The sequence below is a fragment of the Lathamus discolor genome, chromosome 2 (assembly GCF_037157495.1).
Source record: "Lathamus discolor isolate bLatDis1 chromosome 2, bLatDis1.hap1, whole genome shotgun sequence".
Taxonomy (NCBI): Eukaryota; Metazoa; Chordata; class Aves; order Psittaciformes; family Psittacidae; genus Lathamus; species Lathamus discolor.
In genome coordinates, this window is record NC_088885.1 from 133,604,302 (window position 1) to 133,892,659 (window position 288,358).

At 37.4% G+C, this 288,358-nt stretch overlaps 1 protein-coding gene across 1 annotated transcript; it reads right to left on the reverse strand.

Annotated features, from left to right (window-relative positions):
- Positions 1-43,032: 43,032 nt before the first annotated feature.
- On the reverse strand, positions 43,033-236,768 carry MMP16 (matrix metallopeptidase 16). The gene is made up of 10 exons (XM_065668539.1): positions 236,335-236,768; positions 147,105-147,253; positions 137,411-137,533; positions 124,299-124,603; positions 102,367-102,528; positions 99,304-99,521; positions 69,990-70,128; positions 61,356-61,506; positions 58,906-59,021; positions 43,033-54,379 (listed from the first exon to the last, which is right to left on the reverse strand). Exons 1-10 carry the CDS (start codon positions 236,464-236,466, stop codon positions 54,045-54,047), a joined length of 1,830 nt encoding a protein of 609 aa, XP_065524611.1. The 5' UTR covers positions 236,467-236,768; the 3' UTR covers positions 43,033-54,044.
- Between the last annotated feature and the right edge of the window lie 51,590 nt (positions 236,769-288,358).

The following is a 288,358-nucleotide window of genomic DNA, read 5'->3' on the forward strand; positions in this document are numbered from 1 at the left end:
AAAATGTCAGATACAGTAAATCTTCTTTAAAAGAGCTCAGCCTTAAAGGACATTGATTTAAAAACTTTATTCCACCCAGTACCTTAGAGAATAAAGTTTTAGTGCTTTTTTTTGCTCTTTGATAGATTTTCTGTTCATAAAGTTTCTATTCTGTGCAAAATTTTTCAATACAGCATTTCAAGCACTGTGGAAAATTTACTGGAGCAGACAGAACTACTGGGTTATGCAGATTGCTCTAATTACTGGTTAGGTTTCTAAATGTTATGTAAACCTTACCTTGTCAGCCTAAATCCTGTTTCAGGTACAGTCTCAATATCACATAATATGTTTGTGGTACAGTAGTGAGTTGAAATCAGATCTTGAAAATTGCATGCTCTAATCCTTAAACTATCCTCTCTTGAGAAACCGTTCTGACAGCATTAGTGGCAATCAATCACAGGTTACAGTATGAGGAGAGATGTCAATGAGTTCAGGCTATATGCTGGGTTTAGTCTCTTATCTACAAAACAACAATAAAAATTGCTTATAAAGCATTTGAACCAAGTTTCTAGACAGCTGGTGGAGAGAGAGAAAAGAACCTGCACTAAAAAGTGAAAGATTAATGTAAAATCTAGAAAACACTGGGAAATTTATTGGAAAAATAATCCTATCTTTGCATAAAAGGATGGAAAGAGATGATTTAGTCAAATAGGACCCTGCATTCCAGTTATACTAATTATATATAATTATAAAAGACTGGTCAGTCCTGAATCTTATGAACCACATGATTTTAGCCGTTTTTCCTTTGTAGTTTAAACCCAACAGTACTGCTTCATGTTCAGTGTCTTTCCGCAGGCTTTGTTTCATAAGATACAGTGCTCTTTTTTTCCCCCTTTTTGGATTTGACTTATGTGGAGAAATTGTAATTTTGACAATGAGACAAAAATGAAAAAAAGAATACTGGAACTTAGATCGTGGTAGAAGATGGATGTATGAGCCCCCCTCATGTTTTCATGAACAAAGCCAAGGGTATGGAGTGATTTGTGGACTCCTTGACAGAAGTGAATACCATCATTACTAATGAACACAAAAGTCAAAGGTTGCCTTTCTCAAAATAAGTACTGTACAATGAAATACTGTAGATATGTTGTGAGCAGAAGAAACAACTAAGCTCAGTTTCCTACTGATTTATATATGGAGTGTGAGCTCCTGGGTCAGGTTCTCTCTGAAATGTAAGGGTCTCACTCACTATCCTTTCTCTAATACAGTTTATCTGCCTCATCCAAGAATCTGGTTTTGAGATAGAAACAAGGTCTTCAACTCTTCCATTTAATATAGGTAAGATTGGACAGAGGGTCTAAAAGCTAATAAGGAGGTTCAAGTATATACACACACATGCACAGAGGCTTATTCAATAAGACTTATTTCCTTAGGAAATAGTTATGGATGAATTCCTTATAAATTGCTTGGACTAGAAACTGAAGAATGTCTTAAATGAAGAAAAAAAAAAAAGAAAATCCCTCAGCAACCTTCCCATTATCTCAATTTTCTTCATGAATTAATAACAGGAACATTTTGGTGGAACTTTAAAAACTTTGTCTTAAATATTATCCTTTTACGTAAGCCAGTTAAAGAGGAGATTGAACCTGGACTGGTGAATAAATTACAGCAGCTGGGAAAGGAATTTCAGACTTCAGTTCCAGCTCTAACATTTCACACAAATTACATCAGAACTAGCTCAGAAGTTTTACTTTTAGAACTTTCAATAGGGACAAGTAAGGAGGCTGAAATTAAATTTGTAAATACATTTCAGAATTCTGTTTCAGAAGAGGAGGAAAATACTTTCCTTTTACAGATGATAGATGTCCTTTTTAGATAATCAAAACCAATGTGTGTGCATGAAAGTTGCTTTTAAATTATAATTGTTAAATACAAAATGCAAATCTCACATAAAAAACCTGCAATTCCAGCAAAAATTTTAAATGCCGTGGATGGAGAATGTCAGAAAAGAATATGGTTCAGAGAAGACGTGAGTGCCACTACTATTAAGTAGAAATCTTGAACAAAAAATTCAGGTTTAAGGGTGCATTGTGATTGACTCATACTCATAAACATTGAACGATGAGGCTGAGAAGAAAATATTATATAGCAGAAAAATGTTTTCAATACTTAAAGATAATAGAACAGGGAACTGTTCATTCATAAAAGATAAAACTAAATAGAAGGCTTAATACTGCATTTAATTTCCTTGGGTAGTTGCAGACCTCCAATTATGCTTCCTAAGAAACAGCAGCAAATCAGCTATGCAACCTGCTGTTCAGAACTTTAGAGCTGTGGGTGATTATTCCTTTCTGTCCTGAATTCATGCTATTACAAAATTTCACGTATTACACTTATTTTTTGCTCAGCACAGTAGGATCTCTCCAGTTTAATTCATTAATCAATAACATTGACCAGGCACAGAAGGTCTAACAAAAACCCTCTGCACCATTGTTTGCCAGTAGCAGTGACTCCAGTCTTGAAGAGCACTTTGGGAAAACTTTTTTGTTTGCAGAGGAATTTCACACACTGATCTTATTGAGCAGCAGTCAGTTCAGTGAGAAACAACACCCAAGTAGGAACTAGACTGAGATGGGTCACTGGTGGAAGTCACCTCCTCTTAACCTTTTTTTCTCAAGTTGTGTGCCCTCCTTTCTTTTGATGTATCTTCTTTAGAGAACACTGGCCTTTTTGTTACAGTACTTTCAGTGATGGTTCTGGATGCCTCTGTTAAAAAAGGAATGAAGTCACTATAGAAGTGCAAAATATATGAATTTAGAAGTGTCAATACAAATGGGGCTTTCTCAGAGCCCAACCAATTTTCTGAACAGTTGGAATCAGTTTAACTCAAATGAAAGTCTTTCCTCACTCTTGGATCTCTTTCTGTCTCTTCCTGCACATTTCTACTACATTTTTGTGGAAAGAAATATTTCAATTTTCAAATTAAACATGCCATATTATAGAGACTTGAAAGTGGCCTAATTTTTTTCTCATTTCAAATATTCTATTATTAATGAGAAATCCAGCCTAATTATATTTCTGTATGCTTTAAAATTAAAAATGACAGATCTCTGCAGAACACAGAGATATTTTCCAGGTCAGATATTAACACTAACATGCTCATTGTTTATTTTTTCTGGCCTTATTTTTTTAAACTCTGAAGTGATGTTAATTTAATAATAGAGGATAAAGGCAATGCTGCAAAAGACTTTCTGTCCTGTCAGGGCTTGTGCACATTTTTGAATCTCCTCATTCCTCTTATCTTAAACCCCAGAAATCCCTTTGGTTACAAAAGGAAATGATATCTGGATTCTCTGATAGTATAACACAGGGATTAACCTCTTGCATCATCTGTATTTGGAAGTGTTGTAATTGGTATTCAACAAAATCTGTGTTTAGAGTGATTTTTTCTCTGGGGTGACCTATAATAAGTTTCTGGATTTCCAGCCTTTTTATTATATATATATATATATATATATATATATATATATATATATATATATATAAAGTAAACAGAAAATTAAAATATTATTTATTTCTAATTTTCTGCTACTTTTCTATATCATTAATTCAGATGGCTATGTCTTATTTTCTAGAATGAGAAAATTTGAAGAGCAGTAAACAATTGAACTGAAATCTAAACTAAGTTGAAGAGCAGTAAACAAGTCAAATCTTCAACCCAAACTTAATTCTTTTAATCCATTAGGCCTATTTAAAATTGTTTGCTTTTCCTGTGGATACTTTCTGACATTTTGCTAATTCAAATGCTCCAGAAGAGCTTCAGTGAAAAAGTGCTTTTGTTTCAGGTCTAAATCCTTCCTCCAGTGAAGTACAAACAAAACACTTTTATCATATGCTGCCTCTTTTAGTAAAATGACATAAAACCAGATGTGATATTTCTCACGCTAACTTTTAAAACCGCTCGTCTGAATGTACTTCCACTTTATCAACAACCTCAGTATAAGAAAGCTATCTGCATGTTCTGATTCATGAATATGATGATTTCAGCCATGTTTGCTGTTAAAGGAGTTTGCTACCAACACCATTCTTTTAAAGAAGTGAATCATATTCATTGCTGGCATAAGGTGCAGGAAAAATTATCAGAAACAAAGATTTCTAAACTATTTTGCTAGCAATATACCCAACAGAATGTTTTCCAAGTCTTTTTACATTAACATGACACTTTGCATATTTTTCCATTCACCCAGCTCCTAAACATTACTTTTCAGTTGGGAAGTGTTCTAATTTCAAAATTCAGGTGAAATAAAACAGTATTATCTCTAGAATTGCATATTGACTGAGAAGAAATATGAGCTAAATTTGAAAAGTATTAACAACCTGGAAAGGATTTGCTTGGTTTCCATCCCAAGTAATTTTCCTTATGTGATTTAAGGAAGTTAAATATGCTGTTTACATATGTAACATCTCCAGTAGAAATAACTAGATGCTAAGCCTTTTCATGCTCTTTCAAAACGTACTATATACACTTTCCATGTACTTTGCGATTGAAAGCTCAAAGCCATTTCAAGAAAGCAACTGAACCTGGTAGTGTCCCTGCCACCTAAGTAAGTGTTATCCTCATTTAATAGCTGGAACAACTGAAGTTGCAATATCATAAAATGCTCACATCTCAAAAAATTCAAGTGCATTTCAGAAGCCCCTGTAAGAACAATGTGAAAGATTTTGTATTTCAGCATGGATTCGAAAGTGAAGTGAATTCGGGTAGCCAAAATTTTTGTAACCTTTTAAAGAAAGTTTGGGAAACTGATTTCTAGTTCTGACACAGAGCAAATGAAATTCAGAGGTTAGCATATACATTGTGCATGGAAGTTTTGTTTTAATTTGAATCCAGGACAAAACCTGGCTTATGGAATATAAATGCTACACAAACAATGGATTTCATCTTTTCAGGAAAATTAACCTCTTCCCTCAAGCCAGGTGAGCCCCAACTCTACCCCTCTCCCCCATTAAACACCACTCTGCAGTTTTCCTCATTGTTTGCTTTTGTGAAAACAAGAACTAGAAGAAACTTTTAAAACCAAGTATGATCAGTTCTCCACTTCTCTTGTAGTTGTTACTTGTTCCCTAGAATATAAGAATTCATTGCCAAAAGCATTTTGAAAGTAGAATTTCATATTCTATAAATTATAAACCACATCAAAGAAAGGATAGTTACAACTTTATCATGACACTAAAATATCGTTTACATGTCTGAAAAGTAAGACTGGAATGTTACAGAAAGCTTATAGTGGGAGTGCTAAGTGCAAAACAATTTGGGAAAGTCTTTTGTATGAAGTGTAAAAGAAGATAGAGACAATTGCAAGAAATGAATTGGGCATCTTTGCTCTGCTCTGAAGGAACAATTGACAGTGATGCTGCTATTATAAGAGCAGAGGGCTGTACTCAGCAGCTCACTGCAGAGGACTCAGCCAGCTAAGTCAAATGTCATGTCCCCAAAGACTTAAGTTTCCCAGTCTTGTCTTGAAAGACAAAACTTCTTCCTTTGCATTTCCTTGTGAAGAGAAGCTTTGGCTTTCTATCTCTAACGTCAGTAACGTGAACACCATGCTGTAGTGTGAATTACTCTGAATCTCCAAATGCATGGATATATTTAGTGGAAAAACTGACAGGAAGATCCCCATACGAAAGCATTCAGCTCTTGTTCAAGCAAAATCTGTCCATCCATGACACATAATTTTCCTAAGAGGCTTCTCATTTCATTTTTCTGGGAAAACAGGGTATAGATTCACACTGTAGTAAAGGTTAACACACAAAGAAGTAATATCAATGCAGAAATTACAGGATACGCTGTCTTTTGTGAACAGATATCTGTATCTAAATTTTTAGTTCTGAATCTAAGGCAAACATTTAACAAGTCAGATCACCTGCTTTTTTATAAGTGGCTTCTGTTTATGCCGATTTCTGTTATTTTAGTAGTAAAGTTTATATCTGGCATACCATAATTACCTCCAACTTATACCAAAGGTCCTAACATTTCAATCTTCCCCTTAGCAAGGCCACCTTCTTATGGTACCTTGTGCCTGGTTTTAAAAGTTCTTGTTTCGAAGTGTTTTCTAATTCTGTCTCCTGTTGGCCTTTAAGCTGTTCAGGGAAGTGTTTAGGCTTTTCTTGACTGTCTACTTGAATTTCCAGGAATTACGTGAGAACCATTACACAATGATCATACCACTGAATGGTCATCTGGGTATAGAAAGAAAAGTGAGGTGAAAATTAAATTTGGAAAAAAAAAAAGATATCAAGTGGAAGGTCCAGAGTACCTTAGTAACATAGTTTTAAATCCCATGTATTATCTAAATATCAGTCCAAATCTGAAGCCTAATGCTGAGTACGGTCTAGCCACGTGCTAGCAAATTCAAGCCATGTGGACAACATGACTTATGTTATGATCTCTAGTGGAGCTGGGAAAATTATAACATTCCTGTTGGAAGGAAGTGTCTTTCTACCAGGAAATAAGTATCGTTTAGGGGAATTTGCCCTTTAGGGTAGGAAGTCTCTTAGATACAGGTGGAGTTTATGTGGCTTGGAGTTAAGCCAGTTAACCACACAAGAAGCAACAGAGATCAGTCAATCAATTTAATATGCCTATACCTTTGTTCTGAGCAGGTTGAAGCATATCACAAGCCTGCTTGAGCAGTAGAAGGGATATAACAGTGCTAGCCTCAGTTAGGCCACCTGCTTCGGGCTGTGGCAAGGAGGAGGAGGATGTGTTGCACTGGGCATACTGACACCATGGCGTAAACTCTATAACACGCTGCCACATTTGAGTCTGCACATGGCTCGATTCTCCTTCAATCTGTATATTTCCAAACCGAATTCAGGACATTTTTGACAAGCATGATCAGCACCAAGGTATTCTGAAATGTGATTGAAAGGAGACAGAAGTTTAGATGTTGTTTCAGCTATTGTGAGTCATTGACTTAGAGACAGCAATTCTAACAAAAGCAAGTTGTTAAGCAGATTCATATACATTACAGAAACAGTAGACAAAATTATAATTCATGTGAACAATGTGAACAATGTGAAGTCCCCATAGGTAAATGTTGAAATGTTGATGTAAATCTTATTTAAAACAGTATAGCAAACTATTTACCAGCTCTTTTATGCATCACTGTGCAGAGTAAGAAGCAACCACATACAGACTGAGTATCTACCTTATGGCACCATGAGTATATAGCTGTAGCAAAAAGAAATTTACCCTGCAAAATCTGTATGAGAGTAAGCAAAATAAAATGAGAATGAGGCACAGCTTTTCAGACATAGAATCAGACATGATCTGAGTTTTCCTTGTGGGCAGTCAGGAAATACTGCATAACTGTTATTACAATTGTTATGCTTTTAAACTCAGCAAATCTACAGTAGAAGTTAGCAGGGACAATCAGCAATTACTATGCCTTAGTCACCTTTCAGCATAGGGCCCACTTAAATTTTCTGATATATTCTGAATCTAACAGCTCTTGTTTAATGATATATCCGATATTTAGCAGCAAAAGCTTTTAAAACAATTTGTTTTAATTTAATATACCCTTCCACAATTTCCTTAAAGAAAAGCCAGTGTGAATTCTCTTTCTATACATAGCATTTCAATGGGGCTTGTGGAATAAGTTAGTCATCTTGCTGGTGAACACAGACACTGAGAGCAAAATTCCTGTCAGTAGCTCAAAACTAGCCAGCTGGACAGTCTGGGTTGTCAGTGGGTATTTCCCGCTCGAGAAGTGATAGACTTGACAAGGTATAGGTGAGTGTCTAATGGCGTCTTTTTCACCACTGTTCCAGTTTTAGACTAAAGGAAGAACTATTTAGGGGTACTCTTTTGTATTGGAAAAGGGGAAAAAAGTCCCTAGGTTTACGAATCAGGCTGCCCTAGATGTACCTGGGGGAAGATCTAGCTGCTCGGGCAGAGGGTGGCAGACAGAGCAGCATACGGCGCAGGAAACAGCCGGATGGCTGCACAGACACTGGTGGCAGGGGTCTAAAGAGACTCTCTGTAGAGGTTCTGGGAGAGCAGAGTGGGGAGCAAGGGCTGGCTGTGTTGACTGCTGGACTGCAGGGCACGGGGAAGGGGAAGGAAGGAGATGCTGTCCTTAGCCACACACTGGAGGCTTACTGCACAGCTGACATGTTTACACAAACCTCAGTCCCTGTAAATTAGAAGCTTCTGTAAACAGAAATGTGACTCGAAGCCAAGGAGCACCTGGGGACTTCAGTTCTCAGCATTACAAGAGCTGCCTCTTCATTCACTGCCTCTATGAGAGGGTCCTCTTGTATTCCACAGAACTGAATCACAGCAAGTCTGCACTCTCATTCCTAGAAGCCTTTCTCTGGGTGTTACTTTTGGGAACAGCTAGAAAAATACTTCAGCATTCACTGTAGGTGTTTGCTGTGTTAATGTGTCAATAGCAAAATATTTATTCTAGACTTTTAAATGGTTTCTGTTTCTTTCAAACTTCGTTATATGAGAGGTTAAAATTTAATTGAGCGTAGAAAAAACAGTGGGTAAAGAAACCTACATACTCTCTTTTCCAAAAAGCTCCTGTTAAGTAACATGCACAAGTCTCTTGGTGAAGTCTTAAATCTAAATCTGTGCTAATCTCAAAATCTTATCTTCCCAGAAATGTTAGATTTTGTTATCTACATATCATTCCTTTGCAATATTGTTCCCATTCGTCTTAGAAAAATGAGAGACAGCAATCAGGACACCTACTAGAAGAAAACATAAAAGCTGAAGCTTTCTTCAGCAATATTTTCGCTTAGCATATTTTAAAATCTCTTAGCTGAAAGAAAATGTTTCTCGTGAATTTGATAACTTTTGAATATGGAGTCATGTTTTGTTACTATAGCAAGCTCTGCTAATTTTCATTCAGATTTTTTTTTCTCCAAACTCCTGGAAATGATGAAGTAGTTATTGGTAATTTAAGTGGATTTTCCAACATTGTTCAATTTGAAATTTTATGGCATTTTTACACAACTCTGCCCATAGACAGTATTAAGTAGCAATTTTCCATCCGGGTAGGGTAACATGTCATCCAGATGGTGCTGGTGTTTGCTTTAAGGCTTTCTAAACATCTGTCTTGAAGAGAAATTAAAGTACTCTTTCCACTCTGAACAGAAATTACTTCTGAATTTTCTGTACTATAAAACCATTATTTGCAGATTAGCATCAGGCAAGCCATCCATTACTTCTTTAGGAGAGGTTATGACACAGATCTAGTGGGACAATAAAGCCTAATTGTAAGGATAAAAAGCTTAAACTCTAAGCCTGTTTGTATTGGATTGGTCTGCAAAGAGATAATGTGCATGAAAAGTATTGGTTTAGATAATGTTTGTTCCTGTGTCTTTCCTATTAACCCACAGGCAAATATCTAATTGTCTGATGGCTCATTTTTGGTTCCGATCTTCTGGGACACCTGAGGCATTGTGCATTGGATGTGAGGGGTGCCTGAAGCAGCAAATGGTGAGAGCTGTTCCTTCTCTTTGCACAGTGAGTCTATGCAGACTTCGGGTCCGTCTCGACAGTGCTCCAGACTTGACCTCGGTTCCACAGCTGATGGCTCCTGACCAGCACAGGGGCTGGAAAAGAGGTTTATTGGCTGCATTGGAAGTCAGGTTTCACTATGGCAATGAGTCAGCCTTGAGTGCAGATGGGGCTGGCTTCAACAGGAGTTGAAAAAACTTGGTTTTGTGTGAATCAGAGCAATCAGAAGATGGTCAAAAAGAAAGAACTTACATGTCATTATATGTGTGTATATGAGAAGGAGAGAAACCAGATTTCAGCCTCATTGTGGAAAGGGCTGGCTGTTGAAATAGTAACATTATTTTCACATCTAAAATACTTTGCCATGGAAACGTGTAACAACACAAAACTGGAATTTGATTTGCTGTAGTTTGCTACTCACTTGTGGAGCTGACTACCATGGATAGCAATCTTGTTCATTGGATGGTTAGTTTTACCTTTTGTATAGGAGTGTTACAGGATTCCTGACAGTTACAAATGGACCGATCACAGCATACTGAAAAACAGACCACATTGTTAAACTCATCAGATTAGAAGCAGCAATATATTTTAGAGAAATTACCAGTGAAACTGCTAAGTTCGGCAGTCTTGAATAGGGCTCTGGACTTCCGCTGCTAGCTCAGCTACTCCCATGCTGCGTGATCTTGATGCAAGTTATTTCCTTCTCCTTATTCCCACTGCGAGCTCTTTAGGCACTGTTTCCCACTCGGTGTTTGTGTAGTAGCTAGCATAACAGGCCCCACTAGGCATAACTGCAACACAGTCAGTTAATAAATAATAATACATCTAGTCCCACTCTGACACTATACGATTGTTTGCTAGCAGCATTTTCAAGTGTCAGTGTCATTCTTTTAATCATTATTTAGCAAGCTATGCATGCATGTCTTTTATACTTCTCTAATAAATCAGTCTCTTTGGCTCTTTCATCCTTTTTGTTGTATTTCTGTGAAGAAAGAAGTTAGAGAGGTGCTAATAGTAAAGTACACCTACATTTTCCACAGTTCTTATCAAGTTTTATGTTGTTCATAACCAATACATGATTGTATTGATTGCACACTGGTGTGCTAACTTCAGCCGGCACTACCTTTAGATGCACTGAACCTTGAGTGCATAGTTCACAGATTTGCACACCTGAACATGCAAACAGATTGATAGAAACAAGTTTTATATGAATGCCATATTCATGTAAACACATATAAGCACATATAAACACATGTGAACACATAAAACCACATATAAACACGCATAAACATATAGGGGATGGTTGCCAGCATTTAGGCCTGTGAAAAGGACTGTACATGAAACTACATAAAGCACCATGGGCTTAAATGAACGAAGGCAGACATTGCTTGTTAAAAACATGCATTCTATCTTTTCTCCAAAGGAAGAATCAAAGAGTGCTAGACACAATTTTATATATTATTTTAAAATATAAACTGGATAAATTTGTGATTTGACATGTGCAAAGGGTATTCATCTCACATAGTACTCGTGTCCCATCTTTAATAGTATAAACTCGTCAGTGATCCAAACTTTGAAAGATAATGCTGATAAAGAGGTGAACTTCAAAAGCTTGCATAGCAACCAAAGTTATATTTATGTACTCTAAATCGTACATATCATTTTGCACAGAACTTGCCATATTACTGCTAGCCTCTTGAGATTCAAATGTAATAAATATAATACAACTAAACTGTACCTGAGAATTTTTTCACTAAATTGTTTCCTTTGGACTCGCAACCGTTGCACTGCTTTAGCTATAGGCAAATCATGGAGAAGGTATTGATGTCCTTATACTGGTAGTTAGTTCCTCAAATGAGTAAATCCAATGGAGCTGGTGTTCCTATCTGAGTTAAGGTCTAATTCAAACATTTGGTATTAAGTGTTAATTGCCTGAACCTTTCTGAAACTATGGGAGTACACTCTGCTTCATGACCAGTTCTTATGTAAAGTAATCAAAAACAAGTTTAGGTCAAACTCTTTGACATGCATAGCACAGATCTTGAGAGGAAGTTTGTCTAAGTACTTAAGCTTTCTGGCTGGATTTTATCACTGTGGTAGGTCAAGCTTTAAAGCTGTGAATACAGTCTTCAAAGGCTTGATTTTTATAAAAGTAAAATAATATTTTGGAAAAAAAAATTATCCTGGATCTGGGCAGTTTAGCTTAAACTGGTCTCCAGCAGTGATAATTTACCTGTATATTTAAATTCCGTAAATTTTGTAGACTGGCCACCTAAACATGTCCTTACCTCTGTATATTTTGAGACATCCCTTTGATTTTAGTGTGATGTCTTATGCATGTAAGTGCTCTGCAGGATTGGAGCCAAAGTATTCAGTATTTTGCTGAACTGGCCCTTATAAAATAGAGATAGCATATACTATAAAATAGGTAAATGGCTTTCAGATGGAGACATAATGCATTCGCCTACAGCCTGTAATTATAAAAGAGGAAACCATAATTTTGCAAAGCCAATCAGTAAGTCAAAAATAATGATAATATTTTTTATTATTCCTTTGAACACAGCAACCGTGTCTCCACACAGTATGAATTACTGAGCTCTGACAGAAAAATATTGTAAATGAATCTGAGACAAGAATCAATAAATGAGCTCCTCTATTGCATGACAAACATGCAGAAATTGCACCTTACAAATCGACTACAGAACTGAAGTGTCAGGTATAATCTTTCTTATGTAATCACTAAGTAGGATGATCATGAAGTATTCATGTGTTAGTCAATAAAATAAGTCTAGATAAGGTCAAACACCTTAGGTGTTATCATCTCTTCAGCTATAATTGCTGTTACAACATGAGTTTATGAACAGCATGAAACATCCTGCATTTTAGCAGAGGAAGGACTTTGGCAAGTAACAGGCTTTGTGAAAATAACAGTAAAATAAAGCAAAACAGTAAGCAGGACCTAATTCTGACAGATGTGGTAATAGGGTGGCATCTGGAACTAAAGCCTCTTCCTGGGGCAGATTCTCCAATTCTGCTACTTTTGCACAAGTTAGAAGTTGCAAAGAGACAATTTACCTGTTGGCAGCTTATGATCCTTTATCCTTTATGGGCTCCTTAGTAGGTCATTATACTACTTTCCCAAGGCAATGAGTTAGCAATGGTTATGCAAAACGGAGAACCTGGCTAGGTCACCTTGGCTAGTATAAGCAACCGAATGGCCTTGTTGTACATTTCTCATGTTTGTCCAGTAACTCACATCATGCCCAGGAGTTTCTCTTCCTCTTTATGATTAGCCTAACCTTAGGCCAGGGCCCAGCCTTAACACAATTTGCAATGCTTTTAAATGCAATGTGAGTACAAATGAAAGCACAACAACACTACTTGCAACTTTCTTGCAATCAGTCATGAGTCCTACAGATGCCAGTCACAAAAAGTTAGACTTATGAAACGACTGACATTGATTAAATTGTCTGTAAAAGCTGATAGATACCACGGTTCACAGAATACATTTATTCTTATATGAGCCACAAGTTTTTCTAATTCTGAAGGGGTTTAGACTTTTATCAATTAAGATATTTTTAAGGAAAAAGAAAAGTTATATAGGAACCATATGTGGTCAATGAATAATGAGAATTACCGATGCAAAATGTTATACATTATATTTCTGCTTATTGACATATCTGAAGAAAACTAGAATATGACAAAAGACTTCCATTTATTTTTCATTCTTGTATCAATTTAAATGTATTAGGATTTGATGAACTGTAATATATCAACAAGCCACTAAAAAGTAATTTTCAGTACAAGGTTATTTACACCTGTACATTCAAAGTTATACATAATATTATGTACCAATCATTCAAGGGGATTCACCTCAGAGAATCCATGAATTGGTTTGAAACTTCACTGACTTCAAGAATAGGCTTGATCTTGCAAGCAGCAGCACTGGGATCCTCCCATGCACAGCAGTGATGAGCACAGTATTCACTGAACTTCCTAAGAAACTGGAGGTAGCATTGTTTGTCCTTTCTGTTTATATACCATACACCAGATATCAAATTTAGCAGTGCTGTAGCATAAAGAAACATTATCAGCTGCAGTGTCTTAGCAACCCTGAATATAACAACTCACTCATTTTAACTGGCTGTTAGAAAGAAACAATTTTGTTGCATAGAAAAAAAATCATAAAACTAGTTAATTAATACTATTTCCCTTATAAGATGTAATTTTGTAATGGGCTGCAGTCTGAAGACATGAAAGTAAGGTTTCAGTTTTTAATCTGTATGACATAATTAGTCAGGAAGTTTATACTAAGCTCATCAGCTGGAAGGCCTTATGGACTATTTCAGAATAACGAATGTGTCTTGATTGCATTGTGTTTCCTAAATATTTCATTAATGCTGAGATGGGAACATTTGTGTTTAGCAGAAATCAGGATCTAAATTCTTGTCTTCTACATGAGAGGAGCAAATGAAGAAGAATAGCTAGCCTAAGCAATCAGGATTATTAATTATCTCCTTTGCACAAGAAGGACATATCAGCCTGGATCTTTCACAAGGATGGATAAACCTCCTTCAGTACCACAAGTAACAAAAAATGTCTGACATCTCTCCAGATCCTGATGAAAACAGATATAACCGTGTTTGACTGGCTGAACAATTTTCTCCTGTGTCATTCTATGCATCTTAATGGGCGATTGTTTTTTCCTTAGGGCTCAGTTCTATTGTTTCTTCAGTACTGTCCCGGGTTCAGCAGTAGCAGTTATTTTTCTTCCTTCTTAGTAGCTGGTGCAGCACTGTGTTTTGACTTTAGGCCTGGGAACAGTGCTGATAACTCAAATGTTTTAGTCTGACCAAGGACTTTCTGAGCCTCATGCTCTGCCAGGGAGGAGGGGAGGCTGGGAGGAAGCAGAGACAGGACACCTGACCCAAACTAGCCAAAGAGGTATTCCATACCACAGCACGTCATGCCCAGGATGTAACGGGGAGTTACCCAGAAGGGCTGGGGGCACTGCAGGGTTGGACAAGGTATCGGTCAGCACTCGGCTGGGGGGAGTGGGGCGAGTTATTGCTCTGCTGGTGTTGAGGTATCGTATTCTCTCTTGTTATTTTCTCTTATCATTATTATCATTGAGGGTAGCAGTAGTGATTTGTGTTATACCTTAGTTACTGGGCTGTTCTTATGTCAACCCGTGGGAGTTACATTCTCTCAATTCTCCTCCCCATCCCTCTGGGGGCGGGGAGGCTTGGGTAGGGGGGAAGGAAAGAAAGAGGGAGGAAAGAGAAGTCGGGGGGAGAGTGAGTGAACGAGATTTGTGGTTGGGTTTAAACCACGACAAGTACGCACAAGTGACTTCTAATAGGAACAGCAAAGCTTTTCTTAAAATAAAGAAATTTCCTACTGTAATTTGAGACTCCCCCCTCAAGATTACTAGGTTTTTTAAAATACCAGCTGACATGCTAAAAATCATTTAATTCCAGTCTAACACAACCCTGCAGAACATAAAACACCAGCAGAAAGACACCAGTTTCACCTTTCATAGTTCATTAGATGTTGCTGAGGAAGACTTCTGAGCAGTGAAGCTTCATCAACTGTTAAACTGTTAATATAGTTTTAAAATTTCTAGTATCATCCTTAGCATGAACTTAGCTTAAGCCACAATTCTCCAAAATGCTCTCCTAAACAATACTTAACATTTGAATCATGGATCTTCATAGATCGGAATTCCTCATAAGTAATTTCATGCAGTCTGTTTTGAATGGTAGGAGAGTTTAATGCTGTGTAATAATAAACTATGGACCATGTTCTGCCAGCTGGCTTTAATGCCAGAGATCAGTCACAACCCTTTTACTAATCTTGTTCCACACAGGGATCCCGTAGAGTTACTTGCCTTCTTCTTCTATTCCTGACTCTTATTTTCCCAAATTTGTTTCAATAAATCTATTCTTCTTTAGGAATTCTTTAGGAATTCTAAGAAAGTCTTCTTAGAATGAAAAAAAAAAAAAGTCATAGACAAGAGAAGTCCATCAAGAGATATTAAAGAAGATATGACCTTGGCTCAAAAGAATACTGTGTGCTGCCAATTGCTAAGGGTTTGGAGGCTTTATCAAAGAACTATTGTTATACCATTACCTTCCTGTTGTACTTTTTCTGAATCATGTGCAATGGCTAGAGGGACCGCTCTGTACCCATACAGCTGCTCTTTTATTGTTTTAAGAACAACCAGAAAAATACCCTTGGGAGAGATGTTATTGTTCTTTTTCATTGGGTGGCCCAGGAATTTTTATTACATGCTGGCATCATGAACGATAGTAAAGCTTTTAGTCTAGTCTATGAAAATCTATCTTGCTGATTAGCATGATTATTGTGTTTTTCTTCCTGCAGTAATTATCTGTCATTAATGAAAGAGGATAGCAGGAAATGTTCATATGCTGTTGTACAATAGACTAATTTGCAAAATCTGTTAAAATGGAGTTACAGTAATATCAGACATCAGTCCCAAATATGATGAGATTAAATATTGATTTTTTTTTTTTTTTGACAACAGGTTTTTAAGGAACACCAAAAGATCTATCAATACACGTACATGCACATATAAAAATGATCATACACTACCCAATTTTCAAAACCTAATATAAAAACTAAATCTATCTTATTCCAGATTATATGGCTGTGAACTACTACATAACAGCTTGTAAGAACAATGTTGGAAAAGTATGCAGGGTTGACCTGTTTTTTACTGAGATCTGTGGGATGTTGTATCTGGCATTTATTGTAAAAGAACTATATATTTACTCCTGTTTTGTTTTGTTTTGTTTTGTTTTAAACCTCTTTTTAAAATTTATTTTTAATATCAGCCCAGCTATTAAATTGCAGATATTATCCCTATTCTAGTGATTAGAATCAAGAAAATACTTTTTCATAACCTTGAATTGTAGTCTTCATTGTTTAGTTTTTCCATTATAACTGTTTCCAAGCCATTCATTTTATATGGTAATTTAATGTTTTAAGATGCAAGATTAAATTAAATAATTTGGCTTTTCAAAATAATAAAAATATACTTAAAATTTGATTTTTAATCCCTTCTAATCAACCTGTACTCATATGGCAGATCTGCTTTAGAAGTAGCATTTTTTTAACTGGTCCAGTAAACTTTATTTGCCATTTCTTTTTACATGAACAGTGTCAACCAGGATGTACCAGAAAGAAAGAAATGTTAATCTTCGATATGCTATGAAAACAGCTACATTCTCTCTTTCATTTATCACAGCTTGGATGGTGTCTCATGAAGTACAGAAAGTATTTCTCACAACATGCTGAATTGTGCATAGAGTTCAAAATTATTTTTTAATCTAAACAAAGCAAATTATGCATGCCTGATTTCAAATTGTGGGTTTGTTCATTAACTGTAATTTTGGACACTGTCCATACAGACAATATATGTCAGATTTAATTTGGAAGATAGTGTGTATGGTGAAACTTTGCAGACATTTTTTGCCATGTTAATATCATTCTCATATTTTTTCATATTTCCGTCTAGACTGTTTAAAAATAAACTTTTGTAGCATATAGCCAGGACACAGAAATGATTATACAAGTAAATTCCAATTTCCCTATTATCATAGGTCAGTTATATATATTCTTCAAACACTGTTAAAGAACTAGATAGATCTCTGACCCAAGACTTTGGGATTTTTCTGACTTACAAAACTTACATTGCAAAATGTATACTGGGATACATAGGTGGATTCTTCTTGACCATAAATCACAGGAAGCTAAAGCAGAGTCATTAATTACTATAAAGAAAGGGTAGTTCATGCTAGGGATCTAACTAGTTGTAAAGATTGAATGTTGTCAATACTTAGCTCCGACCTGGGTTTAGCAAAAAGCTACCATTTTACTCACGAGTTTTGAATGCCTTTCTTATCTCAGATCCCCCACTTTCTGCTGTAGACATACATTTCAATTCATGAGGGAGTTTCTCCAGGCAATGGAGCCCACTGAATTAGTATATCTCATCTTGTAGAGCAATTTCTCTATTCTACTGTCTTTCCCTCTTTCTGGCAGTACTGAAGCTTACTTCCAGAAGAGAAAATATCTATTTCAGCAAAGAATTGTAAATTGACCTTAGCCAGAGATGTACATTACTGACATATATTTTCATCTTGTTAAGGGTATCCCAGAGCATCAGTTTCCAAATTGAGGTGCCTACACCCCAGGGGGTGTGCGCTCCATTGAGATTTGGGTAGAAAATATTTTTTTTTTCATCATTAATAAATAAAATTAAAAAGAGTGTTTAGCTCATCTTTAACTCATCCTTTTTTTAAATTTTAACTGTTGTGTATGGTTTATAATATGAATATTAGAGCAGTAAATGTACATAATTTATAAATAAATGAATATAAATATATTGAGAGTGTGTGCTCAAAGATTTTTACTGATGGAGGTGTACAATCAAAACTGTTTGGAGACCACTGCCCTAGAGGGCCCTGTGTAATTGCAGAAGTGCACAAAATCTACAAGCCAGGAAGACAGTAAGCTTTGTCTTTCTCTGTATGTCTCTCTACACCAGCAGCAACAGTACCTGGAATGGGTTGCTGACATCCCACTTTGGCTTATCCTACCATCATAAGGGGCTTGTCCCAGAAATTTGAATTGAATTTGAATTGAAATTTTCAGCATCTTGGTGTTGAATGTATAACAGATGTTTTGTCATTGCTTGTCTAGTCTTACAGATGTTCCATATCAGGTTGTCTGTTTCCTTACCTTACTTTTTTTTTTCTCCTTTCTTTCCACCTTGCTTTTCCTGACTGTTTCTGTACTGACCCAGTTATTTTATTCTCTTTGCCTTTAGTGCTCTGCTTCTCCATCTTTTCTCATATCACCCATTCCATGCACTTAGTCTGCGTTACTGCTTCACCACAGAGCAACTTTAAGTTCATGCCAATTAAGTAATTATAAACTGATCCCAAAGACAAGAACAAGTGTAAACAAGAAAGGGATTAAATAGCAAATGCAGCTTTCCTATTATTGTAACTCTCATACTCTCTTGTTTGCAATCACTTACCTTGTCAGATCTAAGTTTAGACTATAAACTCCTCAAGGCAGAAATAATTTTTCACTTTCCTGGTGTTATGCTGTCCTATTGCACTATATAAATATTGGTGCACATTTTTAAACACAATTAATCATTTTGTGTGCCACAATGTTCATCTGTCCAGCTAAAGAGTGCTTAAAGGGTTATGAATTTTATATAGCAGGTTCTATGCACTTCCTAAAATGGTGTTTCTTTAGAATGCCATATACTGGGCAACTAAGGTAATTACTCATGCTAGAAAATTTCAGCTAATAGCAGCATCAATCTTATGCATTTTGCACATGGAAAACTCACTGGCATTGCCGCCAGGAAAGTCAGGAGAAAAGCAGCAGGAAAGGAACTGTTCTCCATTAGGGGCTACCCAATCCAGCCACCTGATAGAGGTGTGGTAGCTGCAGCTCCACTCTCCTCATTACTCCAGCCAGCAATGAAGCTGAGCATGTAGTCCCAACAGGTACACAGACAAACACACATACATAATATGCATATCCACATGGCTAGCCACACCAGATAGCACAGGCAGAAAACACAGCACTCGAGCAAACACAGGCAGCACCAGTGGCCTCCTCCAGTTCCGCAATCCAGTCCCTCAGGACAAAAACCTCTAGCAGAAATGTGCACAAATGTATGATTTTGGATCCCTCCAGTAACAGGCCTAGACGCTCAGTTTGCACTGGAACTGACCCCTGGATCCCATTCTCCCAGGTTGTTAGAATCTGGACATAGGAGCCCCAATCCAACTGCTGGTGCAGACCTACAGACACACACACACACTGTGAATGTACTCAGTAATTGATCCCAGACACAGTCTATCCAGGAACTTGCTTTGAGACCCCATCACCTCCTGTTGCCTCATGCACTGACATGCATGTGTAAATGGGTCACCTGACTGAACCCTTGACGCCATGGTCAACCCAGCAGCTGGCTGGGTCTTCCTGGTCACTCTAGTAATCAACTGGCAAATTTGCTTGTCTCTGCAGTGAATGGAATGAAATGGCCTCTGCTTCTGGCCATTTCAGTGTGTGTTTCTCAGGCCACTTGTCCTACTTATTGGCCAGTCCAGCGTGATATTCACAAATAATCACACAGTGACATAGTTACCCACACACTATGCATACACTCCAGTCTCTTTGAACAGGAATGAATAAGGCACTAGGAGGAAAATACAGCAGTCATAAAAAATGGCTGCAAGAATGCCATATGCTGTCTTCCCCCAGATTGAGAGGATCCCAGTGTATTTACCTGAAACTGTTTAGGACAAGCTGACTAAAAGACAAACAGTGAGTAAACTCTAATTACACAATATATATGTGAAAGAATGGAAAGATTGGCATCTCCCAGAGGAATAAAAAGTTACTCAAAACCAGCACAAGACAATGCCAGGAGGCATGAGGACAGGACCCTTTGCCTTCTGCGTCATCGCAAGGAATGCTGCTCAGACTACCTGAATAGAAGTGCCTTAGATGCTGGATGGACTATTTGGACACATAGGTTTTAGGTTTTTTGGGTATGTAGGCAAGACAGTGTGAGTGTCAACAAATGAAATGGGGTTTTCTTGTAAAATACCTTTTCCTGTAATGCCTCAGGCTGAGCTTTGCTACATTTCTTTTGCTATAGCATTGCAACATTACTTCCTACAGGTGTGTTGAGATGTCATCTTGCTTAGCCAATTGGGTACCACGAATCCCCATTATTAGGCACACTTGAAATTACCTTAAGAACTTAAATGCTTAGCTTCAATTAATGAATTTCATTAGATGCTTGACACATGGTAACATGTCATGCTGTCACATCGAAATCTGCTTGTGGATCTGGCTGTGTTCCTGTCACAATTCATTCATCAGCAGTGATCTGTTCTGGGAACCCTGCCTGCTGTTCAAAATATAATTTGTTGGCATATTTAGAAGGCAACCATCACTGCAGTATTTGACTGCTACAGGGCTAACAGATAGAATAGAATCATAGAATAGTTAGGGCTGGAAAGGACTTTAAGATCATCTAGTTCCAACCCCTCTGCCATGGGCAGGGACACCCCACACTAAACGATCTCACCCAAGGCTCTGTCCAACCTGGCCTTGAACACTGCCAGGGATGGAGCATTCACATCTTCCCTGGGCAGCCCATTCCAGTGCCTCACCACCGTTACAGTAAAGAACTTCTTCCTGACATCCAATCTAAACTTCCCTTGTTTAAGTTTTAACCCATTACCCCTTGTTCTATCACTACAGTCCCTAATGAAGAGTCCCTCCCCAGCACACTTATAGGCCCTCTTCAGATACTGGAAGGCTGCTATGAGGTGTACTATGAGATGTGCTAAATAATCACAAAAAAAATATACATTGACACAATAATACTCATACTAGGAGCTTTGAAAGTTCCTCATACAGCCAGTTGTCTTTTTCTGTATTCACAGAAGTTGTGTTGGACTAGATAACCTGTGAAGGTCCTTTCCAACTCAAAATATTCAGTGATTCATTGATTTCCATTGCACTATTAAAAGATAAATAAAAAAGCACAGATTCTGACAGTCATATAAAAGCCAAGTTGCTATCAAATAAAGAGGAGTTTAGTCTCAGGAAGAATATCAGGATTTAGTTAAGTGGTTGAAGCTGAATTTAGTGAAATACCATTACTTACTAAGCAGGCAGAGTTTGTGAGTGAAGTAAGACTAGGGGGGAGGTTTCAGTATGTGTACATATTGCTATTTTTATCTGCCCTTCATACAACAGGTGGTATATTCTCCTTCTCTGACAAAAGAAAAAACAAACCCCAAAGTATTTCTCTTCACTACAAATAAGTGCAATTTTCCTTTTCTCATTTATTTTTATATGAGGGGTTGAGCTGTAATGTACAGTTGTAATAACAACAGCCAAACGTTTTGTGAGGAAGTAGATAAGAACTGCAGTATACAGTTGACTGCTAAACTTATAGGGATGAAGCACTGAAAGGGTCCAAGAGCTTTATGTCCTTCAGTGCCAGACACATATTGAGACATGAATGTCAGAGCACGCTAAAGGTAGGAATTGAAATACAAAAAATGCCTTGCAATGCAATGTAAACTTGGTATTTCCCTCTCCCTCACTTGTAGGAATATTTTCCTCATAATTAGAATAAAATTGTATCTCTTGGACCCCCTCACTGGCTCTGTACATTAATTTCTAATGAATGGCATGATTTCTGAAGTTACAAGCATGTGTGAAGATCTACTGTTTAGGGCACTTTTCTTGGAATTGAAAAGCCTGGATTAGACTTAGCCATGTTAAATAAAAGCTCAAGCCTTAGGTCAGCTATTTCCACTAGGAAAGATGGATACTCAGGTCTCGGGAAGGTGAGAAAGAGCTACAGCCCTTTCTTGATAGATTTCCTACTGTATGTATTTGTCATCTCCCTGCTCAACATGCTTGGTGCCTCAGATCCCACTCTGTACAGTTTATACAGCTATGAAAATGCAATTTGCTCTGATCTTCTCTAAAACAAGCTTTCCTCTCCCTCCTTCTGATAAATACTCATTTCCCTCAGTCTCCATTTTCAAGGACACAAGTTCTTATGGGAGAAACAGGAAATTCATTCCTGCCTGCACATTTTCATAACTACAGATCTGATAGCAGAGCCGGTTCCTCCTATACATGTTGACTTAGTTTTTGAACAGTCACAAACATTATGTTTATTCCATGTTTATATTTTAAGAAACTTGAAGGAATGTGTATGCGTGCCTGCTACCTTTGAGCCAAAGCCAAACAATATTCATATTTCTAACTATGAGTCACATCATCTCTCTTCAGTTTCAGGTTAATCGATTTTATTGTACATTTTATTTTCCCTGGTAAAAGGAAGTTCAGAGTTATTTTCAGTATATAGTCTTATATACTCATATTCAGCTTATATACTTACATACTTCTTCTTTTATGATATTACTTGTCAAGTTCTCACTGCACTCAAATCAATGACAAGAGTCTGCTGAGTTTAAGTCCAGAATTTCACCCACAGTTACAGAAAATAAAGCTCTTTCCAGCCTGCAGTTCTGGAAGAAGAACAACCCTTTTTAGCAACAGACATGGTTAAAATACTGTAATTTATTTGTAAGACAGAATTAAAGCCATTTTTGCCATCTGGAGGAAACATTCTGTTACCATGGATTTGTTTTGAAAATTCAGAAGGGTGGCATCCTGGATGTGTAAGCAGAACAAGATTTGTTTTTTAGACACAATGGCTTTACTTGAGCATTTAAAAAAGCTAAATGTAACAAGATGCTCTATTCATTGCTTAAATATCTTGGTAGGTAGGTTTGTGTAGCAAAATTGGGAGTAATCCAGGTTGTTTTCTTTTTCAAAGTCCTAATTTTCTCATCACAAAACTGCTGAAGGAGGGCTGTGGTCATTTTCTGTTTAGAATATTTTCCCCTAACTCTCTTCTTAATTACAGATCTCTTTTCCAAATTTTACCAGCTGCTGCTGTAACAGAAAATAAACAAACCAACTTGAGAAGATGTTCAGGAAGATGGAATCAGAAAATATGCATGGGATCTGTAAAAATAAAATCTCCCTGTTAGAAAGTAGTGAGGTTGTGCCTTAGAAAAAGGTGGATTGATTTTTCTTATGTGTTAGTGCTCTCCTACAACAACCATAATAAAATCTGTAAGTGCATAAAAGATAACTGCATGAAGTACTGGGTTAAATCTGAATAAAATAACAGTGACAAGTTAGTGTACAGAAAGTGATGATCCAAGCCTAGTAAGTCAGCAAGCAATTCTAAAGCTGAAAAGTGACTTAGTATCAGGTACTCAGTATAGGGTAAGCAAACTGCTGCATACAGAGTTCCCAGCCTTCTTGCCTCACCTTCTGTGAGGATGGAGCACATCCTCGGCTGTTATTCTTGAAGGAGGATTCTTTTACTTCAAGTCTCCAGGTGCAATATAATATACTATCACAGTTAGTACTGATTTTCATTATATTATTCTCAGTTTTCTTGTGTGGATATTAGAAAGGTGTTTTGATGCGGGGTTTTAATGGACTAAAAGGAAGAAAAAGACCAAATCTGATTGGGAAAATGCTAATTGTGTTTAATGGGAATTATCATTGTCATTAATTTATGGTTGTAGAAGTCTCAGCCTATTTTTTAATTTCCAAAGGCACACTCTCAGGATAACAGATGAAATTCAGTCCAAACAGAATAATTTGCTGCAGAAACTTTATCAAGGATTTGAAACATTTTACCCGTGTGTGACTTTACATTTCAACCAGTAGTCAGATACTTATATATCTGTGACAAATGTGTTCAACAAAAAGTCACCGTTTTTCCATTCCATCAATTATTTGTAACTCTTTTTTTCCTTCCATTATTTGAGATTCACAGTGTTAAAGTGCCGTTTTGGGTGGCTTGTGCTGTAGCTTCAATATGCACAAGTGAAATAATTCATATTCCCTGCGAAGTCAGTGGAGATATTTTCAATCATCTGCTCTCTGATCCTAACTGAAAGAAATAGCTACACTGATGGTCCATAAGTAAAACACATTAGGCTAATCTAGTGCTCTGAAACAGGTCTTCTGATCTTTTAGGGCATAAGTTAATTTTACATCTACTTCTCATATTAGATCTCAAATTATATTCTTGCAGGTCACATGAACTTCAGGTAAAGACAGGTAAGTATGTTGGCAAAATGCACCCTCTGACTATGGCAGTTGACATAGGACTAAGGATTAGAATTGAGATCTCTCTACCAGGAATGGACTTTTCTTACCTGGCCACCAGAAGCATTTTGCTTGAGTAATTAATAATCTGAGAAACCAACTTAGAGGGCTACTGAAATAAAGCTGGGGAGGAAAGGCTGTGAAGAGTCTAGATGTAAGATAAAGAAGCATTTAAAGGAAATTGCTGTAATTTGAAGGAGATTATTGTTAGAAGAAAGTTGCCTGAGGAAGAGAATGTATGAAATGCTGACCTATGGCCAGCCTCATCTTTGAAGGTCCTATGCTTCAATATTTTTTTAACTTTTGGTTTTAACTGTTCTCTTGCTTCTCTGCAATACATCCTACTTACCAATATTATTTTTATAAAAGGCATGCCCCAGATCTGGGCAAACATCCCAGAAGCAGCAGTCATACTTACTGGTAGTAGCATCAGATGCTTCTTACTACTACTGAGTGTTCAGCAGTTTGTGTGCAATCACTGTAAACCAGAGTGTTACTCTGGAAAGCCACATTCAGCTGACTCTTCACTATGACCTCTCTCAGACTCATTTTTTCCTGGGTTTCATATTGGAAGCATAGCCTACATTCTTTGCTCCCAGATGTATTACCATACAGAGACAGAAACATGGATTGTTTCCCATAGGAGCTTCTACTGTATTTTCAAATACTGCTGAAAGTTATCTTTTGAAAAGCAGCAGTTTTGAAATGTTTGAAATTTTTTCAGAAACACAAAATAAGCATGAACTGAATAGGTGCTCCCAATGCATTCCCTGTAATTCTGGTAAGACAGCCTTTTTAGATAGTGTAGGAATCTGGTGATGCCCATCACAGTGATTCAAATCACTTTATTTTATACTCTGTTTGGTTTGCCTGGCTTTCTTCAGTGGAAGAAAGCAATCACTATTGATGTATATTACATAGCCACTCCTTCTAGAATCAGAGGAGATTTAGTTTAAACGAACAGTTAAGAACCCGTTAAAAATTGTCCTGTTCTCAGTCACAGCAAATTGAAATAGTGGTTGGATATCCTGAAGTTTGTTTAATAAATAAACCAAAGAAAAAATTATTCTTCAGGAAGACAACAGAAAGCAGTTCAAAGCTTAATTTTCATTTAAGCTAAGAGAAAGAAAATAACTTAAAATGAGATGCTGCTATAATAGTCTTATTTTTAAGTAACAAGAAAACGTGAAGCTTGGAGTTCTATTTTAGTTCTACACTTTTTTAAATAAATTGGCTTTGCACAATATGAATGCAGATTTGATAATGGGCAATTTATTATAGGGGCTGCCTAATTTGGGGTTCTAGTTTAGCAGCTGCCAAACCAGATCAGTCTGATGGAGGAATGTGAATAGGATGGCACTTAGACTATATTTGTTAGAATGACAAAGCAACATCTATTATCACCAATAGCTAGTCTGAATTTTCACATGACATTGTGATGTTAAGTTTTTCAAGAAAGAATTGTTCCAGTGACATATATTAATCTATTGTTTTGCATTATGTAAAATCATGAGAATGATGTTTACTTAAATCATTGATGTATATACTAAGTTTAAATTTCAACCAGGTACTCTCATGTTGCCATCTCTCTGTCAAGAAGCCTTTGTTCATTCTGCAGGACAAGTTTAAAAATTAAAATGCAGTTACTAAGAAAGACAAAAAGAAGGGAGATTCATGAGTTATCTTAAGTCAGTGTAATTTGAAAAGTAATTCTCTGTCCCTGAGGCCTCAGACCTTATTATGTCAGAGCACAATACCAATTGCTAGAATTCAAAACAATGGACTTCTTTGTATATTTCAGGAAAATAGATCCTGCTCACACTTAATCTCAGATGTGATGTCAATATCTTGAGTATTTTAAGTATTTTAAGATAACAGTTGTATGATTGTGAAAAGAACTCTGTAGCTTTACAGTTCCCATATGTCCTGAAATTCACTTTCAGTGTCATTTATTATTGCATCTGAAGTGAAAAATATAGTCATTGGAGGGCTTTTATAGACATATTTAGTTTACAAGTAGAAACCACTTAAAAGAAGTGGAAGACTCGTTTCCTTTGTGCGACTTTTCAGTTGGCAGTATCTGAAGTATCACCTCTTTAGAAAACAAAACCTTCTCTGAATTTTTGTCTTTTCTGGAAATAGAGTTCAGCAGCTGTATGACTGTTTTTCTAAACTAAAAATGTCAGCAACAGAGCTGTAGCATTTTTCAAGCTTATTCATTTTATTAAATCTTCCAGCATTGAACTTACATAACAGGGAAAAGATTTTTATGTTACTATAAAAGGTTATTTTAAAAGAATGTGTACCTTCTGAGAAGTGAAAGAACTGAGACTGTACAAACCTTACATATAAAAAAGAAATAAAGAATAAACATTTAGGGCATGTGATCCTAAGAGCTGGTTGCAGGGTGCTTGTATCTGTCTGGAAAACCTCAAGTTATTTTAACAGATTCAGAATTGCACAAATCCATTTTCGGGATTATAATAAAGTCATACACCCTTTAGCTAAAGTGTCCCTCTAGAATTAGGAATACAAAGGATGGGAAAAAGAGTCCAAAATAGGCACATGGATGCGTAAAAATTTTAATTTGCAGCCATTTATGTGGGAATTGGACTCCACATTTACCTCTTTTCTGCAATCATTTTTGTATAGGGTTGCTTTAAAATGGCATATTAGATTCAAATATGGAACATTCTATGATTCAAATGTAATTTTAATGATTTAAGCTTTACTTTGGCTATGGAAGCTTTGGTTTATAAATTAGGCTTTGAAATGCAGATTGAGAAATATTGGGGGTTTTATGACAAAAATTATGCTTTTCAGAACAAGAACAGTAGTATATCCACATGCACAACTGGCATCTCACATAAGGATCCACAACCTGAAAAAAAATTGAAATAAAGACTATGTTTACTGATAATGGATTCATTAGGATCTCTAGTCTGCTGCCAACAGGCACAGGGAAAAGTTCTTCAGCTATATGTGCTGGCTACTCACAGTGTTGATGGAAGAACTGAAACATCTTTCAATGGCATCCAAATGAAAGGAGGTCTTTGTTTTGTGTTCTAGTGGGACTGAAAACTTACAGTTTGAAACTCAAAGGTGTATGCTCTCGGAAGACTTAGAAGATGTTTGTTAACTGAGAAGGCTCCAACTGGCAAATTTGACTAAATGTGTCACTGTTAAACTTATGATGAGTTCCAGAGGCCTAGACGCTTACAGGTTCCAAGAAATCTCAAAGTAATGCAGAACATGAAGGAAAACTCTTGTTGCATGTACTTCACAAAAGCATATTCATTGACTGCGTTATTCTGTTTGAATGAAATGTTTAAATTTGAAGTTTAAACTTTGCTTACTAGGAACACAAAGTATTTCCATGGTATAGCTTGCAAGAGATCATAAACATATAGAGAAATATATATGAAAAGTATTCAGTTATTCTATAAGGCCCTAGGTATGCATATTACTTGCATATTATTACTATAATTATCAATATAAGTAAGAGCTTTCTCCCAACATTCTTTCTTTCTTTATGTTCATTTAAAAAATCTTAACAGTGTTATATATTGGGAAAATAAAAGGGGTTTGAATTTGATTTCATACCAGTTGAAGACATTTCAGCTCTTGGGATATTCAGGGATGTTCACCTTGCCAAAATGTCAGGTGACAAGAGAGGAACATGCAAGTAACTGTATGTGTGAATGGGACTCCCACAACTACCTGGGAGATCATTTCACCCTAGTTTGAATATGATAGCAAAGAAGATGATGAGCAGACAGGTTAGGCAGTAACCAATGAATTATTAAAGGACTTTTGAAACACAAGAAGAGTAGGCTCAAAGAGAAGTATAAGAAATATGGACATTTTAATGGTGAGAAGAGACTCTGGAGGGGAGGATGAACAGCAAGACAGCTATGACCCTGCCAGATATAAACCTGTGGAACTGGGGGCTTTATGTTGATCTGGCAGCATGGCCCCCCATGGGCCTCCCCAGCAGCAAAAAAAGTTCAGCTCTTGGAAAACTGGAGTCCATGGCTACTTTCACCTTGTCTGTCTCTCACAGATAGCCACATCCTGCACCTCTTCATATTTTTCACTCCCAGGGTTAGGCAGGCCATCCTGAACAGAAAACAAGATTGAATTTTCTGCATGAATCCTTTCAGCCATAGTAGTAGTAAGAAAAAGTAAATGAAGGCAGCTGTCCAGTCTGCCTCTAGTTGACAAATAATTTGCTAATCTAATGTAGCATGTAGCACACCCCAGAGATGCAGATGAGAGAGAAGTTGACAAATAGAAGAGTCCTTCTGCTGATAATTGTTCTATTTTGCATCTCCCAAGCTAGAGAAATTGCTAAGCTATTTCATACTGTCTTTTAGTGATGTTTACAACACATTTAGCAATTTAAAATTGGTTGCTTGTAGATATAATGAAGAAAAACAAACAAAAAAAAATCTGAAATAATTAGAGTTGCTGACATAATCAACTTGAAAAACATGATAATACTTTTTCCTTGGTACACAATAATCTCAGAATAATCTCAATTTTATGAATCATATTTTAATTAATAAAAAAAAACTGCTAAAAGATTCTAAGTGACTATGAAATGATCATTGCTTTCAGTACATCACATATCATAGCTTTTTATTGTTGATGAGTCCCTTTCTACTACACCACATACTTCAAGCAAATGTCCCAAACTCAGGAGCCCATCTCCCTTCAGGAAAGTCTTTAAACATACACAGACATGTAAGATTAATTTCCCTGCTGGACAGGACTTAATTCTCCTGCCTAAATGCCTCACATATCTGGGGTTAAAAGGGCTTGGTATAAGTGTACATGTTTGAAATGTATCTATCTCTCTTTCTAAGTACATGTAAACATTTCTAATTACCCATTGCAAATCAGCTGCTATTTATTGCATAGCTGTTAAAGCATATTGAACTATACTCGCCTTCCAGTTAGATATTTTAACTGATTCAGATATTTACAATATTTGAATACAATCTGTTCCTGGAACCTTTGCTGGAATTATTACAGGGACTTTGGTTCACCAATAAATCTTTGAAATGCAGGAAGTTTTGCCAAGATGGTTGCTGCTATAGTTTCTTTGTTATGTTCTCATGAAGATGTGCATACTTAGGATATAGTCTCTAATTAATCTAAATAATCAGTCTAAATAATCAAATAAATCATATGTGTAGTGCATGGATGTAATGGCATATGTGGATGCATACTTTGTTAGGGTATCTTGTCAGTGGGTACGCTACACAAAAGGCTAGGAAAAGAGACAGAAGTAATGAATTAAACACCCAGATGCACATACCCTAATGAGCCATAGATAATAGAGATAATATCAAAGTTTTCAGGTGCCTTATTGAGACAAGCCACGGACAGAACCATTCGAAGCCTTGAGGAGGCTCATTCAGATGTTTTGTAACTGGTAAGAAGGGAGAAACAAGATTATCCTGAGTCTAAAGATATAAAGGAAACTTATAGAATATTTGAAGGAGCTTATCTAGTTTATTATGGGATGTTTAGGAGAAGGGCCAAAGAAAGCAGTGTATGAACAACTTGCTGGTTTGGCACGCTTGACTGGCTAAGCACTACATGTAATCATCACAGTCTGTTAAGTCTTCTTATTAAACCCATCTCCTACATTTTCCTGTGTGAGTGTGCACACAGATGCGGGTGCATGTGTGCAAACTGCTGATAAACACAAAGCTGTCTAGCTGGCAAGTAGGAAGAGTGGTCTAAGTGGCTGGTATGGAAAACAAAGACTGTGAATCAAAGGGACTTACAGGAGAGGGGACTGGCAGCTGGAGAGACTGGGGCCTGGAAAAGCTGAGAGTCTAAGGCCAGCTCCTGGGGGGATCCATTTATGTGTGCATGGTGCTTCCAAACTAGCCAGCGAGTCACACCATAAGGTCTGGGAGCCAGTTACTGTAAAGGCCATAGGTTTGGAGCTGAATACTAGTGAAACTGGGAGCAGCTACAGGAGGGATCCTATGATGGAGCAGCTGTAGGAGGGATCCTATGACAGGGCCAGCCACCAGAAGGTCCCATTTGGGAGTGTGTGCATGTGGTGTCTGTTAGTAAGCCTTAGAGCTGAATTAGCTTGCAGGTGAGAACAGGATCATAGAATCATAGATTCATAGCATTTGGGTTGGAAGGGACATTTAAAGATCATCTAGTCCAACTCCTCTGAGCTGTGAGTGAACATTGCCAGGTCATGTCCAGTTTTTCATCTACCAGCACTTCCAAGCTGTCTTCTTCAGGGCTTCTTTCAGCCCCTTCAACCCCTAGCCTGTGTTGATACTGGGGCTTGCCCCAGCCCAGGTGTAGGACCTTGCCCTTGGTCTTGTTGAAGCTCATGAAGGTCACATAAGCCCACTTCTTGAACTTGTATAAGGCCATTGGTATGAGTCACATTGGTGGCACTGCTCTTTGTGGATGCATGGTGCCTCTTAAGGGCACTGCTTTCCTGTCTGTGTTACTTTGCTGTTGTTTCGTTGTGTGCGCATATATGTGTGTGTGTGTGTGTGTGTGTGTATCAGGGGTACCTGCTTAGCTTCACTAGGGCCCAACCTTGGCCTGGCTCTCGGGGTCTGGGCGAGGAGGACACCCCTGAGTCTTTGGCTCTGGTGGACTGGGAATGATAGCTCTTTTGGGTCCTGAAGTTCACCAGATCTGGCATCCCTTAAGCTCATAGTGTGAGGGTAAATTTCTGAATCTCACCTTGTACCCAGAGGGAGGGAGCTGAGGCACCAAGCTCATAAGCAGCCTTACCCTGACTCCTTCTCCCGGAGGGGAGCCATCACAACCCCCACTCCCCCCCCGAAACCCAAATCCAAGCACAAAATTTGTGTGGAGAATACTAAAAGCAATCAATATGACACAGAAAGAGAGTACAGCCACCAGAGTGCAGAATCAGGGTATCTATGCCCCATTTTGCATTTTGTACAATAATGGAAAGTTGTTAGGAAAACGCTCTTCCAAAGGAGACTAGAGACATACAACACGCTACGGAATAACCCCCCTAAAGAGCTATTGGTTCCTGTGAATTTGGTCTGAAAGCAGACACAGTGCTTTCTTCATGTCCAGCCTGACAGCTGAGTGGATCTGGGGCACGTTGAACAGACACGCAGCAGACTCACTACTAGAAAGCTCAAGTGCATTTTTTTCACCTAGTATGGCCATCCTCTGAATCTCTTAAAGAAGGTGAAATGCAGTTCTGATACACAATTGTTCAAATACAAGGGAAAAATAATCTTTCTTGTCCACAAAAGAGCTCAGAGAAAAATCTAAAGCATGGAATCAATTTAGTTCTGTACAAATACGCTGCAATATGTTTCCTGTTGTGTATCAAAAATTCATGGCCAAGTGTTATTGATAAAGAACCCATTTCTTTTTATGTTTCCAGGGTACTGAAAAGGGAAGAAATTGTGACAGAAGGGAAGTAATGTTAGTGCTATTTCTTTTGTCAGCTATTTTTTCTCATTCTGCTTTGATTTTTATTTTATTGTTGTTCTCTTTTGAACCTATGTAAGTAATACATAGGCTGCTGACAAAACCACTTTTCTTTAGCCTCATTCAAAACACTGGCTAATATATGAAACATCGGAACAAACTCTTTAGTTTTCATTGAGGGGAAGATTTTTCCATTTCATCAACAAAGTTAATTCTTTTAGAATTAAAAATGTCATTCACATCCCGTATCTATATGACATTTCCTTGTCCATTTGTTTATGAAAAATTGTGAAAGGACTGAGCAGCTCTTAACTATGGAGGAAATTACTGCTGCAACCCCAGCGCAAAATTCTGAGTAAAATTTTGCCTGTTTTACCGTGCTTACTCCCAAGGCCCAGCAAGATACTATGTCATATATGTCATATATGTCATGCTGATAGCAGCTTATCACCATTGTTAAATCCATTAATGGTTATTAAATCCATTAAAAGCAAGCGAATCTTGGTTTTAAACTTACTTACAAAGGGATGATCTGTGAGGAAACCATCTGAAAAAGTTCCTCAATCAGCCACTTTCTACATCGTGCCTTGAATTGTTTTCTTACACCTTTGGGAAAAATCTTTGCTTCTCTTGAGAAATTATGACGAATCACTCATTCATCGCAAACTGCACATCGGGTTCATAGGTTTTACATAACCTTCCTTCTTACCCATATGTATATTTTTATATATACATATATATATACACACATAGTGAATTATTTTCAAAGCAGGTGATAGCACATAGAATCATACTCATTAACTTTCTGTGTTAAGGAAGCAAAAGGTATGAAAAGTATTCCAAAAATTTCTATTTAGCTTTTAATATACTAGTACTTGGTTGGCCTCAGTGCGCCAAGTCAGCCTTGATAAGTCACACTGAGTACCAACACACACAAGGCATATTCGGTAGAAATCTTGATGATGTAAAGTTCTGTGTCAAGAAGACTGTCATAATATCGTACACAGAAATCCTTGTCTCAGATTAGGCCTTCATCTGTGTAAATATTAAATTACTAGTGATAAGCATGACTGTTATGATAGCTCTCAAAGGCATATTTTCAGGATCATTATCCCAAAACTCATCATCCCCTGAGAGATTGATTACTATTGTGTCCGGTTTCAGTGAAGAGCCAGAAAAGAATTACTTGCACTTATCCCATTTAAATATTGATATTAAGTATATCTAATAATGTATGGGTTGATATGAAATACAGGGTTTAGTAAATGAAGATTCTTCACATTTACATGTGAAATCTCAGTTACCCGAAGCAGCAGGAAGCTTGGTAGTTTACTCTGCACTGAGTCAAAGTCAATTATAACAAATGTTGCTTGTTTACCTACTCAGTATAGAAACATATAAGTGACAGTATGGGATTTAGTTTAGTATCCAGAGTCACTTCCCCAAAGATAGTACTTTATATTTGCATTATTCTTATTCTTTTCCACAGTCTTTCATCTCAATGTGTCAGGTCCTGTCTGGAGACTCCTTGTGCCCATGGTAGTGGTTTCTATTGAATAGCCCTAAAGAGATTTTGCTTCTTTGCATTTGTCAATTCCCTTTTTGAGTATATGTCAAATTTAGTGTCTGTGATAATTTGTAACAAAGAGATTAGCATCTTACCCGTGTGTTATGAAAAGTATCTACTCTGGACATCTTTAAGCCTGACACCTGTTAGTTTCGTTTGATTCACTTACAGGAGAAGCAAGACAGTGAAAAATAACTTCATATACAGTTATTCACAAAACTCAGTTTTTTAGACTGTTTTTGTGCTTCCCCTCAGCTACCTTTTTTGAAAAGTTACCCTATATGTAGTAATTTCTTATAAAGCAGGAACATCTTTTATAACTTTGTTTATCCTTGCAGCCTTTTTTCCAAACACAGCTGCATTATACAATATTATTATCTTGCTACCATACGAGTTTTGACATGCAAGTGGACAAAAAAAGGCAGAACTTCAAATAGGACTCAAGATGCAGGTATGTAATGGATTTATACAGCAGCATAATGATTTTTAAATTATTATTATTTTGTTTTGTTCTCTATTCAATTCCTAACAACTTCTAACATCTCATTTGCTTTTCTTCACTGCCACAGTATTTTGAACTGACACTTTCATAGCTTTATCTCTCATTCTTAAGAGCTCTTATCAAACACTAATACTTGCCTCAGAAAACATAATTTTATAGACAAATTATATACTTTTTACATGTGTTTCACTTGCACATAATTTCATTTATATCCCATTTCATTTCCAAGCCCCTTAGTATTGTACAACTTTTCTTTTTACAATTGTTAACACCCGTTCTTTATTACTGGTGATATCATCAGCAAACTTTGCCATGTAACTCTTTCCAGATCATTTATGAATATAGTGAATAACAGTCTCTGGCATAGACTCCTGAGTTTTACTTATGACGTCTCTTTACTATGGAAACTAAGTAATAATTCTTTCTTTTGTTTCCCATAATTTAATAACTTGCTCATCCACCTGAGGGCCTTACCTCTTTTGCTATTACAGCTGAATTTCTTGAAGAGTGATTGGAGAAGGATCTTAATAAATGTCTTTTTTGAAATCCAGAAGAGCGTATCAACTTGATTAGTATTATTTACATGTTTCAAGAACTCTAATAGATGGTTCCGTTACTAAAGTAATTCTGGCCCCACTCTCATATTTATCCACATGTTTACAAGTCCCTCTCAAAAGGTCACGAGAGATGACTGGCTACATTTTTTCAGATTTTGAGCAAAACTCTCTGAAAAATCACTGCCACGTTAACCACCTTACAGTCATGGGGCAGTTTTAGGAAGATATGATACAGCATAGTTCATAAATCCGTTTATTTCTATTTTCAGTATCTTCATAACACTTCAGTTAATTCCACCAGAAATTTGATACTTATAATCCTATCAAATATTCTTTAATGTCTTGCATTGACATTTCAGCTCAAGATGATACTGTGATAGTCTCATGCAGGAGGATAATTCTACCTCTCCATGTTCTTACACTCTTAAAAAAGATATAGAATTTTGCATCTCCACAGAACTTTGTGCCAGGAAAAGAGTGCCAAGTATATTATCAAATCAAATCAAATCAAATAAATTTAAAGAATAGTTGGAGGGTGGGAAGTTTAACCTTGGCTAGCAGCCACACACTCACACAGCTGCTTTTTCATTACCTCTCCACAATAGAAGAGAGGCAGAAAACAGGACAGAAAACACCTTGGGTTAAGATAAGGACAGAGTTCCACTCTGCAGCTTCTCCTCCTCACGCTTTTCCCCTGTTCCAGTGTGTGGCTTCTCCACAGGCTGCAGTCTTTTAGGATGAACCTGCTCCAGCACAAGGTCCTCCATGGACTGTGGTGTGCTTATCTGCTTTGTCATTGCCTCTTGCACTACCTGGAGGTGAATCTCAGCTCTGGTGTTTGGAGTACTGCCTCCCCCTCATTCTTCTCTGCTGATGGTGATTACAGGGATGTTCCTCACCTTTTTTCCCACACTCGTCACTTGCTTGTGCAGTATTTTCTCCCTTTCTAAAACACATTTTTCCAGGGGCACCACCCACTTGGTTGACAAGGCCAGCCATATCCTACAGTGGGTCCATTGGAGTCACCAGGCACCAGCTGAAATTGTCTGAGACAGGCCTGGCCTCTTCTCAGAGGCCACCCTGCAGGCCCCCACTGCCAGCATCTGGACACTGACAGCAGATACAGTGCCTAAATCCCTGTAAACCACCAAGAAGCCCCTAGAAAGGAGATCAACCAACTTGTTGCACTCGGAAGGAACTTGCTGTGGCAAATGCAACCGTAAATTGTGAAGAAACACAGCCACCTCACAGAATTTACCAGTGACCCACCTTAAGACACCCACTACAAAGAGTCTTTGCTTTCATATCTAAGCTCGTGCCTACACTCCTTCAGTGTTGACTGGAGTGGCGGTTTAGAATCAGATTTACACCAGTTGCCACATTTCCTAAATGGATGATGAGGAAAAACAACACCCCAAAATACTGAGGAAATAGAGCATTTAAAATCCTTCTCTCTGTAGGTTAAGTACATGAATAGCAAAAGCTCTCTGGAGATTAACTGTCGAAATTTTCCCTTTCTAGATACAGAGGACAGAAGACTTGAGGTGATGAAAGCCATCTAATTCCTAAGAAGAACCAGATGCCCTTGAGCTCAGAGGACTTTGGAGTCTAGAAGTCTCCACACCCTGGGTACAATGCTTGAATGAATCACTCATCTCCAAATGTGAAAAATACCCAATTAACCTGTGAATGATGACCCAGATCTCCAGATGTGCCCAGATTTTCCCCTAGCTGGTGGCTAGGACTGGAAGCAGAGTTGCGCTGTCTTATTCCTCCTTCAGCGCCTCTTAATAATAAGCTTGAATGTCACCTTGCTCAGCATGCTGACTATTAGGAGTCATATTTTGGGTACTCAGGGTATGGAGAGGTTAGACACTTAACTGTGTATTGGCAATTGTCATGGTTTAAGACCAGCTGGTAACTCAGAACCACGCAGCTCCTCGCTCACTCCTCACCTTCTTCCTTCCCTTGCTCCAGGAGTGGTGGGGAGGAGAATCAAAAGAATGTAACTCCCATGGGCTGAGATAAGAACAGTCCAGTAACTGAGGTATAACACAAACCACTACTGCTGCCACCAATAATAATAATGATAAGGAAAATAACAAGGGAAGAGAATACAACCTCTCACCACCTGCCGACCGATACCCAGCCTGACCCGAGCAGCAATCTAGCCCTTCTGGGTAACTCCCCCCAGTTTATATGCTGGGCATGATGTTCTGTGGTATGGAATACCCCTTTGGCTAGTCTGGACCAGGTGCTCTGTCTCTGCTTTGTCCCAGCTTCCCTTGCCCCTCTTCATTGGCAGAGTGGGAGACTGTAAAGACCTTGATCAGACTAAACATTGCTTAGCAACAACTAAAAACATTGGTGTGTTATCAGCGTTGCTCTCAGACTAAAGTTGAAAACGCAGCACTGCACCAGATACTAAGAAAGAGAAAAATGACTGCTACAGCTGAGTCCCGGACAGCAACTCTACTCATTTCAATACAGAGTATTAAAACAGCTGGCCAGTCGTAACTGTGATTCAAGATTCAAAAAAGTAACGTGACTGTATTGGGAAGATGAATCTCATTCCAATTAGGCTAGTGGTGCCATCACCTAGGTATTTTTCTCACTCTAGCCACAAGACTAGAAAAGCAGCTGCAAACCCACTTTATGTTCTATGTAGATGGAAAGAATCAGCCTTACAGGAACTTCTGAGGTTGCTGGGATGCAGACTGGGACTAACTGCTATAATTACCCACGTAAAGTGTATGAAGGAAAAGGGACATGGGGAAATCAGATTACCAATGCTAAAATAATTGCTTTTACATATAAAGAAGAAAGCTTTGCATGAACTGTACAGCTTTTGGGATAATCAGACACGTATGATTGTGCCAGTGCAATTTGGAGAGAAGTGGGAGAGGTGAAGAGGGTCTTTGTCCCTCAAGGAACTCTTCCTGCAGCCCACAGCAACAGAGGCATATGTACTGCACAACTATGTAGTCTGACCCATCAAAGGAATAATTTAATCTTCAGAATTTTCAATTTCTTGTCTCTCTGAACCTCTTAAGTTCAATTATTTTAATTAACATTTAAATGAGGTTGCAATTCCCTGTTTACATTTTCAGAGGTCCCTTTCATATCAGAAGATTTGACAAATCTTCTCACACCCAGGCATTTTATACTTTCCCAGCACTGTTGATCTGGATTCATTTTACTGCTTCTTCTTTAACTACTGATTGTATCTAGGCTTGATAAGTAACACAGACATAAAAATGTGCATTGTCCAGATTTCCCCAAAATTTAAGTAAATAGAAATTTCACTGTCAAAACTAATTTCCATATTGTATAATGCAAACCTTAGAACTACCCTTTCTAAACACTCTTCTAAACACTCTGGTCTTTACTGCTTTTTTCATTTCTCACAGAATGTTTATCTTTCACCCATTTCCATCTTCTTATTACATTAATAATATGCTCTGTGTTCTCATTTGTATGTTCCTGTCATCCTCAGAGAGACCTTAGTATACACATATAGCAATATTTCTCAGCAAGATATAAGCTTGTGCTATATGGTATAAGACAGCATGCAAGCAAAGTGCTGTAAAAGGGCTACGCATGCAAAAGCTTCAGGTGGCATTAGCATTACAGCCAGTGGGCATTCAGCACTGCTGCCCTTGAAATGCCCCTTTTGCCTTTCACCTATGTCCTGTCCTGCTAACCGATGTCCATATGGGATAGCTCAATGAATGCATCTGCTCAATGGTGCTTATAATGTACAATGCCTTGCTACACACATGAATTTCAATAGTGAATCAGTGAAGGCACCTTCCCTACAAGTGATAATAGCAACAACTATAACTGAACTTTAGTTGACAAAACCAAATGAAATCAGGAAATAATTATATTAGATTCGCATGGCCAGGTTTTGGTAGCAGAGAGGCTACAGGGGTGGCTTCTGTGAGAAGCTGCCAGAAGGTTCCCCTGTGCCTGACAAAGCTATTGGCAGCCACTTCAAGATGGACCTGCCACTGGCCAAAGCTGAGCCCACCAGCAATGGTGGTAACACCCTGGAATAATGTATTTAAGAAGTGGAGAAAGTTACTAAACAGGGCCAACTACAGCCAGAGAGAGGAGTGAGGACATGTGAGTGAAACAGCTCTGCAGACACCAAGGCCAATGCAAAAGTCCTAGGGGAGGAGGTGCTCCAGGTGCCGGAGCAGAGATTCCCTTGCAGACCATGGTGCAGACCATGGTGAGGCAGGCTGTGCCCGCAGCCCATGGAGGTCCATTGTGGAGCAAATCTCCACCTGCAGCCCACGGAGGATCCTGTGGGAAGCCCATGCTGGAGCAGCCCCCTGCCAGGAGCCCTCTCTGAAGCAGGTTTGTTGTCAGGACTTGTGACCCTGTGGGGGATCCACACTGTCTTTTCCTAAAGGACTGCACCCTGTGGGAGGGGCTCCATACTGGAGCACAGGAAGAGTGTGAGTAGTCCTGCCCCTATGGAAGAGGAAGAGGTAGAGACAATGTGATGAACTGACCATGACCCCCATTTCCCATCCCGTTGTGCTGCTGAAGGGGAGGACATAAATAATTCAGGATTGAAGCTGAGCCCAGAAAGAAAGGCAGGGTAAGGGAAAGGTGTTTATTAAGATTTACTTTTATTGCTCACTTTCCTACTCTGGTTTGATTTGTAATAAATCAAACTAATATCCCCAAGTTGACTCTGTTTTGCCCATGATGCTAATTGGTGATTGCACTCTCCCTGTCCTTATTGTGACCCATGAGCCTTTTGCTATATTTTCTCTCCCCTGTGCAGCTGAGGAGGGGGGTGGGCCCCTGGCATCCAACCAGGTATACCACAGTGGTATACCCGGAAAGAGTAAGACACTTGTAAGTGGGAGACTCAGGTTTGGTTGTCACCTGGGCAGTGTCCTGTGATAGTACACAACTGCAGGACAGTTGGATGTGCAAGCACATCAGATATTTAAACACAGAGAAGCATCCGTTGAGCTTCCTTTCAATTTTTCTCTCTGTACTGTGATTCTTGACAGTCCCCACATACCTCATTCCTTTTAATTGTGCGGCATCTCTGAGTATTGCTGCTCCCAGAATCTTTTTCTGTTGTCGGCATCTGTGGTCTCCCAGCTGAGATGTGAAAGGGATACAATTTGTATAACTTACATATCTTATGAAGAGGAAGAGCCATAAATCAATTCCCAATTTTAGCTCTCTGTTCAGTGGAGAGAGGAACTGATTTCTGAAGGCCACTAGGGTGCAAATCTATTATATTAGGCAGACCCCTGAAGTGGCTACTTTATGCACAGGTTAGGAGATACAAGTTGACAATTACACCTGTACTAGACTTTTTAGGGGCATTTCGGTTCTGGTATCCCAAACTGATTTTCTGATAGACTTGGAGAAGGTATAACTTCTCTTTACCTCTGAGTGTGCTACAGTTCTGAGTCTAAATAGTCTCTGACTGGTTGTCAGTTTTACCTAAACAAGACTTACAAACTCATCATTCTGCTAACTGAACTGATTTTCTTGTGAACTGTGAGGTTCTTTTTCTTTCTGAATTGAGGTATTTTCAGAACGTGCTTTCTGCCTGAATGTGTTATACCTGCTGGGTCATATAGAAGAGATGATGTTCTCTTATCCAGCATGTCAGAGTGATTCCTGAAATAATTGTCTTGCAAAAGAAAATGTAATTTTATCTCTAGAAGACCTAGCTAGTGCACTACAAAAGAAAATATGCAATGCACACAGTGTGGACTGCTACAGAAAGAGCACTTGGAAGAGATTTGGGAACAAAGCTATTTGACACTGTAACAGTATTCAGATACTCTGTGTCTTCCTTGTAAATCTAGTCTTTAACAGATAATAAATTATTTCCTTACAAAAGAACACCATGAATAGAAAAACTCTTCAGGATCTTTTCAACCTTAATCTGTTACTTTAATGGAAGTATGAGCAGACATGCAGTGGGAAGCTGACCAGTGTGACAGAATAACAACTTCCAGGAGCAGAAACCAGGGGAGTGCAGCCACACTTGTCATTTGTCATGGTGAGAATGTCTGATTGATGCTGAAAATCAAAGCAAGAAATATCTATGAACCACAACACAAAAGCACTGCATAACGAACCTCTTATCTAGCAATTAGACAGCAAGTGAGCAAGTCATGGATAACAAGGATGCCTCTACATGTCACTTCAAGAAGAACATTTTAAACACAAGTATCCTTGAAAACTGGAGAAAGATAATCAATACGGTGATTAATGACAGCAATTTCACACAAACATCTGGGAAATTAAGCATGCTCTTTAGGAGCTGTTTCTTGCAGTGACTTGTGAAGGCATGAACGAGTTGCAAACCAAACTTCACGTCAATATATTGAACAGTGTGATACCAATGATACTTACTAAAGCTTGGAAACTTTCCAGAAATTACATAGAAATATAAAAATGTCTTCCAAAAATATCTTTTTTTTTTTCAAATATTTTTTTTGATTGTTCTTGCTCTCTTGGGTGCTGCTTTTCTTTTACAGCTTATCCACACTGGTTGTCCTGAACAATAACTTGAATATTTCAGATTAAAAACCCCAACCAACCGACTAAAAAACCAACCAAACCCATAATTTAATGTGGAAAGAGGCACTTTAGTGAGTGCATTTAATGTGACACACACTGAAGGGAGTATGGTTTTTCAAGTTTTGGAAAAGCTCCTTTGCATTCTAAATGTTTTTTGCCAAAGAAAGTAATTCACCTTTTGGGTTGAAGGTGACTTGTGTGAATATCAGTTAGATATTGATCAAGGTCTAATTTTCTGTACTAGTTAAGTAGAGTTGAAATGTGCACCTAAACTTTGCATATTTTATAGCAAAAAAACCTTTACCGTTACATCCATTTTCACCATCAACAGCAATGCTGCTAATAGCAAACCTGGAGAAAAGGCAGTTTGACTTGTGTATTGTGGGCTTTAGGCCTGAATAATGCTCATTAAAGTGCAATCTTCACAATTCTTAGTTCCCAGAGTTTTCCCAGTTGACTTACTAGGGGATCTATAAAATACGATTTATTTTTAGCTTCTTTTGTTTGGAAAATTAGTGTGTTCCATGCCACTGTGTGCTGCATTATATATGAAGTCATACATGATATATTTGTAAGTTTTGATTCTATTGACAGTTATTACTGTCCAGACATTTAGTTGATTTTGTTCACTGTTTGTAATAACTCCAATGACTAGCATAAAAGTGGTTGCCAAGCAGTGATGAAGAATATTTGTTATTCATAATCAGTTTTGTTTAATTGGTTAATCTAGTATTGACTGGAGTTGTTTTTTTGGGGAAGACTTTTTGAGAACAGTTCCTGGAAGACGTATCTTGAATTTGGGCCAAAACTTTAAAACAGAAATCTGACTACCTGCAACATAATTATGTGAAAATGGGCCTGAAAAGGGGTGAGTTATGACACTAGATTTCTCGTATCTTAACTGTGATTGCTAGACATCTTTTAAGTTTTCTGCATGTAGCAGCATCTTTACCTATGAAGTGAATGGTGTTAACAGGATATGGATCAGCTTGGGAGTTGTTTTAATTCATATCTTTCAGAAACAGCACACTTTTATGAACTTAAAATGCTAAGATACTTAAGACACTCCCTGAAACTTTCCGTTCAGAACTGGTACTCTTCCTAGCAGTCACCTGTAGACATGGCCAATCCGCAGGCCTTTTCCTCTCTCATGTGTGAGAAAGGAACTTAAATCAGTTAGTTCTATAGCCTCTGTTTTAGTCTGTTCTCTTCCTTTCTTCTTTTACTCAGCTAAATAATGGATTTTTATTTTTTTTTAATCATAAGCTACTTGTATTTTTAACATTTGTAAAACGTGCATCTGATTTGGAATGGAAAAGAGCAAGGTTTCATGTAGCTTAGATATGTGATGAGTTTGGGCTCAGGTCTTGGATCAGCTTACAAGCACTGCCTTCTTTCTGAAACAATAATAACTTTCAGTCCGTCTCCAAACAGATTTAGCTTGTTCCTGGTTTCCTTCACCCACACACATGCATGGGTGTAGGAAACCTTAACCCTCTATAGCAGAAGAATTACGTGTTTGCTGACATGAGAGAAACACAGATCTTTGCAATGCTGAACTGGATGGCCAAAGTTTTGAAAAACTCTCCTTTGCATCATAGTCCTGTGGTCTTCTATTATGACTCAGTTTTAAGGAAACCTATACAATAGTTTGTTTTTTAGCTATTTCCTAATCTGAATCACTGGACTCACCTTTTGTTCACATTATACTTTTCGTAATTTTTCTTACACACAACAAAGAATGAAATTCAGCCACCTTTTCATTTTTGTAGTGGTTGTGACAGCAATCTCTGAGTGGCTTTTCAGACATTACAGAATTAGGTGCAGTGTCACACACCCCAACTCTTTTCCATACAAATTAGTTTTTCGTACTATATTTTGATTACGAAAATTAACTAATGTTTCTTTTATCTTGCTCAGACCATCGTATCCATAGTATCTCTATACATTGTCATTATCTGTTAGGCATTCCTCTTCTGAGGCTTAAGTTGGCAGTCGTCATGCTATACAGTATCTAAAGAACAGCAGCTATAAATCTTACAGTAATATATACCAATTAAACCACAATGCCTTTATGAAACTTTTTTTCTGTTCTCTTATTTATTGACAGATTTTTTTTTTGTAATTACAACACAATGAAACGATGGCAAGTACATAAGATGCAATAGTATAAAAAGCCATTTTAACCCTTCCCTTGATTAAGACACTTACAGCAGACAAGAACTGCCCCACCCCAATTTCCCCCTTCTCAAATGAAAATGAAAAATAAATATAAATTAATAAATACAAAACAAATCACTGCACAGCCCTTAACTCTTTGATTTCCATGGCAAGAACCATAATGATGATTCTAGCATGTGACTTTCTGTGGTTAAAGGTTGCCGCAGCAGTCAAAGGGTTATAGCATTGTAAACATAAGTACTTTGTTGAAAACGTTCAGTCATGTTAATGGTCTACAGCAATGAGATTATTATCATGACCCCTTGACCTTTAATGACACAACATTATAAGGAGTTAAAGAGATAATAGCTTGGTGAGCTGTTACATAGATTAATTAACCTATTTTCTTTAACAATGCACTATGAGGTCTTGATTTACTAACAAAAGACAACTTGTGTGTAATAAAACACTGTTCTATGCATTGATCAATAAAATCAATGAAAAAAATCAGTCTAAGCACCACAAAATTTTGCCTGATTATACCTGACAGTCATAATACACTTTAGCACCATTTAGTCAGCCTTGCATTTGCACACAAACAAGCTTTGTGTTTGTCAGTAGAAGCTACCTGAAGGAATAACATATGTCAGTTATAAAAAGGTTACCGTATAGAATGCTGTGTGAGCCAATAAAATTTAAAAAAATTAACAATAATAAGATAAAATTTAGTTGCAGAAAGCAAATAAATGCTCCAGTTATCTTATTACTAACACACATCCTAATGAGTCAAACAAAGGCATGAAATGCATATGGGGCTATGCAGAGAAAAGGGAATAAAAATGAGAAATTTGCATCATATAGAGAAATCATCACATCCAAGTTCTGACTTATTTGTCACACTTTGTAAATTAAATGAATAGCTGTTGGGTGGTTCAAGAAGCAGTGCTTGAAGAGAGCTAATGTTTAACAATGTGTGAGTTTTATGGTCATGTTATACATAAACCCCCTTTCAGAGATAACCTGACAACTGCACCAATATCCTTGTCTCTGCATGAAAGACTGATTTCCTCTTTTTCAGAGATGAAAGATAAAAAGACAAATCACAGTGTGGGAAGAGTCAAAACTGTAGTAGCTTCCAGCTAACATGGGAACCAGAACAATTTCTGCTGAAATTACAGGGAGAAAGGAATGGCAACAAGATGGAAAATGGAATCAGTTGCTGAAAAACATCCAACAAGCAGAACAAAAGAAGATATCACGTTCTGGTAAATACAACAGTACAGCACTTGGAGAGAAAGCAAGGTGCGTGTTATTCAGAAAGTAACAGAAACAAGAATGTGTATGAAGCATGGAAAACAATGTACCCTTCTTGTACATATCCATATCAAACTTTACACACTGACAAAACCAGCTGTACACTCTTGAACTGTTAACAGTACTAATCACAGGACTAGAAAGGAGCAGACATCACCTCCCTCAGTCAGCTTCTGACCATATAGGAACACTTATCATATAAAATAAACCTACAGAAGTCAAACACCTCTGTCTTCCTCTGCAAGCTGGGGCTGAATTGTGCAATGAATCCAATTCCCAGACTACAGCAGCAGATGTCTGAGAGAGCACTTAATAAATTTGTTATTTATGATACGTAAAAAATAGGATCAATCAGAAAACAATGCATAATAGCAAAGCATCCTGCCATGCATCAGTGCTAGCTTATTATGCTACAGCAGTAATGTAATAATAGCTGATGTATGTGTATGAACTGACTTGTGGTAGAGGAAAGAATCCAGACATATAATTATTGTCTGAATATCCATGGCACAGATTATAGGCATCAGAAAGCAAAGGAGAAATGAAAAATATTTAAGATGAGAACTGGAACTACTGGAAATAATGCAAACATTTTTCAAATGCAGCTTTCTAGACTGCTCGCCTCTCACAGATGGCATAAACCATGCATGCAAATGGTATGCAATGGCTGGCATAAAAAATGATAAGTCTATGTTGCTACACTATTGTACATGTGACCAGGTAAGTAGACACAAGATGCAAATAAGGAGTCCATGATGGTCAGTGGGGGCTGCATCATGTCATTTTCATAAAAGACTTAAAGGACAGCAGTGTAAATGGATGGCAGAGACTTCAGTAATCTGAAGTGAGTAATTTGGAGGTCAGTGTTGAGGGACTGGACAATGAACAAGAAAGATATATATCAAATTCCTCAAATATTCACAAGAGTTTTTGAGAAGGTAGTACTTCTTCACCATTGACACAAAAAACTGCAGACTGTAAAATGCCATGTGTGTGATTGAGACAAACAAAATAGTATTTTCTTCCTTTCTCTGTATAGCGAACAGATAATTTCTTACTTGTCCACCAAGAGCATATAAAATTAAATATTACCTTATTTATTCAGGAAATATGTGAATGCAGAGTGAAAAGAAGGAGGTGGAATCAAAAGTTTCATTGTATTTATCAGTTTACATAAAGAAATGCAATAGATGATCCATCCAAAGGTCATAAAAGTATTTCTATTATATCAAACTCTTCAGGACTGAGATATCATGGAGATAATGACACATTGCAATAATATAGACGATTAGAGGTAAAGGTTCTTTGTCTTTCAGTATTTCATCCAGTGGAGTTCTTCAAATGATAGATAAGTCTTTGGATATAATTTCTGAAATCAAACATAAGAACATTTCGCTGTGGCAAGGTTTTGCACATATCTGGACAATGTTAGCTTGACTAAATCACTCTCAAAAGATTTGTGAATGCAGCAGATACATAATGCACTCTATATATTTATAGGCTGGTTCAGAGTAACTATTTGAGGAGCCTTCTGACTGACTGCTCTTTGGTGTGTTATGTCAACAGATACAGAATTCAGCGGACTTCCTACATCCTAACAGGTATCTTTGCTGTTGGATACCAGTAATGCTTTCAAAGCTATGACAAACATCCTGATAATATCTCTTCTCTTTTATTGTTGATTACATAGCAGTTACTTGCAATTTTAGAGGTGTCAGTGGTCCTTGACTCCTTCCCTTTCTGAGAAAATGGGTTTGTACTTGCAATTATAAACCAAAATGTTTTCATTCCTTTTCTTATATTCTTCTGGAAATGAAAAATAGAAATGTGATTATGTTGCTTTTTCTGTGTCTGCAATCTTTGACCAAAAGAGCTAGTTTGCTTTCCTGTGGATCCTAGAAATTGTGGAAAGAAAGTTTATGACTAATTTATGTTTCCTCTGAGAAAGATTTCAGTAAGGTGTTCCTTTATTTATTTATTTATAAGGTATTTGTCGTAGCTGTGAAAAGCTGTGATCCAAGAGCTTTCTTCATGCTTCCTTCCTTCAAAGGAATGCATATTACTAGCAGATAATGAACTGTGCATCTTGGACAATGAGAAGGGAGGACCATAATTCTTGATCTATCCTATCAAATGGTTTTCGACCAGATGCAGTAAGACAGTACTGTGCACGAAGTGACAAGAGATTTTGGGTTTAGAAACACGTAAAGATAGCTGTTAGGCATACAGCTTAGCTGACAATGTTTTACCGTGTTGCACAGAGTAAAAAGAGGACTTGCATCATCACACATCCCTTCAATTCTAGATTCCTGTTCAAGATAAAACTTTCTTGGGTATAACCACCTCAGGTATTTCTGTGAGCTGTGTGAGTTTTGACAACGGCTATCCTGAAAGACTATTTTAATAGTTTTCATCTACCTCGTGACGCATGGCCAGAGTTCATAGCACTTTATCATATGAAGTAAAACACAACCATGTAAATACAAGACGCAGCTGTGACCTGCAGGTATGAATTGTTGTTGACAGGATCATTTAAAACAGTGCTGTAGGTTGCTGATGGTGTCTTTTGAATACACCACATGTACCATTTCCTAAGTGATTTAACTCTACTTGTATCCAAAGAGAGAAACTGCCTGGAACTGACTCAAACATGGGTACTTCCATAAGATATGATCACTAACTGAGCACTGACTATTTGGTAGCAATAGGCAAGCATACAACAAGCATACACAGTATGTGCATCTCTATTTAAATTAATTGTATGCCTAAGTATGGGGCTGTGTATTTCAACTGGCATGTATCAGTTGTACATTAGTACTTTTGGAGCTATATATAATATCATGTAATTATGAACACTGAGAAAAATTTTACATCATGAAAAAATTATTTTATTTTCTTTGAGGATACAAATTGATAGTAATGTAATAAAATTTTTTTCATACCTTATAAATGAGTTAACACTGAGTTCCTGCTGACCCTAAGCACTCTCACCTTCCAAACGGCAGGTGATTTTCTGTACAGCCATGTAAGCTATGAATGTGTGTAGACTGGGTGTTAAACTGTGCCAACACATCAGGATGGAAATATGGATTAGAAACATCCTTTTCTGATTTAACACACTACTTTTTGCAAGTGGTGAGCCCATCTGGTGTAGCTACACTCTTCTCTTGCCTGTAAGTAATATAATACTTCACTAAAAACTCTCCTAACTCTGTTGTCATATTGTTAAGGGCTAACAAGGTATTTTAGGAAGTTATTTTATCCCAGCTTCCCAGAAAGCCAGTTCTCCAAATGATGGATGGGCAAATGGATGAACCAGGACACACGTATGCATACAATGAAAGTGATTATTCAATGTGCTGGTGCCAGATGGCAAGATGGGGAGAACGTTCAGGATATATTTTACTGCAACAGCAAAAAAAAAAAAAAAAAAAAAAATCACTGGCAGGAAAGGCTATTGAATTAAGATATGCCAATAGCTCACCAAGGAGATTAATGTTGTAGTTCTAAGAAGTATGTGATGCAATTACATCAGGTACAAATTACTATTAACTAAATAGAAAGCTTCGGTTTATGTCGTGGCTATTACAACTATCATCTGTGAACAATGTCATTCTACAGAAGCAGAAGAAACTGAGCTGTGTGAGTGGAAAGCTTTGTGCCATCATAAATGCCTGGAAAGTGTAATGATCATTGTTTATGTAGTTTTACTATGACAGCACGGAGCAGAGTGCTGCATGCACATCCAAGAGTAGAAAATTGTCTTCAGCATGCTAGTTTACACCAGCATTTCTTCATTTATGTCTTCTCTGCCTCTAAAATTTATTTAATCTATACTGTGGGCAGTACTTAAGGCTGTTTATATAGAGCAAATGTACTTTATGTACACCTCTCACAGCATGTCATATCTCAAAGACATAATGGGCAGCTGCAACTGCAAATGTTAATAACTTGACTAAAATTTGTACATGATATGCTAAACCTTATGTATACTGGGAAACAAGACCTGTTTATGATGCGTTTAATGCTGTGTACATGCTACTTTGAAATACATTTTAATTTAGGAACAGATGCTTGCAGTGGGGTCGCATACTGATGACCGTTCAAAATATGACCTCCTGATTAGTGCTGGTCTTTCCTAGGTACGTACACACATCAAATAATGCCACATCATACAGAATCTATGCTGCCTAACATTAGATCAAGCATCAAATGGAACCAGCCTGCAGCAAGTGATTGTCTGCTTTTGGTGCTTACCAGACATTTTCAGCATTGATGGCACTGATGACAATGTCTTTCTCTATCAGCCTCTGTCATCTCAGATAGCAAATCACAAGAATGGGTTGAGCAGATTTGACTCACACATTCCATTTTTCATGAGACCAGTGAGACAATTCATTGATTTGCATGCATTAATCAGAGATTAATTTTATGAGTATATGGTTCATTTACACCTGATTTTGTAACTGACATATGTTTAAATTGTCTTGTCTCATGTGAACCACTGTTTATCTGCAGTCTGTGTAGTGTTAGCTAAGCCTAACATTGCAGTGCTGGTGTACCAGTCATGGCTATACCATCATATTCAATTACAGGTTATTTGTTCCTTAGCTCCCACACAATATTATTTGATTTACAGCACAGCTGAACACCAAGTGGCCAGTGACATTCGTTCCCTCTACTGATAATAATGATTTTCCTCGTGGCTCATATGGCTGCAGTCATCTATTTATACTTCTGGAAATAGAGTTGTCCAAACACAGCCTTGACAACAACAAAAAGTGACAGAGAGCTACTGCTCTGCAATGGCTGCTTCACATCTCCTACTGCCATGGTGCATGGCTTCACCTATGTAACTCATAAAACAACTTAGGCCATGTTGTGAGAAGACATGGGAGCCAGGACAGAGCAAGCCCCTGCAGTCATATTCTTGCTCCTCAGCCCAGTGATCTTGTGCTATCTCCAGTTTAGGCTGCTAATGGTGTGGTAACTTGCATTTCTACTTCCTTGAAAATGCAGTGCCTGGAACATTCACTCTTCAGTTTGCTATGTGTCTTTTCTAAGGTTTGCCTTAGCTATGGTTCAAATAAAAAAAACTAGAATAGGAATGTAATACTTCCACTGTTTATAGGCAGACCTACTTTCTATTGTATGCACTTTTTTCTAACCAACAAGATAGAATTTGATTCTATATAATTTGGTACCAAAAGCTACATTTAACTGACACTAAGATTGTGAATTAAGACCCCCCCAAAAAGAGTCGAAAGTTCAATAATTAAGCCTTACACTCTGTTCTTAACCCACAGTGCTAATGGTGCAGAAGTCTTGACCAAGCAACTGGGTACGTGAAGTACACCTCTAAGAAAAAGTTTAAGTCTGTCCCTTATGTTTGAATCTATTAGCTTCTGTAATTTTCATTCACAAAATTAGCCTTGAACTTTTTTTTCTTTAATTATCCCATCCCTTTGCCACACTTTGAAAGAAGAAAAAGAATTTCATGGGAATATATAAAATATATATTACATTTATTCAGGAGACTTGAAAGGGCTCCTTTGGAGCCATTTGAGTCTCTCCATCCCAGCCTATCCAGTAAATATACAGTTACATAGTTTTTAAATGTATTTTTTTTTTTTATAAAAATTAATTTTTGTCTACAGTCAATAACCTTTTCATTACATTAAAAGGCCAGAGGAAACACTGCCATTATCTACTTTGGCCTCCTGCATCATACATACTCTGAAAATACACGACCCTGTATAGTCAGCTTGATAGACTGTAACTGATTAACGCAATACATATTCAGTTTTGTATTGTTCCACAGTTGAGATCATAACAATAGCAAAATGGAAGTGTTTATTAAAAACTTTACGAAAAAAGTTACGGCACATGAGCAGGAACCCAGATTGCAGAACTGAAAATAATTTCAATTTGTTTTTTCTTAACTCTCATAATTATAGGCCCTGGTAGAAAAACAACTGTTCAAAATATAACATTGTCTTAGAACTTTCACTCATTTGACTTCAAAACTAGATCAGGCAACATCACTACTTACTCTGAAGTTATCTGAAACTAGCCAGCATGTATTTGGGAATTACAGTGAAAACAAATGCTCCTACATCTTTCACTTAAAGCAAACCTTTATGACTGTCTTATAGCCTACTGAAAGTAGGAGTATGTAATAGAAATGCTGACACAATCTTTCTTTGCACGACATAAACATGCCAATATAGTATTATTTTTCCTCCCTTTCTCTGTATATAACATATATGCACTTTTAGGTAAAAGAAAATAGATCAATCAATTTATCATGTATTCATTTATCTATGATGTACCATATACCAAGCACTAGACTTATTACACTTACCTTCCTGCATAATTAAAGTTAAATTCTCCAAATACAAACATTTTTGTTACCTTATCAAAGAACAACAGTTTACATGCTCGGCACTTCATTACTGTCAGGGAAACAGTTGCACAAAAAGTTAAAGCTGCCATGAAAGTTATTTCAAAATTGAAGTGAAATTTTCAAGTCAATAAAAAAAACAGATGAGATGCTGTTCTGGCGTAAAGATAATATAAGTCCTCCCATGGTAGAGGAAAATCAAATGCAGAATAAGTAGTACTGTTAGTATTTTCCACCAACTATGCAAGGGACAAAATTGGAACAGCAACATGAATCATTTTGTTCTGTTTGTAGCATAACATAAGTTAGTTTGTTGACAATAAAAACCCTTCGGTGGATTAAAGTATGTATGTATGTGTATGTGTGTGTTTGTGTGTGTTTACAAGTATACAAACACACACACGTTTTAATATATATGACAAACAGGCATACAATTCCAAATTCATCAAATGAGCTGATGTGTAGTAAATATGCTACATTACTTAAACTGTCAATTAATCTATATTTTCAGGAACAATAGAGTTGGATTTACTAAATAATGCTATGGGCTGATACTGGTGCACTTCTAACCTACAGTATGAAGTACCTCTACATAACATCTCCAAAATGCCATCTGCATTGCATATTTGTTGTAAAACTATATCTTTTTCTAATCTTCATTTTTGTTAGCCGTACATATGTATATCTGTTTATGCTCTAAGAAATACGTTTGCAATGCTTTATAGCATGCCACATATGTTCATAAAATAAGTCTTCAAATCAATATAAAACCATGTAATTGAACAAAAAGGCATACTATTTTTCATGCTATGCTCAATATAAATATAAATTCAAGGCAGTCAAGCTATCCATTACCAAAATAATAATAACAATAATATATATCTATATATACCTACACTCTCTAAAAAGTGATCCAGTTATGCAGATTAAGAAACCAGTAAGAAATTGGTTGAATGTAGTACAAAAGTTTCATTTTATGTAAAAGCCCATACTGGCCATTTCAAGTATTTTAATATTTTCCTATAACCTTTTCATTAACAACTAGCTATTTGTAGAAATGATAATTTTATACTGAAAATTGTATTCAAGTTAAATAAAAATTAACTTCTACTGTAGTTCATTTTTAGAGTGTGCATGTATACATAGCAAAATACCCTTCTACAGATCTATCATAAATATTTAGGTTTATGTCCATTCTTTTCTACGAAAACACTTCAACTTTTTTTCTTGAATTCTGGATTATGTATATCAGGCCTTTTAAGAAATAAAACTTGTCTTAGTCCATTTGCAACACCAGATTCCCTTCAGTTTGTGCCAGTTTGCAAGTTAAAGGTCAAAGATCAAAGACATAGGACAGTACACTTTAAGGAAATTCAGACAGTGAAGCTGTTCACAGAAGACAATGTTTAACTTGGTAATGACAGTCAACAGGTCAATAATCAAGTTCAAGGCAAGCTGTTCATTGTTGCAAAAGCTACTCCCCTCAAATCCTGGCTTTCATAAAAAACCAGGTGTCTGACTTTTGGGGTGCATCGTTCTGACCACCTTTAATAAGTTCACAGCCCAGTGACTGTAAAGCCTATCACTGCAAGAAGCAGCTCCTAAATCAATAAAGAGGTCTGTCAGTTGCTGACTTTTCTCTAGGAAAAAAATATTGATACAAACCTGCTCTGCAGGTCACATGAAAATGACAATACTGCTGTTAGCACAAATTACACAGAATGACAAAATGCTTTGGTGGTCCCTTGGCTCTGTCAGTGATAATCATGTTTGGCTGAAGGCCAGAAATTTGACTAACCCTTTGAGAACTATGATGAACATGCAAAGGGGTAACACACCAGAGGATATTCATGCAATTATCAGAGTCGTTTTAGCTTTCCTTTGAAACTGTAACTCTACCTCTGTGGAGGCAAATTGAATTATCATGCAACATAGTTTAAAAGAGAAATTCAAGATGCTTAAGAGGTGAAGTTATAAAACTGTTGCCAGTTCAGAAAAATTCTTCGTAAGTGGTAGAAGTTATTAAAATAGGCTTGGTTCCTTTAACCAGAAGGTAGCTGGTAAATATATTCTGTTTTCTATTTATGTTACAAATGCTTTTCTATCAATAATGCAAATAATTAAAAACACTCACTTGCACTCACAGGAAATCTGTTTTGAAAAACTGATTTTCTTTAAAAACCTGTATTAGCCAAACACAATCCTATAATTTAATGACAACCAAGATTAACATCCACCAGACTCTGAAAAAGGATGCAATAGTTCTCAAAGGGTTACACCACCAATGTAATACCAGCATAAAGTTTCTCGATAGCATGACTGTTGCTTTAGTTCATTGAAATCCACTTCAGAGACACACTGCTTTTTACCATGCTTTGGAATGAGTGCTCCTGACAGACCTATGAAAGGCCTGGGGCAGTTGGCTTGATACAGCTTGGGAAAGATTATGCAGGAAAACCAACCAAAAATAAACCAATAAAAAGGTTCTGCTTGAATATAGTGACGAATATAAATGAGTTTAAAACATTGAGGACGTAGCCCAGAGCAGCTGTATAAAACACAAAATGAATGTATTATTAAGGCTGTTACTATATTGCAGATATTTTGGCCCCTTGTTTGTTGGAAAATGGCTGTCCAAACAGTCTGAAGTCCTGTGTGTCATCCGAGTCTCCCACCTGACAACAAAACTGGAAGTAGGAGTATAGGACTTTATCCGTAGCAGACAGAAAGCAATCCTCTTTGGAGACAAAGCTGTTTTGGGTCTTCTCACTTTCCTGAAAGTTCCATTGTGGGTTGTTGTGTTTTTTCTAAAAAAATTCACTTTCAGCAAAAAATTTTTCAAAGGGGAACAGGCCTTAAGGGACAAATGTAGAAACATTGGAGATTTTTTTGTTTTGTTTTTCCTCTTCATTAGTTAATCCTCATAGTTTATAGGGCATTGAGCGTGCAGAGGAAAGGCCTAGATTGAATGACAAAGAAAGACAAAGGACTGAAGAAACAGCAGATACTGTGTCTCATGGAAGCTTCCCAGCTGAGCGAATCTCCACTCATGCACAGGACAGGCAACCCCTGGGTTTTAAAGATCAGCTTTGTTTCAGACTGACAGATGCCCGCTCCTAGCTAGGAAACTGCATAACAGCTCTTGTGTTGAATCTCAAGTTACCACAAACTCCTGGGAGGGAAAGAAAAAAAACCAAAACCCTACATCACACCCACTCTTGCATAGAGCGCTTGCAGTACAGTATGTGGCGGGGTGTTCCTTTCCTTTTGAACTGGAACACAGTGTAAACCAAGACAAGGAGGCACAAGGCCAGGATGCAGGGAATGACGATGGCTATGGCTTTCACAGTGCTGGCTGTGTTGTCCAGTTTGATGACAATGTCAACGTCATCTTGAGGGCTGTGTCGGTCTTTATCTCGATCTGTTGGTCCATCACAACCCATAAAATCCTTGAGGATGGATCTGGGATAGCCAGGTTCCACCCTGAGCATCTGGTTATTGAATTTCCAGTACTCTTTTCCTTTGTAGAAATATGTGAAGCCTGAGGAAGAAAATTGAAATTATTCATGGTCATATTGGATCAAATCACATCATCAACACACTATGACTGAAACTACTGGTATCTTTTTTTTTTTTTGTAATTAAAAAATTAAAAATAGACTTCAGTTCTAGGTCTTTCAAATCTTTACAAATTTTGTTTCTTACTTTTTCTAGAAAATCTAACATTGAGGTGTTTTTTGATTTGGGTTTTTTTTTTTTTTGTTTGTTTGTTTAATAAACTGAGATTTCATTTTCTTACATTACTACAGAAAAAATAAAGGAATTCCACAGAGTATGATCTTTGACAGAGGAGGGTCCACGTGGTTTCTTCAGCTGCTGAAAGCTCAACCAGTCCTCAGGGCCAGGACTTTAAAGCATCACAACCTCTTCAAGATGAGAAGTCTACTGAAACAAATTGCAATGCTATGCTAGCCAGAAATGAGAACTGACCCTCTTTACAGTCACATAGCCAGCTCCTGTCCTTCAGAAGAAGGAAACTGTATGAAATACCAGCTTTGCCAAGAGCAAACAGGTGTAACAGGATTTAAGGTTTCTGCAAAGTGCTTGTATTTGATTATTAATTCACAATTCAATCTTATTACTAAACATGCCTAAATGGAGAAAAACCCCTTGCTGCTTTGCCAAAAATCAGCATTACTTTATTATCCCAGCTGAAAAATAGCAAGAAAAAACCATCAGGATGGGTGAACTTCCTACTGCTTTTGAACTGAATGCAAACAGTTGGATTTTTGCTTAGTGTCACTTTATAGACCTCTGTGTATTTCCTGCAGTACTAGAGTCAACTAAGAATACCAAGAAGGATTGGGCACTATTTGTTGTATTAACAATTCTTCCTGAAAACATCAATGACTGACTGGCTATCTGGAGATAATATTAGTAATTACCTATTTAAACAGCAGTTAGTTTCTTTCAATTCTATAAAAATATTACTTGATAGCATATTTTGCAGCTCAAACTGTAAGAACATCCTCATCATCTACTGCCATTTTTCAGAATACTTAGAATGTTAGAACATTATTCTACATTTGCTATTTATGTCATTTTAATGGCCTTCCTAGCCACTGAAAAGGTAGTATTTTCCTTTCCTTAATCCTTACTGTTAGTTTATCTATAGAAAGGTACAATACTGATTATAAAGAAAAATGAAAAGAATGGCACAGCTATATCAAAACAGTAGTTAGGGGGCTTGTTCACAAAATGCCTTCTATTCTGATTGGAACGAAACTAAAAAGAGGACTATAATTCTTACCATGATGTGGTTTTAAAATTTCAGCATATATCAAGTTCCTTAAAGCAATCTGTATTTTAAATGAAAAATACTCTAAACTGAAGAATTTCAGCATTATGAACCCCAGGTTATGCTATCCTTACATTTCATATACCAATGTGTATGTAAGAAAGCACTGTACATACTGGACCTGGATAAATATTTCAAGTGTAGAAATCGGATCTATTATCAGCATTTTAATACATATAGAATAAATACAGATATGACATCTCTAAATCTATATTCTTACAAATATACAGAATACATACAGGTATACATCAAATGTATATATAAGTCAGAATACTGACATTAGTTACTATTAATTGCTATTATACTGAAAGATCAAATTAAAACTGTTAAAATCAAAGCAGCAAAGGAATTGCCTGCCTCTACAGAACCAATAAAAACTCTTCAATCAGAGTATATTTTCCACTGGAAAACTCTGAAGGTAGTTTAAACTTTCCTGTTTCAAACTACCTTTTACTTAGAAAGTTCTACTTTGCTGAGGCAGGAACCAGGATAACAGTCAATGACATTCAGAAAGATGGAAATCACCAACAGAGAGGGGTAGTTTTAAGAGACTGATCAGTTTTACTGCTTGTCATGGCAGAACAAGTGATGTCACACAACTGCTTTCATCTGCTTGACTTGTGGAGCCTGCTTTGTGAGTTGCTCCTTAAAATTTTCAAGGTGGTAGAACCTGACAGTGGTGAGCACAATACTTGACCCAAACATCATGAAAGGACGTAGAGGTCACTAATGTGCCAAATAGGAACTCAGACTAGGAGTACTAGTAAGCACAAGGCAAAAAAAGCCCAGTGGACTAATAGACTACATTTTCTCTTCCCTCTAAAAATTGCCTCACTATTCACCTTAGTAGAATTTTTAGTTGAGAGAGAAGATTTTCTATGCTGCTCTGAAGGCAGAAAGAAAGCTTTCTCCAATCTGAAGAATTTTGTGTGATCTCAGATTCTACAGAGCAACAAAGGAAATTTCTTCTTCACCTCTTCCTTGGAGTTTCTACCACAGCATTAGTATCTAAATCACAATATGGGAAGTATCAAGGATAGTTTCAAAGATGTTACCTGAGCCTAACCAAGCTTTTAGGACACCGAGTCAGTATGCTGACTCAAGTAGGAAACTTTTTTCTTTCTTTCCCAAGCCTTTTACTGCAAGATTACCTGACATTTTTGTGGACAGTGAAGAAAACCCCTTTATGATCAGATTTATTGCAGGTGCTCATTTGCATGGTTTACACAATAGAAAGAGAAGGGAAAGAAGAAAGTATTCTTTAAAATTAAATGGATTAACTGGAAGACATGCTTTCAGGTGTTCCTTTACAAAGATATAGTAGTAAAACTTATCAACTCTACTTCTGCCCAAAGAGAAGAAAACAGTTTTGGAAAGGAAAACAGTTTCGGGCAAAATTTAATCAACTTCTTTCCAACTAAGCAGTGGTAATTCTTATTTTCATCTGCTATTGTTTCTTTCTGTCCTCATACAAACAACAGTGGAGTTGTGAACTGTTTCTTAACATTTCTATTTTCTTGATTTCAGGGAAATTTTCTTAGTGGTCTCCTTGGGAACTTTATGGTGTCATTTTCAATCCCTCTTTCTGCCCTTGGGCCTTTTTAGGCTTTCTGAGAGGCCCAAGAATGACCTCTTTCCCTTCCCCTCCTCTGCTATCTCATGTCATGTTTTACCATCCTCTTCATTCAAAGAGTCAGACAGACTATCAGATCCACTGGGGTAAAAAAGAGAAGCAGCTTTGCTGTAGTCAAGAGTCTTTCCTGATTTAGCAACGAGTGTTCTGCTGCTGCACTGTTTTCAGAAACACTGGTCTGTTACAGTAAGATAATTTTAATTTGTAATGAGAGACATGGGCACCTGAGCTCAGCACAAAAAACTTATTATGGGGAATGCAGTCAAGGTAAGAAATACATACATACATATATATATATGTTAAATTTCTTTGAAAATTTCTTTGAAAATATACTTGAAAATAATGAAGGGAAGAAAGCAGACGTTGTATCCATTATGTTTCTCTGTGCATACATAATGTTTGTGTCCGTTTTCACATACATCTGTGTTTACAAACAGCTATTAAGTGCAATGTGTGCAGAGTATCATCTTGACTGACCTACTTTCCAGTTAAAACAAATAAATACAACACAAAAAAATCCAGTCTATCCTAAAGGCCAGAATCTAGAGAGAGTTTCTGCTCCTGGATAGAACAGAGACAAAGCAAGGAAGCAACAAAACTTATTTCTGAAAAAAAAACCCAAACCAAAAACCAATCCAAACCTAAAACCCAACCCCCCCCAAATATTTCCATGGTAAATTACTTAATCAAGTTATAGATTGAAATATGAGCATTAAATGATTTATACAAGGAAAGAATTTTTTATCTGCTTATTAAAAGGAAATTAAAATAATATGACAATATATCTGTGTCCTGCCTGTGAGGCAAATGGAACCTACTAATAAATAAATCACATATGCCATACAACAATTCTCCAACAATGATAAGTGACAATAAATGCATGTTTTTATTCCTGTCAAATGGATTTAAACTCTGAGCAACTGAGCACTGTGTTGGCAGCCTTCCAGCAGCCCCTGAGAAGCACTGAATTCTTGTAAGATGAAGATCTGGGCTGCCCTCATTCATTTGGAGGTGAAGCCAGATGAGATTTTAGCTTCCTCTGATGATGCATCTTGATACAGGTAATAGCATTTCAGACTAACATCCCTGTGGTCTGCATTTCTGCATTATGGGCTTATGACATCTTTTATTTATGTAGATTCCTAGGGATATTTCTGCTTAGATAAAAATTTTGCTTCCCTTTTCTAGTTCAGAATAAAAATAACACCTTCTAAGCTGTTTAAACAGCTAATACCTTGACAATTCAAACAGGAATATACTGTGTTTAGGAAGACTGCTTTAAGGGGTACTTTTTAAGAGGTACAGCAGAGAACAAAAATAATTAAATGAATTAAGACACAAGAAAAAAAAGTAAATTGAGGTTTATGATACTAAATTTGAAAGATTTTTCTCTGTTGTGCTAAAAAGTACATGCAAACAGCCATTTCCACAATAGCAAGTTCCGCAGCAGGAAATATTCTGATCATAAATCAAGAATTCCTTCGTTACTTAACCTGAATACTCAATCACCACTCTACTACTCTATCTCACATAAAAGGTGTTAGTAAATCATTAGAACAGGAATGTGTTTGCATACCATTTTCTTTGTGGACAAAGGCTCCCTGAGGAGATTCTGGGATACCTTTCCATATTGTGATTGGTTTGGGATAACCAGGGTCCATGGATCTCATTTCTTCACTGTACCTCCAGTACCTGAAATGTTTTATAAAGAAAAAAATCATTTATAAGAGAGCAGCTGAGTAACTACATATTTCTACCTTCTAATGTTGCTACATTCGTTAGCCACAAATGGGAATTCTTGACTTTTCTTTGAACATACTACCAGACTACAAAGAAATCTATTTGCTGACTGGACAACTGTTTCGTGTAAGCAGAAATATAAAAGACATATGCACTTTGACAACTAGATCAGTATGCATCTCACTTATAATTGCAGTAATTCTGATGCCTCGGACTTCTACATGGTGACAAGAGATGCAACATATGCAACAAATATATTAATGCTTTAGATAACATTTTAATTATGAAAATGACAGTAGATTAAGATTAAAATACTCCCAGCAATCCTAATTTAACTCCTTATATGTATGCATGACAGTAGCTTCTCATTTCATTATCATTAAATAGATACAAAATTCAACCTGCTTTTGTGCCTTTTTTTGTCAGCTAGGCCTTTTCCAATTTAAAAAGCTTCAGAATGCAGCCCAAACATGTAAGAAGTATTTACTATTATCTAATACTTACAGTTACTGTTGATTACTTCTTGCTGGTTCTAAGAATTAGCATACTGTATCTCTAGTACCTCTGTGTATTCTGATACAATATCTGGGTGGGTCATTTGGCTGTTTTGATTAGCTCCACTAATTTAGAGCATGGTTTCCTGGGAGGATTCCCCCCCAAATCAGTCTTATTCATGTAAAAATTACATTAAAGCAGCCACTCTACATTTCAGGATATCAAAAGCCTGAAAAAGTATTACTTTCCTTCATAATCTAGTCACTGCAAAAAACTTGACCCTTTTTCTTTTCATTTGACTTCAACTTTCAGAAATCCTTGTTATGATTGTTCCTGACATATTAAGGAATCCTTACATGGATGATATTTTGTCCCTGCAAAGGTACTTAAGACACTCTAATCAATTCACATATTAATCTTTTTAAAAAACAAAATGGTTTAAATTCCTCTGAATTCTCCCTGTGGGGCAGTCTTTTGGCTTTAAACTTTCAATTAAATTAAAAGGTGAAGATTTCAAGTGGGTTAAGAGCTGGCAAGTTACATTAAAATCATTTGTAGTTATTTTTTCTTTCTCATGCATAAATTATTTTTATAGCCTGATTCCTTAATCTAGTCACATATGCACCAGTAACCAGCCAATGATGCTCTTTATTTTGAAATGTAACATCTTTCTTTTTCAGACTCAACTACTGGCAGCAAATTATTTAGATGGCTTTCTTTTTCACTGTGGAAACTGATTGCTTGAAATGATACTTAGTTTTTTTTTACTTGGTTATGTGCTTTCCTCATCATGAGTGCTGGAAAAATTTTTTTTTTTTTTTTAAAGCTTTAATATTAAAATTGTGTACAGCAATTTGTAGTGCAATATTACAGTATTGCTAATAAATTATCAGCTGCAGTGTTCTAAACATATCCTATGACGTACATTAATTTCTTCAGAGATCCATGAATACTATTAGTGTCCCAGAATCCTAAGTACCAAACAGTAACAAAAGCAGTCATTATATTTTTAATAATACTAATACAGACATTACAGTTATTAATAAAGAATGATTTGTCTCTGAGGACTCAGAATTTGCAGTGATACATCAATCAAGAAACATAGCAACATCCTGCAAACCCATCAAATCCATCAGTCAGGTAACTTATTTTTATAGACAGGGAAATGAAGACACAGAGACACTAAGTGACCAGTACAAGTCTCTTTCAGGATTCAAAAGTAACTCAGATTTTACAATTTTTTTCTGTTCTTTATTAATCATAAAATTAAGTGTCCCTTCAGAAGGGAACTGCAAGATTTACTTAAAAATAATTCCAAAGGAACTGTTCAAATTGTTCTTTCGTTTCCTGGCTTAGCTGTTATTTCCCTTTCTTACCCTATTTTTAAATAGTAGTAGAGAAGTAATTTTCACTGACCTTAAAAAGCTTTGCATCATGCCTTGCCTGTTTATGTGACAGGGTTTAGAAATGTGTGTAAAAAGGAGCAGGTAAGAGTGTTCGTAACTATATAAATTTGACTACTTAAGTTCATATTTGTGACAACTATGACTCGCTGATGACCTATAAAAATTTTTTTTCCACTGGACATACATATATACTTATAGAATCAACTAGGTTGGAAAAGACCCTTAAGATCATCAAGTCCAACCATTAACCCAGGACTGCCAAGAGCACCACTAAGCCATATCACTGACAGCCTCCTTTACATGGTTTTTGAACATTTCAGTATATTCACACAAATATGATTTAGGTTATAAGAAATGTGCTTCCTTGCATAATTCCTATACCAACCTATCTCCTTTGAAGAAGTAGGTTTTCCCAACATCTTCCCACCAAATTGCTGAATCAATGCCATGGGAAGGTATTCCGCTTCCAAGAGTTACCAAATCATGAGGATAACCTGGCTGGAGAGTAGTGTCCTTGAAAACCCAGAACTTGTTACCTGTACAAAAGCATATATACACGTACATATATGTGTGTTAGTCTTCAGTACTATCAATATTAATATTAATACATACTGAAGAAATAAGAAAGACTCCCAGAGGGCTACAGTGGTTCTGCCAAACACAAATGAAAAATGTTCTGTCACTACAGATAATGCAAAATTAAATATGCCTTACAGATACCCTGCATTTATAAAGCACCTTCAGTTCAATAAGTCCACAGAGCATTTTGATATCAACTATATAGGGTTCAAACCCAGAATGAAAATGAAATCATCTCAAGAGGCTCTGTGGCTAGTAATGTAATACATTTGCAGCAATGATACACATCAGTTTTACATTTTATAAGGAAAGAAGAGTGAATGTTAAGACACAACGAGGTGAGAAAGCATAGAAATAAATAAGAAATAGAAAATCCTAGCCTCACAGAGACCATATACTTTTGTTACTTTGCACTCTCCTGTTCCTCAAGAAATTAAATTACTCATGAAGGATGTACAGATTATTCAGATTATTTCTGAAATGATCATAGAATTTAAAATATTTTTAATTAGATTTTCTTTACTGTGGCCTAAAGACAAAACTGCAGTTCTGAAATCCCACAGCTGAAAACCTTGTGTTTCTGAAATTAACGGGGGTTGCTTTTAGTACCAGTGGCAGTAAAATTTAACCTTTGGTTGTGGGTGACGAATCATTCAAAACTACCCACTTGACTTTTACATGCTAATAATACAAGGTAAATGCATAACTCTTAGCACAGTATCTACACAAACCTCATGTTACCTAAACTGTCTTAAATCAAAAAAATAGCCTGGTGCCCATAGGTTGAACCCCTACTGTGCATCTACTAACTAAATATATTCTCTATATATGGGTACCCATGTCTACAGAAGCAGCAATTGCACCAGTGTTTGGTAGTATTGCCCCACCCCCTGTCCCTGTTTTTGGAGATGATGCTTCCTGTGCTCTCTCTTGTAATTGGATAGCTTAACTCACTAGCCCACAACTCCAGTTTCCCAGCTTCAGTCTGCTCTAGCTTCCTAGCTAAGTTCTTCTTCCTCACTGAACACTTCCATGATTATCTCACCTCATCTCATATTAAGCCTTTAGTCTAACACTTTCCCCAATAATTGTGCCTCTCCTCCTATTCTTGCAACTATCTTCTCCTTTTTACATTTTTTGCTTTCTTCTAGTTCTTCTTCAAAATACACTTCTCACCTGTGTCATTTCAGTAGAGACTTCGCTTTCAAACACAGACAGCTTTGGCTGAAAAAAGGGAATAAAGATCCTCATATGCCCCCTAGAAATAGGGAAAAGGGAGCATAATTTGCATTTTAGTACTTATCTGAAGAGCTTGCTTTGAGGCCTGTTTTCCCTTTGTACTATGTCATCCAGGCCACAGGGACACTTTCTGAGCTAGACTATAGGCTCCACTGTGTAGGAACCATGTGTTTTTTTCTTTTCGAAGCACTACCTTCACCTGTGTTTCCAAAAAACATTGCTATTTTTAGTAATAATAACACTGAAGGAGTTGATACTCTGACATCATATACATATTCTGAGTTACATCACAGAAAGGTCTAGAGAAGGTCCATGAACATATATATTGAATTGGCCTATTGAATACTTCACTTTGGTTAATCCATTGTTATTTATGATGATATTTAAAATATTAGGGGAGAAATCTGAAAATATATTTTGCCCAAACATATTTGCAAAGACATCCTAAGAGATAAAATCATAGCTGTTCATATTAGCCATTGCACTTACCTGTAAGGCTAGGCAGGCTGCTACAAAGACTTACGAGGTTAAGACACTGTGCTACATAAATATTTTATGAGGAAATGTAATATTAGCCCAAAGATCGAGGATCAGGTGTATGCCACTCACCAAGAAGGTAAAATGTAGAGAGCTGTTTTGCGGTTGTTTTTATATTTTAACTATCCCTCAGTGGTATTAAATGTTTGTTTAAAGTGAGGGTCTTTTTAATCTCCCTGTTTATGCTGTAGTGATTTAAAGCATGTTTACATATTATCACAGTTTTAATTAGGAGAGGAGATATAGTTCCAGTCCCTCCCATGCTGGGTTTCCAGAGTAAATTTTCTATCAGCTTCTTTACAGCTGCTTGTCACCCACTTCCAAGCACAAACACTACAGTTTGCTCAACAGATCCATCTTTCCCTCCCTTCCAGTTGAAGGAAGAAAAGATTCAGTAAGTATGTGCAGAGCCATTTGAAGTAGTGAAAATAAAAGAGACACAGAGAATAATGAAGAATAGTCATGGAAAGCTGAGGTCTGTGCTGTCTGAGGATTAAGGTCTGTGCTAACGTGACACTTATTTTTACTGAGATTCCTTACAAAATTCACTTATAGGGTTTGATTATGACAGGGGTGAGCATCTTCAGTCATTCACTGTCCTGCCCCCCATGTGGTTTATCCTTCTGCCAATTCACATGACCGGACACAGAAGGCTTCAGATGGTAATGGCAGTTTCAAACGCAATGATAAGAGAAGTCATGCGTTTTGGACCTTACCAGTTGGTAGTTATGGTGTGAACAACAGATGGTAACCAGTGAATGACACTGAGCCAGCTCATTTCTGTTTCAAAGATCATTCAAAATCACAGCTGTTGCACAGCACTGGGAGACATATTCTGTGATGTATGTAATGCTATTACCTTTCTCTGGACTTCACAAGGAACAAAAGTGACAGCAATTGTTAGGAACATTATCAGCTACAACATTAACAAGATCAGGTCATACCAAAACAAACAAGGGTTGAGCATGCACCACTATAAGTGACTGAGCCACATATTTGTTGCATATTCAAATATACTGAAGTAGAAGGAAAGTGAAGCTGTGGGAATATATGACATAAAAAACTAAATTCTTCACATAATTTCTTACTAAAAAGCAAATGCTTTCTGGTTAAATTGTGAAAAGGTAAATTTGACTGTTTTTTACAGAGACAGTAAGTCATTGAAAGCTCTAACATGTGGGAAAGACTTCTATTGATTTGCTTTGGAAGAAATGTTTAGTCTGCTAGGGCTGCGCTGACTGTTAATGGGAAGGACTATACATAGGAAATACAAATGTTTTATCTGGCTGACAATTATTACTTCAGGGTTTTTTTGTTTATTTGTTTCAGAGGGTTTTAGGTGGTTTGTTGTTGGCTTTGTTGTTTGATTTTGTTGTGTTTTTTTCTGCTTAGTTTCTCTCCCTCGACTGAAGGAAGTGGATGGCTGTTGATCAGAGGATTTCCAAAAAAGACAGAAAAAATTAGAAGCTTTGAAATTCACAGCCAAATGTTAGGAAGAGTTAAAGCTGAAATTTAACGCAAATGTTACTTTACTGTGATGAGAATAAGCTCCTTTTATTTCAAATTATATTTATGTATTTTAAAATGCATTAAAAATGAATTCTTAAGTCAGTATGCATTCACTTAGTTCGTATTCCACTTCCAGTAGTAAATATTCAATACACTTCATTAATCGTGTTTATAATGGAAATTAAAAAAATATATTACAAAACTAGAATAATTATAGTTTGATCCTTTTTATAGATAACTGATGCCTTTTCAGAGTCCTAACCTATCAGCTTGGCAGAAATCACCGCTGTATTTATTGCATAACGTTGTTCTTTAAAGTCTAGTTGACAGGTTGTTACTCTCACAAAGAATAAAGCACCACATGTTTCATGAAGTCTGGCCAACCTTCAGAATGTTTCATCTCTCTCTGCTTTTATTCCCTAATGTAAAACCTAATATAATAACAAGCAGAATGGTAAGGTTGCAAGCTGGGAATGAAGCAAGTGATAAAAAAGTCAAAATGTCTTACTTTTTGAAATCATGCTTTGTTAAATACCACCACTGTAGGGAAACAACTGAGACAGATGAACTGTGATTGCAGTTATTTGCAGTTTCTCAATATCTACCTTTGACATTTGAAAAAAAATTCTGGAAATAAAGAGTATGAGTATTGCTATGCTTTACTTAAAATACTGAATATTTAACTCCAGATATTCTTCAGACTATTTAACCACCTACTGACTACTGCAAACAATTATGCAGACCTTAAATGATAGTTCTTCATTTGTAGAATCAGAATACTGAACAGTTGTGCTCCGGGGTTGTCAGCAACCAAGTTTTTTGTTCATCTTACACACAATTATTATATGTGTGTAGTGCAAGACCTATGTGGGATTTAGCATATAATCACTGTAAGTTTAACTGTGATAAAACAAATTCTTCAAATTTTTAGGAATTATATTTAACTGAAACTGGTGAAAAATTTAATATCTAATTCTGATTTTTTTTTTTTTTTCCAGCCACCTTTGCTCTTAATTTTAGTCTTTCAAGCCAGGATCAAATGTCTTCATACTAGTATCACCAAATTACTATTCATGCTTCCTTTTTTCTCATTCTATATTTATTTCCCACATTAAGTTTTTGTCATTTCTCTGCTCCATGATCTGACAGCAGTATAGTAAATTTACTTTTAAAACGAAACTGTCAACAGTTGTATAAGTGCAGTTGAAAGTTATGATGGTGGCACTGCTAGTATGAGTTTTAGAGCAGCCTTTCTATTGCTGCATTTGGTTTGCTATAACATTCAACAGTGCAGATGGCTTGACAATTTCATTTTTAGTACCATATAAATTCCCACAGATACACAGAATAAATTTTATTATTCACATTTTCTCATTAAAAAGAAAAAGTATTATTCTTGTGTCATCTTCTTATTATCATTCAGCATGGACACCAGCAATGAATAATAACAAGAACGTAAACATCTGGTTTTTTTATTACCAGCCATCCACCAGATTGTTATGCACTTTACAAGCATTATGAGGCACAAGGCAGGCCAAGTACCTTAAGCCACCAGAAATGAGCAAATTTCACTTTGCACTACAAGCAAGCTGATGAATTTTTACAATTGTTTACCCTTCTGTAAATAAATACTGCTATTTTTTAAAAAAGTTAAAATGGTAAAACAGAAAAAAATAATTAAACCAATGAAATTTTAAAAGCAAAAGAGACACTTCATCCAATAGTCTTGAAATTAATTCAGTTTGACTTTCTACAGACATCTAACACTTTATGCATGATTTCACTGGTTTCTTAAGTATTCTTAGTTGAATAATGTCAAATAGTTATAAATATACTGATAGATTTTATTAGCACAAGTTAAAAATAATTACATTTCTCATAGCAGAAACATTAAAAATTTCAAAGTTTACTAACTAAATGTACTATCCAGAGCTGCCATCATGTATCATCTGTATATAGTTCATATTTTACAACATAGCTCCTATGAAAAAAAGTTAAATGTATTTTTATACATTTATCAATCTCTATTTATACTACTGTAAAGACGTCTATTAGTATCATGAATCGAACTGTATATACACAGGGAGAAAAAAGTCTAATGCTGATAAAAAACCAGTATCTAAATAAGATCTAAACCTGTTCTATAATTTAAATTAATTGTTTCAAATTTGATGTTTGCTGTCCTGAAGACAAGGATTAAACAAATCAAATAGAGCATAGATCATTGAAAATAAATGAGATTTGTGGATTTCTAAAGAGATAAACAGGATGTATTAATCCAGGATTGTTCACAAGGTCTACCATGAGTGCATCTTAAAAATGTCACCTGCCTAACAGAATATTGTTTATCCTAAACTCATGACAGTGTAGGCATGTAAAGAGAAACAAGGTGGCAATTACTTAGTAGCAACTGCAGACCAGCAGATTGGCTTACTCCTTTCTTCACCTTCCTCAGAGAGTAGAATCACTGCTCCTCAAGTTAGTCATAGGAGGCAATTTCACACTAGCAAAAAAGCTTCCGAAGTGAGTGAAAGAGGACAATGGAGATGGAAGGTGTGCCTGGAGCCTTCCTTTGTGCATCTGCAGAAGAAGCAGTGGCTTTCCTGAAAGGAGGATATCTACACACTGACCTGTTTCCCCAGCACACACTGAAGATTCAAGACACTATACTTTTCAGGACATTGGATGTTAATGATAACTTAAGAAGAAGTTTTGGAATCTTTATTTAAAAATCCTCAGATAAATGCTGTCTTCACTCAAATACTGACCAGTCTTAAAATAGTGATGTGGAAAATGTTCTTTGAGAGGAGTGCACAGTGACATTATTCTAGCCCAAGCTCTGTGATGGCGCTCACTCCATTTTTTCTACTTTTCCTCTGAATAGTGGATGCAAATGAACACATCTGTATGCTAGACTTCAGATTTTAATCTCCTTCTAGAATTTACTTGGCTTGACCAGCTTTAGATCGGTAAAGCACACTACCTGGATAACATACTTTACTCGCTCATCATCTTAGCAATAATCAACTTGTGTATTTTTAGTACCTTTAGGAGGAAGACATATACCCTTTTTCCAGAAAGACATTTTGTGAGGGAATGGAAGAAACAAGACAGTGATTGTTACCTACAATATATTGATATATACTTCTGCAGTCATGTTCCACAAGGCAGCTGAGACCCCTGGTTAACATGAATTTTCAGGGACACACACACATATGAAAGACTTGGCTGAACCTACTGATTCTGTTGCAATGCAAAATAAATGAATTACATGGACAGACAAACAGCTTCAGGTAGATACAGGAAATCATGAAGAGGAAGTGGCAGAAAAGAAAAAAAAAAATCAGAAAAATTGCAAAAGGAAATACAGGATTTTTAACCTTGGTAAACAAAGGGACAATACTGATGTCACTGAAAAAAATAATTTAAGGACTTTCAGACAGAGGTGGAAAAATACCTGCAACAGAAAATCCAAATATCATATCAGCTAAAAAGCACAAAAGTAGCTGTTTTGAAATCAGAGAGCATAAGCTGGGAATGATGAGGAAGGAAAATAACATAATATTCTGACTTCTAAGAGCACAATCCTGCTGCCTCTGTTTGCTTTGATTAATCCTAATTGTTAAATTTCCCAGATACAAAATAAAGAAATGCTTTTATTTTATTTTATTTTTTGTTATCTATAATTTAGAGACTACTGAATCAACCAACTCTAAGACCTACCAGGAGCCTGTCAGCACTGGGTGAAGAGCTAAATAATGATAAAACATATTTTGAGGTCACTGGGAAGGAAAAGAAAGCTGGTAGAACAATAAGCTTGGCCATTTCTGTCTGAAGTTCAGTATTATCAAGGTACAGGTCTGCAAAGCACAGGGTAGTTTCTTTGTTCTATGTAGCAGTGATGAGCAAGGAAATATCTACAGAATAATATTTATATACTTCCATGTCTCATGGACCAAAAATCAAGCAGAGGGATGGAATCTGAAGGTACCTTGATCATGATTCCTGATCTTATCAACTTCCCAGGGTTTACAATATGAATTTTATTTTATGGCGAGAGAACTAAAATTACATGTTATATTGAAGTCATATAAATAAAGATATTCTATATGGAATGTAATTTCCCTTAATATCCACACAAAAATACAATTTCCCTATTAGTAAAAACATAAACTGCATCTGTATTGTACAGTTGTGCAGTGTTTCTGGATGTCATGAAACATTTTCAATTCAGCATTCCCAAGATGATAATGTTTCTGTAAGGAATGAAATATTATTTCTATCTCCCTGTTAATGATTCCACTAGTAAAATATAATTAATTTTTATATAACAACTTCAAAAAAATTTTACTTTTTTGTAATAAGTTAACAAATGAATCACAACACTAAATAGCTGAATAAGTTTTCACATATCTATTCAGTTTTTTTCTTTCTTCTTCTAAATCATTATCTTATAAAACATATTCTACATGGTTTGCACCCTTTTGTTGCTAGATGGGTATTTATTTAACAGACAGAATAATTTTCTTTTAAACCTAAGTTAGATGCATGTTCAAGAAGTCTCATTTTGAAGAGCAGCTGATGATGGGATTGAAACTTTGAAAAGAACAATTAGCAACAATTTAATCCTCACATTTTCTGCATTTTTTTCCTTAAAATTACTAAACATGTATCTAAAAAATAGACTTATTTGTGCCACCTGAAAATCCTAACATCACAGTCCTCAGATGAAATAAATGATATATATATGTAGCAGAGATACCATTTAAATATATGCAGATTTCATTTGTAAAAAGGAAGAAGAGCAAAGAGAATCACAAAAACAAACAAACAAGCAAGCAAACAAACAAGGTTATGGTTTCATTCTTGCTTCCTAATCCACATTTCTCAAAAAGGACTCCATAGTAGATCACTGCATTACTATGTCTCTTATTTATACTTCCAAATTTAATTTTTACTGAATATGTAAATGATCTGACACTCTGAAGGGTAATAATAAATTAAAGCTTTAGTTTCCAAAACGAGATAACTCATATAGTCTTCATTTAGCTACCAATTTGCAACATGATTTACAAATCATTAGTAAAAATAAGCAAGACATTGCAAGAAATCATCACAGCAGAAAGTATTACACAAACTTTTCTTGTTTTCTTACCTTTAAAGAAGACAAAATTCCCCTCACTGTTTTCATAAACTGCATCAATGCTGGGAGGCAGTCCCCTCCAGAAGTAGGTAATCTGCATGGGGTATCCATCCATCACTTTGTTGTTTCTGACTCGCCAAAACCACTGATCCTGGAAACCGAATATACATCTCTTACTATACTTTGAGCATTCAAATGTGTTCAGCTGCTCTCTTGAAAATACTGAACAACCTATCCTAGCATTTTTATAGCATGATCTTTTGCTGTTTGCATAACCATATTTGTGCTTGCATCCATGTCACATCCACACATCAAGAATATGTCAAAACTGGTTGTTCCCTGAGGTGAAAATAAGCTACCCATGTGAACTATGTGTTTGGTGAAGATAGCCTTCAGCAGAACATACAGCACGTTGTATGAGATGATGCAACTTTCTCAGCATCATTCCTACAAGGGGCCCAACTTAAAATTTGTGGACTGACTACAAGTGCTCTTAGACTAAACCATATGCATATGTATAAGCCTAATGTAATGGGACTACAGACAGGCTTTGAAGATCAACTAATTCTGCAAGCAATTTTTTTTGCAGTGGCTGCTAATACTGAAAGGTTGATAAATACAGCTTCAATCCTATTACATCAGTCTTATAAGAACTACACTTTGATGATAACTTTAGTGAAGATTTGCAGTCTGTCCGTGTAATATTAAATAGAATGGTTAATACTGCAGCCAATTATAGGCGCTAAATCCAGTGTCGTGGTAAATCGCTCTTTGTTTGTTGACATATAAAATGGTTTCTCCCTGTGGGATATTCTATTGCTTTAAGTGAGAGCCATACGGAAGTTGTGTTATTGAGGAATGAGGAATGTTAAAGTTAGAAATTAGTATGTGACACAAGGTTGTACCTCGCCAGCTCTTATAAAGCAACAGTTCCAGCTCATCTAATATTTAGAGATGAAGGATGGGGTAAGCAAGAATTTAACTTTTTACACACATTAGCACATTTTTACAGCATTAGTATTATATGAAACAAAACCCGTTAATAAAGTGTTATTCTGTCAGATATGTCACAGTTTACACAGCAGTTCAGCCTTCTTTCTCTATAGGTCAGCTTGCCAAGCTAAAGAGATCTGTGCTCCTATCTGGGAACTGACACAGCTTAGAGAGAAGATTAATACTTTGTCTGAGCAGGCTTTTGATGAACCGTATTCATCATCTTTCCGAACCTGAAATCAAAGCTCTCTCTAATTGTATATCTTTCCAATGACTCAACATTTATAAATCTTTGCAAAAAGCATTAGCCATACAAATACAAAGCAGCTCAAGATACATACATACAAAAATATATCTTAATCACGTGCATAAATGAGTCTAAAATTGAAAGAGTTGTTTTCAGTCCCAGAAAAAAGTTGAAATAGCTTACATAACCTGCAAAATATTGTGTTAAAAAGTTGCAATTGTCTGGAAATAATACTACTAAAATCCTAATTTTTTCATGTCTAGCTATTTCGTTGCAAGTGTAACATAGATTAGATTCCTATTTTCAGGTTTGTTTTGTTTTTTTTTTTATTGAAAGATGGTATTATAATATTTAAGGAAGGTCAGCAAAGCAATTTTTTAGGATTGATTGACAAAATTCCAGTAAGAGAACTGGCAAACGTGGGAAGATACACCTTAGAGATCCAAGTATTTAGGAAGGCCTCACTGAAGCATGTGTTCTGAATGCTGGAACAGATAATGCAATAATGCAAATAAGACAAGATGGCTTCCCTGTGGAGAAGGACTTGGGGGTGCTGGTTGATGAGAAAATGAACATTGGCCAGCTTCAGTGTGTGCTCGCAGCCCAGAAAGCCAACCGTATCCTGGGCTGCATCAAAAGCAGCGTGACCAGCAGGAGGTGATCCTGCCCCTCTACTCTGCTCTCATGAGACCTCACCTGGAGTATTGTGCACAGGTCTGGTGTCCTCAATGTAAAAAGGACATGGAACTGCTGGAACAAGTCCAGAGGAGGGCCACGAGGATGGAGCACCTCTCATATTAAGATAGGCTGAGGAAGTTGGGGCTGTTCATCCTCGAGAAGAGAAGTCTGTGTGGAGACCTCAGAGCAGCCTTCTAGTATCTGAAGGGGGAATAATGATGCTGGGGAGGGACTCTTCATTAGGGACTATAGTGACAGGACAAGGGGTAACAGGTTCAGTCTTAAACAGGGGAAGTTTAGATTGGACATAAGGAAGAAATTATTTCCTGTTAGGGTGGTGAGGCACGGGAATGGGTTGCCCAGGGAGGTTGTGAGTGCTCCATCCCTGGCAGTGTTCAAGGCCAGGTTGGCCGAAGCCTTGGGTGAGATGGTTTAGTGTGAGGTGTCCCTGTCCATGGCAGGGGGGTTGGAACTAGATGATCTTAAGGTAATTTCCAACCCTAACTATTCTATGATTCTATAAAATCAAGGGGAACATCCTCAGAGCAGACACTTGGAAGTATGTTTTTTATTTAAACAGTAATAAACGCTTGAAATGGATAAATGGATTTTCAGGTCAGACTTTTTTATGCATCATCCATCTAGAAATTACTTTAGGAAGGAACGATGTAGTGACAAGTCTCAATAGGCCAAATAGATCCTTGTTGTCCCTGTCTCCCCCCACACACACACTTTTTTTCTATAAAAACTTCAAAAGCCACGACATATCTCATAGATCTGTTTGCAGTATCTGTTACTATCTTGAGTACAATGGAATATTCCAATCTTGTCTTTCTTCACTCCAGGATAGAGAAAACTTTTTTATTTGTCTGAATTTGGTTGCAAAAGCACTTATTAGAAAACAATGTTCAGTTTTAGGACAGAGTATATACAGCTCTCATTAAGTGTCCACCAACTCAGAAGGTCACTGATGAAGTTGTGGGTACAAAATAAGCAAGATCTTTAAAGCTGAACAAAGGCTTACTACTTAGGTGATTACAAAAAGACATATGTACCCACATAATCACTTCACTGAACAAAGGTGGTAAATGAAATGTTCAGGCTTTCATGAGTTTCCCAATATAGCATGTATACTCTGGAAAGTCTGGACATCAGTGCTACAAACAAAACTTATAAAGTTCTAGGTAGGCTAATGAATCCCGACTTTCAACTAGTAAACCAAAGCAGATGTTGCAAATCACATTAAATGTGCTTCAAGAGAAGTATTTGCAGTGACAGGAGTAATCTTCTACATTGTTAAATATTCAGTCAATTCCACTAACTTAAAGCAAAATCAAAACAGCAACAACAAAAACCCCACTTTAAATTAGTCATGCCTGTATTTCATAATCCACAGACTTCTAGGAGTAAGAAGTGATGTGGCCAGAATAGCAAGCAGTCATTTCAGTTTGGTCAGCGCTGCACTGCTGGTGGTGGTACTATCCCATCACAGTGATTTCCGGTATAATATTGAAACGTCAGTGGAATGACCTCAGCAAAGAGACTAAATATGAATTCTTGAAAGATACTGACTCTGTAAATAACACAGGTTTCACAGTGTGACAAAACCTGTAAAATCAGTAAGTCAACAAAGATCCTTTTACTGAGAATGAGTTATGTTTCAGCCCTAGTGATTTGTGGAACATATTTGCATTAATTCATTTTGATAACAAGACCAATAAAATTAAATTCTGCAGATTTGGTACTGAGTTGTATGTCAAACTATGCATTTTATATTTAGTATTAGCTATTTGCAGCATAATAATGAGACTTTTTAACTTTTTTTCTCCAAGTCCTTGACAAAGCAATAATTTGCCCTGCTATACCTCAATTAAAATCTTCACAATAAAAAATTATAGCAAACCTGGAGTGTTTGATTCATGCAGCGTAACCCCAGGAATTTGTTTTGAAAGAGAAAGAGAGAGAGAGAGAGTTATGTCAATACTATGTATCCATAATCTTTCAACAAAAAAATAAGTTAAGGTATCTGAAAAGAAATTTATTCAACAGGGTGTTACTGTATGTTTATACATATCCATCCTGGATCAGCACCAGCTTTTTCACTTGAGACCAATCATAGAAGATCCCCACTCTTTTTCTGTAGTAATTTTAAAGATACTTCCAATAGAAATGGTATCTAAAATGACTTGAAATAAAAATCTTCCTGTGCCATTGCATTTAATGTCTATATTCCATCCTGAAGCATAATTGTGAATATAACATACCATGCTCTCTTTTCTGTTGATGGAATCTTTATTTTCCTGCTCTGCTGTCAGTAGATTTACAAGTCATTGCAATAACCATGCACAACGGGGTATTGCTCATCAGTCAGGGCCCTACAGGTTTTCACAGAACTAGAATTCTGGAAATGTACAATTTTAGCATTTTTATGGTCCTATTTTAAACAGACAGAAGTTGGCACATGATTTGGCAATAAATGAATTTTTAGAGATAGCCAGATCAACAAGAATCAGCAAATATCTGGAAATAACTGAGAGCAGAAATGGAAGTTTGGATCATTTATACAATTGGCAAGGTAAGCGTTGGCAGAGGTTGAAAGAATAATTTGTGTATGTGAACTTCATTTTCCTGATTGACTTTCCTATGAACACACTGGACTCTACAGTTTTAGAATGCCAGAGTTCAAATTCTGGAAATCAAGTTAAGAAAGTCTAGCATGTGCCTGTAAAGCAAGATAAAGAGCTTTCTGAAGTATCAGATGGGATAGGCTCTGCTTACAGAAAGAATGGATCATTTCAGCACATGTAACTAAATGTACTTAAATTTATCTTAAAGCAAAGTTATATTTACCAGCAATTTTATCATCTGCATTTTGTTAAACAGGTACAATTACTGAAAAGGTGTTTTCAAAACAGTTCAGCTATTACTGAAATTCAGAAGAGGAATAGTCCAAGATAATGTGTATTCTCGCTAAGGAAGCTCTTTCACACTTGAAGTAAAAAGCTTGAAACTGTTTCTCTGACACAACATGTCTCAGTATATTTGATTATACTGAATAAACACAGTTTTGTCTCTTTTGAGAAACACCATGTATTGAAAAACTGTTTGTCTTTCCCACTATATTGGTTAAATATACTTTGAGGTATTTTATTTTCCCAAAACACATTAACTCCTGCGGACAGGTTGAACATGTGACTTGTCACATGCACTCCAACTCCAAGCCTGACAAACACATAGCTTGAATGCACAGCTTTTAGTGCTTTTCCTTGTCGGCTAGTGAATGCCTTTTTGTAAGCATCTGTGGTTACCCACTATCTCCAGACATGGATCGCTTCTGTGCAGCTGAGATCTCGCGTAATAATGGATCATTAAATATTATGATTATAGATATAAACTTGGATAACTATTCCCAGATCAAAAAGAGAAATTGAAACAAAAAAAAGCCCTCAAAAACAAATTGAAAAATGAGCAATATATCTAAGAATCAGAAAATGGTCATTGAGTAAAGAGAGACTGCAAGCTGTTTCAGAAACACTATTATGGATAAAGGACAATAGTGGGATAAAGAATCAGGAGCAGCCACTCAAATAGAGTGTTAGAAAATTTGTTTTGTTTAGAAGATGGAATATTTCTGAGAAAAAAAGACAATAAAGCTTTTTAGAGAAAACAAACTGAACAATAGGTAATGCATAAATCATTCTGCACTGTCAGTAAATGCCCTAGGTAAGTTTCCCTGTGCATATACATGCAACTCAGTGGAGGGGCCAAAATATAGTACACTGTGTATGATGATTGCAAATACCTTCCTCATAAAAGCACTTCTTTATTAACAAGTTGAAGAATTTTGAATAGAAGAGTGCGTTAGGATAAAAAAATCTGGATCATAATCATAATGCATAGTTTTTACACTTTTCTACTTAGATACTGATAAAGCATTACTGTAATCTTTTTTTTTTTTTTTCAAATTAACATTTAAAACTGCATTCCTATGAATAATTAATTTCAATTTCAGTACTTATTCTCACCTTAAACATCTCTCAGGTTCCTTAAGGGACACAATTGATGGGTAGGAGAATTAAAACCAATCTCCAGATATTTCAGTTCATCCATAATACACAAACTAGTGGAGTTTTTAGTGCAAAATTAATGGAGCTTTCTTCTCTCAGCACCTCATTTTCTCATTCGTCTCTGGACCAACAACTATTGCCAACAATAAAACAATAATTTGGTACAAAATCTCTAGAGCTCTGCCCTTTATTTTATACGTAATGAGCTCTATCTGAAATTCCATAATGCTTCTGATTCAGAAGTCCAAATGACACCCAGTAAATCCAGAAAGACTGCCCAATGTGACAGGTATTCTAAACAAATCTACAGAGCTAGAAAGAATTAAAAATTAGAAACCTTTCAAGTAACTATTTGAAGATGCAGATTAAGCTGACTTTAGCAGAAATTAGGTTTTGTGCTGGTTTTACAAGGTTTTAAAACTCAGTGTAGGTGCACAAGGCAGTAAAAGATTTAAGACAGACAATGCGATAGGTGAAAAACAAGTACGAGTCACAACTATTAATTATAATATTTTGACTATAATTATAAACACGTGTCTGAAACTCCCTGTAATTAATTATTACCCTTGTGTTGTACAGCAAATATCTGTGTGAATTTCTCTCTGTCAGTACTGAAACTCTAACTTGATGTTAAAATATAAATACAGTGCTCTGAAGGATATCCACCAAAAGATGTGATGAGAAGCAAAACTTCAAAACTTAGTATCTACAGCTGCTAGAGAGAGAAGTTCTACTATAGCTGGATCACTGCTTGGCCTATTTAATCCTACCTCCTTCCCAACTCCTCCCCTCTACCCTGCAGAAAAGCCCCCAAACAAACAAACAAAAAACCACCAGAAAAAAAAGACAAATAAACCTAAAACTACTGACCTACATCAACATTAATCAAATAATGTATTCCAATTAATACTGTAGTTTAATTTTGTTGACAGAACACATCACACTGGGTCATGTCTTCTTCCATAGCTACCTCTGGCCAAGTGCAAAATCAAGCCTTTGTTAGCGGATTAAACATACCCAGCACCCATGCAAAGCATGAATGGCAGACTAAAACCTTCAGACAGATGAGTAGCCTTCTGATTTTTCCCCATCTTTGCATTGTGGGGAAAAGAAAACAACAAACTAATAAAACAGTGCTAAATAATATACTAAGTTGTTTAGTAACTTCAAATTATTCTCTTACAAAGAAGAGTTCCAGTTACGTACAGAGAAACTTTCCAAAGGACAGAACCTCCTGCATTTCAAGACTGATCCAGGAGAGAATGAGGTTCCTCTAAGACATACCTTTATGGGAGTATTAAGAAATTTCCTGAATTTTGGAAATGCGGGGTATATTTATTGTATCTAAATCAAAACAAATCAGGAATATACTTTTAAAAAACCTTGATCTAATCTCAAGAGACACTTTTCCACATCTACTTTACTAGCTCTTTGTCGTGGTTTAAACCAACCCACACAGGTTGTCCACTCACCACCCCCCCCCCCCGACCCTCCCCACTCCCGGAGGGATGGGGAGGAGAATCAGGAGAATGTAACTCCCACGGGTTGAGATAAGAACAGCCCAGTAACTAAGGTATAACACAAACCACTACTGCTGCCACCAATGATAATATTGATAAGAGAAAATAACAAGAGAATACGATACCACCGCCGAACGAGTTCGACCCCCCCCGAAGAGAGAGAGCGTGCCCTTCCGGGTAACTCCCAGTTACCTCTCTGGGCATGACGTGCTGTGGTATGGAATACCTCTTTGGCTAGTTTGGGTCAGGTGTCCTGTCTCTGCTTCCTCCCGGCCTCCCTCGTCCCCAGCAGAGCATGAGACTCACAGAGTCCTTGGCCAGAATAAACATTACTTAGCAACAATTAAAACCAATCGGTGTTATCAGCTCTCTGCCCAGGCTGGAAGTCAAAACACAGAGCTTGCACCAGTTACTAAGAAGGAGCAAAACGACTCCTGGTAAACCCAGGACACTCTTGTTAATTCCACAGGTGATCTCAGGTATGGTAATACTGGGTCTGCAGCATGTGGGATTAAAAGCTTTTTCCCTACTCATTTGGGGAATCCATTTTCAGCATTCCAAATTTGAAATTTATAGCATTAAAGTCAAGGTACACCACTGTATAGAATAGGAAAAAAAGAATAAAATGCTTTTGAGTACCTTTCTGTGAAATAATTTTCATGGAGCAGAAAGAAGGAAGATACAATCTAGGGGAATTGAATATAGAAAAAATTCTTAGCATCATTCAGCAATGAGACTGATTGTTGTGTTTTTTTTTTCTGTTTTGTTTTTTTCTTTCTGTTTTGCTTTTTTTTTTTTTTTCAATATAGAATTTTAATATAGAATTTGCAAGGAAATTTATAGATTAGCTTCCCTACTTAATCCCACAGCAGAAAACAATTGGCTCTAGGGAGATTAGAATCAGATATTTTATGAATGCTATCAATCCAGCTCATTTTAGGAAACAATTAGCTAAATGGGCTATTCTATACACACAGAGAATACTTTAGCTCAGCTTAGTAATAAGAACATTAAGAACAAAAAAAGCTCCTTTAAAACTACAAAGGACTGTTATCCATTCATTAACAGATAAATGTATAATGCATTGAAGATGACTTATTTGAACTTCTAGAAACAATCTTTCCTAATGTATTTGAGACAATGGCACAGTTGTAACAGGGGAAAAATGTGGTCTGAGAACCACTGTGAGAAGCCAGATCATTTAACACTGCTTAGGAAAAACTCAGCACCTTCTATATTGAGAACCTGGACCCCTGATCCTCTCCTCACTGGAGATGAGAGCAACTCACTGGATTCAAAACATCACAATTCTATTGCTAGTTCTGTTGCTTCCATACATTCCTAAACAAGGAATGTACTTTCTTGGTACAATTATTAACCACTGTTAATTACAATTTATTATTGCCATCTAATCAGATAATGAAGCATTCCTCCAGACAAATGAAAGCCATTGTTTATTATCTTACTCCTGTTACTGCTAACCAACACCAAGAGCAAAAGAATTTAACTACTGTAACTCAGAGTAGGAGCAAGTAAAAACCTAGTAAACTTACCCATTTATTGTTTATGAGTAGTACTACACTGAGTCTGCTTTAAAGTGTCTGTCTTCAGCTAAACCAGTGACATGAAAAGTTCACTGGTGTAAATATGTTTCAAGAGGAAAAATTATCCTGCAATTTACCCAGGAAATCTTTGCTAAGGAGTAGCATAATTTTTTCTACTATTTATTCTTACCTTTTTTTCTATGTAACTGACAAAGCAATCTCAAATAATTTATTCAAGGTCAAAAATGGCTCTGTTTATGTTAAAATTTACATTCTTGGCTTCATATTCTGAGCCCTAACTATTGACCGGACAAGCTTCTTCTGCTCATTTTAGATATATGCAAAACTCTTTCTCATTGGTCACACTGAAATCTATAGCTATGCTCTTTAAAAATCACTTACAGTAATCCAGAAAGGCTTCAAAGATTAGGGAGAATATAGAAAAGAAAATTTCTTTTTCCAAAGTAGTCACAGGGCTATGGAACTCCATATACACTCTGACCCTCTTCAGAAGCAAAACCTTTTTTTTCTTCCCCTCATTTATAAATTGTTGCATAGATTGCCTTCATGGACACTATATCCAAGAAAATTGTAATATGCACTCTTGCTCATAGAATCATAGAATAGTTTGAGTTGAAAGCGACCTTAAACATCATTTAGTTCCAACCCTCCTGCCATGGGCAAGGACACCTCCCACTCAACCAGGTTGCTCAAAGCCCCATCCAGCCTGGCCTTGAACACTGCCAGAGATGGGACATTCACAGTTTCTCTAGACAACCTTTGCCAGCGCCTCATCACCCTCACAGCGAACAATTTCTTCCTAATATCCAACCTAAATCTACCCTCTCTGTTTAAAACTATTCCACCTTCTCTTGTCACTACAAAGCCTTGTAAAAAGTTGTCCTGGGACAAAAGTCTGTCTCCTGGGACAAAAGTCTGTCTTTTTTGTCCTGGGACAAAAGTTTGTCTCCAGATTTCTTGTAGACCCCCTTTAGGTACTGGAAGCTGCTCTAAGGCCTCCCCTGTGCCCTCTCCAGGCTAAACAAGCCCAACTGTCTCAGCTTGTCTTTATAGCAGAAGTGCTCCAGCCTTCTGGTCATCTTCAAGGCCCTCCTCTGGACTTTCCTGAGCAGGTCCATGTCTCTCTTGTGTTGGGAGCCCCAGACCTGAACTTAGTACTGCAGGTGGGGTCTCACGAGAGAAGGACACGATCACCTCCCTCAGCCTACTGGCCACACTCCTTTTGATGCAGCCCAGGATACAGTTGGTTTTCTGGGCTGCGAGTGCACACTGAAGGTGGCTTATGTTGAGCTTCTCATCCACCAACACCCACCCATTCCTTCTCCTCAGGGAAAATCATCAGAATCAGAATCATCTCAAGCCTGACTCTGATATGTGAACCACCAGGATGGCATGATGTAGCCAGACGAATGATGACTGAAGCTGGAGCAAAAAATATCTCCTTTATGCTCAGGATCAAATTCTAAAGTATGGTTCATTGACCAAAACATTGGTAATCGCTCTGAAACCTCTCCTATCTTTTTGTAGTAATTTCAACAAAGTACCCATGCTGGACACAGCTGGTTCCAGCTGGTTCCGAGAGACTCCCCTTAGGACAAGCTGAGCCACTTTACCAAGCTGCTGCTGCCTACTCAGAGGGGTTTTATAAAATTCAAAACACTTTCATATTTAGTAGCAGATTTGAGGAATTTCTGATTTTATTTCCAGTATACAAACTGAATGTCTGACAAGCTCTACAAGAATTCTGCAGTTCTTAAGCTAGCTTTGAAAAACACCCATTCATATTTAGACTAGATTTTGCAAATCAATCTTCTGTGCTATTTTTTTTCTATCTTGAAAGACAACATTCATTATTCAACTATTTCAGAGGTACTGTTTTGTCTAAAATCACCATAAAAGGAATAATGTTTTTAGAATGTAACTGTGACGTTTATTCTGGGTATCATAAGTTGAAATTTTGCTAAATTTCTTGCATATTACAAGGCAAATATTAAAAAAAAGTGCGTAATACTATGAACTTACATTACCTCTTCCTAAACAAAATGTAAAAAGATATTCAGCCAATGTCCCAATTCAGCCAATGAATAAGCCAATGACCAGCCTTATGCAGTTTGGTCATTTCCCTGCAGAAATGTCTTTGGACATCTATTTGCTTGGCTATTAGTTTATCCAAATACTCTGTGTGCTTCCTTGAATACTGCATGCATAATACAAACACACACACACAAAGAAAAGCAGCTCTTAAAAACAGACCTTAGGCTTAAGAAAAATGCCCAAAGAGGCCAATTAATATTTTTTTTTAATTATTATTTTTTTAAGGACACATGCTTTGTGTAATTCAGAGAGAACTGTCAGAGAAATGACCTCTTTAAATGAATATTGTGAACATAGCCTACTGGCAGAAGTATTCACAACCATGGCTATAGTTATCCTTTAGCAGACATGTCTTGATTTAAAACCCTGCTCCTTTCCTGTCTCTGCTGAGCTGAGTGCAGTAAATAACTGCGGCAACTAACTTACTTTCATCTCCACTGCATAGGGCATATGATTGCTGTTGCCCTTTCCAGTGCAGATGAAAACAGTTGGCTTTTTAAAAATCTTCTCTATATTTTAAACTAGCAAATTTAAATTATTGCATATGAAAAAATTCATTCTGAAATAAACATCTCTTAAGACTGGCATTAGTTTTTGGTGCTCTATGGAAGTAATGAATTTAAGAACACTTTGATGAACATTTGGTTAATATTTAATTTTGAAATATTGTATCCTCATTTTGCTACAGCTCTGTTCTCATTATCAAATGATTCTTTAATTAGATCCTTTATTTTAGTTCTTTCAGTCTTACTCAAATGTGTGTTTTATAATTTCTTCATTAACAAATTTTATGTGAGCATTTTAAAAGATTTTTCATGCATATCTATCTATCCTCCCTATTTTGCCTGTGTGGACAGTAGCAATGGCATTTAACCATTTATTTTCTTTGCATACATTAATATTTCAAAACTATTCTGAAGCAATCAAAACCTGTGAGTATTTATGGAATATTTTCAGTTCAAGCAAAAACTGTGCAGAACTATGCAGAATACATTTAAAATGTGCTATAGAGCCTCTGATTATCATGAGTGTCTGGGTGACACTAGATCTTATATCGTAGAATAATAGAATCGTAGAAAAGTTAGGGTTGGAAATGACCTTAAGATCATCTAGTTCCAATCCCCCTGCCATGGGCAGGGACACCTCATACTAAACCATCCCACCCAAGGCTTTGTCTAACATGGCCTTGAACACCACCAGGGTTGGAGCATTCACAACCTCCCTGGGCAACCTATTCTAGTGCCTCACCAACCTAACAGGAAAGAATTTCTTCCTTATGTCCAATCTAAACTTCCCCTGTCTAAGATTGAACCTGTTACCCCTTGTCCTATCACTATAGTCCCTAATGAAGAGTCCCTCCCCAGCATCATTATAGTCGCCCTTCAAATACTGGAAGGCTGCTATGAGGTCTCCACGCAGCCTTCTCTTCTCCAGGCTGAACAGCCCCAGCTTTCTCAGCCTATCTTCATACGAGAGGTGCTCCAGTCCCCTGACCATCCTCGTGGCCCTTCTCTGGACTTGTTCCAACAGTTCCATGTCCTTTTTATGTTGAGGACACCAGAACTGCACACAATACTTCAGGTGTGGTCTCACAAGAGCAGAGTAGAGGGGCAGGATCACCTCTTTCGACCTGCTGGTCATGCTTCTTTTGATGCAGCCCAGGATACGGCTGGCTTTCTGGGCTGCAAGCACACACTGAAGCCGGCTGATGTTCATTTTCTCATTGACCAGCACTCCCAAGTCTTTCTCCGCAGGGCTGCTCTGAATCTCTTCTCTGCCAACCTGTAGCTGTGCCTGGGATTGCTCCCACCCAGGTGCAGGACCTTGTACTTGTCATGGTTCAACTTCATAAGGTTGGCATCAGCCCACCTCACAAGCTTGTCAAGGTCCCTCTGGATGGCATCCCTTCCCTCCAGTGTATCAACCAAACCACACAGTCTGGTGTTATCATAAAACTTGCTAAGGGCGCACTCAATCCCACTGTCCATGTCAGCAACGAAGATGTTAAACAAGACCGGTGTCAACACTGATCCCTGAGGGACACCACTCGTTACTGGTCTCCAGCTGGACATCAAGCCATTGACCACAACTCTTTGTGTGCAGCCATCCAGCCAGTTCTTTATCCACAGAGTGGTCCATCCATCAAATTGATGTCTCTCCAATTTAGAGACAAGGATGTCATGTGGGACAGTGTTGAACACTTTGCACAGGTCCAGGTAGATGACATCAACTGCTCTACCCTTGTCCATCAGTTCTGTAGCCCCGTTACAGAAGGCAACCAAATTGGTCAGGCAGGATTTCCCCTTAGTGAAGCCATGCTGGCTGTCACCAAGCACCTTGTTGTTTTTCATGTGCCTTAGCATGCCTTCCAGGAGAATGTGCTCCAAGATTTTACCAAGCACAGAAGTGAGACTGATTGGTCTGTAGTTCCCCAGGTCATCCATTTTCCCCTTCTTGAAAATGGGGGTTATATTTCCCTTTTTCCAGTCATTGGGAACTTCACCTGACTGCCATGATTTTTCAAATATGATGGCCAGTGGCTTCGCAACTTCATTCGCCAGCTCCTTCAGGACCTGCGGATGGATTTCGTCGGGTCCCATGGACTTCTGCATGTTCAGAGTTTTAGGATGGTCTCGAACCAGATCCTCTCCTACAGTGGGCCCAAGGTCTTCATTCTCACAGTCCCTGCGTCTGCCTTCCAAGACTTGGGTGGTGCGGTCGGAGCTTTTGCCAGTGAAGACCAAGGCAAAGAAGTCATGAAGAAACTTGGCCTTCTCCAAATCCTGTGTAGCCAGTTCTCCCGAGAGCTTCCTCAGGGGGCCTATGTTGTCCCTAGTCTGTTTTTTATTTGCTACGTACCTGTAGAATCTCTTCCTGTTAACCTTAATGTCCCTAGCCTAGTTTAATTCTAACTGGGCCTTAGATTTCCTAACCTGGTCCCTATCTTCCCAGACAACATCCATGTACTCTTCCCAGGCCACCTGTTCTTGCTTCCACCTTTTATAAGCCTCTTTTTTCCTTTGAATTTTCCTCAGCAGCTCCTTATCCATCCAAGGAGGTCTCCTGGCCCTCCTGCTGCACTTCCTTCTAGTTGGGATGCAGCACTCCTGAGCTTGAAGTAGGTGATCCTTGAATATCAACCAACAGTCTTGGGCCCCCCTGCCCTCCAGGGCTATATTCCATGGAACCTTACTAAGCAGGCTCCTGAAGAGGCCAAAGTCTGCTCTTTTCAAGTCCAGGGCAGTGAGCTTGCTGCACGCTCTTCTCACTGTCCTGAGGATCTCAAACTTGACCATCTCATGGTCGTTGCATCCAAGGCTACCCTGGAGCATCACATTCTCAACAAGCCCTTCCCTGCTGGTGAGCACAAGGTCAAGCACGGCACCTCTCATTGTCGGCTCCTCTACTACTTGCAGAAAGAAGTTGCCTTCCACACAATCGAGGAACCTCCTGGACTGCTTGTGCCGGGCCGTACCATCGTCGCAACAGATGTCAGGGTGGTTGAAGTCACCCATGAGAGTTTTGATGCAGCCCAGGATACGGTTGGCTTTCTGGGCTGCAAGCACACACTGAAGCTGGCTGATGTTAATTTTCTCATCGACCAACACCACCAAGTCCTTCTCTCCAGGGCTGCTCTGAATCTTTTTTCTGCCCAACCTGTAGCTCTGCCTGCAATTACTCTGACCCAGGTGTAGGACCTTGCACTTGGCATGGTTAAACTTCATAAGGTTGGCATCAGCCCACCTCAGAAGTGTGTCAAGGTCTCTCTGGATGGCATTCCTTCTCTCTAGCACATCAACCAAACCACACAGCTTGGTGTCATCATAAAAGTTGCTAGGGGCACACTCAATCCCACTGTCCATGTCACTGACAAAGATGTTGAACAAGACTGGTCCCAACACCGATCCCTGAGGGAGATCACTTGTTACTGGTCTCCAGCTAGACATTGAGCCATTGACCACAACTCTTTGTGTGTGGCCATCCAGCCAGTTCTTTAACCACCGAATGGTCCATCTATGAAATTGATGTCTCTCCAATTTAGAGACAAAATCATATATGAAACTCAACAATCGTAGAGACCTCTTACAACACTGTCATTTGGTCTCTGCCTTACATGGAAGATCACCATGTACTGTATCACTATCACAGACTTCCAAGAGTTTTTATCTCTCCTGGGAAATCTTTCACATCAGAACTTGTCCAGTGTATCCATTCAGATTACAAGTCTGACAGCTACACAGACTACAGTCTGACCTTGCACTATGATGCAGCTGGAGAAAAGATTGCGCAGTTCTTTTGCTTTTCTCATGTGTCCCAGAACATATTAATGGTAATAACTCAGGTATGAGAGTCATGTCATCAATGCTTTAGCTTTGCCAACTAATCATTAGATTTTAAAAACAAAAGCAAACCCAAACAAAAAAACAAAACCCCAAAACTATCTCACTTGCTGTATTCCTAACTGAACTCAGCATTTCAATTCATTCTGATTTTGTCCAAATAACTAAAATTACTGAAACTTTATAAAATGTTCCCATTGCCACATGATGATGATCCAATCTGAAGAAACAAACAGTCAGCCATAAAAGAGGCACAATAAAGACCTCCAAAGACATCAAATCTAGGCGTGTAGCCAAGAATATCTGAAGTGCTCACATTCCCTTTAATGCTTTGTAGCAAACAGCACATGCACATGAAGTACTTGCACAAACCCCTTTATCCACAGGACGAACATTAGGCCTTTACAGAGCCATTGACTGTTTATTTTCTCAGTAGTGATTGCACTTTCAGCCTACAAAAGCCATCTGTAAAATACCTTGAACCCAGTTCTGTTGCCTGTACCCATAAGGAATTCACATAAAAGACAATTAGTTCCATGAGTTCATGGAGCAATGGCATGTTCTGCATCATGAAAATATAAAAATAATGTGCTTTTTTTTTTTTTTTTAATTATAAAGAATGAAAAACTTTGTGATTAAAAATGAAAAAAAAAAATTCTCCTGGAATGGAGAAAAAAGTGTTCTGCTGAGGTATATATTATATTTAAGCTTCAAATATTCTAACAGTGATGACTCAAATGGAAAAAGTATGACATTTTCAGTAATACACATGCCTGTCCTTTTAATGTAATTCAAACAAGGGATTCTTGATAGATCTGTCTTTGAAAACAGGCAGGTAATGGCTAAAAAATGAAAAGGTGTTAAAAGGTTTAATAAGTAGTTGCATAACAATATGAGGTTAAGGTATCTGCTTTGCAGCAGCTATCCCTGTCTCTGCAAATAATAGTGTAAAACCGAGCTGGAATGAAGATTGGCTGTCTGAGAGGCCTGCATTTTACAGGTTGTGTCAACAGGTGACCACGGTTCTTGGAAATATGGGACATACAATAAACATAATGTTCAAAGGAGTTAAATCTCCTTTTCCATTTACCAACACCTACTTCTTGGTACCTCTATTACACTAACACATTCCCTTCTTGATGCACTCTGTGGGAAACTAAACAACCAATGCCTTTCTATGACAGTTTGCTGGTTTAAATCTGACAAGAATGTAAGTGCCTATTCCATCTGAAAGCTCAGTAATACTAATTTTACAACTCCCTTCATTCTCCAAGTCATTACTGACATTATATGTCATACTCTCCACTTTTCTTCCACCTTTTATAGCCTCTTTCACCATTCCATTAAAAAGAAACAAAAAACAAAAAACAAAAAAAGAATATTAAGAACCCTGAACTACCCTTTTCCTTTTATAAAGATTGTCAGGAGGATCTGAAAGCATGCAATTCCCTAGAAATAGACAGGATATCAGCATAAAAGTATTTTCAAGATTCTTTTCCCAGCTCTACAATGTCCTTTAGCATTATGTTTATGTTGCCTTACCAACAATAGCAGAGACCTTAGAACAGAAGTCTTCCTGGAGAAGATCAACTATACCACCTAACTCTGAAATTGCTGATGCCACATTTGTAAGGAACAGACGTACAAACATATGAAAATGGTCCTGGACAGACTCATCTATGTCCAAGCAAAACAGACCAACTGTTCTAATGAAATCAGAATAACTGTGTTCTCCACATGTCTGTCCTTATCTTTTAGCACTTGTAATATGATACTTCACCATCTGCCTGAGAGGTAAGCAGACTATTTTAACAACTACTACAAGAACGTCTGAGTCATCAGGCTCTCTGTAATGACTCAGGCACTTCCTTAAAAATCAAAAAGGAAGATAAACTCAACTCCCTTTCTCTATATTTACCCCAAAATATACAGATTAAATCAGCATGGAGTAGAGGCTATTGGACTAGATAAACAAAAGTTACAATCCAAGAGAAGGGATGACCTCCATCAAAATTTCTAGATGCAGGCAGTGAAATAAAATGAAAGAAGTCAGAGAAATAATGATTAATAAATACTTGTTTCTAGTTTCTTTAACCCAGCTAGATATTACTAACAAACCAAGAAAACTAGAAAACTCCAATAGAGCAGAGAAGGATTCACTCGGTAAAATATAATGTTTGCCTACATCTGTAAGCCTGTGGCTTGTGAACTGCAGTATGTCTAAGAGGTCATTTAACATAGTGTCCTGCTATAGGAAGATTCTATGATGTCTCTTTTCATGGCGAAAATACCATTCACTCTTGTTGACCAAAAGCTTGTGAAAATGAGGAAGTAACAGACTATATCCACCAAGATTAGCTAAAACCAACTATCAAAAATCTGTTCTTGATATTATGGGATAACAGAAATTGGTACTCAAAATATTTTTCTAGGTGTAATAGAGATTTCATTTCCTTTAAGTAGTAATATGTTTACTCTAGAATCAATTGGGATACATTTATGTTAATATTTACATGACATCACTATATCACCTGTATTTTCATATTTCTGTTGTACCCATAAATTCATATACATCTGTGTTTCTCTCCGTATACATATGTTTGTCCCTGTCCATAGCAGGAGGGTTGGACTAGATGATCATTGCAGGTCTCTTACAACTGAAACCATTCTATGTTTCTATGGTTCTGTGATCCTGTGATTCTGTGATTCTGTGACTAATAATAGGAAGGCATTCACAAGAAAGAAGAAAAAAACATTTAAAGAATAAATTAAAACTGGGCAAAATGTTCCTAACTAAATACCACTATAAGATGTAAATAAAGATGGACATCAGTGGGTGAGGACATTGCATGAGCTGATGGTAATTGCAATCTAAGTGTCATACAGAAGTACAATACATGAAAGCAGCTGCACCAGCAATTCTCACCTTGATATTTGTTACCGCTCTGAAGACCTAAAAGAATCATGTCCCTCCCTTGAAGCTTCATAATCTCTGAAGCAAAATCTCATGGTTTTGCAACACAGATGCAATCAGTGCAATCCTAAAAGCAGATGCTGTGCTCATCCAACCAGTTACCCTGCCTCCCGCCCACTGCACATGAATTCTCTGAGGACACCAAAAGCAGTGCCCTGATGAGTCATGTCAGAACCACAGGCGGGAGCAAGAAACAGTGAGAAAGCATTAGTATTTCCTCCTGGATATGAATTAAGCAGTAGACTCTGATAAGCTGGTAACATACGAAATAGGGGAAGACATGATGTAAGAAATTCTGTAAGTGAGTGTACGGGGGTGATTTTGGATTAAAGCTTCTGCAAGCTAAGGCACTAATATATGCTGTTTGATCTCAGTTTAATGCTTGTGATCTACAAAATTTTGCTGACAACAACAACAAAAAAACCTGGGTACCAAATCTAGCTTTGAGTAGCATGGTGCAAGGCTATGTAAATTCCCCCCCCCCCGTAAGTGGCAGGCTTAGAAAAAGACTATAGAACTTCCCACTGCAATCATTGAGTGAACAGCACTATTTGAGGAGATACTCAGCTCTGAGGTTGACATCAATGGCCAAAGATAAAAACAGGCCATTAAGAGTGGCGTATCCAGCAAAAAGCAGCCAACAGTGGTATCTGTCATGACAACACGAATATGAAAATGGTAGATATTTGATTTTCTTTGCTCACTCTGTCACTCAGATTAGATCACGAAGAAAGTGAAGTAATTTCTAAATGAATATGTAATATTGTAAATTACGTATTACATTATCTGATTACAGATAAGCTGGGAATGTACAACTTGAAGCAGTAAATGACTGTGGGTATTATAAAGAGCTGGTCAGATTATTACTTCAAAACATCAGCCAAGGCTCCATTGTGACAAAATTCAGAAGAATGCTGGTGAACAGCTAGGGAGAATGGGAAAGGGTTGAACTCTGTCACTATCAAGTATAACCTTTGACCTAGTACAGTCTATTCTCCTCAGTGAAGATATTCTCACTGGACAGATATTCAAATCATTAATTAAAATGATCCATGTCTCATTTTGATTTACAGACCGGACAATCAAATTTTGATTTTGTACAGGAAAACTGTTTTGTTTTTATTTTTTTTTAGATCACATATGCTTGCTATTACAAGCTCATCTGCTGTTTCTTCTGTTACTTTACGTCATACATATTTCTCAAAATAGATGGTCTCCCTGTCGTGTCAAAGGTACTTAATAATAACTGAAATCTTGAATCTGTTACAGTCAATGTTTTTTTCCCATTGCTTTCAATTGGTTCAAGTTTTCACTCAGTAGGCAAGGAAGGCACAGTTAAAATTAAATATTCAAGCTATAGCTTATAAAAAAGAAGAAAATGTAGGATTTAAATATACTATAACTTTCTGATATTTTTTTCAACAGATTTTCAATAGTGTGAATAGTGTTTCACTATTTGTTGACTATAAACATGGATGTTGTTCTAAATTATTTCAGGCCTCAACTGTTTAGTGGTGCAGTGTTTTGCATAGGAAACAACTAATTCAGAGGAACAAATAAAATGCTGGTGAAATTGCTGCATTGTGGACCCTAAACCTCTTGCAATGGAAAAAAATAAAAGAAACAAAGAAGTTAAAAATATGCAAATATTTCTGGTATATAAAGCTTTAGCTGTAAATCAAGATTAAGCATGCATTTCTAACACTGATCAACACCACAGCTTAAAAAAGCTTACACTACAAGACATTCCAAATGTTTCCTCAAATGTTTACCTAAATTAGTTGAAAGGACACAATTTTGTACAACAAGAAATTTTAATTAAGCCTTGTGCTTGAAGTGTTTCTGCAGTTACTCCCTTTGATTCCATTAGGATGTAGCCCCAATTAAAATGTATTGTTAATAGTACATGATAACACTTGCTGGTGGTACCAAACTGGATATGCCTCCATGTAAATTTAGATTATTCCTTGATGTGAGGTTTTGCAATTATTGTCTGTCTATAATGCTTTTTTCTACTGTCTTGCCAATGGAATATATTTAATCAGTTCGCTAAGAACCTCTGAAAACAGGCAAGTTCTACAAAATTAAATACCTTTTCTACCCTAGCATTCAGTTAAAGCTTTATGTTAGCCTTTTTTGTTGTAGTAAAATAACAAGTAAATAATTAATTGAGTCACAGCATTCTCTGTCTGTAGCAAGCAAATATAACTGTGAGAAAAAAAAAGGATTTTATCTTTTAACTTTGATACACATAGTTAGTCCTTAAGTGATTAAGCCTACTGAGAGCTTATGTGCATGTCTATTTAACATTGAGGTTCTCTGCTAGGTTGTGTTATTCATAAGAAGTAAATCTGCCAGATCAAAGTCTTTCATGTACATGTTTTCAATCTGTACTTTTAATGTCTTTCACTTCTTTAACAGTGCTATGCAGAACTACAATTTTTCTATAGTTCTTGCATTTGATAGTATGCAAAACTTGTTCTGACTGAAAGCAGAATTATGTGAATGGTTGACTAGATTTCAGAACTTCTTGACGTATGGAAAGAAAAAGAAACAGTTATATTCAATTACTAAGAAAAAGCAATTCTAAATACACAACTAACACCATCTCAGTATGTTATTATTTGTTGGACGATCCTGTGAATTATTTTGGGGGCATCAAGAAAAAGTCTTTTTTTATATATAAATATATATAAATATATAAATGAGAATATTTTAAATTTGACCCACTCTATCCTTTTCCATAAAGAAGGTAATTGAGATCTTCAGATTTGCCAATTCCACTCTATTAAAAAATGACAAAAATCCTACATCTAAAGAATGACAAATTCACGGAGTTTTGGCCTATGATTTACAAGTACTTATTCTTACATTTTCCAGTATATATTAGATTAAAACTAAACCAGAAATAAGATTTTTTTGAAGACTCACATTTAACTGTTTGAACCTTTATGAATATTGTCCCAAATCCTACTACCACATTTGTAAATGAGTTCAGACAAGTACTTGAGCATTTCTGTTAAATTCAGCCTGTCCATCCGAAGGTGAAAACTCTTGAAGCCTGAAGTACCTCTTTCTAATTTATGAGGACTCCCTGGGATAGGGAGCACACCTGGTAGGTATTACTGGCTGACCATGAGATGGTAAGTGTCTCACAGAGACAGGACCAAGTCAATCTTTGAATAAAGTCTTTTAGCCCACAGCCTGACCATAGAAAGGAGGGTGACTTCCCCTGTAAGCTGAGACAAGGGTTGGAGACAGTAGTGGATCTGTCTCACACAGCTGGAAAGGGCAGACATTCCTTCCCCTGCAATTCCCTTGTTAAGTGCTTTGTCAGCAGCAGCCACACACCACAATCTCCTCTGCTTGGTCTCTTCTGACCTGAATACAGAAGTCAGAGAAGAGTCTCTTGACTCAGTCTCACTAGCTATTGCATGTGAGGGCTATATCCCCAAAGAGATGATGGATCAAATGCTATTGGGAAATGACTGGGTGAAACAGTGAAATTTCAGTGGATTTACAGAATCAAAGAATGGATGAGGTTAGAAGGGACCTCTGGAGATTTTGGAGGAGTATGAAGAAATGTTCAAAAGCTACTTTGGAGGAAAGCGGGGAAAACAGGTAACACAGAAACATTTTGGGAGACTACGCCTTTGTAATACTCATATTTCAATTGCTACACAAAATCACAGAAGGATTGAGGTTGGAAGACACCTCTAGAGATCCAATCCCTACCTTTCCTCAAAGAAGAGTCAGCTACAGCCAGCTGACTAGGTCTAGGTCCGGTAAGATTTTTACTATCTCCAAAGATGGAGACTCCACATGCTCTCTGGACAACATGTTCCAGAAAAAGCTTTTTCTTATGTTTAAACTGAATTTAAACAAGGCATTCTGCCTCCCTTTTCTCAGAAGGAAAAGAAAATTCAGAAGGATATTAGTCTGTAAGGTCAAAGTGATGTCTCAGCATGGCTGTTAAATCTACCTCTTCTCCCTGGACTGTGTTGCAATGCACATCATCCAAACTCGCAGTATGAAGGTAGTCAAGCTATCTCGTCATACAAAAAATGGCTTCAGGAGAAATAACATGTGATGTTTTATTTCGGTCAAGATGGTGTGAGAAATGACATTCAGAAGATGGAAACACCATTTGCATTAGATGAAATGCTTGCGTGATATACTCTCAAAGGGGTCCACAGTCAAAGACACCAGTGCCTAAGGGACAGCTACCTTTCAGAAAAATCTGAACCACATGTATAGTGGAACTATTTGGCCTCAGAGGACAGACTGTATTTAATTAAAAGCAAAGCACATATGATGGACATGAGAGGAGCTCAGTACCATCTGCTCTGCTACTGATCAAATCCTTTCACACCACATTGTTTGCCAATGAAAACATAGCCATTTGGGGAGAAAAAAAAAGTACTCTTTCTTCAGACAAATCTAAAGCCCTGCTGAAGATACTGCGTCATGCATCCTGCTAAGGTTATCCTTCTTAATGGGCTAGTACATGAATGATAGGAATTTTATTAGCCAGACAGAACAACCAGCTAATCAGTTCAAGTTGCTTACAAGTTTCAGTAACATGTATATCCGTTACACCAACACTTGTAAATAAAGCCCTAATACTACAGCTCTGACTTTTTAGAGCTTTGTATAGTATTTATGTGTGTAGAAATATACCTGTAGGTTAGTAGGTGCTAGATAATAAGTACAGCTATACTGATTTGCCGTCTTTCGAACCAACATAAAACTATGCAATAAAGTACAAGAGAATTTTTAAAAGGTTAGAGGGCAGAAGGATTTTTAATTGAACTATTCTGGTACTATTATTACCCAGATGATTACATTCTTGCCTAAATTCCTCTGCAGCTGGATGGAATATGCTACCTACTTTACATACAGTGATGAAGAGACTGTGCTTCACATTTTAAACCTGTGAAATGTGTTAGCTAAAACCCTTCCCTAGCTTAGAAGCATACTGAGAGGTTCAGGCAACACTGGTAAAAAATTTTACATCTCTCAGTGAAAGTATACATTTACCAAAAATATACAAGCTATGAATTTTTAGCATTCCAGCATGTTTCTGCTTTTCCCCTTCTTGATATCCTACAATTTGGTTTTGTGCCAAAAAACATCCATCCTGTACATTTCCAATGGGCTTGGTCTGCTGTGATACACTGAAATCTGCACTGAGTTTTTGCTGCTTTTCTCCTTCCTTTTAAGCATATAACCTGAATTACCTGATGAATTACTGAATTACAGCAGTCCTCCCTGATGAGTTTAAAAATGGTGAATTCCACTAGATTGTTCATCCTAACATAAAGATATAAAAAAGTAGGGGGAAAGGAGTCCGCTCTCTGCTCTCTGCAAACTTAGCTACTTCTGACCTCCTGTCCCCCGTCTTTCACAGCTGAGCTGTTAAGCAGTTTTCCCTCTCAGACCCCAAAGTGTCTACTTCCATAGTATCCTCTGCTGAACTTTCCCAGGCTGCAACTGACAGCCCAGACATCCCCAGCACCATGGGACAAAAACCAGCTACACAAACAGGCCAGGGGAGCTTTGAAAACATGCCTGCTTTCAAATAAGGTGGAGTCAAGTCTCATACTGCAGCTGTTTCTTTGTCTCTGCTTTTTACTATTATTTTCCCTCCATCTCACAGATTTTTTTATTAGTTATGATTAAATAGCCTATGCTACAATGCTTTAAAAATTCCTCATGTGTTTGCCACATATCAAGAAACAGTTTTCCTTTTCCGTTTGTGTTTAACAGCTTACCCTGTATAAATACACAGTTCTGAAAGGGATATTAAATGGCATCTATACAGTTATGTATGAAAGGAACTGCAGTCTAAACTAATGCCAAGGGCTAATGACAGCCTAATTGGCTTGGCTGTTTGGCACGTCATAAATGTTTTTACAATGGTTCTTAGCAGATGAAGAGTCAGAAAACAAATTTCTGCAAGTTGTGGAGAAATTACTATAAAATAGTAAAACACAGCCTGTTAAGGCCTTCCTAAAATTAGTTCCATATTCTACCATCTGTAATGTTAACATTTCAGAAGACATTTCTCTCAGCTGTAAATTATTTGTCTAATGGACAAGCTTCTTTCACTTATGCTTACATTACCTTTTTAACAAACACCTTAGCATACGACAGTGGCTAAAAATGCTGTTCTTCTAGCAGTGAGTCAACTTTTCCAATATGAATACTAAATTCATTATAGATTATATAGGATCCATTTGTTTCTTAAAGATTTAGCATTAAAAAAAGAACGGGCCGGTGCAACCTCCATGAGAAGTTCTGTGAGGCAAAAAAACTGTGCCACATAAAGAGCAGTGACTTGTCCCTCTAACTTGGTCATAGAACAAGTTCCACACATTTAGTGCTTACTTTTCTAGATTTAACCAGTTAAAAAATCTAAGTACTTTGTTAAAATCTGCGAAACTGAAAAGGATGTAAAGAAAAAGGATATTAACAACAACAATTACACAGATTGTTGAAACAGAGCTAGAGGTAGTTTTGTTGCCAAGGATCAGTCAGCCTGTAGAGTCAAACAGAAGCTATACACACCCCAAAAATAATAAGAATAAAAAGAATAAGCAACCACTGTTAATTGATCTGCATCCTTAGAGAGACGATAACATTCTGTGCAATCACTGGCTCCCTTCAACCATCATTTTTTTAACTGTGTAAAAGATTCAGAACGTGTTAATGTTAAGTCCCTTTACTGATAGGACATTCTAGATTATCTTCAAAACTGTTTTGCTTCAGAAGGCTGGAAAAGCAGTGTGAACTGCACAGAAGACAGGAAAAAGTAGAAATATATGCTGTAAGCATCCTCACTTATGGACCTCTTCTGGTGACCTTAGACAATGGGGTTTCTTTTCATGATGCAGTAGCCCTGGAGGTACTCTCAGGAGTCTTTAAGGAGAAGACAGTATTGTCAGACACCACATATTGCTATATATAATGGCTGAGAGGTTTTTCCATTAAAGACAGAGTCATGCCACTTTGCACAACTTTCCCAGAAAAGGAAGGCCAATTTGTTTTTCACCATTTTCTGTGTCCCAGGAGAGTTCTAACTCTAGCTAGAGAAAAGATTGGAAGTGAGTGTGACAGCTAAATACTAATTGCATTCAGCATAAATACAGAAGCTAACTGGAATCTCAAGATAAAAACTTGGCACTCATTAATTCTGGCACTGACATTCTTCTATCCTGATGGTTGCTTACAGGGGCTCAAACGTATCGTGTAATAGCAGTGATTAAAAAAAAATGCATTCAATTAAGACAAATTTCATACATTTCAAAATAACAGTGGATGACAACAGAAACCAGTAGCTACAATACTTTAACTGATATTTTTCTTCTATAGCATACTGTGCCTCCAAGCCTTCCAGATAGAACGGGCATTTTAAGGGCATCTAATTCAAAGAATTCAGGAAGAAGTCCCTTTGAGACAATACATTTATATGTCAGTAATCCAATATATTTGGTGACAAATAGTTTTGCTTTCTTTAAAATCCAATAATTTCTACCAAAACAATAGATCCACCAAATTTTAATTTTATTTGGTGGCCTTTGGGGAATCTTTAACAAGTTGATTGCTTTACTTTTGTGTTTACTGTTCATATTAGATCAAGAACAGTTCCTCTTTATTTCATTTCTATAACCCTAAAATTTTTATCAAGTATTGCTAGGACTGATGCTTTGCCAAAGTGATGGCAAAACAATAAAAAAAGGGATGGACAAGTGTAAATTCCATTTTCCCTTTAAGTTCACTGTTTTCCAGTTTTACTTTGGATATACCCGTTCAAGAATGCCAGATCAGACAAAGCTTATCAGTTTGACTGAACATAGAAATTGTTTCTAATATTCTGATACTCTTAAGTGCACTTAATAGCTCAATAGCCAAGAGAAAACAATCTTGAAATTAATATTGTTTGCCATCTTCTATAAAAATCTGCAGTGTATCTCAAACTGTTATCTTTCGCGCTTCATTTTTATGTTTAGATTAGAATTTAAATATTAGAAAAGGCTCATATTCTTCAACTCTGTGGCTAAGTTCCCAAGCAATTTCAAGGATTATTTAAACAAATTGAGCTCCTGAGCTTCAGACTTGCCCATGAGATAAAAAAGTGTCTATTTGAAATTGGTTCGTGGCATACATGGCAGATTTTACTAGGCAGTAAAATGCATTACAGACCTGTGGATAAAGACAAAGAAAGAAAAGGATATTATTTGATTATCCTCCAATTTTATTAATTTAGCTCATCTGGGAACTATCCAGCAATAATTCTTCCAGTGAAGGTCATAATTCTTCTTTAATTGTTTCCACCTGGTACAGTATTGCCATCAATCCCATTTTCTTCTATACCTCTCTGTATTGGCTCTCAGCCCATCATTTCCCAATATATCCTTGTACTGTCATTGAGGGGCAAGTGCAGAAAGGCTTGCTTTTTTAATTTTGTCAAGCCATAGAACCTCCAGATTCACTTCCTCCATGGCTGGATGCCTTTCCTGTATTCAGTCCCTATTCCTGTTTATACCTTCTGAGAACTAATTCCTGCCCTGCTTCTGCTAGAATCTGACATGTGCAACATTTCCTTATAACCTGCCACCCTGAGGTTCTGCAAAGTAAGGTGGAAATTAATAATACCCCCTGATATTTTTAATTCCTTCTCCCCTTTTCTGTCCCTTTCATACTCCTCCCCATACACTAGCCCCACACCCCCAGGTAAAACAATATTCTAAAACAGGTAATGAAAATCCTTTAGCAGACAAAAAACTTCATTAGCACATTAATGTACAAAAGAGAAAGTTAAGGCCTACCAACTCAAGCATTCACAGTCAGACTACAAAATCAGGTTTGCACATATATGTAAGTAAACTCTATTGCTTAGCATGCTAATCCAAGTCATGCTTTGCCATGCTCTCATGTACCCTGAGGAGAAAGGAAGAATTTTAAGAACTTAAGAACTTTCTTAAAGAAATTAATCTGGACAAAGGCGAGCTCCTTCTTCTGTTCCCAACATGTTGCTTTTATGATTGCAGCAATTTTATTTCAGAAAGTCAGACTCTAAACATGAAATCTGTAAACACCCTGTTATTGGTCATTTTTCTCTGACAAAGTTTTCCTGTGTTTCCTCATTAGGGTGTGGATTATGAATGGAGTTTTAATTTTGGAATATAAATGTAGTTTGCACACTAGTAAGCACACAAACAGTACAGTAAATATGTAGTGTTAAGGCAGTAAACAAACATTTTTGGAGAAAACTTCTTTGTATTTTCAGTCAGAATAGGTAAAAGCGATTAATAATGGTGATGAATTTATTCACCCAGGAACACAAACTTGGCTAGACAAGAAATTTTGTATTAGTTGGATAATATTTCACTATTTATCCATTTATGTCTAAAATAAATGAGTTTCTTCTATTGCTCTTGAGGTGGATGACATGAGATTGAAGTAGGTATTTTACTACCCTGTTTAATGTCAAGTTAGAAAATTAGATTCTCCCTTAACCTTTGCATTTTAGTCATAAAAAGACTGATGGTTCAGGACCTCCCAGTATTTGAAGATTTCCCATTTGTTCAAACGTAAAAGGCTAAATACCCCAGGACCAGCTAAATCCTTAGCTGTTTATAGAAAAAATGTTTCCTGCCCATTGGGTTGTGAAGGTAGCCCAATAATTTTGAATGAATTCATGTAAAGCTATTTGTATGTATTTTTTCAGGTATGCTAAAGAAAGTGAAAGCCTGGGTAGCATTGCTAATAAGGTTTATCTGGAGTGATGGATTACATAAACATGTAAGGGTGAAAGGGGTCTTAGAAAGGACAACAAAAGACGCTGAATTGAGAGCTTTGTGTTTTCAGACAAATTCATTGCACTTCCCTAATACTTACACTACTGCTGAAGGGAAAAGCATTTATTTATTCATGTGAAAGGCCCTTCTTCTCTACCAATGATGTTGAAGTTAGAAAGAATCATATCATACAAAACAAAGATCCCATTTCGTATTGCTTAAGCAAATTTGACACACCAGTAGTTCAAAATAACAGATTATCCTGTTGCCTTTTTCTGGAACATTTCTGCAGCACTATCTGTCAGCAAATTCATTTAAGAGGCCAAATAATAAGGACTTTTAATTATTCTTCAACATTCAATGCCTTCTGGAAAACATATTGCAGATCATCCTCCTAAAATAGCTTTGATGTCCATGAGTCTTAGCAAAGTCCTTCTATCAAAAGATTGCCTTCCAGTTCCATTTGTTTATTTTAATTTGTTGTATATACCACATTTTCAGCTCAGAGCAAGAAGATAAATGGAAATAAATAATGACACATTTGCAATAAGATTTCTATGGCAAAGTCCTTTACTGAGATATTGTGGTTTCAAGGCAACCACAACACAATGACAAACTTCCTCTGTAAATGACAGATCTAATTATAAAGTTAAAATTATAGCTCCATGGAAAAAAATAAGGCATTGAAGACACAATATCTACTGTATTTCTGGACGTGGCTGTATTCCCAGCAAAATCACTCCTATTATTCATGACTGATTTAAACTTTCTATCTCTCCATAACATGCAGCATTTATTTACCCTTGCATTTTGAGGCATTAGAGTTTCTGCTGACACGGGTATTTTCCCAAGATAGAATATTACAGCAGTCCTCTGCTAGATGCTGAAACCATGTATATGTTTATTTTTTAATTTCTTTCTTGAACTTTCTGACTGTGAGCAGTCTGGGAAAGTGGAGTCATGATGAATGAGAGTTTGCTTTTAACAAAAGAAAAGGAGAAATGTAGACATTTGATGTAACACTGAAAAATTCACAGCCTCCTACCTTGAAAACAAACATTTCCCGGCGAAGAATAGCCAGAGTGTTGAAGTTCCCATCACAGATGTTAGGCTTGGCTCCGGGATAGGAAGGTTTGTCACCAGTGGGTGGCCGGGGAGGCTTAGGTTGCCTGTCATTCTTCCGTGGGTCTGCTGGAGGGATTGAACGATGTGGGGGCACTGTTGGCAGAGGTCGTGTTGGGGGTGGGATCCTGTCTGGTGGACCTTTAAAAATATAGCAGCAGGATGTAATTTAAATGCCCACCAGAGGTACTCAAAAGAAATACACAACAAAAACCTGCTGTAAGCAGTGCAAATCCTACAATGAAAGGGGAATGGAAAAAGTGACCTAACACACTTTTCCTGTCTTGTTAAAGGGTATAACAAATAACTACCAAGCCCAAGGAAAATAATTTCTTTTCTCTATCCAGAATCTTCCTTCCTTACTGGAATAATATTTAAATAAAACCTGCAAAGGATGCATAGTCCACCATCATTTTAGAAGAGATGCGGTTTGTAGCACATACTTTACCAACAGAGTAAGAACTGTTAAAACAGAATCATTGCCTATTGTACAAAATAAAGGAAAATAAAAAATGTGTTCCTAATAGAATCATCAGAAGTTAATGGATTTTCAACTCATATTTTTAAATTTCACTCATCAATTCACATACACATGTATGTAGCATACCTGATATTTCCTAAAGACCCAGAATGTAGGCCCAGTAATGTCATGTGCATTAGTGACAGCACATTCCCAGCTCTCCCCCATACCCCTTGCTATGTACAGAAGCTATTGAAACTGGACTTCAGATTCTAGGCATCCATATAAACAAAAAACATAATTCACAAGTTTTACTCAATATTCTGAAATTAATTCTTATTTTAATTTTCTTTTCAGTGAGTGTTACAATCCTAGATATCTAGTAATTAAGGGGATTGTTCTGAGGATAAATGGATTAAAAAGAAATACAGTGAAAAACTAGAACTCTGTACAGCAATTTTAAAATATTTTTCTTCTTTCAAATACATTATCTGTCAAAATATACAGAGTTTGATGACAAGTGAAATAACTATCCCACTGATAATTTCTCTACCTGAAAGTCAAAAGGCCACCCTAGACAGATGCTGTTCATAACCCCAACAGCATACTAAATGACTTGCAATGGTTATACTGATAATACCTTTCCCTTTCTACACATTATTATGCTTACTTATATTTTTCATGTACAAAATGTAAGAAGTTTCAGTTGGATCAGTAAGATTTCTAGAAATAAGAAGAACACTTTAATTTTGCTCATTCTATTTAGGCCTCTCTCCCAATCATTTAAATACATCAACAATTTTGACTTTAAAAAATAAAGATCATTTGTATGAGCAGCTTCAGAAAGACTTTTGAATATTAAGACAACTGTAAAACTGTAAATCTGCATAAATGGCTTTTGAATTTCTGATACATTAAAAGAAAACCAAACATTTTTAAAAAATAAGATGGACTATGTAAGGAAATATTAAGCTCTCCAAAAGGTTGTTATGCAATTTAATAAGACATTTATTTCATTCACAATTTTAAGGCTTGTGACCTTTATAATTTACAGCTAATAATGGTGTTTCAAGGAATGCTGCAGACCAAAGTAGTTATTTTAATAGGTGTGACATTTTTATTGAGGCATATGATTCCAGATCGCCTCTTGATTTTAAAGGAAGCGAAGGAACCAGTTTGCAGTAGTTAATGTTGGAAAGTCTTTAACCCCAAACCAAAGCTTTCATATGCCATTTGGTGGTGATGTTAGATATTACTTCCCAGGGGTAACACATTTCTCCTAATGTATAGCCCACAGCTGTTGGAGCTTAGCAGTTAGTTTTCAGCACAAAATTCTTGTCTAGCCCTCAAGTCTAGACTACCAACTTATGAGGTCATGAGAAACAACCTTCCTTCCATCTAATCACACAGGAAAAATAAAACAACCAAACAAGACTTCATTACCCAATCATTTTGAAATTGCTATTTACGCTTTATGAAAATATACATCAGTGCTTGTTAAGCAATAAAAGTTTGTTAACATAAAACATGGAGGCTGCAGAGTTCTAGTTATCAGTACAGTAATTCTACATGATCACAGCTCTCCTTTATAGCAGTGAAGTTAAACAAGGCATAGTCCTGATAATATTCAATATAAACATAGAAAACATTTCAAATGAAAATAATTGTAAGTAAAAAATTTAACGCAATACAGAATTAATAGGGGAATATTAAGCAAAGCAATTTCAAATGATATGTACCAGATACATAGAATTAACACAGAGATACCACAGAAAAAAAAATAAAACAGACTGTTTAACATATACCAATAGAATCGAAGTCTTTAAAAACAAAACCAAAACCATGTATTCGGAAATGTAAAGAATAGTAATATGGGAGTTAGTGTTAACTTTGACCCATAAGAATAATGTTATTATTTTGTTTTGTTTTTCATTTTCAATTACCTTGCCTTGTCAAATTGAATTCCATACATGTAGAATTTATCTACATGTCTCTTATCAGGCCACAAAACCCCCTAAACAAACATATATTAAAAAGTGGGATTTTTTTCCCACTAGGAAGATCAAAATCTTGGACTGGTAATAACATTGTTTTCAGATCAGTTTGCTGTAGTTATCACAAGAAAGGATTTTTCTGGTACCACAGATTTTGTCACCCAGGAAACTGATAAGCAAGGAAGCAATCAATCCAGTTATATACGCTTGGACTACTACTCATTATGGTTGAAGTCCTGTATTTCTTAATATTTTAATAGTTTGGGATCCTTTTGCTGATACTGTCTATCGCTTCTTAAAACATTAAAAATTACTCTTCCAGCTGACTGAAAATTTGAATGCAAGTTATAAACAGTGAGAAACAAAGTACAAGAGCTTCATCAAAATCTCTGGCTTATCCACAAAATGGCCTTTGGCATAACAGCTGGCAGAGTCTACAGTAACAAACTCTCTTGGAGAGGTAGTACAGACAGGAGGACCTACAATGTATTCTGAAGCGAAAAACGGGCTGCTTAATGAGAGTATGACATACCGTATATCTTCTGGATGCCTTGTAAATCATCATTAGGTAGTTTGAAGTTGTCAGTTTCCATATACTGATAAAATGGAGCCATGATTGCAGTGGGATCATTAGAGTGCTCCAAGCCCAGAGCATGTCCCAGTTCATGCACTGCAACCAGAAACAGATCATTTCCTGTAAAGAGAAGAAAGGCAAAAGAAGACCTTTAAAACCATAAGCATAGCAACAGAAATAACATGATTGGAGTATTCTGCACTTGAAAGATGTTTTCACTGAATTTGAATTTTAAAAGGTAAGTCAATAATTATTCATAAGGATAATGTAGTAGTAAAGGTAGCTTTCCCTTTTTCTAAACAAGGAAACCGTTTTTGTTATAAATCGTGATACTCTTATAGATATTGTAAGTATAATCTTTTAACGCATGCACATGGTTAATGTAGAGTTCAAATGTCATACCTCATGTATAGGCTTGCATGCAACTTCTGACTTAAATTTGATGTTGCAGTGAAACTGACTAAAAATCCTTGCATCAAGACATTATTTCAATACCCTTGCTGTGTCTAGTAAACTTCACAAACTGACTACCTATTTAGGATAAATCCCACAGGGAACTTAGTCATCCAAGTAATCAGACCCCTCATGATTACTTGTAGATGTTGTTCATTTCTGAATCACCGTAACTGAAATGCTAATGCGGAAAATAGGGGTGTTGTGCTACCTTCTTAAAATAGGGTGTCCTTATTCATTTCATTGTGTAATTCCCACGTAACTGTACTTGCTTCCTTAAGTATTAGAACTTTTGATTTTTTTGAAGGTCTAAGTTTTTGTTATTCCCTTCTAAAAATTGTCTTTTCATTTTTTATTGCAGGGTACTAGACACAACTGGAAGTTTCAGCAGTAGAATCATGACTCTGAAGCAAAAGCAAATAAAAGCCAACTGGACAATTTCTATAAAAAATTCAGAGTTGGACCTTTATAATATTAATTTTGTCTATTTTTATTCATCTAAGACTTAGTTCAGCATATCTGTCTATGAGTCGTTTTTTACCGATTCTCTCTGTAGTCAACTTGGCATATAATGAGATTTTGGAAAATCTAGTTTTACATCTAGAGAAAGATTCTGGTCAGTGGGAGAGGGTCACATCTAGGATACTGCTCATTTTTACCACCTAGGGATGGGAAGAATCATCCTCCAGATGTGTGCTCCTCTCCCACTGACAAGCATTCTAGATCAGCAGCTTAGATGCCGAGCATCTAACTTTTGGATGGCTGGACTCAAGTAAAACAGCTGATACGTGCAGTATGTAGTTTCTTGTAGAAAGAGTGAACAAATAATGAAAGGCTTACGCTTTGGCCTAATAGTTGTATACTGAAACAAGAAAACGCTCAACATTAACTCTTCTTCTGTAGAAGAAGAAGGGGGCAGACAGTTGTTTTCCACTCTTAGCACTTTATCTGGAATTCTAAGTATTATTAAAATATTAATAGAATAATGTCAGAAAGTTTAATTTAGTAAAAATTTTACATATATACTTACAGAACTTTGAGGACATAGTTGACAAAATTTTAATTTTTCAAGTATTTCCTCTTGTTGACACAAAGAAATAAACTTTCTCTCAAGTATATATGAAAGGGGGAAAGACTTGGCAGTAGAAGTATGTATGGAGTCATGCTGATGTTTGCAAAATAAATGTTCGATTGAAAGCATCTAAACAGTCACAACTAAACGTGTGTGCTTAGATGACAGACTCTTTTAATGTCTGATCTTTAATCAGGAAATACTAAAACTAAATGTTGTTGCTCTTTTATTTGGTATAACTGAGCAAAAAAAAAAATAATGTCTTTCAAAAATTAATGTCACATAATATGCTTTCAGAAATTACAGGAATTTATCCTACCATTCATAATTATATGCTTTGCAGATGAAATATTTTCATTACAATATTTTTCCTGGATGCAGTTCTTTTTATACTAAAGTAGATTCTCAATGTGCTGTTGTAACAGGTTTGATAAGCTTGACTGTCCCTGTGACAAATGCTTTTGCCATCTGAATCTGCCCTTCTATATGCAGTCCAAGCTGATTTCATATATCATATGAATAATCTACATCTTCTGTAGGTAACCTCAGCATTGGAAGTGATGCGCAGGAGAAACTCTGGACAGGTTTTCATTCTGCACTCATAATGGAATAATTAATATAATTTTAAAAATTATAGGCTTAAGATGGAAAGGCATAAAGCAAGAAGATGTTACTGTTCTGTATTGTACTGTGACATGTCTCACATTATTTTACAATTCTTTTCTGCGTTTTATGAAAGTGACAAGTTCTAACACAGGTTTATTAGAATGAAATATTTCTTTGTCTCGCATTAGCTCATATATTTAAGATGAAACTTTATTTTGCCTTTCAGACCATGTGAAAGGAAAATTTGCCTCCTAGACCTGTTCTTCCTACATCATAATTAAGAATATTAACCGGTCTAGGTCCTATATTAATAATTGTACTAATAAGTTGGCCACAGGATTTATTGAACCTTTTTCAAATAGTTTTAAACTAATACTACTTGCTTCTACCACTATTATTAGGCTGGTCACACCAGAGGTTGTTTGTTATACATGTGGTATTCAATGTCTTTTATTTGAGGCAGGAGATCTGCCTCAAAGATCTTTGAGGAAGTGAATTTATCAAAATTTCTAAAATTTCAAGAAATCTCAATTAATGAAGAGTGTGGGAAGAATCTATTGCTTCTCTCTATTTGTGCCAGTTATGCAATACATGAAGAATCAATACATCCTTTGGTTATCAGTCCTCATTAAGTCCCCACAAATATCTCCATGAATTTCCATATTTAGTTCCATGCTGACCTTGAAGAGGTGGGAATTACATTAGTAACAGAGAAATAAATAAACCACACTGTCATCTACTGGCATATTTTCCTTCTGGGATGACAGATAATGAGCATATGGTAGAGCACTTCTAAGGTAGTAGTTCTAAATGACAGTGGGACAGTGTCAGAGAGTAGATATTATGTAGGGGGTGGACGTTTCTTAGTATGTCTTCTTCGTTTCTTTTTCGAATAGGGGTGATTATGTTAAAAAAAAGGATATATATTTTTTCAGGATCTGACTGCCCCTCTGACTTTTGTTAATGCCCAAATACAACAAGGAAAAAGGCAAAAGGACTATGAAAAGTAATTGCTCCTCCTGCAATGCAACTTGTAACCATCAGAGGAGGTATTAAATGTGGTAAACACAGAGCAGCCCTTAGAGCAATGAATAAGGGGGGAAAGGGAGAAGGTCACAGGAAAGAGCTGGGAGAATATTCTTGCCTGGGGTGTCAGTGATTTAACATAGAACATATTTTCTACTTGTAGTCAAACAGTTCCATTATTCATAACAATTTCCATAAAGAGTCATGATTGTCTCCAGGGTATCCTGAATTTAAACTGACCCAAATAACTTAGTGCAGTTGAAACTGAGGTTTAAACCAGTTCAGGATTTGTTGCCTGAGACCAACGCATGTAGAACTTACTATTGTCTTAGTTTCCTTCCTTTTTTCTTTGCATATAATTAGATTTCTCCAATTAGACAACAGTTACTCAGTCCCTCTTTGCCTTTCAGGAGCAGACTTGCCTTGAGCATCTCAATGTTACTGTAACTAGCTACCAAGATTACAGACAGGTAACCCTGAGTGCTTTCTCTTTCTCTCCAGGCTGATTGACAGAAGCCTGACTGCAAGGTTAATAGCAGGACAACTTCACTTCCTTGGCCAGTGGTCAGAGCAAGATGAAGGATTGTAAACGCAAGTGAACACTCATACCAGCTCATATCATCCTGACACTGGATGCTTTTAAAGGTATTCAATCCCCATCACTGAAGGAGAGAGTCACAAATGAGTCTGTATTTCAGCATTACCCAAGTAATGCTGGCAAAATGAAATTTGCCAGCAAAATGAACTTGGCAAAATGAAATACCATCACAAAACTTCAATGAGTCATGAATAACAAGAGTTAAACTATGTATGATAATGATGATTTTCCAACTGAAAGTTGTCCCTGCAGAATATACAATGGTGAATATTCACTGTGATAGACTCAGTTACATCGTATTTATAGAGTAGTAGAAAAACATCAGAAAATATGTTTCACAAGCTCAAAACTTGTGCATCTCTGTTCTTGTGTTCCCCATTAGCATGGTGATTCGGAACAGAATGGATACAAGGAAGAAAAAAGATACTGTGTGTAAAGAACTAAGACAAAATTATTATTTTTATACTGACACTTTTCTCTAAGGCTATAAACTATTTTAGGTAATAAATCTGCCTGACTTTACAATCACTGCCCAAATACCAGAATATAAGTATGCATTAACATATCAAATATTCAACAGCCACCACTGTGGAGCATGGGATATAGGGAAGCCTTTCCCTGTAGTTAACATATACACTATTTTTCATATCTCTAGATAAACAAAGCTATTATGTTTGTTCACAGCAAGCTATTAAGAAACCCTAGTTATGAAGATATCAATTCCTATTTTAAATGGTATGTGAGTTTAATTTACAAAAGCAATATCCTTAATGGCTTATAAAGCTTTTGATTTATCACTTGGCCATCTTTTTGATACGGCACTAAATGTCATCTCAGGACATGTCACTTGGTTCTTCTCTTTGGCACGTTACAGTAATTGCTACAACACATTGTGAACTCGAATTGTCCATTGTTTAAATGCCATATGACTTCAATTTTGAAGACTTTCCCATCCAGAGAAAAATAATAAAAAAATCTAGAAACTGAATTTCAAATGACAATCAAACTGGAAAATTACAAAAATGTTTTAGACACATACGATTTCTCCCAAAGATTATTCTACTTTATTTTCATGTGAGGCAGATAGATGATTTCAGATTAAGTCCATATGAATCTGAAAGGTAAATCTGTACAAGACAGGCTTGTATCATTAAGACAGTACCTAAAAATCAAGCTTATAGTTCATTATAAAATATTACACACACACTACCCATGAACTTGTGTCTATGTATTTGAAATCAGCATTTTTATTTTTCTGTTAATTTGTACCATTGACTCATCAAACCAACACTGCTAATCCCAACCAGCTGCAGTGCTGCAAACTTTAGAGTACAAAAGATTCTTACTCTACATAGCATGCAGAAAGAAAAGGAAAAAAACCCAAGCAAAAACCCGGAAAAAAAGAAAAAAAGTTTAATAACTTTGTTGCTATTATTCTTTCCCAACAGGACAGAATTTTCAACATGCTACTTCAACAGTCAGTGATAAGTCTTACTCTCTGACCTTACTGCAATACAGCAGAATTGAGCATATACATTATGTATGCACTTATGTAAGCACCATATATGCTATACAAAGCGTATACATGGACCTAAGTATAGGCATACTCTTATTAAGATTTCCAGTCTAAAAAATCACATATAGTTGCCTGATATTAATTCAGTCTTCTGGCATTGGCAGTGAAATTTGGTAGCTTGGTGGCTATTACAGAAAGTTTCACTAAAAGATGGAGCTGAGATGGTGCAGTAGCTTTGAAGAGCAAAACTAAATTTTTGTGGTTTTAAACAAAAATGTATCATATATAGCATGCCCATTTTCTGTAAGGATTTAGTGTATCTTGTACACACCGTATTTTAAACAATCATTTTTCAATAACATAGCTATACATTTAGCCCTTTTTCCATTTTGAAAAAGAGAATGACATAAAAATATGGGGGATCTAACACTGTTATTACATATACTAACATATACACTAAAATCTCTGCAAACTGACTTACTGATATATATGTATTTGCCGACAGAAGAGAAGGTACAGGCACTTGATTATATACAAAGTATATATTTATTACTCTGTGTATAATTTAGTACACCTACACCCACATGTGTATATCTTTGAAAAACTATTCTGTTTTTAAAAGATCAACATATTAGTGTGAAATTTAAACTTGCTTGCTTGAAATTTGACAAAGGGATATTTCTTTAGGGGAAGATTGTCTCAGGTAACTCAGTGATACTTGATGTGATATGGTAAGGACATGTGAGCTTAGAGGTGTTTATGTCCTTCCTGGCAGTATTATACCATTTCTGCATATTTTGTGCATAATTTAGAAGAAGTCAGGAGTCTGATAAATAACATATTTGAAAGAAGCCCACATTCTGTTATAATACAGATCAGCCTGTATTTTGAAGGCAAAGACATGGAAATGGTAAGAATTTCTGCCTTACTCCTTGTATTTATTACCAAGTGCACTCAGAAACTTTTAGTAAATTGCTTAAAATGGGTAGAATTAATTACTTTATGTTTTCTTAATTTTATTTCTAAAAAAAGCATAGAAAAAAAATCTTAGTTTCTCACAGCTTCAATTACTAGTACTGAAAAGTTTCACAAACTATTCTGACTAGTGAATCAATACCAACTTCTCCAAGGAGTGAGAAGTAAAGCAGCTGGAAATGATGCTAGGGGAGGTAAAGAAAACACAAGAGCTTGCTGCTTCCCAAAAAGCTGTAAATATGATGGTATGTGTTCCTTCTGCAAATACATTTATGGCTTCATTTCATACTTTGAGGAAACCCTGATATGATAGTGAACCTAACAAACTAACAATAACTACATTTATGCTGAATCTCTGGCTTTTGAGATAAAATTCTTCATGACTCAGATCCATTAATGGCATTCTCAAATGGCATTGTCATTCTATTAGTTATAAAGTCATGCTGATTAACAGACTGAAAGTTTTGGGAGTTTTCTGGTCATCTTTAGATAACAACTATTTTAAACAAATTAAACTTGTAATGTAATTTTGCATTTTGTCAGAAGAGATCTTCATAAATTAAATTCTCCTAGCAAGTAAAAATGTTTCAAAATACAATGGCCATTCTCATAACATTAGAAATGACCAGGTTGTTAAATAACATTTGCACTTTTTTCCAGTAGACTCAATGCAATTACAAATTCTGCAAATACTGTAGCAACCATATCTATGCTCTTTCTTATCTTTGTTTATGTTTTTAGTTGTTGCTGTGGGAACAATAAGCTGCAGGAGTGTATGTGTGCGTGAAAAGAGCATATATTACACAATTCTCAGCTATCCACCATGGTCCCTGAGGGTCATTCATGTGAAGGGAATGGACAACTCTCTACCACTCCTAAGCAAGTGCAAGTCTGAGTGAGATTAAACATAAAAGGACCTTAATTGTCCATGAGTGCACATTAAAATCAAATCCTTGCCTTTGACAAAAATGAAGGTAGTTTTTTCTGTTAGCCACTCAGCTAAAATGCTGGCATGTGGCTGCTTTTGTTTTGACGGGATGATTTTTTTTTTCTTCATTTTCCCCATGTCCTGTATGTCCTACTATAAAGAAATACCCATAATTACTAGGAGGAAGTTCAAAGTCATGCTGCCAATATTTACAATAGATATAACTTGCCATGGGGCAGAAATCTGAGAGTCCTACAGCTGACTGAGATCCCCACAATAGAATGCACATAGAATTTAATTCATGTCTAAATCTTCTGTTGCCTTTCTGCAGAGATAAATTTTTACCCTGTGTCAGTAAACTACTGACAGAAATTATATTATCCTCTGACTTTACTTACATTAAAGCCATCAAACACAGATTATTGTTCTTCCCCTGTCATGTTATGTATGTAACATGTACATATGACTTCAAGGTTTTTTAAAGAGAAAGTGACATAATGTTGTATGCATATTTGGGAATTTTATATGAACAGTTCTTATATGAACAGTCCGTTGTTATCTTCCTTGTTTAATTCTTATTAAGAAAAAAAATGTAAAGATAGAATTTTGCCTTTTTTCTTTTTTTTCTTTTCTTTTTTTTTTTTCTTGGACTGGTGATAAAAGAAGTGGGAATTTTGGATCCCAATTTGAAAAGTGATTAAGAAAAAAAATCATTAGAAGTTCTCTGATCTGAAAAGAAGATATGTTTTCTAAGAAGTCTGCAGACTTCAAAGGAGACCTGATCCTAATGTGTACCATATTCTAAATTGAGACAACTTCAAACTGCGGATCATATATAAGGACAAAAATGATAGAAAGACAAATCTGCTACTTTGGTTTTACTTCATCAAAATTTGCTCATGTGAAATACTCTGATCTATTGGTTATCTGGTATTATTAGTGGTATATCTATTTAGCTGTCCATTTCACTCTAGCTAGAGGAAACACTGTAAGCCTTTCTAGCACTCAAAGAATACTGTCAGTTTGGCACTAGTGACTCTTGGTACTTGTCAGCATGGAGATGCCTCAACACTCATTGTGGAAAGGCATCTTCCAGGATGAAAGGGTGCTGGAGACGCCAAGATGGTTAGGCAGCCAAGTGATCTTGCTGGGCCCCCTGGCAGAGGAAAGCCTATGCATGAGGATGCTTAGAGAGCAAGATGAAGGCAGGGGTCAGCTGCCTCTGCTGAAGTGCAGGATAGCTTGGACACAGGAATGTTCATCAGGGGAGAGGTAAATCCTAGCACACTTTCCCTTCCATGTGTAAGGAGCTCAGCAAGACCCCACCCTGGTGGGACAGCGGCTGGCACAGGCAGGGAGAATGGGCAATGCCAGAAGTTCCATGTCTGATGTCTCTCAGACTAGAGTTTCTCACTGGAAAGCAAGGAGCTAAGCACAGAATCGCTGGGGGCACACTGCTCCCACAGCTGTTGCGCCACATCCAATACTCAGGCAGGTCCGGGAGCATTTATCCCTCCACCTCTGCCAGCCACCATGGCGAACACTGCCAGTAACACAAGTGATCATTAAAACACAAACCAGCTAAGGACTGACTGCTGGTATATGCTGTAATTGTTAACTCTCCCTGAAGTTCAGGCCCTAATATTTTTACTGCTTCTGCTAGCACTGCTAGCTGTAGTACAGCTATCAACCTTAATCCTATGTCACTACCATACCTTCAGTTCCCTGAATACTGACAGTCTCATTTCCCCATACTTATCACAGAATCACAGAATCCCAAGGGTTGGAAGGGACCTAAAAAGATCATCTAGTCCAACCCCCCTGCAAGAGCAGGGTAACCTACAGTACATCACACAGGAACTTATCCAGGCGGGCCTTGAATATCTCCAGTGTAGGAGACTCCACAACCCCCCTGGGCAACCTGTTCCAGTGCTCTGTCACTCTTACAGTAAAGAAGTTCTTCCTGATGTTAACGTGATACTTATATAGTATCATTTCCTAAACTGCACCATAAAGAGCTGTATTCTCAGAAAAGGGAAACTAAAAGTATGTTTACATATTAACATATTACCAACTATGCATTCAAAATATAAGCGGTGCCATCTATTTTTGAACTGCCATATTTAGACCAATAGGAGAGTGTTTGTCCTGCCATACGAAGTGTGACAGGGGATAATTACTTTTTCTGAGTATAATACTGAACTGTTCCCAGAACAGACATCTCTGCTGCTGAGAAAAATTTCTTTGGACCCCAGTTGGTGCTGTTATTTGGAAGTACTTATCACTTTAATTCTTCTCTAATCTGAAATTGCACACGATTCAACATCACTGGTGGAAACCATCTAGCTATAGAAAACTGTAACACAAATGTCTATACCTGCACCTTTCACAGTCAGTGATAAGAAACAGGTATTTCAGGACATGATTCATCTAGTTAATTTTAGACACCTACTTCAGGATGCGACAAATCTTACCCAGGAAGGCAATATATCTCTCTTCTAACTCTAAAGGGACTCTGAGATTAACTCGGATATAAACATCAACATATGGTCAGATTAATTCCACCCCCTTCTGGCTTCTGACTTAGGTCTTTTCATTTAAGTCAGTGTCAAAACATTCATTATAGAAGTACAGGATATGGACTTAAATGATATATGTACAAAACCAAGAAGCATTCATCATTGATTTGAACTAGAGACTTAAACCTGTCCACTACAACAAAACATTTTGCTCAAAACAATGTTGCTCTTTCAATTTAGCTGGTTCTTTTTGATTTTTCTACTTTAACCTTTTTTTCTCAATCTGATGTTTTAGCTGTGGATGTTTCCAGGTATTGGTGTTAGCTGCTCAGCACTTTTTGAAACCCAAGCCACTTACTTGGGAAGGAGTCTAAATATAGATTAAAACTGTTCTGGCCTCAAGAACATACGGTTCAAGCATTTTTAAGTGAAGAATTTCAGGATAAAGCACAAATTATTCTCTAGGCTTGAGACCAGAGATATGGTTAAAAAATTGTTTAGTTATTCATATAATATTCTTGAAAAAGTCATATGTAGTATTACCTTATGTTTTAGGGTTACTTTACATTCTTCTACTTTTGCAATAACAATCCATTAAATTTCTGCTTAACAGATAAATAAATATGTGATTACTGTAAAATTCTTGTCTCATTCTCTCAGGAAACCATGACAACATCCTTAGTAATTGCAACATGACTTTTCAGATTCTGTTTGCCCTTGAAAGGCAGGGGAAAGGAGAGGGCAGTGCAATAATAATATCCTATAGAACTTCTTTGGGAAAAGTCAGATTTTCTAAAACTGCTGTCTTGGTGAAAAAGTTTCCATAAGATGGCCCTAGCAGCAAACAAAGACTCAAAAGTCTCTGGGTCACATACGAGTTGGAATGCTAAGCCTGGTGCTTGCTTTAAAATGCAGAACTGCCATTTTATTTTTAAAGGGACAATCTGATGATCATAGATGGTTTCTCTTTCCTAAACTATTTTCACTAATAGATCAGACTGAAAAGAATAAAAAATCAACTTCAAGCCATTAATTAACAGGTGATTTTTTTAGTTGTGAACTGATTTCAACTTCTTTTCAACAATAAAGGTGATTTTATCTTTTTTTTTTTTTAAACCCAACATGTTTGAGAGTATGGCTCTTCACAAGCTTTCCATAGCAACTAATCTTTCAAGAACCTGAAATTCATTCTCTGGTGTGAAATCTCGTAACTCATAAGGTAGTTTGTTTAGTATTACCATTAGCTCTATAAGTATTATTTTTACATCACACATTTTAAAGAAATATTGTGTTTTTGTAAGCTGATGGAGAACACTTCTAAAAAGATGCATTGGGGATAAGAAAAAAATATTGGAATATGTTAAATTATTTAATTTTGTTTCCTCTTCCCTAAAACTTTCTGTCATGTACAAGAATTATACAAAAACCTCTCAGATTCAGAACTCAAAATCTGCTAAGCTTCTTTCTAAAAGAAGAAAAGGTTAAGGTAGGAGCTAGCTTCATTTATTTGTCATGTGTGAGGTGTTACTTTTGGTTTTTCTTGTTATTCTCAGTGTGTGAAGGGTTGTAGGGTCATAAAAATAATCATGTGGCCCACATTTTATGTATGCACTCATTCAAAATACATGTTTGCCTGAACAAAAAAGCCTTCCCAGTATTCTTTTCTAGCATACTGCAGGGAGAACAAAGCAAAACAAAACAAAACAAAGCTAAAACACCCCACAAAATTCCAATAATGTTAGCTTCAACTTTTTAATGATTTAACAAATATTTTTCAATTGAAGTTCCCCATATTCACATCCCTTAACACATTTACAGGAGTGTCTGACTAAATGAATCCAGTTTGCAAAGATAAACTTATCTTCATTGTTGTTTAAGACAAAGACATCTTTGGGGGGAAAAAATATAGCACTTCTGTTTTGTCAATGTATGTGCAATTTTTGCCAAAGTTGTCAGCAAGGGTCCACTCTGCCTTTCTGCTAGACATTTCCTTGGCAGTAAAGTTGATGTAACAGACAATGTGAACTTTCCCCATTTATTCCCATGCAAAGTCAGCCAGCTTGGTTTTAACACTTTTTATTAGCAGTTTAAGACAGGCTAGCTGATTGTGAACTGAGGCAGATGACAAATGCAAGCAGACTGTTCTACTGGCCCTAGTATTTGCGATATAATAACCTCCAGTTGCAGTTTGAATGGATAACTGAGTTTGCAGCTTTCCTAACTACTCCAAATAGGCTTGCCTATGTTTACCTACAGCATGATGAAAGCTGTATGCAATTTAGTGGCTCAGGTTACACTGCCTTTTTTGGTTTATGACCTGACCTTCATCATGACCACCTCTGTTTGGCAATTAACACACAATGTAAATATCACCTTGCTTCTATAGACACAAAATGCACAATGTGAGATGTATGTAACAGCCTACATTTCCATTGTTTTAACTAAGAATATTACAAAGTCAATCTTCTTGATGTATTCCTTAGCTTCTCTTTGTTTGCGTTACAGTGCACTTGGTAATTTTAGGCCAGAAGGAAGCTGAAAGCACGGTATTGCACACAATAGCCCCTGGGATGTATTAAAAACAGCCAGCTAAGCACACATCTAGATCATGGGTTGGATTCATCCACAAGACTGCTTTCACTGACTGCCAGTTTTTAACAGATTTCCCTTTTAATAACATGTAAATGAAGTACTTTTCTCAAAGCCAAAATGGTGCTCCATGAAAGCAAAAGAACTCACCCAATCAATAAAAATGAGGTCATTATCTCACCAACAGTTAATATTTTCAGTTATTTGACTCGCAGCCTTAGCGTAAATGAGGTCTAGCATGTCTAGTAGAGAGATCCTTTTCTCCTATCTGTATAGCACTATACCTAATGATTGAGTCCTCACAAGCCAGCCAGAGACATTTATGTTTTGGTTTTTTTTTTTTTTTATCATTTTCTACCTCTTCAATAACTGAAAGGGATCTTTCTGTTCTCAAGTGCAGCTTTGCACCCACTGTCTTTTCAAGGACATATTTTATGCAGCAGACACTGAATGCTTCAGAATTACCATTTTATGTAAAATCTTCTGGTGGCTAGATATGGAACAGGTGGGCATATGCACACCAAGCAAGTATAACCCATGGAAGAATTGGGAACTTTGAGGACAGGCTACTCTGTTAAGTTCTATCAACAAAACATGCACTTACAGATGGGAAGGACTGGTTTGATTTTTAAATACTGGAATCCTTGACGTATAGCAATAGAAAGTTATTATCTGTGTTAGCTGACTCCTGAATTGAACTGGATTTCAGGGGAAATGGTGAAATTAAAAAAAAAAAAATTAAAAAAATCAATCTTTACTCCATTTGTGTTCAACATGCAAATTTCTTGTAAATATTATCCTGGCATCTTCATCATTGTGTAATGTTATAAATGTAACAGTTGTTTTTTGCTATCTTTTATAATATTGCTAATTCTCATTTCGCACTCAAATAGATTCAGTTTAAAATAACAGTTGTGCTTCCTTAACCTTACAACTACATATAAACAAATCTGTAACTCAACAGGCTAGGGGTCTTTTTATCTCTCTTTATGCTGGAAACAAGATATGACTAAGGTCCATAAAATTATGCATGGCTTAGATAAAATGTTCAGGAAACTACTTTCTCACAATATAGGCACCAGTCTACCTAAAGTGAATTTATTAATGGCAGGTTCAAAATTCGGAAAATTTTCAGGTAATTTTCACATCTAAGCTATAGAACAACTGTCATAGGATGTTGTGGATCCCAAATGCTTACATGAGTTCAAAAAGAGACTGCACCAATTCATGAAAGGAAATCCCTCAAAGGCTATTAAACACAAAAAAATGTTCTGTGATTCAGGAATCTCAGATTTCTGGAAGTTAAGAGGGAATATGCTGGTGTTTTGCTGCTATATGTTCACACTGCTCTTCCCTAGGTATCTGTTAATAGTCATAACTAGAGAGAGGATATATTGTAGGATAATCCTTTGGTATGAACCCATGTTGGCAAGTCTGTATTTACAAGTACTTATAGAAGTCTAATACAATACAAACTCAACAAAGATATTAATCTTTTACAAATTTATTCTAGTACAGATCTGGAAAACAAGCATGTTACAGCTGCAAGGTCACACTTCTTGGTTACAGGTCAAATTTGATATTGATAAGAGCTTATTAAAATATTTATATAATCAATTAACTGAGAGCATTATGCTTTATGAAATTAAAGTCATGGTAATGCTGTAATACAGAGCTTCCTTTAATCTGAAATGCTTGGCTTTCTTTATACCTAACCATAGTATATGACACGAGCACAGTCTGAGACACAGAGCTCCCTTAGGAGACTTAATTTTCACAACTCCACTGGCTCGTATTTCCAGCAGCATATATCTCCTGCACTGTGTCAACCACACTGGCAGCCAAAAGAAATTTACTACAAGTTGATCTATGCAGTTCAGAGATCAGGATTTTCATAATTTTTTCTTGGCTGCCAACACAGTGCCCAAAGCAGAATCTAGGCACTAACTAGAGTCCAGGTACATTACACTAGGCACTGTATTTGCATCAGGTCCAAGAAGCTTTTACTTGGCACTATACAGACAGCATTGTACAAAGTGATGGATTTGGATTTTTTTTTTTTATTGCCTGCAAAACTTGAATATTTTTCTGAATGCTGGAGAGTTAACAAAAATATTATTAAATTATTTAAGTTTGGCTTTGTTTTCCTGAAAACACAGCTTCATGTACATGCAAGGTACAAATATTCCACAAGAATATGAGCACTCTGCAGCAATATTCTCCTTACATTTAAATGTAACTGAACACTAAAAAACTCTGTAATGGAGTTTCATTTCCTACTATACATTCTATGTTTTTGATAGAAGAACTGATTTCTGCATAATTTCAGTATGGTACAGTAGTTGCCTTGGTAGATTTGCTACAGAGGTAAAAAAAAAAAAAAAATAAATGCATTTTACTTTGACTTCTATTTTTCTTGCAGATATGAATACAAACAGAAGAGTATCAAACTACCATTACTGATCTACTGTGTTTATCCTAAACTTAGCTGAATATTTTGCCAAATATTTTCTGCTACTGAAAGACAGAGTTCTATGGTCAAATTTTAGCCAGTAATTGGTACATTAAGCATCATGTCTAATGTGCTTGAAATCTAAGTTCCCAATAAATCATTGTTTTCCCCAAGAGCTATGTTCAAATCTTGTTCTGTTTTAAAAAGCTGCACTTGTGTAAGTAGGCCAATCTTAAATTAATCTACATAAAAGTAGTGCACTCTCCATTCAAACTGGTTTAACATTCCCTTAAATAGGCTTAGATGCATTCAGTAATTTCCCAATAAAAAATGACTGCTTTAGAGAAGGTTTAAACTAACTTAAAGAGCATGTAGCCAGAGAAATGTAAAATCAATTTTGATAAACCAATGCAATTTTTAAAATAGAGGCAAGAGTTTATGCCTTAAGTCAGAGATATTTACCTTCTGACAGATAGCAAAAATGTTTTCATACACTCTCAGGTGAAGAAATGAAACATATAAATTAAGAAGCCATAAAATATATGATTTTAAGTATTAGCATCAGAATATGGTATATATATCTTCATCCATTAAGGCCCCTTCTCTGAATGTTTTCCTTTTTGCTCTCTCTACCATATTTTTCAGAATTCCACTTGAGAACTTTCCTGTATTTAATGGGAATTACATTTATAATACATCATGCAATAAGTCCAGGTAAAAGAGATGGGTTGAAAACATGTATAGGAGCAGTGAGGAAGAACAGATACATCGCAGTCACTAGTGCAAACTGATAGGAATTTAACATGCAGGCAGCAGCAACTATTAATCACAAAATTCATCACAGTCCTTTCTTTCCTTCCACCATCTGCCAAAATGAAACTTCTGAGCATAGTCACTAGTTGAAGAACATGGCTTTGATGGGTTGATCTTGCCAGGGAATATCAGAACATTACACAAACTTGATCTATTAAATGGTCCTTGGCATTTGCCCACAGAACTAGTCAAAGATCCATGGGTTTCTAAAGATGAGACACCTTCCTTTGTAGTCCCTGTTCAGAAAACTGGTTTCAGACTCTTCATCTGTCCCTCTCTTGTGTTACTTCAGAAATTAAAGTCTGAGATTCATTTGTTTTTTGAAACTGTCCATTTTTAAATTACTGGGAAAACTGCAAAGTAAACTGAGAACAGTTCTTGTTCTCTCCAAGGCTTTAAAGGGATTCCTAGAAAAAAATGCAACCCAAACAAAAATACCACCAAGCAAAAAAACACCCTAAGCTTTCCCCTTCAAAATACAGAACCTCATGATCCTGTGTATGTTTTATCACTTCAGATGAAGCCCCCACTGTGTAGACTGCATTTAGCAGGTCTTAAATGAAATGTTGCCTCCTCTCTTTCTCAAGGTTCTGCTATGGGATCACAGCCAACCATCAGCCACAGGAATGACACAATGAAATAAAATCTTAGTGAGCACCATTTACAATATATGTTTTAACTTCTAATTTGCATTTTCTGAGATGCACACGGGAAAACTGGCCTACTAAATGTTTTTATTTCAGTTTTGGTACAAGAAGAAAAAGCACAGGATAGGATTTTTCTACTGGCTATTAGAAAATTTACTACAGAAACAGTTGCTATTCCTGCCGCTCCCTGGCAGTGACTTTGAATTTCATCACAGTGATTTGAAATATTGCAACTGAAAAAAAATACTTCGAAACAGATTTTTGGTGAGGATTTTTACAATAAAATATCTCCAAAATACTGGCACCCTTAGCAAGAAGCCACTGCCCTTTTCTGGATTTAGATACATTAGTCATTGTCCATAAATTTTTCATGCAAAAAATGAGGTGATATATATCACCTAAATGAATTGGGAGTCATGGGAGCAAAGAAATCTCTCCCTAGCCCCAAGACTACTATATAAAGGTTTCTTCTTTTTCCTTTCTTTTTTTGTCTCTCTACTTCTTTTTGTTTCTACCACTTCAGTTCAGAAGAAAGTAAGCATTTAAAGGTTTTCTTAATAAGTGCTAATTTTCAGATAACTACTTTTGTAACTTTTCATCTCCTGTTAATAATTTTCTCTTTTGGCATCAGTAAATGTACATGTTGTGTAATGTTTTCCTGTGATATTCCCCATCCTTTCTGATTTGCTATTCCTGAACAGTGTTATACTTGTTTTTCTAACTGCATCCTTGTCTACCATAGTTGCCAAGTGTTATCAAGGTATTTCATAATATGCATGAAGAAAACACCCTGTCCCAATAATTTACAAACCTAAGGCTTGCATTGCACACTGAAGCCTGCATAGACTATAAAGGAAATGGGGTGAAAAGGCTTACTCCCACAGAACAAATTGAAAAGTAGATGTTCTAAAAGAACAAGTGGAACATGAAAGCTGACTAGAGGAAGGCTACAGTCCAATGCGTACAAGCACTTTGTCCAAAATTCTGGAACTACCACTTCACTACCTTGCAAAAATAATAACAATAATAAAAAAAACCCTAGCACTTTTTATCCTCCTTCCCTAGCAAAAGAAATACTGTCCTTGTTTCCATTGCTCCCCTGTGATGGCAAGGCTATTGTACTTCTTTCTGCCTTATGTCTGGCATTACCTGCAGCATTATAGAAGGAAACTACAGCTTAACTCTACAGCAGAGCTGGAGTTACAGCTACCAGCTGTACTGTGCTTACGGGGTATTAAGAAAGCAAAGAAATACACCATTTTAGAGAGCCTACAAGTGCTAAATTGCACGACATGAGGTTTTTTTTCTTGAGTGACAGGCCCATTAGTCCTTACTCCTACAAAAAGCTTATTCATTCTTCAGAATGAAGGAGGAGTCAAAGCAAAGCTATCTTCCTCAGATTAGTAAGATCGGTCTGCAGCCCATAAAAACATACAACTGAAGTGAGAACAAAGCAAAGCAGCACTGCACTGTGGAGATGATGTATTTCTAACAGAACCATCATTTCAGTCTAGAACATTATTAAAACCAAACAAACCAGAAGAAAGTCAAGCAAACATGGTAAGATAAAAAAAGCCTGAAGTATGAAGACACAGCAATTAAATCATCAGGATAAATTTCGTTGGGAATTAACTATAGTCAGAATACTGAACTTGCATATCATTTCTATTTGTAACAAAAAAATATTTAAAAAATGACAACAGCTAATGAAAGCATTTCAACAAGTTGCCTGTCTTTTCTGAGGCAGAGAGTATGCAAATTGTTTTCATTACAAGAACAGGACAAGGTGGAGAATGAGGCTACTGCTTTCCAAGAGGATCTTATATTTGCAAAGCATTCGACACTGTCCCACACAACATCCCTGTCCCTAAATTGGAGAGACATCAATTTGATGGATGGACCACTCGGTGGATAAAGAACTGGCTGGATGGCCACACACAAAGAGTTGTGGTCAATGGCTCAATGTCTGGCTGGAGACCAGTAACGAGTGGTGTCTCTCAGGGATCGGTGTTGGCACTGGTCTTGTTTAACATCTTCATCACTGACATGGACAGTGGGATTGAGTGCATCCTCAGCAGGTTTGCCGATGACACCAAGCTGCGTTGTCTGGTTGATATGCTGGAGGGAAGGGATGCCGTCCAGAGGGACCTCAACATGCTTGTGAGGTGGGCTGATGCCAACCTCATGAAGTTCAACCATGACAAGTGCAAGGTCCTACACCTGGGTTGGAGCAATCCCAGGCACAGCTACAGGCTGGCCAGAGAAAAGATTCAGAGCAGCCCTGCGGAGAAAGACTTGGGGGTGCTGGTCAATGAGAAAATGAACATCAGCCGGCTTCAGTGTGAGCTCGCAGCCCAGAAGGCCAACCGTATCCTGGGCTGTATCAAAAGGAGCATGACCAGCGGTTCGAAGGAGGTGATCCTGCCCCTCTACTCTGCTCTTGTGAGACCTCACCTGGAGTATTGTGTGCAGTTCTGGTGTCCTCGACATAAAAAGGACATGGAACTGTTGGAACAAGTCCAGAGGAGGGCCATGAGGATGATCAGGGGACTGGAGCACCTCCCGTATGAAGATAGGCTGAGGAAGTTGGGGCTGTTCAGCCTGGAGAAGAGAAGGCTGTGTGGGGACCTCATAGCAGCCTTCCAGTACCTGAAGGGGGCCTATAGGGATGCTGGGGAGGGACTCATCATCAGGGACTGTAGTGACAGGACAAGGGGTAATGGGTTAAAACTTAAACAGGGGAACTTTAGATTGGATATAAGGAGGAAGTTCTTTCCTGTTAGGGTGGTGAGGCACTGGAACAGGTTGCCCAGGGAGGTTGTGAATGCTCCATCCCTGGCAGTGTTCAAGGCCAGGTTGGACGAGGCCTTGGGTGACATGGTTTAGTGGGAGGTGGCAGGGGGTTTGGAACTAGTTGATCTTGAGGTGCTTTCCAACCCTAACTATTCTATGATTCTGTATTTACATTTTTGCTGCTAAATAACCAAGTTGGTCTATGTTTTCAAATCACTCTGGATAATAGAACAGGAATCAGAAAAAATCAGCTCTCTAGGGAAAAACTTGATTAAAGAACAGAAATAAAAATAAATCACCAAATATTTTCCCACTTCTATTGGATTTTTGAATAACACTACATGGAGATGACTACTGGAGAAATGAACTTTAAAAAAAATGACACTCACCTGGGAAAAATTGCTCATAGCTAAGATCATAAATACTTCAACCTTCGGCTTTTCAGTGCTCTGATACTAAGCTCAAGATAATAGGGAACCTAACAGAGCTGTAATTCTTTTCTTCCTGCCAATTCCAAATGGTATGTTTGTCCTCTTTTTCCACCCAGAATTTTTTTCAGTCTCAAAAAAAAAAAAAAATAAAAAATCTGGATGTTCCTTCAGGGTTCTTAGACATGAGCTAATGCCATCAGATCATCATCAGAACTTGGCCTGCCTGATAACTGGAGGTCACTAATCAGACAAATAGACACTCTGCATGCAGAGATCAACTGTACATACAATGCTGTTTCTAGAGTCACAATGACATACGGTTTTTCTCTGGGCAATAGCTATAACCTAAGATCCATGCTTCGTACCATCTCGACAATGAAACTCAGAACTTGGAGTTGCCAACATGCTTCAGAAAAGTTGCGTTGGTTAGATATTTATTTTAATTGTCATGTATTTTGCACAAATTTTCTAGTTGTAAAATATCCTGGGGTTTCTACCTTGACTATGGAATTCTAACAGGAAAAAGTGTCCCTTAAAAAAGTACGCACAAGCACACCAAACAACGTAAGTTATTAAATCTGCAGAATAAAATTCCATTGGTATCTATTAAATTTTCATGGTATAAATAGCAAAGCTTTTTATTGTAAGAGTTCACTGTTTTCCGATACATAAGAGCATATTTTTAGTGATAGTATCATTTTACTTTCACTTGATTTTTTTTACCTTCAAAATATCTTAAAATTCATTAATACACAAAATAACTTTTGAAAACTGTTCTACAAAACTGAACCACAAAAAGACATAAAAAGACATGAGTGCCTTTCAGCACTCTGAAAATTACTTAAGTTAAAGGAGAAGGAGATAGCCAGAAGTTTCCCCATTTTCATAAAGACTAAAAGTATCCATATGTGGAACTGCTCCAAAAGAGTTATCACATTTTAAATTGACACCTTGACTTCAACATACAGATGCCTGTAGATTTTCCCAAGTGCTTGAAGCAATAGCTCCAAAACCACAGAGCATTATGTGCAGTGGTGATCTCCCACTGAAGCCAATAAAAAACACCTTCATTTAGACTCACAATGCTGTGACTATGTACCTGAACTGCACAAACAAAAGATTCCCACTGTTTCTTTGAGCTAAACTTGTGAAAACGGCAAATAATGAGCAGTGCAATAGCACAGATTTTGCTTCAGTAAGAATCTAGGGCTTGGTCCACAAGAACTTCTCCACAAGCTTCTTATTCTGCTACTAAAAGCTTTCACAATGCAGTATGCTGCTCTTGCTTCTTTGACTCTGGCACAGCAGAAGTACTGCACCATAAGAACAAACACATTACCATACTTATACTCCTGAAATACTAACTTAAAGCTTTGTCGCAAACTCTAGGCTACAAATAATGCTACATAAAAAGCTCTGAATTTTACTTGGAAGATCTTGAAAGAAAAGGAATTAGATAAAGCCTTTCACTGTTCCCAGGTTCAGTGTAACATTGAAATACAACAGTTCCGCACTTCTTGTAGACCTTATCATCTTCTGTATGCCAAAAATGTCCTCTTTGTGCATCTGTGAATCCTCTTTTAATCACTGTTTGCTGACGAGACTCTCAAACTCTAGGTAACTGGCTTAGAGATATCTACCAGCACAACTGGGGCTGCTTGGACCAAAACCTGTCAAAGCATCAAACAGACAAAATGTCTACACAAAACCTCTTTTGATACTGTTCTGCAGAGATGCGAAGGCTAGTTTTAAATTAGATTCCCTAAATAATGGCAGTATTTCATCCTATCAACTTGGAGCTCAGCGAGGGACAGATTACAGTTCTGTGAAGAGTAATTGTTAAAAGTATCTTTAATTTTCATATGGTAAATTTTAGGTATGTCAACTTCACTATGCAGTCACATATTTGACTACAGGGAATGTGTAACTTAAGTAAATTGTAAATTAAGTAAAAATACCGTTGGAATTAACAATTCCAAAAGAATTAAAAAAATTAATGGGAAACACTAACTCTGTTCTTAGAATGGCATCTTTAAGTGCTGTCTTTAAATGCTGCCACTGCACCACCATAAAGAAAACCTAAAGTCTAGAGTTGTTTTTTTTACCTTGGTATCCATTGTATTGGTGGGTAGTCTTACTTGTTCTTAACTGCTAAAAAACATTCCACATTTTTCCTAAACCTAAATATATGTCAAACATTCAACAGTACAATGTCTGAATGAACACAAAAGTTCCTAACAAGAATTCAATGTTTTTCAAGATAAACATGTTTTCATACCACAACTTGCATTTGGACATTAACTTTTCTCTCAGAGATTCTAATAGAACAATCAACTGAACATATTTCTAAAGTAATGTAAAATTAGAAAACAAAATTATGTACCTTTAGGGACAGGGAAGCATGGAAATAGTTCTGTCAGCTGAAAGTTCATGCCATTTATTTATTTTGTTTATACCAAAATCTTTTCTTACCGTCATGATTAGGATTTCCCAAAGTCCATGGCTCATCTGAGTCAAAATGAGTGTCTCCCCCAATTCCTGGCCCAGGGAAATAGGCATGAGCCAAAAATCCTCCTTCCCCATCAAAGGGAGAACTGTCTCCATGAAAACCTGATGCAAAAATGATTGTAATATCCACATCCCTCTTGCCGTTTTCTAATTCAATATAAGGAACTTCTTCAAATGTTAGAGGAGTTACATTCTGCCACACATCGAAGGCACGGCGAATGGCTTTACGAGTTTCAGCATCACCTACTTTTGGAGTGACGTTCTTTATGCTGAAAGAAACAAAAAACACATTAAATTTGACAGACTGGTAAGTGACACTGCTTATATCTATTTTCCCCTAATTATTAAAAGTACTGTGCTTTTAATAAAAAAATACTATTCTGTCATTGTATCCTCTGAGAATAGTATTTTTAATGAAGCCAGTGTAAAATTATTGTGTCGATCTGTGTAGCCCTTTATGCTAAAACTTCTTACGTGTTAGGTTACTCTCAGTAGCACAAAAATCTTATTTTTAGAAGATTAAAAATATTTTAGAATGAAAAATTCTTAACAGTGGGATAACCAGATTAATCAACCACTGACTGTTTACGTCCTGGAGCACAATTAGAATCCATCACAGCTAAAGAACAGCATGTCATTTCTGATCAAAAGAAAAATGTTTCCAGTTAAATGAAATTTTAACTTCTCAATGAGTCCATTAACAATAGCAGAGCTCCATACTGTGACCACCAGCCAGTATTCACAAAGCCTTAAAACCAGTTCTTGTTGCTTTTGTGACTGGAGAGAATTCCTTATCAGAAACAAAGCCTTTTAATTTCAATACAAGCTAAGATGCCCTTTTATGATCTGATTACTTCCACGAATCTTGCCTAAAATTGTAGAATTAATCAGAGAAATAATTTTACAGAACACAATTATCTACTAATTCAGAAACATATATTTAAACAGAAATTTCAGTCTCCACTACCTCTTCAAATGACACACATAAGAGAAAGGCAAAAAAAAAAAATCAGAATTACAGTTTAATTCAGAATAACAGTTAGTAATAGATTATAGTGGAATCATCATTAAAAAAACCTTATTTTTTTATTATTGAATTCAAGAAAATAATGACAATAATCAATTTTAGACCTATCCAATTTCTTCTGTCATTTTTACTCAATTAGTATGACCAGAAAAATCTCTGTTAGCGTTGTGTCTGTTCTCAAACTGCTGCAGTCAGATGGTCTTTGTTCACTTGATATGTGCTTGACAGAATGTCCAGCATAAATTTCAGAAATGACATCGTTCTAGAGTATATGTAAGATTCATGCAACTTATCACAGCATGACATGTTAGTGGAGAATGAAAATATTTTCAGGAATAAATGTGGAATGATTCATCCATTTAGTGCATTAAATGTGCTTGATTATATAGTATTGTTAGTTAATGTAAGTGGAAATAAATCCTTCAAATCTAATTTTATAGATTTGCCTTCATGTATATTTTGTTCACAGGTTCCTGTAGGAAACATAAAGTTGCCTCTTTTGACTTCCACTCAAAAATATTCTTGTACTGAGTCGAATAATGCCATTTAAGCAAGGCATTATACTTTTTTAGCTAGTATGTATGTTCCAAAAAGATAACAAAACAGATTAGAAGATAGCATACTGTAGAGAATCTACTCATTCCCTTGATCTTTTGTTCCAAAGATGATTTAACCAGTCATTACATACTTGTGTCTATTCCCTTAATTATCAGGCTGTTAACACTGGTTCTTATTCTGCCTTTCTCTCTCACATACAGGAGCTTGAAGAATATTTTTCCCTGAAAAAAAGACATTTAAAAGACATTTCTGCATTGCGAAGTCATAACCTTTTTGTTGTCTCTTTGAAATTAAAAGTTTGACCTCATTAAATCTATTATAAGACACTTTGCCCATCCTATTCAACATTTTCTTCAATTTTCATTGAACTTACTCCAATTTTGCAATGTTCTTTAAAACTGACTCTGTCAGAACTACAAAGTACTGCTGTACTGATCTTGCAGTCAGAGAGAAAAATTCCTCCAATCTGTAGGCATAGCCTTACCTTATATGATGAAAATATCATGTGATTCAAACTGCTTTGTATGATGCTCTTCATAGCTATGTACTCATCACTAATTTTGTGACTGATGTTGTATTGATTTTCAGGTGTTTAAAAAAAATATCAGATGCTCTGGACCTACCACCAGTGCCTGCAGAAACCCTCTCTGAATGCCCCTCCTTTGTGAAATACTTTTTTGAGATGTTTCAGTTAGCAGGTTCATAAATTACTCACCCTGTGCCCCTTGACAGTGTACAGTATTTTACAATCAGAGTGTCATGTGCAACCAAATCAAAACACCTCGCAAAGGCATACTTACACTGCCACTATCGGAAACCTGACAACAGTTAACCTGTGTTGCTATGCTAAGAATACCACCTACAATGCTGAGGAATTTGCTTTTAATCAATCCTGCAGTGTGCTCTCTAAAGCACGTAAGTTGTCTCAAGCGCAGTTCATAGAATCATAGAACGATTTGTGTTGGAAGGGACATTAAAGATAATTTCATTTCAACTCCACCTCCTGCCACAGGCAGGGACACCTTCCACTAGACCAGGTTGCTACTGGGGCACCCACAGCTTCTCTGGGCAACTCGTGTCAGTGTCTCACCACCCTCATAGTAAAGAATCTTTTCCTAATGTCACCTAAATCTACCTTCTCTCAGTGCAAAACCATTCCCTCTTGACATATTGCTACATGAGCCTCTGTTATTCACTACATATAATGAATACAGCAAATGAATCAACAGGCTTTCATAGAAAATAGAGTATAACTGGCATTTTGACATAGAAGTTTATCTGAAAGATAAAGGTTTATTTTATTGGTTTGTATTTAGGAATCATAGTAAGGGATCAAAGTCACACATTTGGGTTTACACAAAGAGAGCAAAAGGATGGTTTTATGCTAGTATATGTGATATGAGGAAATGGATAAAACAGATTGGAATTTTGTATGGGTGGTAAGTTGATTAATTATTTGGTCTAAAAGGGTTTTGAGTCACATTTTAAACCTTATCACTTCACATTTTCTTGCTTTTCCAGGGCACAGAATTAGGTTTTAGTCATTGATTACAAATGAAAAATTGAGCCATTGTGCTAGTTTCACACACATTAACTAGGGGTGTTTAATTATGATGGAAGACTTTTTCTAGAGGGTTCAAGCTGTTGAATAACTTTTAAAATAGTATCCTATTTGCAACGAATCTCAAGATTCATTGCAAAGAAGAAAGATTTTTCAAAGCAACAGTCTGTACAGATTTGTGGCTTCCAAAACAAACTCCCAGAGAGGGCAAGATTACACTGAAAAACATAGCCCTAAAAGAAATAAAATAAATCAGTAGTCATTCCAATATAAGAGCATTTCCAGAAAATGATTGTTCATTTTAATGTGTTTAACACAACACATGTTCAAACTTAAAATGGCAAATTCCAACAGTGTGTGTAACACAAATGTTGCAGGTGACTAGGTGGGAACTTTGTTTAAATAATTCACCCATGTAGACATATGAAATCTAAGTTATTTCATATTTCTTTCATGATGTGGATGATATAACCTCCAAAGGAAAGTACAGTAAGAAGATGAATCCTTACAGACAATCTATCAACCACCAAAGATTCTAGGACCCATCTCTTAAAAGTCTTCAGTTTAGACATATCACCGCAATAGCAAAGTTTTCCATGAACACTTTTCCTGTTACATTTGGCTCGACATCTTAAAGCCAACAGTCACATGAAATAGTGGTAACCGTCACTGGTAACAAAAAAAGAGGAAATCAGTATCTTATGCTCAACATGTACAGGTAATGGAGCTCAAATCTAGAATCATAGAATAGTTAAGGGTGGAAAGGACCTCAAGGTCCAACCCCCTGCCATGGGCAGGGACACCTCACACTAAACTATGCCACCCAAGGCCTCGTCCAACCTGGCCTTGAACACTGCCAGGGATGGAGCATTCACAACCTCCCTGGGCAACCTGTTCCAGTGTCTCACCACCCTCTCAGGAAAGAACTTCCTCCTTATATCCAATCTAAAGTTCCCCTGTTTAAGTTTGAACCCATTACCCCTTGTCCTGTCACTACAGTCCCTAATGAAGAGTCCCTCCCCAGTATCCCTATAGGCCCTCTTCAGGTACTGGAAGGCTGCTATGAGGTCTCCACAGAAAACATGGTCAATAGAGAGAAAGACCCAATGCTGACCTTGACTAAATCAGCAGTGATTCAGCATTCTAGTAAACAAAGATAAAACACTTCAGTGCAAATTTTTTACGAACTAGTAATCTGAGTGATGCTTTGTGTCAATTTTGAAAACCGTTGTTCATAGACAAACACAGACATGAATCAATTGAATACAGTATTTTGTGGCTATTTTTGACATTCCATGCGAACATGGTTTTCAACCTTATAGTTGTTTTAGGACTTACAGCTTTACATCCATGTCTCTCACAAGAAGAACAAGATTTCACCAGTGATACGCTCTTTTCACACTGATTTACTATTTCTACAGATTCCTGAGGAGTTCTGTTCTGGAGACTGTTATTCTGAAATTCTGAGTCCTACTGGTTTTATAAAAATTTCACGTTTTCCTTCCGCTCCCCCTCCTTCACCAAAATATCCTCAAAAAAAATATCCCTGTTTCAGTGACACATTTTTGGCTGCAACAGCTTCAGGAGCCTTTCAAGGCTGTTAGGATATACCTCACTTGGCTGTGTAAAATCAGTCATCTGAAATTTAAATACAGTACATTAAGTAGCACATATTTGCCATTAAATTTCACTGTTTCCTTTTTTTCCTTCCTGAGCTGTCAGTAGAACAGCTCGTTATATTTTTCACATAAATTGCTACAATTCTGTATAGAAAACTAAACCTTCAGAGCTGAGCTAGACCCAAGAAGTGGTTCGTAAAAGACTAGACAAAGCTGGAAATCCATAAAGCTTATTATTACTGTTTAGCTTAGCAGTAATTGCCTCCACAAGAGTTTTAATAACTCAGTGACAGACTACTTTATGGCCTGCAGACTTTGATACTTCTAGTCTCCACCGTATATAATTAATACTTTTAAAAATTGTTTCTATGCTCATTTCTGCATTAAATCCAGAGTACAAGATTAACAATATCTTTCTGTCCTGTTGTGCTGGTTTAACTGGATAGTAATGAGCAGTTTTAGAATCACTAAGTAATGATAACGATGCAAGATGATATTTTAGTTGTTTTAGGACATATATATGTATATAACCATTAAACATAAATGGGGAAAATATTTCTTTAACACCGTTTCTCTCAAACATTCCAGGATTTTCTTGGAGCAAAGTCATAAATTGGAAATCCCATTCTAAAGAAATAAAGTACACAGAAGATAAAAGAGCAGGAAATTCAACTGAGTAGGTAGAAAGATGCCATCACTAACCTGCTTGAAGTAGTTCACTTATAGATCTGTATTAGATATGAAACAGTCAAGATAAAATTAGTTGAAACACAGCTTAAGTTTGAATAATTTGTTGAAACTACCTTCTCATTTCCATTGCTGTAAATCAAACCTAAACTGGATGAAAGCTTTTTTTTTATTTTTTATTTTTTTTAACCCCAGTGTTACTTTTATTGAAAATAATAGTTTACCTCTGGCCAAAGCTATGTTTCATTTTGCACCATCATTTTTCCAGAGATACTTTCCATCAAGTTGCTTCATTAATCTCTCACTGATGTGGGTTTTCTTAGCTTCAACTTCTTTCCAGTCTCACTTTGCTAACTCTTTGTAGCTACAACCTAAGAATGTTTCTCAGGTAAAATGTGATCTTGGTTCATAAAGCTCCTGCTCCAGATGATTAAACTCAAGTCAGAACTATTGCTTTTGATTTTCTTGTTCTGCGGCCACATTAAAAGTCAACCTACTGCTGCCATTTAGAAAGAATTCATAATTCTCTTGCCTCTTTAGTTTCATGGATAATAGTCTTCCCATGATTCATTAAAAGGAGATGAAAAGTGACAAAAGCTGAGCTATACAAGATACAAAACCTAGATTAGCAAAGTACCTGACAGAAAAAGTTTTTATAGGAAAGATTTTCTAAGTATCCCATGTCATAATTTACTACTTTGTAATTTAAAATTAACAAAATGCAAAATAAACATTTACATTTACAGCATATTGATATAAAATATTTCATTATTTCAGGATTGCTGAAGTAGGCAAATACTAAAGAAATGAGAATGGGTATTCTATAATATTCAATTTTTTATGAAAAAACACTAAAAATACATATAATGAAGAGCATTATTTTGTGGAAGAGCACAGCCATTTGGCTTAACTGATTGTTATGTAGGAATCCTCTCTCACAATGACAGTTATATAGACTTTTTTCATTGCATAAATTTGAGAATCACCACAGTGTAATTTAATCTCCTTTTATTAAGTATATTTTACATGTTCTCCCTCTTTCTGTTCAGAGGTTAGAAATGTTAAGGTATATATTACTACTAATATATTTCTTTAAACAAAGGGGAGGTATTACTTTCATTAAGTTTGACTTTGGGAAAGCACCAAGCTTTAACAGAGAGATAAATATGCTTAAATCAACACTCAGCATTTGAAGCATTTCATTTTATTCAGATTCCTAAACAGTGCCTAAAATTACACTAGCAGATATCACACAGAGGAAACTTTCCTGTGTATCCTTAGGGTCACTAGAATTTCATCATTTATGGTATTTCTGACTGGCAGGAGATGCAGTTATAATGACTTAAGAGTGTTAATAGAGCCTTAATTAACATCTTCTTCTGCATCCATGCTTACTACAAGAGCTAATGCTTAGTGTCAGGAATCCCTGTCCCATTAGTCCTTAAAGATTGAAGCCCTATGGTAGTCAAACAGCTTATGAGAACTTTATTGTAGAAAACAAGTAATGTGTCTTGTTCAAATTACCATTTTTCTAGATTTGCAGCTGTAAACCATCAGAGTTCCAGCAAAACATGTAAGTATGAATGCAAAGTACTCATGGGTGGGTCATTTTGAAAACATCTGTTATTAGAGAACCCTGAAAACTTGTTCACCACGTCACTCAGAATACTTTCCACATCTGGAGGTATCAATTCTCAATATAAATCTGCACATATTTTACATAATAATGTGTGTTCTGTGCTATAAAGGAGCTAAGAACTTCAAAATTTCTAATTATTTAAATGGTAAGGTAGGATTCTAAAGCACATAGTTAGGCATTTCCATTTGTAGGTCTTGTAGGCTGTGCATGTACATAGGGAAAACCATATATTAAAGTGCAGCCCAAACCTGTAAATGCTTCTGGCATGTTTCAAAATATATTAGTCAGGTACAAATGAACCAAAACATAGAATATTACTATCATATAAAGATTTTAGACATTTCTGCTATTCACAAAATTATTCAAGTAAGGATGTTCTCAGCATCAATGAGAAAAAACAGATAATCATTATTTCCATTTAATTCTTGCTTTTCATTTTTAGTGAAAAGACAATCCTCATGTCTTCATGCTGAAATAGTATAGCCATATATTTAAAAAAATAATTCAGTGTGAATGTCATCATAATGCAAAGTTTGTGTTATCATTTCAGTTTGGACACAGAGTTGACCTTTTTTGATTCATGAGGAAAGTATTTTCTAAATAGTCCTCTGTAGCTGTACACTAAAATTTTTACTTTATTAAAAGAATCTTGTTAATACTTTGAATCAACAGTGTTCTGTATGTTTTTTCTTAATTCAGTATTTTCTAACTTTTCAGTGTAGTTTTTAAACATCTAAGAAAAATTCTCTTTCCATATTCCACACAATACGGATCATTCGGATCATAGAAATAATATAGTTTATTGTTAAGAAGACAGAGAGGATTTTTAATTGCATACTGAAGCTCCCAGCTAGCACTAATTCATTTAACTGGACAGCAAAAAGTTAGATATGTCCAAACCATTCATCTTCTGTAGGTTTTTGGAGAGCTGAAATCCAGGATGCATCCAACTTGTTGAGAAGGAAAAAAACATTAATCTATGGCTTGACCCAATTGTCCTGGGTTTAGCAGTAGCAGTCAGTTTTTCTCCTTCTTAGTAGCTGGTGCAGTGCTGTGTTTTTGACTTTCAGCCTGGGAACAGAGCTGATAACACCGATGTTTTTAGTTGTTGCCAAGTAATGTTTACCCTGACTCTGCTTCCTCCCACCTTTCACAGAATCACAGAATCACAGAATCACAGAATCCCAAGGGTTGGAAGGGACCTAAAAAGATCATCTAGTCCAACCCCCCTGCAAGAGCAGGGTAACCTACAGTACATCACACAGGAACTTGTCCAGGCGGGCCTTGAATATCTCCAGTGTAGGAGACTCCACAACCCCCCTGGGCAACCTGTTCCAGTGCTCTGTCACTCTTACAGTAAAGAAGTTCTTCCTGATGTTAACGTCTTTCCCTCCTCCCTGGCAGAGCATGAGGCTCAGAAAGTCCTTGGTCACACTAAAATATTTGTGTTATACCTTAGTATAAAGATGATTGTATTATACTTTAGTATAAAGATTAAATTATTTCTAGTTGGTTTGGGATGAAACTATTTTTCATCCACAGCTAAATTACCTCCTGCAATTAAGTTATTACATATTGCTGAATCATCAAATTAGGGTTTTTTTCTTCCTCAAAATAGCAAAAATAAAGCTGAATAGCTTTTAATACTTTAATTTATTTTTGTTTTGTTTTATTTTATTTTACATTTTTGTAAGTTCTACATAATGCCTGTAATTCAAGACAAAACTTGGCTTTTATAGAGCATTCTCCAGTATTATTCACAAAAGTGTTCTTCAGACTGAATAATCTGATCAATTGACCAATGACTGGCTGCTGGAGTTAAAATTATCAACAGTATGCCCAGAATTCTGATGAAGAAGACTTTATATTCAATAATTCTTTGTCTAAAAAGAACATATAAACATTTATGTTCTATTTTTACAAAGCTCATTGCTTTATTATTCACAGATATTTTGTGTAACTTGCTGCAGTGTAAAACACTAAGGAAGAAGACAGACTATATCAGTAAGATCTTTGTAGTTTGTTCTATAATATGGCTGTAACTCATATATCCTAGATGCTCTTGTTCACTCCTATACTCTTCTGGCTGGTATAAACACTTTCTGCTTCTCCCTTTGTAAAAGTCATGTTAGTATATAACATTAGTACTAATAATGTTTACAAAGTATGCCAGCAAGAACTATACCAGGCAGAGAAGACACAGTAAGTGATATTGCTGTGTAACTTCATTAGAAACAGACATTCTAACCAACACCCTATTCACCAGTTCAAATAAGCAGAAGGCTGCATTCCTTGAGGGAAAGTATAATCAATGAAGCACAATGCCCATGCCATGATGATGTTCCAAAACTAGAACTCTGAATTTTGATGCTGTCTGCACACAAATGCAGTTTTATAAAGGTAATTATCACATAAGCCCAAAATGTAGTATATGGCCAGAAAGGACATAATTACTGTGAATTAAAATAGTAAGACACTTTGGAGCTCCATCTTGAAACTCTGGGAAGCTATTTCAGCTTGAAAAACTAAAAATATGAAAATGTAGAAAAAACATTATATGTGACATGCTAAGAGGAAATATATTCTGAACAACGTTAACTAATTTAAATGTAGTAGGTGTCAGGAGCACTTTGGGGAAAAAATAAGTGGTGGATAAAAAAAGGCTAGAGTAAAAACACAAGTAGGCACAGTTTAAAATGCATTTATATGTGATCTCAATTATATTTTTCCATTAAAAATGTCTTGGTGCTTTGCCTGAAATTATAATTATTTCATTTAAATAGAGTATGTGAGGATATACTCCAAGACTAAGTAGCCATTCAGATAGTAAATGGTTAATAGTAAATGTAGATTTTGGTCTCTTTCAGTGGACTCCCCTCAGCACAGGAACTGCCCCTACTTGACAGTGGTGCATACAAAGAAGTGCTCCACATCTGCAGATTTCACAGAGTCCAAAAAAGAGTTTATACATTTACAGTATTGCATTAAATATTTTCTTGAAGTAAGCAACAAAGAAGCAAATTTGAAAAGCTTGCATTGCATTTAATACAATCAAAATTCTTGGCAAAACAAAACAAAACCAAACCAAAAACACACATGCAAAAATAAAAATAAACAAAAAAAAAACCAACCAAAAAATAAAAACAAATAAAAAAAACCCAACCAAACAAAAAAACCCAAAAAAACCCAAACCCAAATATTTTAGGAAAGCCCATTAAGTGCTGTTAAGGTCCAATTTCTGCTCATGTGTTGGTTTCTTTTCAACATAATGGATATGTCCACATAACACATTTTTTTGCCCTTCCTGTTCAGAAAAGGTGGTGAGTGAAGTCCCATGATAACGCATGAAAGATGGATGGCATTCTTTTTATTGCTTATTCTGTGTTTCTGTTAGGGCAGGGGATATGGCTTAGATTTGGGGGTGGTTTTGTGGGGGTTTTGGCTGTGCTTTTGGTTCCAGAAAAGTGGAAGAAGCAGCAGACATTGAAATGAGTGAGAAATCATTTTTTTCTTTGGAGGAATTACTAATCTTGCTTAGTGGACACACTTCAGACTACAAACTTCTGGACAGGAAGACACAGAATGAAGCTGGAAACCTGCAGATTATAAAGAGACTGAGAGTCACAATGAGAAAATGTAAGCAGAAAACTGATACTAGAGATATGATCAAAATTTTAGGGAATAAAGCAACTTAATAATCATTCAGTTAAGTGGTATTAAGCCTGTAAGCAGGGAATTGCTGGGAAGAACAAAGCAGGTAACAAGAAGTGTGTAAAGATTTTTTTTTGTTACTGTTGTCCTTATTTGCTTTGTTTTTGTGTTTGTTTTTTTAATTCAGAAAGATTAATATTTTATTTGTTAATCTAATAACATTTGTGTTTTCTACTTTAAATACTTTTTGGATTGCAATTCACTTCAAAAAATATTACAGGTTTATTAACTTCAAAGATCTGGTTGACTGGAGGACTTGTCAAAGTGAGAGAGTAGACATTTTACAAGATAGAAGGCAGGAGGTAAAGAATTGCTATAAATTCTTGTAGTGGTTTAAACCCAACCACAAACCTCATTCACTCACTTCCCCCCCTTCTTGCCCTCCCCCTGCTACTGGAGGGACAGAGAGGAGAATTGAAAAGAATGCAACTCCCACGGGTTGAGGTAAGAACAGCCCAGTAACTAAGGTATAACACAAACCACTACTGCTACCACCAATAATAATAATGCTAAAGGAAATAACAAGGGAAGAGAATACAACACCTCAGTACCAGCCAACAGATAACTCGCCCCACTCCCCCCAGCCGAGCACCGACCGATACCTCGTCCAACCCTGCAGTCCTCCCAGCCCTTCCAGGTAACTCTCGGTTACCTCCTGGGCATGACGTGCTGTGGTATGGAATACCTCTTTGGTCAGTTTGGGTCAGGTGTCCTGTCTCTGCTTCCTCCCAGCCTCCCCTCCTCCCTGGCAGAGCATGAGGCTCAGAAAGTCCTTGGCCAGACCAAACATTCGAGCAGCAACTGAAAACATCGGTGTTATCAGCACTGTTCCCAGGCCAAAAGATCAAAACACAGCACTGTACTAGCTCCTAAGAAGGAGAAAAATGGCTGCTACTGCTGAACCCAGGACAATTCTTCAAAGTGAGAAAGATTACTTGATAGCTTAATACTGGGCACCCTTATTTGTTATTATGATTAATGCCTTGTGTGACAGTACAGAATATATACAAGGGGTGGGATTTAGACACTTGTAAAAGAATCCTATAATGGAATACAAAACAAGGCACTGCACAAATCAGAGTGACAGAAAAATCACACATTTGTAGGTGACCATGTATGCCTTGCCACATTTTGCACACACACACACACACACACACTACATTTAAATTTTAAAATGCAGATAAATGTTAAGTGCTGTAGGTGGACATTCTTATTCTAAGTAACTATGCATTACATTTACACTAACAATAAAGGACTCCAGCCAATATGAGCTAAACATACTAATTTGAAGGCACTCAGTTCTATATAAATTGAAGTTATATCAGTGTGTAATGTCTTAGAATTCTCTAATTCAGACTTAAGCCATAGATAGTATGGACATAGATTACTAATAAAATTATCTCTTCATTGTGGTATGAAGAACAGTCTATATGACTATTAGAGCTTATGAACTTAAAATTCAATAGGTATATAGTTTATGAATAATAGCACCAGTTAATGAATTTGAAAACTATATTATCCCTCAGAACTTTCCCTTGTTAGATAATACAGGAATCCCAAAAAGGCTGCGCAAAGTTTCAAACAGGCTGTATTGGAATCCTTGAAATTATGGACAAATTATGGATTTTATATAATGTATATGACACTTCCTTTGTGCATCAGACCTCTAGCAAGTATACAGATTGCATCTACTTTGCAAGATCAGTTTTGACAGTAGGCAACATACTGTGCTAACTACATACCAGACTCAAGAGTTACACTGAAGTACACTCGGGACATACCCCTATGCCCATCATCATGTCAGCAGGAAATGGTTGGGTCACTGACTCACCAAATTATAATCAAATTCATTTGTACTTAGAAGAGACCTGTACACACCTATATTTTGCAGAGGCCAAATCCTTTCAGTAACTTGTTTTACATACTGAAATTAGAGATCTGAGTTTAATTACAGTGGTCCTAGTTTCAGAGCAACACGCCCTGAGAAGTTTTCAAGAGGTTTGTAAGGTAATATTGGGTGTTAAATCAATATTGAAAGCTTCAGAGAAATTACCAGTTACTAAATGCATGCAACTTTAATGCACAAAAATAATTTGGTTCTTGTGCAGCACATACATACTTATCCGAGAGGCATCCGAATCAGCATTTTATGTCACATTTTAATCACAAACTCCTCAAAATACTGAAAAGTATTTCAGAAATTAGTATATACTTTAAATTAAAAAATCAGCACTACTAGTGGCATTTATATATTTATATGAATATATTTGGTACCTGTAAGTGATATGTTTGTGTTGCCACTTCTGCCCTGTTAACGCATAGCGTTTCCGACGAATGTTAAATTTGGAGCTACCTCTTGTTTGGTCGGGCACACCACATCGAGGCTTCTTCATCCAGCTACAAGAAACAGAACCACATAGTTAAAGCAACATGAAAGACAAATCATAACCACTGAATCTAATTAATAAAAAGTCTGTAATTTTTTAAGTTACAATTTTATCAATTTTGTGTCTACATGCTACAATGACTAACAAAAGGAACGGTTATCTTGTTATCAGATGTATAGTTCATAGAACTTCCCTGTATCACATGACCTTCAGAAAGCAATTTCTTTGCTGCTATTTTTCCTACTTTTCTTTTGCTATAACTTCTGAACAAAGACTTCACAACTGGATGAGTATTTCACAGCAATAATTTATACTGATTCATTCAAGGCAATTTTAATCTATATTACTAGCTTGCTTCCTGAAGGTGAAGATAAAGCATATATACAAAGATTAGTCAAAGCACTAGTTCCTAAAATAATTTCTGTGTTCTCTAATCTTTCTTTTTTGTCAGTATATTTAAATAAGTTTTGAATTCTTTTAATCAGACAGCCCAGTCAGCTGCCAGAATTTCATTTTTTTAATTCAAGATACTGAAACTACTACTTCTGTGATACTATTAAGTTCTTCTTTTACACTTTTCACACGAGTAGTATCTAATTGCAGCTGTAAGCAGTTAGTGGGGATATTTAACTCAACAATTCTGCTTAGGTATATTTAAAACAAAATCAGGCTGAAAAAAGCTTTAAATTGCAAACAACAAAAATGACCACTGCAGCAGCACCAGGCTTTCCATAGAACTGCCTGATTCTCACAGTGACATTCAATATTTAAAATTTTTCCCAATATTTCAAAAACTTTAAACTTGACAGCATTCCACATGTCAAAATTAGGATGATATAGAATTCAAAAGCATAAGTTCAACAGCAGTATCATTGAACTGTTTCTCACTTGTACAGTAAGGATTATTTAGTTTGAGTAAAACTGAACAAAACTCAGCTGAAGTTATTTTATATGAGCTGAATAGCTGCAGAAGAAATTACCATCAGGAAGACAGTAAGATTAAAGACATTGACTGCATAAGACAAATCTCCTCTTTTACTTTTCCAGTTCATTTGACATTATTTCCATCATGCCAAATAATTACTGATGTAAAAGCTATATTTTTCCAATGGTATTTACCACAAAAGTAGTCATACCCTATATTCAGGCTTGCATGAATGAATTTTTGACCATTAAGATGGCATTTAAGCCTTGTTTCATAAATATACTCACAGCAGCTGTATGTGCGTATGACTGGATGACAGAAAAGTTATTTGGAATGTCAACTCAGAATGTAGACTCCTTTGAAAACATGTGCAGGTAGCAAAAACTCAAAAACACATTCAACCAGCCAACTATATTTCATTTTTTTTCCTGGTATTCTTAGTTCAATATATGCAAAATGAAGAAAACCATCTTGTTTTGTCCAAATGAAAAAAAAATAGAGTATTTACAGTACAAAGGAAGAGTGTGTGTGTGTATAAAAAACTACACAATACAAGGAATTATAGAATTATAGAATGGTTTGGGCTGGAAGGGATCTTAAAGCTCATCTAGGTCCAACCTCCCTGTCATTGGCAGGAACACCTTCCACTAGACAAGGTGGCTCAAAGCCCTGTCCAACCTGGCCTTGAACACTGCCAGGGATGGGGCAGCCACAGCTTCTCTGGGCAACATATTTCAATGTCTTGCCACCCTCAGAGTGAAGAATTCTTTACTAATATCTAATCTGAATCTACCTTATTTCAGTTTAAAGCCATTACCCCTTGTCCTATCCTTACATGCCCTTGTAAAATGAAATAATTGATTTTTCAGTTCTGTACTCAAAGAATTAGATGTGCATTGTAAGTTTTACACCTACTAATACAAGACAAACTATATTGCATACTGAATAAATTTTCAGAGATGGGATAATCCACAGGAAATCAGCCACACTAATAAATCAGTGTTAAGAGGTTTAACAGTACAGCCAGACTTACACCACTTCATATATGCTGCAGTCATGGATGTTTGCTGTAGCAAAGTATTGCTTAAGTGTATAAGTAGGAGTTAAGCTCACCAGCTTGTGGGAAACCACAAAATTTTAGTGATAGTACCAAGATGGCAGTACACCCCATTTGCACTGATAAAGACTGATGGAGGTGTCTGTAAAAACTTTCATGGGTGACACATCCATCTAGTTAAAAGTGCGGAAGCCAAAATTTACAAATTTGACTGCCTAAAACTGAAGACCTGGAGTTCAGTCTCCTGTTTCAAGTAAGAAATAAGTAACTATTTCTGTAATTTCTGGTCAGAATAATTACAAAGCATGTGTGGCACATAACAGAGCTGGCTATCATTTGTATCTTCATGGAAGACAATCTTGTTTCCCTTGTGTTTGCAAAGACAGTACTGCACAATCTATAGAACTTTACCCCACCAGTATTTGCTGAAACACCCTACAACTTTGCTACAGGTTCCTCTGTTTTTTTTAGAAGAGTCAATTCAACAAAGAGGATGTTAGCAACTTCTGGGATGAAATATTATTGAAAAGTTTAATTTGCTCTAATAAGAAAAGAAACTGAATGAAAGAAGCAGATTTTAGTTATAGACCAAACGGCAGCTCTTTTCTTAGTAAAATGATAGCATATATACACTTCAGCAAATGAGAACAGAATTGGTTCGGACCTCAGAAAACTTTTAGACACGTTGTCAGTAATATTTTTTGCAGTGCATGTTAGATCAGCATGCAGTTACCATGCATTTTAATGATATGGTATATTTAAATTATGCTATTGAAACTGCACACACACATTGAAGAAGACATAAATGTAACAAAAGATCACTGTTCTCACCTTAAAGTGACATCACTAAATCAAAAGAAAGACACAAGGAATAAAGCAAAAGAAAAACAAACTATTATATTTTGCTGGAAACACTGTACAAAAATCATAGAATAATAGAATAGTTAGGGTTGGAAAGCACCTCAAGATCATCTAGTTCCAAACCCCCTGCCATGGACAGGGACACCTCACACTAAACTATGTCACCCAAGGCCTCGTCCAACCTGGCCTTGAACACTGCCAGGGATGGAGCATTCACAACCTCCCTGGGCAACCTGTTCCAGTGCCTCACCACCCTAACAGGAAAGAACTTCCTCCTTGTATCCAATCTAAAGTTCCCCTGTTTAAGTTTTAACCCATTACCCCTTGTCCTGTCACTACAGTCCCTGATGAAGAGTCCCTCCCCAGCATCAATATCGGCCCCCTTCAGGTACTGGAAGGCTGCTATGAGGTCTCCACTCAGCCTTCTCTTCTCCAGGCTGAACAGCCTCAACTTTCTCAGCCTGTCTTCATACGGGAGGCGCTCCAGTCCTCTGATCATCCTCGTGGCCCTCCTCTGGACTTGTTCCAACAGTTCCATGTCTTTTGTATGTTGAGGACACCAGAACTGCACACAATACTCCAGGTGAGGTCTCACAAGAGCAGAGTAGAGGGGCAGGATCACCTCCTTCGAACCGCTGGTCATGCTCCTTTTGATACAGCCCAGGATACGGTTGGCCTTCTGGGCTGCGAGCTCACACTGAAGCCGGCTGATGTTCATTTTCTCATTGACCAGCACCCCCAAGTCTTTCTCCGCAGGGCTGCTCTGAATCTTTTCTCTGGCCAGCCTGTAGCTGTGCCTGGGATTGCTCCAACCCAGGTGTAGGACCTTGCACTTGTCATGGTTGAACTTCATGAGGTTGGCATCAGCCCACCTCACAAGCATGTTGAGGTCCCTCTGGACGGCATCCCTTCCCTCCAGCATATCAACCGGACAACGCAGCTTGGTGTCATTGGCAAACCTGCTGAGGGCGCACTCAATCCCACTGTCCGTGTCAGTGATGAAGATGTTAAACAAGACCGGTCCCAACACCGATCCCTGAGGGACACCATTCATTACAAATGTCAAGGTCTTGTATATATAATGTATCACTTATAGTTGTATTGTTCCAAGGACAATGACTTCAAATCAATTGAACTGCCTCCTCCCATAAAGAAAAGTTTAACTTATTTAGCTTAACTGATGGGAGACCTATTTTAGTAAGAAGGTTTGCTCACTGGCCAACGAGGTGCAGGCAAATATCAATATTCCAAGTTGTGAATTTGAAAGTTAGTCTTCAAAGCTGTCATTGAAATAACCTCTCCAGTTATGTCAAAGGTTCAATAATCTTACAGAAAATAATGTTAGCATAGAATGGTTGAGACTTAGGATTTAATACAAAAAGTCAAGAACAGTAGGTAGCATGGATTCAAAATACAACATTGTGTTAACTTACTAGAACTACTGACAGTCCATATTTAGCAAAACAAAACACAGCCCAAAGTAATGTTATGAAATTCAAGCAGTCACTATTTGTTCCTGCATTGATTTTGAAGTGCTATGTACCTATCAAGAACATTATGCTTGATTCCTGATTTGTTTGGATGGGCAAGGGATGTTCCATGTTGTTGTGCTGTCTGGCCCACTAATGTTCTTACTGTTCTTACATGAAGACTGGGACTGTGGTTCACACACAGTGTAAATCCCAACGTAAATCAAACAGAAGCCCTTGTACAGGTTGTTCACTAGCTTTCAGGAAATTACCTTCATGTAAAATTTAAGGGAAAATGCAATTTGCAGCTGAAGAGCTGGACTACCACTAGATCTATCACTTAGATCTTAGCTGAGCTAAGTTTAGCAGTGAGAATTTTAGAGAAATTATTACATGCTTAGTACCAAGTTCAGTATTTTCCAGCACAGAAATCAAGCAAAATGTTAACAACTTCTGGCACATACATTTTCTTCTTTTTTTAATTTGTTGTTTTGTTGGTTTTTTTTTAAGTGAAGTTGTTCTCAAAATGACTTGAAGACTTCTGTCCATGGTAATAATTAATGCTCATGATATTTGGTTATATTTAGTGTGTAATACGGTCTTCCATCTGTGGGGGAATTGACAAATAAAACACTAATACCCATTTTCTTCCAAATATAGCTGCTTTTAACAACATGATCAAAGTCTTCCATGTTCTTGATTGCTTGCTCAAACTCAATCTTTTTTTTTTAATACTTGGTTTTCATTTTTAAAAGGGTGAATATGGGTAATGAATTTGCCTGTCTTGCATCTGTTTGTTTCTGAACTTGTAGAAATCTTTTATGCATCAGCCCCTCGAAATTAATATTTTATCAGTACTCATTAAGGGGGCTTAAATGTGACTAATGTAATCTATCTGTAGAGTACGTCACATCAAGTTCCGCTCTTAGCTCCATTAGTGTGAATCTTGAGGAGCTATATATGTCAAGAGAATTAAAACAATTTAGACTCAAAGAAAATCTGAGAAGATTAAAATAAAAATAGACAGCAAAACCGTTCTTCTAGTAGAGCAAGAGCTAAAACTGAACTTCTCAGAGAGAAGAACCTCTGGCTGTCTCCTCACTTTCTTAAGCGTTCAGGAAAAAGTTTTGCTGTAACACGGAATCAAAACACTCAAAGACCCTGTCTTTGGTTAAATGGTTCCTCTTGTTTGCCCTTGATCAAAACTGCTGATTCGTCTGTATAATGTTTTTATTGTTGGTAGGTTCTTTTTTTTTTTTTTTGAAGAGTTATAGTTAAAAAAAGAAAAACAGCAAAAAAACAAAAACTAAAAAAGGAGTCTAACTTGACGATTTAGTGGATGGAAAAAAATATAAACATTTCTTTAAGAAAACTACTGAATTGAATGGTACCCTTAAACTTCTGGTCAGGAGAGTCAAAAACTGATGTAAAATGCTATCTTTTAGCCTTGCTGATGATGATGACTTGTCCACAAGACATTCATCCTCATTGAATGTTTGCTGAGCATACAAGACATTATGTATAGCTTTTGAACAAAAACATTTACGAATACAATAGACCACTGAGTCAGTTTCAACAGCTCAAAATTTATCATTCATGGTTACTCTGTGACTGATAATTAATATATAAACAACAGAGATCCCACATAAATATGATTACGTCTTCCTTATGAACCTTGATGTAAACTCAGAAGCTCATCTGAGCATTAATATAAGCACATTTGCCATTTATTTATAAAGGATGACATTAAAATAAAACAAATGCTTTGTTACTATTGCACAGCTTTCGTCATCATCCTATACACAACCATTCCATCTGTATACCAAGAAGTTTGTAATATACCTCTTTAAACTGCAAAACATATTTTGGAAATTAACATGTACAGCAGTTTAAATAAAAGACAACTAATTAGATAACTAATTTAATCTAGTCTTCCTACTCAGCATGTTTGGTTTATGGATGTGAAAGACCAGGATACCAACAGTGGGTCCATTTTCATCAGTCTGTTTTTTAATGAATCATTGACTGCGTTTGGTAATATATAAATGAATCACAGAAAATACTGTGATACCCCATGCAAATGTCAGGAGTTTCATTGGGTTTGCCATTGTCATTAGACTTGTATTCAGAACATTCCTCATATTTTAACACCACTATATTGAAATCTCTTTCTACCATTCTTCCCTATCCCCAGCAATAAGTAAGCATCATGCTTTTCAAGCCACTTGAGACACAACCAAAAAACTATAGCCAAAAAAAAAAAGTGAATGATGAGGAGTAAGGTGAAGATGAATGCTGTTCATACTTATGCATGCCAAAATATACATTGAGGATTACCTTTTTTTTCCAGAGCAATAAAATCCCCCCAGGAGACCTTTGATCGTGATGCTGCAGGACGTTATCTTTTTGTTAATACTGCTAATGTTGGTCCCTATCAAGTTCTTACTATAACTTCATTTAATTGTTTGTCCTTCTGAAGACAAAGAGGCACACCATAATCTCTCCTCAAAACATGCTTGAGAAGCAGGTAAATCCTCACGTACAAGATGATAACATATTGTTTTTATGAGGTTCCTGCTGTACTTTTTATTTTGTAATCCCAGCATTGTAAGTGATTATAACATATTAATCACAGAGAAAACAATGGTAAATTATCACATATTTCTGGCCAAAAGAGAGTATGTATACTTTCTGTGGGGATGAAAGGGAAAATTATTTCAAACATTTACAAAATACTGCCATAAATTAACTAAAAATAAATAATAATTACCCTTTGTTATACAGTCATACATCCTAACAATATTCACTAGTGTTAACTGAGGGTAACTTGAGGCCACAGTTTAGTTTAATGAGATTTTTTCTTAACATGAATGTAAATGTGACAAGTCGTTAAGAATCAGTTCTGTTCCCAACTTGATTCAACTTTACATAGTTCCAAATGTGTAACTAAATGCATAATTCATCCCGCATGAGTTATATGTACCTAAGAATTGCCATATTGCTAATATGCCTTTGTGTGTAAAAGAAAATAATGTATCAAAAGGTTTGTAAGACTTAATATCCACCCGATTGTAAAATTGATGTTTTGGACTGCTGCATAGATGGATTCCTTTGTCTCTTACATAGCAGAATAAATGAGACAACTTTGATGACATGCTGGCCAACAAGCCCAGTTTAACAAACATAAACCTCTTCCTTTTGCAATTGAAGTTTTGTTTCATTTTTTTCAACTCACTAGCTAATAATCTAAACAAACAGATGTTTTTTTTCTAAACAAAGAGATGGCCTCTTCTTTTCTTTAGGTTTTCTTTAGGTACTAGGAACAAACTATTTTCCTTTTAGTGAAATAGACTGACTCTTACAAAGCTGCCACTAATGAGTCTTTAAAAGGCTACTAGTGACAGGTAGAGTACTCTACCCTCAAGGATCAATTGCTGAAGCTTTATAAAGAGCCCAGACTCCCCACCCTGCAGATTGAATCCTAAACATACTTCTGAGCATGGCTCTCTCACAAGGCGTTTACTGATACTGCACTGCACATTCTAAGGCCCTTTAAATTCCTAAACTGAGGGATGTGCAATCAACTGACCTTCCCTCAGGGCAGCCCTAAAATCTGCTTTGCTTTATTGCTTTTCAATGCAATAATGCATGTGCCAGTGAAATAAAATGATTTTTCCAATCCTGCCAGCATTTTGGGTAGTCTCTTCCCTAAACTCTAAATGATAGAAAAATCATTCATGCCATCTACTTTACCACAAAAGAATAACGAAAGATGACACATTGGGTTAGGGCTGGTAAATGGAAAATGACAGAGGATTTTCCCCACACACATGCTAAAAAGCATTTTAGAGAAGTAGTAGAAACATATTTCAATGAAGTAAATGTTGAGTATCTAGTGACAGTACTATTTTGTTACTATTTTATAATTGCTTACTTTTCAAACAAAGTAAATTTTTCTAAAATCATAAGATAACCTTTATTCCATTTTACTTGGAATGCATCCAGCAAACACTTAAAATCTTAGAATCATAGTATTGTTTAGGTTGGAAAAGGCATTTAAGATCGAGTCCAACTGTTAACTTAGCACTGCCAAGTCCACCACTAAACCATGTCCCTGAGTGCTACATCTACATCCTTATGTTCCACGTCTTTTACATACCTCCACTTCCCTGGGCAGGCTGTTCCAGTTCTTGAAAACTCTTTCAGAGAACAATTTTTTTTCCTCATATCCAGTCTAAACCTCCCCTGGCACAGCTTGAGGCCATTTCCTCTTGTCCTATCACTTGCTCCTTGGGAGAAGAGACCAACACCCACTTACTACAACCTCCTTTCAGGTATTTGTAGAGAGCGATAAGGTCTCCCCTGAGCCTTCTCTTCTCCAGACTGAACAACCCCAGTTCCCTCAACAGTTCATCATCAGACTTACGCTCCAGACCCTTCACCAGCTTCATTACCCTTCTCTAGATCCTCTCCAGCAACAAAAAATCTCTCCCATAGTGAGGGGCCCCAAACTGAACATTGTATTCAAGGTGCAGCCTCACCAGTGTCAAGTACAGGGGTATAAACACTTCCCCTGTTGTTTTAATCCCAGATGCATTTTCTTACTTGTGCACTAACACTTATTATTATTTTCCCATCACATTTGTAAAATTTGGCATAGTGTAGAGTTGTTTGGAAGTGCCTTTTAATAGCTTTGTTTCACAGTTTCTCTGTGTTCAGTCTGACAATAAGATACTGCTGGCTTTACAAAATTCAGAATTGCAAAGGGCATGCAAAATTACTCCAATTTTACTGCATGCTAAAATGACCACATCTGGTCTTTTCTCACAGAAAACTATCAAATGAATAGGCTAATGGAGTGTGCTAAATTTTTTTTCAATGAGGATAAGGAAATTTACACTAGAGATTTTCCAGTAAGAAAAGACATACCATGAATTCTTGTCAATTTTGAATCAGTTTCTCCACTTCCACATTCATAAAGTTATGGCCCTTTCTTCAGGTAGCCCTGAAATATTTTCTTTACAAATCATTGGCTCAAAGGCAGACAGCATTTAGGCAGGTTTCTAACTTGCTGCCATGAAATACAGAGGATGTTAAAAAAAAAAAAGAAAAAAAAGGAGAAAGAGAAACATTTTAACTCCCCATCTGAAGCTGCAAGGCTGTATGAATATCCCGATCACCCTGCTCCATTTGTTGTAACATTGTTCCAGTTCTATTTTACCCTGCTTGAAACAGAAAAGTCAAGATCAGTTCAGTACTGGTTACTTACTCAATTGTGTTCCTGTCCACTTTTCCTGTCATATTAATGCCATAGAACTGCTGCATGGCAGCTATAGCTGATTGCATGGTTTCTGCAGAGCGCAACACCGACATTCGGGGGTCAGTTGGTGGAAGGTAGCCATACTTTTGTAACCATACCTGCAATGACAAGTGCAGTGGCTATTAAATAGAAATTAAAGGTAAATAAAATGCTCCCTAGTAATTTTGTACCATATATAATGAAGCTTCTAAGTAACCAAGCATAAATCCTATTACTCTGGGATTTAGATTTTTTTTGAGAGAATAAATTCTTTGAGGCTTTTATTTAACCTCCTTTACTAAAGATGCTGCTGTTTTAAGACTTACAATGTTTTCTATCCAGAAGCCAGCTCTCTTTATTATCTGAAACTGCCTGATTCAACTATTTATTTAGTGTACTTATTTATTTGAAGTTACAACTAAAGCACCTAACCATGGCTCTAGGCACTTCAAGAAAATTTTAAGCAGACAAAATATAAAATCTACAATATATGCCACATCTAATTGACTGTCTACAGGGTACATGATAATATTCACCAACTACAACAATAAATCCACAATAGTTCTCACACGGTTACACTATATTGTTATCATCGCTCAAAGAATATGAAAGAGAGGAGCAGGGAGACATTCAGTTTTCTAAGAAGACTATCAAAATTACATACTTATAGGCAAAGCAGGTGACCAAGAGATAGTGAAGTAGCAGTCTGTTCCCACTTACAGGAAACTCCCTGATAAGAGGATGTTCATTTTTAAATCAAGATGGATTCAATGCCAACTGTTTATGCTCTTAATTGTGTAGAAATGAGAGGGAGAAGGTATGTCCGAATAACTGAGAGCTTTATGGATTAAAGCCAGTATCTTTAAGAACACCTGGAAAAACCCTCTGAAACACACTGTCCTCTTGAAGCAATGTTTCTAAATGAGTAGCTGTGGTTATCTTAATGTTTCTAAACAGTCTCAAAATTTAGCCTATACAAAACACAGTGTAAGACTTCTAAGGCAATGAGTGCACTGATACATCTTTAAAAATGTCTTCACTTTTTATCTAAGGACTGGAACTATTCACTAGAATGAAAGGTACATATATTGCCAATTGCAAAGACACGGCTGCAGCTTCCCCAGTAACAAAGTACTTGTGACCCAAAAAATGTCTGCTTTATGGAAAAAGAAAAAATAGATTAAAAAAAAATAAAAATAGTTTCAGCCACTTCTTTCAAACGTATCAGTCCCAGTCCACGGATTCTAAATCAATACATTAATGAATGCTGTCCACCCACTCTCCCCTTATAGTGTACTGTGGGCTTTGTCTGCCTCATACAACACTTCTGAGTTTTTTATACACACTGTCTATACACGGGCTAACACCAAACTGTGTGGTCTGCAGTTGTCAGCCCTAAGTTTATTTTGCAGGTCTACCGATTCAGTTCCACAGGAGGTTAACCATGTTGGTGGTGTACTTCTCTTTTACAGACCTCGTGAAGAACCTCAAGATGGGTGAACTCATTGCTATGGCTCACTTTACTAATACTGAATGTGCATTACAGGTGAACACTGGCTCAGTGTAAATGAAGAAAATCAAACTGGCATTAAAGATGGGGGAAACCTTAAGATTATGAGTTCAGATATCTCTAATTTTAAAAGGTTTACCCTCCCATAATGCAGTTCAGACACAACCTCAACGACGTTTGTAAGCTCCACACAACAGGGAGATACAATACAAACAGGATTAAGATCCACCCTAACCTCTTCCACCTTCACACTATCTCTATATACAAGAGCCATTCAGAATAAGAACAAAATTTTGTCTAATAGGTAGGAAGATGTTATTTCCAGTATAAATTAATTGCTACACTCAGTACCTACATCGAACTTTACATACTCCTGACTTCATGCACTTTTCAGCTTCAAGAGCGAATTTATGAACGCTAGATTTTTCCTAGATTTGGGTGATCACACAAATGATTCAGTTTATGTGTTGCTTTGCACAGGAAGTCTGCTTTTCCTTCCACTATTGGAAGATAGCTTTGAAAGGCCAGATTGAGCTAGAAGGCTGGCAGGAGCAATGTGGTGTGTGGAAACAAGAGCATGGAAGAAAGAAATCATTTTGACACAGAAGGAGTTGATTTCAATGTAGCATGTAGAGTCCATTTGAATTAATATTAAAAATGTGTGTATTTAAGAATGGTGTTATTTTGAGATTCATCTTCTTATGTCAGTGATATTAAAACAAGTGATCAGTCAGGGAAGAAAAATTATTCTGAGCAGCATGCCACGGCTGTCTCAAATGATGACACTATCTTGCCACCTTCTCAGCATGAATTTGGTATGCAGACACACAGCAGGGCTTTTCATGAAGCTCTCTTCATGAAAGGGGCACATGAAATTGCTTGGTAGGCTTGTGAGGCCACATATCATCACTGAAAACCATCCTTACTGTGGCATAACTGAAGGAGACAGAGGTATGGAGTTACAAGCAACCAAATTTACCAGGAGCTGAACCTTCAGATACCTGAATAAGAAAAGCTAAAAGAGACAGACAGAAAATATAGCTTGGGGAGTACTGCTCATGAGAAAAGTGGAGTAGAGAGCACAAACTGGAATCTAGCAGCATACCTCTGCAGACACAGACAAGGAAAAGAGAGGTTGCTCAGAAACATCAGGAGACAATACTGTGTAGCCTTTTGCCTTCTAAGAAGACACAAATGCAAGTTAAATACAGGATGATTCTATGACTTGGTGGGACTAGATGATGCCTAGAGCTCCTTTCCAACACTAATGATTCTGTGATTCTGTGATTCTATGCCTGATAGTGATTCCCTACTATTGAACAAAGGAAGGAGACCACCGGGGTCTTCCTTCAGCCTTCAAAATATCAACTAGAAGACACAGCCAATGTACCAGAAAGTCAGATGACCTTCTGAAAACAAGGTGATTGAGAACTAGTAGCATTTAGTAATTCTACTAGTGTTTTGTCCTGGTGAGAAAGGATCAAAGAAGAAGCTAAGAGACAACAAATCTGGTTCCTGTGCAATCCTCAGATTCCTCAGTTATAAATGTGCATGCTGTTACAGGAAAAAATGGTCTTAAAACACAGTCCGATGACACCAAACTTATCAAGAACAAAGACAACCCATATATCATCATTAAAGATTAAGCCAGAATATTATTAAGATAATCAGAGTTTCAGAGCTCTGACTGATTTCTAAGATGGAAATTATCAACAAATTATTAATGTTCCTGAATGACAGTACATAGTGTAAGATACAGTATAATTATGTTCTGTGAACCAGAAAGCTTAGTAAATCAAACAGTCTAATAAAGCATGGATCAAAACAATTCTGTAATTGTTATTTGTGCAGCTGCATATCATTATTATTCATGTATTCCTGTTCCATTTTTTAGATTTTTATCATGCAAACAAAATTCCTATCTGTACTGAGTAAAATGATGAGATTTCATAATTTCAAAATATTTTGACTTCTGTTTTTAATACACTTGTATCAAAGACACTCTAAGCAAAATTTTTTAAAATGTCTGAGTAATTCAAGAAATTTATGTTTTTAAAAACATACTTTTAAGAGTCTAACTTACACTGATCATCATAGGATTTAGCAGTTCAAGTGCTGATGTCATTTTGAAGAGAGATTGAAGGATTTTATTATGGTATGGAGGAATAAGCTGACTCCAGAATTAGCATCCATGTGACCATGCCATTTCTCCATTTAGGCTAATGGCTAGTGGTGTGTTTTAATTATGGACCCAGTATAGTTAATACTGACTTTTCAGTGACAAGTTGATAGCCAGATAGATAGAAAAGCGACACAGAAGTGTTTACACAGAGCATTATATAGAGAGTCTTCCACTGTTTTTCCTACCTCATATTTCTAATGCCACCAGTTCCTCACTGGTGATGTTTTTTCTTCTTAACAGAAGATACAGAACTGAATTTACAGACTGGATATATGGTTTATGATACCTACCTAATGAGAAAAGTAATTCCAAAATAAAGCATGCAACAAGAACATATACTGCAGAAGAGTCTAACCTAGCCAATCAGAAATGTCTACAGAATTAGAATAAGATTTATGATAATATAATAGCATAATGATTATGATTGGTTTGCTGCCTATGGCTGTAATTCAAAATAACTAATCTTTAACAGCTAAAAAAAGAGCCTGCATGCTCAGAATGCATTCACCTGGAGTGGCTTGAAGCTCACAAACAAATCCACTTCTTGGAAAATATATAGCAGGGTGGAAAAGATGTTAAACAGAAGGAATCATCTCCAGACCAAGCAATGATCTTTTTAGTCATTATGAACGTACCAGAAAGAAAAAGTGATAATACCAACTGGAAACTTCAGTTCTCCAATGACCTATACTAGAAAGTGACCAACTTGTTTTCTTGTGAAATACTGTGACAACCCCTCTAAAAAGCAATGTACATGCGCTATTGGCACAGTCTTAGACACATTAAAGGCATCAATCTTTATTGTGGACTACAGAATTTGTAACAAGCACTAAGTGATTCAGAAAACTGTGGGATGTCTAGCTGGCAGACTGCACTACAGTAAATATTTAGATGTAGTACTAGAAGTAACAGAATTGAGCTCACAGTGGGCCAAAGACAAATTAGGCCCCACTTAGTTTAGTGTTGCTGCAGCTAGATAGCTCAAAATTAGTTGCAGTATCATCTCCACTGTTCTAGTATGGATATGCTTACTGCTTTTCCTGTGTTCTAGCTACAAAATGGATATGAAGCTGAACATTCATACTATGCAAGTACCAGATAGTTCAAACCAGATTTACCAATACATAATCTTGTATGTCTCTTGCTATATGAAGTCAGGAGAGAGGGGACAGTGTAAGGAATTTCCCCACAGAAGTATATGATGACTGAGATATTAAAAAGGAAACTCCTGTTCCCAATGAGAGATAACTCTATTGTAATAATAAAGATTGCAGTCCAAGGACTTGCCTGATTAATGACTTGTACCAAACTCAAGAGTCCAGGAGGGGCAAAAATAAAAGGCAAATTTTAAAACAAAAACAAAAATAAAAACAAAAAACAAAACCCACAAAAATCTACCCAAAACCACAACAGTTTGGCTGATTTCCTCTAATTTATAACTGAAGTTTTAAATATTCTAATTTTTTTGCTTTACTGTCACACTTGTGCATGTTAAAAACAATATAGCTTGAGAGCAGAAGGAGTGGAAGGCAAAAGGAGCAGTCAGGAGCATCAGGATAGAGCCATTTGAAAATCCCAGGCAGGTGGGGACATATCAGTAAGTGGCAGATGTGGGATCTGCAGGTAACACTGTGCTTGAGAGACTCTGAAATACACTTGGAACAGGGATCAAATACTACCCAGCTCCAAAGGCAGGAGTTACACTGTTCATTCACTACTTCTGCTGAGTGTCTGTACCAGGATTGGCTTAGTGGTATAACAACTTTGACACAAATCCTTGCCCTGGAAAGAAACTATTTGTACCGTCATCTTTCCCTGTAACAGTATGCACATTTATAACTGACTGCAGAATGGGGACCTTATTTGCAAGTTGCTTAAGGAAAAGGAAATTTTCCTCACCAATAGAAATCTCTGCAGAAATCTGGCATGGACCCAGACCAGTGGAAACACTTCCACAAATAAAACTAACACTTCTAGTAGATGTAAACAGTCAATCATAGAGCACATTTTTGGATATACTATCCTTTCATCTTACTAGAATTTCTATAGCTTCTAAGAAAATATGAAATGCTCTGCAGAGCTAAGGATCCAGTGTTGAATATTTGGGCTTGGTAAGCCATGCTTAAGGAAAAAAAAAAACAAAACACCAACAAAAACCAAAACACACACACACACACAAACAACAAAAACACCAATAAACCCCCACAAAAAAACCCAAAACCCACCAAAAAACCTAAACAAACACCCCTCCCCCCCCCAAAAAAAAAAAAAGAACAAAAAAACCCAACAAAAACCAAACCAACAAACTTTCTAGGGCTATGAAGATGATTTAAGTGATCAAAGAATTTCTGAATTTCTCTTATGAGGAAAGACTAAGACACCTGGGACTGTTCAGCCTAGAGTAGAAGCTCAAGGGTGTTCTTACCTATGTGTACAATCATCTGACGGGAGGGAGTAGAGAAGATCACAGAATCAAAGCATGGTTTTGGTTGGAAGGGACCTCAAAGATCATCTAGTTCCAGTCCCTCTGCCACTGGCAGGGACAAATTCCAGTAGACCAGGCTCATCCAGCACCATCCAGCCTGGCTCTGTACATTTCTAGGGATGGAGCATCTACAATTTCTCTGAGTAACCTCTGCCACTGTCTCACTACTCTCATGGTAAAGAATTTCTTTGTAATATTTAATCTAAATCTATGTTCTTTCAGTTTAAAGCCATTCCCCCTTGTTCCATCACTAAATGTCCTTGTAAAAAGTCCCTATGCAGATTTCTTGTAGGCTCCCTTTAGGTACTGGAAGCTGATCTAAGGTCTCCCCAAAGCTTTCTCTTCTCCAGGCTGAACAAGCTCAGCTCTCTCAGCCTGTCTTAGTAAGAGAGGTGCTCCATCCCCCTGATTGTATTCGTGGCCCCCCTCTGAACCTGTGCCAATAGGTCAGGCATAATATGCCCTTACTGAAGCCATGTTGGCTGTTGCAAATTGCCTCCTTATTTTCCATGTGCTTTAGCATAGTTTCCAGGAGGATCTACCCCATGATCTTGCCAGGAACCAAGGTGAGACTGAGCAGTCTGCAGTTCCCTGGGTCTTCCTTTTTTCCCTTTTTAAAAATGGGATTATGTTCCCCCTTTTCCAGTCAGTGGGAACTTTTCCAGACTGCCACAACTTCTGAAACACAATGAATAGTGACTTAGACACTTCCTCTGCAGTTCCACCAGGACCCACAGATGCACCTCATCCGGCCCCATGGTGTTGTGCACCTCCAGGTTCCTTAGATAATCTCAAATTTGATCTTCTACAGCAGGGGGTTCTTCATTCTCCCAGTCCCTGCTTTTGCCTTTTGTGTCTTGGGCAGTGTGGCTGGAGCACTTGTTGGAGAAGACTGAGGTAAAATAGTCAGGCCCATATTTTCTCTAGTATCCCTTTTATCGCTGATGTACCTATAGAAGCTTTTCTTGTTGCCCTTGATGTCCCTGGCAAGACTGAATTCTGTCTGGGTTTTAGCTTTCCTAACCTGCCCCCAGGCTGCTCAGACAATTTCTCTGTATTCCTCCCAGGCTACCTGTCCTTGCTTCCGCCCTCTGTAGACTTCCTTTTTGTGCTGGAGTTTGTCCAGGAGTTCCTTGTTCATCCACATAGGCCTCCTGGCATTCTGCCCAGCTTCCTTTTTGTTGGGATGCATGGTTTCTGAGCTTCAAGGAGGTGATCCTTGAATATTATCTATCTTTCTTGGGACCCTCTCTCTCCAGGGCCTTATCCCATGGTACTGTACCAAACAGAGCCCAAGGACTGGCACAGAATAAGGAAATATAAACATGGAAACACTAATTATTAGTATTTACGCAGTATAAGTCAGATAGTCTGCTATAAGAAGCAAGAGAGTCCCATTGTGCTACACTTAACAAACTAAGAGAGAGTTGATTCCTTCATCACAAATAGACACTTACAAAGTTCAATGTGAAATGAAGAAATAGTCTATACACAGGAAAGACTGAAAACTGCTATGTAAAAGGGGGGTTGAGTAATTTAATATTTTGACAAGATAAAGTGGAAAAAAAGAATGAGTAATTTTTAGTAGTCATCCACAGTCATTGAAAAAATTTGAGAGCGTCTTGGAGATAACAACACAGCAGTGTTGCAAGATTAGGGGAAAAAGTCACATTCAAAGATAGAAAAATACAACCCAGGAAGTTAATTCTGCACAGAACTCTCAATACTCATAGCACATTTTGTTTATGAATCTCAAACTAAGGAAGAGTTGCTTGCAATTTTGCAGCATTTTGCCTGATAGCCTCACAGTCTCGCTTCTGGTATACGTTTTGCAAGAACTGTGGTCTACTTCTTTGACAACCATCATATTGCAGGGTACAGATATTGCCTATAAGATTCCATAACCTCCAGTCCTTATAAGACTCATTTTATATGCTGAAGCTTTACTTTTTTCCCCTCATTCTATCTCTCTGCCTTCTGAGAAGTTACTCAAATGTTTCTACATGGAATAACCTCAATCTTTACTGGGTTTAATTTTTTTCTTTTTCTTTTACTGTTTTCTATGGCTTGCTATATGTAACTGTGTAGTTCATTCAGATACTTGTATTCCAGAACACTAGCCAGATCAAGGTGATTGATATATATCAAAATCAATGATAAGACTGTAGTCAGAACAATTCCAGTTGAGCCACAGGCCCATTAGGTGTTCCTGGGAAAATCAGCTGGCTTTTGTGGTAGCAAAAATAAGAATGAGTGATGTTTCCAAACTTTCCTCAGCACAGCATTGCAAGAATCCAGACAGGGCTTGGAATATATAAAATGCTCTATAAATGCAACTGTAATTTGGTGATATATGAGGGAAAGCAAAAGTTCAAAGACTCCATCACACTTCAGATTACCTCACCTTGTCACTGCCTTAGTATTAGCATCTTTGATCCCAATAGCTTTGCAATACCTCACCTGCAAGCTGATTAGTTTGGCCTAATCCATCTACATATTGCTGACATTATTTTGACTATGTTTACCATTACAGTATTTTAATGCAGAGTTGTTTCTTCTAATTCACTATTTCTAAAAGCAAGCAGAGAGCTGAACACCAACCAGGGAAACAGTTTGCTGCTTAGATCCTACAGCTTAACACTTATGTGGACTTTTGTTTCTTCTGTTTTAGACTCCACAAGAGAAAGACCCATCTCCCCTTGCACACATATACTAAACAACCAAAGCAGTGCATTTCATCACAAATTCGTAAGGGCTGCCTCACTACTTCCATCACCATTCTACCAGCAGCAGTTTCAAACTGGTTTGCACTAGCTGGAAGTGGTCACATAGGCTTTTAGGCTCTGAGAATATTATTGCAGTCAATCATGTATTGCAAAAGAAAGGCATTCATATCAGCGAAATTTAACAGTAGCATACGATTTTTTCTCATAGGCTGTAAAATTGTTATTAGCAGTAGTTACATCAAATAGAATCTGTATACTCCTATAAGACTAATGTACAAGTGTACTAACCAAAATTACATTAATTGGCACTGCTCTTTTTTATATGTCCAAATAGGTTGTTTCAAATTATCTTAATGAAAGTACTAAAACTTTGTTCTAAGACATATACATAGGAAATACGCAAACACATAATATACCAACAGATGGTGTTTTGCTACTTAAATAATGCTTGTGGGAAGGTAGATCATTGTAATAAAACCAAAAGGTCAAGTTACAAAGTTCCTTTGGGGAAATGATTATTCAAACCGCATCTGACACTTGGTATTTGAATACATTAGATAAAATAACTTTACTATTGTGGTCTATGCAGTTTTAAGTTCACATCAGTGAAGCAGATGAACTGCAAGTTAAACATCTACAGGAAATGTGACTTGGCCAAACTTTTTTGTTTTTCTCCATATCACTCATATTTAATTTTCTTTATTAAAGAAGACATTTTATGGACATAAAAACCTAATATCTTGAATCATAAGCACATCCATTAAATGCCTATGGAAATATTTCTTGTATATCTTGAACATTTTTATATTATGGATTAAACTAAAATTGCATTAAAGCAAAAGAATATAAATTCAACAATGCATTGTTGATTTATACTTCATTTTATATTTCATGTATTCTTTTTACTACACTTTTACAGGTTAACACTGTGTACAAATTCATACTGTACTGCACATACAGAGTCTTTGAAAGACTGCGACTTTCAAACAACTTCCTATGCTAAAATCAACTGCAAAGTTGCATTCCGTGGAAACAGGAGGTATTTAGCCGAATCAGATAGTTCCTTTATTTTGCTGGATGTTACTTTTATTTTTTTTTCCTTTCTACGCCTTTTCAGCAATTAATTATGTCACTACTTGCAATATAAGCTTTTATGGCACAGTATGTTTGTTTATCATGGTTAAAAGAGTTTTTTAAGATAAACTGATACTAAACCCACTTTAAATTGAAAATATCTCTTTTTTTCTGTTTTCTGCTTTTCAAAGTTAGATATCTAAGATGTAAAATTTAAGATGTTCACTTCCTTGCCGCATATCATTCGATATTTCAGAAACCCTTCCTTTTGACAATCAACCTGATACAAGGTTTGTGATATTTTCAGTAATATAACAGCTCTCTGAAAAATCTAAGTCATGTTCTCCTGCAGAAATTTGTAGATAGAAGATGAGCATGGTATTTAAAAGCATGTAAAATCCGCAGATACTATGTTTGTCACTTCCCAGGAAGAGACAGGAAGAGAATGCAATGAACATGTAATACCATGGCTTCCCAAATTATTTGGTCCACACAGCAGAATGAAAACAACAGCAATAACAACAACAACAAAGTAAATACTACAACACAACATCATTTGAAAGGAAAACTTTGTAACTTTTGCAAGGAGGCCAAGGAGCTAATAGAGAAGAAAGGAAGTAAAATCCCTGAAATATATGATTTCTTTGGAGCAATACATCCAGTCGGGAGGAAGAAGGGCAACGTTTTAATTCAGTCACTCCCTTCCTGTTTTGCAATGAAGACATTCTTCTCAGCAACACAGTAACTCTATCTGATCAGAGGCTATAACAATAAAAAGGCAGTACAGAAACCAGCTCATCCTCTTTTACCTTCTGACTTAAACCCCAGTTTTGCAAATGCTGGTCCAATAGAGAAGTATCCCTGGGATATTGATCTGTAATTAATCTTTCCCACTTTCATTTCAAACCCTTCTTCAGAAAATGCCTGTGGGAGATGATTCTGCCACAGAGAGGAGAGGGATCAGTCAGAATCCAGCACTTCCATTTTTACGTGCCCGTCCTAACAGTCCTCTCTGATAAGTTAGGTAAATAACACCTGTCTTATTTTCCTCTTGTATAAATGGAGCCAGACAGTGCCCTACAACTGAAAAAATAACAATACCGGTTAAACACCTTTACCTTTTTTTTTTTTAAATTAATCATCTTCAACAATGATCACTTCATAAATTCTGTTTTAGCATGGATAAAACCAGGTGAATATGGAAGCTTTTCTGTATAGAGTTCAAATCTTGAGAAATGAGAAATGTGAATTTAGCGTGGCTACAACAATATCTTTTCTTCAAATCACCATGGACTACATCGCAGGTGACTCATGACATAGGTGTCAAGGTGAAGGAAAAAAGACACAAAATGCAGAAAAAGCTATCTTGCTTGGTATAATAAGGACATATCAATTCTGAAGTAAACCATTCCCTTTCCTTGAAACCATCTCTCTGTCGATTAGTGGCAGAATAGGACCAACTCAGGCTAGCTGTATTACCCTCGTACTTTCATAAAGAAGTCCTTATACTTCATTTGATAAGCCTATTTTGAAGTACACTAACTCACCAGCTGTTTGTAATTCTTCTGCAAGTAACAGAAAGACTGCATATATTTCAGTACATTTGCAACTCTTCTTTTGATGTCATCCTCTAACTCTATTTTTGTTAGAGGGCAGGATTACAAAAATAGAAAGGGGGAAGGGGAAGTGGTGGATTGAAGCAAGTGAGGGATGCGACAAGGTGATTCCTGCAGGCAGAAAGGGACATACAGTAATTGCTTCTAAGCAAACCACGGGATTATCTTTTATTAGCTCCCCTATGGGCTATGGTCATGTTCATTGCAATTTAAAAATGTATTAAAGCAATTTTAGCTTTGCTTAATTAGGACCTGGTGCTGTGAATTCCTGAGTACTCTCAAGAGCCACAGATTCAGATGGATGCTTAAGAGTACTCAGTACCTGGCAGAACTCAGTCAAGTGCCTCTATCAACCAATAGCAAGATTAGGATTTAATTGTACATTTATATACATTTAAATAAATAAGTTGCTGAAAGAAAATAGTCTCCTTACACTCATCATTAGTAACATTTATAAAGCCCAGACATTGTAGAGTTTTTTTTGTATAAATATGTTGCTTAAATATGTTGCTCAAACATGCAGACTGAATCAAAATAGCAGAAAAAGCTTCCATGCAATTAAGGGTAATATGCAAAAAAAGTAACCTAGTACATTTTCGAAATTACATTTGCAATTAATAAACATCATAGGTCCTGTATTCTCATAGCAATGTAATTAGCATGCTAATCCGGTGAACCTAATCTTTAAGTATCTCAAACAGCACTTTATGTGTTGTTTGGTTTTAGTTTAACTTAAGTCTTTTAGACTTAGTCTACAATAAACTAGAGGCAAAATTAGAGCTGGTATCACCCCATTCAGCAATTAAATCAAAATTTACAAAAGTATGTATACAGTTTTTTTCAGATTCAAACTGCAAAGGAGAACATGTATTAAAGCCAAGGATGTTTACAACTGTTCATCTGTGTTTGTACATTTGCTTAAGAGAAAAAAAAAATAACTTTTTTCTTCAGTTTTGATCTTAGAAATGTGAAAAAAAAAAGTGTAGTGATTGAGGTAGCAATTGTTAATGAAGGAACTGAATGTTTGATTTCTCATCTCTCAAAACCAGGAACCAAATTAAATCCTGCATTCTGCAAATATTAAACTGTCCTCCAGATTAAGGTACCTCAGAACTGCAACTAAGGAACCAACACCCAAAACCCCTCCAGCCTGTGACACATGTATAATGAACAAAAAAATACACATTGACTGTCATGTCAAACTGGTTAGGATATACTATTCTAGCACATCCTATCCCAAAACAGAACAGACACAAAATAAATCTCCAGCTGAGCTCTTCCAGTAGGTGGTGGACATCATGGAAGTATGCCTTCATTCTGACATACTGTTTTCTGTGTAAAAGCTAAACCTGGGCTGCATCAAAAGGAGCGTGACCAGCAGGTCAAAGGAGGTGATCCTGCCCCTCTACTCTGCTCTTGTGAGACCTCACCTGGAGTATTGTGTGCAGTTCTGGTGTCCTCAACATAAAAAGGACATGGAACTGTTGGAACAAGTCCAGAGGAGGGCCATGAGGATGATCAGGGGGCTGGAGCACCTCCCGTATGAAGACAGGCTGAGGAAGTTGGGGCTGTTCAGCCTGGAGAAGAGAAGGCTGCATGGAGACCTCATAGCAGCCTTCTAGTATCTGAAGGGGGACTGTAGGGATGCTGGGGAGGGACTCTTTGTCAGGGTCTGTAGTGACAGGACAAGGGGTAACGGGTTAAAACTTAAACAGGGGAAGTTTAGATTGGATATAAGGAGGAAATTCTTTCCTGTTAGGGTGGTGAGGCACTGGAATGGGTTGCCCAGGGAGGTTGTGAATGCTCCATCCCTGGCGGTGTTCTAGGCCAGGTTAGACAAAGCCTTGGATGGCATGGTTTAGTGTGAGGTGTCCCTGCCCATGGCAGGGGGGTTGGAACTAGATGATCTTGAGGTTCTTTCCAACCCTAACTATTCTATGATTCCATGATTCCATATTGCTGAAAAAGCGACCTGTAGCAAACACAGGGATGGAAATGGTGGCTGCAACCTTTCTTTTCTTTCTCTTTGTCCTGGGTTCAGCAGTAGCAGTCAATTTTTCTCCTTAGTAGCTATTTCAGCGTTGTGTTTTGACTTTCAGCCTTGGAACAGAGTTGATAACACCGATGTTTTTAGTTGCTGCTCAGTAACGTTTACTCTGAGCAAGGACTTTGTGAGTCTCATGCTCTGCCAGGGAGAAGGCAGAGACAGCACACCTGACCCAAGCTAGCCAAAGAGGCATTCCATGCCACAGCACGTCATGCCTGGGGAGGTAACTGGGAGTTACCCGGAAGAGCATGGGCTCTCTTCTGTGGTCGGGCTCATTTCGGTGGGTGGTATTGTATTCTCTTCCCTTGTTATTTCCCTTATCATTATTATCATTGGTGGTAGCAGTAGTGGTTTTGTGTTATACCTTAGTTACTGGACTGCTCTTATCTCAACCCGTGGGAGTTACATTCTTTCAGTTCTCCTCCCCATCCCTCCGGGAGCAGGGGGTGTGGGGGGTTGGGGGGTGGGGGAAGGAAAGAAAGAGGGAGGAAGGGGGAGACTGAGTGAACGAGCTGCATGGCTGGGTTTAAACCACGACACTATTCATAGCATAAAGTATGGAGAAGCAGCGATGGAGACCAAGTTTGCCACATGATGCAAACTTGAAAAAGTTCTATCTTGCAACTACCAAAGGACAAAGCTTCAAAGTTACCAAGCACCTAACAATCAGCAGTAGGTCTGAAGATCCTAAGACATTAGCTTAAGAGAAACTGTAATCAATTTTCCATTAGTTGTTAAGGTACCCATAGTCACTGCAATATGTCATGTGTCTTTTCTATAATGTTCAGCATTGTAACTCTTGGGAAACTAAACTTTCCATATGGAAACCTGGAAGTTTTATCCTCATTCAATTCTACAGATACAAAGTGTCACATACCTATATTGCCATAAAGTGAGGCATAGCTAATGAAACAAGTTTTCAGCAAGCTGCATTTTTAGATTCATCAAATTTAATTGACTTCTAGTTCCCCTTCCCTTCTTTACCTGCCTTCTAATACAGAAATGCAGTCTTGCTTCAGCATTGGGTAAGTTTTGCAGATGATCTGAAAGCAAAGTAAAGCTGAAAGATCTGTTAACATCAAAAGCTCTTAGCTGATTATATGTACTCATGCCAGAAACATTATCTCTTTATAATCACAAGAAATGATTGGGAAATGAGTATGAGAAATTCTACAATGGGTTATCTCAATAGTGCTTCATCTCCTGCCTTAATAAAAATCTCCCTATTAGACAATTTTGTAATAATCTGGCTACTGTGGAAAATTCATTTTCATCCCATCAGTTAAATGCTGTTTATTTAAAAGCAATTTTCACTTCAAAGTTTACTGTCCACTTCAACTGATTTGTGTTAATTTTTGAAAATATAAATAGGAGAACTCAGTTTAGCTTTTCTTATTCTTAAGGCTGATCCTATTTAGCCTCTTCAAAGAAACACTATTAATATGGACACTTACAAAAAGGCATGAACTTATTCAAATTTCTCTTGTCCATCTTCTAGAATTCTTTTTTGATGAATCACTTTCTGAGATGAAGTTATCAGAACCTATCAAACACTATGTAGGAAAACAGCAACAGGTCAGCTTAATGATACAAAAATATTTCATGATTTTTGGAATATTGTAAATATCCTAGCATTTTCCTTTTGTAGCACACTGAGCAGCTGTTTTTGCTGAGCTGTGCAAAACATTGCCCAAGTCTCTTGCCTCAGTGACTACAATTAATTTAAAAATCTGCAACATGTTTGAGAAATTCAAATTACACCCTCTAGCATGCATTATCTTATCAGCAGTGAATTTCACCTGCCACCCTTGAAAATTGACAACCACTCACTCCGATAGACACATTCTGAGAACTGTACTATAGCACTCAGCAAATAAACTCTCCTTCAAAGCAAATTCAAAATCTCATCATGAACTCACTTCTTACAAACAAAATCTGTGGAAAGAAGCCTTGCAAGGGTAAGTAGCTGACAGAATAAGTTTCAAAGTTTTAAGAAATGTTCTTTTCACTGACAAGTTGGAAATCAGGATGGATTGTCTTTTCTCTAATGGATGTGCTTTATTTCAAAGCAGAATTAGTTCAAGGAAGTCCAATGACCTTTCCTGTGAAAGCAGAATGATCAAAAACCTTCTACGAGAGCAGGTCTCACATTATTTTCCTTCTACAGTTAACAAACTTCCTGGAGATAATAATTTGCGAAGAGGAAGATGTGATGCGATACTTGTAAGATCACCACGGCAGTAGCTATTAGATGTGCATTTTTTGTGTATCATGATGTAGAAATCATTAGCCTTTCTTCTGTGTCTGTTCATTTTATCCCAGCCCCACAAAACACATGTGGTTGTGACAGCAAATGCTTACTGTAAGCAAAAGCTGTATATTTAAGCGATATGCATCATAAGTATTTGGGAGGTCTGGCAGTTGGTGCCTCCAGGGAACAGCGCAGAAGGCTTAATGAAAAAAAGCAGCAGGGACTGACAAGTAACAGGACATAGGTCTGCAGAAGGACTAATACAGACCAATTTGATGTTGGAAGGAACTGCAAAAGATTCATGTGGTTTTAGTCAGCACTGAACTGCTTTATAGGAAAAAGAATCTGAGAGAAATTAATCAAAAGTCTGCTACTGAGGTCCGAGATGATATATTGGCTCAATGGCTATTTATATAAATGGCTTCATTTGTACACATAAGGTCTGGACAGGTGCAAAACACATATACAACCCTTCAAACCTAACCAAAGCCAGTTTTCTGTGATTATGATTTATGTGATTATGATTAAAAAATTAAAAATAAAAATAATTAACTCTTCTTGCAGGCTCAGAACGAGCTATGTATTTTGTTTATTTTTCTAGGGCACATAGGACCGCTGATACACCAAGTTTTGTACATGTCACTTTTCATAACAGAACACTTGAACTAAATCTTGTAAAATTCTTACAACTAATTAGTATGAGAAGAACATATAGAAAGTTTCTGTTCCCAGTCTTGTGAAAGTCTTGAAACATTTCAGATAGTGCCAAGTAGTGCACTATTAGGCACTATAACAGAAATGTTTGGCAAGTTTTGGTTTTTTTTCTCTTGACACCAATGCTTACATTCTCCTTTCCTTCTTAACTTTAAAATATTGAAAACTTCTAATTTTTAAATACTCAGACTTAAAAATTAATTTCCACACAAGACCAGAAAAGTTTTATTGTGGAGAGCTTAGTTCAGTACAGCATAAACACATACATATAGAAGTCTACTATGGAGTTTACACTGCCTTAAATTAAATTATTTATATTTCACAATTTTAAAGGATTCCTTCTTATAGCAGATCAGACTGGGGAATAATGATAATCTCCTTTCATAGATGAGAAACTGAAGCAGAGGGAACTCTCTTGCACACAAACTGTGCTTCCTCCTGATTCATTAGAACAAAGCCATATATTGGTACCTTAAAGTTCCTGAAGATAATGGAACTGCTTTCATCTTGATGTTTAACCTAATGCTTTATAAAATACATAAAAATACACACTAATCCTTAGGTTTCAGAACAATTTAAGACTTTTGCAAAAGAGAAACTGCATGAACGGAAGCACATATACTGTTATAATTTATTTACATATTCAGATATTAGAGCAAACTTGATAAGGTGTATTTAACAATTAGCTAATTCATAATTTTTCTTCTCTTTGAAATACATACTTTTAAAAATAAAACCCCTATACTTTTTTAAATACTAGAACTTTAAAAATCTTTGCCTGACTCTTGTATTATTCACTGGTTTTACAGATGTGTCTCCTCACCATCCTTTCAATCATATATTAATTTCTGAAAATGATTGCTAATTTCTCATACTCTTCAGATAATAAATATATTTCTATTGCATTAGAATTATGTGTGGGTTATTTCTATTAATACTTACACACAATGTAAATAAATAAGTATATATGCATACATATGAAAAATCAATCAATGAAAAAATGCATATTAAAAGGTTTTACTATTTGTTCATCTTTTAATTCATAAAATTCAATTACATTCAGTTCTCTCCCAGTAAAATTCTGTTTTTACCTGTGAAATACCAGGTATCTTTGGAAGTTATTTTTAAAGAATATCCAAGTAGACCTGTTCTTAGAAATGGATCTCTCCCTGGTTTAGTGTTTTAGATACAGGAATCTGAGTTATTTTTCCAGCATTTTTGTGTACATTCATTCAAAAACGGTCATAAAACTTTATGATAGGGTATGTAGAATTTTCCCTCCAAATCTTCAGAATTTGATTGCATCTAATGTCATAAAATATTTTCCCATTTCAGTAAATTTCTATTTTTTTCTTCTAACAGATATGTTCATGGTTGAAAAGCTGCTATTTGAACCTAAACCATTCATTGTAGAATAATGGAACCCCTAACTGGTCTTATTGCAGTACCTATAGTGTGACTCTGTTTTATTTTGGGGGCCAAGCACATTTTTCCTTGGATGGCATAAGCAGCATCCCAGACTCCTCAGGTTGCTTTGAATTCAGATTTTTGCTATTCAGAAAGATCTTCAGATAACACAGATATGCATGAAAAAATATTTCACAGAAAGAGCAATAAGCAGCCTTTGGTTCCATTCTTGTTTTCTATCCAAACCACCAGAGTACAATTCCACGCTGCTATTCATATCCTTCAAGCGGCATGCTTCCTATCCAGTGGTATTTCTTCAGAGGCTGGAAAGTTTCAAACCTGCCTCTAGTCTAACAGAATATTGCAAGAGTCTGTGGCAGAGAAAAGCCAAGAATATGAGCAAATGCTTTACTTAAAAGACCATAACAGAAATTTGATGACTCCTTAGCACCAGCTATCTGGCAGTACTTTTCAAAGACCATGATGAAGCAGCTACTCAAACAGCATATTTAGCTTGACAAAAACCTGAAGAGAATTCATGTCACAAACAAACTTTTCTTTCCCATACTTCTGAGTGGAAGCTGAAGGTATTGTATAACTTATGCTGATAAATACCCTGTTATCCCTTCCCTGTAAAAAGAATGCAGACTTGAGACATATTTTTTTAATTCTCTTCCTAGTCTAAGTCCTGCTAATACTCAACATTTTCACATTACATCTTCCTGTTTTCCTGGGTCCAACTTTTTCACAGAGAATTGTGAATGACAGCACATACTACAGTGAATGTAAATATGAACAGCTTAAAAAGCACAGACTCGAAAAAATTAGGGAAAAGAACATGACAATGAAAACAAGATAGGGTCCTATAAGGAAGAGCAGGCAACCAAGGGAGCATTCATCCTTCTGATCCAAACCAGCAAATTTAACCATCTTCTGCACCCCTGTATGTAAAACTTTGAATGCAGCTATGTTTTTCTAAAGTTCAGAGATGCCACAAAGAGAAGAATAATATGGATAATTACAAAAAATCCTCACAAGTCCTCAAATGGTAGCATAAGCTGCTTAAGTCCAGAGCAGCATCTCAGAGACAAACTAAGAAATCTTACCATGGACTTGAACACATACTTAGTGTCAGTTGTAAGCAGCAAATTATTATCTGGAAAAGCTTCTGTCAAAGTCAAAAGCCTGTGTAACTAAACCAAGGTCTTTTCAGGAAGATAACTCAATAGGTCAGGCGGAACCTTACAAAAGATACATATTGTGAGCATTTCTTCATTATGTATTTCTAGCAGGCCAGGATGATTATATCATAAAGATTATTTTTCCATATAAACCATATTTTCATACTGTATACTATTCATCTCTACTCTGAAGAATTACAAAATATATAAAAATAGTTGCATATAAGTGAACTTCACAGTGACTGTGTATAGTAACTGTTCAAAAAAAATCAAATCCTCATTCAAGGAATGAAAACAATACAAAAGCTCATATACATATATAGTACAACATATCTAAGGTAAAAAAAAAATATACAGTGAGCTATTAAAACCACATCTACTTTCTATTTTTATGTTAATAAAGTGACAAAGCCTGGATTTTTCCAACTGAATTGCAGATGGACTCTATATGTACTAGTCTGGCTAAACTAAAATACTTTACATGCGTCCACTGTGTTTGCAGCCAGATAGAAGAGTTCTGAATTTCACAATGTATTTCCATTTTACTTCCACTGCTGTTACAATAACTGTTTCATAGTTTCGAAATACCTTAATGATTATCATTTGACTCTGCTCACTGTCCTTGACAGTTATCTTTTCCCCAAATTCTATTGTTTAAAATACCTTTCATTTGATAAAACATGCTGCATTTCAGTATTTTCTGGCATTAAGTTTTACAATGGTATATATTTATATAATCATAGACTCATAGAATGGTCAGGGTTGGAAAGGACCTTAAGATCATTTAGTTCCAACCCCCCTGCCATGGGCAGATACACCTCACACTAAACCATGTCACCCAAGGCTCTGCCCAACCTGGCCTTGAACAATTCCAAGGATGGAGCATTCACAACTTCCCTGGGGAACCCATTCCAGTGCCTCACCACCCTTACAGTAAAGAACTTCCTTCTTATATCCAATCTAATTTAATAGTTTCTTACTACATAAAAACCCAAAACAAATCAGCAGCTAGGCAGAAGTTTTAAAATTAGGCAGGGAGTCTCCACAAGCACAGTTTTTATCGGCCATTTTTCATGTCCTATTATCAGTGACAAACCCCACAAATCCAATATGACACCTTTGTACTCTAACTGATCCCAGTAACAATGGCTTGCTTTCATTTTAATATCTTCCATCTTTACAACAAAATCTGTTCATACTTTGAAGTCTGTGTTTCACCATACTTTAATGTTTCAAAGTAATGCTTTTAATGCTGCTTGTAACACCCAAGCTCTTGTCGATAACTGTGCTTCAATTAATAAAATGAACTGCAAACACATTGGTTTTCACAAAGTCTTAAGCATAGATAGTTTTTTCAACACTTAGGGGTGGAAACATGGAATTAAATCCAGACCCAGATGTCTTCCCCTGCGTGTTACAAATTCGTGCAGGCTTGCACATGAGGAAAGGATTACCTTCAAGCACATCAAAGTCAGAAGTTTATTATCTAAATGGTATATTATTAAAATAGGGATTAAAGTGGCCTTACCAGATGTTTACTCTTATGAAATGCTCAAGAGCAGCACAAATTAGACTTGGTGTCAATTGCGTACTGTCATTTTGGCCAAGCACTGATAAATCCCGAGGGCTTTATTAATATTTTCAAAATTTAAATAAACCATGAGCAGTGTTTTCAAAAGGCAGTTCTCATTTCACCTTGATTTTGCTGTCAAAATTTATCAACTTTCTCTGTGTAATAGTAAGATAGATGATTTTTAGAGTTACATTTTCAAATATTGCCCAAATAATGTTCAAGTTTTTTATCAGCCTGTATTTTGCTGACACAAAATTCAAACACAATGTCAGTGACAAGGGATCTGACAAAGAACCTCTAAGCAGTGCCATCTGTGATGAGAGTCTGACATGTTCAGTTTTAGAAAGGTCAGTGCAGAAGGACAGCCTTGCTTGCCACATCCATCACAAGGGAATTCAGCAGCTTGGATGAAGAAAATGCTTTCCTTTAGTCTGATCAATCACACAATATCAGCGCAATGTCTCAAAATACTATAAACAAGCACTAACATGTTTGCAAATATTGATTTTTCTTTGATGTTGTCACCTTGAAATCTGCATAATACTCCAGTCTGGGAGACTATTTCAAAACATTTGACATCATGGAAAAGAAGAATTTGAAAAGCTGTCAGAAAAAAATGCTTCAGGAAACAGTGCTCTCCTTAAATCACAACTTTTATAATGTCTCAAAATACTTTGGGAAAAAAAGTTTATTTTAATTGAAAAATCAGTATAATTTAAATTCTGGTTACCTAGTTACAATGCCTTCCAGTCCAACAACCTCCAGGCCATGACACTACTTTAACTGTTTTATTCCTTCATGAGTTACTCGAACCTGTCTATTCAGTCAATGCCCTTCAGCACCTTTCAGTGCTTCTGCTCTGCAGGAACACTTTGACCTTCTGCATGCCTCTTCAAAATGCGACAGCAAGATAGAATTACTTACACTGCGCTTTGCTCAGAAGTCAACTTTTTCCATGCACACATCAGAAAAAAAAAAAAGCTATAGTAATCAGTCAACATATAAGTCTTGAAGGAAGCTCAGTGTTACTTTTTGGTGGTGCCAGCTTTGTAGCTACATAGGTAACTAGGAAAAATGCAAGTAGAAACAGTATATGAAAGTATGTATGGATGTAATGAACCTTGTTCAGAATTAGGGCAAATAACATAATAAAAACAGTAGGAGTAACAGTATAGAAAGCCATGATGATAGTTTAGGGTGTGCCGACCTAGATTAACTGATACTGATTTCAATCAGTATCAAGCACTGCTTCATCTCTATGGTGCAGTAGCTCTAACAAAAGTCTACATACCAGTATAAAATGTGGCCTCAACTCTTTGATTACTTTCCACTGCTGAAATAATATACAATAACAATTTACATATAATTATTTCTTTGGCAGGATGGAACATTCAAGCAACACTGAATTCAAGAATACATTTATTTCTTTAAATAGTTCATGCTTTCTTTCTACTACCAAAGTAACTTACCATAAGCAGATTATATCTTCCATAAGTATTACTTGCTGTAACTGTTTCATCCATGTTTAGTTTCCTTTCCTTTTCATTTTATTAGCATTAAAAGAACAACTCAGTAATAGCCATATTTAGCATCCTGAGCTAGATAATCCCCAGGACTAGACTGATGTAGCAGGCTACAGGTAGAAGCACAAATATGAAATAAAACTGGAGTGTGAAGAAGATGCTCAGACCTATGATAGCTACTGACTTCAATTAAGAATACGTATGCAGTGGTTAGATGAGTCAAATATTATGAGAACTATTTAAAAGTTATCACGCCTCTAAGCAGCTGTAGTACCACCTAATGAACACAATCTTTGAAAGACACCTCAAATTCCAATATCGGTTTTAATTTAATTTCAAAGAATTCTTCAAAATGATTGCTCTGGACAAATTGTGGATTAAGATGTAGACACAACATGGACAGTGATTTCACTCTTCACATATGTTGGTTTATTATCTGTAAGTCCCAGTGAAGTGGCAGAGAGAAGGAAATCACTATAGGCTGACCTCAGGTTAAACTGTTAGCGTATTTTACTTCATCAAGTGTGTCGTAGGCTTCTTTAACCAAAACCAAGTACATGAAATCAAGGCACCTACTGGTAAAACACATGGAAATTCCTCATAGCTCTGGCTAGCCCCCCTTGGTTGTGACATTTCCTAATACATAATTTTTTCCACAGGGGTGCCTCTCTATAATGAGCAGCCACTCCTGCAGTCAGTGCTGTCACATGCACACTTAGGAAGTCTCCTGTCCCACCTCTTCTGAATGGCAATGGTGGTAGCTGGCACATCTCCGTGCCAAACTCTGCCTAGGTGCAAGAGGGGGCATTTACTGGCCATAACAGCTATCATTCTGTGAATAAAGGCTCAAGATGTAGCAAAATTGGGGCTGTTCAGCCTGAAGAAGAGAAGGCTGCATGGAGACCTTATAGCAGCCTTCCAGTATCTGAAGGGGACCTATAAGGACGCTGGGGAGGGACTCTTGATCAGAGACTGTAGAGCAGGAGCAAGGGTAAGGGGTTCAAATTTAAACAGGGAATGCTGAGGTTGGATATAAGAAAGACAAGCATTTTTCTTATTTTTTTTTCCAAATAAGAGATATTTTGATTCAGAGTCACAGCTGTGGCCAAGTTGTGCTCTCAACCAATGAACAGTGATTCGTTTGTAAAAATGTATAAATAGCTTAAGGTTACAATCATCAGTGTGCTTAGTCTGTAGAGAGGTGATTTCCATCAAGCACCCTTTCTAAACTGGACTCTGCATCTTTGTCTAGGAAGCCCCAAAATGGCAACAGTTGTCAGCCCATTGCTGGAAGTGGTGAAGCTCCATACAAGCTATAAGGAAGTCCAGCTAGGACATCTGCATTTCAGTGCTGCCCCCCAACTATTGTGCAATGATAACTACTGCAAGCAATGCAAATTCCTATTTAAGCTCAGTGCTCTCCAAACCATCAGGTTAAGCAGTGACTCACATTTTTAAGAGCATGAAATGTATCCTACCTTCCAATCCTGACAACTTCCACCAAGCTCCCTGAGCCCCAGCTAAAAAACATACATCAGGCAGAAAAGCCAGGCAAAAGAAAACAAAACCACTGTTGTCCTAAAAGTCCTCTGGGATCACAGGCAACCAGTGCAAGTCAAAGCACAATGCTTACAGTCTTCACCTCTGCTCAGAGACTGTCTTCATGAGAAACCAACCTGGCCTGAAGTAATGTTTGCACTTAGACGTGCCAAGCACTACTTGGCCACAGCTGTGACTGAATCAAAATACCTCTTATTTGGGAAAAAAAAAAAAAAAAAGGAAGAAAAATTTACATCTTTCACTTACGAAAGATAAAAGTTTCCAGATGGTACAACTGTCAAGGCAGATCAGTTTCTGGTCTAGTTCCAGATACCTTGACATTGTCCTTAGTAGAGATAGAGACAAAAAAAGTCCAGAAACACAACAGGGCAGATGAGATTTGAATTTCGACTGTAAGGTTCTCTCTTAATCTTTTGATAAAAGTGACTATAAAATAATGTAACATTCTGCTACTACTTTTGAAGCATAACATGCAGCTGTATGTTGTAGTTACAATTAAAAAGCCCAGCTCTGAAAAGAACACGAAGCCAGACTAGTATTTTAAAATACAGCCAAGCCAATACACCAGTATTTTTTCAAGCAAAAGTAAAGCAGAACTGATACGGCTGAAGTGTCTAAGAAAACTGACACCTCTATGAGAATATGTAAATCAGAGAAACTGCACATCCCACAGAGGGAAATGTTGCTGATACTTGTGAAGGAATATTAAAAAAGAAATCGCTAACCTCAGTTAAGGATGCAATTCCAACCAATTAGAATTATATTTAATTTCATAATAAATTTGATTCAAAGTTTTCTTTTCTTCATATAGGTTGCGTTGTTACTTCACCCTTTCAAGAATCCTTCTCAGAACATCTGACCACCTGACATTCGCAGTTCATCCAGCCACCTGGATGCAAGCTCACGGATCTCTGGGATAAACTGGCTTGTGAGCAGGTGACTTCCATGGTCAAAACATAATGTATTAAAGAGTAAAACAAAGCAAGCCATCACACCTCATATGGGAGATTGTTAATAACCAGAATCATCTGCTGTACATCATGAAATGCTGAGTATCTGGGAAAACTTTAGAAATGAGTACACAGGAAGGAAAAGAGAGAAAAAAATGGGATATGAGTATGATGGAAAAGACAAAAGACAAGAACAATAAACTAGTGTGCATTTAAATTTATATAAGCACAACAAAAACTATTTCTAAGCCAAAAATTTAAATTGGGTTTAAATAGGTTCCAATATATACCTATAGAAAACACTTTGCAGTATACTTATGAGGTGTGCAAATGATTTTGATGCTTATTTCCTCAGCTATACTGCGTAGGACATGTAAGCCATATACAGTTGAAGATGCTTGCCTTACTGCTAGTTGTTTCTTTGTAACTACTCACATATATAAATAAATTTTGTCTAATGTTTTTTCTCTGTCTGAAGGAGAAAACAAAAAAACAAACTCTCAAGCAAACCCAAAAACCTTAAGGCTTTTTGGACACAAAGAAAATAAGCCATCATAATTTCAAAATCTACTAGTAGCTGTCGGTTGGCAACTGGAGGCTGATGGTAGCTTTGTGGAGTTTACAGAACAAATACGCACTTGAATGTTTCCACTCTAAGGACATATAAAACTGAGCTACCTGTTGCTTACCCTAAAGCAGCATCAAAGCCAGAACTATATTTAATAGTCAGATCTGTCTCTGACCAGAAAAGGATACCTGAGCTACTGTTGCTGGCTACCATGTAACCTGGTACACTTACCCACACATGGGATTCGAAAGACCATCCACAGCACATCACAACCTCAAATCCCCACCATGTAACATGTAACAGATTTTTTACTTCCACTACAAAAGACCAAAAGCCTCACAAATGCTAATGCTACAGTATAACGCCTTTTATCTTTTCAGGAATATTATGACTTATTTGGAAGCATAGGGTTTGTATCTTGCAGAAGAAAACCACTGCTGCCAAGGGGAAAACCTGAAGTAATATTGTGGTAAGAGTTTCTTCTACTCGCTTTCTCATGCCTGCACCTGGTGGTACCATTTATAGCTGTTTGCCATCATAAGCATGCTGACCCAAAATGAAAATAGGAGCTATTATGGATTGACATGCGTAAGCTTTCTCAAACAAAAACATGCAGGCAGCCATCAGCAAAACTAAATTCATATGATCAACCTGAAGTACGCTCTAAAACAGCTGTGTGGTGATTATACTGTAAAGGAAGAAACTGCAGCTGGAAAAATCTTCAACTTCGTATCTTTGCCCTTTGATTATAAAGAAGCAGGAATAGAGAGAGAGTTGATATCAACTGCACCACACACTTCACTACAGCTTCTTTGTGAATTAAATAAATTGCAATACATTTTGAGTTTAGAAGATTCAGGCATACCTTCATAAACCAGCTATTTAAACAGTCTTCCTTCTTCAAAAGCATTCTTTTATGTGATTGTGTAGTTTACTTCCATTTATTTGCCCACTTGTCTCTGAGAACTTGATTGATATCTTCCTAAGGCTTTCCCTGCTGTCATCCACCTGCCTCCTCTGCCTTCTTAGACTTACTTTCAGAGCTCTGCCTCTGCCTTGCTCAAATTTTACATGGTCCTGAATTATTCCTACTTACACCCCAACTGTACCTCCCTACAAACTCCAAGAAAATTTTACTTTTTCTCCTCTTTTACTACCTGCCTTGCAATTTCAAAGCACAGTTTGAGTGGAGTACCTGCTCACTCTCTCACTCGGGCTTTACCCCAGCCTGCTTCCCTTCTTTTCTAAGCCAACACCTATAGCAGATTATAGCCTTTCTGGCAATGGCCCGTGAGTCCACACAGTGCGTTACAGGAGATGCTGAGTTCATTCTGCCCACCCTATGAGCTAGCCAAGATGTACCTACTTTACACAGAGCTAAGCCTCAATTTAAAAAGCCCTCCTGAGATACAAAATACACCAGATCAAACTCAGCACTATGTCAATATAAGCACAGATGTTTTGGACTCAGCTCAACTCATACTGCACTTTCTCTTAGCCCACATGAGAGACACTAAATACACTTACAGAATATCTTGCAGACATTTCCCCACTATGCTTATTCTTCCTCCTTTCACAATTTCCACATACATTCATATAAACATGTGCAAACCATTCCTGGGCGAAGCAAAAAAGACAAGCCCATACCGTAGAGGGTTCCTTCTTGTCTACCCCTGCCATTTCCTCTGTACCTCTTCTTTTCTGGGGGAGGGAGTGTTAAAAAAAAAAATCCTTTTCACACAAAACTTCTGCTGAAGTTGCAAAAACACCTGCACCAGGTCTGCTTATGACCATGTGGATACAGAGCATCACTAGTCCAGGCTGTTCCTCACTCAGGTACAGGTGCCCTGCTTCTGATGATGACTCATTTTTTTTGGGATCCCTACTTCCACATACTGAATACATTTCCTATCATGTTATGGATTACTGTGTCTAGTTCTGGACTCCCCAGTACAAGAGAGGCATAGGAACATGGCAGCAAGTCCAGCAAAGGTCCATGAGGATGATTAAGGGAATGAAGCACCTGCAATATGAGAAGAGGCTGAGAGAGCCTGGATTATTCAGCCTGGAGAAAAAAAAAAAAGGATTAGGGATGCTCCTGTCAATGTGACAATAACTTATGAGTAGGAATAAGAAAACAAGAGCAGACTCTTGTCAATGGTTCCCAGAGACAGGACAAGAGGCAATGGGTACAAATGGACATAAGTTGACATAAAGGAAATTCTCTTTATATGTAAGAAAAATTGTTCTCCCTGTGAGGGTGGGCAAGCAATGGAAGAGGTTGCCCATAGAGGCCTTGGAGTCTCCACTCTTAGAGACATTAAAAATAGATATGGACATAGCCCTGAGCAACCTGCTCATCCTTCTTTGATCAAGGGGGTTGGACTAGATCATCTCCAAATATGCCTTCCAGCCTTCAAGTATTCTGTGATATCTATCAACTTTTTGCCTTTTATCCATATTCTTGCTTTTTACACTGTTCACTACTCCCTCTTCTCTCTCCTTATCCCATTCCCGGTACTTTGTGTCTCTCCTTTTGTTCTGAAAGGCTCATTAATGACATCTGAATGCAGAGTCAGCTCAAATCAGAAAGCAGCATAACCATCCCCAAACGGCTTTTGGATTTTTGAGCAATGTCACATGCAAGAAGGCCAGTAGAGTTAATTGTGCTTCCTGAACCCACAGCATTATCTACATACAGACCAAATAAATGATAACAGAAAGTTGATTGCATTTCTGTTCTCTCAGTTCCTGATCACCTTTGCCACCTTTGTCTAAAATCATAGAATCTTAGAATGGTTTGGTTTGAAAAGGAGCTTATGAACATCTAGTTCCAACCCCCCTGCCATAGGCAGATACATCCTCCACTAGTCCAGGTTGCTCAAAGACCTGTCCAACCTGGCCTGGAACACTGTCAGGGATGAAGCATTTACAACTTCTTTGGGCAGCCTGTTCCAATGCCTCACCACCCTCACAGTAAAGAATTTCTTCCTTATATATAACCTAAATCTCCCCTATTTAAGTTTGCACACATTACCCCTTGTCATATCACTATAGTCCCTGAAGTCTCTTTATTTCTTTGCACAAGGCAAGAGGTCATGCTAGCTCTGACTAAACCCAACCCCCTTCTATGATTCTCTTTTATTTATTATAATAGGCACAATCTGGCTTACCAGGAATATCAAAGTAAAGAAGGCCTTAACATCCTAGGATTTTAAGGGAAGACTTACAAAACTAAAATTTCATTATTTTTTCAGTTACTCATTGTAAAATTAGCATATTTAATATCCCTTTTCCCCCTCCTCCCAGACCTTGGGTAAATACGAGACTTGACCATCCTCTCATTAACCGTTACAGCTTCGGTGCAATTATTTCTTGCTTATGTGGGAACAATGGAGGGAAGAAGCTGGTCCTCCATGCTGCAAGACTTACATCAAAGTACTGGAGAAAGAAACACCAAGCTTTATACTGTTTGGGTTTTCTTTTTAATACCACATTTAATTACTGTTTTAAGAATGGTCCATTATAAGCTTCAAACCTCATTATATATTAACTGTATTTTTTTTGTTGTTGCCACACATTCAAGCTGACACAAAAGAAAAACTTCAAAGAGCACTGTTTGTCCGATTGAGATGAGCTAGATTCAATAAAGGTAAGAAAAAGGTGAAGCAGTAAATAATCAACTGCATGTCTGCCTTATTATAGGTTGCAGTATAAAAAAAAGCTTTCTCTAATAAAATTTTACTTTATGACAAATTCAAACAAATAAATTGAAACATCATCCTGCTTCATGAAAAAATATAAACTACCAATGTTGTAATTTTTTTTTTGCATGTTATATAAGGTACTACCAAAAGTTTTATAGTGCTTAAAATATGTAAGTAGACTAACAGGGACAAAGTCCTGATGAATTATAAAGTCACAGATAAAAGCCACACAGATGCAGCTCTGCCACAGAGAGACTGGCATTAGTGCTGCTTGACTTTTACTACTAGAAGTAGACTGACAAGTCAAAATCTAGCTATGCTAGAGGGAGACACAATTCAAAATGACTGAAGAGCTATCTGGGACAGAAAGGAGGGAAGGCCTGCTGGATAAGATGGTCCTATTTCAGCTCAGGGCTTGCAAGGCCTACGAATGCCATGACAGTGATATTCCTCACTTCCCCACCAACAGAAACATTTCAGTGGTAGTTATCTTAGGACAAGGAAGCAAGCTTACATAGATTTTCCACTACACAGGTATTTCCTCTGGTACCCCCCTTCCTAGGAACCACTTTTTAGCTTTTTATGCCTGTGCTGTTCTGAGAAAAGGAAACGAAAGGAAATAAAAGCAGAATAATTTATTCTTGCTGAGGCCTGAAGTAAAAGGTAAATACTAGATTGTCACTTCCATGTAAAAGGAGAAAATCTGCAAATAAGATCCATAAAACCACATATAAAACTAAGAAAGTGTCTGTGTAGCTTTTGCCTTAGAGTAAACCAAGCATAAGACTGATTTGGAAATTCCAACCATTTACCTGCTGGACATCAGCCATGTAAAAATATAGCTAAGTGAAATGCAAAACTAATCAATGATGATAAATGAATAATGAAAACTGTACTTCTCATTTGTTGGACCAGAAACAAAAACATTGCAATGGATGAAGCAATATGGTTGCTGCTGTTGTTTAAATGGACAGAAGTTTTGTATGAGGTTGCTTTCATTATCCACAGAACAGCAAATACTTAAGTGCTTTCAAGGAACTCTAACGCTTTAGTAAACTTCCATTGAAAAAATATGACATGGTGGTCTACTACTTATTTTTCAGAATAAGTAAGCTGTCACAACAGTATGATATATTAAAGGGAAAATGTGACTGTTTTGCCAGAAATAATAAAAAAAAAACCTACAAACCCAAACAACTCTTTTACATAACCATTTCAACTGTAAAAAACAGAATAATTTTTCCTAATGGGAATATTCACAGAAATTAATTTAATCATCAGTGAAAATAAAACCTGTCCATCTATGCTTTCATATAAAGCTTCTCAGCTTTTAAGTGAAAGAAAAGTGAGAGAAAACAAACCTTCCAAATTATGAAATGTTGACACACATTCAAGCTTACTGAATCACACAGTCAGTCTGAAACAATCTGCTTATGGTTCTCTTGCTTATACAAGCACAAATCAGGAACAACTCTATCAAAGTTTATAGAATTGATCTGGTACAAAAGTCATGCAAGTAGCAAGATAGTGGTGAAATACCTATTAGCTTGCCTGAGCTACATCTTCCATGAGGCACTGCAGTCTTACCTGAATGAAACTAAAGCAATAGACAAGATCTAATCTAGCAAATCAGATAGAAAAGAAATGTCAAAATACTGGAATTGCCTATAGGACAAAATCTGTGATGCCAGCTAGCTCTAATGTGATGTGTTCAGATACAGTGGTTGTCATTTCCATCAAAATGCCTCAAAATAAACAAGACTGAAGCCTGGAGAGATGATATTCTCAGTCCACATCAGAGAGATTGCTGTGTCCAGATTCTGGAGCATTCACAAGACAGAAAAGTGTTCATGCAAAATTGTAGAGAGATTATCTCTGGAGTAATAAGTAGAAACAGTCTGGCAAGTGACTCTGAGCTGATTCGGAAGTTCTGTTCCCTGACCTTCTATGTGTAAACCTATTTGGAATAGCTGATTAATTAGGAAGGCATCATACTTGAGGTAATCTATCCAGTTCCCCAGATACAAAGACCAAATTTAAAAGCTGCATTAAACTAAATAGAAATTTAAAATTAATAGAGATGTGGGCAAAATCTGAATTTTGACATTGCAATTTGCTAAGAATCATAAAAAGGGAAAGCTGGCTGCACGTGCTGGAGTAATGAAGTCACCCGCTATCCCAAAAGTAGTGTTAAATGAATCTAAACTATTCAGGACAGATATTTTTTTCTTTAAAATCCCCAGTGAAAGAGGATCCACACAGTTTTATGTTTGCCTGCATGTCATCCAAAAATGTGAAGTTTTCTCCCAATATCAAATCTAAAGCACAAGTCTGTTATTATGAGTTCCACCATTTCGATGAAATCAATTAAACATGTCTTCTCTGCTCAAAAAGGAATTTCTCACGCTTCTTGTAATTTTGCTACTCTCCTCTGAGCACAGTATAATTTTAAGATCTTTCCTAAAGTGTGGAAGCAAAGAATAGCCACCTTAACCTCATACTCAAGTCTTTATCAGTTCCAGAGTAAAATTATTAACTCATTATACACTGCATACGGCGTTCTGGTTAATACAATCAGAATAACATCAGATATTTCTTTTTCAAAGACATTATTTTTTTAGCTGACAAAGTTTGTGGTCCACTCTCCCATTCAGATACTATTCTCCAGAATAAATACCTAGTTCTTTATCCTCATTTTGTATTTGTGCATTTCACTCTTCCCCTAAACATTTTACACTTTATTATTAGTGACTTTCAGAACAGTGATATAAAACATCTCAACATTTCTAAGATAATGCTCCTTCCTATTATTCAAAATGATTCCAAACTCTCCTATTTCCTCCATAAATTATACAAAGTATACTTGCTAGTCTGTTACCAAATCATTTGTGACAATATTGAACAAAACCCTCCTTGATGGTCAGATATTGATAACCCCTCTTTAAGTATCAGCATTAAGTATTGTTCCCAACTAGTTTTGCACCTTAATTTCATCTAGATCATATTGTCCTAATTTACTTATGGATTTCTTCATGGGACACTGGTAGAAACCTTGCCTGAAGTCAAAATTAATCCTATCTGTTCCCACATCCGATTAACCCAGAAATCCTATCAAAGAAAGTAATTAGAGTAGGTTGATGTGATTGTTTCTGACAAAACCATACTAGTTGTTTTTATTACTTTATTATCTTCTCTGTACCTAGAATTTGAATGCCTAACAACTTGTTTCAATAACCTTCCAGATGCTGGAAATACACTGATACATCTGTAATTCCAAAACAGTCTGGTTTTCCTTTTTTCAAGTTAGGTACTATATTTGCAAATACTTCAGGGATTGAGCTGGCTAGGTTCTCTAAGTACTTAAGGGCAAATTTAATTGGATCCTGTCAATATGAATACATCATGTTAAATTAGCATTCTTCAAATTGTTCCTTCCCAATTCTGTTTGTACCTACTTGGTAATGTTGTTTCGTTAAATAAACGACTACAGAACTGAAGGGGGTATTTTTTCTGTATCTTGTAATTCTTTCTCTCTAAGCAATGAATGAGCACTATCCTTTATAATTTTATTATTCTAACACATTATTCTAACACCTTCAGAGCTTTTTCCCCAAAGCCTTCGTATTCCTTATTTGTGTACCATGATGCATCCATATTTCTGAATATACTTCCTGTCTTTCCTCTGTATTCTGATAGTTTGTGACGCCAATTATAACATGTCCTCTTCCAGTAACTGCTAGCTTTCCTTCAACTATTTATCCTTTGTATTATCTTCCCAAGAGACCATTTCTACTAGGTCCCTAAGTTCATTAAACTATGCTTTTCTGAAGTCAGTTGTTCATGTTCAGTACTATGTCTGATTCTTCCTAAAACCACAAACGTGGTCATTTTACTGGCACCTTCACGTAAATTGGCTTGCAAGTGTAGATTCTCATTCAGTTTCAGAAACCTCTTAGCCATAGCCAAATCAAAGAAATAGTATTTTAAATGGTAACAACTTTCTTTATATTTTAAAATAAATTTGTTCATATGTCAGACCTTCTCCACCCTTACACACCATTTTTGGAATTCAGAAAGTAATGCTCTCAAATTCAACCATAACAAATCCTTCAGGTGTTTCTAGTGACTCTACAAAAAAAACCATCAAACAACCCAGCACTCTGTTATAGGTACGTTTTTTAGGATTTGAACACTTCTGTTATTGCTTTAAGCAACAGAAAGTTCCACCACTGACATTACATAATTCAGATGCAATTTTGAGGCAACCTGCATCACACCTTTATTGTGCAAGAGAATTTGTGGGAATATAGGTCTTCTTTTTTTTCAATTAGAAGACTAGTGAACGAAGATTACCTCCTCAGTGAGTAGGCATTGAAGAGAACAGGGATGCCTATATAAAGTCATCCGTACTTATAGTAACAAACATCCAAAGAGTCACTGTATCAGCACAAGTTTGTCTTTGAAAGGAAAACATTTTCTAATATATACTTGTCCTGGGTTCAGCAGTAGCAGTTAATTTTCTCCTTCTTAGTAGCTGGTGCAGCACTGTGTTTTGACTTTAGGCCTGGGAACAGAGCTGATAACACAAATGTTTGGTCTGACCAAGGACTTTCTGAGCCTCATGCTCTGCCAGGGAGGATGGAAGACCTGGAGGAAGCAGAGACAGGACACCTGACCCAAGCTAGCCAAAGAGGTACTCATACCACAGCACATCATGCCCAGGATGTAACGGAGAGTTACCCAGAAGGGCTGGGGACTGCAGGGTTGGACGAGGTATCGATCGGTGCTCGGCTGGGGGGAGTGCGGTGAGTTATTGGTCGGCTGGTGGCGAGGTGTGTATTCTCTTCCCTTGCTATTTCCTTTATCATTATTATCATTGGTAGTAGCAGTGGTGATTTGTATTATACCTTAGTTTACTAAACTGTTCTTATCTCAACCCGTGGGAGCTGCATTGTTTTCGATTCTCCTCTCCGTCCCTCCGAGAGTAGAGGGAGGGAAAGAAGGGGGAAAGTGAGAGAACTAGCTGTGCGGCTGGGTTTAAACCATGACAATACTTCACTCTTCTTTTTCAAGATATATCTATATAAGATATATCTCTTTTTCAAACTTATCTATTGAAACACTGAACCTGTAAAAACTTTCTACTTAAAAATAATACTATCTATAATTTTATAAGCATATATACTGATGAAAACATACATCCATGCATGTAAATATTTACACTATAATATACTGGGAAGTACATAATATTTATCTTTGAAATGGATATAAAAAAACCTTATATATTCTTTCCACATTTTGCATTACATATCAGAAAATTGCAATAAAAATTAAAATGATCCATTTCAAATTTAAAATAATTGCTCATATAAAGCTGATTTGTTATCTCAGATTAATACTAGCTTAAAGACTGGGGATCCAAGTCAGAATTGTAGCACTCCACTGTCCTAAAATCAAACTAAAAGAAAAAAGAATTCCAGTAAGTAGCAAATTCCAAAAACACAGAGTATTTTTGTAATATTTTTCTCATGTTTCACATACACTGCTGCACAACAAACAAACTGAAACACTGGCTTTTAGCTATCAAATAGTACAGTAACATTACTTGTATTTTTATTGGTTTATTTACCTTTAATTAAGCTACTGCTGATTTACATGAAATTTTATCAGTATAGAATCATAGAATGGTTTGGAAGAGACCTTAAAGCTCATCCATTTCCAACCACCCTGCCACATGCAGGGACACCTTCCACTAGACCATGGAATCATAGAATCATAGAATAGTTAGGGTTGGAAAGGACCTCAAGATCATTTAGTTCCAACCCCCCTGCCATGGGCAGGGACACCTCACACTAAACCATCCCGCCCAAGGCTTCATCCAACCAGGTTGCTCAAGGCTCCATCCAACTTGGCCTTTAACACTGCCAGAGATGGAATGTTCACAACTTCTCTGGGCAACCTGTGCCAGTATGCAGCTGGTTTATATACAATTTTGATAAAACTTTTCAGCCTGTTGCAGTATAGCTTAATATTTGAGTTTCTTTTACACTGTCACTAACAAATGCTTGTCAATTTAACAATCTCTCTACAGTATAAACATCTATGACAATGTCAATCATTGTGGTTTACTTGTAATTAAAAATATTTATAATTTGCCCAGAGGGTGTTAAACTCAGTTCCTTGTCTTGTTCTTGATACACTAATAGACTGTTACTGAAAGTTCTCTGCTTTCTGTTTCTTTTGGCTGGACCGAAGTACGCTGAAAAAGCTTTCTCTTTAAAGGCTTCTCTAAAATGACCTTAATTTCCAGTTCATTTGAGTTTATTCTTGCATTCTCTTCCACAAGATGCAGGATATGGACTCTGGGAACTCTTCATTAGAAACTGTAGTGACAGGGCAAGGGGTAATAGGTTCGAACTTAAACAGGGGAAGTTCAGGTTAGGTATAAGGAAGAAGCTCTTTACTGTAAGGGTGGTGAGGCACTGGAATGGGTTGCCCAATGAATCCGTGAAAGCTCCATCCCTGGCAGTGTTCAAGGCCAGGTTGCATGTAGTCTTGGGCAATATGGTCTACGGTGAGGTGTCCCTACCCAAGGCAGGGGGGTTGGAACCAGGTGATCTTAAGGTCATTTCCAACCCTAACTATTCTATGATTCTATGATTAAAACCACTGTAGGTATAAAGTCTTTCACATCACAAGATAGCTAGCATTATTAAAAAGAAAAAAATAAAAAAAAATTTAAAAAAACCCAACAAAACTATAGCAAGAAATCATTTAATTATTTCATGATTTCCAAAGGTGCCTTAATCTGGTTCTAGTTCAGAGATAGTGTAAACCGTCTTCCTCACACTGTGCTGAATAGTGTTATGGAGAAACACTTTTTTCATAGTTTTTCTCAATTCAGTGATTTAAGGATGAATCAGATAATGGCAGTTTATAATGAGTAGTGTGCTCTGGTGGGGAGAATAAACAGAAATAAAAGAAGAAGAGAAACTGCAAAGATCTACATACTGAGAGAGAACATCTCTTCACTAGAGGACAATTTAAATAAGCTACATACAGTACAATAACCTTTAGAATTACACAAACATGCCTGGCAAAGAAAAAAAGCCAAATGCAAACCTTATAGATGTCTAAAAGTAAGGAGAATATTGAAATCAACAGAAGACCCACTAACTTCAACAAGATCTAGATTTCCTCGGGACACTGCTAACATCACTTCACTGTCCCAATTTGCTAAAATTTTCAAAGGTGAAATAAAATAGTAGTGGTGCAAATAATCAAGAGAAGTTTTGAAAAGGGAAATGTAGTCTATGAAAAAGTGACAGGAAAAGTTTCAAGGGAAATTCAAGAATTTCAAGATGAAAAAAAAGGGGTCAGATGTTAGGTTGAATCCATCTTCGACTTAGTTACAAAGAAACGTATTAATCCTTGGTGTCAAAATAATAAGTTAGCTCTGATCTGTTTCTGCAGTAGCCTATGCTGCCTGAGCCAACAAAGTAAGATGTTTTTACAGTTTCCACTAGAAAGGAACAAAGCTTCTTCTCTTATTAGCAGAAAATGTTATAGGAATTCAATAATGTGTTCCCAAAGTTCACCCTACAAATTGAAAAAAAATCTTGTTCACAGACTTGTACTAAGATGCTAAAGAAACTTAAAAGGAGATCATTAAAACAATGGTTGAATGTGTTCCAGTTTATATGAACTTTGTAAAAACCTGTAAGAGACATTTTAGCTAAGGAACAGGCCTCTGAGACAGAAAATCGCTGAATCGAAGAGAGGTCAACAGACTAGAGAGATCTGAAAAGGAATTCTTACTGTGGTAAGTTGTAGGCACTCAGAAAAGTTATATTTTTAAAATTTAATTTCATTTACTGGAATAAGATCCTTGCTACCAGATTTTCCGATCAACAACAAATTTACCAGTAAACTAAATGTCATTGTATTATGCGTAATTTTTCACTAAAATCCCGTACTGTTCTATTGAGCAGTAAGTTCCAAGAATCACAGCTACAATAATATGCAAAAGGTTTGAACCGCACTGAGAACCTCAGACCAAAGCAGAATTCTGAAAAAAAAAAACCACTGAAAGTTAGAGTCCTATAAAACAAAGCAGAATGAATTATCCATTATAGGAATTTAAGAAAAAAAGATTGTTTTGCAAATTAATACAGGTAATGTCACTCCTTTTATCTGGAGTAGGGGGTCCAAATTTTCTACACAAGCACTCTCAACACCTTTAATTTCTCACACACAAACTTTCATTACTTAAAGGTTTTAAGCAAAAGAAACCAAACAAAACCCAGATATCTGCCTTTAATAATTATAATGAAGTCTTGAACTCATTCAAGAGTCTGTAGGCTGTAGAATGTAGAGTGCAGAAGAAGGAAAGCACGCAATGTTCCTAGCAACCTGTAATTTATTCCGATCAACCTTTTTTTGTAGTAGGAAACTTGGATGTTCACAGAGGAAGTAGGTGATCACAAATTCTGACAAACTTCTTCCCCACCAGCACTTTTTTGAAAACTGCAGTTGAAACTGGCAGTGTTAAATTTTATCATGTACTAAGGTGACAAAACAACAGCAAGGTTATATTTCACACATCATGGAATTAACTAAATTAGATTTCCATGTTTTATGAAAAGTGTTTACCTCATTAAAAACCCGCAATATTTCACAGGACCAAAACCCAAGAGATTACATGCACACAGTAGGTACATGGTAGAAGTTGGCACACCAAACTTTTCATTGAATTGGCTGGGTTTGAGGAGTCAGTTTAATGGAGACACATGCTGCTACTCAACCCCAGCTTCCAGTTATTTCTTTGCTTCTCCTAGAATCCTTAATCTTTGTATTTGTTTAATTCTCAGACTAATTTGCACCTTTCTATTTCTGACAAGGCAAAGATGTTATATTTAGTAATTCTACATAGCCTTTCTCCTACTGTCAAATAAATGAACAGAAAGATGCCTTCAGACTATTAAGGAGGAAACATCTGCCCCTACTCTAAAATTCACTACACTTCAACAGATAATGTCACAGAAGAATGAGGGGAGGGGGGTGGTTTTGTTTTTATTTCCCCTCCCCATTACATCCCCCCATTTTACTTGGTTTTGGAAAACTTAGCTTAAAATAAGAGGTAATTATGTGTAAGGCTAAACACAAAAACTTAGGTGCAAATACACAGGAGTCATCATCAAGCAACCTATCAATATCCTAACAAACATCTAGAAGTTAATTATACTAATTTCACACACTAATGGCTTTGGACTGCACCTAAGTCTAAAACCACTTTATGAAAGAAAAAAAATTAATAGCTGTGGTAAGGGTGAACAACACGTACAGCTCCTGCTTACAGCTGATGCTATTGTGAAGTTATATTTAAATTCTTAGTAAGCAGCTAGCGACACTTTTTTGCCCTAGCTGTAGATCCAGTTCTATAAATCTTTATTTGTCCTGGTTTTAGGGCAAAGAGATGAGCTTTGGAGCAGCTGAAGAGACAATCAATTCTCATTCACAGAATGGAAAACATTCATTGTGGGCTCCCCTAACAAAGCCAGTTTTATTATAGATCCAGCCACAACCTATCAGAACTACTTTAAAAAAGACCTGTATCTTGATCCTAATCTGTTTTCTCACCTAGAAGCTGGCTTTTTTCCCCCAACATATTGAGATATCAGCTTGTACGATTTGTTGTCACAGCTGTGCTAATTCACTTTCAGGATGAAAAATAGGCTATCATCCAAACCCTGCTACTCTACAGGGGTTCCATACTGCTTTCGTTAAAGTTAAGGGGCACTCTGCTTTTGACTTCAACGCTGCTGTGATATTGTAGCTTTTCAAAGTATGCTGTACCCTTCCAATCTAGATTTCACGCACAATGTACTCATCTCTTAACTCTCTTCCTTTTATTTGTGGTGAATTCTACAGAATGCAATCAGCTAATTCTGAATAAAAGTTAGATTGAGTTCTGGATATGCAATAGTCATCAAGCAGACACTTAATTCCCCCCTCCCCCCCCCCTTTTTTTTTTTATACTCAGGGTGCAAACAAGGATGCTTCAATGTGTACTTGACTGCTAAGATTATTGCCAAAGCAATTCTGTCTTTCAGGTCATTGCTAATTCCCACTGGGTCACATTCACAGCGACTTGGAGGCCACATACAGAGACTTGGCCAGTGGACCAACAGAAGCAACTGAAGGGCAGTCGCTCATGCTAATGTTCATTAGATGCCTCTGGACATCTAGTGAAATACAATCTTACAATTTTTCTGGAACTGCTGAACTGGGAAGTCTGACTTTGTGTTCAAACTGCAGATGTCCACAATGCTCTTATGAGAGGGGATGATTTCTAAATCATTACATGATGTGGGACTTTCAGTCCCCTTAAGACTATCTTTTTAAAGAATACTGAGACCTGAGACTCTACCATAAACCCGTAATTTTTTATTTAATAGTCTAAGATAAGCAACACTTTCTAGAAAGCCGACACTTCTATAAACTATGCTTATGTCCATCATTTTGTAATTAGTATTCTGAAAAGCCTGAAGCTAATTATTGCAACGGACTCATAAGAGATGCATAACATGCCTCAAGCTGAAAGAAAAAAAAAAAAACACATTAATTTTATTTATAATTATTTTTCATATGCAGTATGACTTCCATTTTCCAATGAATGATTAGGGGCACAGTCAAGCAAACAATCTAGATTTACTGACTCCACTGCTCTGCTTTGCCACTGTGGCATTACATTCCTTTTCTTTCCTTCAAAACAAATAGTGAAATACAATCATAACTAACTATATTAAAAGTGTAACTTAAGCAAGAGAGGCTTATCTTTTTAATTGAAATATATTCTAGCAAGGGTCTGTTTTGCAGCTGTCACGAACTAAGTCTACTACAGAACCATCATGTTTTGAATTCTGACTCACAACTGTGGGTAAATCTCTTCTGCCTGTTGTTAGCATAAAACACTGATATGTACGAAGTACAAAAAAATAGTCTTAAAATAAACCAAACTAAATGTATTCTCATCTTATTTAAAAGTACTCCAGTAGACTCTGCTCATTGCCTTAAGTACTTGCAAGATTATAATCTGTCATTTCCTGCTATGGAAGAAAATATAACTTACCCATATTAACCTGCACAACACTGATCTGTGCTTGGGAGACTGAGTTAGAAATAATGTTAGTTGCCAGATACAGTGTTAGAAGTGGCTGCATGTACACTACAGGCTCACAATTCCCACACCAGGTCGTATTTCTACAATCACAGTTTCTTAGTGTTAGCACTGGTGTTCTCTCCTTTTTTGTAGTGTAAAATGCCTACACTAAAAGTGAGAATTGATTTATTAGCACTCTTTTTAAGTAGATCTAATGCACAGAGATTCATCTGGAGCACCTCTCTACTCCTGTGAAAGAGCAAAGTACCGCTGCAGCCTATTCATCTTTTTCCAAACTTAAATAAACTCATTTGCATGAGCAGTAATGATAGAGATACTGCTCCTATCTGGGACAGATGCTTGACCCAAGAAAAACAGCTACTGAATACAGACAACATCTTTTCTCTGAAGGAGACAGACCACTCCAATCTGCTTCAAACATTACTGATGTATGGCAGAATGAGAAGCACTAGTTCACCCGTGTAGTGCAGTTTCCTTACACATAACTGGATAGGAATACTTGACAGTAGTAGGCATCTAATTGCAGGCAGTGGAAAAGGATCTTCTTATGTGATAGGGGAAAGGCAAAAGTAGGACACAAAAATGAGAAAATTACATGCCTTCAGCCAAATGGCATGTGGCTGAAGCCCACACCCCTGCTTTTCTCATTAGTATAATGTTTCTTTCCAACAGATTTACTATTGCAAATCAGTGAAGGATGTAATTCCACCAGAGCCAAAACATGACAAATAATTTTTTCTCATCTGCTTAGTCTGAGAGGTCTAAACTTCACTTCCAATACTTGACTCATACCTAACTGAACCACACACTACATGCAGACTATATGCAAAACATTGCTGCAGTACTCAGCACTATATATTCTGCTGAGAAGAAACAGATCACTTTACCCATACATCTAGTTTCCATCTTGAAAATTCTGAATTCTTCTTTAATGTCTACTCAGGTGTTAAAGAAATGTGATAATGAATTGCCATATAATGCATCCCTACAAATAATATCAGTATTAAAATATTACTATTTTTATTTTTTTATGTGCAACCAAAAAGTTTGGATTTCCTGTGAGTTGAATTTTCTGTGACCCTGATTGGCTAAGTACCATCTAATCTATTATCTTTTTCGTCTCAGATTTAGGCCCGCTTCTTCCAGTCTGCTGTCTTCTATTTCCTCAGCTATGCAAATAATAAAATGAAAAGCCTACAGTCTATTCCCTCTTTAATTACTGAAAATCCACAGAATAGTTTTTCTCATCCAGTGTTTATCTGATAAGCACACATCTTAAATAGGTTCATTCTGGTCAAAAACAAGAGCTTGGTTCAGCTCTGCTGTTCTCAGTGAAAGCTTGTCTGTTGTGATAGGATTGCATACTTCACATGCTATAAAGCTCCCTCTGTTTTAAGCACTGGGTGATAACCATGGTTAGTTTGATTCTCTTAAGTGCAAGTTCTAATCTGACACTATTCCAGGTGAGCAGAATCCTCAGATGCATCTGCCTCAACACTGCAACTAGCCCTTCAAGCCTCTTAAGCATCACCGTTAATTGAACACATTTCTCCTATTAAACACATGCCTCTAACAGAAATACTGGCTTATCATTAATTTCATAAAGAAAAAGCTGGTAACAGAAAGAATTTGGGTTCAGCAAAGGAATTTCTATAAAGCAAAGTGTTCTTCTGAAAAAGAAAATGAGTGAAAAATGGAGGGGGGGAAAGTAAGGAGTCAGGGAGTGAGGGAAGTAGGCAAAGTAAGTTCCTCAGCAACCTCCTGAATCTGATTTTACTTGTGCAGCTTCTAACAAACTTTATCCTTATACAGAAGCTATATTCAGTCTGTTTCTGGACAAAAGTAGCCTTCTTTGTCCAGACTGCATTCTCCTTTTCACATTTCCTTACTTCTGCTGTTTCACTAGAAATTCTCTTTGCTCTAATGCTCCTGTCATTTGCTACTGCATTTCTGGCCAGAGACCTGTGTAGAGTAAATGGCCTTGCCTACAGAACATCCATGCTGTTCCCAAAGGGAATCAATGCCAATAGCACTGCTTTCCCTTCACACATCTTCCCACACTAGGGAGTAGTTTTCTTGTAGAAAAATTTATTCTTGTAACCTTAGCAGCAATCATATTCAAAATAAGACTGAAAGCCATGCACCGACACAGAAGAATCCACCCCAAAACACCAAGGATTTCAAACCCTGGTGAAGCCTTAGCCATGGATTGGTCATAGAATAGAGAACAACAAAACATGCTTCTTGAACCAGTGAGTGCACTCAGTTTCAAGGGATGATTCAACTCTGAAGTGTTCCTGTGAAAACAGCACCTCTTAGCTTAAAGTGTACTGTTTTTCAATGGCTTTTATCAGTTTACAAGTAACAAGATTATAAAGAAGCTCCCACCCCAGCCCCCGCACACCTTCCAACTCACAGCATGGGATCTAGAAAGCTGGTTTCTCACATTCTCCCCAGTAATCTTGATCCAACTTGTACATAGAAAAGAAACACCTGTGGCAAGGCTCACTTCTCTGGAGTACTGCCCTCATCAATAAATATGGACATTAATAATGATCTTTATAAAAAACTATTATTTGATTGATAATATTCATTAGTCCTATATGAATATTAAAATATATCTGGGATCTACACCAAATTCTCTAAATTCTGGGAAGATACAAACTGTAGGTGCATGTTTGAAAAAATTAAAAAAGTTTTTGCACACTTTTTCAGTCAGATCCTGGTTCTTAACTATGCAAATTATTCTCATTTATGTTCTTATGCAAAGTTACAGCTGTCCACTGTTACATAAAATGGACATTTAATGTATAAAGTGTATAAACCATATGTGTTTTGAAATCCATATTCTCAGAAACCTATACACTAAGAAACCAAGTAAAGACTTTCAAATATCAGAAGAAAAAATACTGAATGATAAAATAGATATTTAACTACTAAGAATGTAATTTTTGTTATCTAAGTCAGTGGGTCTATTTAAAAGGCGTAAAGCTGCAAATTTCTTGTGGAAATTTTGAAGGCTAGTACCAGCACATAAGACTGCAGAAGCAATTGTGCTCCAAGGCTGGAGCACAATTGACTTAGATAAGATTTGCTTGTGGAATGACCTTGCGGTATCTGGGGGGAAAGTTTCACTCTGAATCTCACCAAGGGCAAGATAAAGCTAGTCTTTCTTAAGCAAGGCTTCAGTCCCACTCAGTAAATGTCAATAAATCTCACTGGACATTTTACCTGAGTAACTGAGCTACAGCAGAGCACCGGACAAGACGACCCTTACAGGTCCCTTCCAAACCTAACTATTCTATGGTCCCATAAACTGGAGCTTTGGTCCAAACTGCCTGAGTTTCGCAATTCAGCACAACACAGAAAAGCAACCCAAAAGTTCCCTTAATGTTTGACTACCCCTTTTCTCCATTCAAACATACAATACAACCTCAGAGTTAAACATATCAACAGTTTAAAAATGAAAAATAACATCAGCCTTGTGCACTGATGATAGAATTATTGAAAATGAAACTATCTTCCATTTTTCATCACTCTCAAGCACTCAGGACATAAACGGTTGGAAGGAACAGCCATATATTGTTGTTCAGAGAAAAAATGTTCATGATATTTTTGCAAGGTCATGCCACAAAAGAATAATTAAACTCATTCATGTTTTCAGAGCATTTTGAGAACTTTGAATTAATTTCAGTCACTCTCAAGGAACGTAGAATTCTTTTCCAGACTCCAGTGTTCCAGGAAGCAAATATCTCTGTTCTTTTTATTCTATTTCTAAAAGGCCCTCTTTTTATTTGCCTATCCAAACGTAAAAAAAAAAAAGACCATAATAAAAGCAAGAATGACTGTAATGCAGTTGCAATGGTTCACTGTTTCACAAAGTGCTGGGTGGACAGCTAATGGTAGAAAGAAGGAAAGGAGAGTGAATAAAGTGTTCCAAATAGGGAGAAAAGAATGCTTCGTAGTACTTGTGAATGTGTTTTGCAGTTAAGAGTTGCTCTCAAGAGGAAAAAAAATGTATTTTTTTTCCTTAAGCGTTAAGAAGAAATGTTACCTATTTAGCACAAATACCAGCCACTCCAAGAGAAAAAAAGGGTAGTTCCAATACACTGGCTTTTGCACATGCTACTCTACGGGTAGCTTATGTACACATAATATCTTCAAAGGGAAATCCACTGAATCTGCACTCTCCTCCCACTAAAGCTTCCTGATGGAACTGCGTGAACGTTTCTGTGAAAAAATGTGCTATTAACTGCAAAACTAAAGGCTTAAGCTTACTGAAGGCTTAAGCTCACAGAATCACAGGTTCTGATTCTGTGAACTAACTCCCTGTCATACCAACCCTTGATCACCATTCTGAAGAGGCCATGTGGGTCTGCCTATATTACCTACAGATCTGTTTAACGAAACCTGCACAAAAAGTACAAAGCCTTTTCATTTCAAATTAATGGGGAGAAGGTGGTGTTTGCATTAAAACAGAGGCTAAGAACAGTTTTTATTCCTCATATAGCAATATGTATGTCAGTTATGTTTCAAGTGATATTTACCCTTCTGAATCTTCAAATCATTTCAGATCTCAGGAACTTATATCACTCTTTTAATCTGTAGCATTTCTTTCAGGGTATCATTCCTCCTCTGTGAATGGTGTTTCAGATTACTCTCATAGTTAATTTTTTTCAGAAAAGGATACCTTCTCTGTTATATTACTGTGTTTCTAGTGTCTTGGTACACATCATACAGAACCTTTTTAAAGACTAGACTAGAGGTCATTCAGATGAAACAGACCCAAACCCACTACCCATCAAAACTGGCTTTCTTCCTGAAGTTACAGCTGGCCATTGTTACATAAAATTGAGATTTCAATATAGAAAGTCTATAGGTCATACGTGTTTCAAACTCCATAGTCTCAGAAACCTATGCACTAAGAAAACAAGTACAGAATTCCAAATATCAACAAAAAAAAATTAAGTGAAAATTGTTTTATCTTTAGTAGCATTCTTCTATTCTTTTTAGGTAAGAAAATAACCAATACATGCATGCTCAGTGCAATGATTGCAACAACCCATTAGAAACTAACACAGAGCAAGAGAATATAGATTTACACATTTACGTTTATTTATATTTCCACCATTTGGAAAACATTGATTTTTCTTGTGCCCTGAATGGAAGTGAAATTTGCATGTCTGCATTTATTTAACAAGAGCAACTTGAACTTGCACAGTATCTCAACATTCCCATTATCTCTTTGTCTGCATACTACCATCAATTGACTGATACTTGCATAGCTCTGGGAACAGTGATTGCTTTTTCACCGTATCGGCACAACAAGGAAAGAACTAAAAATACTGCGTACTCCACAGAAATAAGTGATTTAAAAAATCCTTACATCATAAGGCATGGGGCTGGGGGGCACTGAAGGCCTCTGCTATGGGGCTGGGGGCAGAGCTGGGGGGCTCCTGCTATGTCATGATAATTCAATAGGAGTAACCCAGCCTACATAAGGGGTGACTGAAGACAACAACCAAAAAACGATAACACTCAACAACTGAGCCTGTTTTCATGTCTGACATACTATTATACAATAAATATGTCATGCCAGACTAATATCTGCCTGACTTCTGGATAAACAGCAATCAAAGTAGTCTGATCATATTACCTTTGAGCACATGAATAAAAAGCTGGGTTTAGTTTCATGTACTGCTAAGACACTAACATACACTGCTCCCTGCTCATGCCCTGAAGAGTCTGACTTCTATTAAGCCAAAGGGGGAAAAAATGTAAGGAATAATTAATAATAAGAATTATTTATGCCTAAGAAGAAAAATCATTGACAAATTGGTTGGCCAAATGTGGACTGGAACTAGATGACCCTTAAGGTCCCTTCCAACCCAAACCATTCTATGATTCTATGAAATAACACTGTATGCATAATATGCTATAAATGGATGATATACGGAGCCAATTGCAAGTTTCCCTACAATGTATAGTTCTAGTTACTTGAAGACAGAGATCTTCAAAGGCATTTGGGAAAGTAAAACTGAGGACAGTCCCTGAGTTCTGCTATTATCATACTGAGTATCTTTAGAGAGGTGCTATTTCCCAACAAAATTTCTTGTGTGCCTGCCCCTGTGTGGCAATATTTATTTTTTAGAAAGACTTTGGCTAGCATATTAAAAATTGTAATAAAATCTTACATGTAATGTATTTGTTTCAGTAGAAAATTGGAGCTGGTCCAGGGTATTTCACTTTGTAGAAGGGAAGCAGTCACACTTACGGAACTGCACTTCATCTCTGAATTACATGTATTTGATTTAGCAGTCACAGACAGAAAAGTAGAGTTTTTCAAATAGTAAATCTTAGAGTAATAGCTTTAGCTAGCTGGTACTATGGGATTAAACTTCTTCAGCAGCTCATCGGCCACAGATTAGACAAGTCAAGTTAAATTAAGGTTGGATGTTCAGGTACAGCTGCCTTTCACTGATGAGTTCTGGGACAGGCAGTTCAGGCTGTCTATTTCTGTTATAGGCCAAAAAAACATGCAGAGCAGGACGTTTCTCTTCAGTTCATATGAGTGTGCTTAGCACAACAGTTTTCTCTCCATCCCTTCCCCATACACTAATCTCTGAGTAGGTTTGCCTGTTCTAAATGTATAAGCATATATTGGTATTCTAATTTATTATTTAAAGTTTTTGCCAGACCTTTTCTTAACCATTCCTCTGCTATGCTTTGATATTTGCTTAGACCTTAGTCATAGTTCATCTTAGTCAGTAGTTTGTAGGCATAACAGTGAAAAAATAGCTATGCCTATTAAAAAAAAAAAAAAAGTTTTTTAAATCTCTGGGTGACAAAGCAAAATCGCCTTTTCTTTGAACTTCTAACTCTGCCTTCATCTCTTTACAGGAAACTACATCAGTTGACTGAAATTGATGCAGCCTGTTTCACCAGAGCGGAAGAACCATGGGGATTCTCCCCCAAAAATATCTTCTATTCTTAGATGGAGAAATTTGCTCCATTCACAAGAAATACCGTCTAAGACACTTTTCAAAACTCGTCAGCTACATAGAACTATGTGAGACTAACTGGAAATTCAAACAATAGATAAAAACAAAACTAGTTGAGGAAAACTATTAAAGGAATTTGAGAATCGCTTGCAACACTTTTTTCTTTCTTTGAAATTGTAGCATTTTTTTACTGAAAATAATAAAATCAAGAAAAACATCAAATCTGTTCTTCCATTCTAATGGAATATTTAATTAGGTAGACATTTATTCCCTTTTCCACCACAACCATGGGAAGCAGTTACCAAGTTTTTCAACATTCTGTAAATTATTAGAACCAGACAACTGAATAGCAGACCACTCCTTGCAATATCTTTCTGGTAAGGCATTAAAAAAAAAAAAAAGGCAAGTATAGCAAACCTAAGAATATGGCAAAGCAGCCTATTTTTGGCTCCCTTCTTATAAAAATCTGACTAGTAATCATATTCTGAAGAATCTAAAATAAACATGGATAGATAATTCTGGAAGTCTCAAGCAGTCAGAGAAGTGCTATCCAACAGGATTAAATAAAATTCTGCAGCTGCAGTCACTTACATTGAGCTAGTACAAGCATTTCAAGAAAAATATATAGATATGAAATGTGCAGTAACACTTTGAACATAAAAGCTCAATACACAAACAGTGTGGAATGAAAACTTACCATTTGTAAAAAGACAATGATATTTTTTTCCCTAACAGGATTCGCACATATTTTATGTTTCCATGGACATACAAGGAAAGAAAAATAACTATCTTAGAAAGAGTTCACCAAAACAACACTCAGTCCAGCCACCCAAAAGAATAACTTTAAATAAATGATTACTCAGGTTTTACAAATCAACGTTTACATTCGCTTTGAGAAAAATGCAAAATATAGTGGGCATCAGCATCAGCCAAGAATTTAGCTCAGCACAAACCATATGGGAGGATGTCCCCATAGACTACGTAGCTTCTACTAGCATGGCATCTGCAGTACATAGCAACACTTTATCTGATGTAATAACACCTTCTGCTCTTAGCCTTTCTAAGTTATAAAACAAATGATTAAGTGATTTCACCATAAGCAGCCTCATGGAACACTGACAGGGTGGTGTGAATATAGGGAACTATCACTGCACATGCCAGGCACCTTGTAAGTCAATATATTAAGAGTGCCAGCCTAAGTTTTTTTAGAAGACTGTATTGTCCTAAAAAAGAAACTGCAACTTACAAACTAAGTGGGGGCTCCGGGACAGTTCTTTGGTTCTTACAATGCTAATGCCAGTGGATCAATCTATTCAATGAGACTTTAGTAAAATCAAAGTAAACCTCAGTTATCAACAAACAGCTATCATACTTTGAAATTATTCTGTTAGCTAGAATGCAGTAATGTAACCAGCACCATCTACAGCACCCAAGCTATAAATCCAGGATGTGTTCACAGCCAGGCATCTTCAACAAATATTAAAAGAGAACATAGACGTTAACAATTTACACTATGAGGTGTGTTCACAGTGGTGCACCTTCAGCAAATACTGAGAACACAAACTGACTTTAACAACTCGTGTTATAAGCCGCAGTCTTCAGAGAAGAGGACCTCCCAGTGGGACAGGTGCCCCATCTCCCATTGCATCATTTGAATAACTAATAGAAATGCTGTCGATATACACTGGAAAGAAAGGCAGAAAAACATCAAGAGAAAAATGTTTCTCAACAAAGTTCCTGTCTCAATCATGCACCACAGAAGCATGACATAATTTAAATTCACTGCGATAAACCAAATACTGTAATTCCTTTTTCCATAGATGCTTTGCCATCAAATATGGCATATATTATTTTCATATTACATGCATAATATAGTATGCATATAGTATGCATAGTTTAGATGTATATAGTTTAGATGTATATAGTACATAGTTTAGATGTATATATCTAAATACAGAAAAAAATGAGAGCTTATCAATGCCATAAAATGAAAGGAAGAATGGCATGCATTTATCTTTTTGACCTTCTTCAGAAAAGAGGTAAGGAAACTACCTATCACCAATCTGGATTTACCCAAAGAAACAGAGACACACAAAATAAACTCATCCACTATTTCATGGGAGTCTTCATCACAGGCAAAAGTAAGTGGAGGTGAAAACACACTCATGAAATGTTTCTGATTTAGCAAGTTATTCAACATGCTCTCTTCCCTAGAAGAATTTCTATCAGGCTCTTACCTTGTCCTGTCCTATGCTAAAAGCACTGAGCAGGATATGCTCTCATTGAAGTCATAAAATCAGCAATGTAATAAAAATGTCTGCAGAGTGCTCTCTCTTCCTTCTAAGAGCTCCCTTATACTGTCTGCATCCAAAATGATAGCTCTACTGACAGCTACTGACAGAGCTAGCCCAAGACAGGACCACATTAGAGATTAGTTTGAGATTTCTGCAGTGATGTCATGTTCTCACACAACAGGGATGAATCAGTGACATTAGTCTCTTGTTTTATTACAACCCCAATTTTAGTACACCATGCCTGCTTTTAACATTCTTCACTGATGTGCAAAGACCACTTGACCAAGCCATGTTCCATCAAATACTTGAAATTATTTTTCACAATTAGAAGAGATGGATTATGCAGAAAACCAGAGAGTCGAATTTCATGCTGCTTTTCCTCAAATATATTTAACCTTAAAGGCCTTGACTCTCTCATCATATCTCTTAACACATAAAATGGATCTCCATCAGAGATGGAGTAATCTAATCCTGTTTAAACAGGGTAAAACTTCAAGATTTTCTCAATCTGTAATGCATCTTTTGGCCTCAGGTAAATATAGCCTTAGAACAGACTATTTTTCTTTTTAACCCCCAGGATTGCCTGTGATTAACATTCTGTAAATCGGAATTATTTTCTCTGTAACTAATTATCTACCTCACAAAATATTTCCTATTGCCTGTGTTAGAGCAAAACCAACACAACTTCACATAAAAGAGATCCTCTAATATTACATAGTTGAATTTGCTCAAACCTGCTTATTAAATTTGACTGCTGAGGGGATTACAAGTTTAAGGATTCCTCACTTGTGAAGCTCAAATAACCTCAACTAGTTATAGGTCCTGTAAACACTGCACAAAAATGCTGTAATCTCCAAACATTTTAAGGTAAGCCCTCAGAAGGACTTTTGAAGAAAGATCATTCTGTTCAAGTCCACCTGAATTTCCACTCAAATGTTAGAATCCTTTTTGGATATTTTCTTAAAAAGAACTACATAAAAGTAAGATGTTTTAATGTTTGAAAGCACTGTATGTTACATAAGTACTGCAGATTGTCTAATATCACTAAAACACATGGTGGGTCAGTAGTTACTTCCTGCTTGAAAAGTGCCACTTATGTCCCAATCCTCTTCATGCAGTACAGTCATTCCATAACTAATCTTCAGTAATGGAAAAGTACCACGTCTTCCTTCGCTAGAGCAACTGCTAACTCAGTTGATATCTAAAGGGATCAAATAAAAATCTTTTAATAACATGTCTCAGTTTAATTTTCTAACAAGCCATGCCAAATGAAACACAGGCAACAAATGTGATTATCATGAAACAGAAGAGCTACTTTTTTCCCCGTTCTAGCCACTGGTACAAATTTCTGATCTTCATTTTCAATGTGAACATAGGTCTTTATGCTTTTTGGTCTAAATTCAAAAGTAATTACATTAAGAGAGTTCAATTTCAGACTCCTAATTTTTTGGCATTGCCTTTAATTTTGAATAGAATTTCCTGGGTCTTTTTTTCTGCTTGAATTTTTAAAATAAACCCTATTCCCTACAATTCCTATTTCCATGTGTGTTTAATTCCTTCTAGGTTTGCTCTCAGAGGGGGATAAAAAGATTCAGAGATGGCGGTTAAGAGGCAGAATACTAAGCTTTGCAGAGGTGCGTTAATCTTTTTACTGTAACACTGCCATTGTTGTATGTGAATAAGATCAAGCAGTAAGAGCCAGTAAGACTGGTCTATAGCTGAAGGCAGGGCAGAAACTCTTGGCTAACAAGTAGGAAGAACTGATAAAGAAAGAATGTATAACAAAGGTGTAGAAGAAAAGAATTGAGCCAACCAGTGCGAGAAGAAATTAATCATTAAGATTTTCCCACCAACCAGGAAAGGGTATCAAGCTTCTACTAATCTTTCCCAACAGGTGGCATTTGCTTGCCAGTAAAGGATGAGACAGTCATGAGTCTCTTCTTGCATTTAAACTGGTAGCCCAAGGCAAGTTGGATTTTACAGGTTCTGGGACAGAAGTTTGTTATCAAGGTAATTAATGCTGATCCCAGTAGATGTTCTCTTTCTCTTCACAGCTATGTTGAAACCTCCCTGACTTGCGGGAGGTGGGATGTGTTTCTACATATGGATGCAGGCACTGACTATGCAACCTCCAAACAACTCTCCATAATAATTCTAAACTAAAAGAAAATGAGATAGAGCAACACAAAGCAATCAGTGGAACAGTTGCCACATTCGCTTTGATAATGTTGGAGGCTGGGATTAACTAACCGATTCCATTTCACTCAGTAATAACCAAAGGCCCAGCTATTCTGCTACAAAATAGTGGGAAGGTACAGCATGGTGAAAACAAGAAAGTGTGTCAGCAGAAAGCAGTGAGACTCACCAACATAGGAAATTATTTTAATGACAATAGACTCCTGCTCTTCTGCTTTTCTTTTTACCTGGTCACCTGAATTTCCACGCAGACCGGCTCTGAGCTGCAATGCTCTTGTTCTGCATAGGCAGTAAGCTGAATTCTAAGGTATGTAAGCAGGATGCAATGCTGCCTGTGGAGTTGCACAAACTAGCTCAAATACTAGAGGTAGTCCAGCTGCATTACAGCAGTGTTCTGCCACAGCTAATTAGACCAAACACTACATCATGTTGTGGGAACGTACCCTAGGAGAGTTCCTGAGATCTGACACTACATTTATCTTAGATTTTAGTTTCCAAGGTGGTGTATCTTTTCTTAAACCCAGACTATTTCATGTCCCTTGAAACACTTTAGATGCTGGACCTTCCCCTCTAAACTGACTCAGAACACGCAATACAATCAATTTGTTTGGTGAAGCCCCACTGCTATCAAAGCTTCTTTGTTTCTTACTGGGTAAGTTTCAGGCAATTTTGCAAAGCACTTCATCGCTATCAGCAAACAGGACTGTCAGCCTGCATTCCAGGCAGATGCCCAAATCACAGCTTACTCCAATAGTGAACCCTGAATGACATGGAACTTTTGGAGCTGTCTGTCTTAAAAACAACTTGTCGTAACACAAGCTTATTTCACTTGAAGTGATTTCCCACATCTTCCTATTCAGTGTTTTACCAAGAAATCTCTTCAGAGTTTGAAATCCCCAGCAGTCCAATAGTTTTATGAAGTTATAGATACAGAGTACTTGCTTCTCCTGAACAGAACAGCCAATTGTTACTCATGTCCTTCACCTTCATCGTGATATTTCACTTGCAAAAGTTATGATTTCACCCTTTGATTTAAAAGTGGTACATTCTCTGAGGAGCATTTGACACTGCAGAGTGGATGAATTTACCAGTTCATATTCAACTAATGTCTACTCTGACATTAGGAACTTCTTTGGTAAGTTTTCAGTAGATCTGAAAACAGATCTTAACCTTAAGTCTACTGAATTACGAACAGAGGTGTCTCTTACCATGTATACTTTTCTCCTGTACATTTTATTTTTGTTGTTCAACTAGATCCTGTCCTAAAGGATCAAATATCTGGTTAGGGCATCAGCATTATCATACTTATGTCCATGCCTGCTTTAATTTTGTAATCATTCATAATACTTCTTTTTTTTTTGACTTCGACTTGGTTTTCTTTTGACTGCTTAGCTAGCTGACCCTCAAGAATCCTGAACCATAAAATCTATTGCAGAGATCACACCCTTTCTTGAATATAAATGATGAAAAATAACATGAAAACATTCTAGAATGTAATCACAACTACAAGGCTCTGTGATTATTCCTCTCAGGAAAATCTAGGCTTCTCCTGTTGTGATATATATCTAGCTCTGGGGCCATCAACATAAGGAGGATGTGGACCTCTTAGAGGGAGTCTAGAGGCAGCCATGAAGATGATCAGAAGACTGGAGCACCTCTCCTTATAAAGACAGGCTGAGAGAGTTTGGCTTGCTCAGCCTGGAGAAGGCTCTGGGGATTCCTTAGAGCAGCTTCCAGTACCTAAAGGAGCCCTATAAGAAATCTGGAGAGGGACTTTTTACAAGGGCCTGTTGTGACAAGACAAGGACGAATGGCTTTAGACTGAAAGACGGCAGATTTAGATTAGACATTAGGAAGAAATTCTTTATGTGATTTGTGAGGGTGGTGAGGCCCTGGCACAGGTTGCCCAGAAAAGCTGTGGCTGCCCCATCCCTGGCAGTGTTCAAGGCCAGGTTGGACGGGGCTTGGAGCAACCTGGTCTAGTGAAAGGTGTCCCTGCCTATCACAGGGGGGTTGGAACTAGATGATCTTTAAAGTCCTTTCCAACCCAAACCATTCTATGATTCTATGATACCACTTTCTTAAGACACTGGTATGCTTAATTATTTTTCTTAGACTTTAAGGCCTGCCAGGTATGTCCAACTTTAAAGAATTTCGTCATGCAAGCAGCTAAACCTAGAGAAATTATGAGAGTTGACAATTCTTGAGAAGGAAAAATCACATTGCATTAACTGTTGTAAGCTTGCCTTTCTCACTTAAACATGTGCAGTGTCTATCCAACATTAGTTTAGCAATACTACTGAGCAAAACAAGAAACCTTCCATACCTTAAGAAGAATGGAAAACTATCCATTTCCATATAATCTTAATTATTTCAGAAGAAATGATGATTTCACTGACTTATTGTCTGCCTTTTAAATTACTTTCTTCCCTTTGGGTTCAGTTTCTGACTGACAGCATTCAATTTATCACAGATTGCTTGCCAGACACTTTTTCAAATATTTCAGCATGCATAAGGACACATTAGCAGGGTAACAGACATGGAAAGCCTACGTCAGTCAAGTTATACTGAAACGTCCACAGCTTTCTTGGTTTTTAGGTTCTCTTTACTTTTCCATAAACAGCCACCATCTTCTCCAGTCACACCCAGTTGATGCTCAGTATGGTGCTCTGCTAAATCTTTTTGAGAAAATCAGACTTTCATTTTCTGAGCAGCTTTGCACTGTCTTCACTTCAGACAGACAGCAGTGCTTGTATGTCACATGTAACTGTCAGAAATGAAAACCAGATATTAAACTATTTCCTTACTTTGAACTGTGAACATGAACTGCAATTTTAATGACTGTTCAGCTTCAATCTACCATACAGCTGCTGATATAATAATTCTTTTCAAAAATCAGGGAAAAAAGACATATACAAACATTTCCAGAAACTGAAAAATGTGAGATAGCAATAAAGCAGCAAGTAGCTTGCAACTTCAGCATGCAGATTTACATTGCTGTTAAATATCTTTTGATAGTATTAAATAGGGCCATGATTCAAAGTTTTTAAACACATGCTGTACTTATTTCTATGGAAACTGAAAGTTTGCTTGCATTTGGAGTTGCACACCAAGCAAGCCTTGCAAAATCCACATAACTCATTTCAGAAGGAAAAGTGTTCAATTCTGAAATTGTCAGTTATCACATCACACAAGTGCTTTCATATGTCCATTCTATATGCCTTACCAGCTAAACTCCACAGTGAAGGAAAGGAAAAGAAATAGCTTGCAGCATTTTCTTGGACACTAAATAGCCTGTCCCCAAGGACAGGAATAAGGACTCTGGAGTCATAAATCTGACCCCTGAAAACTCTATCATCCATGTTCACAATCACCTGAGAAGTATTTGCAAACATATACACAACCATGGACAGACAAGCACAATTTAAAACACACCAATGACTGAATGACATGCTCTTGGTTACCAGAATCATTGCTTTTAAGCCTCTCTTCAGAGAAAAGCATTAATTGACCATCATATTAATAAAAGGAATGCAACAGTCCCATTATGCATTATTCAGAGAAATACTTCTGCCTGCGTGTGAAGGAACATTTAGAAGGGACCTCCCCAATGAAAAGCTTTTCCCTTTTGCTTGAAATTCAGAGTGATCATTTTCAGATGAAATCACAAAACTGCCTGCATGGCAAGGGAATGAAAGCAATTTTAAAAGCATGCACAGGCAGAAATCGAAGAAAAAAAAAATAATTATTTGACACACAGGTCTGAGTATTTTCCTGAAATTATTTAAAAGACATTCTTCATTACAGTTGTCAGCTTGTGCATATACACCTAACACTATTCTATACAGTCTATAGTATACTTACAATTTCGATTTGTGGGTTCTTTTAGCACAGTAATTACACAACTGCAGCTTCTGATTTAGATATGACTGTACCTTCTTTACATTTAAGTCTTCATACTGCTATACTTTTTTTTTTATTTCCTGCTTCCACATCTAGAGATAGGTAAACCAGTACAGATCACCTTTATGCTCATGTCAATTCTACCAAGTCATACTGGAGTGGAGTTTGCTTCTTTAGCTGTCTCATTTGCTGCTAGGAAACAAATTTGTACTGTGAGCAAACTGTAACGGGCAGTTCTTGGGTTTTCATTCTTGATGGAAGTTACGAACACGTGTTGGGATGGAATCTGTTGGGGATATTGCTGCATCCTCAGGGAAGACACCAAGCCTCCTCAAAGAGAAAAAGGTCAAAGGAACTTGTGTAGCAGTACAGAGCTGGGAGACTGCAACTCATTTTAAAAGGTGAAGAAATAATTGCAAGGAGCAGGTAACCAGGCCTAGGAAACCAGTCTTCAGGGCTGATAGGGCGGTTTTTTCCCTGTGGGCCCCACAGGATAGTGCTGAGTCAGGAGGTCAGTGGATTTTCTGGAAATAAGAATCAACTCTGGGAAGGCATTTGTTTATAAATCCCTCTTATTTCTATTGCCTTTCCTAGGTTCTTTGAATTTTCTTAGGAAGATAACTAATCTAGCTTTATGCTAGTAAAACCTAAAGGTAATTTACTTATTTACTTGTTTATTTACAAGCCTTTTGGTTTTCTTTGAAGAGTTCCTTGTAAAGGAAAGTCTATGCACATCTGCTTTGCAGCTGTGGCTGACATGGGGTCCCATGACACTAAAATGTAAGTTCTCAAATCAGGAAAGCTTCAGATGTTTCTCACAAAACCAAACTAACAAAACCACCACCAAGAAAAACAACCAGTAATAGAAACCAGCTGTACCCAGTATGTTGGTCTTGCAACTTCATGTATTTGGCCATCAATTCAAGAATTCAACCCCCTTTTCACCTCTGACTGCTGTCATAAAGTCACCTATCATAAGGAATAAGAAGTGTCTCATGCATAACAATCAGATTAAACCCAGCTATTTGAAACAAGGAAACTCAAACCCACAGCACCAGTCAACCCTCTGCAGCCCTATTAGTCTCCAGACTATCAATGTGGTCTCAATCTGTGACACTGCTGTATAATATTCCTCAAGGTTTTTTTGCTTTTACTATTCCTTGGCTTTTATAAATATATTTTGGAAGTTATCTTTTTCAAGTCAGCCTAAAGTTGTTCCTTTCCAATTTTAAGAAGAGCATACTAAATGATGCTGACTAATGCTCATGCTCACTGTAATGCTAAAAGTATACCCACACCAGCAACAATTTCTTGAGCAACACAAATAAGCAAGTGGGCAGCTACAGAGGGCTGGGACACAGAGGGAACTGTCCAGCAGCACAGGGAACACACTAAATTTTGCTTCCTTTCTCACAACTTCTTTTATAGTTGTGCCAATCATCAAATCCATGGCAGGCAACATCTTAGCTGTGAGAGCTCATCCCCTTACAGATCTCTATAGAAGCTTATATATTTCAAGATGTGTCATGAAAACCATCCCATGCTTCTTTTTCTCAGTTTTATTCATGCAAATGTTCAACTGATGGAAAATACCGGAAAAGAATTAAGGTAATCAGTTGCTAAATGGGAATTCAGTCCACTGTACTAACAAACGAGACTTAAAAGTGTCATTTTTGAGCCATAATTTATAATAGAAACTTCTCCTTCCATAACCATTGAGTATCCTTTGAAAGCCAGGCCTAAGTAATATGAAAAGTATTTCTTTAATAAGGTTGGTTTTAATTGAATAGAACAAAGAAAGTGCATTTCACACTCTTAAATTATGGATTACAGCCTTCTACTTCAGCAAAGCTATGAGATCATACAATGCATTAAATGTTTATTAGGATTTTTGTTTTTTTCAAATCTGTCTTAAATTCAGAGACGTGGGAATGAATTCTGCTGGACAACTTGGCGCAAAACTCTTCTGTTTTACCTAGGATGTAAAACACAGGTATAGTAACAGTGCACTTGAACAGCATTTTTCTCTTGAGTAAAAACGGTATAAATTGAAACTGATTTACAAAAAAGTTCTCTGCTTCAGAAAACGTGTCAGGAAAATATCAAAATTAAATACTAAACTGGATAACAGGCTTTTAAGTGTTTGGGGAAAACTTGCTTGCATTATAGTACTTTCAAAAAAAAATTTTTTTTTCAAAAAGCACATAATGCTTTTCCTATGGCATAGGTAAAGTCGCATCATCTTAAATGAACTCTTCATGAAACATAAATGCAAACTAAAGATGTGCAACCTCAAAATGTTTCTTTAAAATGCCAGTCATCCTTGCTCCATACATTTCTATTTTAAGTAACACAAGAAAAATGTGAGAAAAAAATGTGGGGAATATTGTAATTTAACAGCACATTATACAGCTAGACCATTGCAAATCAGTTTTAACTAACTGGAAGATAATTTTTTAAGCCTACTGATTAGTGGTTCTACACCTGACATCTAAGCATAGCTGAGCTATTCAGCAGTAAACTCAACAGAAGAGGGAAGTATTCTGACCACAATTTTCAAGTGTTAAAAAAAACAAACCAAGGCTAATGAAAACTAAAATCTTTTCTTTACTAGGTTCAGTGGCAAATTTGAGGTATTTCAACAGGACAAAATAGCACATGGAGATGCCATTAAAACGGCCAATTTTACTAAACGGAGTGCTGAAACATCACAGCCAAACCCACACATTACATTGATAGTAGATTTTAGTTTTAGTAACACCAGGTTATTTTGAAAGCCACAGCTGGAAAAATCAAGACATCTCATAATACACTGTAACTATCAATGAGTAATCAAAGCTGGATTCCCCTGAATCCCTGAATACCTTTATGCCATGGTACTAGCAATACAGCCATCACCTTGGATGGTTACTGCAAATGACCAGGATTGATAAATTGATACTATAAAAAAATCTAAAAACATGCATAGCTGGAAATAAAATTCATTACTTTAATAGCAAAAAGATCCCATTCCCACTTTTTAGTACCTTCAGAATTACAAATTAGCTAACTAATATTGAGATAAGTCTAATGGGACTTTATAGTGGATTTTATCTTTCACTGGTTTCTACAAATACATTTTGAAATTATGATTTTTGTAAGATTTTGAAAGTGAAGCTAAGAATAAGCTTACATATTTGATTGTTTGGGAGAAAATACAATCCACGTAATAACAATACCCAGATGTTCCACTTACCAAAAAATAATGTGATCTAAAAGAACAGAGAATATAAACTCCAGATTTCAGCTCTAAGTAACCATCTAATAGCCTTATGTAAAGCACCACTCCCAGATTCAGAATCAGTTCCCTAAGAATAATGGAAATTCATATAACTGAAGAAAAATAAGCTTATAAACTAAGCATTAATGAAAAAAAGAGAATAGTACTTCTTCATTATTCACAGAAAATATGGACTTTATAATTTTTTACAGTCGAAAATCTGTGTTTCTTTTCTGCTGAAGCCATCAATGCTTCTTCATTTAATGTTCTATAACTGCAGTATGTTTGTCTGATAAAAAAAATATTTTTTTTTTTACTTGATCATTTGTTGTCTGCATTTGAATTATATTGTACCTTTTTAAATTATACTGTAGTTTTTTACAGTGACTTTGTAAGGTCTTCACTTTCTAGTATTCTCCAGACTATAACTGCGCTCTGTATTTACTAATTCATCCCTATATGCAGCTGGCAGATGCAAAGATGTTAGTTACACTCAGGAGACTTTGACATGTGACTTCTTGAAATGTAGAGAAGTTACAATTTTCCCTTCAGCAAACTGTTCCACGTTTCATTTGCAAGAAATGTGAGTCCCAAGGCAAAAAGAGATTATTACACTGACTTACTCACTTTCAAACTAAGAATTTAATAACCAACATGCAACTTTCTACTTCTAATAACCTTAGCTAAGGCTTTGGTTTAGTTAATGTTACTTCTGGTTAGAACAAAAGCAAAGCACAAGGGAACAGCACAATCCTGCCTTGGACTTAGAAGCTGAAACAGACATGAAGAGGATCCTTCTGGTTGAAGCTGAAGCTGCAAAGATGAAGTGAAGGTTAGGCGCATAAATCCTTTGCAAGCCACTGAGGATGACAGGTAGTGCTGGTAGCATTTCTCTGGACTAGTTCAAGACTCACATGGACTAATTACACAGGATACCAAGCATGGAGTATCGCAGAATCACAGAATAGTTAGGGTTGCAAACGACCTTAACATCATCTAGTTCCAACCTCCCTGCCATGGGCAGGGACACCTCACACTAAACCAAGTCACCCAAGGCTCTGTCCAACCCAGCCTTGACCACCACCAGGAATGGAGCATTCACAACTTCACTGGGGAACTCATTCCAGTGCCTCACTACCCTTACAGTAAAGAACTTCCTCCTTACATCCAATCAAAACTTCCCCTGTGTAAGTTTTAACCCATTACCCCTTGTTCTATCACTACAGTCCCTAATGAAGAGTCCCTTCCCAGCATCCCTATAGGCCGCCTTCAGATACTGGAAGGCTGCTATGAGGTCCCCACGCAGCCTTCTCTTCTCCAGGCCGAACAGCCCCAACTTTCTCAGCCTGTATTCCTACAGGAGGTGCTCCAGCCCCCTGATCCTCCTCATGGCCCTTCTCTGGACTTGTTCCAACAGTTCTATGTCCTTTGTATGTTGAGGACACCAGAACTGTACACACTTGAAGGAGGTGATCCTGCCCCTCTACTCTGCTCTCGTGAGACCTCACTTGGAGTATTGTGAATGCTCCATCCCTGGCAGTGTTCAAGTCCAGGTTGGACAGAGCCTTGGGTGAGATGGTTTAGTGTGAGGTGTCCCTGCCCATGGCAGAGGGGCTGGAACTAGATGATCTTGGGGTCCTTTCCAACCCTAACTATTCTATGATTCTACGATTCTAATACTCCAAGTGAGGTCTCACAAGAGCAGAGGGGCAGGATCACCTCCTTCAACCTGCTGGTCACACTCCTTTTGATGCAGCCCAGGATACCGTTGGATTTGTGGGCTGTGAGCGCACAAAGTATTCCTTCTGCAGGTTCTGATTTCATGCAGAAGGTCAACATCATGTTGCCATGCCAGAACTGAAAAGAGGTGGCTAGTCAAGCAACAAAGTATGCCTTATTTTCAACTCCCTGACACAGACATGCTCCCCACTGAATCTATCAAACAGCTCATTTGCAAACCTTACTTAGTGATGCTATACAAGGAAGGATCATGAGTTATTGTATGGCTCAAAACTATACAAAACTATATCAGGATCAAGGAAAAAACTATTTGAAACATTCCACTTTTTTGACATGAATAGAGAATTAGTCAGTGGTAGTACGAAATAACCTTCCCTCCTTAGAAAATTACAAGTTCTGAAATAGAGGGGGTTTGAGTCTTATACATGCATGTAATGGTACTCTGTCCTGAAGGACATGCATGTGAATAATCCTTTATAGGCTGAACTAAAAATCAGACTTACTGGCACAATTTGTCTCCAAAGTCTAAGGTGCCAAACCAAACAGTGTACACTTGATATATTACCTCTTCCCCCAATATTCCAAAGTTTCTCCATACTTGCATCAGATAGTACTGCTAGAAATAACTTCTGTCTAGTCTGCTTAAACTCTCCACCTGCAGGTATGCCTCAAAACCCCAAACTCCATATATGTGTTTTGGATTGGGTACATGTAATCCAAGCATGGTAACAATGCAAAAACAAAATATAGATCAGTTAACTTTGTTGGAAACAACTGAAAACTATAAAATGCTCTTCAGCAAACTGATACAATCATCTAAATACACAGAAAAACATAGCAATGTGGGGCATAATTATTTCTTGGCTTAATAATTTGCTGTATGATATTGTCAAAATCTTGTCATAATTTTTCTCTATGAAAGTAAATTGTTAAAAATGGAAGAACAAAATTGTTCAACCATAAATAAAAGATCCCCAAAGGAAAAAAGACTATCAAGTTCCAGAATTATTTTCTGTTCACAACCATTGACAAGATGTGGGTATCCAACATGGACAGAAATAAATAGCAAAGCCTTAGGAAAAGCAAGAGCAAACTGATCCCTCTGCTAGCTGGCAAGAACCCTCAAGCATATCAGTATAAGCCGACTGATGTAACCTTACTGCTCCCCTCAGTTACTCACTAGGAGTCTGTTGCTGCATTTTTTTTCTTCGACAGAGCTAAATAATTCATCAGGGCATGGTGTTTTGTGAGCAGGCCAGACTGCAGGCATCAGGCCAAGACCGAGGTCGCCATGGAGACCTACATGCAGCTTCATACCCGCTCCTTCCCTTGCTGAGAGACCTATGAAAAACAGCATCAGCTGAGCAGCAGTGCTCATTTCAGCAATGAACAATAGGTAAAATAAAAGCAAGAGAAGCAAAATAAGGATATAAAAGCATCTGCTGTAACTGCATTCAAAGATTTAAATGACAAATGAGTCATTAAGCAGTTCCTATTTGCACTGATACAACTATTATTTTACACAAGAGAAGTACTAACACCCCCCCCCCCATTACTAGTAAGGGCTACTGCTGCTCTTCAAACAGATTGTCCTATACATTGCAGATGGCAAATTATTAAAGATACATGCTTTATAGAACTCATTTTTGTTACTAAAATACAATTGTAGGGGTAAAATGAAACACTAATACAGAAATAAGATTTACTGCTTGGGCTTCTTTTACCCTCAAATACAGTTGCTGTATAATAGAATCACAGAATAGTTAGGGTTGGAAACGACCTTAACATCATCTAGTTCCAACCTCCCTGCCATGGGCAGGGACACCTCACACTAAACCAAGTCACCCAAGGCTCTGTCCAACCCAGCCTTGAACACTGCCAGCAACAGAGCATTCACAACTTCCTTGGGCAACCTGTTCCAGTGTCTCACCATCCTTAAAGAACTTCTTCCTTATATCCAATCTAAACTTCCCCTGTTTAAGTTTGAGCCCATTACCCCTTGTCCTATCACTACAGTCCCTGACGAAGAGTCCCTCCCCAGCATCCTTATAGGCCCCTCCAGATACTGGAAGGCTGCTATGAGATCTCCACACAGCCTTCTCCTCTCCAGGCTGAACAGCCCCAACTTTCTCAGCCTGTCTTCATACGGGAGGTGCATAATGCTGATTTTCAGAGTTCTCCCATCATTCTTTAAAAAGACAAGCATATTTATTATCTAAAAAAAAAAAAAAAAAGACATGCAAAAAAACTACATCAAAGAGGAAAAATGTTTTTTGAACTATGTTCATTGAAGGGTTGTTTTCTCTATTAATGTTTTTCATTAACATGAATTTTATTTAGAGCATTTTGGTATGCTCTATCAATGAAAAAAATGAAATTCTATTCTGAAATATTTACAGTAGATCTACTTAACATTAGAACCAGTATTCATCCCTTCTTTTTTTTTTCCTGCTGTGTACTGCTGTAGTTTGACTATCTTGCTCTCCAGGCACCTGTTACTAACATCACCATATTTTATTACTCAAAAACACCTGTAAAGTGAGGGTCTGGTCATGTTTTATTAGATCTATAAAGTACAAACCTTAAAACAAACTCTATTCTGCCACCTCCAAGAATAAAATTCTGGATTTTTTGCTCACTTCTAAGCCTGTTTATTCCAGAAAACCTATAAAATCACTCCCTTTAGCACATTCCCACATACTCCAGCTTATGCGTTTATTGGAAAAAGTGATTCTGTGGAATGCTGACATCATGCTAATACAAAATGGTACTACATATATAACCTTTGCAAGCCTCAGTGCACTCTCTATAGGTGATAACAGAGAAATTTACAGTATAAGACCACATGCACATAAGTGAGAGGACCACATTACTTCCGTGTGGCAACTCTGAAACCAGCAGAGGAGCATCTCTGACTGCTTGCCCTGGAAGAGCCTCCCACTGCCTCCAATGCACACTCCTGTTACGGCTGCAGAACCCTGAAACTAGCATGGACCAACCCCTTTAAGTTTCTTCTCTATGACTGCCGATCTCACCCTATGCTTCGGCTCAGCGCTGTGTAGCAATACTCTTGTCTATTACTTCCCCTTCCAAATCTTTGGTTTACTAAAATCTGTAGCTGCTATGTTTTATAGCAGGGCTGAGTGAACATAACAGACCTCCTCTTTGGATTACCAGTACTCCTACAGAGATTCTCCATGTTCAAATAAAAGTTCATAAACACAAGCCCCACAATGCTTTGCAGCAGCATCCCTCTGGCAACTGCATGTATGTAAGCCATATAAAATTTGAGACTAATTTATCCTGAGGTAAAGCTGGTACATAGGAACTTAAAATCGGTGCATTTCTTGAAAAAATCTGAGGAGATAAATCAGCCAATCCCTGATCACAGAACCATAAAGCCTAATTTAAATCCTAGTCCACCCACTAAAAAACACAACATCAGTGTTTGTTTATCTTTGCTGTAAAATTATGAAGGAGGTAAAAGAATTAAAAAACATACCTTGTTAGGTTTTAGAGAAGATTTTCTTTTCCCCAGAATAATATTTGGCATGAAAAAAATCCAGAAATCCAAGTACTAACATGTGACTGATTTTTTACCATCACATATTTTTTAGACAGAAGGCATGTGGGACATCTTTTCACTATCTCATCATAAAAAGAGCAAAAGTTCCTAGAAAGAGACTACTAAATCACCAAAAAAATAAATCTCGGCTGATGCTCTGAAGCACCATATGCAGAAAATTAGAACAAGCGAAGTCCCTTTGCTCAATTATAAAATGGTAAAAAAACACCACAGGTTGAAGCCTTGCAGCTCAGGTAGAGACAGCATGGTGCACTGCTGGAAGTCCAAACTCCACTACAGGAGAGCAGACCTCCTTGTGGAGTTTTCATTCTTGATGATCTAACTGCAGCCTTCTAAGCCAGCTGGCCATTCCATTTATTCCATTAGATTTGACAGGTCTGGTCTGCCTCCAAGGCTGCACACAGAACAGCCTGAGTATCATGGATCTGAAGACCTCACTATGAATGCGCAAAAAACTGCAGATATGGTAACACAAAGACCAGCAAGTGTTGGACAGCTGAGGAAATCTGCTGAATGATTCTGATACACATGCTGATTTAAGTGGACTAGAAGAGAGTTACCTCCAATCCAACCTTTCATGTAATGCCAGAGCCAGGCCTTTTGACCTCTCATGAACATACATGGAAAGCTGCTATCTAGCCTGGAAAAAGTTGTTACCCATCTGCCTTAAACTGATCTGTTGTTTAATAAATATTGCACTTAACACTCCTGTAAATCCCTGCAGCTAGCGATGTTAATGAATCTCTTTGATTTCTATAAACTGTTACTTGCAAGAAGAAAACAAGAATGCATCTTAATTTGCATTATTTCTAAAATGTGCAAAGAAAAGGCATAAATGAGAGTCTGTTGACAAATTTTTCCTTTAAAACACAATATAAGTGGACATGGGAAAAAGTATAAAAGAACAATTACCATGAAAAATTGCTCTAAATACTGTTACGGATGGATTCAGTGGTTGCTGAGGGTACATATTGTGGAAACAAAGGAAATAAAGAAAAATCACATTTCCTGACATTAAGTTTCTTCTTTTTGTTATCATGAACATGTGGGAGATAAAGAACATTGGAAATGGGTTCTTTTGGACTTGGTTTTCAGCTACTGGCTTGCTTTTTCAGTACAGGAATCTTACAGTGGACATAAACGTTATTTACAGAGCTTTAGGTCTTTTTTAACGTACAGAAATAGCTGTTTATGCGAGTTGCACTAAATTTCACTTTAGACCTAGGTCATCACTTGTCATGCAAAGTTATACACATAACATAGCATATAACCTATTCTATTTCTAATCTAGTGTAGTCCATCTATTCCATTAGTTTCTTTGCCTTTTTATTCCATTGCATTGCATTCCATTCCATTCCATCCCATCCCATTCTATTCAATTCCACTCCATTCCCTGCACTCACCCTGAGCTGAATAATATGGAAACTGTTATCTCCCGGCAATGCCAGGGGTTTTCAGCTCCAAAAACACTTTCAAGGACACACATCACCAAGCTTGTGAGTGGAAACAGGATTTTATTTCATTATTTCATTTTATTTTGGTTTTGTTACTTTTAATTTTATGTTATGTTACTTTGTGTTATTTTATGGGGCCATTTTGATTTTGGGTCGGTTGCTTTATTTATTGAGACAGAGAGTGCCAGGGCATAAGTGGTGCCTTGGAGGTGCAAGAACAGCGGACAACAACTGATCCCAAAGGGTCCGGGGAAGCCCTGACAAGGAGATGTGCTCAATGAGACAGAGGAAAACCTGGGAGTCCAGAAGGCTTCCTCCCCCTGGATGCAGGGCACGAAGGCCACCTACATGGAGCACGAGCAGTCCTCTCACAGGGCTGTGCTCAGCTGCAGAGGAAGGCAAAAACCCTGGGGACACCCCCAGGCCCTCCCTGGGGGAAAAAAAGCCTTCCCCTCCCAGCTGCAGGGAGCAACCTTTGTGGTGCAAGAGCAGCAGGCAGTAATGCAGCCAGGGTAGACCAGAGGCACCCTGACAAGTGGTCCTGCTGGATGCTTAGAGGAAGGCAAAAAAAACCTGGGACCAGTGCCAATCTGCCTAGGGGAAAATACCTTCCTGACCCCAGTGCTGGCAATCAGCTATCCCTGAGCATGTCAGCAGGACCTGCCCCCCATCCACAGGCTGTTCATACCTCCCAGGAAACATCCAAGCCCCATTCTCCCTCAACCTGAAGCCACCTCAGGGACTTCTGAGAGTGGCCAAAGGCCCTAGCCTGATTGACCTTGGGAGCAAAAATCCTTCCTACCACTGCAGGGCACCAGTGGCTGCTCCAAACACTGGGATCCCCGAAAACATCTCTGCATGCTATTGCTTATGGCTGCTGTACCTGGCTCCATGGTGGATGGCAATGATGAGCTCTGCAGTGTTCCTCAAGAAGGCACTCCTATGGTCTCGCCACGGCTATACAGCCAAAAAGTATCACTATCCCTCCCATGAGCTAATAAGTTGGTGCCACCAGGAGCTGGCTTTGCAGCAGAGAACCTCCAGCAGCCTTGACCAGCCGCTGGTCTTCCTCCCTCAGCCCACTGTAACTAGCTCCAGCAGCTCAAGGACTTCCTCTCTGATGCCTTCAGGCTGCCCCAGGCCATCTCTGCCAGGGGACACTGGAGGCTCCTCCCTCTCAGGGAGGGAGGGCATTGTGACTGTTGTGTTGCCAGTTGGTAATGGAATGGGGAGGCATAGAATGGAATGAAATTGAAATTGAATGCAATGGAATGCAATGGAATGCAATGCAATGCAATGCAATACAGTGCAATGCAGTGCAATGCAATGCAATATGAATCACTGGGGATGCTGAGCTCTTACCGAACAGGATGATTAAACAGGGAGTGAGCACGTCTAGAATGTGAAAGCGGTACAGACTGGAAACTCAGAAGGAATGACAAGACTGCAAGAGTGAGTGAAAAGTCTGTCTGGAGTGATGACTATTTTCCAGCATATACATACAAGCTTTCAATAAATGTCCTATAAAGTGCTATGGATACTGCAGAGATAACACTTTTACACAGCATTATTATCGCTGTGAGAATCTGTTTGCCAATGTCTGTCAAACATTCTGAACAAGGGCATATTTATATGCAGTAATAATTTCACATTTAGCTGCTAGGCAACTATGAAAGAATGTAAGGTTCTGACTACCACCACAACTTCATCTTGACACCTCATATTTCATCCTATGAACTTGGGAATTATCGACACTTATGTTTTAGTCCCATGTTGTTTGTTTTTTTTTCATTTCTGTACTGGTTTTGGCTAGGACAGTGTTAATTATCTGCACAGTAACTTTTATCATGCTATATTTTGGGTTTGTGATGAAAACAGTGTTGATACCATAGGGAAGTTTTAGTTATTGCTGAGCAGTGCTCACACAGCACCAAGGGCCTTATCATGCTGTACCACCAGTCACCTGGCCAGGGCACAAAAAGTTGGAAAGGGTCACAGCCAGGATAGCTGACCCCAACTAACCAAAGGGGCATCCTATACTGTATGTCATCACACCCAGCAATAAAAGCTGGGGGAAGAAGGAGAAAGGGTGATATTCAGAGTGATGGCATTTTGCCTCCCCAGGTGACTATCACTTGTGATGGAGTTGTGCTTTCCCGGAGATGGCTGAATACCTGCTTGCTGATGGGCAGGAGTGACTGTATTCCTTGGTTTGCTTTGCTTGCATACACAACAGGTATTTTGTGTAAAATAAAATTAAACCTGTTAAACTGTCTTTACCTCACTCCATGAGTTTTCTCACTTCTACCCTTTTGATTCTCTCCCCCATTCCATGGTGGGGGGAAAGTGAGCCAGTGGCTGTGTGGGGCTCAGCTGCCTACTTGGGTTAAGTAAGCCATGACAATTGCTTAACAAAATGCTAGGCTGGCTAGCAAAATGAAATAAGGTAAGATGGACTTCAAAGTTAGTACAGGACTTTCCCTAGGTCCCTAACCAAAAGGAATAAAGTGATGTGCATCTGGATCTACTCACACACATGCTAATTTTCTGTCTTTGGATTTGGGGATTTGGGAGTCAGGCATAGCACTGTATGATTGCTACTGGGAGCCCAATCAAGTATCTTTACCTAGCAGACATAGCAGGTAGGATTAACAGTAGTTTCAAGATACCTATGTTTCACTCTTTACTGTAGGACGGATACGCCGTGCATATCACAAAACAGTATCACAGATCCATGTGATGCTATAGTGACATGAGCATCTCATACATTTTAAAAGAAACACTTCACTTGGTCCTTGGCCAAAAAAAGGAGGAGTAACACTGCTAATGCCAATCAAGTAGCAGTGGTGCAATATATCTCATGATCTCCTCCTCCATATGGAAGAGAAGTGCAAGCAATTTGTTCCAGTATGTAGTTCAGGCAAAGAGGCTAGGTCAAAGTAGCAACACTTGACACCTTGTTCTCATGGTGATCATTCAGACTAATTTTGACAGAGAATAATTTCAAGTTGATGAAGAAATTATGTTCGCATTTCACATCACAATGAAACATAAGAAAAATATTTCTAGTGATCTGGTATATATCTAACTGGTACATACAGGTAAATTAAATATACTGATAATCATTTGGCACTTTATTCTACAAGTGGCTTAAAATGAGGCACTACCTTGAAAATTGGCAGAGACCTTATTTAAATGATCCCTAGCTAAATCTCCCCAGTTGAAATATCTGCAGTGCCTCATTTGATATTTTGTTTTATTTTAACATTTTCTAAACAAAATAAAAGAAACAAGTCTTAACAACTTCAAACTACTTTGACAAGCACACACAAAACGTTTCTGGAAAAATATCAGCCACATTATCATCCTGCAAGCAATACTACCCTGAATTACACTTATCCCACAGCCTACACTGTTTGACCGATAGCACAGATGTTAGCAAGAGATAATCTTGTGAGTTAAGAGTACAGAGCAAAAGCAACGTGAAACATTATAGGTAGTGACAAGGGATTCCATGGATTCAGACATAGTTCCCTCACACGAACTGAAAGCTTTGGAAGAAAAGGGCTCCAGGTGAAACCACAGCCACACAGAGGTCAGAGGAAAACTCCCATTAATTTCAGTCAGGACCCAATTTCACTGTAGGAATTTCATCGTTGCTAGGCTTGCTGTATTTTCAATGTCCTTTCTTCTACTTAGAATAAAGATGTGAAGTTAAAAAGGGGAGAGGAAGCACCATATGTTATATGATAATAACTACATTTACATAAAGAACAAGGGAAGATCTGAAAAACTGCAATCCAGTAACTGACTTCACTTTCAGGGCAGAAATTGGAAATGCTTGCTATGGCCTCATTTACAAACCTTTAAAACTGCATGCTGCATAGAACAGCCAGAGTAACTTAAAAGCTTAAAAAAACTGCACATTGCAAATTTACCGTATGTATTTCTTATATAACAGATGATAAATGTGACATAATGAACATTTTATTTACCTCAATTTCAAATCAGTTAGTTCTGCATCACACAGCACTTCCACCTAGAAGGCCAGACATTAAAAAAGCTGTTCATGCAAATTAAGAACTGGCTTACAAAATGAGAATGGAGGGCATCAGGTCAAGACGAAACATTTGACTTGGGTAGGAGCAGTAACCACAATAGGTATCAACAGCTTGATTTTGCTTACAGTTTATACAGAAGATGGTGTTTCACAGGGTGCCAGAGAAGGCTAATATTATCAATCAGAAAAAGCCATTCAGAGTTTTCTCGTTTTCAAGACACTGAACTGCCTAGCTTCCTTAAACAGTTCCCAGTCGCATGCTTTCCAGATCAAAACTAAAGTCCTCTGTGATGTACCATGCTGAGCTTTATAAAGGAAAATGCAAAGGAAAAAAGAAGAGGAAGAACCATTTTTCCCCATGTAAGTAATACTCTGAATGTAGTCTTAAAGAGTAATAATGCTACACCATGCTATTACAGGAGCTCAGAGGGCAGCTAGTACATAAGTTGATATCCCAGCTCAGTTCCCAAACATACAGTTCAAATCAATTCTGACATTCTTCCTTGACGGTTCCAGGAAGTAACAAAGAGTGAAGGAGCTTTGGAAAGCTCTATTGACTTACCTCACCTTCAACACAGGAGACTCTAATCATATACGAACCTGATTATGGAGCAAAACCGTAACATTTGCATCACGCATAAACTTACTGGAAGTTTGCAGTGCAGAACTGCAAGCACATAAACTGCATGGAAGCGTTTCCTGAGAGCCAAAGCGTAGGTCATGATCAGAGATTAATGTCTCTGCTTCAGCTGACTCTATTTTCTCAGCTGGAGACTTGGGTGCTGCTTTCTCCAGCTTAGGTTTGATGAACTTTGGTACAGCACTGGGTCACTTGCCCTGCCAATGGTTAATTCCAGAGACAATGATGGAAAAAAGCATGTCTGTCTCCTCAATAGCCAATGTAAGCCAAACTTACAACCAAGAAAAAACATGATCGTAAGCAAGCACAGACAAAAGAAATACAATACAGGGTAGACAAACTGTTGACTGTAATGTATGCAACAAATTGCAATAAAATGATTTCAGGCTTTTGAAGGCATATCTTCTAAATCACCCATAAAACCTGACTGAGCCCTTGTCCAACACACCAGTATGACCCTGCTGCAGACTGCCCTGATCCTCAAGTATTTAAATCTGGTTAGATTCTCCTTCTAGCACAGAAGTGTCTGGGGCTAACCTTTGTTTGCGGTGCTTGGATGATGCAAATCCAAAGAAAATATTGATATGAAAAAACAAAGAAACAACAAAGCAATCAGTTTTCCAACACAGTGTCTGTCATCACAGCTTTTTGACAGAAACTGCAAAAAACGGTAACAAGGAGATAGATGTTCTGGACCTTTACCCTTCACATCTCATCTGAAGAAGAATGAATCACCAAGAGGAACAAATCAGGATCAGTTCATTTAAGAACACTCACAAAAAAAACCTGGTCATGTCTAAATTACATGTGCCTGAGACTATCCTCCAGCATGAAAAGATTACTGGCACAAAAGCTCACTTCTATACTGTTAAATACACAGGACTGCCTGAATTCAAATCCTTCAGGAGGTTGCCCCTGGTCAGTAGGAGTGTTTAGCTGGTCCCTACTGAAATCCTGCCTGAAAGTCAAACTCCATAGACAGATGAGTTCAGTGCCTGAATACTTCTCTGGCATTGCTTAGCTTACCTATGTAGACAAAGTTACTCTGATACTGAGTTTTATACTTGAGACTTAACTCATGCGAGTTATGATACCTTACATCAAGCAAATCATCAGATGAAATAGTCAGCAGTTCCACATGATATGAAAATTTATCCAAACCTTTTCAGTTTACCATCTTTGCTGAACATTTCTCAATGTAATTAAAGATACTAAGACTTGTGCCAGTTTCAGGTCTATAATGCAGAAATTTAAACTGTATTGGCATTTTTACATAGAGATCTCTAGAAAACCTGCAAAACCAGTTTTATTATTTTAACATATTAAACATAAACACAGCCACATCTCTTTCAAAAATCTTCTAATACTGTGTTCATTCAGCATGAACCGAGGCGGAAGAATCTGAAACTCACAGTGAACTCAAGGGATACCTTCTTGTACAGACTCTGCTTCATGGTATATAAGACAAGGGGTTCACAGTCATGTGGGACTGCATTTCAAATGCTTTTTTGTCTCCAACATTAATGTGATCAGGGCTTTAATCCAAGCTGGACATAATGAGCCAAATTCATTCCACTATGTTTAGTCCTTTTGTAGCACTACACCTCAAAAGCTGAATATTAACACAAGCAAAAAGCAATGCCTGAAGGGGCTACCTCCTCTGTTCTTTCAAAGTCAAGAGTCACACTATCCACTGCATTTATATGACATATAAACGTGTTTCTGTTTAGTACTTACTTTGAAATTCATGACATGCTTTCTCCTTTCTACCAAAGAAACGTCTCCTGAATTGTAGGAAAGAAATGAGGTGGCTGACCTAAAATAGATATATATGGCTAAAATAATGCTGAACTCCCTATTTGCATTCTTGAACAAGCAGAATCCCTACTGCCAGGTCTTCCAAGGTTTTCCTGACTTTCAACTCCTGACTCATGCATAAAGTCAATCACTACAGGAATTCTGAAATTTAATTTTACATTGTTAGGCAGTCAGCTATTGTCATGTCGCCCCTCTCCAATCAATATCCATTGAGTATGTATTAATCACTGGCATTTTTCTCATGAAAATATTATTTAGGCAGTCAGCTACTGTCTTCTTCAAGGCCTGTCTTAAATTTCATGTATATCAATTGAAGTAAAAAAAAAAATAAAACAACTAAATAAAAGAATATAAAAGAAAAACCATCTCTTTACATAGGAGGAGAGAGAATTTATATTACCTAAATACTAATCTAAAAATTTGTTTATATTATTTAAGTTCTCTTATATAAATTAACCTCCCTAGTTCACAAATTATTGTTAGCTTATGACTGAAAATACACATCATTACTGATATTGATGTATTAACATACTGCTTTTGGAGGTCTAATCTTAAAACTCTAGGACACTGGTCCTACCTCACTGAAATTCTTTTTGTCTCTCACAGATGATACCAAATAACAAGAGTAGAAAATGGCAAATTTAGTTTAAAAGCAGTAAAAGCTGTGGGGTTTTTCCTACTAAAGAAATCACAGTACCTGTAAAAATAAAAGCTAAATCTCTAGTGAACCACCCAGCCCCTGCTGGCTGCAAACAATCAGTGGCTAAGCCACAGAATCAAGCTTAGGCTACTCTGTAGTTAAGCAAATAGTGATGAACAAGGCCAGCCAGTTAGCTAGCCACTGTTAAACAGTTTAACGGTATTATGCAAACTGTATAATGTTAGTAGATGTTAGTACTCATCATATAGCGAAAAACAGTGTTTGTCAGCAGCTAGAATGACTTCGACATTATGAAGTGGCAAATTTGAACAGCATAAAAAATAGCAGCAAATATAATTTTGAGAAAGCTGGAAAGAGGTATGAAGTGAGCACTGTGGTTAGTACTAGATAGGTTTCATCTTAAACATTTGGTATGTTTCCAGAAGACTTGGCTTACTGGGTATAATGAAAATATCCATTTTTTTCCTTAACTGTGAATTTCTTATCTTTGTTTCAGGGGAAAAAAGAAAAATAAAAAAAACCCCAAAAACACTAAAAAAGTGACCCTAAAAGCTCAAAAAGCAGAAGACAACCAAAAATATTCCAAAAGCCCTTTTACGATTTTTCAAACCAGTTTGGTTGATTCCACAGGCCTTATTCATGATTGTAAGCACTGAATTAAATGTTATTGAAAAAACAGACTTTCACACATGGTGTCTGAGAAAGTGACAAAAAAGCAATGAAGTAGAGAACTCAACTGATGCAAAACAGTCCACATTTTTTGTCTAATACAATAGCAATAGAGTTCTTAAGGTAGACAGACTAATACAGAAGAATAAACATTACTGTCAATGGCTGTCAGTACAGCCATCAGCCCTTAGGTTAAAATCCCATAGGTTAAACCTATAGATTTCCACAAAAATATTTATCAAACATATTTAATATATACAAACTATTAATTTACTTTGTTAAAATGCTTGACAATTCAGTGCTTTCAAATAGCTTAGAGTAAAATCTTCAACTCAATGAAATCAATGGTACAATCGGACCCACTCCATGAGGTTAGAATCTCATCAAAGTTTTGCCATCAAGACCACCAGACACAGATATCTTATTGTCTGTGATTCTGTAATGTAAGCACATAAGTAAGCAAGTAACAGTTACGTAAAAGAAAACAGATCAAGTATGAGTGGATTCCCTTCTTCTTCCTGTCTCTAAACAGATTCTTCTCATCACTGAAATATGGGTAGTGTATGAGCTCCAAAGAAGAAAAAAGCATGGAGCAAAAGCATATTTATGCTCTGCATTCCAATATAAATCCGAAGACTGTTGACTTCTTTCAGCAAGTCTGAACATTTTATTCCAAAGTAAAAAAATAACCATTTTTTTAATTAGATATTTTATCAAATACCATTACACAATTTTCAACTACACAATTATTTTATTTCTAAAAAAAAAAACCACCTACAAAGACCTTGCACTGTGGGGCATTTAAAGTTCCACTCTGTCCTTTTCTATCTATCACACTAAAGCTAACAGGTATGATGAATTTCTCTATTCTATTAGAATCATTAGGTTGGGAAAGACCTTTAAGATCACCAGGTCCAGATGTCAACCTAACACTGCCAAGTCCATCATGAAACCATGTCCGTAGAGTGAGAAAACCTATGGTTGCTTTAGGCTCTTCTGTCTTTATTCACTCATAACATTTACAAAACTTCGCAGAATGTATTGTTCAAACATTTTTAAAGCTTAGATTCACCTTAAAAATCCTCCTCTGCTGCTGAAAATTTAAAGTAGGGAGGGAATACTCTTAAAGGCATTTAAAACCCCCTTTAAATGAAACAGATTTTTTATTTTGAGCAAAGACAAAGAAAGAATACATTTCTATAGAATTCAAATCTTTCAGCCCAAATTAAATTGGCATTTCCGCCTTAGAAAGATCTTGCATGTAGAGAAAAATTCCCTAATATCTCAGTGGAAAAGGCATATAAGCAATTAATCTATGAAGAACAATGACTCTATCGTTATCTCACTGTTGGGGAAAAAAGTGAATTCTCTTGGCAGCAAGGAAAAATGACAGGATTATTCACAAAAGAACTAAAAACTGTTCGGTTTTTTCTCTAAATGATCCTGTCAGTGAAAAAAAAAAAAAGGAATATAGCTAAATATCACAAAGCAAGCTCTTCTAGAATAAAAGATTGCAAACATATCACTCTTCCTTCCCAAACGCAGACCTAAAAATCAACAGTAGATCTAGTCTCTCCATAATTGCATGATAGCAGAAAACTCATGTAAATAGTACAGCAGGTAGCATATTCAGGTATTTTAAATTTTGGACTTACAGATAAGAAGTAAATATATAAATATAAGCTGACCAATACCACTCTTATTCTGACCCAGTTAACTTCACAGATCTGAGGAACTAAAGCAAGCAATGTAAATGGATCAATGAAATACATACCTGTCTATGGCGAGATCTAAATTCTGGTATCAACACAGAAATGTAAATTTCTGTTCAATTAATCCATGTTACTTTACATAACAAAAGTAGTTGAAAACATTGCTAATTATTCTTGACAGCCTAAGGCTCATACCCAAATAAATTATTACAATGTCATTTTCATTTTTATCTTCTTGGGGATTGTCTATCAGATAATAGACATTTAGCAAGCTTATTCTTATAAAATATATTTTCTAATTACTGCTTATAAAGATGCTTAACATTCTGTTCTCTCAAGAGCAACAAATGCCTGTTTAGAGGTTTGTATGTCTAAGAAGGAAAGACAGCATTTAAAATCATTTATGGTAAGGCATCAAACAACAGTCAGAAGCACTGAGTTTGTAAAATGTGTGAGGAGTATTTGCTGTAAGTTAGGTAATACGTTTTACACATATTTAAACAGGGCTAGACCTGGTCTCATTACAGTTGAAGGGAAAACTGCCTTGATGTCAGCAGGGAAATGTTGCGTTCGTTATATCCCCAACCTATATTATTAAAATATCTAAATATAAAATATATAAATATATAAAAAGAATATAGGCTATAAATAATAAGCTCTATAGATGTAAGAAAGTGCCAGCCTCTTGCGTTCAAGGATATTGTACTTAATGTGCAGGGCATCAGAGTGACAGGGTACAAATTATAGTTCCATAAAAATGAAGTTATGTCCTTGGTTTTATCAGAAGTACAGGTGTCTAGTGTGATCTGAGGTCATCTACATTATCCAGGGGATGGCAGATATATCATCAGACCTTTAGGAGGCCTATGTTTTTCTATAACATCATCTAGAGGCCAAGCAAGACAAACCCCAGGGCCAAAACAGTATCAGGTACCTAGGCAAGTGTTAATGCATCCCCACCATTGCAGAGGGCAGAGATTCCGACCCAAATTACAACATCTGAATGTCAGTGCCTACAGGTGTCTTAACACCCTCCACCATCACTTAAAATTGGAAATAGGATTTAGAAAACTAAACAGAAGTGTCTAATGTCATCTGAGATTACTTAGGACACACAGGCTGGCTTCCTAAAAAGGTGAAGCTTTTGTAGGTCCCATGTTATTTCTGTCAGCCTTTTGCACATCTCGGACAAAGGCACCTCAAACAGTGCTGGATGCCCATTCATAAGCAACTGAATCACACTAATAGTGAACACTATCAGTAGAGCCCAGAAAAAAAACTCAATTCACTCTGATACAAACATTAACTGGTTGATCAGCTGAATTAGTTTCTCTGTTTCACTGACTTCAGGAAACAGACTTATTAATATATAGGATACATGTACAGCATATTTGAACACCTAAATTTAAGTATTGTTTTCTCAAACTAAATCGCTTTCCAAATCTAACCTTACAGCTTGGACACTAACTGGAAAATTTACTTCATGCAAATCTCCCTGCACAAATCTCACCATCAGGATGTACAGCAGTAAACAGACTCAACATTCTCCCAGTGAATATCTTGAGATCCTTGTTTCCCAAGTGTTAAATAATTTGCAAAGCATGGACATTATGACAGCGCATATGTGTCAGTGTCATGAACATCTTTAAATCTGTGTTTGTGAACACAGTAATGATGTAATGCATGAAATTCCAAAATAAGATTCTTTAACATAGCGCAATACCTATTTATCCGTAACACTCCTACTAATATCCAGTTTTATTCACTAAGTATTAATTCTTCAATACAATAAGGCACAGTACTTTAAGAAAATTATCATAAATTAGTCAAGTCCTCCTGAGACTGTGTCAGCAATCCACACACACATCTACATATTTTTTAGGATCAGGCAGTGTTAGTCCATTTCAACTGCACTAAGGATTTCAAATTGAGTGAAAAATTAAATCAATCCTTCATTTCTTTCTGCCCCTCCTCTGTTTTTCATTCTGTAAAGTCAAAGAAATACACCAAATTACCAACTGGTGCCATGTCATCTATACCAATAAACAGCTTCTATCATCTTGGATTACAGAACAGACATCACTTTCTACCAAAAAATTGCTTAACCTCAGCCAACTTCAATCTCTTGCCAGTAGCCAAAAGAAAAGTCTATTGAAATGAAATCTTCCACTGTAGTTTTCCCTACTGTACTTTTATCAGGCTCGGGGTTTTTTTCAATTCTAATTTTAGAAGTCCCACAACTGTGGATTTTAAAACTTGACAAAACTCCAGCAAATATACAATAGTTAGCAATCCTGCACTGGCAGAGAAATAGGCTCTTGATAAATCTTTCCATATCTAGTATCTCTGATTCTATGGCTCAATAATGACTGATGATTTTCCTTGGCTGCTGGCAATTGTACGAAGACAAGTTGACAGGAAAGAAGAGAAAACTAAAAAAATATGATGAAAACAGGAGATAAGAAAGAAAGAAGTAAGAAAAAAAAAGTAAGGAGGAAAGTTGGAAGAAGGAAGGTCATGATGTGAAATTATAGCACAGGAACCCTGAAAAACAAGATTCAGTTTCCACTTCTACCATACCTAAGATGTCAGCATAGCAAGTCTCTTATTTCCCCAGTGCCTCATCCTCACACTATTATGTTTTTAACATCCAGGGATACGTGAGCAGCATGTCTGCCTATTAGTGGTGTCTAATAAAAAACATTAATACTTGGAGCAGTGGAAGGCCAATCTTTTATTGTACTTCATAAAAATCCACAAATATTCAAACAAAAAAGAAGCAGCTTAGATACAGTGATGACAAGGCAATATGAATGTTTCTGGAACCATTTACTTACTAAAGAGTACATTCATTCAAAAAAAGAGCAGTTTTTAATTTTGCATTTTATAACATTTACAATCTGATCCAAAATCCATTTTACTTGTTAAGACTTTTACATATATTTAAATACATTCTGAGCAGACTATCTGGTTTTGTATTGGGGTAACAAAAATTATTCAAACTTTAATTCTGAAAGAGAATGTGATACTTTCTATCTTCAGTCATCTAATGACATTCTTCACATAACCCTACTGATAATGTTCTCTACCAAGTTTTGGCACTTACACTTTAAAAAATGTCAACAAAACTAAATTAACCACTGTTTCAAGTGTTGTAGACATGTTTTTCACCTCTTTTGATCTTGTATTTGTCTCTTTTAACATATTCACTACTTGAACGACTACACAGATGATCAAATTGAAATGCTGTATTTACATTTTCTCATATCTCTCTACTACTTATTATGAAAAATGTTAAATAGTTCTGAGACAAGTGAGTGATGAAGACGTATTACTGGCTCTTTTACATCACTTCTATTGGTCTTGACAAGCATTGGAAAAGGCAACAAACATTCTTCAATTATTCCACTTCATATTTGTACAAGAAAGGTTACAATGATGAATAAGCTACGTGATCGATATGAAGACTCATGATGCAACTGGACACAAAACTCAGATCTCCATGCCCACGTGCCACAGTCACTTAACATCACTTCCTTTTCCAAACATGTTTAAAAAGACATGCAACAAAGAAAGAGATAATAAAGACCTTACCAAAGCTGGCATTCCATGTACAAGTAATGAAGGACAGAAGTATCAGAATCCAGCACTGTATAATCAATAAGGAAAATAAAAGAATGGAACACAGTCCTAGGTTCGGTGTGTTCATGGTTTGGGGTTTTTTTATATACATTATTTTTTAAAATATACGAAGTAATTAGGGAAAAAAAAAAAAGCCTCACTCACCAAGACTAAAATCATGCTGTATAGTCAGCACTATAAAACTATTACTTGTAGTAATAACAGATTTTATTGTGTGGAAGACAGATCATTTATTCTACATGCAATTAACTGTATTTTTACTATTCTGTACAGCATGTAAACCATGACATGTAGACAAACACAATCTGTCCATTTCTCTGCAAAGACAGTGGGTCAAAGCAATACCCTAGAAGAGCATCCCACAACCAGTCTGAGGTAAGAAAGAAAAATATGACAGGATCATCACCTTCAGATCTGGATGCAATACAAAACAGGAAGCAATTTCCTCTTTGGTGCATGTTGCAAATGCCCACTGATACATTTAAAGGAAGTGTCTTTCTACCCATTGAAAGCAGTGCTTGGTTTCCTCTTTTGCAATCTGTGTTTCAAAGAAATTGATAGGTTTCCATGTGCCTTTCAGCTGGTAATTTTCTGACAAGGTAAGTCTCCCCCTTGCCAACCTGTATTTCACACTTGTAAGTGAAATTTGATTATATGTCAGCAAAAATGCAGAGGACCAATGAAATAAAATGGCTGCTTCTCTACAAGATCAGGAGGAAAAAATTAAAGACCAGATTTTCTGAGGTTAGCGTTTCTTTTCAAATTATCTATACAACTGTGAAACCAACTGTTTCATAGAAGAGAAAAACGCACAACAGCATCTCCGTGTATTACAGACATGTCATGTGAAAAGGAAAAGCTTATGAAAAATCGAAGTAGACTTGTCTCACAGCAGCTATTTTGTCCCCCATAACCGTGGCATGGTATGAAGAGTACTGCTGAGTTAATACAACCAGAATCTCAAAGCTGAGGGCATCAGTCTCAGAGGAACATTCTTCCCCTAAGCTCTGAGCTGTCCAGTATTGAGGCAAAACCACTGCTACCAAGAGGCAGCAGCAGAGAGACAAATCTACTTCCACCCTGGCCCTACAGTGACAGATGCTCTTTTAAGATGCAGCTATAAGGAATTTGTTCCAATATTCCTCCCAACATGTAGAGGCATCTTCTGTGAATGCTCCACAGTACAACTGTCCCATTCCACACTGCTATTCCACACGGGAGTCAATTACAGCATGATTGATAAAGAATTAATATAAAAGGCAAAATATTTTTCACCGACAGTCACAAAACAATTGTCAAATAATATGCTTTATGAATGTTTTCTCACAGTGTGATAAAAACTGCGGTTTTTCTACAATGAGAACTCATCAAGTGACTTTAATGTTCTATTGTGGCTCCTTGCTTCAGCTGTATATCCCCTGTCACAGCAGTTTTAATCCCAGAATTTTAAACCCCTTTTCTAATAATGGGTTCCCGTCTCATCACCTGAGATTGGGTTGCCTAATGTCAAAACTGAAATCATAGGACACAAGTTTTTTCACATCCTGAAGCCTTGATCCTGAAATTAACAGGAGATTTTAAGCATGACAAGAACACCTGAACAAGCCCCTAAATCAATGATGTACCGTAATGTATCAAAAGCTATGCTAGAAACATTATGATCACATCTGAAGGGCAGATTACTCCTCAACTGGCATAATCCAGCTGTTAGTAAGTAGAGAAACATTGTACCAACATTTACGGTTAATAACTAAAACTACAGAAATATTGTTTCTATGTCAGTAATTTATATGTCAATTTTAATTCAGCAAAGAAATAAACTGTTACCATGTATTTGCTCTTACTATACAGCAAAGATGCTTATAATGAATGATGATAAGCAGGAACATGAATGAACAGTTGCCAGGCAACCAATAAATAAAGGTTCCAAATAGCATGACCCCTCTTTAAAGGATAAAGCTCTAATCATAATTATTTTTCAAATCCGTTTCAGTGCCAACTAAAACCATGTTTGCAGCACTAATCCTGGTCTTCCTCATACAAAATGAAACCAAATCTGTCATTTGACATATCACAGATAACAAATTAAACAGACTTAACCTGCTCCTTCAGATTATGGTCAATAATGTAGTTTGAGGATAGCGAACAGGTCAGACAATAGAGTGGAATCAGACACAGAGAGGTGAGAAGAACTAAGCAATTTAAATAGACAATTAAATTTTTTTTTTAAATTACATTGTTACTTTAAAGATCTTCAAAAAGCAATAACCCAAAGTCCTCCGGTGTTTAACCCCACAGTAAAGTAGGAGAATGAGACAGACTAAAATACTGAAAACATAACAAAGTTTGAAATGTTTTCCATATAATACTGCATTCTAGCTCATAAACTCTTACAACTCTTGTCCTGATGAGTGCATAAGAAGATCTGAGGTGCCTAGAGCAAGTACCGACCTTTTAGACAGATTCAAATAAAACTAATGAAGAGCAGCATAAATCTCAAAACCAGTTAAAGAACACAATATATCCGCTCTGAAGAAACAATGAATGGTTATGCAGTTTTACATTATGTCTTCTGAATAATGGAAGGCAGAAAGCTTGCATTTGTTCAGGGGGTTTAGGTAGGCTAACAAATTGTATATTTGTTTTAGTAAGACCTCATGTCACAAAACATCAGGAATATCTTAATTTGGAAGTATTCCTAATTTTGGTAGATTTATCTTTCCCTACATAAAATGATTACAGAAATCTTTTAACCACTTTATTTCTTTAGTTGAATTGAGAATCACTAAGAGGTCTGACGTTTAAACACAAAGCAGGCAAAAATTTCCAATAGGATAGGAAGATGAAAAACAAGTATAAACAAGTATGTCTTGGTCTAACATACTACATCAATTGTGAACTCGTAAGAACCACGACCATCTTTTCAATGTCTTTGAACAACATACATGCAACATAATCTGTAAACTTCTCTGCAATATTAGAAGCACAAAATAATTTCCTGCTTTACAGTAGAAATTGACCAACTGAAATTTTTGTAAACAGGAATTATTGTTTATATTACAGTAGAGAATGCACTCTGCCAGCTACTAGTCTCTCAATATATTTCTTCCTATCAAATGAGAGCCAGTTCATTATATAGTAGTCATTCACCTTATACGACAAGAAAGTGTTCTGTTGCCTATCGGATACGTAACTTTCCCATTATTTTCCTTATCTAGATATACCTACTCATTAGAAACCTTTACAGGAGGTTTTCCATGCATCTGACTTTCCTCAAAAGCAAGTATGAAATACACCACATTATATCTGTATTTTTATTGACTTAGTATTTCACCAACTAAACACCCCCACCACCTGATTCAATAACTCCTCTCCATCCTAGTAATTTCAATTTGAACTTCTTGTTCTAACGAAAATCCAATTCATTTAGCTGATACCTTGTATAAGAGTAAGATTCAGATTTTAAATAACTGAGAATCATGCACACTGACTACAACTAGAAACAATGCCCAAGATCGTGGAAGTTCCTTTTAGGACACCTGCCACTAGCTATATCAAAACCTTCTTAACTGCTTCTATACAGTTTTGAGCTTGAATTTTAACAAATTATAGAATCACAGAATCATAGAATAGTTAGGGTTGGAAAGGACCTCAAGACCATCTAGTTCTAAACCCCCTGCCATGTGCAGGGACACCTCACACTAAATCATCCCACACGAGGCTTCATCCAACCTGGCCTTGAACACTGCCAGGGATGGAGCACTCACAACCTCCCTGGGCAACTGATTCCAGTGCCTCACCACCCTAACAGGAAAAAACTTCCTCCTTATATCCAATCTAAACTTCCCCCGTTTAAGTTTTAACCCGTTACCCCTTGTCCTGCCACTACAGTCCCTGATGAAGAGTCCCTCCCCAGCATCCCTATAGGCCCCCTTCAGGTACTGGAAGGCTGCTATGAGGTCCCCACGCAGCCTTCTCTTCTCCAGGCTGAACAGCCCCAACTTCCTCAGCCTATCTTCATTATAAAAATATTGTGTTGCACTTGCAAACCTGACAATCAAGCCCACTTCTTAAAAAGTGTGTAAAGGTGATACTGGAGGACTTTTTCCCATTCCAAATGTTTATTTCCTTTCAGTTACCAGCTGAAGAATTAAACTGGTCTGGTTTTAAGATTAAAAGACCCAAAGCCTATGGGAGAAAAGGTCATGCTTTACCATTCAGCAGGAGCTGGAGGCTAATTGTAAAGTTAACAATGAAAACAATGGGGTTCACAGGCACTTTTTACCATGAAGGAAACAAATGGTATTTTCCAGAAGTTCAGATTCTACTGTATTTTGTTCCACAGTATGCAATTTAACTCTTCCACCTCTGAAAATGGAGAAATAACTGTACAGCCTTAAAGAGCTGAGAAATTTTCAGACCTGCCCTAGGGATACAGAGTCTACATATTTAGCATTAGAAGAAGGAAAACAGAGCGTAACTGCCAGCTTGAGGAGAGAGATGATGAAGCATGCTTTCTCCCGTGTTTTCCACATCACAGATGCAGTCAATGAAGCTAGGTGCTATTGTAAAAAAATACTTCTTTGCTCAATAAGGTTTAGGCAGATGCTCAATTGAGTAACAGTAGGCAGTATTAGCATCCGGAGATTAATCTTATTTTAGATGCATGCATCCTGTCTTCCAACCAAGGTATTCTTGTTTCAGCAACCATTTTTCCCTTCACAAAATGGTGACAACATTTTTCAATTTCTTTTCTATTGAATATTTTATAGTAAATATACACATACATATAATTTAAATATATAAGTAAATCAACAGATAACGTTAGAGGATAAACTCACAGGATGATACCAGCTCAAACAGTACAGCATTATTGGCTTTAGGAAAACATGAATATTTACGTATAGTCTATATTGATGATACCTGTGAAAGACCATCTGTAGACACTCAAAACAACATAGAATCATAGAACAGTCAGGGTTGGAGAAGACCTTAAAATCATCTAGCTCCAACCACCCTGCCATGGGCAGGGACACCTCATACTAAAGCATGTCACCCAAGGCTTCATCCAACCCCGACTTGAACATCGCCAGGAATAGAGCACTAACAACATCCCTGGGGAACCCATTCCAGTGCCTCACCACCCTAACAGGAAAAAACTTCATCCTTATATCCAATCTAAACTTCCCCTGTTTAAGTTTTAACCCGTTAACCCTTGCCCTATTACTACAGTCCCAAATGAAGAGTCCCTCCCCACCATCCTTATAAGCCCCCTTCCCTTGCCCTATTACTACAGTCCCAAATGAAGAGTCCCTCCCCAGCATCCCTATAGGCCCCCTTCAGGTACTGGAAGGCTGCTATTAGGTCCCCACGCAGCCTTCTCTTCTCCAGGCTCAACAGCCCCAACTTTCTCAGCCTGTCTTCATACGGGAGGTGCTCCAGTCCCCTGATCATCCTCGCGGCCCTCCTCTGGACTTGTTCCAACAGTTCCATGTCCTTTGTATGTTGAGGACACCAGAACTGCACACAATACTCCAAGTGAGGCCTCACAAGAGCAGAGCAGAGCAGCAGGATCACCTCCTTCAACCTGCTGGTCACGCTCCTTTTGATGCAGCCCAGGATACAGTTGGCTTTCTGGGCTGCGAGCGCACACTGAAGCCGGCTGATGTTCATTTTCTCATAGACCAGCACCCCCAAGTCCTTCTCCGCAGAGCCGCTCTGAGTATCTTCTCTGCCCAACCTGTAGCTGTGCCTGGGATTGCTCCCACCCAGGTGTAGGACCTTGCACTTGTCATGGTTGAACTTCATAAGGTTGGCATCAGCCCACCTCACAAGCGTGTCAAGGTCCCTCTGGATGGCATTCCTTCCCTCCAGCATATCAACAGGACCACACAGCTTGGTGTCATCGGCAAACTTGCTGAGGGCGCACTCAGTCCCACTGTCCATATCACTGACAAAGATGTTGAACAAGACTGGTCCCAACACCGATCCCTGAGGGACACCACTGAAGGTCTCCAGCCAGACATTGAGCCATTGACCACAACTCTTTGTGTGTGGCCATCCAGCCAGTTCTTTATCCACCGAGTGTTCCACCTATCAAATTGATGTCTCTCCGATTTTGAGACAAGGATGTCATGTGGGACAGTATCAAATGCTTTGCACAAGTCCAGGTAGATTACATGAATTGCTCTATCCCTGTCCATCAGTTCCACAGCCCCATCATAAAAGGCCACCAAATTGGTCAGGCAGGATTTCCCCTTAGTGAAGCCATGCTGGCTGTCACCAACCACCTTGTTGTTTTTCATGCCTTCCAGGAGAATCTTCTCCAAGATTTTGCCAGGCACAGAGGTGAGACTGACTGGTCTGTAGTTCCCCGGGTCATCCATTTTCCTCTTCTTGAAAATGGGGGTTATATTACCCTTTTTCCAGTTGTTGGGAGCTTTACCTGACTGCCATGATTTTTTAAATATGATGGTCAGTGGCTTAGCGACTTCATTCTCCAGCTAAACATACAAAGGAGTTACCTTTGAGCAACAGAAAATATTATCACTATACTAAGAAAGCCGGGGAGGGCGGGAAGGGAAGGTTGGTTGTTCTATCACCTTTTGTGGGGTTTGTTTCAGTTTTTCCCATTTTACATTTAAAATGTTCTTTTAACAACTATTATTCCATCCATTCTCTCATTCATATCTACCTTCCTCTGCAAGTGTACAGAAATAGCTGAAAATAGTAGAGAAACTCTACACTGATGGACTAATTCTTCTGTTAGTGCACTTAGTGAAGTTATCGTTTTGGACCAGTAGTTCAGCACTGAGAAAACGGAGCTAGCAGTGTAGTCCTTAGCTTTTCTCATGATGTCAGAAACAAAGTCTCACAAAAATGCCACTGGCAACCACTGACTTTGAAAATTAATGCTAAAATCTTCCAACACATAAGACTACGTGAACCCTAAGCCTTATCACGATTAAAATATCAGTTTACAATCATCTGTCATACAGCTTTACCATAAAGCTCTCCCTGACTCAAGAGTGCAAGTGTGCCCCTCCAGAGTCCTGTACTCCAATATCTGAATCCTACGCTGCTATGTCTGCACATGAAACACTACATACATTAATACATTTCTGGATTGACAACTCGGCTATCACTGGAAGCTTAAAGACTTCATCCATGAAAATGTATAGTTAAAAGAAATTTCACAGAGGGCAACCAAACTACAAGGAACAATAATGTTCACAAAAGCTTGTAAACTTCAGCTGTTTTCTTTTAAAAGATAATATTACTATTTAATATCTTTGAGCTATAGTAGTACCTGATAAGAACTGCCCTGGCTCACAGCCTAACAAACCCACATTGAAACAAACCAGCCAAAACAAAACATCATATACTATTGCACACATTTTGTCTGTCGGTCAGGAATGTGGATTAAATGAGACAGAACAAAAGTAAATAAATGATCTCCACATTTTCTAATGTTCAACAGGTATTATCTGGACTTTGCTTAGAGACAGTAAGGAATGAAAAAAAAAAGAAAGAAAAAAAACCCCCACTGCTTTCTAACCACCCTAAGCATTTTTCAGTAACATTTCCTTCAAATGTATGTACACTACTTCTTTCCTGAACTGTACTTTGCATATTCTTATTGTTATAAGAAATACTTGTGATATTTTCACAATTTACTATTAAGTACAACTGGTTTATGCACTTGTGCCGACACGGAGGATTGTACAGCACCATACACGCATGCTGTTGCCAAGTCTTTTGCCTCAAATTTCCCATGCTTTTAGCCTTTGCTGTTCCCAGTGAAAAGAAAGTTGAATTTTCAGTGCTATTCAAACAATATGAACATGACAATGGCTGTTCTGGGGCACATCTCAGGTCTACATAGCCCAGGACCACGTCACTGAGAGGTGTCAAAGGCCCAGGGTAAAGCCTCGTATTAGGAAAACTTAAATACCAGAGTAACTCCCTGAAACTCTTCTAGCTCCCAGCAATCTGTGGCTCAGACTTAAATATGAAAACAGACTGGGAGCACTGACATATGATAACACACTTTGTTTCTGAAGGGCTGAGATGAAGAACAGGAGATGGCCTATTTCAAAAGGGAGAAATATGTGCTCTCATCACACACATGCTACTTCATTCCACCCAGCAGTGTTTCTTGCTCCCGATACTGCCTTTGCCCTCAAAATGTACTGTTTTCCATATGGAAGAGGTGGCAAAAAAGAAAGTGCTTCCCTTCTTTTCTCATAAAACCTCCTTCTAACTGGAGTTGGCCTCCTGTTCATATTCCACTTGACTAAACCAATCTTTTTTCTCCTCCCACACTAGCTCCATCTGCCGCCCGTCTCTCCAGCAGAGCCAGATGCCAGCAAAGCAGACTACTGTGGGAGGAGAAAGTTCTGTCGCTGGAATTTCTTCCCTATACCCTGCAGGGGGCCAGCCTGTGAAGCCTGGAGAGGATACAGAGAGCAACTTCCTCTCTTCCATACTGTCTTCCCCTGCTCATCGGTAAAGAAGGCAGCTGAGGACATGAGCAAAGAAGGATAAAAGTTCAACGTGCACTCTGCAATTTGTGACTTTAATATTTATATAGCAAAAGTCTCACAATTGTACTCTGGACCTGAGCACAGTATACACCGCATAAACATGCAAGAAGACATGAGTCCTGCCCAAAAGAGCTTACAATCAAACAGAAGCAGAGATGCACACTGTTTGTAAGAACAAACAAGACCAACAACAACTTAGATGACAAAGACTAGGACTTATAAACGGGAAAGACCTTAATGATGGAGTAAAAAGACAATACTGTCTGAAGCAATACGAGTCAAATAGACAAGCTATGGATGTGTGTTGTTAGGCTGAGAGGAGGATTGCATGCGGCAAGGGAAACTGCCTGTAGAGAGGGAAAGACTTGAATGAAAGCAGTCATAGGGAAAGAAAAAGTGTGTGTGTTGGTGGGGGGGGGGGGGTATGCATTTGAGGTCATCTTGCATGACTCAGAGGGGGAAGAAGTACAGGTAAGAACTTCAGACAAAGAAGGAAACAGTCTAGGAACAGAGGATCATCTGCAAGAGTGATCCTTACAGAGACAGTAGCAAAACTGAGTGTGAGTGAGTGAGAACAAGAGCTCATATGAAACAAGCAAGTATGCATATGTGCGAGACAGAGAAAAAGACACAGGCTTTATTCTCTTAAAGAACTTCGGGAACCCAGGGCATGAAAGAAACTAGAAACAAAAACGAGGGCTATGGATGAGTGCAGCATAAAGTTTGGAGTGGCACTGGCAGGATGGAAGAAAGTGAAGGCACACAGGGATTTAAGAGAAAAACAGAAGCTGAAAGAGCCCATATTAAATTAAAAAGAGAAACATGACAAGAAAGATGAAGACGTCAAACAGACAGGGACAGGAAGAGGGAAATACACACATCACGTTGAAACAGATTAAGAAACGGGGCTCACAGCAGAATGAATGAAGTGACAGGAGAAAGAAAAAGAAAGGAAGAATAGATGCAAAGATGATAAAGTCAGTAAAGGAACATCAGTTAACAAAAAGCACAACGTAAAAACCCCAGATGGGAAAACTGGGAGTGTACAGAAGAGTGACTGGAAGTGGATGCCCACTGAATTCTCAGTGTCACTGTAAACTCTTAGTGTTTGCCCCATCTAGGTATCCCCACATTTTATTATCTTTTTCACTTGGAAAAATGCTGTTTCCTGGACCTCCACACCCTCCAACTTTTGTGCTGTAGTTGCACCTTTATGCCGTGGCTACTTTTTTTGTTATCTCTGAATAGGAAAAAGACGTTATCTTGTCAAATACTTTACCACAAAGAAATGTGCCAAAATCTTAAGTTTCCTTCCTCCTGTTCCCATAAGGCTCTTCCATTCATTCTTCATTAAAAAAGGAAAACTCAGCAATACAGCGGTCTCTTAAGCCCAAGATATTCAGTCTTCCTTGAGATACATCCTTCGCCCCAAGAGTCCCCCGTGCCCAAGGCGAGGGTCTCCCCTCCTAGCTGGGCAGGCAAGCGCAGCGCGGCTGCTGAGGCTGCGCCCAGCGCACAGCTCCGCGCTTTGTGCGGCCGCGGACAGCGGGATCTCCGGCCGAAACGCATCCAGCGGGCGGGGAACTCAAGGAGCGGAGCTAGCTATCGGCTGCTGGAAAGAAAGCCACCACAGACGTCTGTCCTGACTGCTGGAAGACATAGCTGACTGGCTATTTAATTTCATTTAAGGGATGTAAGAAAAGGGAAGGGGGAACGGGAGAGGGGGAGCACATACGCTCGCACACGCATACGGCTGATCTTACCTCCACATTGAAATACTGCTCCGCTTTGCACACTGTAGCACATAAAATCCAAAGGAAGGTTTGCAAGAAAAACACCCTGGACTGAGACACGAAATCCAACCGGCTTCCAGTGCTGGATGCGAGTACGATCATAGTGAACTGTGCTTCAGCGGGTGGAAGATCTTTCTCTCACTTTGCCTTAAACAAATACACAAACAAACCAACCCCCAGCCGTGTCGGTGAAGAGCCCGTAGCGCAGGTTCACCCACAGCAGGGAAGGAGGAGGCGGAGCAGACACTTCACAGCACTGGCGGCGGCGGCGGCAGGGTCAGCTCTCGCTCATCCTCACCACCAGTCCCGTAAAGAGGGAATGTGGCGTCCGAGTGCAGCGGCAGCTCCTGCACGACTCCCCTCTGCCCAGCAGCAGCAACCGCCTCCCCGTGTCCTCCCTTCTCTCCCTCTCCCTCCTCCTCCTCCTCTTCTTCTCCCTCCTCCTTCTATCTCCTCCCCCTCCCAGGGAAGGCCGGCCTGGCGGCGCGGCGCGTCTGGGTTCGGCTTGGCTCGGCACGGCTCGGCACGGCACGGCACGGCACGGCACGGCACGGCACGGCTCGGCACGGCTCGGCTCGGCGCACTGCCTTGCCTGGCCTGGCCTGGCCTGGCCTGGCCTAGCCTAGCCTTTCCTCGCCTCGCATCGTATCGTATCGTATCGCCCCCCGCCGCTCCCCTCCACTCCAGAATGTTCAGCCGAAATCTACATGGCCCCGCCTAGTAGGCGTTCCACAGGCAGCGGGCGCGGCAGGCGGCCCTGCCGCCCCGCCGCCGAGCGGCCGCGCTGGCCCCGCAGCCCGCCTGCTGCCAGCGCGCTGCCGCAGAGAGCGGCTGTCGCGGGGGGGCTGCGTGGGAGGCGCGCTCGGCGTTTCCTCACACGAGCGTACCCCAGCAGCCGCGGAAGTGCCCGGTCTGCCGGCCGGGCGGCCCCCTCCTCCCCTCCTCACGAGGAGGAGCCCGGATCCCTCCCAGCGCGGTCGGGGAGCTGCGTGTCACCAGCGGGCGTTCCCGCCCGCCCTGTGCGCCGTCTGCTGCCTTTTGGCGGCGGCCGCCGAGGCGAGGGGGTCCTTCATCCTCGGCGCCCTCCTACCGCCATTGGGTGCGGCCCGGCTGCCTGTTCGCGCCCCTGTCCGTGCCGCGTCGGTACTTCACTCTGCACGCACCGAGACGGACCGCGGTGGAGGAGCGGGCAGAGCAAGCGGCACACCGAGGTCATAAAATCTTAGCATCAACGAGGTTGGAAAAGACCATCGAGTCCAACCGTTAGTTACCTAAGGACTGCCAGGTCCGCCACGAAACCATGTCACTGGGGGCCTCATCTACACGGTTTTGCATACTCCCAGGGACGGTGACTCCACCGCTGCCCTGGGAAGCCTGTTCCAATACCTGACCACCCTGTAAGTGTAGAATTTTTTTCCTAATATCCAACCTAAACCTCCCCTGGCACAGGTTGAGGCCAGTTCGTCTTGTGCACTCACTTGTTACTTGGGAGAAGAGATTGATCCCCACCTCGCTAGAACCGCCTTTCGGGCAGTTGAAAGGAGGTTGGATGGTTGCTGAGGCGGAGGGATGGAGTCTGAAGTGCAGGGGACGGATGATCGTGAAGTCCAGAGGGCGTCCTGGGACCGTTTGTTACTTTCGCAGCTCAGAAGAAAATCCTGAATCGTTGCTGACAAAGCTCACTGAAATCGTGGTAGTGTAATTAGCAGTGACATAAATAAACTGAGCAAAATCTGGGCATTGTGATTGAAAATCTGCTTTAATGCGTCCGAATACGTGGTTGTGTATTCAAGGGAAAACAATGTGGAAATACCTGTAGCGCTAACAAACTTTGTGCTGGATATTGTGCAAGGCAGATAAACCACTCTTGCAGAGATTTTATGGTTAATGTGGCATTTTGTGCAGCCCTTTGATATGTTATCCAATCTAAGGAATGTGGTGTGATACACAATAAGGCAAGCTATCACAGTAATGCATCCTGGGAAAACTGAGGGGGAATGGGGGGAGGCAAGCTTACAGAAAACAAGCAATTTCAAAATTCCAGTATTCAAAAATTTATCTCATTTTTACGTGTTTGGTTATTAAGGAAAAAAAAAGAAGGCGGCAAAGATACTGATCATGGTGCAGAACAGCCTGGGAGTAGAAAGTAGAGCCAACAGCTGTAATGTCTTTAATCCAATAGTTGAGATCAATGGCCAGAATTAAGACACGTGCAGATTAGATGTATAAAATTTTCATAACACACAGTAGCACGACACGGGAATGTGGTAGGGTGTGCATCATTTGACATCATCAGAGTAATAAAGAAGTCATATTCTGCCTAATCAAAAGTAATGCTATTTAAGCAGAATTCCTTATGTGATACACTTTTTTCCACGTTAACTGCTTGATCTTATAGGCATTTTCTGTTCTGCAGATTGTTAGTGATGTGAATGATGAAATCATGAAATACAGAGCAGTCCACAAGCTAGAAGGACCTCTTGGCACTTTGGTAGCCACTGTCGGAAGTAAAAATGATTTTAACAAATTAATGTCTTGGAACCATTAGGAGGAAACTTAATACTGGCAAATGCAAATCACATTTGGGAAGAAGAATCAAAAAGATCCTGGTAAAACAGCAGCACTTCAGAAGGGAATCTCGGGGCTGTAATGGACTATAAAGTAAATATGAGTCAGCAATGTGCTACCATTAAAGACAAGGCATTGTGGAATGTATTAATAGGTGTGCAGTACTCCTGACAGGACAAATTATTTTTCTGCTAGGACTGATGAAGCCAGCTGTGTTAAGCCTCAAACTAAGGACAGTCCAGAGGAAAAATAACAAAATACTAAAACTTGTAGAAACTAAGATGTGTAAAAGTTGAAAGAATACTATCTAATTTATCCAGAGAAGACTGAGAATAAATGATTTCTTTATGTGGAAAGTGTTGCTGTGAAAAGGACAAGGATATTTCATTGTTTCTGGGTCTGGGATGGAGGAAAAATTGTATCAACTAAATTATTCAGAAAGTTCAGATTCAGTGTTAGACAAAACTTTCTAAAATGTGATGGTAGTAGCATGTGGAACAAAATACCTTATGGGAGTGTGGAATCTCTTCCAAGGTTTGATAGATAAGAATATTGCAGGTGTCCTCCCTCCATTCCTAAGCTAGTGTCTCTAGTAAAACATTTTTGTTTCTAATATATCAGTTATTTATTTCCTTAAGCACTGTAACTGGTGTAAAAGAAACATTAACCCACTTCATACCATCCATTTTGCTTTTTCTCTTCTCCTAAGTGACCTCCTCCTTGTTTGCACTCTTGGCGAGCACTAGCTCTATTTTTGCTGGTGCATTTTGTAGATTCTGCCATTAGTGTAGCACCCAGAAATTGAAATGGAAGTGGAAACAGGTATGTTACTGTAACTGGAATTTCATTAATCTTCACTGTCAGGACAATAAATAGCTATGAAGATAATAAATAGCTTCTTATTATGAAGAGCACAGGGCCAAATACAGCTGTCTCCTTCCTTTACACTGTATCCATTAGATGAAAAAAGAAGAAAAGCAATGGTATGAATAGAATGGTGGAGAACAAAATCACCTGAATATTTGTAAGCATGTTTGAGGAAGAGAGAAAGAGACAACACAAGTAAATAGATCGGTCAGGAAGGAGAGTAGCAGTGTGTGAATATAAGTGCCAAGGGAAGAGGCAAGGCATATGAAGGACAGAGATCTTTGAAGGGAAAAATGTGACTCAGGAATGTTTTTGTGAGGGATGAATTATGGCTTTGAATATTTATGAGTAAGATGTGGGTAGGAACATGCAGGAGTAGGGTCAGAGCCTCATGGGATATGTGAGAAAGTAAAGACAAATAGAAAATTGAAAACTCCATACAGTTATATGTGTATGGTATTATGAGAGCAATTAAAGAAAAGACAAAATAGCAGTAAAGATAAAAAGATAAGTAAACAAGGAAGGAAGTAGAAAAATGCTGTTAAAAATACATGTGAGTTATTTGTTGAAGTGTTTGAATAATTCAAGTTGTATGCCTTACAATTTCTTTCAGATTTTTATCTCTATCAAATGCCAATATAATTGTTCTTGCCTATGGCGGTTACCAGCAGTAATTAATAAGTGGTGAGCAAGTTTGTAGGGAAGCAAAACTGAAAAACTGAAATTTCCATTTAGTTCTAAAACTTCTAGCCTTTTTGAAAGACAGGAAGAGATCTGTCTCCTGTGCTCTTAGCCAGCCCATTTACCAGCTAAGTTTCTTAGACTCTGTAGAGTGTATCTTTTATGGATGACTATAGTCATAGGCTTACAGTGGATGACTATTACCAGAAGCAGATGTAGACATCCTTAAACATTCACATGTCGAGCTTTGAACAGAGGGCAAAAATTTTCCATTTGCCTTGATATCAATTCTGAATAGAAATGCATACAATAACTAAAAAAAATCAAATATTACAGATTGTGCTTTCTGCATTTTGTGTTGCTTAGCTGCTGATAGTACCAGCTGGAATCTTTAAAGAGAAGACATCTTCTTTACAAGCTATAATAAACTGAAAAGATTTAGGGTAGATGTCATATATCTTACACATCTGTATTCATCTTACACTACATATTTAGTTCTGTCGTGGTTTAAACCGATCCACACAGATTTGGAAAAGATGTTCTAAACTTGCCCAATGAAAGAGACTTTCCTATGAAGTTTCACCTGAACATGAGAAGAATTTCTTTACGTTGAAAGTGGCAGAGCACTGGAACAGGCTGGCGAGGAACATTGTGGAGTCTCCCTGTCTATGGACATTCAAAACGCACCTGGACGTGTTCCTGTGTAACCTGCCCTATGTGGTGCTGCCTTGGCAGGGGGATTGGACTAGATGATCTCCTGAGGTCTGTTCCAACCCCAAATATTCTGTGATTTGAAGGATCCTATGGGACATGGAGGCAACAAAGGACTTCAGTAGTGTAGGAGGGAATAGTGCATTGAATATGTATTCCTGCCAGGATCACACTCATATTTCCTATGTTCAGGTATATATGGTTCATTAATTACTCAAAGTTCATTGGAAGCGTAAGGCTGTCCGGTCAGGAAGCAGAATTGACTTGTACTGCCAATGCACTTTACTGTGTTGTCTTACAGCTCTACTAATGGCGTTACAGTAAAGATAAGTAAAGATAAATGACAGTTTTAAACCTCACACATAATTGTCGTAAGATCACAAGGAAAATTCCTTGGGATCCTACATAAAAGTGAGTAATATTTCAGGATATTTTGGTTCATGTTTGGTTGCAATTTTTCACAGCCAGTGAAGTCAGAGAGGAAGAAAGTCTAAAAATGTAAAAAAAAAAAATAAATAATGAAGTTATAAATTGAATTCCTAATTCATAGGGTTATAATATCATAGAATAACTTAGACTAAATGAGACGTCTGTAAGTCATCCAGCTGTCTGCACAAAGCAGAAGCAACTTAGGTTTACTCTGGTGCTTGTTCAAGGAGTATGAATAAAGTTAATCTAACCCAAGAATCATTTCCTAGTCTGAAATGCAGTTTCTCTGTCTCAGGGATCTATTTTGGGGCTAAAATTTCTTCTGTGAGGCATTTGTCAGGCCTTCAGTTATTTAGCTCTTTGTGGTGGCATTGCCCATTTCACCAACTAGAGCAGGTATCACTATCTCTTTAAGGCAGGAGAAGTGGACAAGAGAAATACATACAAAAAAAAATACTATTCTGTAGCTGAAGACTGAGAGAAATACATTTTAAAGATAAAGAAGATACAGTGTGAATGAGAAATGCCTCCTGGAAGAAAAACATCAAGAAATACAGAACAATAACAAGAAGAAAATAGTAAGAAAAGAATATATCCTTCTTTTTTTTTTTTTTTTTAATACTAACATTTTCATAAGAACATTTCTAGGAACATGAGTTCATCTTGGTTTAGTGAAGAATAGATCCAGAAAATGGATGGAAGCAGCCAAGTCCTTATCTATTTACTCCTTGTAACTGTTAATATCAAACTTTCTCTACTTTATGACAATTTTCATGCTGGTGTTTTCTCTCCCACTCCTGATACATTCTCTCCATGCTTTCTGATTTTTGGCTTAGTCTGCAGAGCAAGAAAGACTCATTCAAGCATCAAGTCCGTCAGCAATTTCCCAACATATGTATCTAAAACTAAAGGGTTCTTTATAGCCAAAGGCTTACAAGTGGTCCAGCTGTCCTTTGGACTGTGTTGGTGATTTTTCACTGAGTTTACAATAATAAAAAGGAAAGCACTCCAGGGTTTGTTGCGAGATCTTATATTGAATATTATCTCCTTCATTTTTGCAAGGTGCCCTGTGTGTAAGATTGATATTGTTAACAGCTCAGAGAAGTACACGTGAAACAGAAGTAAATCATGCAAAGCATGACAGGTGAGTCTGACAGATTTGAGGAAGAAGACATGAGGAGTTCTGTGAGAATACAGTGGCATAGCTGAATGGCTTGAAAAGCAGTGAAGTCATCTCAGAAATATTGAAGGGATTGGTCAAGAAAGAAACAAAGAGGTGTCTGTCATAAATACTATGTTTCAAAAGTGTGCAAAGGTCTAATTAATAGGTGGCTTCTATAATGTAAACACAAAGACCTCCACAACTCTGTATCAAGTTGAATCTTAAATGGAAAGTAATTATTCCAGGTTTTGTGTTGCTCTAACCTAGCTGGAAATTCCACATCAAAATGTTTAAAATAGACTATTTTAAGTTACTCAATTAACCTTCCCAAGCTATCTCTACTTACAACCTGCGTAATTTTTTTTGTTGTCCATAGAAATTAATTTTATATTTGACTTTCAACACACTAAGTATTTTTTTTCATATGTTTGCAGTACAAATGAATGTTGGAAATGTTACTTGGAGAAATATAAGTCTTGGCAATTGAAGTCTGGGAGAACTCGCATTGCATTTGGCACTTGAAGAGTAAACCCAAGACCGTGGAATTTTGTAGGTGGATTGGCTGCACCTGGCAAAATGAGTAGCAGTAAAATAGGTAGTAATGCTAACGTTTGAATATCAGTGGTGAGTTTCAGAGATAATTACAAGTGTCATTAATGAAATCACTGCATCTCTTAGACCTACTGTTCTTCAGACTCCAGAAAAAAAATATTATAGTTGGCATATAGATTCAAGGATATCTTTATCATCACAGCATAATTTCTTTATTTATTTGCTTTTGCATTAATTAAAGTTGAGGTTCTAAAAAACCGTTCTGCTGCTTTGGTAGCCCAAGAACTGGAGTTTTTTCCCTTGAAAGTAACGGGAACATATACACCTTAAGATCATTTTAGTTTATACCATTTATATATGAGATTTTGGATCAAGAAGACCTGAGAGAATAGTTTAGAGAAGAAAAACTGCACACTGCTTCTAGAGAGAGAGCAGTGTTAACAGTAGAAAATGTGTTTTAAAAAGCCACACTTGAAAATGTACCTGAGGAGGTTAGCCTGCAAGAAACAACACGGTTCACTTGATGTCAACCTTTTGTATTCCTCCATTCTGCAATACAGATACACCCAAAGTGACAGATGCGTATCTGATGAAAACTATGTGAGGGAAAAAATCACACACAGAGGTTTCAGTTTCTGTGTTTGTACTCCTCCAACTACAAGCTGTTTGTTTCCCCATTTGTTGACAACTTTCATTTCCTTCCATGTCAGAATTATAGTAGCATCGTTTTGCTATAATTGGGGGTTAGGGGTACGGTGTTTTCATTTGGAAATAGTGGTCAGTCAAGGAAAAGTATAAAATAATGCACATTCTCATGAGACTAGTATTAAAATACCATATATGATTGTATTGTAGGTGTGTGTAGAGATGCAGAAATAAACTCATTATATTTCCAGTGCACAGAGTTAAAGGGAAAAGATGGGAAGATAAAGTGGTGAGGCACAACTGAAAGTTATTAGCTTTGAAAAGTCTGTTTATACATGGCTTTTGGTGTCAGTAACATTATCAGGAAAGTGAGATAAGCAGTCCGGTTTCATATCTGTATTCTGGGAGGAACACACAGAAAGTAGTTAGATTATGGTTTGCAGTTCTATAAAGTCTTAGTGCTTCAGTTTGATGTAACCTGTGTAACAGCCACAGAACACACACAAAAGCTATTGAAGATTTTTGCAACACCACTTTTCCCTTCTCCCCCAGTTCTGCTCTGTGTAACGTGTGAGAACACAGTCCTGCTCCTTGTAATGTTTTGTATTACTGTTCTTCAAAAAAGCTGCTATTTATATATTTCTAATTTATAATTTTTAATCTTCCTTAATTGAAGACATGCGGATTTTTATACCTTTCCTCTGTCTTCTTTCTGAGTTTGGTTTAGTTTGTTGTTTTGGAGGGTTTTTTTCCTGTTTTTCTCACTTTTATTTTCTTCTAACTTCTGTATTGCTTCGGCACTTCATGAAAGTACAAGAACTGGCTATACAGTATTTCCCTATCATTAAGGGGACTCACAGTAGAGATCCTAAGCATGTGTTCTTACTCATGTATAACTGCAGAAGAGACAGAATTGTGCTTAGACCTTTAACTTGAGAGTGGCTTCCAAACAGTTCTCATACTTCCCGGTTGAAATTTCAAGGCAACCTAGCAGATTTGAACATGTAGTTCTCATTTATTTTTATGGCAACTGCACAAACCCATCTCACAGGCATATTTGAAAACACTAGGCTTACACTTCATCTGTTCCATTGTCTATTTCATGTCCTGTGGTGGAAAGGTTGAAATAAAAATGAAAGAAAGCAAAAATAGTAGAATTATAAAGAGACTTGGTAAAATAGGTAATTATTTTAAAAAGTCAGTTTGCTGCTGTTTATTTAGTTGCTTAGTTATCACCTGAGATTTACACAGGGTTTACATTAATTGATTGATATTGCAGTTGCTCAACTTACTAACTCTTCTGAAAACCTTTCATGCTGTTCATATTGTTTCCATTGTTACTGTGGCCAGTCATTCATAGTGAAAACCCACCTTCTTCAGGCTGAGAGAGTTGGGGTTGTTCAGCCTGGAGAAGAGAAGTCACCAGGGAGACCTTAGAGCAGCCTTCCAGGCTTCCAAGAAAGATGGAAAATTACTTTTTACAAGGGCATGTAATGATAGGACAAGGAGGAATGGCTTTAAGTCTGGAACATCAAATCGATGAGTTTACCATTTTTTTGTTGACTAAGTTATTCTTAGTGCATTCTTTAATTATTGTTACAACTTTGAGACTGGAGCTCATAAAGTGTTTTAGTTGTAAATTTGTTTATTTCTATGCTGTTTGCGCTTCATTTTTACCTTAAGTGATATTAAAATATATATAGTTGTAGTGTTTAAGTGTCTGACTCTAAGCTTTGTAATTTTTCTTCCTTAGGCAGTGTAGTTCTGAGCAAAGGTTATCATAAGGAACATTCAAAAACTAAAATTTACAGTTTAAAAATCTAATTATCCACAAGAGAAAATTTATTTTCAAACTACATAAATGATCAACAGCCAAAAGAAAATAGCTAATTTTACATTTAGATGAGGAATTCAAGAACATCTATAAGTACATAATCATACAGAAAATACTAAGGGACCATAAGTAATTATCAGATAACTTATGAAGCTATGCAGGCTCATACAAAACTTGGAAATTTCCAGTAAGTGTTCTGCAAATAACCTATGAACTCAAAATCGTTTGTTTAAAAATCCATCTCTAAAAAAGTGTAAAGCAGATGCATTTCCAGCATCCACATGAGGGTTCAGGTCAGTGTGCTGTAGCCTGATACTTTCATTGTTTTCAGTGAAACTAAGTTTTACTACCAAAGGACCTGCCTCAGGAAATCTATATTTGACCTAAATAATTTCCTGTACAACAGTACAACCAGTATTTGAAGGGTGGCTACAAAGAAGATGGAGACAGCCTTTTTACAAGGAGTCTTATGAAGAAGATAATCAGTAATGAGGACAAATTACTGGGAGATTGCTGGGGAGATTCCGACTGGACACAAAAGAAAAAATTTTCACAATGAGAATAATCAGATATTGGAATAATCTGCCAGGGGAAGTGGTAGATTCTGCAACCTTGGACACATTTAAGATTCAGCTGAACAGGATGCTGGGCTGTCTTGTCTAGGTCACATGTTTGCCAAGAAAGATTGTACCAGATGATCCTTAAGATCCCTTCCAACCTTGTATTCTATGATTCTATGATTGAACCAACTACTTTACTAATGTGTAAGAGAACAGATTACTGTATATGTATGTGCTAAGTGAAGGGACTAATAACTCTGAAAGCTAAATACTGCTTTATTTTTTTATAATATAAGTTTCAGGTACATGCAGAGTCTATGGCACTTAGGTCTTGAGTCTAACAAGATTACTTCAGTATTCAAAAGTGGTTCTGGTAAGTACTTTTTCATTATGGCATTTTACAAATACTTAATAAAACTTAAGCCTTTTTCCTAATCATGTTATGCATAATATTGGATTCATATTAACTTTTGCCTTTTTAAATAATAACAATATAGGTAACACGGTTTGCCAACACATTGCCACATATTCTTAACTTTTTTCTTTAAAGCAGTGTCACTGGCTACTTACTTTTACAACCCTCGGGAATTTCAGGTTACTTGGCAGTACTTCATACAGTGATATTTGGCATCATGGTACTGAACTGGCACCTGGGAATCTCCATTTTCCTACCTTTCCATATTACCAAAACAGTTCACAGTTTTCATTTTCAAGATTTGATGGTTCAGTTCCCAAATTTATGTAGCTGTTTGCTCTGTACATTTTAGCTGAATGTTCTGTTCCCCACTAAAGCACTTTGTTGCCATGACGAAACAAATATTTCTATTTTACTTGGTATATTCACCAGATTAGTATATTTTTTCATGGAGGCAGCAGGGATTTAAGTCTGAAAATGTGGGACACTTCATGACTATGGGATGAAAAATGATCCTTTCTTAATATACAATTTTTAGAAATCCAGCTCCTTAATAATATGCTGTCATGTTAATTTTACACAGTCTACATTAGATCAACCAGAAGAGGCTGAAAAAAAATGTAAGTAAGTGTTCAGTTTTCAGTAGTTTTGTGTCAAACTGGAAAGGTGGTATGTGTCTGTCCCATTTGACCTATTCAGCGAAACAGCTTCTCTAAAGTTCTATTCCATATTTTCATTAATAGTTTTAAAAAATTAAATAAAGGGCATAACTATGCAATTTTAAAATGACACAATATTTGTGGAGATCGAAGTATATAATAGAAAAGATCCCAAATCTGACTTAATTTAATGATGACAAACACAAGTACCATGCTTGGGAAAGTTGTCATACCAGCAAATACAAAAGGAGGAAGAGCAATGCAAGAAAGTATAGATGTGCCATAATCTGAATTAAGATTTATAAGATATTGCCAAAAAAGATAAATGTCATTCTGGGAATGGTTCATGGAAAATTGACAGATCTGAGTGATATTTGTTCTTCTTTCCTCAGGCTTGGCAAGGCTTCAGCTAGAAGTTTAGCTTTGGGCACCATTTTCTGAGAGAAAACAGGAGGTATAAAGTGATCAGAAATTTAAAAGTGTATGAGAAAAGCTTTTGCCTGTTTGGCTATACAAATCCAATTTGTATAGCCTAGAATGAAAGACAGTACAGGGGACCTGTCAATGCAATGATATCTGTGAAACTCTACAGGTATCGTGAACAGAATATGTTTATCCCTATCATTGTGGGACAAATTTGACCAAATTTCAACTCAGGGTGTTTAGTTAAGATATACTTTTCCTTGCTGTAATACTATGTAAACATTGGAAGAGTTACTTAAGAAGGCCATAAAGGTTTTAAAAAAAAGAATGTTTCAAGTCAGTCCTGCCTTTCAGCAAAGTAGATTGACCAAATGACTGACCTATTGAATTATCTTTATAATGAATTATAGGTAATGCAGTCAACATTAAAATAGCAAATGTATACTTGATGTGGATTTAAGTATATACAGAAGTATCCTTTTCCATAGGAAGAATTTTTTACTTGTTCCACTCATTGAGAATAAGTAAATGGCAGAGAAATACTTGCATTTCTCCAGTTCATACAGTAAATTTATTTGTTAGAGATAAGCTTCTCTTTCTCTCTTTTTCCTTTTTTTTTTTTTTTTTTTTTTTTTTTGTCAAGAAAGACCCTCACATGATGGGAAGTTTAGTAGTTTTTTGTGCTTTTGTGGAACACATTAATGTGCTCACTAACAGGCATACTCTTTGAAACATTAGTATTCTCTCATTTTTGCTGACAGATTATATTTTTTCTTAGGTCTTGGAACTAAAAGCTTTTCATTTAATGATTAAAAATGTACTTGCTTGGAATGGTATGAGCTTGCCATTCTGAGAACATGATGACAATAATATGATTGTGATGTAATTACAGCATATACAGCTTTGGGAAGTGATCTCAGTTTCAGAAACCCATAGCTTGTCATAATAGTTACCAGTACAGTCTTTAAACTTACCTTTACAGGTGGGAAGAGGGTAAAGCTTGTCTGAACAGATGCAAATTTTGCAGATGCAAATAATCAGACTCTAGACATCTTTAAGGCATCCTGTTGCCCTTTTCAAAACATGAGCTCGAGGATCCTGAATTGTTAAAAATACTGACCACAAGAGCTTATTTTCTAGATTGCTTTCCCTATATTGGTAGAAGATTAGGGTTTGCTTTTTTTTTTTTTTCAGGAATAGATGTTATTTGGAGGGGGAAAAATGCAAGAGCAGGATAACTTTTGAACCTTGGTCCACATTATTGAAGACCACCCTGTTACTAATGAATCTGTAAAGGGATCATTTCAAGATGAGCAGTGACACTGCTAACCACATAATTCTTCTGCTTGCTGTTTTCTGTAATCAGCTGTGTGTCTTATTTAGCCTAAATGTCTACAGCCAGCAAGGCCATTGTCTTGGTTTTGGTAATGAGGATGGAAGAAGAAGAAACAGCACCCCTGAGCGTGTAGTACCTTATAAACAATTCATGGTCCGTATGTCTAGAAACCTTTCACATGAGTAGAGCAATAGACAGTACGGCATAGAAAAACAAAAATGAGACAAGTACTGTTTAGAACAACAAAGTGAAGCATGCAAGGGCATGACCTTCTGCTGAGTAACCTACTCTTTATGCAAGTAATTTTCATTAAAGCAAGCTAGTGAATACAGGGAATGTTGTAAATATTCATCTAATTTTTTAATTAATTCACTTCAGCATTGTATTTCTTGGTTTTGTTTGTCTATGAATATTCTAGTGAACTAGGAGTGCAGGATTGTATTTATTTGGCTAATTAGCTATTTCTAAGAAATTGTTCATTTAAAGGAAATGCTGGAGAATGTTTAGGGAAGATGAGCCTTGTATCTGTCAACAAAACTAGTCGTGGCAATTCAAATACATTGTAACTGGAAAGTTCATTAGCTGCAGGTAAGTGGAAAACAAACAAGAAAATGTCATAGGAACCAGACCTTCCCGTTTAAGATGCATGAGAATACTAATGCCATTCTTTAGTACCACTTTTCCTCTTTTTAGCTATTATCTGGAATTAAGCTGAAGCAGCTCTGGAGACTTTATCTACATGTCCCCGAGTCAAAGTCTTTTACTTACAATTTCCTTGGAGTGAGAGGAAAGAAAATACTTCACCCACCTCCACACCCCTATATGGACTCCGATGAATTGTGTAATTAGTTGTTCACTAGACCAATTTGAAACTTTGTCTTCCTCTACTTTCAGGTACTTCTGATAATTTTATTTATAATTTAATGTGGAACTCCTGCATACTATAATAGAATGCTCCAGGAAAATTTTCACTAATAGGTTGTAAATTTTAAAGTTTTTTTCAGCTATACAAAATCTGCATTGTATTCCTAGAAGCAGGTAACGGGTAAAACTAAGTCTGGCCTTCATGCTGCTCCACCTTTTGCTGGTAGAAGACATGATCAGTTACCTACAGTGCTCAAATTATTTGTAAGATAGTAAAAAGGAAGAAAAGCAAAAGAATAAAGTGGGAGGAAAAGCCCTAAAACAGAGAAGCAGCAGAGGTGTAGAATGAGCTTACAGTTTCTGATACATCCCTGAAGACTATCAGCCTTCTCAGGCATTTCCAGCCATCTCCTGTTAATGCCTTTAGCTGTTTCCCCATTCTTTGGGAGACATTTTCGCTTTTGTGGTGAATGGGAAAAGCAATCTCTCCCTTGAGTGGTAAGTTGTGTTTGTGACATCCATCTGAAGGCTGCTTTCTTGCTACGTAATAAGAAAAGAGCAGAGCAGAAAAATACAACAACAAGGAAAGAGACAATGAGTGACAAAAGATGAGTCAAGCTGAATGGGGGAATATCCTTTTCAGATGTAGACAAGAGATTGATCATACGTGGTAAGAAGATATCAGGGCACCTAAGTGAAAGCAGGAAAAATCATACCATCTGAGAACATCATGATTGGAAACAGTGGAACAAAGAAATAATGAAGTAATAGAATGAGATCAAGAAGTGGAACTGTGAGGCTTTATTGCTGCTTGACTGAATTGGGAGAAAATATCTTTAGTCTGGAAATTGCCAGGAATATGTTGAAACAGCAAAGTCAAAACTACTAGGTAGTACAGAAAACAGTTTTTTACTCCAGATAAGAAAAATGGTGAAATCCTGGGTCCACTAAAATTCAGAGGGGAAGTCTGACATATAATTAAAACCAGGCATATGAGTTCACCCAATGTACTGAATATTTATACCTCGCAGTATGTTGTAGTTTATCTCCTATGCCTTTTCTATGAAGAGAAGTTTCTTGGACAATTTATTTAGCAGTACATATTTTTATTCTTAAATGTATCCATTATGTACCAACTATGGCTTTGAGTTAATAAGGATGTTTTAAGAGGCAGGGAAAAAAACGAGGTTGTAAGTATAAAAAGATGTAGGAAGGGTAACACCAGGCAGAGGAGCATATTATCTGTGTATCAAAATAAAAGAATGCATACAGTTTAATGCAGCGTGGTAAACTGGAAGGGAAGGGAAAAGAAGGTAGGTCAACTAAAGAAAAAAAGTGTTTCAATTACACTAACATGCCAACTATAAAGAGAAAACCCAATATTAATATAGCCCACTGAGATCAAGCTAAACTGCATTGGCAGTACTTGACATATGCAAATAAAAATGACTTCACTTCTAATGCTGGAAATAAGTTAAAAACCATGTAGTACAAAAGAAGTGGAATCTTGCTATGAGATAGATGTGCATAATTCTTTGTAGACAATTTAAATATCAAGTTAATACAAAACCACATATCTAATGGGAAGTGCCTGGACTAAATTTTCAGTTAAAGTTGGCTATCTCAAGATCTCATAAAACTAGTCCTGGATTTTCATTCACAAATATTGACATAAATTTGGATTCTGCTTATCTTATTCATAGAGTCTATCTTGTAATTTAATAGAATTTTATGAAATTCATAACAAGGTAAGCACAATTCAAACTCCATGAGGATGGCAAATTGATTCCTTAACATGAGGAATCCACCTTAGTGCATTTTTTATTATAATTTAGTGCTGGATCACAGTTAATTATGACCGCTCAAATGCTTGCATGTTTTCAGTGGCTGCATATAGAGTGTTTTATAGTTGGTCTGGCCCCAGCAGTAGTACAGGGATGAAACTGTGTGCATGGCTGACACGCATCTCGACAGTCACCTTTCTCATCTTGCTCACTCTTAGAAGCCATGCGTATGATGCATCAGTATGGTGATAGCTGTATTGTGGAGCACATGAACTGATCAATTTTCTGTTATGGCAGAGTCAAAGCACCCTCTTGCCAGATTCTTATTTCCTTGCATTCTTCTCTGAGGATGTATAAGATATCTGCCCACACTTTCACCACTGGGTTAATGTGTAGATCAGGCTAGGCCTGGATGTCCAGCCGTGAGCTTGAATTAACACCCTGTACCTATAGGCAGAAAGAATGGGTGGAGACCCAGGTGAGGCTGCTTAGGGTAGCTAAAGCCTATTAATGCACTCAGGGCCCTGACAGTGTAAATCCAAAGTAATGCCATTCACTTCAAAGTATAAGAAATGGAATTTACAGTAATTGGTCTCTCTCAGTCAAGCCTTCAAGTCCACTCTGTGCTAAAAAATGGTTTAGGGAAATAATGAGTCGTTTAATAAATATTTATGTTGCTCTGTATTGTGTGAAGTAGGTGTTATTGATGGACCCTGAATATTAAAACAACATCCACTGGATGTTTAAAACCGATTAAATGACCAAATTATGTTAATACTGGAATTGCTGCAGCATGTAAATTTGTGACATTTGTGTAACCATGTTTTACTCCTATTAATCCATATTTCATGAAAATTCAGACACATCTAATCCCAAAGAGACTTTAATTGATTCTTGTTCCAAATTAAAATATATAAAACATAATTCATTGTATATATAAAGGCCACATTTACACACATTTGAAGAGGTCTAACTATGCAGATTGATGCTCAGTGCAATTTACAATGGCAAGTGAGGTTCATTAAACAAGGCTTTTAGAAGTCAGTGAGTTAAGTGCTTAGTCTAGTGGGTTCTTTTGAAAATCTTCCTGCATCTTTACTCACCTTAGCTGTCTTTATTAGACTAGTCTCTTAAATTCTAAACCTTGTATTAATCAAAACACTGCTATATTCTGTGCATGCCCTGATAATTCTCCAACATACTTCTGACAGTATTTTCTTTTGTTGCCTTTCTGTGCTTACCGTTTACTTTTTCTCAGAACATTATCCAAGGCTTGCTCTCTGTCCCTAGCAGAAGCCATATGAGTTCGACATGCTGACTAATTTCAGAAATTTAACCAAGCATTGAAGCTGCAAGAAAATATGAATAATGGCTCAGAGTTATTAAGACTGATTAGTACAGATACTGCAGTGCTGAAATGACAGTCACCAACCAAATTTGGTTGTATGGTTTGGGCCTTAGGTGGTCCTGCTGTACTTGTTCAGTTGGTGCCACTGCTAGGTAGATTTTGAACCTTTGTTGCAGCAGACTTTACTCATTATTTAATGTAATACAAGAAGTTTCCTCTCTTCCAATGTAATTTACATTTTATAATCCCCCCACATACCTTGCAAAACATAACTCATGGGGCATTTTTCAATCAAGGATATTTCCTGGTCCAGACTCCCTGTTCTATATCACAGGGCACAGGTTTTTCAAAATATTTTAGGGTAATTCATAGAACTGCAAATAAGTAAGCCCACTAGAGGGCAACAACATTGCTAATCCAGCTGAAATAACAAAATTCTGATTATTTGAAATATTTAAATGAATAAGGAGAGGCCCAGGAAATCATGTGAGTGACAGGGTATTTGTGCTGACTCCAGACTGGAAACGGTACTCATACTTCAGTTCTATTCCAAGCATACAAACTAACAGCCAGGGAAGACATCTTCAGATGTATTGACCCCTATTCAATGAGGTGAAAACGGAATGTCAAAAGGACAATTTTGTAAGTAGAGGATTTCAGGAACCCTATTTTCCCAGTCTAACTTAACCTGAGATGTTAAGCCCTTCAGTCTTTAGCCTGAACAGTAACCCCATGTTCAACTAGTTGGGAAAGTAAAAGAGTTGCCAAATGATCACCAGTTTCAGCCTTATTTAGAAAATCCCTTCCTGACCTGCAAAGTACCAATCAGAAAGTCTTACCAGTGTCTTTAAAAACCTGTCCTTTAGGACTATATGCCAACCCTTACAATATGAGAAGGAAAATGTGAGTAAAAAATGAAGAGGTAGAAGAGTTGTTAGAACTATCTTTCCAAAATGTTTTGACTGGAAGAAATGACAGAAAGAATACTTCTTAAGTGGAGAGGCTGAGACCATGTTACCCGATATCCACTCATCTTCCCCACCTAATTCCTCCAAGCTTTCCTGGGGCTATCATGCGTGTTTCACATCCGATGAAATAAGTAATAATTTGTTCAGTAAGCGAAAGCATAATTTTAATTCTTTACAAATTAAATATTCAAAATCTGGTTTGCCTTACATTTTTGATGTAAATGTGGGTTATACAGGAAGTGTATGAAAATAATGGAATTTTTACTGCATAAATTATAATGAGGGATTTGTAAGTCTGCTTATTTGTCTTGCTAGATAAGACTAATGCAAAACTGTCCATATTGATAGTAGGAAAGTTTTGGTGGAAACACATATTCACTTAAATCATCTGAAAAATAATAAACCATATTGATCTCATCAGCAAGCTATCTCATATAATGAATTCAAATATTGATTATGTAAACAAGATAGGGTGACAAGATGGAAAAACATCAGTAAATTAACTTTTGACTATGTGTAAATTAAATGTAGAAATTAATTGTGTTGTGTGAATAATTTGCAGTAAATTTGTTTATAGGGTCAATATCTCTTTTCTTCCCCAGAATATTCATAAATATTGAACACGTTTAAAATGGAGTGGTGAAGCAATGTTAGGTTTCTATATTCTCATTCTCACTATTGCTTAGTTGAAATCCATGAAGATGCAGTTCTGATAAACCTCAGCTTAACTGAGTTTAAAACTGTGTGAAAAATAGGTATTATTGGTTTCAGTGAACTTTTATTGAAAGAATACATTTTTAATGGAGCAAATACTGACTGAATTAAGAAAACCTAGAAAGTGTATGATGATCATTCTTTTCTTTAGGTTTTGTCACCATAATAAGTGGTACATTACCTGGTCTCTTCACAACTAGGGAACAGAAGCAGCAACTGTGGTCTTTGCAAACAATCCCAATGCACTCACCAAGTGTTAGTGAGCTTCAGAGAGTTTGTTTTTTTGTTTGGGTTTTTGTTTTTTCCCTGCATGGCTGTTTGCTATTCTCTACAAAAAGTAAAACCTTAAAAAAGAAATCTTGAAAATAATTCATGTCTTCATGGGTACTTGGAGGACCCTCCAGACTCAGGAACTCTGACAGCTCCGTTGCAGATTTAATTCCAAACAGAGTGTTCCGTAACAAAATATTGCTACCCTGCTTTAAAAGAGTTGAACTGTGTTTAACAGAGAAAATCAGAAATTAAACTGGATAGTTTATAGGGGTTATACATAAAAGTTCTATTCCATTTGGTAGTATGACAAAATTAGTGCCTCCATAGTGTTCTTTGCTCCAAGGAAAAATTGTCACTACCTGTGAATCCTGGTAACAGCAGCTGGGGCAAGTTGAAGTAACATTTTTCAGTAGTTGTGGCATTAGGCAGGTCTCTCAGAGGTCTACACAAGCATTTCCTCCTCAAGCAGAGGAAATATGGGTAGGAAATAAGTATGAAAACAAAAACATTAACAAAAAAGTATGTTAGAGTATTCTGAAAAAACACAATTTTTAGGAAACAAATTCAGCTAATCTATGTTGTTGTAAAACTAAATTTGCAGATTTATTTGAACAATTAAAGTAGAAATAAAGGTTCCTCTTTAAATTTCACCCCAGTATTAATGATGTTCTAATGATACCTCTTGTTACTATACACACATACACTTACGTGTAAGGTCTGAAATGGATTAAGGAAATAATAAACATACATATGAAATTATAGGTAAATCAGTTTAAACAGAAATACATTCCAGATGCCAAGGGAGATGCTGGTAAAATGCTTGGGATGTGACGTCAAAGATGATGAGTAAATGGGGTTTAGTAGTAGCATTGAATTAATCCTGAAGATAAAGTAGCATTGATATGTGCTCCAGGAGGAATTCACACAGGAAACTGTAAACTAGAAGGTCATAACCGTTGCACTAGATGGATGGGGGAATATATTCTGCTTGAGCCTTCTTGTCTGGCACAGTGTAAGTGTCCTGTCATGCCAGGCCTGCTGAGTTCCTCATGCCTTGTAATAGCTGCCTGGTAGCAAGGAAAATATATGAAGCCATCTTTTTCTTTTGCCTGGGTAAATATTTAGATAAGTCCATAGCCTCTCTCTTTTTGCCCAAAATGTATAGCTTTGAGAATATAGATTGCCCAAAATGTATAGTGTTGAGAATATAGATTTCCCAAATATGCAGTCCTGGTCCAGAATTATCATCGTTATCTACATCAATTCTGATTCATCCTAATCTCCTCTAGGTAGTATGTATGCAAGAAAAAGAAATAACACATATAAATATTAAAACTCAGACTAGAAAGCCTAAAGTTTTTATTTCCAGAACTGATGATCTTGAAACAACGAATTCCGCATCCAACTACAAGCATGTTATTCTCTTAAACTGGTGGTTATGTGTTAAAACATACTGTCCAGTGCATTATGCTGTAGATCCATGCACAAGATAGTTAAAATAAAACCTATACACTTTAATTGAAGCTTTTTCTGTTACCATGTCTTCACAAATGAAAAAAAAAATTTCATTATACAAATATTATTAAATGTTATGTAAAGTCTTATCTCCCAAGAACTACACAGTTCTGACAACTGCAAATTCACTTCTGAAGATTTTTAGAGCACGAGTCTTATGAGAAATGACTGAGAGAACTAGGGTTGTTTAGTCTGGAGAAGAGGCAGCTCTGGAGGGACCTTATCACTCTCTACAAATACCTTAAAGGATGGAGAGGGTGGCTGGTCTCTTTTCCCAATTAACATGGGATAGGACAAGAGGAAACAGCCTCAAGCTGTTTCAGGGGAGGTTTAGATTGGATATTAAGAAAAATTTCTTCACTGAGAGGGTGATCAGGTATTGGAACAGGAAGTGGTGGAATCACCATCCCTGGAAGTGCTCAAAATCCGTGTAAATGAGGCCCTTAGTGACATGGTTTAGTGATGGACTTGGCAGTCCTGAGGTAACGGTTGGACTTGATGATCTTAAAGGTCTTTTCCAACTTAGATTGATTCTATGATTCTGTGAATCATGATTCTATGATTCTAAAGTGTCATGCCAACAACAAAAGCCCATACTCACTGGTATGCAAGTATAAGCCTCTTCTATGTACACCTCACTAACTGAATGAAATTTCAGTAAATTAGTAGCCCCTATTCTTTGCATATGGAAACTTTTCAAGTTAATCTTTCAGCAATTTTGGTGATATGTTCTTTGCACTATGTTTTGAAAGGGACCTTAAGCACTCTAACCAAGATCAGAAACCAAGTAACAAATATAATTTATAATTTTAATTATTTTCTGTTAGAAGATTGATTTATTTTTATATTTCTACCAAATATCCATTATGAATGGATTTGTGGGCTTTCTTTTTTGAAGTTACTAACACTTGGTGGGAGGTAGAATAGGAAAAAGATAATCTCCATGGCTTTCTTCTTAGTCACGGAAAGAGGTTCCTTCTAAATGAACAGGACTTTAACTTAACATGCTGAGCTACCTCTGGAGGAAACTTTCTATGTGGATTATACATGAAGCTAAAGAATAGATATAATTATAGATTACATTATAAATATAATAAGTATACTTAGAATAACTTGATTATATTTTTTCTGAGGATGAGTCCAAATGTGTAGGCTTTCTCTATTTAGTATATGATTTTCTGGAAGTTTGAAATTGTGCTATTATGATGCCAGAGGTGGTTACATCATTAAATAATGTATTTCTAAAACAATCAGAACTAAAATCCAGTGAGTCATAGACAGGATGGTTGCGATATAATTTTGTGCTTAAGTCACAATTTCTTCTAATTTTCTTTGTCTGAAAAGTAATACATATGTATTTCCCAAGTATCCAGCCTAACCAATAGAACTAACTTCTGGTGAAATGTTAGAAGGAAACATTAAGCTAAAGTATTCCCTTTAAGAATTTTTGGGTTTGTTTCAGTGTCTTCATTTTCCGCATATGATTTACCAATTATTTTCCCTCAGCAAATTTAGCAAGAAATGCCATTGGGATAGTTAGAAAATTCTTCCTTTAGAATTAATCTTCAGGAAGCATTCTCTATTATGAGATGACTTGGAAAGACAAAAAACAGGAAGATTGTTTCAAGAATTCTGGATGATTGGTAGTTAATGCTCATCTACAGTGCTGTAGTTTCTTGCTGCCAAAATCATTAAAGGTTCCTCATGATTTTACCATGACCAGCATTTTGTGTCTACGGGGTGAAATCCTTAATGCAGGGAGATACAGAGGAACTCCAGAATGTGAGTTTCTCTGTCCACCTTTCACGTAACACTCGCTGCTTTTAGTTATGCAGCCCTCTAAATTACTGCAAACTCAAAGACAGACTAGATATACCAGTGTGCTGTGCTCTGAAAACGTAGAATAATTATCATTGCAGGTTTACGGGGGTCTGAATTGCTTGGCATGGTAACAAATCTGATCTCAACAGTTGAAATATTTTTAATTTTTAAAAGTTGATATTTCACATCTTCATATCCCTAAGTTATGAAGAGAATATGCTCTGACCACTTGTTATTTCAGTTTTCTAGTATGAATTGTTTGGCAGTTCTTAAAATTAAGAAAATATATAGAAAAATTCTCTGCACTGGTAAAAAGCTAAGTTTTCCCAGAGCAAAATGATGCTTACTCTTCATTTACTGACACACACTACTAACTCTACTTCTGTATTAAAATATTTTTTTGTCTCTGGATTATATATTATGCAAATGTACATAAAATGGTGACATTCAGTTGTTAACTGACAGACACCTACACATACTTATAGGTTATAATTTCAGCAGCCTAATCAGAGATTCAGGCTGATCCGTGGTGATTTACATTAGGTGACTTCACTGCAATGTGTATCATTAAAGACTTTGTATACTGTGGAACTTTATGGAGGGATGGATAAACATGAAATATTTATACTGAATAAAAAAGTACAATACCACTTTTCTCATTTTTTTGGTGGCCTTCTATGATGGGGTTACGGAACTGATGGACAGGGGTAGAACAGTTGATGTCATCTACCTGGACTTGTGCAAAGCGTTTGACACTGTCCCACATGACATCCTTGTCTCTGAATTGGAGAGACATCAATTTGATAGGTGGACCAGTCAGTGGATAAAGAACTGGCTGGATGGCAGCACGCAAAGAGTTGTGGTCAATGGCTCGATGTCCAGCTGGAGACCAATAACAAGTGGTGTCCACCAAGGATCGGTGTTGGGAGTGGTCTTGTTCAACATCTTTGTTGCTGACATGGACAGTGGGATTGAGTGGTTCGGTTGGTATGCTGGAGGGAAGGAATGCCATCCAGAGGGACCTTGACACGCTTGTGAGGTGGGCTGATGCCAACCTTATGAAGTTCAACCATGACAAGTGCAAGGTCCTACACCTGGGTGGGAGCAATCCCAGGCACAGCTACAGGTTGGGCAGAGAAGATACTCAGAGCGGCTCTGCGGAGAAGGACTTGGGGGTGCTGGTCTATGAGAAAATGAACATCAGCCGGCTTCAGTGTGCGCTCGCAGCCCAGAAAGCCAACTGTATCCTGGGCTGCATCAAAAGGAGCGTGACCAGCAGGTCGAAGGAGGTGATCCTGCCCCTCTACTCTGCTCTCATGAGACCTCACTTGGAGTATTGTGTGCAATTCTGGTGTCCTCAACATACAAAGGACATGGAACTGTTGGAACAAGTCCAGAGGAGGGCCACGAGGATGATCAGGGGGCTGGAGCACCTGCTGTATGAAGACAGGCTGAGAAAGTTGGGGCTGCCTGGAGAAGAGAAGGCTGCGTGGAAACCTCATAGCAGTCTTCCAGTATCTGAAGTGGGGCTTATAAGGATGCAGGGGAGGGACTCTTCATCTGGGACTGCAGTGATAGGACAAGTGGTAATCGGTTCAAACTTAAACAGGGGAAGTCTATATTGGATATAAGGAAGGGTGGTGAGGCACTGGAATCGGTTGCCCAGTGAAGTTGTGAGTGCTCCATCCCTGGCGGTGTTCAAGGCCAGGTTGGACGAAGCCTTGGGTGACATGGTTTAGTGTGAGGTGTCCCTGCCCATGGCAGGGGGTTGGAACTAGATGATCTTAAGGTCCTTTCCAACCCTAACTATTCTATGATTTTAAACAGCAAGATGTTTGAAGTCTAGAAGAATTTTAAGTTCTCCTGCCTGCAAATGAGGCTCATTCCATAATTGCAGTCGTAGGTACATAAATCCTGAAGCCATATAAAGCAAATCGACGAGTAAAAGAATGAAAACGATCACTACTTTTATTTCTTGATATGCCTCTACTATTACTTCCTGAAGGAAAGGCGCAAATGGTAGCATTTTTTTTTAAACTTAAAGTCTTTCTTTAACAATCATTCATTGAGTTATGCAATGTGCTTGGACCATTATCTAGAGAACTGACTTGGGTCCCCTATAAGATAACATTATAAGCCCAATATGCTTGCCGTGCAATGTCAGTCTGATACTAAAAATAGTATTTCTAAGGAAGCTACTCTGAATTAGAACCACTGGCTGGGTCCCTTTGGACGACAAGTGACTTTGGTGATTCCCCTTGGAAAGGATTTTGGGTGTTCATGTTGAAAGAAATGCTCGTTTCATTTTAAATGCAGATTTCTTTTAAAGGTGGAAAGTAGCTGTGTCACACTAGTGAAATGGAGCTAATTTTAATATTTCTTTTACAATTTCACCAAGGTGTACACATTTTGTAGATCCCTGGTTGTGCAGACAATTTTTATGATTCCTCCCAGGATTGCTTCCAGCCTCTGTAGGCTTCCTTTTTCATTTTGTGTTTGTCCAGGAGCAACTTGTTCATCTACACAGGCCTCATGGCATCTTTGCCTGACTTCCTCTTTGTCGGGATGCATCACTGCTGAGCTTGGAGGAGGCAATCCTTGAGTATTATCCAGATTTCTTGGGCACCTCTTCCCTCCAGGGCCTTATCTCATGGTACTCTACCAAGCAGACCCCCGAAGAGGCCAATGTCTTCTCTTCTGAAGTCCAGGGTAATGAGTTTGCTGTGCACCCTCCTCACTGCCCTAAAGATCTCAAACTCCAGCTTTTTGTGGTAATTGCAGCCAAGGATGCCCTGGAGCTTCACATTTCCCACCAGCCCCTCCCTGTTGATGAGAACAAGGTACAGCATAGAACCTCTCCACATTGGCTTCTCTGTCTCGTGGAGAAGGAAGTTATTGGTGCATTCCAAGAACCTCCTGGATTGCTTATGCCCTGCTGTGTTGTCCCTCCAACAGATATCGGGGTGGCTGAAGTTCTCCATGAGGACCGTGGCTTATGAATGTGAGGCTGCACCTCTCTGTCTAGAGAGGGCCTCATCCTAGTCAGGTAGCCTGTAGCAGACCCCCTCTGTAATACCCCCTGTCCCTTTCCTTCCTTTAATCCTGACCCACAAACTCTCCAGATGGAGCTCCATGCACTGCAGCTGGTCACTGATGTAGAGGGCAACACCCCATCCTCATCTCACCAGCCTGTCCTACCTAAAGAGCCTGTTTCACGTAGACTGAAGTTTACCAGCTCAGATTAACAAATGGATGACAGTGAAGTCTAAAATGTTTTAGTATGTCAACATATATAAATTTTACTTCTCTTCATGGCTTTCTAGCCCTTTTTTTTTTTTTTTTTTTTTTTTTTAAGGTTAAAAGTAATAAAATCTGGTTTTACGCGCTGTCTTTTGCATTCAAGGTACCCTGAAGTGTTTTAGAAAATGAGACACAAGCTGGTCTTTTCCATGGATGTGTAGATGTGTCTGGTAAAATGAGGGGAACAGTCTATTCATTCTCATTCAGGTGACATTTGTATTGACCTCATTGTAGAACTTTCCTAAACAATAATTATGGATAGAGCTTTTTCAAGGGGAGGACAACCTAAGGAGGCAGCCCAGTATGTTCCTTTCTTCCCAAAGGAAGGGATGTAGCTGAAGTACTAGTGGAACTTCCTCTGCTCCAACCTGCCAGAGTAGGCTGTGCCAGGCTATCTTCTGAAGTGCAAATTAAAGGAAAGAATAGGAAAAATACAGCTGGAGCACAGGCACATATATCTCCTTCCTCTTCTCCAGTCACTTTTTTCCCCATACAACATCAGGGCAAATAAATAATCCATCTGGATGCAAAGTGATGTACTTTGATTTTAGATATTAATGCCTACATCAAGAGAGAGTTAAATATTGGTTAGGAAAGGACCTCCTGATACCATAAATTGTCATAGATTCATAGAATCCAGTATCAGTTAATTGCCTTTGCCCATATTTCCTGAAATTTTTGCAGAGTTATTTTGACTTACCGAATGCAAGAATCTTTTAAACAGTGTACTGTAACCTAATAACTTTGGGCAGCACCACCAAAATTTTAAAATGTGCATGGATGCATGATTCACAATCCCCATCCCACCATCTTCTATCCTAGGAGTGGTTTCTAAATTAAGCTTCTAAATTACTTCTTCAAAGTAATCATGTTGTCATCCTTCCTGTTACTGCTGTATCATGGCCATAAAATGTTACTCAACTTCACTCTGCAAGTATAATTTAAATGAAAACACTTTTCTCTGAGAACTGATGTTTAAAGAAATCCTCCTTACAGTAGGAATTGGCAACGGCACACAAGCACACTGGAACAGAAAGTAAGTACCTGATTTTCTTACTGAAGGACAACTCCGCTGTCTGCAGTCATGTTTAAATATACTGGTAACTATGTTAGTTTCAACCAGACTAGGATTAGATTTAGAATAGTAGCAGCTAAGGCAGGATATGTTTTGAAGGAAGAAAGCATGACAGCAGCTCATTTATAGCTAAGATTCTTGCTGTACATAATCTAAATAAATCAATAATGAATTTTCTTTATTAAAAAAATCAAATTATCCTTAGAAACCTGATGTGGTTTCATTTGCATACTGAGTTAATGTAGCTAAAGTAGCTAGTATTACTTGTCAGATCCAGAGTTAAGAACAGTATTTGATTAGTGCATAAAGAATTACTTTGGAAGACAGCAAGGTGGCACTATGGAAAGAGTCCACTTCCAGAGAACCTTACTACTTCAGAAACTGGAACAGCAATACACTGTTTTTAAATGGTGTTTCAGGCACCACTGATTGACAGAAAGCAGCAACTAGCAGTAAGTCTTTGAGACATGATTCTTAAAGGCTGTTTCTTCAGAATCACTTTCCAGAAGTAGTTTTCAAGACAAGTAACATTTTTAATCACATTATCATGTTCAAAAAGTTCCATAAAGAAAATGCAATGAAGATAAAATGCATTTACTACGTTAAATGTGTAAATGTTAAATCTCTTCAGTCTGGAGGTCATAACATTGTACTGCTCAAAAATTGGCTCTCCTATTGTATTTGGCATAGCTGGTAGTGTTTCGCTGCAGGGGCAGCAGTTGTAGCTAGTATGGGAGGAAACCATGAACCGGTTCTAGCCATCTCTGACACCTGTGTGAGTGCTTCATTGTGCACTAAAACTTACTAGGCAGTAAGAAACATGTTTGGCTGAACTTGAGCCTGGCAGAAGGGGAAGAAAGGTGTTTCCTAATTGTTTATGGTTTTGTTTTGTTGGCTTTTTTTCTCAGTACCTGAATCAACAATAAATATTTTCTTTCAGTTGGCATTAAATTAAATTAAATTAAACTATATACTCCAAGTCAAGACCATTTTGCCTGAAAGAAGCATTATTTTTAAAAGCTTGAATATCCAGGAGCGGATGTGAGAGAGGTAAGAAGATCCTGGAGAGAGTCCAGAAAAAGACAGCTGAGATTATTGAAGGACTGGAACATCCCTCACATGAGAGGAGCTTGAGCTCCTGAAGCTACAAAAGACCCCAAAATAACTCTCACATGAAGTGGAGCAAAGTGTTCAAGCTGCAGATAAGTTTATTCTGCATGCCACTGAAGTGTTAGGCACAGAGCAGCCACTGTGGTTATATCTTAGGTTACCTGTCCTGAATTTTTTGTTCAAGGATTCAAAACTAACTGATGCAAGAGCAACCAGTGCTACACGAAAAAAAACGTGTGCTGGCCTTTACCCAGTAGGCATGTACTGGTTCAGGCTCCAGATTGGGATTAGCTGAGTTTATTAGTCTGCAGCCAGTAAATTAACAATGTGAGAAAACTGAATTCCTCAGGCTGTTGAAGCCCAAGCATATGATGAATTAAGTGCTGAAAACAAGCAATGGAGTTTGTTTACAGATGGATCTTGTAAAATTACAGCAGGGATCAGGAGGTGGTGAGCTGCTATTTGGAATCCCTCCACAGGAGAAGCTGCCACCTGTGAAGGGACTGGAAGCTCTAGTCAGTTTGCAGAAGTAATGGCCTTGAAAATAGCCTTGGAACATATTCAGGAGTATCACTGGCCTCAGTATATGTACATGCAGACTCCTGGATGGTATCTAAGGCAGTGTGGAAACATCTTGAAGACTGGAATCATGTTAACTGACAGCAATGAGCAGTTGAGCCTAGGGAGAGGGGACGAAAGTGCTGACATATAATTGTGTATATTTTCCTTTTTTTCTCAATACCTAAATCAATAAACAAAAGTTCATGTGAATTTCAAATGAAACTTAAATAAAATTCCTCTATTTGGAAATATTTTGCCTCTGACAGCTGTTGGCAAGGTGGCATAAACAAGATTTCGAGAACATAGCTCTGAAAAGTGAAATATTGATTCCATCAGCTGGCTACCATACCCTTACTTCATGAAAGTGACTGAGAAGGAGACTGGATAGATGGGCAGATCTTAAGGAGCAAATATTCCAAATTACTGAGGGAACTGTGCAGATAATCCTTGCAGATTTAGGAGGAGACTTAAGAAAAATGTGTGTTTATCATTGCACAAAAGTAGACTAGGGTCTCAGTCTGTAAGCTTTTTTGGCATATGTTGAAACAACAAGAAGAGTGCAAACAATACAGAAGATTTATAGCCTTACCAAATTCTCAACTGAACCTAGAAAACATCAGGTAAGGATTTAGGAAATATAGGGATGATAGACGGTTAATTTCCAAATTTCTCAGGGAAAGTCTATCTGGAGGGCAAAAAAAGTGTGGTGAGGGAACTAAAGATAGATTTTACAATTTCTGACCTATCTGACATTGACTCAGGAAATGAACACATTGCAGGAGAATTCAAGTGGTTCAGTGGCATCTGGGCATCTGAAAACATAATGGATAGCAGTAGGCATGCATAATCCCCTGGAAAGACATCCAAGAAGCTGATGGCAAGGACAAACAAACAGAAAAGGATCCCTACCTGCTAGTATTGGATCCAGCAAAACATATTCCCAGGTAACAAAGCAAAGTCTGATGATCTAGAAAAAACATCTTTATCCCCTGAAGTCATCTGAACCTCATTAGATAAATAACAGACCCTGTCACGGTTAGGAAAATGCCAAGTGAAATAGACAGCCCTCTATAGCAAAGAAGTCAATGACCTGAGCTGAGGATGTACAGCTGAGCATGCTTGGGTCCGACTGTCAAATCACCACAGAAACAGTGGCAATAGCCCATGTTCCCAGGGATAGTGTTGCATGTAAGGTAAACACAGATGGAGAGAACAGTGGAGAGAAAACCATTGACAACTTCATAAAATTGGCAAGCAGACAGACAGCATATAAAGGACAGAAAGAATGTGACCTAGAGTGACCTAGATGGTAACACTTTAAGTGAAATGAATTTGCCTAATACATCTATGACAATGAAGTACATTACATGAGCCGACAAGTCCTCTTAGGCACCATAAATGCTTCCAAAATCAGACTTTTGAAGATGAAAATATTTTTAGAATTTATGTTTGATAGGAATTCTGAAAACATTTGTTTCCATTCTGGTTTAGAAACAATCATCTACATTTATCCTGAAACAGAAAACCTGGATGTAGCCATCTCTATGTCAAACCTGTTTCAAACTGATGGCAAGATCTTTAGTTTTCCCACCACATCTGACCTATAACCTTTTTTTAATGTCTTATTATAATATGTAGACTTTCTAAAAAGAAAGAAAATAAATAGCTTAAATAATATCAGATGTTCCCAAATATGTGTTGCTTAACAATACATTAATTTGATGCTGATTCTTTAAGCTTTAAGTGCAAACACAAAGGGGTGGAAAACTGTTTTATTAAATACAGCTTTAGTTACCATTACCACAATCTCAAATTTTTCTCTGATTTGATTTTTAGGTGAAAAATGTTGCATTTATCCTGTATAATCAATCCTTAAGTAATTGTGTAGTATATTATTTAGTATATTGATAAAACCATTTGTTCTTAATAGATTATCTGTGTTGTAGATTCTAACTTTAATCTAGATTAGATCTGGTTAGCCATATAAATCAGTTACAGAATTACATCAATGTGAGATTTTACAAAGGTTGTGTTTGCAGCATCAGGGAAGAACTTATTAATTAACACTACTGAGAGATTTCAGTTTGATTTGTATGGGGACAACTGAAAGCAGGTTCTTAATTTTACCTCCACCACACTAGTATAGGAGAACTTCAGTGTTACAAATGGAAATTAGCAATGGCAGGAGAAAATTTAATGGAAAACAGTGTGAGTGGATTTAGAAGGGCAATACCTTCTCTAACCTCCTCTCAGTGAGATTGTAAGATCACTGACAGTGTGGCAGTGCGGCAGCACCTAGTTTGCAGTTTATCCATATTTTTCAGGTAGCCCTACTGAATGGAACACTCTCATTTAAATGAAACGCATAGTTGATCCAGTGTAGATATGCAGGATGGATGGAAGAAGTGTTAAGTATTGTAGGAATGGAATAAATATATATTTCACTGTGAAGCATATGATATGCTGGATATGAAATATTAAACAGCATTAGAGCATTTTAAAATACAGCCCTAGAGAATCATGATACTTAGGCTTCAGACCAAAACCACCTTCCCTATTTGGGAAGCAGCTATAGTAAAAATGATCACCCTTTTTGACATATGTAATCGTGAAATATGATGCAGTGGTTTTCCTTTGTTTTTATTGTTTATTTTTTAGAAGTAAGCAGTGTTCTTAAACATTAATTCTACCTCTTTCAGTTATTTTATTTTTAACAATATGCACACATTTTCAAAGCTGTATGTATGTTTCTGGATATTCATACAAAGAAAAGTCCATTCAGGGAACTACATAGTTTTATGCTATTGATAAAAAGATATCAGATATTAAGTTTTAATCCTAGTTGCCATTATAAATAATATTTATTCAATAGTTCATAAACAGATGAGAATATTTTTAATACAATTTCCAGATTTTTCTATAGAATGCCTAACCTGAAGTTAGGAAGATAATCTAAAGAGATCATTTATCAAATCTAGAAATTGATGCTTATATTATATTTCAAAACAAGACAGTTACTGAAGGCAATTAACTACTGAGACAGTTCAACAAGAAGTGTAGTTGTTTTTTAGTTATACCACCTTGATAACTGAATGTCTTCCTAAAACACATTCTCGAAGCAGTAGATGAGTTAAAGGGCACATGATGAATTTCTATTCCTTTGATATCTTCAAAATGTAATTATAATGATATTTCTCACCTTAAATACTCTGAAAAAAAAATAAATCTCTTAACCTATATCATACCTGTAACATCTCATCACAATAGGGATAAATATACTTCCACCCTAAAGGAAAAATTAAATCTCTTGTCAGTGCTTATTGCATGCTGTGATGTGAGAGCATTTATGGGATACCCATCACCTCTGTTCTTGATCTTAGTACAACTTTTGGCTAGTAACAAAAATTTGAAGTACATGGGAACAGAGAAGTATCCCCTGACTTGGCATATGAAAACTGTCTCTCTGGAAAACAGTTTTATATTTTATGTTAGCTGGAATTTTTATTTTAAATATATGTAGATTAAACTTTGATTTTATAGTTTTTAAAATTGCACATTCATAGATGTGCTTGTATGTTCATAGATATAATAAAGTGAGGAGGAAAGAGTTAACAACCAACTTTACAGTCTGACTCTACCACCATATTTTTAACGGAATAAGCTAACCATTTCACTCTATCATTACAGTGCTGATTTAGAGCCCTAAAAGGTAATACATAATAATTTCCCAGGGAAAAAAAAGAAGTAAGGGTTGGAATATAGCTTATCTGCAACGGAAATAAAGGGTTTGAAAGATGGTAGAAAAATGTGGCTAGCTTTTTCTTAAATGCAAATTTTAAAATGCTAAAAATAATTTTAATTGCCCTGGTGTTGCATGAACATTATTGGACTAGTCATTAATTCAAGCTGGCAGCAGGTTTTTTAATACCTTTCCTACTTTGCTCTGTGAGGAAACAGATCATTTTAATGGGTATTTAAATCCTCAAGATGTACCCAATACTGAAAAATCTTCAATATAAAACTGGCAGAACCGTAGTGACATCTTAATTTTATTCAGAACTGTCTCAATGTGGCTAATGAATCATTTAGAGACATCTCACAAAAGACAGCTCTTGTTTACAGAGTGGCAGCAATGCAGCGTTTGGTCCCATTTGTGCTTTGTTTCCTTTGCTTTCATTACTTCCTATAGTAAGGTTATAGTTTGAGAGCGGCTCATGTAGACATTTGCTGTTTCCTTCCAATCTGTAAGGCTTTCATTGAGGATAGTTAATGGGGTTAATAGGGTTTATGAAACCCCATTTCCATTTTAGTTGGAAACTAAATAATTATTAAATAATTCTAAGTTAATTGACTCCTACTGGGTTGTGGTTTTCTGTTCAAGGTTGGACTAGTACAGACTGAGTTGCAAAAAGAAGCAATGAACTCCTCTGAGACACAGAGGACTCGACTCAGTGAGAGATTTACACACACAGAAGGGTTTGGCAGCATCTAAATGTACTTTTCTATGTAGATTTCCCGACTAGCTCAAAAAGAGAGTATATGTTTTTTGTACCATCCCAAGTTGCTTGCCTGGGTGCTGGAAAGGTGGAGTTTTGTTATTCAAGAGCTCCACATACCTGAGGAACAGCCCATTATGCAGTGCAGTACCATGCAGAAAAGCACAAGTGTTTCCTGGCATATCAGGGCATAGAGAAGCCTGTCAGCTGTAAGCAACTTGAAAACTTTTGCATGGTGTGCTATTTTGTAAAGTCTTGACTCATTAAATCATGAACATTTCTTAATTTCTCTAAATGAACAAGCAATCAAAAAGTCCCCAATTTTATTGCTCTTTATTGCGCTGAGCAGTCCTTGCTGGAGTCCTTGTAAAACGTGTTTCCAGCCTAACAACAACTGAGGCATTAACAAAGCCCTTGTTAGTGTTACAGAGCTAACAATCATCAATAAATCTTTCAAACCCACAGGAAATGTATAAAAACTAATCAAAGCACTTGCAGCTTAAATAATCAATGAAGGTGAGTAAACAAAACATTACTAACTGAAATATTACATTCCTCAATATTTTGCCCTTTAATTGTGTGCAGCCTTACACAGGAAAAGTCTTACTTGACAGCATTTTAAAAAACATTAGAAATAGCATTAAATATGCTGTTTGTGGCAGAAGAGAGACAAGCTATGCTACGATATATTGAGTAGTTATTGTTGCTGCAGAAATCCAGCCATTTTTTCTTTTAACTCATTAGAGGGCAGGAAAAAGATAAAAAGTTGGTGAGACAGAGTATCAACTGCAACTTAAAAATACAGAAATTACATGTACAGAGTGCAGTCTTATCTGTCACTTCCAGACTTGATAAACCTCTACCCATGTCTGTGAATAGAAGAATAAGTGTCTGATATAAGAAAGTTTAAGTTTCCTGACTTATACAGGTTGTGTAGTCAATCTGTGTGTGTAAAAGCATCTACCTCAGGATTTTCAGTCCCCTTAAAAATATTAAGGACTTCTGTTATACCTGGATCCATCCTGGCCCAATCTCTAATTAGCTGGAAAAAGTTTTTTACCCCTAAACCCTTGTAGTGCTAAGTGATACCTTATCTTCCTTCACTTTGTGAATTTGAAAATGAAATCCAATGAGGATTCTTGCTTAAGCTACATAAAGAAATGTACTTATGGCATGCTTCCCTTCTAAACTTCTTCGTTTGCTATGGGGTAGTTTAAAGAGGATTCCTCACTCAACAATGTCATTTAGAATCATAGAATCATAGAACAGTTAGGGTTGGAAATGACCTCAAGATCATCTAGTTCCAACCCCCTGCCATGGGCAGGGACACCTCACACTAAACCATGTCACCCAAGGCTCTGTCCAACCTGGCCTTGAACACTGCCAGGGATGGAGCACTCACAACCTCCCTGGACAACCCATTCCAGTGCCTCACCACCCTAACAGGAAAGAATTTCCTCCTTATATCCAATATAGACTTCCCCTGTTTAAGTTTTAACCCATTACCCCTTGTCCTGTCACTACAGTCCCTGACAAAGAGTCCCTCCCCAGCATCCCTATAGGCCCCCTTCAGATACTGGAAGGCTGCTATGAGGTCTCCACGCAGCCTTCTCTTCTCCAGGCTGAACAGCCCCAACTTTCGGGATTTCTGGATTGCCTAATACGTCATTAAGGTTTTTAATTCTATATTTTATATTCCACTCTGGTAGGTCTCACATGTCAAACCCATATGTTCGTAGGGATGAATCCAGTTCATTTAGTTTAGATAACTACATAATGCCTCCATTTTAGGTACCTGATTAATTAGTAAGATTTATCTGTAGCACAAAGGTATATTTTTCCAAGGTTTAGCACCTAAGTTAGTCACTCATGAGGATTTCATAAGCACCTGCCTCTCTGTATTGATGAAATAGATGTAAGCTTTACATTTAGAAGTTTGTGTGCTTTTATAATAAAATGGAAGGTAACTAGCATACGGTATACACTAATAATACCTTGGGGCCTAGCTTGCAATACCTGGACACTTGATACTCTGTATTTAAAGTGCTTTCCAATTCTATATCTTCAACAAAATTTATTATCACATTGACACTTCCGTGCCAAGTCCCTAAGGAAGTATTTAAATAACATCAGACCCAAGACTAACATTTTAGGAATTTCACTAACCTTCTTCTATGAAGACAAATCTCATTTCAGTTCTTTTTCATATTTCATTGGTCAGTTCCTTACCTGTCACATGGTTCCTCTACTTCTTCCCATTTTCTCTGCTGTAATGAACATTCCATGTGATACTGCATCAATTTCTTTTAGTGAAGAGCAGATTAAATCTGCTGCATTTCTCTAAATGGCTTAGGAACAAAGGAAACATGATTCATTATATTGAATCAGCTCAGAAATTACATCTTCTCAAAGTTTAACTTAAAGAGATAATAATTTTAAGATATTAATCAAAAATGAGAAGTAATATTCTCAGAACTCACACAGAGCCCAAACTGAAAGACTTTCTTATTAAAATAGGTGGAGAGAAACCAAAACAAAACTATACAGAAAAATCAGATTAAAAAATAGTCTTTTTTAAAATGACAGTTATTAACTGAATCGGTTTTAATGATCTGACATTTAGGCACCAATCAGCTGGTACCCTGCTCCCTTGGCAACTGCAAATACTGAGTCTACAATATAATATGGTGTTTTATTTCCCTCCTCCTTGGTTCTTTCTTTCTGACAGTGTGATGAATGGTATTGGTGTTGCAAGTTATTGGGCCACTAAAGTTAGGGCACAAACTCATTTTTATGACAGCACTAAGATATTACTCTGCCTATTCCTTGAAAATGAAGAGTCTTTTTGAAGTTGCAGCTTTTTCTACATGCACCAAAAGTGATTTCTGTGCTCTCTTAAAAAAGAAATTACTTTGTAATATACATCATATCCGTATGTCACATCTGACATCAGATAAGCCCTGATACGTTTCCTGCTAGGTGTTAATGCCAATGCCTGAAATACTGCTCCAGAGGAAAGGAGTAACCTGGGAAATACAGATGCACTAAGGCCTCTTGCGTTTCACTAGCTCAGAAATGTCTTACTGGGTGAAGTGATGAACAGTATTTTCCAGCCAAGGCAGACAGTATTTTCTCTCCTTTTGTAAGCAGAAAAACTTGACAGATTAGTATGCGGACATGTAATAACGCTTATCAGAAAGCAAACCCAGAAGCAGACAAGATTAATATCAATTTATTTCTCACACAATACAGGCTTGCAATTTGGGGGTGATCTCTGAGAATTATTATTTTGGAAAAAGTGGATGAAAACCTGGCTGCATGGAAGTCAGTAAAATGTTGCCATCAATTTAACCAAAGAGAGAATTCCAGCTTCTTGTTGTAGCCTTCATTTCAAAATGTCCCTCTTTTTGGCTCTCTGGACACTCTGTATTCATAGTGGATTATTAATTGTTTAATTTATTGTCTTGGGCCTAGGAGAAATTATCACATCTGTATGTCCAAAGCACTTGAGTCACCTCACAGTTTTTTGATTGATTACTTATATATATGCAAATTTATGCTTGAGCATTACCTTGCGAAGGACCGGAACATCTGTGACAAAGGTGAACACGTGAAAGGCAATTACATAGATTTGACACAAAATAAATGGGAAGTAAATATAGCTTACTGCATCTAATGGTGTCTCTGTTTCTAAAGAAAACTGGTAAGAAAGATTGTAGACTTATAGAATAGTTAGGGTTGGAAAGGACCTTAAGACCATCAAGTTTCAACCCCCTGCCACGGGCAGGGACACCTCACACTAAACCATCTCACCCAAGGCTCTGTCCAACCTGGCCTTGAACACTGCCAGGGTCATTCACAACTTCCTTTGGCAGCCCATTCCATTGGCTCACTACCCTTACAGTAAAGAACTTCTTCCTTATATCCAATCAAAACTTCCCCTGTTTAAGTTTTAACCCGTTACCCCTTGTCCTATCACTACAGTCCCTGATGAAGAGTCCCTCCCCAGCATCCTTACAAGTGCCCCTTCAGATACTGGAAGGCTGCTATGAGGTCCCCACGCAGCCTTCTCTTCTCCAGGCTCAACAGCCCCAACTTTCTCAGCCTGTCTTCATACGGGAGGTGCTCCAGCCCCCTGATCATCATCGTGGCCCTCCTCTGGACTTGTTCCAACAGTTCCGTGTCCTTTTTATGTTGAGGACACCAGAACTGAACACAATACTGCAGGTGAGGTCTCACAAGAGCAGACCAGAGGGGCAGGATCACCTCCTTTGAACTGCTGGTCACGCTCCTTTTGATGCAGCCCAAGATATGGTTGGCTTTCTGGGCTACAAGCTCACACTGCTGGCTCATGTTCATTTTCTCATCGACCAGCACCCCCAAGTCCTTCTCTGCAGGAATGCTCCTAATATCTTCTCTGCCCAACCTGTAGCTGTGCCTGGGATTGCTCCCACCCAGGTGTAGGACCTTGCACTTGTCATGGTTGAACTTCATGAGGTTGGCATCAGCCCAACTTAAAAGCATCTCAAGCTCCCTCTGGATGGCATTCCTTCCCTCCAGCATATCAACCGAACCACACAGCTTGGTGTCATCGCAAACCCGCTGAGGGTGCACTCAATCCCACTGTCCATGTCAGCAACGAAGATGTTAAACAAGACCGGTCCCAACACCAATACCTGAGGGACACCACTCGTTACCAGTCTCCAGCCGGATATTGAGCCATTGACCACAACTCTTTGTGTGTGGCCATCCAGCCAGTTCTTTATCCACCGAGTGGTCCATCCATCAAATTGATATCTCTCCAATTTAGAGACAAGGATGTCGTGTGGGACAGTGTCAAACGCTTTGCACAAGTCCAGGTAGATGACATCCACTGCTCTACCCCTGTCCATCAGTTCCGTAGCCCCATCATAGAAGGCCACCAAATTGGTCAGGCAGGATTTCCTCTTAGTGAAGCCATGCTGGCTGTCACCAATCACCTTGTTGTTTTTCATATGCCTTAGTATGCCTTCCAGGAGAATGTGCTCCAAGATTTTACCAAGCACAGAAGTGAGACTGATTGGTCTGTAGTTCCCCGGGTCATCCATTTTCCCCTTCTTGAAAATGGGGGTTATATTTCCCTTTTTCCAGTCATCGGGAACTTCACTTTACTGCCATGATTTTTCAAATATGATGGGCAGTCGCTTAGCAACTTCATTCGCCAGCTCCTTCAGGACCCACGGATGGATTTCACCAGGTCCAATGGACTTTTGCACATTCAGATTTTTAAGATGGTCTCGAACCAGACCCTCTCCTACAGTGGGCCCAAGGTCTTCATTCTCACAGTCCCTGCGTCTGCCTTCTAAGGCTTGGGTTGTGTGGTCAGAGTTTGCCGGTGAAGACTGGGGCAAAGAAGTCATGAAGGACCTCAGCCTTCTCCAAATCCTGTGTAGCCAGTTCTCCCTATAGCTTCCGGAGGTGACCTATACTATCCCTAGTCTGTCTTTTATTTGTAATGTAATTATAGAATCCTTTCCTGTTATCTTTAACATCTCTAGCCAAGTTTAATTGTAACTGGGCCTCCTAACCTGGTCCCTAGCTTCCCAGACAACATCCCTGTATTCTTTCCAGTCCACCTGTCCTTGCTTCCACCTTTTATGAGCCTCTTTTTTCCTTTGAATTTTCCTCAGCAGCTCCTTATCCATCCAAGGAGATCTCCTGCCGTTCCTGCTGCACTTCCTTCTAGCTGGGAAGCAACACTCCTAAGCTTGTAGCAGGTGATCCTTGAATATCAACCAACAGTCTTGGGCCCCCCTGCCCTCCAGGGCTATATCCCATGGAACCTTACTAAGCAGGCTCCTGAAGAGGCCAAAGTCTGCTCTTTTCAAGTCCAGGGCAGTGACCTTGCTGCAGCTCTTTTCACTCTCCTGAGGATCTCAAACTCGACCGTCTCATGATTGCTCCAACCAAGGCTGCCCTGGAGCGTCACATTTCCAACCAGCCCTTCCCTGTTGGTGAGCACGAGGTCAGGCATGGCACCTCTCCTTGTCAGCTGCTCTATTACTTGCAGAGGGAAGTTGTCTTCCACACAATTGAGGAACCTCCTGGATTGCTTGTACTTGGTTGTACTGTCGTTCTAACAGATATCAGTGTGGTTTTAGTCCCCCGTGAGGCCAAGGGCCTGTGAGCGTGAGGCTGTTCCGATCTGTCTGTAGAGTGCTTCATCCACAGAGTCCTCTTGATCAGGCGATCTGTAACAGATCCCCACAGTAATGTCTCCCATTGCGGTTCTCCCTTTCACCCTGACCCACAAACTCTCTGTAAACTACTCACCTGTCCCCAGACAGAGTTCCATACTCTCCAGCCTATCACTGACATAAACAGCAACTCCACCTTCCTGTCTGCTGGGCCTGTCTTTTCTAAAGAGCCTGTAACGTTCCATTCCAACACTCCAGTCACAGGAGCCATCCTGCCATGTTTCTATCATAGCAATGAAATCATATCCCTGTAGACGTGCACACATCTCTAATTCCTCTTGTTTGTTCCCCATGCTACAGGCATTTATATAGAAGCATCTGAGCTGAGCTCCAAATGAAGCTGGCTCATTGGCTAGAGCAGCTGAAATATCTCTACATCGCTCCAAGCATTTATTATAGGCACTTACAACTGACTGTGTGTGTTGGAGTGGAATGATGCCCCCCTCCTTCAATGCATCTTAAACACTTTCAAAGGTGTCTACCAAGATGTTCAGAGCATACAGCCTATATGAAGAGGTTAAGGGAGCCTCTTTGGACTGTCAGAGAGAAGACTAGGGGACAGTGAAATACCTGCAGGGTAGTTACAAACATGATGGAGCAAATGTCTTCTCAGCAAATGTTTCATAAAGTGGCAATAGGATAATTTAGGATGGAAAGGAACTCAGGAGGTCTCTAGTGCAACCTCCAACTCAAAGCATAGTTGATTGTGAGGTCAGACCAGTTTCCTCATGCCTCCACACAGTCTGGTCTAAAAACCTTCAAGGACAGGAACTGTACAACCTCCCTGGCCAACCTGTTCCTTCGTTTGAGTGTCCTCATTGTATAAAAGTTCATGTTTATATCCAATCTGAACATCTCTTGCTTCAGTTTATGCATCCCATAAAGCCCACTATGTACCACACTGAAAAGCCTGATAAAATCTTCTTAGAATCATAGAATGGTTAGTGTTGAAAGGGACATTAAAGGTAATCTAATTCCAACCTCCCTGCCATGGGCAGGAACACCTTCCACTAAACCAGGTTGCTCAAAGCCTTATCCAACCTTTCCTTGAACACTTCCAGGGATGGGGCAGCCGCATCCCATATCTGGGCAACCTGTTCCAGTGTCTCACCACCCTCACAGTAAAGAATTTCTTCCTAACACTTCTTCCTAATCTAAATCTACTCTCTGTCTCTTTAAAGCCATTCTCCCTTATTCTATCATTACATACCCTTGTAAAAAGTCCCTCACCAGCTTTCTTGATGACCTTGCTATTGATACTGCTAGGTTGCCATTAGGTTTTTTTGAAGTCTGCCTTTCTCTAGGGTGAACAAGTCTAGCTTCCTCAGCCTTCCCTGATAAGACAAGTGATCCAGCCCCAGTCATGATGGTGACTCTCTTCTGAATTGCATTCAGTTGTTCAGATTTTCTTTTTATTCTTGGGGGCCCAAAGCTAGATGGAGTATTACAGATGTGGTCTCCTGAGTTCTGAGTAGAGTGGGACTTCCCCTGATCTGTTTGCTATGCTGCTGTTCATTCTACCCAGGATGCAGCTGGCCTTCTTTGCTGCCAGGATATGCTGCTTGCTCATGGTCAGCCTTCTGTCTATGAAGACCCCCAGTTTTTTTCAGCAGACCTGCCCACAGCCAGGCTTTCCCCAGTCTATATTGTTTCCAGGGATTTTTCTTTCCAAGATGCAGGACTTGGCATTTTTCCTTGTGGAATTTCATAGGATTCCTGTTGGCTCATTCATTCAGCCTTTCCAGGACACTTTGGACGGTAGTACTGCTCTCAGCCATGTCAGCTGTTCCCTACATTTTAGTGTGATCTGTAGAACTGAAGAGACTGCACTCAGTCATCTCTTCAAGATAAAGGAGTTAAACAGTTCAGGTCCCAGAGAAGACCCCTGCGTTTTTACCCTTTTTACCTGCCTCCAGGTAGGGCACAACCTGCTACCGTCTGAGCCTACTAAACTCCATCCATCTTTTTGTCCATCCAGATTGTAATGAACTAATTTGGATACAAGAATATATGGAAGCTAGTATTAAAAACTGTGCTAAAGCCAAGGTAAATAATATTCATTGTTCACATCTTGTTCACAGACCTTTTTGTTTTATCATAGGAGACAATCAAGTTGGTCAGACACAATTTAGCTTTGGTAAATCAATGATGACTTTTTCACTTACCTTCTCCCTTGTGTCCCCAGGAATGTGTACTAAAAGGACTTCTTCCATTATTTTCCTAGGATCAAGCAGGATGACTGTCCTGCCACAGACTGAGGCTTGGAATACTGAGGTTGGATATTAAGTAAAAAATTCGGTGAGGAGTAATGCAGCACCAGAACAGGTGATGAAATGTCCTTCCCTGGAACTTGTCAAGGCTCCGGTAGGCAAAGCCATTACTGACCTAATGCAACACTGATGATCTCCTGTGTTAAAGTAGCAGGTTCAATTAGATGACCTACATATGACTGTATTTCAAGCTGCTTTACATCCAAGGATGACTTGAGTACTTCACAAAAGTTGTATCCTATCAGCCATATCATACAGATGGTGAAATTAAGAAAGAAATTATAAAAAACATTATGTCAAGAGTGTTATGAGCATTCAGCATCTTGCAGGATTATGCCAAAGAAATTACATTTAGGAAAACTGTATTGAACTAACTTTGTGAGAGTTGTGATGAGGAAGATGTTGTTCCAACAGTGCTGTATTTTCTCCCTTTTTGTGCAAATGACTTTTTTATATCTCCAAAAGCTTTTTATATTTAAACATCTTTTTCTCAGACCTTATCAATTACATTATTCTGACAAGATTGTATGGTCAAAATCGGAATCTAATTGAAACTAATGGGGATTTGACTTGAATAAAAATCTAGTAAAATTCATACAAAATTCTAATATTCTATAGTAATTTTACAAATTGAATATATGCCTTACCATGCAATCTGCTAACATATATTGACAGTTTTTAGAAATTAAGCAGAGCACTATTTCTGTTGACTTTTTTTTACCTGATTTTGTGTTCTTGTATGTTTAAATGTTTTTCATAAGCATTATTTTCTCTTTTAGTGTATCATATTATGTACATAGAAATTTCTGTCCATCCAAAGGTGTGTCTGCAAGAAAGGGATATCATCTATATAGTAAGTTGTACAAGCACAGGATGGCTTCCAGAAGAATGTGATGCATTCATTTAAGGCTTGCACTTCATTGTCTGTTTCAGTCTCTACTCACTACCCCATTTTCTCCATGATTTACTTTAATTTCCAGATCTTGGAGAAACAGGAACCAACTCCTTAAAAAAATCAAATCAATGCCCTGAAAAAGTGTTTTCTGCCTCTCACATTGCAGTCCCTAGTGCTACATCCTCATTTTTGTCTTGAAAATCTAGCTCAGTTTTAAAATGAAGTTAGCAGAAGATTTCCATCTCTTGTGCAGAAAAAACTTTGTCATATTTTAAACCTACTTATTAATGCACGGTTGTTGCTATTGCCAAGAGACAGAAAATAATTGGAGGGCTTAAAACTGAATGATGAATTTTGGTTGTGTCTTTTTGTTATTAGCTGTGCTTTCATAAGCAGGTCAGAAGGGACCTCTACAGGAGCTGCTCTTCTGGCTCATACCCACAGTACTCTGACTAACAGGCCTGTTGCTCACCTGCCGTTGGGTGCCAGACGATGGCAGACACTACCCCTGCATGTCCCTCATGCAGTTTTTTTATCAGGCCAATCCCCACTGCTTTCATATTTATCTCTAGGCAAAACATTTTCACACAATGAACCTAAACCAGGTTTTTAAAGATTTAAGCTTTCTATATTATCTGCTTACCTGCTAGGAAATGAGTGCTATAAACACCCTGGAATCACTCAGGCTGGATGAATTAGTGGCCCTTGAAATAGCAAAGTATCAGTGAACAGCAAACGAATATTTTCTCGTGTGAAAGCTACATTGTGAAAACAGTCTATAGCTCATTGGACAAAAATAAACAGATTAGTGCCCCATGCAACTGATGTTTTGTACAGTCTGGGCATTGACATAACAAGCTTATGAAGTTGGGGCCAGGCCAGTTCTGATTCCAGGAACACAGCAAGAGATTGATTAAAGTGAGCTTTATACCATCTGTGGTCAGGTTATGCTTCGTATAGTTTGTATATCTACAAGAGCAGCAATAAATATGCCAGCAAAGACAACAGGTTTTCATGAATTGAGAAAAGAAATAGAAGCTGACCACAAAGATGGCTTCTGCCCATCAGTAGATTCAAGAATGAGTGGCTCCCTGTCACCTGTGAGGAAAGATCACCTGCAAAGGAAATCTGGTACTGGAAGATGCTCCCCCAGAAATGAATTTATGATTCAAGCTCAAATTCATTCCAATATTTATTCAATTAAATTTGGTAAAGGCATTTTGGCAGAAATTCAAAGTCTACATTAGCAAGACAGTAGCAAAATATATATATGGTTAGGAATGACTGGCTCTCAGCTGTGTTACTCTATTAATGAGATTGAAGCTAAAGGCCAAATTATAGCCAGGGCACAAATAGGCACAGTTTAATTTGCTTTAGTGGTATGGTACACATTTATGACCGGTATAAGTTTTGCCACAAGTGGGTCAGGCAGAGCAAAGTAGTCCTTTCTTCTCCACACCTTCAGCTAACACTGAGCAGCTGTCATTCCCACCACAAAAACTACTTGATTCCATATACATACCATTTCTGATCCATGCACAACATAGGCCTTGTGCCAGCTCCTGCTGTGGGTGGCTTGGCAGGGAGCTCCATTAAGATCTGAATTACCAGCACACATAATCACCATTGTCAGTTGTTAAGCATGAGGCAGTTATGTCAAAGGATAAAGCAGAAAGTATATTTTGTGATTAATCTCCTGTTTAATGTTTTGCTATCTCAAGCATTTAATTGTACCGAGAAAAGATTTGCTAGTGCCTATAAGCATTTTCACACTGACTCAGAAAAGTTAGAATACTACAGGAAGCACTTTCCATGATTAAGGGAAGACAAGAAGTAGATAGCTGAAAACAGTAGAGCATGTGTTTTAGACAGGTAACTTAACACTGTGCTCCCAGATCCATTTGCATTGAAGATACACAAAAGATACACTTTTGTTGCCACTTTCATTAGGCTTTTGATACACTGTTTTCGAGATTGGGTTATGTGTGGAGTTATAGTAATAAAAACATAAGACATGTTTCTAATAGCAGTGTATATTAATGCATTTCCCAGGCATTTGCAATAACTGTTGAATCTGTCCTAGAATAGTTTGTTCTTTTTAAAGAGTACCAAATCCATTCTATGCTATGAATTAATGTTATCATTATTGCAGATATTCTCTGATGGAGTTTGATGGAGGCTCCTCTGCTTCCTGTGGATTATGACGTTCCAGTTAAATTCCATAACAGTATGGAATTAGACAGACCAAGCAGTTGTGATGGACTGCTGATGTAATCTTGACATTGTCTTTTAGAAATTATTTGATTAGAAAGGAAGTCTAATAACCTTACTTATCCAAGGAACATCTTTTCATACCTAGCCTTCTGACAGAAGAATATTTTTCAAACTGTATAATACCAGACATTCTTTGGATGCATCTTTGGATATTCTTTGGAATATTCATGGCTAATGTCATGGCTTAAGCCCAGCCAGTAACTGAGAACCATGCAACCACTTGCTTACCCCTCCCTCCCCACCACTTCCAGGCAGGATGGGAAGAACAGAAAGAATGTAGCTCCCACAGGCTGAGGCAAGAATAGTCCAGTAATTAAGGTATAACACAAAACCACTACTGCTGCCACCAATGATAATAATGGTAAAGGAAGTAACAAGGGGAGAGAATACAACCGCCCACCACCCGCTGACTGATACCCAGCCCAACCCAAGCAGTGATCTGGGCCTTGCGGGTACCTGCCCTCAGTTTATATACTGGGCATGACGTGCTGTGGTATGGAATACCACTTTGGCTAGTCTGACTCAGGTGTCCTGTCTCTGCTTCCTCCTGGTTTCCCCTCCTCCCTGGCAGAGCATGAGACTGAAAAGTCCTTGATTGGATTAAACATTACTTAGCAACAACTCAAAACATCGGTGTGTGATCAACACTGTTCTCAGACTGAAGCACAGCACTGCACCAGCTACTAGGAAGGAGAAAAATAACAGCTGAACCCAGGACAGCTAAGAATATTCATTTACTTGCTACTTAATAGTTTTAAGGTTTATATGTTTTTTGGTCTGTTTTATGTACTTTTTGAAGGACAGAATAGCTCTGCAAATGTTGAGTATACAGTTGCTATTTATGCATTGCTGTTCACATTCACAAGGTCCCATTGGTTTTGCCAGTGCATGACTTATCGGATATTTTTTTTCAATTGACCAGGCTAATTCTAATCCTCTTTTTATGGATTCATGGTTGATCTTCTTTGCCTATAAACAGAGCCCTAGGCCAGTCTCAAGGTAATGTCTTTTCAACCACAAAATCTTTGAGGGAACTCTAAGCCATAAAGAGGTAGGAAATCACAGAATGATAGAATGGTCAGAGTTGGACAGGTCCTTAAAATCATCTAGTTCCAACCCCTCTGCCACGTACTTTTCATGCAGATAGATGTTTGACTTTCATTTTGGTAATTTAGAAGCATTTTTAAGCATTACATTTTCTTTTGATACAGCTCTTCTTTCATCTCCAAAATTACTAGATTAAGAAAAAAAACAACCCACAAAACCACCCTATTTTGGACTCTGTGAGAAGCAATAGCTCTCCATTACAAGACAAGAACCCATGTGGCTGCGTTATTTGACCTTCAATAATAGAGCCTTTCCAGACTTATTTAGACATGTAGATGAAATTAAAAATTAAGATAAGCCAAATTCACAAGAAAGAGCCATCCATGTCTTAGAAAGTGTGAACGTATGATTCTCAAATGCATGTCCAAGCTTTGCCACCAACTTGCCATTACCTTTGCCACATCTCCTAGTTCAGCTTCACTAAGGGAGTAGAAAATGCATGTCTGTGGATATGACCCTCAGAACAATCCCATTACATAGATGCTTAAGCAAAAGTATTTACCCAGCCTCAGACAGAAGTATGTGTAGCACATGCACAGCCTTGATAGTCAATCTCAGGATAATTGTCTAATAATGTGTGACTCATGGGTTTTAGAAGAGCTTATAGCCCTGCAGGTTTATTTTGCCAGGGAGGCAAAGGAATGTGCTTCACATCTCTGGTAAAACACTGGTTTATGTTCTAATATTTGTTGTGCTTCTGGTATTGTGAAAAATAGTCACCACATTATTTCTAAACATAGGGAACACAAGCTTTTCCCCCAGTTCAGTTTTGGATAGTGTGAACTTTTTTGTGGGAATTTTGACAAATTTAGGCCGAGGCACACATTTGTGAAGAAAAACTGTAGCTCAGTTGCTGATTTTTTAAGAAAGTAATTGCAAGTGGAAATAGAAATGTGTGTAAAGGAATAGCATCATCATATTACTAAAAGAGTCTTCTGAGACTTGCATTTTACTTGCAAGAGATCTTGAAAAAGCAATCACATAAACACAATTGCTTAGTAGTATCTAATTACATTATCAGGATACACTTGTCAGTGAGATTATATGATGCAGTAAGTGCAATAATAAATAATATCAGAAAAGGATTTGCTGAAGAAATTCCAAAGGCTGAATCGTCGGTTTTATTAAAATAATTACATTGGGAAGAGTTTCAAAGTTATCAGAGAAGCCATTCACTTAACCATGTAGAAAGGATTAAACAGTTGTGGTGGTATGCTGAGATAGTCTTTGGCCCATCCTCAGCATAGCTGAGAGTATGTGAGTGCTCACAAAATTCTTAGCTCAGCGGGAATTTTCTACATTAAGTTTTGATGTTGTTTTTTTTTTTTTTTAATTCTTCCTTTAAGTAACATCTATTGGGAACATTTTTCAAGTCAGACAGTTAATAGATTATTTTTACATGATCAGCTACTGTTAAAATTGAGAAATGGAAGGCTAAATCTTAACCAGATGGGGAAAAGGGATGGAGAAAGTGGGCTACCTGTATGAAAGAATATGTAGGGGGCCAAAAATCTCTATGGCACCAGACCTGACCTGAGACTTCCCTGCCCCTGGAGTAGCTCATGACATTTAAAGCCGTGGGATTATGCATGGTATTTCTTCATTTTAGCAAAAAGTACCATTTTATTGATGGAAATCAAAGTGATCATTTATGTGCTTCAGAGTAGAGAGCTAGGGCCAAGAAATTTTGCTTTTTAAACTTTCTTCTTTCTGTAGTTTTTATGTGGGGTGGTATCATTAACCCTATATAGTGCAAGAGGCTAATAATTAACGTCCGTTACCTGTAGAGTATTATATTCAGCCATTTTAAGAATGCTTGTTATTTAAGGCAAGTGTTCAAGATCGCAGATCGGAGGGAGAAGTCCTCAAGTATTCTATTAATTGATGCTGTATTAGACAGACTTGTGCACTGTACTATTGCCTATGGAAGAAGCTCTAAAAGATGATTTGGGAACCTAGAATTCCGTTGAGGAGCCCGTATGTGAGTTAGTAGGAAAACTGGATTAATATGAAAAGAAAATTTTACTTATAATTCCTCCTAAATACTCCTCTGGGGAATAACTAAGATGCTGAATTTATCAGGCTTGAATCTGGGAAAGAACTTCACCTAGCTAGAATAATTATTTGCAGGTAAGAGCTCTGGCCATACTTTTGACATTGCTCTGGTAAACATACAGAAATCAAAGATTAAACGTGCATTTTATGCTGAATTATGTCCCATCTTCAGTTAACCTCTAATTTTAATTCTGAATTCTTACTTCTGTACTACCTCCACCTAATGAAACACATTTTATTTCTATTTTAAAAAAATCCAACCTCAGAATATTCTAGTAGCTTTGGTTCAGAGAAGTGTGAAATGTGACTAAGCAGTTGGAAAGGAGGCTTGGTGGAGATCTCCTGTTCTTTCATTAGTATAGTTGAACAACCAAATCTAAACTATGAAGTTTTAATTACGTATTTCATTCCATAAGAACTTTTATTGCTGCCCTGTTTTTTCAGTGGTGTCTGATATCAGCTTTAGGTATCATTATTATTGTAAAAGCTGGCTGGCAAATGAAGATTCTAAAAGCATTTGGCATATATTTCAAATATAGAAATATTTTTCAAGTAGATAAGCAAGTCATGGACAGCATCGAAGCTCAATGAAATGAGATCCTAAGGTAAGTATCACAATAAGTGATACAGTATCTCTACTGGCTTTAAACCCTGTTAATTTATTGCCCTCCTGATATTTGAATGCTTACATGATCAATTTAGTAACTTCCACTGTTGTAAAAGGAAATACAAAAGTCTTGTTTATCTTATCCATGTGAAGGAATATTTCTTATTTGAAAACAAAAACTATGTATTGATTGAACTGAAGAATAAAAAGCTATAACCAAAATACAAATAAAATATGAATATCCTTTTATGCTTTGCTGCCGGCAATGTATAAAACATACATCACAGGAGAAGGCTTTAAAGCCCATTCATACAATTTGTCCAGTATTTTTCTCTAGGAGATATTTTATGTGAACCACTTTTTTTCTTTTTTTTCATGAGGGATTTGACAATTAGAAGGAAAACCACAGTTAATTTGACAAATGTATGGGACTTTCCATAGAAACATTAGCAACAGACTGCTTCCACATGTTGCAAAACCCAAAAATATTTATGAGTTATACTCAGAGGTGACTAAGCCTGGTCTACCCTTGCCTATCAGACAGTAACTTGTAGACCAAGGAAACAGACAGGGAGTCAGAAATTCAGACAGTTTTGGTAAACACAGACATCGCATTGCATCTCTCACAGTATGTTAACAGAAGACTGTTACAAAGTGATAAAAGTATACCGGATAAATGGCTACTGTAACCTTTTTCAAGCTTCTGCTTTTCCTATAAAATTTTAACATAACTATTCTATGATTCTATGATTCTATGATTCATTATCATCACCTCATCCATTTATAAACATACAGAATACTTCATGTGATAGAAAATAGCAGATGGTCTGGCTAGTTCTATTAGAAAAGGTCTAGAAACCTTTGAGTTGAATCACCCAACTTTAGTTAAGTGAAGCTGAAAGAGCAATCAGAAATTTCTTCAGTCAAGTGATGCTACTTTAAGGGTCTGTAAGGTTATTGTGCAGTGTATGAACCTATTCTTTGATAAGCATTTGAAGACCCTTAAATGGAAAATTTTCTTTAAATTAAAAAAAAAAAAAAATCTGTGTATTTATGAGAGAGGCTGAAGTGGGATTGGCTTCCTGTCAAAAAACTGTCAAACAAAAATAGGATTCCTTCTGGATAGTTGTCTTGAGGATTTCTCCTGCTTCCTCAGATTTAAAAGTGTATTATGGATGAGTAGGTAGTACAAAGCACTACAAATGAGAAGAATTATATTCTACTAACACCTCTGACTTTAATTATTTTGTGATTTTTGTCATGTCATTCTTTTTGTTCCTGTCTACTGTCAAACTTTTCCCCTTTTGCAAATTTGCAAGGGCAAAGGAAGGAGAGAGGGCTTAAGAGCCCTAAAAACCCAATAGCACAATCCCCAGTGATATTACAAGAATGCCTTCATAGCTTTAGAGTCTTCTTCAAACTCTATCTAGCCTCTTGTCAAAGGCAGTGACCTGCTCTAGGTGACCTGCTTTGGCATGGGGGGTTGGACTAGGTGATCTCCAGAGATCACTTCCAACCCTACTGATTCTGTGACTGTCTCCTAACATATATTTTTATGATGAATTAAAAATGAAATCTGATGATTCTGTAGATGTTTGTATAATATTATTATTACTGTTATTACCATTGGTAATAGTATTAATAATTATATTAATGTTATTACATAAGTACTAATATAAGCATTTCCTGGTTTGCTGATATTAGTGTCTCAGACTACAAGTTCACATAGCTGGGAGATCTTCTGGTCATATGAATATGTCAATGGCAGACAGCAGTCTCATTTTGGTTAAAGTCAGGCTGTACAAGGGCTGTAATGTGTTCTTACAGGTCACTAATCTGGACAAGGGGGTGACCAGGAACCCCAGCAGTTTTCTGTAGGTAGTATGTTAATTATTTTCAGAATGTGAACAAGGCATAGGCCATATACATTTTGTTCTTGAGAAGCACACTAAGAAGCGAATGCATAAGGATGATTGTACAGATTCCCTTTCAGTTAGCTGCATGTGCCTGTAAAATAGTCATGTTCAGAAAAGTCAGATTATAGATTAGTCTCTCCATGAAAAATACATGCTTTGGCTTTTCCTTTATACATTGTGCGTTATTGATTTTTAAATGTCACGAAAAGGACATGTAATTATTTAGCACAGAAAAAAACAGGTTTAGATCTTTCAATAAACAGAGGAGACAGAAGACTCATAATAAGAAATGACAGTTGGCAGACCTAATTTCATAAATTATGGAAAAGGAAAAACAAAGCAAATAATAACAATTTAATGATTATAAATCAGATCAAGGTAGGTAATAAAAATATTTTTTGCAATTATCCAATTAGCTTTTTTTATGCATTCCTGTCAGTCACATTTTTCACTTTATGTTTACTTTTCGTAAAGCCAGTACAAATTAATTTTTCTGGTCAAAATGTTTGTGAACAGGCAATGCAAGGTCACATCTATAAAAGCAACCTAAAATCTAAATTTACTTTTTCATGTGTGAGGATTTGCGGTAGAGCTGCTGGGATATTTATCCAGTCGGGAAATAAGAACAATACCATGTGCCTTTGCTGATCCAGGCATCCAACACATGAATACCTTGTAAAAATAATTCATATTCAGTCCATAACACTAACAACTTTTTAAAAGGAGCTATTTTAGTTCTGAATATTGAATAAATTTGAAAGAACTGCAATCTGCTCACAGTTATGCCGTAAGAAAAGGATTTAGATAAATTATTCATAAGAACCCATTCACTCATGTGTGTTCTAAACAATATCCATCAATATCCAGTGTTCCTAGAGGTGTTTATGTAACAACAAAATGTGTAAATGTTGATATGAGAATGGACTGCTCTATATTATGCTTAAGAAAAGTAAAGAGCTTGTTACTTTAATCTACAACCCGCAATTTAAAAGCAGTTTAGTAAAGTAACTTTTACAGTAAAATTTCCAGATTTTATTTGCATGACATTATTCTGTAGATCAATTGTACAGGGACCTGTTCGGCAGCTGTGCCCTGATTTGACAGTGGCTATATGTCATGACCCTTGGTATAGTTAAAATATACCAACCAACATTTCAAAATTAAATGATGTTTTCTCCAGACTACTGAAGCTGCTCTACTCTGCTGTAGCTGCTGCAATATTGGAGAGGAGAAAAATAAATTAACTGTCCAAATGTACTTCTGCACAACAATAGATATATAATGTTTTCTTAAAGTGTCCAGAAAGTTATTCTACAATAGACGATACTGAATAACAATAATATGATTTGGTTTTAATTCTGTAAAACTGTAGAGATCTCAGTTAGACAAAACCTAAGCAGATGGGACATAATTTCACATACAGAATGAGACCTAAACCATATATTTGGATGTGTATGGCTAAATTTTGGATTCATAGCTGGTAGTAGGACCACACAGGAACAGGACGACCCCAGTGTAAACAATTTTGGGATCAAAGATTTTAACATTTTTTTCTTGTTTAAAATAATAAAGCTAAAATCTGTGTCCTGATATAGCACATGAATAATGTTCAGGGACATTAGTTCTCCTTTTCTCCCCCACACACCAATCTGTGCCTACGACTGTATAGAAGCAGTGACACAGAAACAAGTTCTGAAGCATATGATCTCTGTTGTGCAACTATCTCAGGGTTTTAGCCCTTATTTTCCTGAAAAACCCAAAGTGATGATCCAACATTCCCCTGGAAAAGCCATACCATGTCTGTGGAAGAATGTAAAATAAATAAAACCCATAGTGAACATTTAAGGAATCTATGAAGTTTATGAATTTGGGGGCTGTTATGTCTGTGAAGTGACATCTGTATTGGCAAACTCCCAAACTATTCTCAATACTTTTTTTGGTAAAAACAGTTGCCGTATGCCAA

What these genes read in the sequence shown, in the direction of transcription:
- MMP16 (XM_065668539.1), bottom strand. Translation starts at nt 236,466, where the DNA reads ATGATCGTACTCGCATCCAGCACTGGAAGCCGGTTGGATTTCGTGTCT. An exon ending in GGGAAATCCTAATCATGACG is followed by an intron (nt 102,529 to 124,298) that starts GTAAGAAAAGAT and finishes TTCTCTTTACAG; the next exon opens with GAAATGATCTGTTTCTGGTT. An exon ending in TACTTCTTCAAAGGAGATAG is followed by an intron (nt 59,022 to 61,355) that starts GTTGGTATAGGA and finishes AAAACATTTCAG; the next exon opens with GTACTGGAGGTACAGTGAAG.